Here is a 288,358-nt window from a genome sequence, read left to right on the forward strand (position 1 = left end):
CTGAACACTGAGGATACAATTCACAAATAACCGCACAATTACCTCTTTCACTTTGCACTGTTCAACCTTCACAGTGAAAGAGGAAAAGGCTCTTTCAGAAAAAATAGCTGGACCTGATCCTCTGTGGCTTTGCAGGGGTGTAAAATGCTAGCAAGTCAGAATGGCTCCAGATCTCCTGGGTCCTATTTCATTGTTTTAGCCACAGTGTCATGTTTTCTCTTCCTGCAGCCCTCTGCCTCATATACTACACAGAAATTCCATCATGTGCAACTATTTGCTAAGCAGTTCAACTGTGTGTCTCACTACTCTGTGTAGAGATGAATATGTAATAGTAGTCTTGTTGTACAGACAGTACAGCCAAGCATGTAGATTTGGCGTAATATCTGTGAGGAAATAGGGTAAGTGAGTAAAAGTTAGTTCTGCTATATGAAAGATGTGGGTTCTGTTCCTAGTTATTACTCTGTAAAAGTGAATGAATTATACTTCATAATGCCTAGGTCAAAGGGTATTTTCACGTGGCTATGTAAGTGTAGTCCAATGGTTCAATGTGCATTATGTCTTCCTCTGTAGTGGCTAGTCTCTATATTAGGATACTACTGTTACCAAGTAAAGGAATTACTCCTTCAATTCAAGTTGTAGACATCTGTGCTGTGGTATGGGAGGTCCTGAATTCATATTCTGCACTGAGAAGCAAGCATTTGTCTATCCCTACCAAATTCCCTTTTAGATTTGGAAGAGAACTGTCACTGAAGCTCTTTCAGTAGTTGCCATAAGGAGTCTGCATGCTATCCGGCGATATCCCCAGCACTGCAGCGTTCCAGTCTGTAGTTCCAAATAGGAGGTCTAATTCATATTCATATCTCTTGTGTTAGACCTTCTTTGGCATAATGCACTAGATTTCAGCAAAGGGAATCCAGAAATATAAATTTAATGTGTTCCTATCCCTGTATGTGAAAAAACTATGAGAAGACTTTTTCAACTTTGAAAACAGCTCAGTTTTTAGGGTGCCTCCTCCAGGGAACCCCTTGTTCAAATTATGAAAAGTTTTCTTTACAAACTCTACTCTAGCTATTGACCTGACTTACCAATTTTCAAACTGATCTGACTTTTTAAATTTTATTTTGTTGTAGGTTTTAGAAAAGATGCAAAATTTGGCTTTAAGTGAAATGTAGCTTCTTAACTACCTTTCTAGTCACGTAAATTAACCCTTGTACTGAAAAAGGTGATTCCTAGACTATTGTTATTTTAGTAATTCTTAACTTTTAATATCGTATGTAGGTGATATGAAAATTTTGCCTAATTTAGTATGTTAATCTGACAATGCTGCTAATTGAATTAAAATGTGATGTAATCCAAAACCTGCATTCTGGTTGATTTTGCCATGTGATGTATGAAGTACCTTATTCATTGTGTTGTAATGTGATCTACCCACTGGACTTCTTACTGTATGATGAACAGTGAGAAAAGTGGAATCTTGTTTATAATATGGGTGGAGTCGAGAATCCTGTCTTTGAGATTATTATATTGGCATGCTAATAATTTAAGGCTTAACAAGAACAGTCAGCCTATCAGTTTATTAAGGCTTTAACTTGATTTCCAAACTACCTCTAGTTCCTACACTGTGTAATGTGACCGATGAAGCGGGCCTCTTTGATTTCTACATGGAATCAATGTAGGAATAGATTTTGGATCAGCTGTTTTATACAGTTCATTAGTGGATCTACTAATTCTGCCATATGCTGGATTTCTACTCAATTAAATTACATTTTAAACAGTATTAACTACATTGACTATGACAAGTGGAAAATTACACCTCTCCATTTGCAATGGCCCATATGTGGAACGCAAGATGAAATAAAATTAAGAATGAAAAGGGAGCAGGTCACATTTCACCGGCCTATCTGCACCTTTGACTTCTCTCTATTCTTTCCGAGTACACCCCTCTCAGCTCTTAGCCCTCATCCCTTTACCTGCCCTGGGATGGAATCCCATGATTCTCCCACTCTTAGACCCAGTCCCTGGGCAACAGTACCCTGTGTAGCAATTGTGATTCCCCAGCAGGCCTGACTAGGTTTGGCAACATGAAACTTCCCTTCAGGAGCTGTGACCAATTGTGAATACAGCAACAACAAAACAGTCTTTTCAAAACAAAATTTTTTTTAATCTCAACAGTAAGAACAAAATATAACAGGAGAAAAGGGACTATTTACTTGAACATGTGCAGGGTCAGATCTTATATTAATTACATATATTAATTAATTCTATATTACATTACAGTTATGCATTATATATTATGACAATAGAAATGACCCCACCAGCTAGATGGAAAAAATACAATGTGAGCTATGTAATATGTAAGATTTTATATTTGAAAACGTAATTGATGTGTGTATAAAAATGCTAGCAGGGTGGTGAACTCTAGGGCTACAGTAGGATGGCATTTTGAGAAGCAGGATAAAATGTCAGATGTTTATTACAGACATCAAGAAGATTCTATTGATTGGTTGCAGAGGAAATATTCAAGCTAAAAGCTGTCACAGCAAGGGAGAGGCAGGCAGAGCGAGAGAAAGGAAACCTGAGTGTGTAACCCTAAAACACCGTGAACGTTAAGTCCAAAAAGGATGCTGCACTAGTGCGTGTACTGAGATATATACCGATTGCGTGGCAGCTGCACGGAGTTGAGGCTGGCTATAGTTTAGACTAGCTGGCTAACCACCCTCTGGAGCTAGGCGGCTGGTCTGCTTGCCCCCTCTCTAGTTAAAGCCATACGCACAGAAGGTAGCGCAGGGAAGCAGAAGCTGGCGGGGATGGCAATGCCTTATGGGAGTAGGAGGGGATAAATTAAGGATAAATGAAGGCGGCACAGAGGTGGGTGGAGAAATCCTCGCTTTGTCCCCAGGTGCTACTCCAGTCCAGCAGCAACTACCCACGAGCGGGCGCCGCCCAGCAGAACAGCCCATCCCTTCTCCTTTGGTTTCAGAGCAGCGAGGGGAGGCAGGCTGCTCCCCTGTCTATCATGAGGCTGGAGGCGAACCCGGCAGGTCACCGGCAGGAGGATGTCCCCTTTCATTGGTGTGCGGTTGCCAAGGCTAAGCTGTGGTTGGCTACCCTGGCCGTCACTCGTCTCCTCTCTCTCCTCCCCGTCCACGGTCACAGGCAGAGAGGGCAGCCAGGGGAGGTGTTTAACCGGAGGTCACGCAGAGTGGAGCTAGGGAAGCGGCATGGCAGCGGTTTTAATGCTCAGAGGCTCCGCCAGGCTGTTATACAAGCACAGGAAGGTGCGTGCTGCCAGCATTGCAATGGGTAAGGACCCGCTTCTCCCTCTTTGCCTTGGGTTTTGTGGTGACATTTTAGCAGCGCGAGCTGGGGTTGCAAATCGTTGCCCAGTTGTGTTGAAAGGCTCAGGCCTCCTTGTTGAACCAGCAAGAGAAATGCTTCTGCTGCTGCTTCCTACCCCCCTCGCTAAATTGGCATGTGAGTCACTCAAGTGACAGCAGTGCCCTAGAACTTCTTATCACGTGAAAACAGTGGAGGTGGGGTGGGTGGTAGTTGCAGGCACACAGGAGCTGCACTCCGGATTTAAGTGCACTTGGAGGACACCCCTGACAAGCTTCTAATTCCTCAGATGAAACATGCATTGGGTTTTGAAACCCCTGATAAATGTGCTTCATAGCACGAGAGGATTATCACTTGTGTTTTGCACCTTTTACAAGTATTGTGCACTCTATTAAAGCCATACAGGTTGTAAAATTATATGAGGCTCATATCAATACTTACTTAATCTTATGAGTACCTTAGTGTAATAAATATTTTAACATGTTTATTTAAAATAGCATATGTAGAGTTTAAAACAGCCCACAGAAGTTTATGTGAAGCTAGTGACTTAAAACAGCCTGTTATTCATACCTGTACTCTGTACTCGTACTTTGCTTTCTTTGTGATTATATTTCATTATTTTTGAGCCAACGCTGAATCCAGCAGCACTTTTTTATATTCAAGACCCTGTTACTGCATACATTTGCTTCACTTTACACACAGAGGTAGTCCAGTTGAATGCAAAGTTAAGCAAGTGTATATGCAGGATTAGAGCCCAAGTTATAACCTTTCCCCTGTCTCCTATCTTTCCTTTTAAAGGGACACTGGTGATTTAAAGATTATACTTTTGTTTGAAATTGTTCTACCTTGTGTTGATGCAAGTAACACCTCAGATTACTATAAGTGAAATAAATTGTAAAATCTTTTTCTACAGTCTTTTTAATGTTTATTTTGTGCATTTGACAGCACTTCATTTATAGTCAATTTTACTGTTTCCCTTGTGTAGCTCAGTCAGTTTCCCCTGTGTTTGTTAGGGGTCTCTCACATAGTAACAGAAGAGAAATATATGTGTATATTTTTTTTAAAAAGGGGGAATGTGACTTTAAAACCACAACATTTGACAGGGGACTCAGCAAAAGGTGCACCTGAAACGACTCTATTATTTTAAAAGTATTTTTTTAAGCTTCTAGTGCCTTTTATAATTTTATTTTACAGATCAATGAAAATAAATGTCTGACTCTTAATTTTATTTTAAAACGAACTTTTAGTGGCATTGTTTTACTTTAATATCTCTCTTCCACTAACACAATCCATTAAAGCTTTTCACAGTTCTGAGTCTGACTTTTAAAAAAGTTTTTAGTTGTTCAGGTGGAATACAGATTTATGGATACACTTGGTCATATGTTAGTGAAGTTAAATGAAATACACAAATGGTACAGAGAACAGGTCTATCTGTTTTTTTCGCCACAATATTATCAGTAGTAATTGTCACTATGTTTCATACCTGCTGTCTGTACTAGTCATAAAGACGTTTCTGTAACAGCTTTGAAGTAGCATTATGATTTTGTTCACTGTCTTAAACGTGACAGCTTGAATGTTGTCAACACATGCAAGAGAGAAGAGATCCAGAATGCAGTTCTCCTGAAGTACCACAAAGTAACTTTCATTATTTCTTTGAGGTCTATAATCTTTGATGGGGAGGGGAGAGAACAAACGATTACTTCAGGTTTTAAGGTTGGCAAATATATGCTTTATTTTTGCATAGAGACCTGAGAGAGCAATGACTGCAGTCTGAGATGAAATTCTGGCTCTATTGAAGTCAATAGCAAAACTTCCACTGATTTAACTGAAGCCAGGATTTCACTCTAAGGGTATGTCTACACTGCAATGTAAGCCCAGGGTTAGTGGGATTTGAGTCAGCTGGCCTGTGTTAGGGAACTCTGAGCTTGAATGTGTACACTGTTTTTTAACCCTGCATTAAGACTTTTCTAACCCTTGTTGAACCTGGGGTCTAGCATCCACACTGCAGCATGCAGATCTAAGTCAAACCAGCCATATCCCAGAGTCCCTTGCGCCCTCCTGAAATGTGGCTACTCTACCCTATGACTGTGATGCACGGTGGGGAAAACTTTACTGCCCTCCCTGCATGTTACAGGAAGTTTGAACAGGCTGCCAACACAGCCTGCTGAGCAGTCATTTTGGTCTCTGTGCTCCCAGCTACTGGAGCCAGCAGCATGGAGGAGGCAACTTTTGAAGAACTTCTCTTGCTTGTGTTTTCACTCCTATGTCCGGAAACTGGCATAGCATCTGTGAGGCACTGGTGGACATTTTGGTGATGTTTTCTGCCCCACCAAAGGTACCTATTAGATTTCCTGATAGAGGAGGAGAAGGAGGAGGAGGTGGTGGCAGAAGAGAAGGAAGAATACCCTGGCATGGCATGGTAAACTTACACTGACAGATGCTGCTCAGTACAATTGGCATAGCCACTGATGCTTTCTACATAGACCGGCAAGCACAGACTGATGGGAACACATCGTCATGCAGACCTGGGATGACCAGCCGTGGGTCCAGAACTTTCGCATGAAGAAAGCTACATTTCTGGAGCTTTGTGAGCAGCTTGCTCCTGCCATTCAATATTAAGAGAGACAACGGAGGTCAGCTTTGCTGGTCCAGAAGTGGGTTGCTATAAGTGTCTGGAAGCTGGCTACCCTGGACTGCTACAGGTTCATTGACAAACAGTAAGATGTGGGTAAAATGGTGGCAGAGGTATCTGAGGTGACGGGCATTAAAGATATTCTGGAGGTAACTGCTGGCTTTAAGAAAATGGGGGTTCCTAACTGCACTGGGACCATTGATGGGACTTGTGCCAACAGTTTGCCCACCTCAAGGAGTACATCAATACATAAACTGTAAAGGGTACTACTACATTATTATGCAGTTCCTCCTGGACCACAGAGGCTTAGGAATATCAATGTGGGCTGTACTGGAAATGTTCATAATGCCAATTTTTTGCCACTCAGGAGTCTACATTCATGAACAGACTGACACTATTCCTACCAAATGACATTGACATAAACAGAGTTCCTGTCCCCATCATTATTCTGGAGGACCCTGCATACCCACTTTTGCCTTGGCTTATGAAACCATACCCTGATTTCATAAGCCCTGATAAAAGATGGGTTTAATTACACTCTCAGCAGGTGTAGAATAGCTGTTGAATGTGCTTTTGGCAAAGTAAAATCACGTTGGAGATGTCTACAGACCTATTTGGATGCCAGTGTCATCAATGCTGTCTGCATTACAGTAGTTTGCTGTGCTCCTCACAACATTTATGAAGCTAGAGGTGAGCCAATTCCCCCTGAATGGACCTATGACAGTGAGGGGCTGCTGGATCGGTACCCTCAGCCAGCAAGTGCAGCTACTACTGCAGGAGCTGGTTGCACCCAGGCAGCAGAAGTCAGGGATACTTTGTGTTCTCACATTATGGACTTACTTGGCCCAATGGAAGAAAGGGAATAGTACCTGTACGAATGTGCTTTGGGGGTGGAAAGTGGCTAATTAAATGTTGGGGCAGGGTGTTTAGTGCTTTGGAAGGTGTATGGGTTGATTGCCATCCAATGTAATTATGAATGACCTGATGATTCATGAATTGGGGGGGCAGCATGGGTTTATGTATAGAATTTATTGAAATGTGAATTGCTGTACCTTGGTAAATAGAGGAATAGTGTTTGCTTACTAATGTATAATTTCTTATCTGAAATCATGATTGTCATGTGATGTAATGATAGCAATAAACTTTCTTGAAGACCTAAAAGGCTTTGTTTGTAAACATGTATTAAAACAGTACAAGTGTCACTCAGTGCTGGACAGACTAGCTGCCATTACAACACACCAAAACACATACCAGAAGAACATTATTCCCTTCCCCTGAAAATGGTGCAAACCCAACCCCCTGACTTCTCTATGCTTCCTGACCCTGCATTCTTTTTCCCCTTGTTTTCTGCTCACTTGGCACTGGGAGAGGGAGTTGCAGGTATCCACAGGAGAGGGGTTGAAGAAGGAAAGCTGCATGGTGCTTAGTTGCCCTACCCAGCTGCTCATGAGGCCTGAATGCTTGGGCTGCCCCAACACGGAGTTGTCCAAACTACTGCATGCCTGACGTACAATGCAGGGGGATCAGGCCATGGTGTAGGGAGGCAGTAGGAGCTAGTGCTCTTGCAGCCATGATGGACATAAATTGATGAAACAGTTCTCTCCGAGCTCGGTCCTCCTCCCTTAGCTGCTGTTCCTGTCCCAGGAACTGTTTTGCAAGTGCCTGCTCAATCTCTGAAACCTTGTCCTCCACTTGGACTGCAAGTCTCTGCCTGCTTGTCACCAGCCCGTTGCTCCAGTCTTTCATGCCTCTGCTTCTGGTACAGGACCTGCTGGTCTGCTCTCTCAAGAACATCTCCCATAACTTCATCACAAAAACACTTCCGTTTAGAATAGTCCATGAAGGTACGGTGGGTCAGGATTGAGTTCCTGATGAACAGCAGTCAATAGAGGTTGAGAGGCCCTGAAATAGGACAAGAATTAGAGGGTTATTGTCTAAAGTAGCTCAGTGGAGGAGCACAGAATTCATTCTCGTGAAATCTCAAGGACCTAAAATGTTACATTTCTCAACCGAACTATCATATATTGTGAAGGGATGCTTTAGTCTACATACTTTCTCTGGACACAGCCTTGTTAACTGCAGAGACAATAGTAAAGTTAAAATTACAACCTTTTTTCTGGGGGGGTGGGTGGAGGGGATGCATATAATGCCCTTGCTGCAAAAGGCTTTCTCTATCATTTCAGGCCTTCCACATTTTGGAGGACGTAACAGTTCTTGTGGGGCCCTAGTGGCAAAGGGAAATGTTAATCCAAGCTGCTGGTGGGAAACCTGCACTGTATGCAGCGGAAGTATTCAAACATATAGTGACCAAACAGCACATCTGTGAGTGGAGTGGGCTATAAAGGAGGGCCTATAAAATACACCCTTCTCTCTATTTGACTATCTGGAGTTCCTGCTTAAAGAAAAGTTTGCAGCTCTTAGCAACCAGGATTGTGTCAGAGTTCCTGAGGGAATTAACAGGATGCTGTATTAGCTCACACATGGTTTACCCTGTTGTTGCTGCATACAAACATGCAGAACTCTACAGTGTTCCTCCTCTCTGTGCTTAGTTTTTGCCCAGAACTTGTACAGACACCTCACTCATACTTGAGAGAAATGATTTTGTGACCTGAAACCATCATGGACTATCTCTAACTGAAATAGACTAGATTTGGAAATAGAAGAATGTTTCCCAAACACACAAACACTGAGTGCACTGTTTCCAGGTGGCTCCATAGACAGAGGAGAAATGATTACACAGTGGCAAATTTCAAGCCCTTACTACTGAAAGGAAAATATGAATGACCCTGGCAAACATTGGTTACTTTACAATGAAAATGCCCTTTACGCCTCTTTATGAATGTTTGAAATCCCCAGTCACCATTTTGAACTCCATATAGTAGGATGGCAGGGGAGGGGAAATACCAAGATGCTGTGATACAATTTGCCAGTAGTGAAGACGCTGGTAGCTGGGGCTTGTTGTAATTTTTGCATTGCTGCTTCTTATTGTAATAATTAACTGTAAATTGGAGTCATACACTTACTGGCATCTGGGGTGGCTTCTGTCTCCACCAGGTTTGCTGCAGGCTCAGCAGTAGTCTGTTCCTTGGAGGTGGGGGAACCAAACAGCTCTTCCTAATAGGGACCTAGAATTTACCATTGATCCTGATCCATAGTCTGCTCTGGGACTGATTTCATAAATAGTCACTTCATGCACCTCACTCAGAGCCTGCTGCTGGCTCCCATCAGTCCCCGTGTGAGATTCAGGGGCCAGCTGGGCACCATCCCAGTCATCATGAAGCACAGTTTGTTCCATCCCCAGCACCAGGCACTCAGTGTCCAGCACCTGGTGAAACTCCTCATAAAATGGGCATGTCGTTGGAGAGTTGCCCAAGGTGGGGTTCTTGTCCCTGGTCTTCCAGTACTTGCTCTTCAGCGTCTTAATACACTCCCTGCACAGATCACCTATCCTGCAAAGCTGCCAGCTTTTTAGCTATCTGCTGGTATGCCTGGTCATTCCTGGTGCCAGTGCTGAAGGCCACGGTTTTACTGGCCTTGCACCAGAGATTCACCAAAATTTGGCTGTGCTCCCATGACCATAAAGCAGCATGCTTTGCAGAAGACTTCCTTTGCTCAGTCTCCATTGCAAACCCAGGAGGCTCACTAATCAACTTGCAGCTCTGTGATCAGAAGAGAATGGATTAACGCTGCTGGGAGCAGCTGCCATACTCCAAGGAGTGAGGCTGGCTTCCGTTTTCAATAGAGTCAATTACAGATTATTGGGATAGAGAGGACTAAGGAAGTTGGTACATGGAATTGTTTGATACTTCTGGCAGACTCCCAGGTTACGAGTCAAGCGTCTACAGTGCAAAGCAGTAGGGCTCAAACCCTGGGCCCTGGCTTGACTCGTGCTTGGACCCTGGGTCCGAGCCCTGGGTTGGTGCAATAGCAGTGTCAATGCAAGGGGGTTTAGTCTTGAACCTGAGCTTAAGCACAGTCTTATAGTGCAGTGTAGACATACCCTAGGTGCTTAAATTGATTCTGCTGCAAGCACTTATATGTTGTTATCATAAAGTCCCATTGACTGTGAGAAGTGTTTGCAGGATTGGGTGCCTTAAATGTAACGTACAGTTGCCTGTTAAAGGCAGTGCCAGTCATTCATATGTTCTCTCCTTTCCTCTCTTTCTATACACACACATCAGTCTTGTCATCCTCCCTTGTTAATTTTGATTAGTCTAGGAGTTTGCCTGGTTTTAGAGAGATCAGTTGATTGTAATGTCCACAGTGTCATGACTGGTTCAGTCAGCTTTGACAGTTCTCAGATCTGACAGCTCCCTCAGCCAGTGAACCTTCTTAGCACACTTGCTGTGAGTTCCCTAGTGGCTTGCTTGAACTGCTACTTGCAGCTGGCAAACCACACTTGCATTGCTGACTTTGTACATTTGTACTGGAGGCATAAATTTAGCTAAGAGAGAAACATGTAGGGAGAATATTTGTGGTTGTGGACATGTCTGTATGAGGGTACCAGATGGTCAAGGTGTGCAGTTTCATCTGGTAATTTCCAGCTGGATGGATTGGGAGGGGAGGGGGCGGGGAGAGAGAGAGATTGAGATTAAAATATGTAGGGTCATGATGGGGAAAGCCTTCCTGGGAGGCACTCCTGGGGTGGGACTGCTGATTGCTGAAGGAGGTATGGTGGGATAGTGGAGCGGCTTTGCTGGCAAAGTAAGAAGTTTTGCTAACTTAGGGAGTGCTGTTGTTTTTGACAAAGATGACAGCCCTCTCTCCATCCCCACTGAATCTGTGTTAAGCAGCCCTGTTGTGGACACACACAAACAAACCTTATATCAATTCAGGGTTGGTAATGTGGATCTACTCAATCGGTTGGTGCTTCTGTTGGTGCCATACAGTTGACTGAAGCACCACTAACTTTAGTGTTCTAATGCAATTAGCTCTATTAGCCTAATGACAAGTGGGATGAAAAGAGAACAAATCCAATATAGTATTTAATCACAGGGTCAAATGTGAATTGTAACATTACATGCATGTTTGGAAAAGAATAGTAGTTACATTTTTATTTTTAAAGTACAAACATAGTTTATTAATCCTCCCAACAGCCCAGTGTCTGTAAAATAATACTTACCTCCATGAGGAAATTAAGGCAAGGGGTGGGCATCTACACTGGAAGTATCTTACCCATTGATCAGCAATTGCCTGTTAATGTTAATCAAGGAACAGGCATTCAGAGATTCACTCAGTTTTATAGAATTCTTCAGCAAAACTGTGAAATCATAGACTATTTTAGTAGTACTCTTATAGACTTATTTTAAAAGAGAAACATTTAAATTTATAGTCTTGAAATCCTTCTATTCTAAGGCCCTGATCCTACAACTGGATCAGCACAGGTAGATCCTCGACGTAAACGGGCGAAAGGGTCTGCCTGCACAGATTTGATTGCAGGATCAGAGTTTCTGTTTGTGAGTAAAATAAAGGGAAGGCCTAGCCAAGAGTTTCTTCATGACAACAGAGCAATTGCAAGTATTTCAGGTATTGAGCCTGAAGACATTCTAACCAAGCCAAGTTAACTTCTGATATATGTAGGCACAATTCCGCCAGAATTAATAAAGTTATATCTATGCTTATGCCAGCAGTGAATGTCAGACCCATATGCTTAACCAATGTTTGTGGTTCTATTCCTGATAAGTGAAGGGTAGATTAATTTGGTTAGGAGCCGGGTAAAAAATTTGCACAAATAGTTTATTTGCCAAAACATGCAGTTTGGTCAACTCAAAACTATTCACAAACTTGTCAAATAGTTTAGGGCCAAACTTTTTTTTTTTTTTTTTTATTGAGGACTCAGAAGAGGAGGAAGTGGCCTCCCTTAAAACCTTAGCACAGTGATTAGAGCACTCATTTGGGCTGTGGGAGACCTTTCTGTTTCTCCTTTTGCCTGATGTAGAGAAGGGATTTGAACTTGAGTTTCCTATATTACAGGAGAGTGCCCCAGCCACTAAGCTATGGGATATTCTGGGGACTGGTCTTGCTCAATTTCTCCTATTGAAGCTGTTCCACTTTCTATGACTATCTGGTCATTAGAGCAGGAACTTGAATTTGAATCTCCAATGTACTAGGTGAGTGCCCTAACCACCAGGGTAGAGGTCCATTCTTTCTTTGTCTAGCTCAGGGCAGATCTACACTACCGCTTACTTCAATATAACTTGCGTTGCTCGGGAGTGAAAAAGCCACCACTCTGAGTGACGCAAATTACAGCGACCTAAGCACTGTTCGCACCAGGGCTATGTCGGCAGGAGATGTTCTCCTGACCCCCACTACCTCTGGCGTCCCCCGCAACTCCCGGCTGCCAGCTTCCAGCCGCTGCGGGCAGTGTGGGAACCCCCAAGCTCCCGGACTCCGCAGGCAATGGGGAACCCCCCGCAGCTCCTGGCCGTGGCGGGGGAACCCCGGAGCTCCCGGCTGCTGTGGGTCCCTGGAGCTGTGGGCGGCAGGGGCACCCCACAGCCCCCAGCTGCTGCAGGCAGCTCCTAGCCCCTGTGCAGCTGCCCTGCTTCCGGCGGTGTGGGGACCTGCAGATCCCCATTTTGTCACAGATATTTTTAATAAAAGTCACGGACAGGTCACGGCTTCTGTGAATTTTTCTTTTTTGCCTGTAACACTGGTCTACAATTTTTGAGAAGTTGTCTGCTTCAGAGATAAAATGTGCTATTTATTATGTATTTTGATGTGCTGAATTCAAATATGACAATTAAAACAACTGATTGGCTACTGTTTCTAAGATATTTAAGTTTTTACATTTTATGTCTATGTATATTGTGTAGATAGTAGAGTTTTAATTATAAATTTTAAACCTAGGTCTTTTCATGTGTTTATGGTTGCTTTACATGATAATATTTCACCTGTCCTGTTTATGTAACACTTTAAAAATCAGCAAAAGGGTTATATAAATAAAATTTATTATGAAACAAAAGGCAAAAAACTATTATGTACATAGTTTAGTCCTATTCAGTGTCTACTCGGCGCTTCTTGGCTTGTCTCTTGTATTCATTAAATGGAGCATCTCTTGTCACTGTCCAGCAATAGTCTGCAAGCATTGATGGGCTCCATTTGCCCTGATAGCGTTTCTCCATTGTTGCAATGTCCTGGTGAAATCGCTCGCCGTGCTCGTCGCTCACTGCTCCGCAGTTTGGTGGAAAAAAATCTAGATGAGAGTGCAAAAAATGTATCTTTAGTGACATGTTGCAACCAAGGCTTTTGTATGCCTTGAGGAGGTTTTCCACCAACAACCTGTAGTTGTCTGCCTTGTTGTTTCCGAGAAAATTTATTGCCACTAACTGGAAGGCTTTCCATGCCGTCTTTTCCTTGCCACGCAGTGCATGGTCAAATGCATCATCTCGAAGAAGTTCACGAATCTGAGGACCAACAAAGACACCTTCCTTTATCTTAGCTTCACTTAACGTTGGAAATTTTCCACAGAGGTACTTGAAAGCTGCTTGTGTTTTGTCAATGGCCTTGACAAAGTTCTTCATCAGACCCAGTTTGATGTGTAAGGGTGGTAACAAAATCTTCCTTGATTCAACAAGTGGTGGATGCTGAACACTTTTCCTCCCAGGCTCCAATGACTGTCGGAGTGGCCAACCTTTCTTGATGTAGTGGGAATCTCTTGCACGACTATCCCATTCGCAGAGAAAACAGCAGTACTTTGTGTATCCAGTCTGCAGACCAAGCAAGAGAGCAACAACCTTCAGATCGCCACAAAGCTGCCACTGATGTTGGTCATAGTTTATGCACCTCAAAAGTTGTTTCATGTTGTCATAGGTTTCCTTCATATGGACTGCATGACCAACTGGAATTGATGGCAAAACATTGCCATTATGCAGTAAAACAGCTTTAAGACTCGTCTTCGATGAATCAATGAACAGTCTCCACTCATCTGGATGGTGAACGATGTTGAGGGCTGCCATCACACCATCGATGTTGTTGCAGGCTACAAGATCACCTTCCATGAAGAAGAATGGGACAAGATCCTTTTGACGGTCACGGAACATGGAAACCCTAACATCACCTGCCAGGAGATTCCACTGCTGTAGTCTGGAGCCCAACAGCTCTGCCTTACTCTTGGGTAGTTCCAAATCCCTGACAAGGTCATTCAGTTCACCTTGTGTTATGAGGTGTGGTTCAGAGGAGGAGGATGGGAGAAAATGTGGGTCCTGTGACATTGATGGTTCAGGACCAGAAGTTTCATCCTCTTCCTCTTCCTCATCTGACTCAAGTGAGAATGATTCTGGTGCATCAGGAACCGGCAGTCCTTCTCCGTGGGGTACTGGGCGTATAGCAGATGGAATGTTTGGATAATACACAGTCCACTTTTTCTTCTTTGACACACCTTTCCCAACTGGAGGCACCATGCAGAAGTAACAATTGCTGGTATGATCTGTTGGCTCTCTCCAAATCATTGGCACTGCAAAAGGCATAGATTTCCTTTTCCTGTTCAACCACTGGCGAAGATTTGTTGCACAAGTGTTGCAGCATATGTGTGGGGCCCACCTCTTGTCCTGATCTCCAATTTTGCAGCCAAAATAAAGGTGATAGGCTTTCTTAACCATAGTGGTTATACTGCGCATTTGTGATGCAAAAGTCACTTCACCACAAACATAGCAGAAGTTATCTGCACTGTTCACACAAGTACGAGGCATCTCTGCTCACTTTGGCTAAACAGAAATGTGTCCCTTTGCAAAATCAAACACTGACAAATAAGAGAGCACGACACTGTATGATTTCTAGAGCTGATATAGGGCAATTTGTTCAGCAGAGTGATGTAAGCTTCGTTATGATTGCATCATCCATGACTTCTAGGAATAACATGATGCAATTCATATCATGTATGACGCAAAACCAGCTTCAGATTGCATCATTCATTGTTTTGCTTAAAAAGCAAGTACTGTCCAAACCCAGTCATAGATTTATTCATAGATCCAGTCAAAGATGTATTTTAGTCATTTCTGGTTTAAATTGAGATCCCTTCCCTTTATAACTCACTTATCCTCCGCCATTCCCAAGTCAAGGGTCGTATATACTGACCCAATAGCATATCTTGAAAACTAGAGCCAATCAACAATTTTAAGCATCATTTTCGTTCTCAGTGACCCAGAATTAGTAAAGTTTGACTACATTTATTTCAGAAGCATTTTGGCTGTAGAGCAGTGTAAGCTGTCCGTGACTTTTACTAAAAATATCCATGACAAAATCTTAGCCTTAGTCATCAGCATAGAGACTGTCGTTGAATTTGTGTTTGTGGATGAGATTACCCAGAGATAACGTATAGAGGGAAAAGAGAAGGGGACTAGGGATAGAGCCCTGTGAAAGATAGAGCCCAGAAAGTTTGGGGGGGGGGATATGAGGAGGATCCTCTGAAGGACATGCTGAAGGAGCAATTAGAAAGACAGGAGGTGAACCAAGAGAGGTCAGAATCACAGAAGCCAAGAGAGGACTAGATTTCAAGAAGAGTATGGTCAGAGGTGTATGTTGGCTCTTTGTTCAGTTGTTTACTATGTTTGGCATGTTTAATATGTTTTATAGTGATTTGCTCTTTGCATACTTGGACATATAGATTTTAGAACATGTATATAAATTATAGTGTAGTCTTCTTCTTTTTTTTTAAACTGACAATATTTATCCAGCCAGATAATTGTTATTGGCATTTGTGGAAACCAGGGCTTAACAGCAGTCCTCTCGATACACCTGACTTATTAAATATGACACTAACAAAATAGTGGTGTAAATAAGAGCCTGACTGTTGTTAGCTAAGAAGGCACTTTAATGTCAGAAAAAAACTTTAAAATAATTAATGAAGAGTTTTCTGAACTAAGAAAAATTCTGCTTTAAGCAATGAGACATCTCAAAGTCTAAGTAAAGGATATGCAGTTTTTCTTTTGAGTTTGGATAGTTTAATTTATTATCCTTATTTCTGTTTGGTCTTCACTTGTCTTAATGTTTAATCTGAATGAGATTTTCTCTTCCTTTCAAAGAAAAATTGTCTTCTGTAACTGGCAGTGAGACCTAAAAACTGGCATCTGCCCTAGCATTGAGCTAGTATTATTTTAATTTAGAATTATTAGAAAGGAATTATTGTACATTGGTATTTATGGGAATTATGCATTGCCTGACATTATATACTCATACACAGTAGCTTGTGCTAAAAATGGCTGAAAACTACATTATTTTCCATGTATCCATAAACTGCCATAGCACATGGTATTAGTATATTGTACATCATGTTATATTTTTCTGTCATATTTTTTGTACTTCTATGAAAGTTGTTCCTGCAGTGAAGACTGTAGCATTTTAAAAATAATCTTTATGCCATTGTTCAAGGGATTGATAATGTGTAATTGAGACTTTCTCTTTCAGTGATTTACATTTGGCCACAGACAGTAGTGACCAGTCACCATCTGATAGTGGTTTGGCAACCTATATGAAATGAATTAGTGGTTTTCACAGAACCACAGGGTCTGGTCTGTGCCCTAGCCTGTAACCAGTCTCTTGGGAGTGACCTCTTTAGTGTGCCGATCCCCAGTGGTTCACACAGTTCTGAAGGGGCAGGCCTGTGGCCTCCAAGACTGGACCTTTCTGCTGTGAATTCAGCCAAGCTAGACATGTGCAGGAGGCTTGTACTGTACCCCTTCAGGGCGCAATGCTCTCAGTGAGTATTTGCAGCTACAGTAGGTAGCCTTTTCAAAACAAGGTATTATATTAGTCACTTGGCATACAGAATCTGAAAGTCCTCAGGTTAGCAAAGAGAGGCAAAGGTTATAGTCCAGGGGTTGGCAACCTTTCAGAAGTGGTGTGCCAAGTCTTCATTTATTCACTCTAATTTAAGGTTTCACGTGCCAGTAATACATTTTAATGTTTTTAGAAGGTCTCTTTCTATAAGTCTATAATATATAACTAAACTATTGTTGTGTGTAAAGTAAATAAGCCAACCAAGCTGGAATCCATTTCTGGCTCCAGCTCTCCCCCTTTGTCCTTAGTCCCAAGTGAGAGCCCTTTGTGTCTCCGAGAAGCAGCCTTTATTTCCCCTTTCCCCTTTGTTGTATGCAGTGGTGTTGTAGCCATGTCAGTCCCGGCATATTAGAGAGACAAGGTGGGTGAGGTAATATATTTTATTGGACCAACTTCTTTTGGTGAGAAAGACAAGCTTTTGAGCTACATGGAGCTCTTCCTCAGGTCTGGGAAAGGTACTCCGCGAAATAAATCTTTCCTTAACCTCTTCTGGCCTTCAAACAATCTCCCAACCTCTCCAACCTAATCATCAGAAGCAAGCTCCCCACAGACCAGGACATACCAACTCAGACTCGCACCAGACCCTGCCACAACAACAGTTGCAAAACCGGCAAACATGTCTCCACTGCTGCAGTGATCAACACCCCCCACAAAACACCTTTCAAGATCCATGGGTCTTACACATTCCTATCACAACGTGTGGTGTACCTCATCCAGTGCACTAAATGCCCTAATAACAACTATGTGGGAGAAACCAGACAATCAATACATTCTTAAATGAATTCACACAGGAAAATGACAAAAGACAAAATGCCACATCACCTGTGGGTGAACACTTTTCAAAAAGTAATCACTCTCTTTATCTGATCTATCAGTCCTCATCTTCAAAGGATATCTGCGCAACACTTTCAAAAGACAAGCCTGGGAGTTTAAATTCACAACTTTGCTAGATGCTATGTACCATTGTCTTAATAAAGACACTGGATTTATGGTTTATTACAACAATCTGTAATCCACTAACTCCCCTTTTTGTCCTACGACTACAGGGGTGTTAACAGGCCACGCCACCTTGAACAGTCCCTTAGAATATATGCTAACTACTTAAGCTATGACCTTATATTTAGCTGTTATATTTAACTCAATACCTTTCCCAGACCTGAGGAAGAGCTCTGTATAGCATGAAAGCTTGTCTCTTTCACCAACAGAAGTTGGTCCAATAAAAGATATTATCTCACCCACCTTATCTGTTCTGTGGCTAAATGGGATTTCTGTCTCCAGGATTATTGATTAGGTATCATTCATTAATATTCAATTAAAAAAATATCCAATATTTAAGCTGGAGAAATGTTTTTAAAATTAAATTAAATGTAAAATTGCTTTGCCTCAGACTGAGATTATATTGGTAAAAAGTAATGGGACACTGTTTACATTTTACGTGAATAGGATTTAAATCTGTCCACCTAATGAAATTTAAATATAACTGGGTTTGAAGTTACTCCCCCCCCCCCATGTTTAAATGACGCCAACTAAATTGCTCACTAGATTTTACTCTTATGTTTTAAGGTGTATTTCTCCAGAATATTCATTTATTGTATTGAAATCAGTGTGTTCTAGGGCAATGGCCTCCAAAACCCCAGTTGGATTCATTGGGCTGGGTAACATGGGAAATCCAATGGCAAAAAACCTGGTAAAACACGGATATCCTGTTGTTGCATATGATGTATTCCCAGAAGCTTGCAAAGAATTTCAAGACTCGGGGGCACAGGTATAGTAACCAACTTTCTTTATTTTAATGTTAACTGTGCATTTGTTAAAATGACTTTCCTTCTTAGACGTTCTGACTTTGGTACACATCACTAAGCGTAATTTAAAACAACAAATTACTGATGTGATTATTTATTTTGTTGGGAGGGTTGTAGTGGGAGAAAAAGGGAGGGAAGGAAAGTAAATGATGGATATGTGTTGCTAATCATAAAGCTAATAAGCTGTTCTTCTCCCTCTCCCCATCTCGCACTTGTGCATCTTGTGATAGCCTGACCCTGTTGCAATCAATGGCAATACTCTCGTTGCTTTTTAATGGGCCCTGGATTCTAACCACTATCCTGCATGATTGTGTGGTTTACACTTCAGAGCAAGTGTCTGATTTAATTAAAAAAAAAAAAAATGCTACAGGGCTCTAATAGTCTTGGCACTTGCCCATTATTTGTAGGTGGACTAATGGGCACAGAAGAGCTAAAGACAAAAGATATTGCTAGGGTAAGTGGAAACCAGAACAGAAATAATATTGTAGCTACTCAGCATATGACGAACAGTGGGGGAAAAAATATTCAGCAGTTATAAGGGAAGTGTGAGTAGGTGTAGGGAATACAGCTCTAACTAAAGATCTTTAATTGTTAGAGCTGATAGTAACTTTATCACTATTTAAGAATACAATTACAATCAAGGTGTTCTGCAGGGCAGAACGCTCTAGTAACTGGACATCTAATTCCATCTGGTTTTGAATAATGATTTAAAGCTAAAAGCCTGTAAGTGGATCAGTAACCTTTACAGCCTGTTTCTTGGCTTTTATTATTTTGTTTTGTGATAGCACATAGGAGCCCCATGCATGGAGCAGGGCACTGTTGTGCTAGGTACTATACAAACACACAACAACAAAAAAGACTGTATAGTTGATTGTATTCTTGATATCCTTTGTTCAGTGGGACTTGTCAAGGCTGACCATTCATACACTTCATTGTAATAGAATCCTTGGCATCAGCTGCAAGACTTAACGTGAGATATTAAGTGACTTTAAAGGTGAGCAGAAATGCTTTTAAAAGTAAGTAAAGCCAAAAGCCTGTTTATGCTCCTGAACACTATATTTATAGTCTCAAATACAAATAACACACTTTAAAAAAACCCTTAAATAATTTCCTCCTTTTCTTCCATAGCTGTAAATCCTACACCAGCAGTTTTTGCAGGACTTGGAAACTTGAGTCCAGGGGGCCTTGTAGAAGCTACTGCAAAAGGAACATTGGGTGGCAAGGGCTGCCTTTCCTTTGATCTGGGGTGTGGGGTAGAACCAGTAGGAGTGCCAGAGAAGAGAGCAGGGAGCAGTGAAGGCTGTCAAATATCCGTGTTCGCTGCAGGTGGTTCCTGCTACTGCTAGGAACTGTTGAGTCGGGAGGGGATGCTGTGTCTTTGCCTGTTCACTGCCTCGTTCCCCAATTACTACAGTAGTCTCAGAAGCAGTCAAGTGGGGAAGCAACATATGTAAGAAATAGGGTGGCCAATTACGCATCCCCAAAATACTGGATGTTCCACTGCTTCCAGGAATGTCACACTGCCGGGGTACATATTAGGTCATGTTGGTAGGGGGCAGAGCAGCGCTCTCTTCAAAATGGTGTCCCTGGCTGTCTGTGATACCAGACAAAATCAGATGTGGTTTTGTCTTTGTACCAGACATGGGACGTGCGTTACAAAACCAGGACTGCGTGGTTTAAAACTGGATGAATGTCCTACCTAGCAGGAAGGTGGCCACCTACCTGCCTGTGATGAATAGCAGGTAGTAACAGCCTCTTTTGCTAAACCCAGGCACCTGTAGTAGAGGGTGAAAGGCAGATAGGTAAGGAAAAGGGCAGAGGCATCTGAGTGTAGGGGAGGAGCTACAAGAGACTTGGGAAAAGTGCTCTGAGGCGGTATGGCTTAGGATGGGCTTCTATGATGGGTGGCAGAAGGAGTAATCACAGGAAAAGGGATACTTCAGAATGATTTAGAGGTGACCCAATTGTGGGAATTTGGAAGTCTATCCAATTATGACTCCATTTACATACCTTCTAGGACCTGAGTTTGTAGGGGGTGCTCACTAAAATAGTTGAAGATGCTAGAGGCTCATCAAAAAGTCTAAAAAATTGAGTTTTCTGTGCTGCTTTGGGTATATGCAATGGTGTCAGCCTTGCAGGAGAAACACAGAACTGTGAATTGAGTTATAATAGTAAATATATTTTTTTAAATTATTAAACAAGAACTTTAGAAGTGATGCAAACCTCCATACTTCTGGGCATCAACCAACTTACAATCATTGGGTGTTAGAAGGAAACTTTTCTGGGGTTTGGTTATCTCATAACTGCCTACTGCTGCAGAGTTTCTTCTTCCAAAACATCTGGCACTGGCCACTGTTGGAGGCAGGATCTAAACTAGGTGGGCCACTACTCTGCTCCAGTATGGCAATTCCTATGTTGGCAGTTTTTTTTGTTTTTGTTTTTAAATTAACTCTTACTTTAAAAAGTACAAGTAAATACTGTAAGGCAAGTATTCCCAATTACTTACAATTTTAAACATTTTTATTTCTTTCAAAGTATTTTAGTTAATTTCTGACTGTGCAAATACTAAATGAGATGTATACTGCCAATAGAAGTAGTTTGCTCTGGAAATATTACGCAGATTTATTTCAGTGTCTGAGGGACAAGTGTGAGGGCTTCCCCTTTTTAAAAATAGCAAAAAAGCTTTTAGATATGTGAAGATACTGTCCCCTCTTCATGATTGTGCATAATTTTCCTCTTCTCATTCTTTTCTGGATTTAAAGGAATGTTTGTTTGGCAGAGCTCTGAATCAGAACATGGGGAGTAATCAAATAGCTATTTCACATATATACTATACACACGGTCAGTAGACTTCCAGCTTTTCTGAGGCCTGGTACAGTTTCTCCTGTCAGATCATATGCATTCTAGAGCTTTCTCCATCAGAGGTATTTGATGAACTCTTGTCTTAGACTGCAAACTCTTTGAGACAGGGACCATCTTTGTGTTTTGTATTTGCATAGCACCTAGCACAGTGGGGTCGTGGTCCATGAGTATGGCTCTTAGGCACTATGATAAATAATAATAGATTGGTGGCACTTGTGTTTCCCACTATTTTTGAAAAAAGAAGGCTTTTCCATGGACAGAATGAATAAGCATCTATAGAAAGAAATATTGTGCAATATCTTCTATACACCTGTCTATCCTGATACAGGCTCTGTCCGCACAGGAAATATGTATTACTGGACCAGTTCTAAAACTTATTCAGGTTTTTCTGGGTGGTGTGAATGGGGCGAAGGTTTTAGTTTTGGGTTTTGTTTTTGTTTTTTGTGTGTTTTTAATGTATCAGACTGTCTTAACGCAGCTTTGCCCTGCAACCATAACATCCAGGTTTCAAAGTAGCAGCCGTGTTAGTCTGTATCCACAAAAAGAACAGGAGTACTTGTGGCACCTTAGAGACTAACAAATTTATTTCAGCATAAGCTTTCGTGGGCTACAGCTCACTTCTTCAGATGCATAGAGTGGATATGTGTTCCATTCTATGCATCTGAAGAAGTGAGCTGTAGCCCACGAAAGCTTATGCTGAAATAAATTTGTTAGTCTCTAAGATGCCACAAGTACTCCTGTTTTTTGCATAACATCCAGGTAAACTATTAAACTGAAGTGATTTTAACTTATGTACCCAATACAGTGTAGATAGTGTGACTTTATGATGTCTGTAAAAGGATGGAAATAGGTTGCTGAATCTTCAGCTGTACTATCAGTATAAATAACTGACATTTCCACCCCTATCAGTAGGGTTGCCAACCCTCCCGGTTTCAGGCCCTATCTCTCAGAGGCTACTGAAGCCAAACCGGGAGATTTTAGGCCACTAAAAGTCTGGTGGTGCAGCGGGGCTAAGGCAGGCTCCCTGCCTACCCTGGTCCCGCGGCGCTCCTGGAAGCAGCCAGCACATCCCTGTGGCCGCTGGTGGGTGGGCAGGGGGTCTCCGTGCACTGCTCCCGCCCCCAGCGCTGACTCCACAGCTCCCATTGGCCAGGAAGTGCGGCCAATGGGAGCTGCGGGAGCGGCTCCTATGGGTGCGGGCAGCGCGTGGAGCCACCTGCTCTCCCCCGCCTGCCCAGGGGCCGCAGGGACATGCTGGCCGCTTCTGGAAGTGGTGCGTGGAGCCCCCTGGCCCCGCTTACCTTGGGCGGCTCCCGGTCAGCGGCACAGTGGGCTCCGCCCCTGCAGCTCCCCTTGGCTGCAGTTCCTGGCCAATGGGAACTGTGGAGTTGGCGCTCGGAGTGGGGGCAGCGCACGGAGCCCCCTGTCCCCCCAGGGGCTGCAGAGACATGCTGGCCACTTCCAGGAGTGACATGGAGCCTGGGCAGGCAGGGAACCTGCCTTAGCCCTGCTGCGCTGCCACCTGGAAGCCGCCTGAAGTAAGCACCTCCCAGCCGAAGCCCGCATCCCTCACCCCTCCTGCACCCCAGCCCTGAGCCCCATCCTGCACCCGACTTGCTCACAGAGCCTGCACTCCATCCCACACCCCAATCTCCTGCCGCAGCCCTGAGTCCCCTCCAGCATTCAAACTCCTTCCCAGGGCTTGCACTCCACAGCCCCTCCTGCACCCCAACCCCCCTGCCCCAGGCTCAGCCCAGAGCCCCCTCCCGCACTCCAACCCGCTGCCCCAGCCCGGTGAAAGTGAGTGAGGGTGGGGGAGAGCAAGTGATTGGGGGATGGGCCTCTGGGAAGGGATGGGGTAAGGGGCAGGGCAAGGGTGTTTGGGTTTGTGTGATTAAACAGTTGTCAACCCTACCTATCAGAAAGCTGGAAATAGTTATTTCAAATAAGAAGCTGCATGCAAGTCCAGGTTAAAATTCTGGCGTAGCCCCCACTTATGTGATGGCTGTCATCTTGACTAGCACTGGGGATTGAATTGGAGACCCCCCAGAACTAAAAGCGTGAGTTTCTACAGCTTGAACTAAAGAAGGACAGACTCCCATCATCTGTGGATTGGACCCCACATCCTACATACTAACCAGTAGTAAGCCCTTCTGCTGATATTGCTTCATTCATTCTACCTAGTGTCAATTTTGTGTTTTGGAATCTGTCTACCTCCTTTCACCTTCTGCAACTTTGTCTTTCCGCTCAGCAGATACTGTATTGTGTATTTAAAACAAAAAGAAAAAAAAAAGTTAATCATTCTTTTGGGTAAACCCAGTTACCCAAACTGTCCCATTTTTTCTCTTTCAACTTCTCTCTCATGGTCACTGTTTAAAAGCAAGGAAAAAGCCTACCATCCTAAATAAAAGGCGATGGGCCCTTTTGAGGTTTAGAGCTTCATAAATACATTGTGTATATGAGAGAGTTATATTTATATGTCCTTTGATGTGTTTACTTATTGTGTAAACTCATAGATCTCCATTGTGTAGGGATGGTTGGACTAGTTTAGGGTCAAATAAACATGGACCCATATTTTCATTTTTAACCAGACTTTCCCCCCCCCTAACATTAACAGTGCCTTGTGATGTAGAAAGCCTTAATTATATCTTTTTTTTTAAAAAAAAGTCTAAAAAGCAGAATATTTTATTTATGCTTTGTGATTCAGAGTTTATATGGAAATAGACAATCATACTATCAAGGATATTCTTTAGCATGAATGTGTGATATTTAGGCTCTTGAATAGATGGAAAAAATTATAAAAGATCTTCCTTCACCTTATTCCTGCAAGTGATCCTACCGCAATCAAAAGAACTATCCGTGTGAGTAAGGTAAGCAGGATTGGAACCCTAATGGTCTAGGACCGGCTGAAAGATTAAAAATTGTGTTTCACAATCTTTGTTATTACATTCACTGACTCAAAAATGAAGATGATTGGATGTGAAGAAAAAGAGACGAAGTATTTTATCTTTACCGTTTGTGACAAAGTTCCTCCTCTATCTTGGTGGGTCCTGTGCTTATTGGTGGATTTTCTTGCCTCAGAGATTCACCATGTGGGTTGGGGAACAGCCCAGAGACCTTCCCCTCTGGGAGAACCCACAGTCCAGGTCAATTGGGAGGTTTGGGGGGAACCCGGGCCCACCCTCTACTCCGGGTTCCAGCCCAGGGCCCTGTGGACTGCAGCTGTCTATAGTGCCTCCTGTAACAGCTGCATGACAGCTACAACTCCCTGGGCTACTTCCCCATGGCCTCCTCCTAACACCTTCCTTATTCTCACCACAGGACCTTCCTCCTGGTGTCTGATAACGCTTGTGCTCCTCAGTCCTCCAGCAGCACACCCTCTCACTCTCCGCTCCTTGCGCCTCTTGCTCCCAGCACCTCACACTCCCACCACAAACTGAAGTGAGCTCCTTTTTTAAAACCCAGGTGCCCTGATTAGCCTGCCTTAATTGATTCTAGAAGCTTCTTCTTCATTGGCTCCAGGTGTCCTAATTAGCCTGCCTGCCTTAACTGGTTCTAGCAGGTTCCTGATTACTCTAGTGCAACCCCTGCTCTGGTCACTCAGGGAACAGAAAACTACTCATCCAGTGACCAGTATATTTGCCCTCTACCAGACTCCTGTACCCCACTGGTCTGGGTCTGTCACACATTGTATCTCTTTCAGAATCACAACTTCAGTTTTTAAAGAAATTTGAAGGTACACAGAAATATTATTGGAAAGCATGGAAAAACCTTATGAATGAAATTCCACCTGCCACTGAAATCATTGGGAGTTCTGCCATTGACTTCAATGGGGCCAGGATTTCACCCGCAGTGTGTGTGTATTTTGTCTCCTGAAGATGCCATGTCTCTGAGAAAACATGCTGTTGATGGTCAGATTGATATCTTTTGTAACAGCTCGATAATTAGCAGGGTGGACATGTTGAAACCTGTATGGAAGTTTCTGGAGAGGGACATTTGAGCTGTTAACTTTTTACTTAAAAACAAAAACAGTTGTCAGAAACACATCATTTTGACTTCTTTTTTTTTAAGACGGGGCTCAAAGAAGGAATGAATACCTTTTTTCTTTTTAACAACTCCTTTCTGTTCATTGTTGCTGTAACTATGCCAAGTAAAATGTGAGATTGTTGTGATCAGCAAATAAACTGTTGCCTTTGGACACCAAAACTTACTCATTTTTAGGTTTGGTGGCTTTGGCTGATTTTAATTTTGCAACACTTCTCCAAAGATTAATTTCCATCCAGTTTGTCTTTGTGATGTAAGAAGCTTCCTACTATGAAAAAGAGAGTTAATGTATTGAAAATAAGCACAAGTCTCTTAGGACTTATTTTAAAATGTCTTTTCTCGCTATACATTTAAAATAATTTTATTAGCAGTTGTCAATTGAATTCAATATTGAATTGTGAATATCTTTTTTTATACATTTTCTGCAATGTTTCAAATGAATACAATGACTCAAAAATTGTAGCAATGAAGTTTTGTGTCTTTTTCTCCGTCTTTTATGTGGTTTTGACTTTTATTGTTGTCTGGTCTTGTGTTTTTAAGTGTGACACGTCAGTTATTTTTCTCATGTTGCTTTTCTTAAAACACAACTCTTAAGTTCCATCAGTAAGAAACTTTTCATATAATAAATTGTATTTTGAGGTTAGACTATATGAATGCACAGTTAATACTTGTGTTAACTTATTTTGCATTGTAATTGGTCATAATAATAATATCAATCAAGCATATCAGTGCCGTAAAATTGATTTTAATTAAACTTATTCTTGCACTCTAATTTTTCTATAAAGTAAAATTTTATTTTCCTATTCTCTCATCTTGTCAAGTTATCTTATTTTGCTTGCTGTCCTTAATAGGCAGAAGATATTTAGTGTTGCTTGTCCTTGGGAATACTTTACTTTTCTCTGCAGCATGCGTTATGGTTTGCTTAGTCATCTGGGCATATCTCACCAATCAATTCCTTGTCATTTCAGGGGCCTCGGATATTGGTAGCACCTTGGTCTCTCCTATCCACTGCCTGTGGCACACAACAGCTTAGGGCTAGTCTACACTTAAAATGCTGCAGAAGCACTGCTGTAGCGCTTCAGTGAAAATGCTGCATACGCCAGTAAGGGGGGTTCTTCTGTTGATGTAGGTAATCCACCTCCCCAAGAGGCAGTAGCTAGCTTGACACGGTGGGTTAGGTCTCAGTGGCATAGTTTATATGACGTAATATCCTAATATAGACCAGGCCTTCATCTCTTGAGGGCTAAAGTCATTGGGGTCCATATAGAGCTATTGGGGTGAAATTTAGTGGCCTGTGATATAGAGGAGGTCAGACTACATGATCTGATGGTCCCTTCTGGCCTTAAATTCTGTGGCACTCCAGGAATTATACTGCCTGCGACAGTCTTGCCCAGGCTCGTCTAGTCATTCTAATAGGTCTCTGTTTCTAATTTCGAATAATATATATTGTTGTTGGCTGCATTTACCTGTTCCTAAACTGACTTCATTTGTAGGCGAGAGTATGATTATGGCAAGGTGGAAACAAAAAGTCTGAAGATTTCACTCTTTTCACTTTGTGTATCAGTTGTGCTATTGCAGTAATTTAAGATTGGCTGGGATGGCTTTGCTGTCAGAACTTTTCCAGGACCAATTGCTCTTTTTGCAGAGGGCCTTGGCCTTTGGAAGCCTCCCTGGCAGTCAGCCAGAACATGCATGATGCTGCCAGTATGTTCCTGCTGGCAGCATTGGTTAGCTTTAGTTAAAGCTAACCGCAGTATGTTGCTCAAAAATTAAATACATCTGTGGAAAGGGGGGTCTTTTCCTGTCCCTCCCAGTATCTATAGAAGGGACCTAGGGGCAGTCATCCATGTGGGACTAATTCTCTAGTATTATGGGACCACCCCAGAGACAGTGTGGAGATGCATTTTGCATAGATGGCCTTGTGCTTGCAGTAGATGGTTAGTTAGCCCTCAGTCTTGGAGGATCCATGGATAGCATGATGATCACACCCCTGGATGGAGAATTTGGAGGAATCTCTGTGACAGGATCCTCATCAAATTTTTCTCCCTCCATCACTAGAGCTTGTCTAATGGTGTGGTCTGTTTCCTGTGTTTTCATTTTTGTCTAGCTGTTAAGTGTGGTGCTTTACAAGTCATTAAAGAAGATATTTTCTTTCTGTCTTTCAACAGCAGTTACATTATTATTATTATTTATTATTTATTATTATTTTTTAAAGGTAATGGATTCCCCAGCAGATGTAGCAGAAAGAGCAGACAGGATTATTACTATGCTACCCTCCAGCCCCAATGCCGTAGAAGTTTACACAGGAGGAAATGGAATTCTAAAGTAAGAATTTGCTCTATGCTAGTTAATTTCCATTTATGATCGAGCCAATATTGATTTTATCAAGTGATTTTTCTATTGTTTTAACTAAATGTTATGCCAGACATGCATTTAACTGATTGGTTTTTATCTGCTTAGTTGTTGTTTGATTGATTTGCTAACTGTAGGATTCTTTCAATAGTAAATATTGGTTAAATGTCATTGACTAAAATAACTTTATCTTTTATTAGCACAAGATTTATCTGTGAAGTTTAAAGGAGGGACACAATTTAAACTTCATGTTTTTCTAAAAATAAGTGCATATTCCTATTAATATGATACATAGCTGTTTTATAGTTATTCTCCAGTGTTTCCATATTCATTGGCAATGAATCACTTGCTCAAGCATATCATTATATATATATATATATTTTTTTAATTCTTTGGAGTCAGTGAATCCCATGTCTGGGTTAGATCTGAAATGATGCCATGTTGGCTCACAGTAGTGCAGAACATTACCATAGAGTATCTGGACAGACTTTATTAATTTATTTTAAATTTTAATGAGTTTTAACAAGTTTACAAATCCTTGCAATTGATTCTTGCCTTATTTGAAAGACTATTTGATAAAGAAACTCTAGGACTTGTGGGTGGAAAAAGAATTGCTAGATTATTGAAAAGCGAGAATCATTGACCTGTCTAATATTGATCTTTTCTAACTCAAGACTGAATTCTGCTTTTGGATATACTGAAGGGCTTTTATAAAATCACCTTTTATTCACATTTTAGAATGTCCATTAACATGACAAATGGTACCTCATGGTTTTAATAAGTACACTAGGTAAAGTGTAAAAGGATTTACTCTGCTCCTCTTCTTGGGTGATTGGAGAATACCTTTTGAAAATATGCATATCATTTAAACTGTGCCTTGAAGATGTTAAGATTTGGAGCCAGATTCTCAGCTGTTGTAAATCAGCACAGCTCCATCTGTCCTTCTGGTTCATCTAAACTCCAATTCATAACCAGATGGCACTCCATTAGGAAACTCTACCCCTAATTCATGTGTGGGCAAATCAGGTGTTCACCATTCAGGTATGCTCAATAGGGATGCTCAAACTTGTTGGTACACAAAGCTCTAGCCAGTCATTGAGATGATGCTTCCTAATCCATTTAGAGCTTTAAGGAGATGGATCAGGACCTTGAAATGGATTGGACATTGTAGTTATAGCTGGTAGGGTTTGGAGCACTGGTATGATCTGTTTTAATCAGGAGTTTGGCTGCTACATGCTTAACCCTCTGAAGTTATTGGGTGGCCTTTAGGGTCTTCCCCAGGTAGAATTAATTGAAATTGTCTCATTTGGTGGTGGTTTGCTTATAGAGTCATAGATTCTAGGACTGGAAGGGACCTCGAGAGGTCATCGAGTCCAGTCCCCTGCCTGCATGGCAGGACCAAATACTGTCTAGACCATCCCTGATAGACATTTATCTAACCTACTCTTAAATATCTCCAGAGATGGAGATTCCACAACCTCCCTAGGCAATTTATTCCAGTGTTTAACCACCCTGACAGTTAGGAACTTTTTCCTAATGTCCAACCTAGACCTCCCTTGCTGCAGTTTAAGCCCATTGCTTCTTGTTCTATCCTTAGAGGCTAAGGTGAACAAGTTTTCTCCCTCCTCCTTATGACACCCTTTTAGATACCTGAAAACTGCTATCATGTCCCCTCTCAGTCTTCTCTTTTCCAAACTAAACAAACCCAATTCTTTCAGCCTTCCTTCATAGGTCATGTTCTCAAGACCTTTAATCATTCTTGTTGCTCTTCTCTGGACCCTCTCCAATTTCTCCACATCTTTCTTGAAATGCGGTGCCCAGAACTGGACACAATACTCCAGCTGAGGCCTAACCAGCGCAGAGTAGAGCGGAAGAATGACTTCTCGTGTCTTGCTCACAACACACCTGTTAATACATCCCAGAATCACGTGACCATAGGTGACCATAGTTATCATAGGTGACCATAGTTAGCTCTACGTCTGGTAGGAAGACCCAGAGTCTTTTGACTAGCCAAAGGTACTTCTGGCCATTCCAGTGCCCACTCCACTGGGTTAGGGCAGGAGCAGTGTCCCAGAGATAGCAGACGAAGAAGGGCCATGGAGGACCTGCTCATTGGCATTGACAGAAGGAGCAGGAGCAGTTTGAGTTCCTTAGGGTGGGGGATAGTTGGGCCCTTAGGCAGGATGAGGCACTGATGAACTGGTTCCTGGATCTGGAGTCACACCACAGTTAACAGGAGTATGCCCAGAGAGAACAGGATTGTGAACTCACGCAGCCGCTAGAACAACTGGTGACAGAACACTTTCGGGGCCTGCCCGCCTCTGTGATAACTGCTTCTCCCCAGGAACAGGCACTGCCACCTCCTCCCACTGCTTCTCCAGCTGCCAAGCAGGCTGCTGCTGATGTGGTGGATCCAACCCACCGTCCTCTCGTGGTGGGGAGGAGCATGCTGGACACCTGTCACAACACCCTCCACCGGCACCTGAAGCCCCTTGCAGGGGAATTCCCCAGAACATGCAGGAGTGGAACGATGAGCCTGAGCCGGTGGCTGTATCCCAGCCGGTGTTCAGCCCCCAAACTCCACCCAGGAGTCATCGTTGTTTGCCCCCTTGCACAATATTCTGCATCTGTTTCCCCCTCTTTCTGAGGGGGAGTGGAAGGACAAGGAGATGGGTCCACAGACAGTAATGCTTGGGAATTTGATCTTTTTGTTGTTGTTCATTTGTAGTGCCTGTTAATATCGTAGTTCTGTGTTCCATGTATCTCTTTAAATAAAAGTTTCTGTTCACTTCACTTGTGTGTGCACCTTGCTTTCCGAGTATGGGATATTTCCCACACGTTTGGGATGGATCAGAGGGACTCGCAGCACGACTGAGAGTTCTGTAACTCTGGTGCCACAGAAATGCAATTCATTCTCCATCTCTCTTGCCCCTAGCCATTTAAAAAAAAAAAGAAAAAAAAGAAAAGCAGGGTTCATGACAGTGAACTAAGCTGTGAAATAACTGTTGCTGTCCAAAGCACCGGAATGGAAAACAGAAGAGAAGTTAACTGAAATGTCTTTACGCTTTTGTTGATAACTTGAGCGACAATACAGACAGAAGAAACCAAACTAAATTAACACTGAAGATATCTGACACTGAGCTGTGCTTTTATGACTCATCTTGCCTCACCCCCAAACAATCACCACTTGCACCCGGGGTGTACTCATTCGTAACAGCGAAGTATTGGGAGCACCGGTTTCAGAAAACATTGTGAAGAAGGAATGTGGGAAGCCCTCCCCCCAAAACCTTACATAACATAATCAGTTATTTAAGAATGATTAAGTGCATAAAGCATGCAGTTTCTTGGTCAGCCATCTTTGGTGTTTCAAATAGTTTTGGGTCCATTCCATCCAATAACTAGTACTGCACTGCACGAACCAGGGCCGGCTCTAGCATTTTTGCCGCCCCAAGCAGCAAAAAAAAAAGCTGCGATTGCGATGGGCGGCAGCTCTATCGCCACTTCATTCTATGGCGGCAGTTCGGCGGCAGGTCCTTCGCTCCGAGAGGGAGTGACGGCCCCGCTGCCGAATTGTCACCGAACGGCCGAACGTGCTGCCCCCGTCTTCATTGGCCGCCCCAGGCACCTGCTTGCTACGCTGGTGCCTGGAGCCGGCCCTGGCACGAACATTAGTCCTGCCAGCAGGAGCCGAACCACATCATCATACACTTGCTCCATGCCTTCCATGCAGTTTGGCAGAGGTGAGAGGGAACTGCCATTGCCAGACGTGTGAAGGTGCCATACCGTACCAGCAGTTCCCAGAGTATCTCCTGTGATGCACAAGACTCTGGGTTACAGATCCTGAAGTGGTAGCACTAACATTGTTTACCAAAAAGGGACATCGTGGATGTGGGTATATGCCTGTCGGTGTATTATACCCTGGCCAAGCACAGCATGTGTGGACACTCAGTGCGGGTACAGGGTGCATGTGCTAGCAGTAGATAGACAAGTACCTGGGGACAAGTGGAAGTGTAGACATAGCCTTAGAGACTCTTAATAGATATTGATTAGGTGTGTGGTTAGGGCAGATTGGACAGAAATCTTACCGCACTAGGCGAGGAGGAGGAGAAACTGTGGGGGAGCACTCCTTACCCAAACCAGAGAGAGGAGGGGGAGCTCCCCTCTGCGTTCAGCAGAGGAGTGGGACACTTTTCTCCCTGCATTCTATTGCCGTTATCACTGGCAAGATGGAAGGACAGAATAGGGCCCTGAAGAAATCTGTAGATTAGAACCTTTGGAGAAGTGTAGTTGCCCCATGCTTTGGGACCTGTTCAGGTGAAACCTGATGAGTTTAGGGCATGGCTCTCTCCACAGTGGCTGCCTTCCGTGGGTGGAAGTAGCACTTAATCATGTGTCAAAGACAGCCAGTAGGTCTAAGAGTACTCTGATAGTGAGTTCAAGCTGTAGGGAACCTAAAATCCTGAAAGCAGTTAAAAGCTGCTGAAATTTCCCTCCTGCTGCCTTCTCAATTCTCTCACTCAATAAAGGAAAGCTAGAGACTCGCAGTAACTGCCAGATTGTGTGTTGATTTTTTTGTATCATTTTTTGATAATAGGTTGGACTTTGACCATTTTTAAGGATTCTTCACTCTTGCCAAGAAAGCATTGAGAGCTTAAGAATGATCCTAGTCATACTCCAGAAGTTTCCATTTGCCAGAAGAGGTGTGGGTCTACATCAGTGGTTTTCAAACTTTGTGAGCTGAGCCCTCCCCGTTGAGTTACAATTTTTAGTTGTGTTTCCTCCGGGGGCTGCTGGCCAGGGCTCCTGCTGTCAGCCTGGGGCGTGGGGGGGGGGTACTAGTGCCCCACAAATGTTCCTCCATGTCCCCCCCCCCCCCCGAAGTGTGCCCCACAGTTTGAAAACCTCTGGTTTATATTCTGTGTGGTGGCACAGACTTCCATCAGTCCCCTATTTGAGGGCTTGTTCTGAACCTGGAGGAAGGTAACCCAATAGTATCTTCATAATTGGCTTTTGTTAGGCTGTATCCAATGTAATCTCTCCAGTCTGTTTCTTCTGTTAAATAGGACAAGAACTTCATATGTTGGGTAATGTTTGAGTCTGGAGTTGTAGTATGGGCTAGAAGTCAAAAAATGTTTGTATCTGTATATCCAAGAGCAAAATTTAACCATTTATGTTAAACAACAAGATGTGTTTGTGTACTTGCGACAATGTTGCATTGATACAGAAGTAACACATTGATACAGAAATAAAATTAAATGTATTTGTACTGTACTCTAAATAGAAATTGGATACAACATATCATCATAGAATGGGTTTTTATTGCCTAATATATAGCTTTAAATTACCTTTTTTTTAAATTGGAAATATGTGCCGTGTGAGCTGAGTGTTATGGGTTGTTTGAGCAAGAATTGCGTGTGGGGTGGGGAGGAAGAAGGCAAAGAAGCAGTCTGAATTTGATTTTTGCCCCAAATATGGACAGCTGCCATTTAGAGGTATATTTTGTGTGTGATATCTGCATTTTACTTCGTGTACATTTCAAAGGTGCAATATGAAAAATGAACTTTTCCATGCTACGTACATTTACCAGACCCCAGTAGGAAAAAACCTAACAACCCCACAACGTTTTTCCATGTTGCTTCACATTTCTTTTACCTATTTCAATCTGCTGGATTTACAACTTGTAATTATAGTTTTTATTTAGAGCAAGTTCGGGTGGTAAATAAAAGGAGGTTGCTACATTGAAAGAAATAGGTAATTCTCATCAGATACTTTTATATGAAAGAAATTGCTTATGGAAAAAAGATCCGTTGTGTATGTAACTTTAAAAGTTTGAAGGGAATTGCATCTATATACCTGTATACAGTACTCTACCATTTATTGCATAAACATATTTTAAGTCTGCCACATATAGAACTATATATAATCTTGTTTGATAGGATTTGTACCTAAACAATGCAAGTCGTCTTGATCCTTTGTGTTATAGCAGGGTTTAGGCAGAACATCCTTTTTCTGTTCAGGTTCATAAGGGTTTTGTATATCTGTTAGTCCATTTTAAGTGACTGGTTTTGGATTATCAACCAAACCAAACATACAAACAAACAACCCCAAATAAACCCATAACCCTGTATAATGAAGTTCAAGAGGAACAGGTATATATGTTGGTACCTTAGCAGGTCTCACTCACTATAGAGTTACCATATTTTAATATTCTAAAAGGAGGACACTCCACGGGGCCCCAGCCCCGCCCCAACTCTGCCCCTTCCCCGCCCCAACTGCGCCCCCTCCCCTGAATGCTCCGCCCCCTCCCCTGCTTCCCGCAAATCAAATGTTCGTGGGAAGCCTGAGGCAGGCAGGCAGCAGGTAAGCTGGGGCTCGGGCTGGGGCGGTGGGGGGGGCACGAGGAGGCGCGGCCCAGTCCGGCCCCCCCGGCCGAGCGGCTCCCTCCGGCGGCCGGCCCCGGCCAAGAGGCTCTGGCCCCGGCGTCTCTGGCCCGGCTCGGGCCCTGGGGCGCCGGCCCCAGTTCTGGCCGAGCGTGCCGGCCCCGGCCGAGCGGCTCCGGCCCTAGCGACTCCAGCTCAGCTCGGGCCCCGTGGCCCCGGCCGAGCACCCCCAACCCTGGTCCCAGCGGCTCCGGCCCGGCCCGGCTCGGCTCGGGCCCTGGTTCCGGACGAGCGGCTCGACCCCGGGCCCGGGCGAGCGGTGCCGGCCGGCAGCCGAGCACCCCCAGCCCCGGTCCCAGCAGCTCGGGCCCCGGTTCCGGTTGAGCGGCTGCGGCCCGGCCCTGGCCGAGCGGCGCCGGCCGGTGGCCGAGCACGGCCGGCCCCAGCGGCTCCAGCCCAGACCCAAGCCCCACGACCCCTCCCTATTTTCCCGGACATATCCGGCTTTTTGGAATTTCCTCCCGGACGGGGATTTGAGGACCAAAAAGCCGGACATGTCCGGGAAAATCCAGATGTATGGTAACCCTAACTCACTAGGATTTTAAGATTGTGATCTGAAAAGGATCTGTGGCCACTTTCTTGCATGGAGTGCATTGGCTTTACTAGCCAGTGACAGCAGTCAGAGATGTCGTCATGTGCAGTTTCTACTTAGCTACAAATATTTTATTTATTGATATTGTTTTTTTAGGAAAGTGAAGAAAGGTTCATTGTTAATAGACTCCAGTACTATTGACCCTGCCGTTTCAAAAGAAATAGCTAAAGCAGTTGAAAAAATGGGAGCTGTTTTCATGGATGCCCCTGTTTCTGGTGGTAAGTCTCTTTGCTAAATATATAATCCTGTATGTTGAACCAGACATTTCTTGCCCTTGCCCTTTTTTTTCTTTCTTGTTATTGCTATGAGCAACTCTTTGTGCCATAAACTGGCACAGTTGCTACCCCTTTTTGTTAATGTTTTCTTTTTCCCTCCTATCCTTTGTTTGTCCAGTTGTATAGATATATTTTTCTTGGTTTCGTTAATTTTTTTTATTGCTCTTGGGCTGCCTGCCTCCCTTAACACATGCACTGGCACACACAGTTGCTTCAGAGTGTGGTGTTTGGCCCTCTCTAAAGGCTGGGGCATGTTACTTGTTGTGCTCTCTTGGCTGAGAGGAGTGCTGCTGCTGCAGCAGAGAGAGGTAGCTTGGGCTTGTAGGCTTCTGCCTGATCTTGCAGCCTGGTACATTTCAAGTGTTTCCATAGCCAGCAGCGTTAGAGTCTCCTGCAGGAGTAGGAAGGGAAGGCTGATGGCCTTCAAGAAGCTGCCTGTGACTTTACCCAAAGCCTTAGCTGCACACTTTGCTGCAGTGGTTGTAGGCTGGATCTGAACTCACGGAGCATTCTCTCAGCACTATGGTCCTTTCTTTTGCCCCAAGTTTCCTAGGACAGCACTATTAGTAAGCAAACTGTTTGCACACACCCCTCCTTAAAAAACAAAAAACAACAACAACAACAAAACAGAAGAAACCCAACTTCCTGTTTGGGAAATGTTAGCTTAAAGTTTAGGGCGTCAGTTAAATAATTTAAAAATAAAAAGGCAGGACAATTTTTTTTAAATGATTTTTAAAATGTTTTCAGTGTTTATGTAGAACATACTAAATGTATCCCATAATGGCTAACGGTGAGATGTAGCAAACTTTCTCTTGTCTCTGGTTTGGAAATGATTGGAATGTGTATATGTAATATTTGTATACTCTTGAAGTTGGAGACTGATGCTCTAGACCTTAGTATTGCATGCGTCAGGAGACACTTTTTAAAATATGCAAGTCTTTCCCATTTTCTTGGGTAAAATTAGATGTTAAAAAAAAATCACACTAATGGATCATTATTAAAGCCTAATTCTTGTCTAATTTTTTTACAACCTGCAACATAGCAAAGGCGGTCTTGAAATTTAAAACAAAAAATACCAGACAGTTTTATTGAACTATTTGGGACAATCATTCTTGGCCATCCAGAGTTTAATTGCAGTTCTACTCTAAAAATAACTGTGTAAATGGCATTGTGTAGTTTCATATTTATTATCTTTTACTGACTTCAGATAAAACTTTCTCAGTTTACAAGTAAAAAGATGTTCCTTCTTCCCCCCCACCTCTCCAAGCTGGCAGTCCTGCAAACTGGCTCTAGGAGCTGAAGTTCAAACTGGGTTTTTCTAGTTTGTGTATCATCATGATGATAGAGAGTCTGCAAGGGCAAATTCTGCTTCTACTCTGTGCAGCTTCATTCCCTTCAAGATCTAACTGAGGCTGAATTTGGCCACGCAATTGGAGTTTGGGGGACAACGTTTTTCTCTGTTTCTGTGAACAGAGGGTAGAAAAACTCAGAAGATATCAGCTGACAGGATGTGGAAGGAAGGGTTCTTACTCCACAGCCAAAAATCTGTTTTCGATTTGTAAAATTAGATAAATTGTTAGCCTGGGAATAGATATCCCCCTCTACCACATTTTTTTTTTCTTTCTGTTTTTGCATCATCTCTTACTAAACATAGCAGTGGTTCTCAACCTATTTACCATTATGGGCCGTATATGCAGCTCTCTATGTAATGTGGGTCGTATCCACACAATATATATATACTATCTGTCTGGCCCTGAGGATGTCACATGGGCTGCAGCTGTGTGCTGACTGGGCCGCAAGCAGCTTAAGAACCACTGAAACATAGTATGTCATATTTATCTGTTTGGCAGCATTGAGACCTTTTCTGTGGTTCCCTTTGTTACACCACTTCAGGTATAATTTCACAAATTGTTTGCCTGCTATGATTGGTTGTCTTCTGAAAGTGTTCCCAGTTCTCTTTCTACCCAGAACTCATTGAGGTAATTTATTTTAAAACATTCCATTCAAACTATTGTATTGGCTGCTTTTTTGTTGCTTGGGAATATAAAATGGAGATTTGGTTAAAGCAATAACAGACATAGTTGCCTTATCTGAATAAAAATTCTTTCACTTAGTTTGTAATGCCAATAAAATACAAAATATCATGAGCAACTTAGCATTTTGAGGGGAAGGGAAATCAATATTTAGCTTTCTAGTAGATAAAGATAACATTAACTGTACACTAAACCAAATGAAAATGGAGAATTGCAGGGTATGTTCTGTGTTAAGTGCCGCATTAGAAGAATTAAAAAGATAAAGCATTCAGTAATAAAACATAACATTAAGCAGTAAGTCATAAAAGGATCCTTTGGAGGAATTACTGTATATCTTGATTGCATTATTTAATATTGGTCTAATGACCAACAGAAGTACAGTAATTCCCCTAGAAATCTACAGGCCTTGTGTTTTGAAATGCAGTGGTGTGGGGGTTGGGGATGGCAGGCAAGAGACATGAACAATCATCCGTGTACCTGTACATTTACAGGGTGTTGTTGACAGATGGTTCCACTTGTGCCCAGAGTAATGCTGTTTCTAATGGAAGTTAATATTTGTCTGTTTTGTGAAAGCATATGTTTACATTCCAAATAATCTTTTGGAAATCATTTGGGCTGTAGAGTTCATGGAGAAAGTGCTGGCCTCCAGTATATGAGGTTGGTGGTTCCAAATGAAATGCAAACTGGAGGTCATATGTATTCAACATTAATTTGACAGTTTATTTGCATTTTTTACTCTCTTATAAGGCTTATTTCAGGACAGACCTAGAATTCCCTGGAGTAGTGACACCCTTTCTTGGTTGGTGTGAAACTGGCATGTTGTACACCAGTTATTCGCAGATCTCCGTGGTTCAGGAGCCACATTGGCAATCAACATTACCCAAAAGAGCCACAGTACTGTGAATTCATTGTTTCATTTACTATAGTACTATACATTGTAGTTGATATAATAATAATTGGGCAGTCAGAGAGAGAGAGAGAGAGAGAGTGTGTGTGTGTGTGTGTATAATTAATTAGAGAGAGAAAAAATGAAAATGAGTTTATATGTACTATGCTCACAGCAGAATGACTGACCAAATATTATTTTATTTTCAACTACAAGTGGTTAATGCAGGGGTCTCAAACATGCGGCCCGCGGGGTTATGTCCTGTGGCCCACCAAGCTCCCTGCGACTCCCCCCGCCCCCCTGGAGTTATTTCCTGTGGGCTGCTTCGCTCCCCCTCCCTCCCAGCGCGCCGTGTCCCCACTCCTCTGCCTACCTCCAGGCACTGTTTGGTAGTGTTTAGCACTTTCCAGGAGGGAGGGGGAGGAGCGGGGAGCCATGCGCTCAGGGGAGGAGGCGGAGAAGAGGCGGGGCCGGGGCGGGGATTTGGGGAAGGGGTTGGAATAGGGGCAGGGAGGGGGCAGAGTTGGGGTGGGGACTTTGGGGAAGGGGTTGGAATGAGGGCAGGGAAGGGATAGGAAGAGGCAGGGTAGGGGTGGGGCCTCATGGAAGGGGTGGAGGGGGGGGGGGGGCTTTTGTACCTTTATATGCAAAGGTGGCAGTGATGCGGCCCTCAGGCCAATGTACTAGTCGTCATGTGGCCCTCGTGGTGATTCCAGTTTGAGATCCCTGGGTTAATGACATAGTAAAAGCATCCTTATTGGTTAATAACTTAGAGTGGTTAATAATTAAATCACACAGTGTTTTAATATCATCATGTGCTGCAAAGAGCCACAGGAGATGCATTAAAGAGCAAATTGCAGCTTGAGAGCCTCAGTCTGAGTATCACTGTTATACACACTTGTAGCCTAGATTCAGGACTTTCTAATTGGAAATTAATACACAAACCCGCTACAGTGTTGTATTAACTAACTTTGGAAAATACTTCATTCCCACTGTTGCATTCAGATTTAACTACTAATACTGTCTAGAGGTGGCAATCACTTTACATTGGGGATTAGGATCGTTGGCAGGTCTATGTGAGAAAGTTTGTACCATCATTGCCAGCACTATATTGATGTGAATAAAAACAGGAGACGAGTTCATGAATATAAATATTCCATGCCTAATGAGGATACAATGAAAACCAATAAATGTCTATTACAATTAGACTAATAATAAATTGATCCTTTTTTTGGTTGGGCTCAGTTTTGGCTCAGCAAAGATTTTTGGTTTGGCAACTTTACAACAGCCTCCTATAAATACAAATTATCACACAAAGAAGCTTATTTATGTAGCATATTAAAATTAACTTCCTTTGAAATCAGTGGGGCTTTGCGCAGGGTAGGATATCTCATCATGAGTCAGGGTGTCAAAATCTATTCCTTAACAACAGGGATAAAATCCTGACCCCATTGACTTCAGTGGAGGCAAGATATAGCCTTGGGGTGTAATACTGATTTAACTCTAAGTAGATATTGTACTACAGTAAGCCACAGATAAACCCTTCTCCCATTGCATCATATATAAAGGAAAGTATTCAATGTATATCAGAAACAACAGAACAAAACCAAAATAGTTTGTTTTATGAAGTTACAGGATTCTGATTTTACTGTTCATAGAACATTTTAGGCTTGCAGTTCACAGTAATACTTCTTTAATATATTGAATTTAGTATGTTTGCATATTATATATTTTATGCTGTGTCTAAAACTACAGCTGATATGTTCATGTAACATGTTTTTAAATTTTAAAAGCAATGTATGTTTCATTATCAGTGTTGTGAACCTTTATATTTAACTTTTGACATACAAGAATATAATTATTTTAAAGACTAGTGAAAAAATCCAGGATAAGATATCCATCAGCCCTTCTACTCAAAATACTTGGTATTGCAGTCTCTTAAAGGTGGTATATAAAAACAAAATCCGTGAGCTTGTTTGGTTTTTAACTTCCCAGAGCTGTAGGCAAGACTGTCTCCAGGAATGTCTGAAATATTGTCAGTCTGACTATGAGATTTTAATGGGTTTTCCTTCACCACATACTGCAGCCATGACATTTTTATGTCTCTTGTGAGAATCTGTGGAAGATGGTGGTCTGATGCTGACTAAAAAGGGCTGTGAAGTATAGAACAAGTCTCATGCTAACTTGGTGATTAAGAAGGGGGCAAACCACCCATATATTGGAACAGCTCATTGTGCATCTCCAGGCTGAAAATGGTCTCACAAGGGCAGAGTTCCTTTTTCCACAACCATCCCAAAACTGATGTAGTGGATTTCCCTTTTCTTTGCCTTCCACCAGCTTCTAGTAACCATTAAACGATTTAAGGTGCTCTTACTGCAGCACCTGAAATCTGAACTTTTTGACTTCATAATGCTTTTGCCAAATAGAAGAAGTTAATATTTATAGTGGATGGCATGATCATAGTATCCAAGGCAGCAGATCGGCATGGTCAAATCCTATATCAGGTGATGGAAACATACTAGCCATAATGTCAGCTGTAGTAAAGATCCAGTATGTATTTTTCCCAAGCGAAGCGAAGCTGACTGCACCATTGCAGTAACTGCTAAAATTATGTGCTGTATCAGTGGATGCCAGAGCAAAGAGCCTTTGTTGCAGTGAAGTTCGCACTACCCAAAGCAGCTCTGCCTCAGTATAGCTGACCAGTTCAGTAGTTGTGCAAGCTGATGCCTTCATAAATGGCTTAGGGATATGCTTAATACAAGCAAACTGGCCAGCAGCGTATACCTTAAGAGGACTCAAAGCAGAACAAAATTATGCGCCAGTTAAAAGAAAGCTGTGTGCATGCAATGTGAAAGGTTCAGCAATACGTTTTTGACAACACTCCTGGTTCAATCTTTTGTTTCGTTAGACAAGCTTCCAGAGATGTGAGGATTTTTGTTTTCTAAAAACTAATTATTTTTGAGTGCCTATGCCCTATTTCTGATGCCACTGTGTACATATGGTCCTTTAAACTCCATAATTTTTGGATTTGTCATCTCTGCTGTGAGAGAGACAGTTCTCTTTGTTCTAGCATATGGAGAGGGGAGGCACTTCAGTTGTCTCCTCAGAGGGTGTGTGTGTGTGTGTGTGTGTGTGTGTGTGTGTGTGTGTGTTTGTTTCTGTTTGGAGTAGAAACTAATTATTAGGATCTTTGGAACAATACCCAGGAGAAGGAACATCTTCAAAACTATTTTTTTCCTCCAGTCATGATCTATAGCCCTTTTACTCACTGGCAAGCCTATCATAAGTGGAAGAAGATGCTCCTCTGCCCACTTCCACTTCTTGCACTACTGATATTTTTGGGTTTATGCCTTGTTTTATAACTCTCATGGACATGCTCCAGCCTTCTTCACAAACCTTGCCCCTTGTACAGCTGGCAACAGTATAATCTGTACTGCTCCTGACATCGGGAAGAGCTTTCCCATCTCTCTGTCTCCTTCCTCTGCTCTCCCCTTTCCATTTCATGTCTTGTCCACTGTTTTCTTCCTTGACTGTACTGCTTGTTTTTCTCTCTTCCTATTTGTGTTATAGCTGAATTCTTTAATATAGTCTACGTACAATGTTTTTTGCACTGCTGCTTTTTGTCATTCAGACTACAGTATAAATCATTTTATGTGACTGTTTATATTAAAGATGGTATGCAAAATGTTGTGATATTATTCTGAAAGCCAAATGAGCTATTGATAATCAAAGAGGTAAGTGGTAATATAAAGGGGATTTACAGGTGAATTGGGAGTGGAGCAGGCAGGCGTGAAGGAGGAAGAAATATTAGAATGAAAGTTGGGCCACTAAAATTGAAGGTTATAAATTATTTTAAAACTTTCTGAATTACTGACTATTTCTAAAGTCTTTAACAAGAAGTAGGAAGTAAGGAGGTGCAATCTGGACAACCAGAAAGTATTGAAAATCTTGGAAATCTAGCTATTTATAAAATGCAAGTTATTGAACACATGAAAATTTATAAACTTTCAGTATAAATATCAACAGGCTTGAACAATATGCTGCAAAAGAATTTGGATAACAAATTTACTCGACTTTTGTTTTCTGGTTTTACATATTATGGAGAACTGGAGAGGTATTAGAAGATTGAGAATGGGTAAACAAAGTCTGTATCAATATGTTTTAAAAAAAAAAAAAGTGGGGTGGGGAGAGAAATGGGGATGGAGGGATTGATTTATTCAAGTTGAACATATAATGTGGCTATAATAGTAACTTTGTTTTTTGGCCAAGAAGTCACAGGTGTTCAGAGGAAAGTATTAATCTTCATATATTTGAAGGTGTAAATGATAAGGAGAGAAGGGAATCATTGAGGTGGTCCAGTGGAATAGAACTAGCTATAATGGGCTAGAAATATTATTATTTTTTTAAAGGAAAAATGTAGGCTGAATACACCAGGAAAAACTTCTTAACAATGTCCTTAATAGATTATGGAATGCTTTTCAAAGGAGGGATGGGAGGTAGAAGCCAATCCTCTTGATATGCTTAAAAATAGACTGGGCAAAGCACTAGAAAGTATTCTGTAGGGAAAAATATTTAACTGTCAAGAGGATGGGTTACATGATCTAATAGATCTTTTCCTATTTTCTACAATTCTATTGTGTTTTCACAAATAGTGTTCAAAAACAGTTAAAGGAAAACGGTCCAGATGGAAGTTAATGATCCCCATGGCACCCTTTGAAAAGAGTAGGGGATAATCCTGGAATTATGCCCAACGTTCATTTCTTTTCTCAATAAAACTGGTTCTAATATGTGAGCTGTTACTAAATTTCTAATGGCTGCTCTGTTTGTCTACAGTCGCTTCAATGCCAGTGTCTAACTCACCCCTTAGTGAAGTGCTTTGGGATACACAAAGTGAGAAAAAGGCTACAGAAATTCAAACTCTTGTTTATCATAATCCCAAGGGAAAACCTTATTTCTTTTTAATTTATTTTGGTGATTGGCCTTTTATAAGTGCTTTAACTTTTAAGGGGATGCAGGTGGTATAGGCTGGTGCCTCTGGAATGCAAAGGCTGCTGTGAAGCTATATACAACTGTTCATTCTTTTTTATTTTTAAATGTTATGGGGAATTTTTTTTAATGAAGCCTCTTGTTTAAAGAAAAGTATACTAGATTTTTCTGTTTCATCTAGCATACAAAAATAATGTAGTCAGAATCTTTTTCTCAACTAAAAGCAATTGCTGTAACTGACTGAGAACACCCATTGGCTGTTTTCAAAGATGCCTCAAAACAGACTTTAAATTAACAGGTGCACTTTCATATGTATAACCACTTGTTCAACAAGACAATCTGCATTAACATCTTAAATTGCATTTGCAAACTTTGACCCTGATTCAGGAAGGTACTTAAGCACATGTCTGATTTTAGGTACACGAGTAGTCCCATTGACATCCATGAGACTATTGTACCTCAGTGCCTTACTTCCTAAATACTCCAATCCTGTTAGCTGCTCTGCAGTGGGGTAGACTCCTGTGCCTGTGTGCAGCCCCACTGAAATCTTATGCTATTTTAAAAAATAAAATAAAATTGAAGGTGCAGGGGTCCACCAACATAGAATATCTTGCAGAGTAGGGGCTTTGAAGCTCTCTTCTGAAAATGTCACTTATTGATCTTTTAAATGGATTTAGTCAAGATCAATAGGTCTGAAACTGAACCTACTGTTGGGTCCCATCTGAATGATGTTTGCATTAGGATTCTTTCCATTTATTTCTTAAAACTATGAAGCTGGTTGGGCAAGAAAGGAGATTTATTTATATATTTGAAAACACAGCTGATTCCAAGTGACTGTGCAAGAAGCCAATTTGTTTGTTGAGACTACTAGCCCTATAATGGAGGACGCCTCTCTGTTTTTACTTTTCTCTTTTTAAGCGGGGCTGATAAAAAGGGAAAATGTTCTAACAGAAGCAATCCCTCTTTATTTTAAAAAAAGAAGAAAAATAAATTGTGAAAGTAGTACAGTTTGTAGCGGTATCTACATTAATCGTGTCAGTTTTTCATTGATTCAGCATCTTGGGTCATTCTCCTTGAAAGGATTGATTTTGGATTACCTGAAACTATGTGGAAGCTCTGGATTAACTTGATTAAATTTGTTCCTCTTCCAATCAGATAGAAGTACCACTACTTTGCATTAAATGAAAGTGCATAACCAAATGAAACTGCATAGCCCTGTACTGCTCATGAGATGTGAATATAAGACATATGCCAAGGTTGGCACAGTCTGACAAGTAATATTTGGTCTGGTGGAGAGAAAGCATAGAGACACAGAGAATAAGGAAGATTCATTTAACTCCATTCCTGGGTTAAAAGAGGATTATTGTGGTAACTAAGATTCCTCCATGCCAAGTAAAATATAAAACTGAAATGAAAGCAAAATGGTTTGCTGCGTTAGAAGTTTGACCTGAGATCTTAACTCTTAAAATTGGGGAGAAAAAAAAAACTTTGCATTTTTTACATTGCTTCGTTAATCCTTGTAGTTCACTTAGCCTGGACGCTGAGTGTGGGATTTTATAAAGCACACCCAGCATTGGCTTAACTCTGCTCCTAAGACGAATAAAAGGGAATTTTACTATTGGCTTCAATGGAGCAGAGTTAGGCCAACATTGAGTGCTTTTGAAAACCATGCCCTAAAACTAGTTTGTTTGGCTTCGGGTTTCTGTTTCTGGTTCTCAGCACAGTGCAGTTGTGTTTGGCTTTTCAGTACTCCAGGGGAATGTTAAAATAAAAATAACTCCACTGAAATGAAAAAAAAAGTGTGAAAACATTGTATAAAGTTTTATTAAACCCTTTAGGTGTTTTTAAAAAAAACTGACGTAAATTATTTGAGGATGGCCCTTTAAGTTGAGTAGAATGTCGGCAAACTTTTCTTTCTTTTTCTGTTAATGTTTAGCTGCAATATTCTTGCCAATGAGATATCTGATGTTTAGTTTTGTGGTTTTTTTGTTTAAAAGATATGGCTTGCTGGATTCTGTACTTTGTTGTAAGACCCTGGTTATTGGGTAACCCACACAATATGATGATTTGAGTGTTGTCAAAGATAACATGCATTCTTGCTGTCATATTGTTTTCAGTTTCTGTATACTTCCTCTGCTTCATGAAAAGCCACAGTTGTTGGGTATGTCTGTTCACAACCACTAGTATGTTTGCAAACCCACAGATATTGAAGAAGCCTTCTTTATCTTGTTCTGGCAATATTTTTGGATTGTGAGTGTATATGACCTAAATAATTGGCAAGGTTGCACCTATGACCTATTTTTTATTTTTAAAAAATTAATTGCATATCAGGACTGAACATGTAATTTGAAGCTTGGATTAATCTGGATGCATGAAGGGTTAGCTGTGTTAATTCATAAGCTTTACTGGTTTCTGAAGACTAGTAGTGAATAACTCAGTGATTGCCTACTATTACTAAAGTTGCCAATAGTCAAAAACACAAGTGATGATTTTGGAGACAACTGAGTGAAATACATTTGGAGTTTTTAAACAAGGCATTTGAGATGGAATACGCTGGAAAAAATGTAGACTTTTTTTTCCAGAAGGAGGAAAAAGTATTATTTTTCATACTTGCAACTGGTAAACCTTGTCAGATTAATATTTCAAATATTTCACAACAAACAAAACAAAAGCACCACCATCACCATAAAACCATCATCTAGCTAGACAACATGCATAAGAAATTTTGAGTAGAAACCAGCTTTTCGTGGAATTTAGATGGGGGCGAGGGGAGGGGGGGCAGGAATTCAGAATCAAGCTAGTAATGGTTAAGCTATTTACAACCTTAAGTGTGTCATGCTCCCTAGCAAAGGCATTTCTTGGCAAATACGGTCACGTTTGTGATGACACACTACTTATTACGTCTTCACTAAAAGATATACACACACCTCAAGTTAAGCAGAGTTCTGGCTACTGGAGAGAACCAAACTTTTAGTAAAAATTAGATAGTCTTTCTGTATCTCTAACGAATGAGGCATTCAAGAAAAAACACAATTATCACAGTAGACTCTTGCTAACTTGCACTGGTGACTGGGAGACTTAAATTAACACGCAACAAAGTAAAGGCTGAGGATTTTGTATCTTAAAATGTACACTGTATATTTAAGATCAGATTGAGCTTTGAACTCTACCTTGAATATGGGATGGTGTGTTGCTTCAAGACCCCAGGAAAAAATCGTGACTCAGTGAAAACTTCCTCTTCCCAGAAGCAAGAGGACAGCATGGGAGGAGTAATTTGTGTCACTTCCTCTTCAGAGTGCAGTTTCTCCTGCCTCTCTTGTGCTTCCCATGTGGCTGGCATGTAGAGAAGCAGTGGCATGGCTCCACCTTCTCCCTGTCTTCTTGCTTGAGTGGGTATTGAGTGTGCAGTACCTGCCACTCCCTCACCCCAGCTGCATTTTTTGGTATGTTTACACTGCAGCTGGGACAGTGTTTCCCAGCTTGAGTAGACAGTCACACGGTAGTGCTGATTGAGCAAGCACTCTAGAAATAGCAGTATAGCTGGGTGTAGCCACTTCAGTACACATCCAGGGGTCTGGGAGGGTTTATACTCCGGCACCTAGCCTGAGCTCTTGCCCCTCCTACTCTGGTTACCTTGCTGATTTTAGCATGTTAGCCAGAGCAGAGCTAGTGCACGTCTGCTCACCCGAGCTGGGCAACACGCTCCCAGCTGCAGTGTAGACATACTCTTTGAGTAAGCCCTGTGTGGACAGAGTGGGAGGGGTTTTATTCAGTGTAGCTGCATTGTACTGGGGCACAATCTTGTCTTTAGTTTAAATGTAATTCAGTGTTTATTTTGTAATACTTCTGGGTAGAGTAGTAAATCTTAGTATATTTTGTGAAACTGTTGAACTCACTATAGCACTCTTAAGGGTCTGCTGAGAGAATGTGTGAATATTACCAGCTTGGTGGAATAATGAGTTAGTAAGGCTCTGGTTAATAGTGCCTACATCTGATTTTCTTTGGGATACATTCAGCCCAGGATACACCTCAGCAGAGGGTTCTGAGGGTGATCTGGTGTCAGAGTAAATCTGCTGTAACTATCACTCTTTGGGCAGTCCTGACTAGGAAGGCGGCATGGATGAGCGAACTAAGAACGTTCACTGAATCAGGGTTTCCTCTTGGGTAGCCTCTGCTTGAATCCTGGCTGTAACTTAGAGCTCCCACTCTCTCCCATATGGAAACTTAAATGGGGTGTGCTGGTGGTACCACTGGTTACCTCTCCCACCCATCTTGTCAAGGGCATAGGAGACGAGGCTGCCTTAGAGAGAGAGAGAGAGAGAGAGTTCTGACTTCCCCATGCCAGTATGAGTATATCTGATCCTCTAAGTGCATCACTCTTCCACTGAGACAAACTAGGATATGCCAAGCCATTTATTAATGATGTAACAAGCACCAGTGTAAACTAAGTAATGAAGCAAGTGACTCTAATGTGGCATTGTATAGCCATCACGTGCTCCTTTTTTGCAGAATGTGCTCACGTATATGTTGTATTCAGCAATTGCTTGTGTCCAGTATGAGTAATTGTGCTTCATACTGTGCATGTACGCATTGAATTTTCTAAAGAGACAATTATACAAAGGTTGAATGGAGCATTTTTTGGTAACTTGCTTAAAGGATTTCTAGAAGATTGAAACAGTAGGCAACAGAGCTTGTTAAGGAGCTGTTACTTTACAGGCTCTCAAGAATTGAGAACATGGCTTGTTTACTAAATTTTTTTTATCCAACAGCCCCTTATAGACTTCATTTCAGAGCCAATGTCATATCTATGCTATGCTTGTCTTAAAATACAAACATGCACTCTTGGTCTTTACTGTTTACTGAATCAGAACCCTACTGTTTCTACTAGCACTGTATCTAATTTATGGTGAGGTGACCACAAAAACTAAAATTATTTATATGTTGGCCCCTAACAGCACCACTATAGTTAAAGGTCTGTTGGCATTTCCATTATAAACCTTCTCTTTGAGAGGTTTATAACTTGGTGGTTTTAGTTTGCTTTGGGCTCAAACACGCCATTTCTGTCCAAGCACAAATTCTTTTACAGATTTCATTTAAATCAGTTTGGCCACTGTTTATTAGAGAGTGGGAGTGGGAGTATTTGGAGTGGAAGGGAATACAGGGTTTAATTTTGGTTTCAGAAGCTTTTTGGTCAACCTATGTAATGAAAGAAAAATGGTGTTTTTATTTTATTTTGTAGTCATTTAACCCTTCCTTGGTTATATCAAATTACCTAAAACCACTTTTTAAAGTTGCTACTAACACTTTCTCTTCTGCCCCTACCCAAAGGCACAGTTTGCTTTAACTAGCAGAAGAACCAGACTGGACCCCAGTAGTAAAAGTCTGTCTGGACCAGGGGTTCTCAAATTGGGAATCGGGACCCGTCAGGGGGTCACGAGGTTATTACATGGGGGGGGTTGTGAGCTGTTAGCCTCCACCCCAAACCCCGCTTTGCCTCCAGAATTTATAATAGTGTTAAAGATATTTAAAAGTGCTTTTAATTTATAAGGGGGGTCGCACTCAGAGGCTTGCTACGTGGAAGGGGTCACCAGTACAAAACTTTGAGAACCACTGGTCTGGAGGCACAAATTTCCCAGCTCCACTTGGAGGCCTGAAGCTGGTCATTGCAGTCCATAAAATGGGTGGAGCTCACCAGGAAAGAGATGGAGCCAAGAGATCTGTCAGACTGATTGATTCATCACAACCCTTGTGCTTGGTAAAGCTGCATTTCCCCAACAGTCTGCTCTTTCCTGGAGGCAATTGTGAATTGCCTTTTTTTGGATGCAGCTTGCCCTTTGAGTCAAGGTTGGTGTGAATTGCATTCCCCCCATTCCAGCATGCCCTGGCCAGAGTAAATTTAACTCATTTTGTTCTCATATGTTGCTCTACTGTAGTACTAAGCAAAGTGAGCAAAGTATGTTTTACTACACATCAACATGTATGTTCTTGCTCGAATAATATGCATAAATAATGCACATTGACATGATGCATGGCAAGCCCCAGAAATAATAATCATAACTGTGAAAACAATAGTAAAAAGGCTTGGCTTATCCTTTGTTTTTCTAATGACTGGGTTCAATTAGAAAAAAAGGGTAAACTACTCAGTGCAAAACTGAAAAAAGAATAAACCATTTTGTAACTTTGCATAGAGTTTCTCTGGATATATTTTTGTTTTGCTCTAAGTCTGCATTTTAAAAAAAGTTTACCACCTTGTGTTTTTTTTAAAAGGTGTATTCTTTGGCATGAAACCTAAACTAGTCTAAAGTAACGGAGGTGATAACGTATGAATTTCAGGATGAAAAGAAACCTAATTTCTTTCTTCAGACCGAGTGTTTTATTCTGTCTTTTTATGCATATCATCAAAAACCCAGTAAAGGAGAGATTTTCAAAGGCACATTTAGGGCAGATGGGCACCCAGCTCCCATTTGTGCCCTTGAAAATCAAACCATACATTACAGTATTGCCAATCCCAAGCATCCAAAACTCATGAGTCAGACCCCCCAAAATCATGAGATTGGCTTAAAAAAAATCATGATTTTTTTTTTTTTTTTTTTTATAAATACACATTTGGGTACTCTTTCTCTTTTGCTTTTTGAGCTTGTTAGGATTCTTGTTTTCAAGCTTTTTGTTCATGACTATGAGGGCTAGCATTTTTTTTTTTTAAATGAAACCCGAGATTTTCACAAATGCATGACTCCAGGAGGCAGGGACATTAATGAAAACACTAAATATCAGAATAAAATTGCAAGGTTTGTTAACGCTGAAATCATTTAAGGCGTTACTGTCACTGGTATCCAAATATCACCAAAGACCAAGAAATGTATACTCAACTACACCAGGAAAAGAGTACCTTCCACCTCTCATGTAAGCATACACAGGTAGTATGTGCACTCACTGAAGGCCCCAATTCAGCAAAACACTTAAGTAGATGCTTAAGTCCCATTGACAGCAGTGGGAATTAAGCATGATATTAACATATGTGCTGAATTGGGTTTTAAGGCTCTGATCTTGCAAGCTGTTCTGCATGTGTGGACCCTCATCCTCAGAAGTTCATATATTCCTGGATTATAAAGACAGAAAGTGATTGTGATCATCTGGTCTGACCTCTTATATAACACAGGCCATAGGACTTCCCTGAATTGGTTTCCTGTTTTGAACTAGATCATATATTTTAGAAAACCATCTAATCCCTCCCTTTCCCCAGCCCTGAGCCCCCTCCCACACCCAAACTCCCTCATGGAGCCCACACTCCAACCCCCTGAAACAACCCTGATCCCCCTCCCGCCCTCCAAACCCCTTGGTTTCAGCTCATAGTCCCCTCCTGCAGCTCAAACCGCTCATCCCCGGCCCCACCCCAGAGCCCGAATCCCAACCCCTTTCCCCAGCCTGGAGCCCCTTCCTGCACCCTGAACCCCTCATTTCTGGCCCCATCCTGGAGCCCATACCCACAGATGGAGCCCTCACCCCCTCCTGCAGCTCAAACCCCTCATCCCCGGCCCCACCCCAGAGCCTGAATCCCAACCCCTTTCCCCAGCCTGGAGCCCCCTCCTGCACCCTGAACCCCTCATTTCTGGCTCCATCCTGGGGCCCGCACCCACAGATGGAGCCCTCACCCCCTCCTACACCGCAACCCTCTGCCCCAGCCCGGTGAAAATGAGCGAGAGCAAGCAACAGAGGGAGGGGGGATGGAGTGAGGGGAGCGGGGGCTCAGAGGAGGGGTGGGACCTCGGAGAAAGGGCAGGGGCAGGCTCTCAGGGAAGGGGTGGGGTAGAGGCAGGGCAAGGGTGTTCGGTTTTGTGTGATTGGAAAGTTGTCAACCCCAGTTGTATTTTGAGACTGTATTTGTCTATCTTCAATTTCCAGCCATTGGATCTTGTACCTTTGTCTGCTAGATTGAAGAGCCCATTATCCAATTTTTGTTCCTCATGTAGGTATTTAATCAAGTCACCCCTTAACTTTTTCTTTGTTAAACTAAATAGATTGAGCTCCTTAAGTTTTTCACTAAAAGGCCTGATCGTTCTCATGGTTCTTCTCTGAACCCTCTCCAATTTATCCACATTCTTCTTGAATTGTTTGTTAGTGATGCTCAATGAGGGCCTATGGGTCCACCTACACTGAACAGTTTGCAGAATGGGTGCTCAGGGTTTGATTATTTAGCTATAGTGTTGTGTTAAACACTAAGGGCTTCATCTTGCAATGAGCCTCATGAAGGCACAGTGGTTTGCCTCAAAAAACATCTCACAGGACCAGCCTCATTGGGTATTTCAAAGCAGTGCAGGTGTTAATGGAAGATGTTTAGCTGAATCTCTTGCATTGCTTTGAAAAATCTCATCCTTTTTATTTTTAGATGAAATTGTTTTTTGAAGTTTGAAGTAAGCCTAAAGGAATTGTTGATATCAATTAAATCTTAGTAGCAAAGTGAGGTGTTACTTTCAATTTAATATCAAAAACCTCATTGAAATATAACTTGAACACACAAATTCAGACTGCTTGTTTGCCATTTTTGGAAAGGTAGTAATAGATTTCACTTATTTATGTAATTGACTTCTGCAAATATGACCGTGAACCAATGTACGTATTTAGACTTCATAAACTGTAGTCTTTATTATAATTAGCATTGATGATTTTTCCAATACAACTTTGACTGACTCCTTTTAAATACTGCCCTTTACTTTTCAGTTCACTGACTGAGGCAGAAATACTGTCCATTTTTTTCCTTATTGAAGCTAGAGCTCAGACTACTGTTTCCAGTGAAATCTCAGCTGGGAAAGAACTGCATTCTTGAATCCTTATCAGTTGATTCTTTAACAACTTGAATGTCTTCCACACAAGTTAATGGGATAAAAGATAATGTGACCTAAATTCCCGTTATCGTCTGAATGTCTAATGACAAATCCAAAAGTATAGGATTCTTTGGGGATTTTGGGAGGGAGGGGAGAGAAAATTGGTTTATTAGCTGCTGTGTAGTTGTTGGTAAGTACTTGACTTGGACTGCAATAGCAAGAGAAACTACCAAGTGTTTTTATAGCCATGTGTTTTTAGTCTAAAATTCTAACTTCACATCCAAATGCTTATGTACATTACCAATAAAGGGGGTTTGTCTTTAATACCATTTTGCAGGAGAAAGGAAAACTAGTCTGGGAGAGGGGAATTGAACTAAGGAATTAGGTTCATTTAGCAGTGCTGCTGGTGTTCAGTCATAAATGCTTCACTGGAGTTCTGCATATACATTTTGTAGGCAAAAGATAAGATAAGATGCTAAATTAGGATTATATAGTCTGAACAAAGAGTTTTAATCATTAGATGTTTAGGCTCTGATCTTGCATTTGGATCCCCATGGAGGTGTGTGTGTGTGTGTGTGGGGTGGGGGGGTGGAACCCCTGAGCCTATAGAGAATTTGGTTGATGACAGTGGGACTCTGTACAGATGTAATGATCTTGGTATTGCAGCCTCTTGTGATTTTTATTGCAAATCTTTTGGTAGTAGGTGGGATATTTGTTTGTCTGAAGCACCTGCCGCTGGAATCAAGAGAGAACATGAAAATACCAGCGTCTGTTAAAATTCTCCTAGCCGTCATGGTTGGAGAAAAGATTGAAAACATAAACGGGGTGTATCTTAGAGACTCAAAAACTAGAAAACAAATTCCCCGCCCCCCTATAATTTGGGGCTCTATTCACACACATTTGAGTGCAGTGTCCCGGTCTAAGTAGATGTACATCCTGTGTATGCACACACAATAGTGCACAAAACACATTCTCTACTCGAAATTTTGTGTGCACAACCAGAGGCTTCATTTTGAATGCTTGGTCTGTAAGACAAAAGTGGAATGGACAGGAGTGACATTTAAAATAAAAATAATTTATTTAATTGATGTAAGTTCATTTCTAAAAACAGTGAAATTTTGTTCCATGTATAGAGGTAGCTGAATGTCACTTTTAAAGTATTTACCTTGTATCTAATTAGTACTATGTCATCTTTTAGCAGTAGTCATATCACTTTAAACATATGGCTTACTGGTAATATGTTTTGTGAACAGTACTGTGTCATTCAATGATCTCTTACCACCACCTTTCTGAATACTTTTGACACAGTAAACAAATTATTTTAGTAAATTGACATATTGCAAAATGAGAAGGTATGTGAAGCTCTACATGACTTCTATGGAAAACAACAGAAGTCTAATTTATTTTGGACTTCCCTTTTCTTTTGGAAATGTAAATGAGAATTTAATTGCAGTCCATTCATTGCTAAACTAGATACTTGGCAGACAAGTGCTGTATGGGCTTCTTTTTCTGCCTTGCAATGACCTTAACCTGACCTGAAGTGACACTTCCGTAAGGGTTGCATTTTCTCAGGCTTTCTGCTGATGGTCTTAGATTGGTAACTGCTTGAACTGTGTGTTATTTCTTTAATTATCTGGATTATTGTCCTGTTTGGTAAGAACAGAGATGAAAAACTCTTAAAAATCAGTTTATTTTAAATTATTTTCACAAATGTATACAGCAACACTAATAATTGTTTCCTACATCTTTTTAAAGTATGTAATTTCAAATATAGGAGGCCAATTATTTTTAGCATATACTGGAAATATAATAGTTTTAAGACACCTGTCCACACAATGCAAATCCTTTTTTAAATGTTGATCATAGTTCATTTTCCTCTCATTCTTTCCCATATTTAGGGGTGTTACCTGTTTTTAGAATAGTCAGCTGTTTCAAATGCTGTCCTCATTTTAAAGGAATAAGAGTGTCTTGGCAGAAACTGGAGCAATTAATTGCCTTTTTCAGCCAAGTCAGGTTAGGAAAGAATTTTGGGGGGAGTGTGGTGATGGGGAAACCGAACCTCCTGGTTTAAAGTGCAATCTATATTAACCCTTAAGGGATGAAAGTCAGAGTGTTCCCTTTGCTAAGCATAATTGTATTGGTCTGTAGTACTTGTAAAATTTCGAGTAGCAAGGCATTAAATCAAATTATGCAATATAAAACTAATAGGTCTTGTTAGGAGGAGAGGGACTAAAATGACCATTGCTGAATCAGAAAATGGTTTGTATAACTTCATACAAACACCCTAAGATGAAATAAGCATTTGGATGTACATCCATACGTCTACTTAGATTTCTTTTAGTGTGCAGGAGATGAGGGCATAGAATGAGTCTCTCTTCTGATTTCTCCATGATAGAAGTATTTTATCTTGGAATTTCTCCTGCATTCATCACCCTAGTTTGAGCCTCTCTGAGCTTTTACCAAAAATGCTTAATTGATGTTTATGCTTAAATTTGACAATTTGCTTTACTTTGCTTAAAAGCTACAACTGGTACTGAACTGAGAATTTTAATTTTTTATATCTCTGTGTAAATGTTGGGATTATACTTCTGAAATATGTCTGAAGTAGTTGTTTAAAATTTTACCTTTCACAGGTCTGCAGAGTTTTCAAAATTGAAAAACTGATCCATAGCAGAGAATTCCCAAAAGTTGTTGCATGTAGCATTGCGGTGTTCTTGTGCAGAGAGAGAGAGGGTTTTTTTGTTTCAGTTGTCCTTTACGGATGTATGCTACTTGTAGTTTGGACTGGAAACTGTAAAGTTAAACTTTTTGGACTTGTTACTGCTCCAAGTGGGAATATAAACCATACTGAACAAAATTTATTTAGCCTATTAAAAAGTCAACCTAAAACTACAGTTAATTAGTTTACACTATTACATCACTTCTAGTGGAGACTAAAACTTATGCAGAGTAAAAGGAGCTGTATCAGGTGAGCTGACTGTTGCCCATATGGGGCTTTCAGATAATGATGAGTTTAAATTTCCTCTTAGACCTAAGTGAGAATAAAACTGGAGGCAATAAATACTCTTGGCCAAAGCCATTAAATGAAAAAGCTGGGAATTCTCCAGCTCTTGACTTAAATTGTTTGTTTATCAGCTGGCGCCTAGTCTGGAGTCAAGAGCTGGAGATTTCTATCTGTGACAGAACTTTGAAACTTTTGCAGGACACTTTCATTTTAACTTAAGGTAACTTGAGTTTATAGCTTTGGCTTTAAAGATTACTAATGATTTACTCATTTCCTTACCATTTAACCAGAGTGGACTTTTTCCCAGGAAGGGATCTGTGTTTATTTAGGGCTTTTGTCTGCGGAGGGATTAAAAGGCAGCCCACCAGCATTGTGAACTTGATGGTAATAAAAGGTCACCAAAACACACCATAAAAACGTTCTTACTATGGAATTAATTATACAGTGTAATTTTACAAAGCAGTTCAGTAACCCTTCTTTAAGACTTCTGCAGCATTTCATTTTTCCTCAGATGGAAAAATTCAACTTTTGGGGGCTAATTCTAAGAAGCCTGAAGTGTGTATACATTCTGATCGAGGAGTTCAATTTACAGGACTCAAAACAATTGTAAAATCCCAGTTTAGTTTGTGCTGTATGTATGAATTTTAAAAATTCCTCTAGAATGCAGAACACTGACAAATCAATATGAAAGAAATTGTATACTAATAAATGCAAATGATTAACTGAAACAATTTTTGCAAGCTTATGCAATGTTCTATAAAATAGTAATTTGCCAAACTATTAAGCACAGAGCAAACAAAATCTGTTAGTTTTCTAAACCACCAGGTGGCATTGCAACCAAACTTGCTCAGAATAGTCAATGAATAGGATTGGAAATTTGGACAGAAATGTGCATTTTCTTTTTATTATTTTCTGTAACTTTTAAAACCTGTTTTAAAAACCTTTCTGGTAGTGGTAACTAATAAGATTAAAATATGGCTTTTTAAGCATCTCTAGGAAACAGTAAGGGATTTTACTCCATTTTATTAGGAGGGCAAGATAAAAACAATGTTAAAATTGCCACGTCGAAGCTTCGGTGAGGTGGTGTGGCATTTTCTGTGATGCACTGATAATACAATTGAATGTACAAGTTGAACTTAATGAGTCAACTTGGATTCATTCATTCATGTAATTATTTTCTTAAAGTGTGTGTGTGTGTGTGTGTGTGTGTGTGTGTGTGTGTGTGTGTGTTCGTTCCGGAGGCGGGGGAGAGGGTGGTGGTGGTGGGTGGTTGGAAGGGAATTATGCGTTTTCCTTTTACCAAGTGTAAGGGAGTCTATCCAACTCTTCAACATTCTCTTCAATTCTAAGTTTGCAAGAAAATGATCATTGGAAAACTTATTTCTCTCCCCTCTTTTATTTAAGGAGAATTTTTTTTTATTGACACCTTAATGATTCACTTGAAATTATTCTGTAACTTAATTATTTTTAGGTTTTTTTCCCCTCAACTAGACAAAAAAGGCTGCTTCCCATTAAGTGTGACTATAAAACTTTCACCATTTAACAAAATTAAATAACTAATAATATTTGTCATCTGGTCTGACAAGTTTTAATTTCATTTGATAAAATACAATCAGAAAATCATAGAATAAAGAAGGCAATTTTTTCATACTGTACTTTTGGGTTTTTTAGTCTACCCATTGGTTTTATGCTTTTACTATATAGGGAGTACTTTAATACACTACTCTGGTAATTTATCTACAATTTTATGAAGTGTCACTCATCTTGTACCATTGCCCCTTCTCTTACTTAGACTATTTGATGTGCATAACCTGTTTTAAGAAATCTATATGTTTTCAAAGTAAGTGTCTGTGACCTCCCACCTTGTTGAAGTCCAAGTGTGTATGTTGCCCTAGTCTTATAGAGTATCTGCAATACAACCTAACTAAAAATCTAAAAGCTCAAGTGTTAAGAGGATAAAGAGGAAATATTATAATTTAGATAGTGTTTTACTATTTGTTTAAAACTGACCTTGATTTCACTTGAAAATAGTGGTAGTATATGGTAATTGTGACTTTTGACCCTGAATATTACACTTTTAAACTTGATACAACAGTCTGCCTCTAAGCTTTGTTGTATGCTGATATTGCTACTTAACATCAAAAAGCTGTGGTAGTTTGCCTTTATAGATTGCGCCTGTGTTCTGGAATTGCCTCCTGCTGTCCTTGAACTGTTTCTTGGTTTAACGTGTTAGATTTTCTCATCAAAGCTTTTAAGCAAGGCATTTAGTTAACACTTGTTTTATCAAATCTGATACAGTAGACTGGTTTAGAATAACTGTTCTTTTCATTAACATGCAGTAGTTTCATGGGCCTCTCTTCTAGCACATCGTGATTTTGTGGCATAATGATATGCACATGCAGATTTTACATTGCATGTAATCTTTATATTTGCTCATTTTGCAATCATTGCTCTAGGACTGGAGTAAATGACTGTTTGTTGCCAAGATTCCAAAAGTAAACTAGCCTCATTAAAAATAATGGTTGCTGAGAGTGGGGTTGGGGGGAAATCTCTACATGTTAAACTGTTCACTTATAGAACTATTTAATCATATTACAGTTTTGATTCTGGCTCTACCGATTTCAGCTAGGAATGGCACCAGTACTTTGGAAGTAGCTGTGGGAACCTTGCATTGGGTGAAAAACAAGGAGGACTGGGTGAAAGGAAAAAAATGGAATAATCATTACCAGTCTAAAACGTTAGGCACTGATTTGTGGGGAAATGGGAAGAAAGCAAACAACTTACTTTTTCACTGAGTTGCAGAGTCCTCTTTGACTCTTCATTTACATTAGTAATGTCTATATTTTGTCACACTCATATCAAAGTTGTATACCACTTTGCTAATTTTATAAGTACTTGGATAAACAAATTTCTTTGTTTCAACATACACTTAAAATTGGTGTTTAATTGTTTAATTACTCAAATCTGTTCCAGTAAGCTACAACTTAGAATAAAATATCTGTAGAAAATATGTACCCTTCAGCCTTGCTGTAAACTTTACAGGATTATGATTTATTTCCTACTTGGACAGTTTTTGACTTTTAACATTTTCTTTCCTTTGTTGTCCTGGGTCAGTGAAAATGGAAAAAGAATTATACAGCATATGGTGTTAGCTAAAAACTTTTTAAAACTTTCTACTTCCACACATAATAGGATTTAAAAGATGCATCTTTAAGAATGAAAAAGTGTAGTTGTGTATGCAATAGGGGGTATACGTGTGTGTGTGAGTGTTTTTGCACATTTGCTTCTTAATATTCTGCACTGGCCAAACATTAAGGTGATGTTTAAAAATATAGCCTGTTAGGAAAGATGGAAATAAAAAAAGGATTTTTATTTTAAAAAACCCAAGCTAACTATATAGATTTCAAACTCAGATATTTATTTTTTAAAATAACATAAAATTATATTTTTGTCAATGCAGCAAAATAAAGACAAGACGCTACACTGACAATGCTTAACATTATTTTCTGTAATAGTTACAAATAGTGTATAACGAAGTCTAGAAGAGCAGTGTTTCAAGATCAATTTATACTTACCTTAGTAGTAAATATAGAGGAAAAATTAACACTGCCTCTGTGGAAAACACCCCAAAGCTTTTAAATTACAAATTCTGTAGCATTAATTCCAACACTCCCAGGAATGCTGAAATTTGAAATGAACAGAATGAGTAGTGGAATTATACACTATTTTAACTCTTCTTGAAAACACAGCTGTCTTTTAGGATCATCAATCTGTAAGCTGTATATTAAAAAGAATGGGGAGAGAGTGTATAAAGTAAAGTGTTAAAAGCCCCAAAGTAGTACACCTCTACCCCGATATAATGCGACCCGATATAACACGAATTCGGATATAACGTGGTAAAGCAGCGCTCTAGGGGGGCGGGGCTGCGCACTCCGGTGTATCAAAGCAAGTTCAATATAACGCGGTTTCACCTATAACGTGGTAAGATTTTTTTTGGCTCCCGAGGACAGCGTTATATCGAGATAGAAGTGTATTTAGAAATGAAATCTGCAGAAATTCAAGTGATCCGCTGTAGAATCTGAGTTCACAGCTGGGATGCATTGGGCAATAGAGCATAAGTGAGAACAGTTAAGAACAATCATGTTGAAGGAAGGTCATTCTAACTGAAATACAGCAATTTTTAAGGGTACAGACATCTCTTCTATAGCTGTAATGTATTTCAAAAGACTTATTCAAGTAAATGCATTTCCTTGTATTCTGAACTATATCTCATTGCAGTGTAAACTGTGGGGGATTTATGTGACGTCCTCCTGTGTTCCAAAGAAAATGAATAACAGTAACAGGAAAATCTTCATTCACAAGATTGTGGTTCTCAGGAATGTATTGTTCCTCCTTGATTCTGACAAATGTTAAATTAGTACTATCACAAAATACTGAGTTGAGGGGAAAGAAGAATGTGAAAGAAGGGTGTGTTATTGACATGTGTTTGTAACTGGGAAATCAGAAGAATGTTCCTCTGGAGAAATTAAAAATGGAAGGAAAAAAAACAATTGAAATAGCAGGGGGTAGCACGGAGAGTATGTGAAATGAATAAAGGGAGAGTGCATGTTGAAAAGTGAGATGAAGCATACATAGTTATTAGGTTAAGGGATTTAAGTTCCTTACTACATTATTTAGTTTCCTTATAGTTATCCTGTGGCTCTGTATGCTTGATGAAAAGGGGAGGGGTAGACATGTCAGAAAATGGTTGCTCTAGGCCCTAGGGGTAGTCATATAGCTGGTTACTATTGGGCATGTAACTCAGTTAATGGATTAAAAATTATTTGCTAGAGCAATAGAGACTTTATCCCCTTTGTTTCCCTGAATCTCAAGTCCTTTTTCTGACATGGCTTTTACTGTTTCATAATCAATGAGTCTAATCAAGAGGGTTTTTGATTTTTGTTCCCTTTTAAAAATGAAACCTTAATACATCAACTAATAAACGAGGTAACTGAATTAATGTGATCCTAGGTATTATTTTAAATATAAAACAAATCAGGGAAGGTGTACGTTGGGTTGAGGAGGATGAGGAGTGACAGAAATGTTTTGAGCAAGAGGATAGGGCCCTGCGAGTATTTAGAAGTCTCCACAGTTTAGTTTAAAGCCTGCAGTATTAGGGTGACAGTGGAGAGGACAAATGTTAAATCAAGTATTTTCTTTTTAAACTCTTCTCCCTCATCTCTTATCCTACAGTGTCCTGCTTCTCATATCAGAAGTTCAATAAAATGAAAAACAAAACCCTTTTAAAACTTGCTTACAACAAAAAAAATACCCATTTTATAATGCCAATGAGGCACTTCAGGGTGTGTATTATTGGGTAATAATGCATTATCTGATATGTTTATTGCACTCGACCTTCAGCCTCATGCCTATCAATGTATCGCAGCCATAAAAGTGGCAGTAAAATCCAGTAGCACACCTCTTCTTCTCTTATTGCTTAATTATTTCAATTACATTAATGATTATCCTAATTTTGTTGGCAATGCTGCTGTCTTTGTGTGCACGCGCTATAGACAGCATTAATTCTTCTACTGTAAGAATTGAGTAGCTTTTCAACTTGCCTGAAATGATTAAACTTTGTCATGCCTTCACAACCTATGTCAATCTGAAGCCCTTCAGAGACTCTAAGTGCTGTGAACCACTATAGTGTAATGGCTGCGAGAGAGGGCTTTAAATCTTGTATTTGGATGAAATGATTTTTTAATAATTTTTAGAAAAAAAGCTATTTCACAAGAAACTTTTTCACAGGAATTTAAGTACAATAATTAATAGGGTTGTCAATTAATTGCAGGTAATTCATGCGATTAAGTCAAAAAATTAATTGCGATTAAAAAAATTAATCGTGATTAATCGCACTAATAACACGAGAATACCAAATGAAATTTATTAAATATTTTTGGATGTTTTTCTACATTTTCAATATTGATTTCAATTACAACACAGAATACAAAGTGCGCAGTGCTCACTTTATATTATTTTTGATTACAAATATATGCACTGCAAAAATGATAAATAAAAGAAATAGTACTTTTCAGTTCACCTCATATAAGTACTGAAGTGCAATCTCTTTATCGTGAAAGTGTAACTTGCAAATGCAGATTTTTTTTTGCTTACATAACTGCACTCAAAACCAAAACAGTGTAAAACTTTAGAGCCTACAAGTCCACTCAGTCCTACTTCTTATTCTGTCAATCGCTAAGACAAACAAGTTTGTTTACATTGACAGGAGATACTGCTGCCTGCTTCTTATTTACAATGTCACCTGAAAGTGAGAACAGGCATTCGCATGGCACTTTTGTAGCCGGCGTTGCAAGGTATTTACATGCCAGATATGCTAAACATTCATATGCCCCTTCCATGCTTCGGCCACCATTCCAGAGGACATCCTTCCATGCTGATGACGCTCATTAAAAATAAATGCGTCAATTAAATTTGTGACTGTACTCCTTGGGGGAGAATTTTATGTCTCCTGCTCTGTTTTATCCGCATTCTGCATATATTTCATGTTATAGCAGTCTCAGATGATGACCCAGCAAATGTTTGTTTTAAGAACCCTTTCACAACAGATTTGACAAAACGCAAAGAAGGTACCGACGTGAGATTTCTAAAAATAGCTACAGCACTCGACCCAAGGTTTAAGAATCTGAAGAGCTGTCCAAAATCTGAGAGGGAAGCGGTATGGAGCATGCTTTTAGAAGTCTTAAAAGAGCAACACTCTGATGTGGAAACTACAGAACCCGAACCACCAAAAAAAGAAAATCAACCTTCTTCTGGTGGCATCTGACTCTGATGATGATGAAAATGAATGTGCATCAGTCTGCACTGCTTTGGATCGTTATCAAGCAGAAGCCATCATCAGCATGGAAGCATGTCCTCTGGAATGGTGGTTGAAGCATGAAGGGATATATGAATCTTCAGCGCATCTGGCAAATAAATATTTTACAACGCCAGTTACAACAGTGCCCTGCGAACGCCTGTTCTGACTTTCAGGTGACACTGTAAACAAGAAGCAGGCAGCATTATCTCCTGTAAATTGTAACCAACCTTGTTTGTCTGAGTGATTGGCTGATCAAGAAGTAGGACTGAGTGGACTTGTAGTCTCTAACGTTTTACATTGTTTTATTTTTGAATGCAGTTTTTTGTACAGAATTCTACATTTGTAAGTTCAACTTTCATGATAAAGAGATTGCACTATTGTACTTGTATGAGGTGAATTTAAAAATACATTTTTTTTGTTTTTTACGGTGCAAATATTTGTAATCCAAAAATAAAGTGAGCACTGTACGCTTTGTATTCTGTTGTAATTGAAATTAATATACCGTATATACTCTATCATAAGCTGGTTCGTTTATAAGCCGCCCCCCCCGCCCCCCAAGATGGATAAGTAAAAATGGAAAATTTGTATAACCCGTTCATAAGCCGACCCTATAATTCAGGGGTCAGCAAACTGTGGCTCCCAGGCCATCAGGATAAGCCGCTGGTGGGCTGAGATGGTTTGTTTACCTCGAGCGTCCGCAGGCACGGAGGTAAACCTAAGTAAACAAAGTGTCCCGGCGTGCCAGCTGCTTACCCTGACGGACCGGGACAGCAACTGGTGGGGAAATTTTTTTTGCGGGGGAGAAGCTGGGAGTCAGGGGAGTAACCCTGGTGACCACTCCCCACATGACCCCACCCCTAGTCCCGGACCCCCACACTCTCCCCATCCCATCCCATCCCATCTCACCTTATCTGGGGAGGGCCGGGGGAGGATGTCTCTGGCCTGGCTGGAGCTGCTCTGGCAGGCTGAACACTCAGCCAGAAAGTGTCCCACTCGTAACTGGAGCAAGATGCACAAGGGCAACAGAAATCATGCTTTGTGCACCCACATTATGGAATTGCATGGACCAATGGAAGAGGGAGACTAGTATGTTTATGGATGTACAGTAGAACCTCAGAGTTACGAACTGACTAGTCAACCGCACACCTAATTTGGAACCGGGATTACGCAATCAGGCTTACGCAGAAGAAACCAAAAAAAAGCAAACACAATATAACACTATGTTAAATGTAAACTCCCTCCCCCCCCTCCCCCCCCAAAAAAGGGAAAGTAGCATTTTTCTCCTGCATAGTAAAGTTTCACGGCTGCATTAAGTCAATGTTCAGTTGGAAACTTTTGAAAGAACAGCCATTATGTTTTGTTCGGAGTTATGAACATTTCAGAGTTATGAACAACTTCCATTCCCGAGGTGTTCATAACTCTGAGGTTCTACTGTATTTATACAGCATTTTTTTACAGTAAACAAAGTACTCTTGCTATATGCTATGAATGGGGGGGGTGCATAATTGTTATGAATTGTTAATTGTGGCTGAGATGACTTCTTTAGAAGGGAGAGGACAGTAGTTTGTGCAACATGAATAGTGGACTTTCATTATGGATTGATCTAAATAGATGTATTGAGAAATTGTGTTTGGATATAACTTCCCAGTTCTGCCTTTATCTTTATTCTTCAAAATACACATTATATGATGTTATACAGGATGTTAATACACTTTTTAATAAGTTAAAACCCTTTATCTGTGAGCCTGACAGTATTTAAATCCCTCCTCTCAAAAAAAATAAAAATAAATTAAAGCCTTGACAGGAAGGTCAGCTGCCATTACAACACCAAAACACCAGTAATAAACCAATATCAAAACCAGTAATAAAATAATGTGCATAACAGAAACACTAAACAGCGCAAAATAGTGAAACCAGTGCAAACAAATTAATACTACGCTTTTACATGTCCACTAGACCCCCATTCTCCTTTCCCTTTCTCGCACATTTAGCATGCACTTGGCGCCACTGCAGGGTGGAATGGAGGACTGCTGAGGGTAAATTTGCCCCCTCCAACTGGTGGTCAGTTCCGGTTGCATGGGCCACCCAACCCTGGTATTGTCCAAAGCACTCCTGGTCTACAGGACATGGTACTGTGGAGGGGACTCAGGACGTGGTGCGGGTGGAGCAGAAGCCTAAAGTCTTGTGCCATTCGTGCAAATAGCCTCTCAAACAGGTCTTTCTGCTGCACTCTATCTTTGAACATTGCTCAAGGGACCAGAAACAGAGGGGCAAGTCTCTCCTCACGGTCAGTAATTCTCTCCTCACTCTCTGCTGCCTGACTGTGCCTTTCCACTTGCTGTCAATCCTTTTCCCTTTGGTATTCTATCTGTTTGTTGGCCCTGTCTGGGATGTCCACCATAAATTCATCACAGAAACGCTTCCTCCTTGACTGGTCCTTGACTGTTCAAAATCCCAGGCTCCAGCTGGAGTGTAACTAGGCTGCTGAGGTGGAAGGGCATGAAAGCAAACCACAAACAACGAACAAAATCATCTAAAGCACAGGACTTGGTGGTGATGGGGGACTTCAATTACCCAGACATCTGTTGGGAAAATAACACAGCAGGGCACAGATTATCCAACAAGTTCTTGGAATGCATTGGAGACCATTTTCCCCCCCGTTTCAGATGGGGATGAAAGCAGCTATGGGAGAGACAGTTGTATATTTGATTTTGACAAATAGGGAGGAATTGGTTGAGAATTTGAAAGTGGAAGGCAGCTTGGGTGAAAGAGATCATGAAATGATATAGTTCATGATTCTAAGAAATGGTAGGAGGGAAAAGAGCCCAATAAAGACAGTGGATTTCAAGAAGGCAAACTTTAGCAAACTCTGGGAGTTGATAGGTAATATCTAATGGGAAAAACAGTTTGAGACAGTTGGCAATTTTTCAAAGAGGCATTATTAAGGGCACAATAGCAAACTCTTCCACTCTATAGGAAGATAGGAAATATAGCAAGAGACCATCCTGGCTTAACCAGGAGATGTTCAATGATCTGAAACTCAAAAAAGAGTCTTACAAAAAGTGGAAATTATGTCAGATTACAAAGGATGAATATAAACAAACAACACAAATATGTAGGGACAAAATTAGAAAGGCCAATGCACAAAATGAGATTAAACTAGCTAGAGACATAAAGGATAACAAGAAAATGTTCTACAAATCAAGTGGAAGAAAGATGACGACCAAGGACAGGGTAGGCTCATGTGACAGAGTGCTAGGCAAGAAAGGCTGAGTCAGCACTCTGTTCACAGTAGCTCCAATCAAGCAAGGCAGAATTGAGCTGACTAAGCAGAGCTGTGCCTAATTTGTGGGTGGGGCAGGGCAGAAAGGCTAATTAAGCCATTAGCCAGAGCCCACAAATAGGCACAGGAAGGAGGTGGAAAGGGGGAAGCAGGCAGCAAGGGGAGAGAAAGATTGCTCTCCCCTGCTTGTTACAGGAACTGTATATGTTATGAAGGTGGTGGAAATCCATTTGTAAATGAACTGCATAAGGTGTTGGACCAGCACAAGGGTCTTTGAGTAGTTTGTAGGCCAGGAGGCCCTGTTACAGCCCATTACTCAATGAAAGGAGAAGGATAACAGAAAATATGGAAATGGCAGATGTGCTATATGACTTTTTTTGTTTCAGTTTTCACAAAGTTTAGTAGCAATTGGATGTCTAACATAGTGAACACCTGTGAAAATGAGGTAGGCTCTGAGGCTAAAATAGGTAAAGAATAAGTTAAAATTATTTAGATAAGTCAGATGTCTTCAAGTTGGCAGGGCCTGATGAAATACATCCTAGAATACTCAAGGAACTGACTGAGGAGATATCTGAGCCATTATCGATTCTCTTCAAAAACTCATAGAAGACTGGAGAGATTCCAGAGGACTAGAAGAGGGCAAATCATAGAACAGGGGTCAGCTGCCTTTCAGAAGTGGTGTGCCGAGTCTTCATTTATTCAGTCTAATTTAAGGTTTTGCGTGCCAGTAATACATTTTAACGTTTTTAGAAGGTCTCTTTCTATAAGTCTATAATATATAACTAAACTATTGTTGTATGTAAAGTAAATAAGGTTTTTAAAATGTTTAAGAAGCTTCATTTAAAATTAAATTAAAATGCAGAGCCCTCCCGGACCGGTGGCCATGACCCGGGCAGTGTGAGTGCCACTGAAAATCAGCTCGCATGCCGCCTTTGGCACGTGTGCCATAGGTTGCCTACCCCGTCATAGAATATCAAGGTTGGAAGGGACATCAGGAGGTCATCTAGTCCAACATCCTGCTCAAAGCATGACCAATCCCCAAGTAAATCATTCCAGCCAGAGCTTTGTCAATATAGTGGCAATCTATAAAAAGGGGGATAAGGACCACCCAGGCAATTACAGATCAGCAGCTTAACTTCACTACCGGGAAATATAATAGAACAATTAATTGAGCAATCAGTTTGCAAACATCTAGAAAATAATGTGATAAATAAGAATCAACTTGGATTTGTCAAGAACAAATTGTGTCAGACCAACCTAATAGCTTTCTTTGTCAGGGTAACAAGCCTTGTGGATGGGGGGAAGCGGTAGATGTGATATATCTTGACTTTAGTAAGGCTTTTGATACTGTCTTGCATGACCTTCTGATAAACAAACTAGGGAAATACAACCTAGCTGGAGCTGCTATAAGGTGGGTGCATAAGTGGTTGGGAGACCATTCCCAGAGAGTAATTCAGTGGTTCAGTCAACCTGGAAGGGCATATCAAGTGAGGTCCTATAGGGTTTAGTCCTGGGTCCAGTCCTGTTCAATATCTTCATCAGTGATTTAGATAATGGCATAGAGGGTACACTTATAAAGTTTGTGGATGATACCAAGCTGGGAGGAGTTGCAAGTGCTTTGAAGGATAGGATAAAAATTCAAAATGATCTGGACAAAATGGAGAAATGGTCTGAAGTGACATTCTATAAAGACAAATACAAAGTACTCCATTTAGGAAAGAACAATCAGTTGCATACATACAAAATGGGAAATGACTGCCTAGGAAGGAGTACTTACGAAAGGGATCTGGGGGTTTTAGTGGATCACAAGCTAAATATGAGTCAACAGTGTAACACTGTTGGGGGCGGGGGGAAGAGAGAGAACATAATTCTGGGATGTATTAACAGGTGTGTTATAAGCAGGACACAAGAAGCAATTTTTCCGTTCTTCTCCATCCTGATAAACCCTCAGCTGGAGTATTGTGTCCAGTTCTGGGTGCCACATTTCAGGAAAGATGTGAACAAATTGGAGAAAATCCAGAGGAGAGCAACAAAAATGATTAAAGGTCTAGAAAACTTGACCTATAAATAAAGATGTAAAAATTGGGTTTGTTTAGTCTGAAGAAGAGAAGACTGAGGGGGGACATAACAGTTTTCAAGTACATAGGTTATTACAAGGAGGAGGGTGAAAAATTGTTCTCGTTAACCTTTGAGGATAGGACAAGAAGCAATGGGCTTAAATTACATGCTTAAAAGGGAGGGTTAGGTTGGACATTAGGAAAAACTTCCTACTGTCAAGGTAGTTAAGCACTAAAACAAATTGTCTAGGGATGTTGTGGAATCTCTGTCATTGGAGGTTTTTAAGAACAGGTTAGACAAACACCTATCAGGATTGGTCTAGTTATTATGTAGTGCTGCCTTGAGTCCTGCCTGCAGGGGACTGGACTAGATGACTTTTTGAGGTCCCTTCCAGTCCTACACTTACGATTCTCTATCCAAAAAGCTAGCTGTGTATTTGGCTGTCGTATGGAAACAACATAAGCTCAAACTCTACAGTACCAGTACAGTAGTGCTTTCCACCCAATTATATGTTGAAAAGCCATGGGTTTGCTACCAGTATAATGTGCAAACTCCCATATAAGATCTCTGTGGTCACTCTCAGTTGTAAAATGGCAAGATAAAATAACCAACACTATTCTGGAGTGAGCTAGTCTCACTAGAATGCAGAAAAGCTGCTGAAATGCATCTTTGACAAAGTAATTGTATTCTCTGAATAGATGGGAAGTATAAGCAGCGAATCTGTCATGAACTAGTTGGTGAAAAATATTTATCCAAGAGTGCTTAATCTGTGTAATAGTGGCAGTGGCCCAGAGCATTAAAATTTATAGTTGCTGACTGACTGAAGTGGTGACAAATGATGAAATGGAGCTTTCTGAAAATGGGCTGGCATAACAAAGAAAACAAAGAGCCAGTATTTACAGCAGCCATGGTATCGGCCTTACCTGCCAGAGCAACGTATTTTGCCTCTGGTCAGACATGTAAGTCCTGTTCTGGCTGTGAACAAATGCATAAGTCATAAATTCCTTAATCTTGAATTATAGAGGGATGTCCATCATTATGTGTATGCTCGTGTTCTCTTTCCTCTCTCCATCATCTTAATATCCGAGCACCTCCCAAGTATTTAATAATAGAAATTGCAACTGTCTCCTTTCCTACCTATAGGAGAAATAGCTTGATTCGTTTATAGGGTTTTGTGTTTGTATTGGGGGTGTGTGAGAAATATACTGTAATATATTTAACATATTTGAGTTCTAAACGTGCTGAGTTTGTGGTCATTCTTAGCTCCATATGGGATTGAATTCCATAATTTAGGACTAGCTCCTGTGGAACTCCTGTTTCACATCTTTGTGCACCTACTCACACATTTGTGCACCTATTGTCAGTTTTGTCATTTCAGTGAAGCATATTATTTGAAGACCACAGGCATGGAGGGTGAACCAATCTCTTGAATAGATATGTCCGCTTCCATGAAAGGCTCTAACTATATCAGGATAGTGGATTCTGTTCAATGGGGGGGACTAGTGCAACTAGCAGAGCATTGGGATGGTGTGCTCACAGTGACCTGTGTTGGTACATAGTAGGCTGCTACGATTTTTGTACAACCTAGAGCTTTTTTTCAAAAGGGTGTGACTTCAGACCTGGATATGAGTTGTAATAACGAAACCTGGAATTCATAGAAACATGGATCACTGTCCAGCTTTGAGCCCAACAGGCCGGCTTGCAAACCTCTAGCTACTCACGTATGGAAGTGAGTATGTTTTGCCACTGTAGATATATGGGCATTTAATACCATGGAGGAGTCCAAAAGGTCCCCATGGCTGTATACTGACAACAATCTGAGGGCAGATATCTCTTCTATAATATCCTCCATTGTAGAGGGCAGGTTCTTCAAGTCACTTCCCTCTTCCTACCAGCATCCTCAGTCTTCCTTGAATTTAGCTTGAGCCAGCTGCTCTTTTTTTTTTTTTATTGGTGGTGATTATTTCTGACAAGAAGGGGAAGTGATCTGGCCAGGTTTTGGGGCAAGAGGGAGCAGTTCTTAAATTTATGTCCATCCCCTGCCCAAGATTCAGTCCAGAGTATGGCCAGCTGTATGTATGCATTATGTGAGAACTGTGAGAAACTCACGGTGAAGAGTTTGGACTGCCAGTTTTGGGCCACTGTTTGTATAACTGTTGAAGCTTCCCAAGGTGAATAATCTTATGTATTTCATTGACATGTAAAAAAAAAATCTCTATTTTTGAGGCTTTGGTGTCTTGGGGGTTTATAGAGAAGCAGGATTCTCAAGCTGGCCATTGTACCAAAAACACTATCATCCATGAAATTAATAATTTTTTATTGGGATGGCTATGGATCTTTCTATTCCTCCCCTCCCCCCCCCCCCACTTTCCTTGGTGCAGCTTTTGCCAGTGTGGCTCATTTCATTACCCAGGTCATCTCCATAGCTAAATAGGCTTCTCTAGTAATTCTCCTGCCTGTCAAATCACTGCTCTTTCTGACAACAATTCCACCTTACCACCACAAGTTTCAACCACAGGCTTAAGGAAAGATTTGCTTGGTGCTAGAGGGAGATTTGAATTTTTGTCTTTGATTTACATTTTCATCCCTTCCCGTCTGTCTTTCACTCATTCTTTGACCTGGGCAACAATGTCCCAGGGAGAACTGCTTACATTGCTGATACTCTACACCTGCACCTGCTGCAGTAATCAGAGCACCCTACCTGGCCATGGGGAACTGAGCAGAGGAGCAATTATTTTTAAACAGACCACTTAGCTGATATAGCAAGAGCAGGTACTCAACAAACAACCTGCTTAGCCAGGTAGAGAGCTGATGATTCAAGTAACAGGACGGGAGAGCTTGGATATCATGGTGATGGGTGTGGCATATGAGTTTTTAGGGCTGTCTGAGTGGAACTTTGGAGAAGGTGGCAGACAACTGTCATGTGGTTTGTGGCACCTTCTGCTTTTGCCCTTAGTTGCTTCCCTACCGCACTGCTCCATGGCCCATTGTCCTATTCGCAGAGTGGGAATTTAAAAAGAATCTGACTGAATGGCAGTGCATTTAATACTACGTTGGTGGCTTTGAAGCAAAGATGAACTTGTCAACACTTAGTTTCACTTGGAATCTTACTATCCAGTGAGCTGTGCAGAAGCAGAGGAGGAAGAAGCCAGGGTAGGCAGAGGAGCTGGTAACCTCTGATACAGAAAGTTTTAGAGTAGCCATAGAGGGGATCAGGAGGATGCTGTTGTACCTGGGATGATTGAGAGCTATGGCTAAAACCTTTCCTCAATGACATCCCACAAGGTTAAATTCTCCAATCCTTAGCTCTTTTGTTCCCCACTTACCTTCTCCCTCTTGGTTATCTTATCTTATCTTTTACCGCTTCTACCCTGATGGTTAATTGTATGTGTCTTTTGACCTCTGTAATGACAGCATCCCCCCTTCCTCCATCCATCCACTCGTGCTTTCCTTGACCAAGTAAACGTGGCTTCATCTCAACTTCCTTCAGCTAAGTGTTTCAAACAAAAGTGCTTCTCTTAGGCAAGAAAAACATCCTAAAATATAAATCTCTCTTCTTGCTCTCCTCAGGCCTCAAATATAAATCTCTCTCCTTTCTGTACTCAGGCCTTTTATCTGCCTCCTCTGACCTGCTCCTTGACTTTGGACTCTCCTCCTTAAACTCCCATGTTTGTAAATCTGCCTATCACCACCTCCACAGCTTGTCTTCTTTTGCCCTTGGTATTGCAACTCCCTTCTCCATAGTCCCCACTCCAAAGCCCAGCTGTCCAGGTTCCAGCATGTGCAATATTCTACTGCCCATCTCTTGGCACAGCCAAAGAAACGTAATTGCTCCACCACAGTTTAGCACGTCTCCAAGCAGATTTAAACTTATGGGTCCAGTGCTAGATGCTGCAAGTGAAGGAGGAGTGGAAAAATTAAGATGAAACATTGTCATTAATACAAGATGACTTGTCAGAAATCAGAAGTGAACCAATAATGCCTACAAGTGTTTCTACTTAATGCTATTGATTCTACAACTGAACAGAAAATTCCAGAATATTATGTCTGAGTTGCTGAAGATGCCATCCAAGAATGCAGAGGAAAAACGTGACCAGGATGTCTTTGCCATTTGCTCAGAAAACAAAAATAGAATTAAAGATGAGAGAACTTCTCAGGTTCAGTCATCCTAAGCTTCTTTCATATGCATGTTCAGAACAATATTAGTTAATTATTCATTATAAGTTAACTATTAGTTAATAATGCTAACTCAGTCCTAAAAGCATATTGTGAAAGGTCAACCATATTTCTACATTACCATCAGCCTTGTAACTGACTGTTCAGAAAACTTATGTGCCAATGTTGCAGTGACACTCAGTGGAACTCAGAAATATTTGTGTCTCAGTATCTCCATCCATGTGCCCTAAATATGTTGAAGCTTCTACTAAATATGGGTACTTTGATCAAAATATAGCATGCATTTTACGCAAGGAGGCCCTAATTTACCAAAGCAACTGAAGGAGATTTCAGAGGGATTTGACAGACTCTGGACATTACTGTCATAGTCTAAGTGGAAATCTGATTTGATCTACTTAATTTTAAAACTGAAAATCACACAAGATTTAAAAGTTTAAAAGGTGTGCACTCCTGTCCAGCCAGCTCAGCATCAATAGAGTATGGTTATGGCACTTCTGGACTGGTTTGACTGAAACGCTGTAGTAAAAAGTAACTGACCCAAAACAATTTTGGAGAAGTGTGTGTGCATGTATAAGCAAAGTGCTTTAATCATTTTTATAATTGTTCATTTCGTGCTATGTTGAAGGAGATGTTATTAAGCAAAGAGGGTTGCTGCTTTCTTAACAAGTTCAAGACTTTGTCTTTCAGTTGGTTTTTATGACATAATCACCAGTTTCTCCTTACCATTTTTTTGGGGTGTCCAGGGTTTGATACTCATGACATTGTTTTCATTTGCACATGTTTTAGAGGTGTATATATTGTAAGCTGTAGTGTTTTTCATTAATGGTTGTTTGGAATTTTTACACTATTCAAGTGTATGTTGCAAACATAGGTAGTTTTTAGGAGGTGGCAGTGGTGCAGAGGTCCTGTTGAAACATGCCTAGTTCTGCAAAGTACAGGTTCTGTTTTCTTCAAAGGTGCTAGGTTTACAGTTGGTCTTTTGGAGAGCTCTATTAAGTATCCTTTTGGTTGGAGCAGATGTGGTAGTATATAATGAATTAGCTATGTTTGTGTTTTAGTATGTGCTGGACAGAAGCTCTCTATGTGGAAATAACCATTCCCATCTGTTGTTTTCTTTTAGAATAAATTACTCTCCATAGTTTTGTTACAAACACTTGTCCTAGACACCATTCTGTTTCTGACCTGACCGTTTCAGTTTTCAAAGACTCTGAAAATCACCCAATAATGATGACCTTTTGGGACTCTAGTATTAATCTATTGTGCATACTCTAAAAGAGAGGATTTTGAAGGAGGCATTGGCTTTCTTGCACTGTATCAATAATTTTACACAATTCTCTTTCTTATAAACTGAAAGGGGTGGGCATGTAGATTCTACACTCTCCCTTCTGGTTTTTATCATCTTCCTTTTGTTTTCATTCTGATTGGAATAAAATGGGCAAGATCACCTGAAAGCAGCTCTGTTGAAGTGGCAATATTGCCATTTTTTGGATCCATAGAACTTTGTCATTTCAAATGCCCTAAAGATTTAGGTCCCATTCTGTGTGGATTTTTCCCCTCCCATTTTTATTTTGTTTGTTTTAATATGGAGTTTGGGTTTGAATGATTTCTACTCTAACTTCACAAGGTCTGGGAGGCAGTGACTACCTAGAATGCAGGAGAGAAACAGCAGTTACACAGAGATCGCTTCCTGACAAGATCCCAGATGCTATTCAGGGAGCATGCTTTAGTGAAAAGGGGACCTCGTTTCCAGTATTTCAACAACGGGAAGGGAGAAACCCTGAATCCCAGCAGTGAATGGCTGGAATAGTGGTAGGGAGGGCAGCCAGAGTGAATTCTTGCTAAAGGGAGAGGATGTAGGACCTGCTGAAAGGCTGCCAGTAAGAAGATACCCCAGGACTCCCACAAGAAAAAGAACTTGGTGGTGAGGTCCCCAATCCCACCAGCTGAGGGTGGGAAGAAGAGACAGGCCTGATGGTGCATGCAAGAATCAGTGTAAGGTGGGGAAAGAGAGAGACCACTGTTGTCACTGCTCACAGCAAGGGTAGTGGAGATACAGAAAACTCCTAATACACAGGAGGTTGAATTAAGCTTCAAAATGTCATCTGAATCATTGGCAATGGTTCTAACAGAGCAGAGTCAATTCACCTAACTAGAGATTTTTCTCCTCCCCATTTAAGTTCTAGTTTTATTGCAAGGTGAAGAGGCTGTACTTGATATTGATGTTTTCCCATACATCCAGCAGTAGTAGTATTATTAAAGCTAGGATACCTGGAGGTTTTGAACTAAGAATGGTGTTACTTAACATATTAATCAATTATCAGAAAAAAGAAGTGAACAGTTAGGTGGCAACTCTTGTAAATGACCCAATGTTATGTAGATTACGCATGACTAGAGAAGACCATTAGGAGCTTCAGGAAGACATCATAAAGCTAGGTAGTTAAGCAACATGAGGTCAGATGCAGTTTAGTGTTGATAAATACTAAGTAATATATATTGGAAAGAATTATTTGAATTACTCCTATATATTGCTGGGTTCCAAGTAAGTGGGGCGGTTGCCCCTGTGCATCATTGTATACAATTCAATGAAAACACCTATTCAAAGTGCAGCAGCATTCAAACAAACAGTATTAGAGTGCATGAGGAATGGGATAGAAAATACATCTACTAGTAATAATGCTAATAATAATAATACCACTATGCAAATCAAGGGGGGGTCCTCACATGTAATACTATGTTTAATTCTGGTCACACTCCCTCTAAATTTCTTTAGCTGAAATGAAGACGATATAGAGATAGGTAAGCAAAATTATTTAGAGGCACGGAAAGACTTCATAGAAAGAGAGGCTGAAAATGTGGGGTCTTTAAAGAGGAGATGAATAAAAGGTAACATGACAGAAGCATACAAAATAATGGTGTAGAGAAGGTGATAGTGCACTTGTTGGTTTGCCTTGTCTCATGATATGAGAACAAAGGGATGCTCAATGAAACTGAAAGGCAACAAATTTAAAACTCATACTACACTCTTTTTTCTTTTTCTTTTTTTAAATGCAATGCGTGATTAGCCCATGGAACTCAATACCAAAAGTTGTCTTTGGAGCCAAGAGCTTAGCAGAGTTTAAGGATTAAACGTGTGTATGGCTAATAAGAACATCCACAGATACATTAAATATTACATTAGATATTAGATTTTTTTAAAACAAATTAGAGAGAGGTAACCTTTCATGCAACTTTGGGATTTTTGGATGTATGTGGGTATGTGGACGATAGTAAGCATCTGAGTCCATTTTAATGAGAACATTGAGAACTATCAACTTTAAAACCTAGGCTTCCTGTGTGGCTTCAGAGCAGAAACTTGCATAATTAGTGACTTGTCATGAGTAGTCCATGCATGGATTCCATGATTTCTCTGAGATATTCTCTGAGAACTGTGATATAGCTTTTAAACAGTTTTAAACTGTTACTTACGTGATTTAGAACCTTGCAGTATTGGCAATTCAAAGACTTGTGTGACCTGTGACTTTTGAAATGTGTTTACTCTACATTGGTAACTTTTACCTATTTTTCACACCAACAGGGGCTATTTTCCCCCTTTACCCCATTACAGACAACCAGCTGTAACTAATGCCCAAATAACATGTAGTGATGCAGTCTCCTGAAATGTGCTAGAGCATAGCTCAGAATACTCTTCAAACTTCTGGTGCTATTAATAAGCCAGATGTGTCTCCCTTACTACAAGGACGTGCAAGGGAAAGGGTGCAAGAAGCCTTCCCTCTCCCTCATTCTCCCCCCCCCCCCCCCACACATGTCACTGTCCAGCAGACATGTGCAGCTCAGTCCCTGGACTCTCAGAAGTGCAATCACTTGTGATTTCTCCCTCTTGATGGCCGAGGGCTGGACAGGATGGGATTGGGTCCTGCTTCCTTTAAGCACCAGCGAGAAGAACTGGATAGATGCACTCGGGCTGGCTTCCTGCTCCCCAGAGGTATGTTCCACCAGCTACCAAGCAGCTATAGGATTTATTTTGCCTCCTTGAGCCAAAATTCCTCTGGTAACTACTCCTAAGGCAGTGCAGTTTGGCTGTGCTCTGCCACTAACTTGGGATACTGGTTAGGAGGTGTGACAGAACCTATCCTATTGTGACTAAGGAGTGTAGAAAGTCAAATTAGCAGAATCAATATTGGGTTGTATAAAAACAGTTAATCAGACTAGTTCCGTTAGCGTATATTTCAATAAAATTTGATCAAATCTCTTTTCAGACTCATGATCTTGTATATGTGCCAGGGAGATGTGGGTAGTACTGTTTTAATAGCGTCCATTTATTTGGATAGCTATTGATTTGGCAAAAATACTATTGCCACATAAGTATGAAATAGAATGCAATGTTGCAGAGGTTCAGTCTAATAACAATATATGAACCTCCATAACTAACTTTTTTTTGTTCTCCTTTTATGGTAAAGCTCACCTTGTTTTATTAACCATAAATGATTGCTAGGCAATGTTTGATGCTTATTGACAAGATCATCTTTGCTGTTATGTTATTTTCTTTGAAAAGTATCATTCAGCATAACTTGTAAAATGGAATTTCACTAGTATGTTAACTTTACTGTTGCTTAACTACATTTGTAGTGGGTAGAAACTTTGTGCGTGTTTGGAGTATAAACAATATTAGATTTAGAGCCTTTTTATTATTTAGACTATCCCAATCTTTCCTAGAAGTTGCAATATGATAGATAAACTTAAATGCATTTATTAAAACAAGAGGGTCTGAAGGGGAAAGGTAATTCCCCACACATCCTACTCCCATTTGAAGCCAATAGCAAAACTCCAAACAGCAATAGGAGCAAGGCTTCTAATGTGTCTTCAACAGCAGTGTTGCTACATCAAAAACAAATGTTGTAGTGATGTACATTTCCATTCGTCACCATCCTACAAACTCTTTCCTGCGTTGTCTTCGTTAACTAAGCTCTGATTCAGTAAAACACTTAAGCATATGCTTATGTCCCACTGGCTTTTAAGAGAGCTCTTTTAGACTCAGCAAGTCATTTGTTCTATCACTTTCATAAATTCTTACACAAATGTTGCCTTTTCTGATACACCTGTGAAAAGAAGGGTGTATTTTCTATTTCTAGCTTTAATTTTTAAAGATTTTTCTTTATTTTACAATTATATGCTCCTTGATTCTATGAGCCAATTGAATTCTCCTTTTCTGATCTCTCTAATACTTTCTCCTTTCAGCCAACCTTCCAACTCACCTAATATTTAAAAAGTTAGACAGATGCTAATAAGATAAATCAGTGTTCACATATAGAAAGGCAGTTTCAGTGCTATAAAAGTGGAGAAAACTCATCTAACAAGGCTCGTTGTCCTTTGTTGTGTTATCTGAATTAGATTGTAAGATATTTATCTTATTTATTCTGTAAAACACAATGCACGCCCATATGTAAAATAGCTATATTGTAAGTTACTTGTTATTATTTAACTTGCATTTTTGAATCCAGGCAAAGATCTACCAATAGCTGAAGTGTGATCTCTTATTCTGGCTTTTAGGCTACAGACATCAGATATACTTTAAATTTAGCATATATACGCTAGACACAGACAGTTACAGTAGCTTGTTCTACCTACTAAAATTATCTTCTTTTGCTTAATTTTCTGTGGCCATGACAAATTATTTTTCAAAATATAAATAAATGCACCTTAAAAATGACTTTGTATGTAGGAAATTGTATTGATATGCTGGGGGAGTCACCTCAAAAGGCTTATCATTTAACTCTTTGTTTCTAAATCTTGGCCAGATAGCTTTTATATATAATTATCATTGTATTTGCACGATGACATCCCTGAGTAAACTGTTTTGTATGTCTCCTCACCAGGCAAACATGGACAGCTAAAAGATTGTTGGATCCAGTGTTTTAATGTGTCAGGGAAATGTAAGGCTATTGATAAAACAGTCTCATTAATTAAACAAATCTAAACGTCATTGTGGTATACAATGTCTGACTAAAAGATCTTGCTTGCTTTACAGAAATCACTTTAGATGAAGCGAGTATCCAAATACAGTTCACGAACATCCTGACTATTTTGTTTCATGCTTTTAAAATAGATTGTCAGACTAGCTAGACTTTTGTTCAGAGTTTTAAAATTCACATTTTTGGTAGTAAAATTATGTCTGAAATTGTGTAGATACTGTGGCTTTAACAAGATCATGTTTGATTAGAAGGGTTTTTTTTTAATTAATTTCTCTCCAAGCTCTTTGCAAGGAACAGTAGCCCACTGAAGAGAGGTTACAGTACTGTGGACTTTGGCTCGTCTGCTTTAATGATACAAGGGAATAGCTGAGCAAGAATAAATGAGGTACTTTTAGTGAGTAAAACTGTGAATGGACTGTCAGTATGAGATTGGTTCTAGGAGCAGTTAGCCAGCAGTAATAGGGCACACTTGAGTAATTGAATTTGCATAACAAGGCTTGCTGAAGAGATCTGACAGGCGTAGAGATTTGTCTGGCTGGAAATCTCCAGCTGGACGTGACCACACAGCAGCTGGGTGGCACGCTACACAGCATGGTCAGCAACACCCAGACTGTCAGCTGGCCCATGCAATTGCAAAGCCCTGGCAGGCCAGCTGGTGGCTTCTGACAGCCAATAGCCCTGTTAGAAAATCTTTTCATACTGCCTGTCAGGGTACTGGACCTGCAGGGACGAGTGGTAGGATGTAACAAGTCACCAGTGAGAGTTGTTAAGAAGCTTCAGAAATCTGCTTCTGTTTAAGTAGCTGCTGCTTCACTACTGAGACCAAACCTTCCAAAAGCTTTTCTGTTCTTGAACAAGGACAAGACAAACGTATTTTCATGCAGTTTGTTAGGAATCTATCAATCTGAGATAGTCTCTGCATATTTAGTTCCAATACTAGTGGGGGGGTTTTGTGCACCTATAACCAAGCCTGCAGAATCTAAGGGAATTTTTCGTGCCTTTTGTTACCTTTTCAATTAAACACCACAGCTTGTTTCCTTTATCCCTCTCACTGGGATTATACTGTTACCTTTTAGACTCACCAGGTTCAGCTACAGTGAGAGGTTCATAGAAATATGCTGCAAAAGGAAAAAATAACACAAGCAGTAACCTGAATAGTAGTCCATGTGCTTAGGCAACACCCATTTTAGTTACACACACATTCCACATAGGTGAAAGATTAATATACATTTTAAAAAAATTATATCTTGAGTATCATTTAATAATAGAAAACTTAAAACTCCAACAATAACCAATTTTTATTGGTATTTGAGAATGCTTTTGAGCTTTTTTTTTTTTTTTTTTTTTTAAGGGAATTGAATTTGGCATTTTATTATTAGAAGTCACTTAGCTATAACGTCTGATACTTTTAAAGAAAATGTCTTCCAAAAACTTAACTGGAGTTAAAAAAAAAATGTATTTAATTAAATGCCAGTTAAGTGTGCAACAACAAAGTAAGTTGTGCAGGTAAGACAGGCACTGTTTAAATAGTATTTAAGAACTGCATGGCACTTGCAGACATAAGAAAAGGTGTCTGCTTCCAAGAGTTTACAGCCAAGGGCCCTGAAATCACATTGGGATGTGTTAGCTGGGCTTGTGTGATGGTTCATTGAAGTTGAGGACACAATGGGTCCAGCCCTGTTGGGGTCTTGTTCAGCAACATGCAGGGCCGGCTCCAGGGTTTTTACCTCCCCAAGCGGCGGGGGGGAGGGGAAGGGGAGAAAGCCACGATCACGATCGGCGGCAGCTCCACTGCACCGCTTTCTTCTTCAGCAGCAGGTCCTTCCCTCCAAGAGGGACCGAGGGACCCGCCACCGAATTGCCTCCGAAGAGCCCGACTTGCCGCCCCTTTCCCTTGGCCGCCCCAAGCACCTGCTTGCTGAGCTGGTGCCTGGAGCCGGCCCTGGCAACATGACATCTCCAACAGTTTATACAGGCTTGGCTTTCCCCTCAGGCTTGGCTTCCCTTAAGGCTCCTTCAGACCAGTCTGTTCCCAAAAGTTTCCAGGGCTTCTCCTAAAGCTTGGTATCACTCCTTTTGGGGCTTTCTCCATAGACAGAGCATGAGAACCACCTATCCCATGTCTCTTCTAGACTGAGCAACAGGCCCTGCCTTTGTTTCCTGCCTTGCTCATGTGATCAGTCATATGACCTAGAACTTCATTCTCTTGATCTTAAAGGGCTCAGGACCTGTAACAGCTGTGCTGGGCCAAGCCTGCCCTTACAGCAACAGAGCCATGTTACCAGGCCCAGATTAAGCCAATCTGGGGCTCTAGGTGCACACCTCCTGGGAAGACTCCCATAGCCCCACTCTGGAACCGTGGCTCCACTTCTGGGTTTGTCAGTGGCAGGGGCCACCCACATAAGAGCTGTCCACTGGTTTAATGAGGGAGCTACACTTCCCCTCTCCCTGGTCAGGCTGGCCTCCCTCTCTGGACCACTGCACCCTGTCTTCAGGCAGGCTGGGGTCTCCCTCCAAAATAGCAGGACTCAGCACCTATGTTTAGGGTTGCCTTCCTGACAGCACCACAGAGTTATGAGGGGAGGGCAGCAGCAAGGCCCCCTGAAACACAGTCCTCAGCTGGGTGATGATGGCGGGGGGCTCCCAGAGCAGCATATTTCAGAATTAAGATGAATGGGATGCTTCATGAAGCTGTTGTTTCAGGCCCTCTACACATTTAGGCAGTCATTGATTGCACTTGGGTCACATTTTCAAGCTTTTCTTTGCGACCATGAGCACTAGTGTTTTTTAAGAAATGAAAGGTGGATTCTGCTCTCATCATGTGACATAGAAACTGCCAACCAAGGCATGGACCTATTGTACCTAAACCTTAATCTGACTTTGCGTGTGTATCATTTTGTCGTAAAAGACATGTAGAACTATAACAGTAAGATCTTCAATATAAAATTAACTCCTTTTCTCAACAAGGACATTTGATACTATTGGAGAAACTATTGGAGTGGATTTTCCACTTTAAAAGATTCTATACAAATAGAGAACTAATAAGAGAAATTGTCAAACTGAAGACTGACTTGATTTTTTTGAGTTTTAAAAGTGTTATATTTTTTGTGACAATATTTAGAAATATGTGTGACGCTCTGTACCTCAGGGGAACATCCTTCATCCCCATGTTCATCCTTCTAATATGATTGTGTGGTATCCAATGTAAAGTTTGTCATGTCAGGTGTCTTTGGAAGGCTCATGATGCACTGAGTATTGTTGTTATAGTAATGCTATAGGTTGTAATTTCATGTATATAGTTATGAGGCTGAAAATGTGTCCTCATGGCTTAAAACAAACCCAGGCAAAACTCTCCAGGAGCAGAGGGGCAGTTCACACCTCATCAGGGCATGTATGGGACAAACCCAGCCCAGCCTCACAGGAACAAAGGGCACTGGCCTACGCAGCAACAAAGGATCTGTTGGACTCTCAAGTGAGTCACTCCCCTTCCCTTGGTCAGTTTGGGACTATAATGAGGTAATGCTCACCTGACTCTGAAGAGGCTGGGCAAAGCCATGAGGGAAGAAAGAACATGATAAAAGGGAGAGACATTTGCCATGCTCTCTCTCTCTCTCTCTCTTCCCCCTCCATCTACAGACACCACCACCAAGCGATTGAAGTGCTGATCAAAGGGGAGAGCCTGGCTGAAGGGCAACCAGCCAGCCTGTGGTGAGAAGCATCTAAGTTTGTAAGGGCACTGAAAGTGTTAAGATCAACTTAGAATGTGTTTTGCTTTTATTTCATTTGACCAAATCTGACTTGTGCTTTGACTTATAATCACTTAAAATATATCTTTTGTAGTTAATAAATGTTTGTTTATTCTACCTGTTAAACTTATCTGCCTAACAATATATAGATATAACTTTCATAACAGTATGTTTCCCTACCAGGAAAGAGTTTTATAAGATTTTTGTGTTCACATTTGCTATTTCAATATTACCCATGCCTAAGATTATTTCCTTCAGGGAGAGTTCAATACTTCTCATTCCAATAATATTTTTAGTTTAAATTATTATTTTCTGCCAATCTGTCTATATTTTGGGGCAGAACCAAATTAGACATACTAAATTTGCTTTTCTGTTGCAGTTTGTCCCAAACTGCTTATGAAACTTATTAACGTGGAAGGGGTATAAAATAATCTACCTAATATACGCATTTATACTGAGTTTCCATCAATAGCAGTGCTTCTTGTGTATGTTATTCTCCGTTCATTCACCAACTTCCATAAGGAAGTTAAGTGCTTTTTCCTCCATTCATCTTTGATTTACTTTTGTTAATTTTGTTCAAACTGTGTAAAATTTTAAAAGCTGTACTGGTAATTCATTTCCACTAAGAATCCTTGAATAAAAGTTTTGTCCAAATCAATGTCTTTAGGTTTTGCTATTTTTCTGTGATTAAACTACCCAGAGGAAGTATAGGTACAGTAGGAAGGAAAGCTATGGAGAACCCTACTTTTACTGATAATGTTCAGGGAGTGAATTTTCATTCTGAAACAAATTGCCATAATAGGGTGGACTGTTGTCTGCTAGACCATAATTGTTGGGTAACTGGTGTTATCTTGTGTATCGCTCCTAGTTTTTTCTTTTTTATATATATTTTATTGAAGCCCACATTTCAGAGTTGCGATAGCAAGAGGATGCTTCTTAAGAATAGACTCCTTATCTTCAGACCGTGGTAAGCCTGAGAGAGATTGAACCAATGCAATTACTTTTTAACTTTCATTCCAGTCTGCTGCTGTTCTTAAATTTGCTGCTCAATAACATTTAAATTTTTGAAGTCCAATGCCTCCCTGTGCTGAAGGCAATGGTTTTTAAAGGCCCATAAAAATCTAGCTGCAGTTCTTTTCTAACTTTTCAAAGAAGATCTTAGGTATTTTTATAGGGTGCATATAAAACAAGTAGAAAACATGCAGAAGTCAGTTAATACATGTGGCCCATGATCTATCCAGACACATTACAAAAGGTTTATTTCAGGTTCTTGCTTCCTCCTGAAATTTTTGTGAGGAGGAGAAAAATTAGCCCAATGAGTGAGTCTACTGAACCAGTTACATATATGTCTAAATATTTTATTTTTGTAGATTCTTAGAATTATTGCCTATCTGTTTTTGTCTTTGAATATCCACTTTGTAGCCCAATATTTGTCTAATGCAATCATCTTCTTCTTTCCCCATATCTCATTATCTGGGGTTGGATTGTCGTGCAATTATCTGCCATCTTCATCTGTCTGAGGCAGTACTTAGGTCCACCTGCTTACCATCTTCATAGAATCATAGAATATCAGGGTTGGAAGGGACCTCAGGAGGTCATCTAGTCCAACCCCCTGCTCAAAGCAGGACCAATCCCCAGACAGATTTTTGCCCCAGATCCCTAAATGGCCCCCTCAAGGATTGAACTCACAACCCTGGGTTTAGCAGGCGAATGCTCACACCACTGAGCTATCCCACCCCCCTTCCATCCATTGCTTCCTCAGTTTTCCTCTGGGTCTCTTTTCTTACCACCGTCTCCTGCCCTGCCATCTGCACCAGGTCCTCTTCATTTATCCTCTGTATGTGTCCAAACCAGTGAAGTTGTGTTTCCTGGGTTTTGTCAGCCACATTACAGACTTTGACCTCCATCCTAATGCTTTCATTTTGAAATCTGTCTCTTCGTGTAACTCTCTTTATTGCTTGACGACATCTTGGCTTGAACACTGGTAGGTGTTGAACTGTCTCTTTACCAACCATGCTTCTGCACCATACAGCATTGCAGTGCACACCATAGTTCTATACATTTGGGCTTTCAGTCTCAGTGGCATATGCTTGTCATACACAACCCCTGACATGTTATTCCACACTCTTCCAGCACTCCCCAGTCGGGACTGTATCTCACTTTTAAGCTCTCCATCTTCCATAACCCAGCCGCCAAGGTACTAGAACTGGTCTGTCTGGCTTAATTGTACTCCATTAATCTCTATATCCAGTTTTCCTGTGACACCTCTGCTAACCCACATGATCTCAGTCTTAGTCATGTTCATTTGCAATCCATGCCTGCTTAGTTGGTCATACCACTGATTTAGTGTTTCCCCTAGACCTTCTTTTGAGGATGCCCTTATAGCTACGTCATCTGCATACATAAGCTTCTCATCCTTTCCCATTGGAGTCTTCGTGCTGACATAGTCCATCAGTATGATAAACAGCAGCGGACTGAGGGCCAACTTTTATGTCAAAGGAGCTTGTTGTTCTACAGTTCCACAGGTTTAGGTGATCTATGTAGTGCATTCACCATATGACCCAGGAACACCTCAATACCAACTGGCAAAGAGGTTACAAGTATATCTTGACCTTGGTTTGTACTTTCTCCTTAACCAAAGAATATCATGTGAGATCTTAAATGAAGCCAGGGTCACACTGGTCATTAATATGGTTGTGAAATGAATGTACAGATACTAGATAAGGTGTTTTGTGTGTGTGTGTCATAACTATAAAGGGAAGGGTAACAGCTCTCCTGTGTACAGTACTATAAAATCCCTCCTGGCCAGAGACTCCAAAATCCTTTTACCTGTAAAGGGTTAAGAAGCTCGGGTAACCTGGCTGACACCTGACCCAAAGGACCAATAAGGGGACAAGATACTTTCAAATCTTGGGGGGGGAAAGGCTTTTGTGTGTGCTCTTTGTTTAAGGGGTTGTTCGCTCTTGGGACTGAGAGGGACCAGACATTCAGAACAATCCAGGTTCTCCCCATCTTTCTAAACAAGTCTCTCATATTTCAAACTTGTAAGTAAAAAGCCAGGCAAGGCGTCTTACTTTTACTTTGTTTTCTCAACTTGTAAATGTACCTTTTACTAGAGTGTTTATCTTTGTTTGCTGTACTTTGAACCTGAGACTAGAGAGGGGTCCTCTGAGCTCTTTAAGTTTGATTACCCTGTAAAGTTATTTTCCATACTGATTTTACAGAGATGATTTTTACCTTTTTCTTTAATTAAAAGCCTTCTTTTTAAGAACCTGATTGATTTCTCCTTGTTTAAGATCCAAGGGGTTTGGATCTGTATTCACCAGGAGTTGGTGAAAGGAAGGAGGGGGGAAGGGTCAATTTCTCCTTGTTTTAAGATCCAAGGAGTTTGGATCTGTATTCACCAGGGAATTGGTGAAAGGTTTCTCAAAGCTTCCCAGGGAAGGGAATTAGCTTGTGGGAAATGGTGGCAGCGGACCAGATCTAAGCTGGTAGTTAAGCTTAGAAGTCTTCATGCAGGCCCCCACACTTGTACCCTAAAGTTCAAAGTGGGGATACAGCCTTGACTCTGTGTGTGTGTGTGTGTGTGTGTGTGTGTGTGTGTGTGTGTATATATATATGATGAAAATATTTTCCTAAAGTCAGAGTTGACAAACCGGTATTTTGCCAGACAAAAGATGTTTATCCACCTACCTCTGGGTCAGCATGTAAATTAAGCATTGTAAGCCAACCCAAACGAACCCCCATTTACATACAAAGTCAACAGGGGTGTGTGAAATCAACAGGAAAAACAAACAATGGGCATTTTTACTGTCCCTGAGGACTGGCAATGAACTTTGGGGCTATAAGTTGAATGCAAGGAGACACCCCTTTATCCTGGACTTAAGAAGTAATTGGGCGGTGCAGTTACATTCATGAAAACGGGATCTTAACCAGACTTGATTGAAAAGCTGCAAAGGACATTTGGGTTAGATGAACTTCTTTAGACAGGTTAGCTTGTCAAGTTTAGTCTCTAGAAATTGTGTTGTGATTTTTGTTGTATATGTAACCCTTTTGTTTCCATGATCTTTACTCACTTTCTCTTGAATCTCAAATTTTTGGTTAAAAAAAAAAAATCTTAATTGTTTTCACAATAAATTTATCTCCATGCTGTGGTGTTATACAAGGAGGTGATCCTGAGTTGAGTCATTCAAGTTGGGTGTGCACACTGTTTCCTTGGGGACAGCAGACATGGGATTTCTGAGTGTTCAGTGGAGAAGGGGCTGGACACTACAGAGGACTGGGGTACACATATTGTTAATCTGCAAGGCAAAGCGAGAGCTACCATACCACAGAGGAGATTATTTGGGTCGCTAACAGGCTGGTGGTATCAGGGAACTCACACCCAGCTAAGTACTCTTTTTTTCTCTCTGCACCATTTTCCTGTTTCAGGTTCCCACCTGCACTTCATTGGGCCACAAACACTCCTCTTTCTTCTTTAGTTTTCCCCATCTACATTGTACACAAACCTCTTCTACCATGGCAATCCATGTTTTTTTGAGGTGGTTCCACTCCTCTTCAGCTGATGCCAAATCTGTTTCTGGGTAGTTATCCTATACTGCTTGCACAAGCTTCCCCTTAATTTCCCATACTTGAATCTCAGTTCCCTCCTTGTCCAACGCTGTACCATAGTCTTTGCCACAAGAGGCTTGTGCTGCACTGTTACCATCTCAGTTGGTATAAATTTGCCGTCTATAACTCAACTCCACTGAGATTTCCTCACCAATATCACATCAGTCTGGCCAATACAATCTAATTCCTGTCCTGTAGGTATCGAGGATAGAGGTTGTGCAATATGAAGATAAAGAAATATTTCATCTTTTTAAAAGGCTATTTTATGTTTTGTGGTTTCAGTTATAAGTCCTGTAATATTTTCATTGCTTCTCATTTGTCTCCGCAAGTGACTCCGTTGCCAAAATAAATTTTTATGATGCTACTGCTGATATCCTTCAGTCCTGATCTAACTCAAGAACTAATAACATTCTGCTTTCTGACTGGCTGCTTTCCCCCCACTGCCTTGATTGCTTTGCGCTTTACTTATTGCTCCCTGTTTGACACTGCATACCAGTGACTGATTATTTACAGATTGATTGATTCCTCCTGCAGTTTCTTTTTTAATTTATCTGATCCATAACCGATTCACTGTACTTTAGTTCATTGCTTAATAAATTCAAGTTTTGTTTCCTCTATTAACTGCTTCTTGTCTATAACTAATTAATATGACCATATGGCATTCCCCTCTTCCCTTCAGTGCATTACCTTTGTCCTCTCCCTCATCTCCTCCTCCTCCCTGCTACCTCCTCAGCATCTCACACCAGCTATACTATCTCCTTCAAGGTTGCCACCTGGATGGTTTTTGCCAGGTACTACAAAATATCTTGCTTTTTTTTTTTAATGGCACCAGTGTTCCATCTGTAAACTGCAGTGCGCAAACACAGTAGTGCCTGTGCAGCGTGTAACTTCTGGCATGCACATGTCACATGACTGGGAGGGGAGCATAGCTGGCACAGCACCCGGATCCCCCTCTGCGTCCCAAGCACTCAGTCTTCCAGAGATGCAGTGGCTTCTCTCAGCACCAGGGACCTGGAAGCGGGATGGACCTGAAGCTCGCCAGCAAGGAGGGATAAAGAGTGGGGACCAGGGTGGGGGAGGCTGGGGCTCCTGGAAGGGGATAGTAGGGGCTCTCCCTCAACAATTGAGTCTTCTGGGAAGGGGTGGGTGTAGGGACTCATGGAGAGGTAAGAGGCAAAAAGTCCTTGAACTGGTCTTCCCTCCCCCATTTGCACAACCACCTGCAGGAGGGTGGCAGAAGGGGGTCAGTCTGCTGATGAGGGGGCACCTGAGAGGGGAAGAGGGGGCATCAGGCTGGTGGTGGGCGCTGGGTGGGGCAGGGGGCAGTGGCCAGTTTTTCTGAATCTCTGAAGTGGCAACTCTACCCCCTCTCTCTTCTTCCTTACCCAGTACCCTCACCTCTAATTGTACCAACTCAAACTTGGTCCTCCTGCCATCCCCACCTTCTCCTCCTCCTATGCCTTTCTCCATCAGCCGTTCTGCTTTAATGGTCCTTCCCTTTCAGATCTCATATCCCTCTCTCTAAAATTCCTCTTGAACATCTGCAAATGGATGTGGCAAAGTTATCAGGTTCTTCCTCCCTCTCCTGGCACTTTCAGTCCCTCCCTCTTCCCACTTGCATGGAACAGCATTCAGTCAGTCTCCTCTCTCCCCTCCCCTTCAAGCTTTTGTCATCTATTGCCTTGCAGTTCCCTCTCATCCATCTTCATCTCTGATCTTGACTCTTGGCTCTCCATCTTCCTCTCATACCTCAGGGCCCTTACTCCACCCTCATCTTCCTTGACCAACTGGCTGGTTTTGCCACAGTTGATCATACTCCTCCTCTTGAAATCCTGTCAGCTCTTGACTTTTATGACTTCATTTCCACCTGGTTCTCCTACGCCTTTGATTGTCCCTTTGGTGTCTTATTTGGTAGTAGTCGTCTTCTTTTCTCCCCGTTGGTAGGGGTTCCTCAGGGATCCTTCCTTAGCACCCTCCTCTTTTCTCTTTATGCCATATCTCTGGGCGATCATATATGCAAACATAGCATTGACTTAAATTTTGATGATGATGACTCATTTGTACTCCAGACCAGTCTTCCTGTATCCAACTAATATCTCAGCCTGTCTTGCTGACATCTCTCTGTGGATGTGCACCCATCAACAAAAAATTAATGTAGCCAAGACTGAGCACCAGATCTGTTCCCTGAGGCTCTCACCACTCTCCTTTCTCTGTCATGATCCACAGCCTCAGCATCCTCCAATTTATCTAGTATAGGCTCATCTCAAGCCTATAATCTCTCTTTATCTTTGACTCTGACACTTTTTTCACCCACTTGTCTAGGCAGTGTCTAAATCTTGCTGCATTTTCCTGTACAACTTGTCCAAGATCTGATCTTGCCTGTCTGCCCACCCTAATGAAACTCTTGTCCAAGCCCCAATTATCCCCCTCCTTGATCATTGCAGTTTGGTCTTCTCTGGCCTTCCTTGCCCCCCCCCCCCCAAGTCTACACACCATGCTGCTGCTAAGATCGTCTTCCTGGCTCGTTATCCTCCCTTCTTTAAGTCCATAGGTGCTAAAACTGGGGGTGCTGCAGCACCCTCTGGCTTGAAGTGGTTTCCATAATATACAGGGTTTACAGTTTGGTTTAATGGCTCTCAGCACCCCCACTATACAAATTGTTCCAACACCGTTGTTTAAGTCCCTATTTTGATGCAGTGGAAGGGGGTAAGCCAAACATAAACTTGTTCTAACCTTCAAAGCTCGCCACAGTTTGGCCTCATCCCACCTATCTGTCCTATTTTATTGTGAGTTCATCTTCGGTCTCCACTCTGCCAAGGATACCAGCCTCAATGAGCCACTTCTTCAATTCTCCTGCAAGCATCTTGATGCTTTGTCCATGCTGCCTCTATTGCAACAGAAAGTCTCCAGACAAAATCCATAAAGCCACCACCATTTCCTTCTTCAAGTCCCTCCTCACCTCTGCTGTAATGCATACAGAAAACAACCATCTGATTACAGGCTAGGTAAGTGTTGGATAATGATTTATTTCTACCAGTTGGCTAAAATTGTGGAAACAGCCTGTGCTAAAATATCCTACTATTTCTGTTTACTGTCGTCGTCCTCCTCCTCCTCTCTCATTCCAGCCTGGCCTACTTGTTTGTCTTTATTTTATAATTGAGAACATTTTGGGATGGGGACCATCACTTGTTATATCTTTGTACAGTGCCTAATACAATGAGGCCCTCTTGCAATGTTTGATAAAACAGGAATGTGAGAGTGGGCATCCTTTGTCTGGATTTAGTTTTCAGGAGTATTTCTGTAGTAAGATGTTAGCTTCTGATGTTAACTGTAATGTATATATTTGTTTTCTACATTTCAATCCATAGCATTCAAGGCAGCCCACTAGGAAAGGCCAGTCAACCCACTCAAAGACCTTCTATATGTCAGGAGGTGACAAGGCAAATTCCTGTCTCTTCATATGTGCCAAATGGTTACAGTTCAATGTGTGTCATAGATTGTTTGAGGATGGTCTTCCAGAAATAAAACCGGATTGTTTGGTATTGATCTGTTTTAGTCAGGGGTGGGCAAACTTTTTGGGCTGAGGGCCACATCTGGGTGGGGAAATTGTATGCAGGGCCGGGGCAGGGGGTTGGGGTGCGTGAGGGAGTGCGGGGTGTGGGAGGGGGTGCAGTGTGCAGAAAGGGGCTCAGGGCAAGGGATTGGGGCAGAGGAGAGGTGTGGGGTGTATGAGGGGGCTCAGGGAAGGGGGTTGGGAGGTGGGGTGCAGGAGGGGGTTCGAGCTCCGACCCAGCGCCGCTTAACTAAAGTGGCTCTGGGGTGGCAGCGGCGCTCACGGGGCAAAGGCAGGCTCTCTGCATGCCTGCCCTGGCCCCATGCTGCGCCGCTCCACTCCAGGAAGCGCTGTGGCCCCTGGGGGTGGGAGGGCGGAGGGCTCTGCGTGCGCTGCCCTTGCCGCGCCTCCAGGTACCTCCCCCGAAGCTCCCATTGGCCGCAGTTCCCCATTCCCAGCCAATTGGAGCTGCGGGGGGCGGTACCTGGAGGCAAGGCAACGCATATGGAGCCCTTGTGCCCCCCCCCCACCCGGGGGCTGCTTCTGAGAGTGGTGCCGGGCCCACGGCGCCACGGGGGGCAATTCCATGGGCTGGATCCAAAGCCCTGAGGGGCCGGATCTGGCCCACAGGCTATAGTTTGCCCACCCCTGGTTTAAGTAGTCTTATTGCCTGTATTTTGGCATAATTTCTGATGTCTGTATGGAGAAGTGAATTGCCTCATAGCACAAAGAGAGAGTGTAGGTCCTATCAGTATTCTAATACATACTGCATAGTTTCCTGGAGCCTACTCTTCTTTTTTATTTCTGTAGAGAACGTACTCAATTAAAAGGATTAATTTCTGCCAAAAAGATTTTAAAAACCTAGCAGTGGAGCCATCTTGCCCAATTTTATGTTGTTTATATTATAGCCCTTTCAGCTTTAGCTTGGGATATTGGTTTCTCTATTTTAATTACCAAATTTCTGATATGATGGCTAGTTTTGTTTTTTCTAAGTAATGTTGTATCTGTTATGAGGAATTTACATATTGTGATGTATAGAAATACTGAAAGGAGACTTAATAGTTCTAGGTCTTTCATCATACGCCTGTCTGCTTTAGTATGAAAGAGATCTTGGAAGGAGAGTTTATAGGAAGGATTAGCCAAATTATTATCAGCTTTATTGCAGTTTGTGGTCTTAAAAAAAACAAAACTTTTATCAGGGAGTGAAGTGATCCATAAAAATCTGCTGACCTGCTGACTAGGGCTGTTAATATGGTGTTGCAGAATTGTGGGAGCAAAATTGACCATTGTGAGGTAGATGTGGGAGAAGAATGTTTTTGTTAAACTCAATTCATATGGAGCTTTAGAGATTTCTAATCTACACCCAGTAAACTTGTTAAGCACTGCTAGGCAAAATTAACTTTTTTCTATGAGCCATACAGTTTCACTTAAATAACTGCTCCTTAAATACAGATATAGATAGATAGATCTGTAATCTTTATCTTTTTTAGGTAATAATTTCTCTTTGCAAAACAAAAAGTCTGGATTTCAAGATGGACCATTTAAACTCTGCTTTATTTTTGGTAGAAGATATGGGAGCATATTCCTATCTTGTTTATGCAGCCCCCAAATTAAAGGAAATAGAAGTAGAAAATTCTAATACACAGGCCAAATTCTGCACTGACTTGAATGTCATGCAACCTCATTGATTTCAGAGGGAAAATGAACAATTTCTTATTATTATATCATAGTATCAATTGACAGAAGCAACTCTTAAACTAAACCCATAACCTAATTTGATGACATACAAAAGGTAAGACAACGTTTTTAAACTCCCCTTTCAAATGTTATTGTAATGTACAGTACAGAGCTTCTGTTGGTGAGAGAGACAAGTTTTCAAGCTTACACAGAACTGCTCTTCAGGTCAGTGTAAGCTCTGTGTAAACTCAAAAGCGTGTCTCTCTTGCTAACAGAAATTGGTCCAATAAAAGATATTACCTCACCCACCTTGTGTCTCTAATATCCTGGGACCAACATGGCTACAACAACACTGTATATTTTAATGTATAGTGAGGCATATCTTCTAAAGGGTTGCATTCTAGTCTAGCAGATGAAATGCATTTTATTAAAAACGTGTTATTTTGTGGCTTTGCATATTTTAAGGCATACAGCAGAGCAAAAGCAAATAGATTTTATTTTAAAGATTTTGCTTAATCAGATGTTTATATTCTGTGTATTTTTAATATATAAAATATTCTGACAATAAGGTGGCTTTTCTTTTCTGAGGTCAGCAGCATTTAGATTAATCAGGCTGACATTTCATGCTGGTGGGTCATGAACTGTTGATAATAGCATTAAATGGTGATTCGTTTGCTGTGGGAAGCCCAACTCATTATCCAGCCACTATATTAAATCATAGTCACAAACAACTGGAATCTTAAGAACAGTCTACAGAAATGGTGAATCAAGGAAAGTGGGTGTCCATCCCTACCCCCCATCCTTTCCACTCCCTATGCATGCAAAAATTGTTCAAGCTGACTGTGGTATATGAGGTCGAGAGAAATATCCCCTATTTGAGAAGCTGGAATGGTCCTGGGTGAAAAATCTGTGTTTTGTATGAAACAGAAACCTGAACACTTCGCATTTTCTGCTCTTCCTAATTAAGGGATATTATTTTCATAGTCAGTCTGTGTGAAAGGCTTCACAAACAATCAAAACAAAGATGCATTTTCCAGAGCTAAAAGAAAATATAACTTGATGCAAAACTAAAATCAACTAATTAAAAAGCTGTTTTTCCTATATATTGTAGAATGTAAGTTCTCATTAAAAAATAAATTTTGTTGCGGGCTTCTAAATTATTCTCTTGCTTGCCATTCACTGGCAATAGATGGCAAAATATGTTTTTATCTTAACACCGTCATTGTTCTAGAGATGGAGATGTTCTTGAGATGAGAGAAAGCAACATATCATAATGGATAATTTAAAAAGAGGTTTTATAAATGGCTTAACACTGAATTATTAATTAAGGTGGCTGAAGCAAATTCCATTCCTGAAGGCTTAGAGGATTTTGCAACTAAAAGAAAATTTTACTTGACCTTTTTTTGGAGGGGTGGGGTGCGGGGGAAGATGTGTGCTTTTGAAGTGCAGGTCAAATGTGTATTGCAGATTTACAGCTAAATGGATGCCTTACACCAAATAACCTATGGTTATTCTACTCCGAACAGATCTGGGAGGCTTTTCTTTATATGAGTCAATCTTCTGGTGATTAGCAGCACTATACTTCTGATATCAAGGAATACTTAAAAAATGAGCTTGTCTAATTTCTACATCCAGCACTAGATAACTGATGATTCTAATACTGTTGGAAGACATGCTGTCCATATGTTAATTGGTATATAAATATTCATTAATGTGAAAAACATGTTAACCGCAGTGCTGAATTCTTTCAGACTGAGTTCAACATTTCCTGTTCTTTCAGCTAGAATATACATTTGTATATTTTATAAATGGTCACAGTAAGGTAAACATTTTTCTAGAACTATACTTTGCACTGTGCATATATTTTAGGGGTACAGGAAGAGGAAAAACTGACTAGAATGTGCAAGAAAAACATATTTTAACTCCTCAAATTAATTGCCTTTTAGGTTAAATACCAGCTGAAAACTGTCTCTTTAAGAGAACAAGAGAGCATGAGAAAATCCTGGGCCACTAGAGGTCACTGTTTGGTAATCAACTTCTAATAAACCAGAACTGTCAGGAAAGCCAATAAATTACACTGTGGATTTTTTCTAATTATGAATTCCTATTTAATCATTCAATGACAAGTTAACTGTGGCAGTGGTTCTATGTACTTTGCATACACAGTTATGCTAATGTACTATTATATTTCTTGGGATGCAAGTCCTCCATCATTAGAGAAGTTCATTACCAAAGACTCTCTTATCTAATCATAATTACTGATTATGAGAAATAATTAACTTTGTTACCCTCTTAATTCTGTTCATGGGCAAAAGGCAATTTTCCTTTTTTTCCTTTTAAGTGGAAGAGCCTGGCATTTTATTTAATACTGTAGCAAACATTTACCTTTAAAGAAAAGTAGTTTGCAGTATTTGTTTTTTTTGCAAGTGAGTTAATGCAATGATGTTGGGGAAACTATATTTATTTTTAAAAGTTGACAATTTTGTTGTGGGGCTTTTTTGAACTTTGATTCATTATATTAAACAAATTGAAAACATTCTCATTTCCATGGAAATGAAGTCTATGGAGTGTATAAAGATTTGTAAAGCTACAGTGTATTTAAGTAGAAAGGTGAGATCTAATGATATATTTCTGCTTTCTGCTCTAAGATTTTTCAGTCTACTTTTTATATTTCCATGTTAAACTTTGTATTAAGAAGTATTTCAAGAGTTCAATGTGATTTTAATTATACCATAGCTGCTCGAAATTAATGTGTAAATTGCATCAAGTAATTTTTGAGGGCATTGAATGCATTAAAGTTTACACTGAAGTGCAGTATCATGAGATAGGTTTTCTTATTTCACAGAACCCTAACTATTCTGCAAGAGGAGTAATAAGGGAGCTGTGGCTAGAGGATCCAAGTAGGATATTTTTTGTAAGAGAGAATTTTATAATCACAGTCAAGTAATTCATCAAATGTAAGTTCTGTAATGTTTCTCTTCAGGTTGCTTTCGTAGCATTTGTTCATAGGCTTGCATTGCTACATCACTTGGCTCTTCCAATGCTGGATAAAAGCTGTAATTTCCTGTGTTTGGTTAAACTGAAATTATTTGAGGAAAATATTTGATTGCATTATGGATACAAAATTAAGTGAAAACACACCTTGCAAGTACATTTGTATTTAGGAGGAGAAGTTGTAAGAAAGAAAGAAAGAGAAAATAGAATGTGGATTGTTTACTGTACCCTGTAAAGATCAAAAGTTAAAATGGGTGGGGGTAAGGATAGCAGCATCTAAAACACATTTTTATGGTGTCTCAGATTATCCAGAAAGTTCTAAATCTTAGCCCCTCCTCTCCCATTTAGTTTAGTATGACATAGTGGTTCACAAGCTTACAATGTAACCAGCAGTTCTATATTTTTAAAAGCTTTTCCCTTTTGATCCAATAAAATTCTATTAGATATTAAGTCATAGACTACTCCACAGTTAAAATTCAAACTTTTTTGGTGGGCAAGCCTCCAATAGAAAACATCAGCACTGGATTTCTTTTGAAGCGTATTATGTATCACTTTTCAGGTTTTATATAGATCTAATGTATATAAAATTTGTTATATTGTTTGAGAATTTAATTATTGCTACTGTTGAATACTCTTATTTTACAAAAAGCATAATTATGTACATATGCACACTTTCTTCTCATCCACATTTTTTTGCTCCTTGAATTTGAAACTATAAATCTGGGAGCTGGGAGTCTCCGTCCCATCCCCCTCTTCTCTAAGTTGTTCAGTGTTTTCTAAAAAAAACTTATTTGTCATATTCTGTTTGAATGATTTCCTTATTCCCTCCACACAATTAGAAGTGGCTACAGATACCTGGGCAGACTTCAGGACTGTGCAGCTGTTGTTGTTGTTTTTTAAGTGAGTCCCTGATTAAACAAAATACTTAAGTATATCCTTAAGTCTGTCTTGATGAGGGACTTATGCACATGCTTAGGACCTTTCCTATTCAACTGCACGTAGTTAAGCGTTTTGGTGAACGGGGGCCTATATGGGGATAGAGAGAAGGGGAAGGGCAAAGGCACCATTTCTGAAGCATAGGGAATAGTTTTGTTTGTATTAGACAAATTCTTTTGCTGTGTCTTTTTGGTATTGTGTTACTCCTGTGGTGCTATTACTGGAAAATACTTTAAAATTAATAAAAATAAAAATTCTAAATCCTTTTTTCCTTGAAAGAGAAAAATCACTCATTTCCCTGTTGTAAAATTGAGGTTTAAACTCTTGAGTTGATACCTGTATTCTAAATGGTATTAATGTATTTAAGACTTATAGAATCAGATAAAACAAAGTACAATCCAGTCCCAAAACATGGTGGACTATGACCATTTGTGGACTATGGCCAATTGTTCCTTGTACATGCAGAGAGGGGTAAGTCTGTCCAACTGCAGGTGTGTGTTGATGAACTTGCTATTTATATTCATCAGTCAAGATAGAGGACAGTAAAAATTGTGATGACCATGTTGACTCTTGGTTCTGTCATTTTGCTTTTGATACCAGTAACTATGAGATGTTGACTTGTCTGCAGACCCTGGCTAGCTCTTTCTTCTGTGTTTCCAGTCTTTCATTTCTCAGCGATCTGAAGTGGGGCTTTATAACTATTCATCTGTCATGAGAGATCTTTCTCACAGGGTACCACAAGGTTCTGTTCTATCACCACTCAAGTTCACTGTGTTATGGTCTCTGAGATCTGTGGTGCAATGCTATCAGTATATGGATGATATACATTTCTGTCTCTTATTTAGACCTAGACAATGAAATGTCTTTGCTTTTGCAGCACATGATGGATTGGGATTTAGATGTGTGGAACATGAAACTTAATCCAAAGAGATGGAGATGATGCTAGTAGGTTGGCGGAAGGATTTTGAGTGTATAGCAGGGATGGCTACTGCCCCTTTAATTGAGAGTTTGTTTGCCATTTGTTCACAAGATTCACAGTTCAGGGATATTTTCATATTCCCATATACAGTAGAACCTCAGAGTTACGAACACCAGAGTTACGAACTGACCAGTCAACCACACACCTCATTTGGAACCAAAAGTATGCAATCAGGCAGCAGAGAGAGACCAAAAATAAAAAAAGGGGGGGGGCAAATACTGTGCAGTGGTTCTCAAACCTTTTTTCTGTGGACCACTTGAAAATTGCTGAGGGTCTCGGCGGACCATTTAATGATCTTCCCAAATGTTGTTTGTACCGTTAGATAACTATTGTAAAGCGCTTTGGATAAAAGCGCTATATAAAAAAAACATTAAGAATAATTAGCTTTTTTTTGTTCTAGAAATAAAGGCACACAACTCATATTTTAATATCAGCAGTCTTACCTTTCGAATGTGATGGATATGCCCTCTTTCCCGCGCCACGGCAGCCCCCAAACTGGGGCTGGGAAGGAGGGGGGTCTCTCCCTCTCTCCCCCACCGCGGCAGCCACTGAGCTGGGCTGGGAAGGAGGGCCGTCTCTCCCTGGCAGCTGCAGCCCTGGAGCTGAGGAAAGTCGCCTCTTTCTCTGGCCGCTCTAGCCACCTGAATGGAGCTTGCGGACCACTGGTGGTCCACAGACCGAAGTTTGAAAACCTGTGCTGTATAGTACACAGTACTTGTTAAATGTAAACTACTAAAAAAATAACGGGAAAGTTTAAAAAAGATTTGACAAGGTAAGGAAACTGTTTCTGTGCTTGCTTCGTTTAAATTAAAGATGATTAAAAGCAGCATTTTTCATCTGCATAGTAAAGTTTCAAAGCTGTATTAAGTCAATGTTCAGTTGTAAACTTTTGAAAGAACAGCCATAATGTTTTGTTCAGAGTTATGAACATTTCTGAGTTATGAACAACTTCCATTCCTGAGGTGTTTGTAACTCTGAGGTTCTACTGTACTACTGGAACCTGTGGTGGTGGTGATGGTATTGGCCAAGAGAGCCACTTTATCCACTTTTGGTAATGCGTTAGCTATCTTTTTCTCAGACAGGACCTAGCTGTGGTTATGCAGACATCTCTTTCCTTTAGCTTGGTATAAGCGAGTCAGTCTGATAGCCAGCTGGCCGAGTGGTCAGGCAGTGGCTCCACAGTTCTTTCTGATCTGGTCATTCTGGAGGGGCGGTGTATGCGGTATGTCTCAATCCCTCCTGAGTGTCCCCTCCACTTAGGGTTCTGTTACGGCAGAGGGGTGGGGGAGCAAGGTAAGAGGACCTACGTCCCAGGGTCACAAAGGGGCATTACAGTGTCTGTATCTCTCATTGGTCCACCCCGAATTGCACTCCCCCTTAGGTTGGTTCCGATCAGGCTACGGCTCCTCTGTGTGGGGCGTAGTCACAGATTTAGGAGTATCTGTTTAGCCTGACAGTGGGATGCTGTCCTCTTGTTCCCAGGCTCTAGTGAGTTTCCAACTCCCACAGTTGGGGGGATCTGAATCACTGCTTTCAGAGTAGCCTTAACAATACCATAGCCATGCCCCTCACAGTTCCAGTCCTCATCCTCACTTCCTGCAGCTCCTTCCCCTGGGCTACCAGTACCCTTTTAGACTATCCCTTCACCTGAAGTATGCCCTTTAGCTGCTATGGGGTGGGACCTCCCTAAGCCAGTACTGCTCTGTGTCTTGCCCTGGTTTAGTGTGGGGTCCCTAAACCCTGTCATAACTGCCTCACTGCAGTATGATCTTACTGGGCTATCCTTGAAGATGGCTCTGAATCTTGGCATAATTGATGCCAGGAACATATCGCATCAGTTCTTTGCCAGTTGTACCATGTTCCTGTTCCCTGCTGGGTAAAATTCAAGGTGTTGCCTTTGATTTGTAAAGCCCTAAGACTTGGGCTCTGACTTTCTGAGAGACTGCCTTTCTTTCCACATACTGCCAAGGCAATTGTCATTTTAATATTTTGGAATATAGCACTGTAGATGTGCATGAGGATTTGGGCACCTGAGGTAAATGTCAGGCATTGGAGGTAAGGCAATAAATTCCAGAATTCAAATATGAACACTAATATTTTTTGTTAGGATTTGTATTTGACCAGGGAACTGGGAAGAACACTGGCATTACCTACTGATTTTAAATTATTCTGTACAGGTTTTAGGTATATACTATTTTAGGCATTACAAATGTAAAGGTAAAAGAATTTTCTTATACTTTGTCATCATAATTTATTTCCTTTCCTAGTGGAGCAGTAGCCTTTTTACCCTATTCGGCAGCTTTTCAAGCGCTGTAATCTCTCTCTCTGACATTACAGTGACCAGAACTGAACACAGTACTTTATAAATTGCAGCATACAGAACAACCTCATCATAACTTTCTTTGGGCTTGTATTTTGTCGCAGAAGCTACAGTAACTTCTACATATAGTTACCTTTTTGTGACCTATTTTCTTTGGCTAATAATTTCTGAGGTGTCAATGACTTCTTGAAAGCTTCTTGTAAATTTGTCATGACCTATTCCTTTCATATTAAACTTTCTTGACTATAGCTTCTGCTCTGTCTTTTGTACTGTAATTAGTAAGAATGCATATTGTTTTCTGTGTTTCAGCATCTCGATATAACATATATAAATTTAGTTGGAGGTTTTATTACTTTTTTGGTGTCCCTGACTAAGTTCATGTATTGATCCCTCCGTAATTTCACTCAACACTCCCTTTCAAAGCGTAAATCTTCTCATTAACCATTCCGATTTTGGTTTTATCAGTTCCTTATCCTTCCATATGCACCACCTTGGATCCCTGGTGGTGTTTAACTGAATCTCATCTGTGCCCTACAGGCACACACTGTATTACTGCAACACCCATATGGATCTATGGCTTATATCCATATATCCTTGTGATGCATGCACGCATGTGAAAGGCAATGCATTAGAGTCCCTGAATATCTCTATTGAAGTCAGTGGGGCTCTGAGCAGGCACAGTAGTTCTTCACTGATTATGATGCAGGATTAGGGCTTTAGACAGTATACATTATTTAGGAGAGGAATTGCTATTATCTTTTGTATTTGTACAGCACCTAACGTAGTTGGGCCCAATCCCGATTGCAATATAAGTATTAAGAGATGCAACATTCACTTCTGCATGCTTGTATATTTTTTTTAACATGCTTATAGAAAACAAAGTCAGATATTTTAATACTCCATCTCATGCTGGCCCACCCAGAACGGAGATGCTAACAAACTGAGCGCCTCATCCACACACGTTCTCCTTTTCAATCTGCTCTACTTTCATTCAAGTATCTGGTTTCTGGGGGTCCTGTTGGTAATGCACACTGTCCAATCCGGTCTTCCTTTTTATACTTTTCCATACTTGGAAGGAGGAGGTGGAGAGATTATTATTCTACTGCTGACACAGGAAGAATGAGAGTGGCTTGATGCAAAGGAAAATTACGTTCCCTGAGGATAACAAACAGAAGGAGATAAATTAGGAGAGAGGATAATCCTGTATATATGTACATTCCTTAATTTTGATTCAATTCTGCAAAATATGCAAAACTGAGCATTTAGAAGTATAATTAAACCATTCTAAACAAGGAGAAAATTAAAGCATTAAGATGTTTACTTTTTTAGACTTTAGAGTAATGCTTCATGAGTTGAGAATTCAGATGCACAAATTTTGTCATAAACAGGAATTATGGGCCATGGTGGGGAGATTGTGAAAAGAACCGCTTGCATCCCTTTGTCAGGTTTTTAAAAAAATACACCTATATCGTACTTACTTCAGTTCTTTAGATTTCAACACAGTCTGATGGTTCTGAAGTCAGAGCTGCTCACCTCTTACAGCGTTCTGTTGCTCCTTTCAGCAGAAGCTGGGCCATTGTGATATTTATCTGAATTCAAACAAGGCTAATTAAAAGAGCTGCTGACAGTTGTTGTGATTTGACTTTGACTGGAGCTTGATGGTCATTATGGGTAAATAATGAACCAGGTCTGCAAATGTAGCAGCTGCCAACTTGGGATAGAAGAGCAGCTATTGCTTCCAATTTAGGGATCTATCGACCGCTTCCCTTCTCCCTGCAGATCTTCTGCACAAAATGAATGTTTTCTGCTGCTGTGTTTTGTGGTTTCAGCTATTTCAGATATAGCCTATAATTTCCTCCTTAAATATTTAATTTAGCCCATTATTAGCTTTCACAGTTAACAACTTTTCTGAATTTTTTTAATGAAGATTTTTTTTGTGCACAATATAACTAGATAAACAATTGTCAGCATGTAGTTAGTTGACATGTTATCCAAGAATCTGCTAGTTAGTCTTGTCTTTGTGTAGACATATTTCAATAAATCATATAACTAGATTATTCTAGAAAAAGAAAAAGATATAAAGAGAGAGAGAGAGAGAGAGAGAGAGGCTTCCTTAACAAACTCTTTTTGTTAGGATCAGAATACTGAGCACTAAGACATACTTCTTCAAAGCACTGACCTAACCCTTAGTTTTCATTTTTGTTCAGACATCAATAGCTTATGAAATATTTTGATGCAGAGTTCTATTTATCAATACAGAGAAACTGCAGTGACTTTCATTAAGGTGCACTTGTGAATACATTGTCGCTTCATCATGAGCTTTGCCTTGTCCCATTAGCAAGCAGGAACAGGTGCATTAAAGGGAGAAAAAGGCAAATTGTAATTATAGATTAATATAACATTCTTGTAGAATTCCTACCATTATAAAAATAGCACAGAAATTTCAAAATCATAGTCTAGAATTTTATATACACCAGCACTATCCAGCATTTGTTCAGCTGCGATTAAAAGGGCTATGTGCATTTTGTAAAATGTAAGAACATTCTTGTGCATAGTGCATAATGCAGCAAAACTAGAGATCTTGCTGGGAGGAAATGATCCCAAACGTGCCCCTAAAAGACAAGTCTTGCTTTGAGAAATAATGATGAAAAATTGTCCATTTATGTGTGTCTGTGTTTCAGCAGAAACTAAACTCTGTATTGTCTGTAGAACCACCTCAATAGTTATTTGTGGGTATTTTTGTGTGTGCGCGCGCGCATGTGTGCATGTTGTTTCCATCCTGGATAAGGCCAACAATACGGTAACAAGGGGTTATGTTATGCTGGTTTATGTTAAACCAGATCACATCCTAACATGTGCAGAGCCATTCATCTGTGTCACCAAAACCCAGGAGAACATCTGACATGGACTCTGAAACAGAAACAGTGATCACTTACAAATCAAACATGGCACGCTCTAAACCGATTGTGCACGGCAATCTTTTCTAGAAAGGACAACTAATTGAACATGATAAAGTGTAAAGTTAATTAACACCCTTAAATTTGTTGATTACTTTCACGGGATTATATTGTTCGTTGAGTAGCAGCTTTCTGTCCCAGCTGTCGCCTTTTTAGCGCATGTCGCTGGTAAACAATAGAGACACCATAACAAGTCGTAAATGGTCCCTGTGACAGCAGCCCCTTGTGAGGCTGCATCTGTAGAAAATGATTAGAACAATTGCATTTTAAAGACGGCTCACATTGCAGCCCAGGTCCCATCGGCCCTCTTCTTTATCTCTTTTGATGGCAGACTGGTTAAAACCTTTAAGTTCTTTTAAGTAAATTAAGTGATTTACTGTGTTTAGTTATATAGCCATAAAATAGCTTTGTATGGCTGCCTTAGATGCTGATTTTATAATATTAAGACATATACTTACTTTTGTTGGAAATTCTAGGAGCATTCCTCTAACTTCCCAAGTCTGAGACATCCTAAGTCTATTTTTAGCAAACTAGTGGAAGAAAATGGTTCCCTTATTGTCTTTGTATGATTATGTGACATTTAATCTGCTATTGTACATATCAGAATTTAAATAATTTGCTTTTAATTTTGATTGAGGTTTATAACTGGCGTTTCCTCTAAGTGCTTTTTGTTTGGTTTGGTTTTGCATATAACAAAACAATGGTAACCTTCACAGAATTTTTCTTCCTGTATCTTGGTGCTTAGTGTATAACTTGTGCACTGCTTAAGACAAAGTTTTTCATGTGAGCTGGCAAGACTTTTAATAAGAATCACATAACCCTTAAAAGAAAACAAACACATGCAGCTCTCAAGTTAAGCCTATGTGAACGGCAGCAAAGAGATGACAAGAAGCTACTTGTTTTAGGGGATTATAGTCCTTTAACTGTATTTTTGCAAAAATACTGGAATAAGGAGCTAGTGTTCTCTTGCATTTTCCAAAGCATAACAGTCAAAGCTTAAACTCTCACACTAGAAGGTTTGACATTGTAAAACAGGAGAGGATTAAAACTCTAACCCTGTTTCTTTTTTGTTTTTAAATCTGTTTCAGATCATAAATTAGTTTTAAATACAACATTGTTCAATCCACTGTATACACAATAGAACAAGGAGGAAATAGTTATATATGCCTAAACCTCTCACGGTTCTAAAAGGCAGGGTGAAGGTGGGAGCTGCAGTCTCCAGAACAGTCACAGGATCATACAGTTTTCATAATCAATGGATAAGCTAAATTTAGTTTTTCTTTCTAACTTGTCAACAATAAAATCATTTACAAAGTGTGTGTGTGTGTGTGTGTGTGTGTGTGTGTGTGTGTGTGTGTACATACACAACACACAGCAAGACTCTGATTATCTTGGTATATTCACACCTCCTAGGTGCAATGGGAAGCTTTGTGTTTTCAACAATGTAACTGGATAATGCACACCCTTGGAATGTTGGTCTATTACTTTTTTTTAATGTACTATGTTTTGTTTGGGGAGAAGGTGAATGGTGCTCTAAAATAAGAGCAAATCATTTACATGTAAATGCAATCGGTTATTTTTTCAGTGATTTTCAGTTCACATTCCTAAATAATAAACAAGCAGGGTATTATCAAATTGTTCTTACCATTGCAAATGTTTGGAGAGTGCTGGTTGTAAAAAGCCTAGCTCCTAGAGCTGGAAATACTGCCATACCAGTAGGCCTTATGCACACCTCATGATTTTTCAAGATATAAGATGCTGTGAGGTTTAAAAAAATGAGGCTAAATTAATTGGGAGAAATGGGTGTTTGGGGGATTACTGATTAGCTACAGAGCTTTTCACTTGCAGGTCACTTAGCACAAACCTGTTCCAGGTCAGTAGTGACCTGACTGGCCCAGGTCAGTAGTGACCAGTTACCATTACCATCTGAAGGCTCTTGGGCCCCAGTGAAATGAGCTGGTGTTCTCCATCTTGAAGGGGGGTTCCAAAGAGGATGAAGTTCGGCTGTTCTCAGTGGTGGCAGATGACAGAACAAGGAGCAATGGTCTCAAGTTGCAGTGGGGGTGGTCTAGGTTGGATATTAGGAAAAACTGTTTCACTAGGAGGGTGGTGAAGCACTGGAATGGGTTACCTAGGGAGGTGGTGAAATCTCCATCCTTAAAGGTTTTCAAGGCCCGGCTTGACAAAGCCCTGGCTGGGATGATTTAGTTGGGGTTGGTCCTGCTTTGAGCAGGGGGTTGGACTAGATGACCTCCTGAGGCCTCTTCCAACCCTAATCTATGATTCTGTGATCCAGGTTTTAGTGGACAAGTGTCCATATCACCACTTTTGACACTAATTGACTACACCTCTGGCAGTCTGAATAGGGGATCATGGAAACTGAACTAATTCTCACCCCATAGGTGGCCCTTCTAGATATGGCTGAGGTACATTGCATAACAATGTTGCTGCTACTACCTAATGTTGTACCCGTTCGGTGTACAAATAGAGGACTTCAGACTCCAAAGCTGTCAGTCCAACACCTTACAGGCAACTAGATAGAGAGACCCTGACATACCTACCTCCATTCCGCCAGGTTGTACCCCTCTTCTGGCTCCTGCAGAACATCTTGCTATGGTTCTGGCTGCAACATTTCCCCACTTCTACTCCCTCTATGCACACTCTATCTATGACTCTATGAAATTGTGAGACATCCCCATCAACCTTCAACTGACAGCGGCCAAGAGAGCCATCTACCAGTCCAGGAGGTGGAAGCTTGATGGGGAGGCTCTCTGAGAATGTGTGTCTTATTTTTATTCCCTGGTCAATTCTCTTCTCTATGCAGAGTTTCTCTGGGTGACCTCTGCTCACTCCTTGGTTTCCTTCAGGGAGCAGTGAGTGCTGTGTGGGGTTCTCTGTTCAGTGTCCCCATACAGTTCCCTCATTTTAAACCTTTGACCTCCGCCTCCATTGCTGTTTTATCATTTTGTTGTTCCCAGTGTTTAGTTGATTCCTAGATCTGTGGTCCCTCCCGTGTTTAAGGGAGTAGGTCTTTTGTTCTAGAGGGCTCCGCCTTCAGGATTTCAGATTGGCCCATACCTTCCAGCAGCAATAAATTATCTTAAATTTTAAATTTTAATTTGTTAATATTTTTGTTGTAGGAAAAATGTTTTCTCTCTCTCTGTTCTGTACTGTTATAGTCATGTGACTATATGGTAAGAAAAGTAGAATATGGGGCAGTGTGCTAAATTGGTTCCCGATTCTGCTTTGCATTCTGTTATCAGGACTTCAGTAAGACTTCAGAGAAACGGAAGCAACTCTAGAAAAACCCAGTGCAGTATTGGGACCTTGTGGGTCAAATGATGTTGGCTCGCTGGAGGGGAGAATCTTACAAGTGAAATCTTGTACTGATCACAAATGTAATTTCTTATCAGCCATTCCCTAAGGACCAATGCTCCTCCTTTAAATTCAAGACACTGTACCTCCTTCATGCTCTCTCCTCAAGTAGTGTTAAGAACTATAGTGCTGATATTTTATTATACTCCAAAATAATGAAATGAAATTAGTGGTGTGCATGTCCTTATGCCCTCTTGCTTCCATTTGGAGCTGAAGTCACAACATCTTGAGGTTGAATTAAGCACAAATTACCAATACTGTGTGTTTGCTGGATTGCTTGTTTGTTTCTGATCAGTTGGCTGACAGTTGGTGAGGAATCTTGATGGAAAAACCCATCATGATATAAATGGTTTTTTGTTTTTAAAAGTAGATATTTCCAAGGCTTCCTCATTATAAAACAAATTCTTTTTCTTTCTTTTGCTTAACTAATTTAATTTTTTGTATTTGAAATGTAAGCATTTGAATGAGTGAGAGAGTACAGCTGTCAAAAGATTAACCAGCTGAAAACTATTGTCAGCATTAATTTTGCTCTAATAAATGACTCTCTGAAGCTATTTAGCAGTCTGTAATCTAGATACAAGGCTATTGACCTATGATGGATAGTGTTGGATTTTGTTTGTAAGCTTTGACTTAAATTGTCCACTTAATTTGCTGCAGGTCAGATCACAGGATCAGTAATAAAGGTCGTGATGTGGTTTGCATAAAAATAGCTAGAGGAACAGGATGAAAATCATTGCAAAGCATTTATTAATGTAGTGATCTTTGCAGACATGTTGCATGGTAAATTAATAGCCAACAAGATGACAATTATTTGTTCACTTAGGCACCAAATCCAGGCTCCTGTCCCTGTCCCAAATTTTTGGGAGTGGGCATTGGGAGTTACATGAAGAGAGAAGGTGAGAGGAAATCCTCTATCCAATGGCTGAGAAGTGGTGGCTGCAATGCTGAATCTTTGGAGTTTATAATGTTGGGAAGATCTTTACAGTGGTGGATACTCTGGCAGTGCCACACTGTTAATAAACCTATGATGCCCATCTTACTACGGAGATGGGCTCTACAGACAAAGGCAGTCCAACCCCCTACTCCAGACCTGCAGTACAGCACAGGTTCCATTGCCTTGGGGCCTTTTGCACCTGCAGAGGTAGGGGCATGACTTACTGGGAGAGTGGATCAAGGTAGTGCACTGCTACAGACCAATTCATCAAAACCTCTGCATTGTAACTGGGTTTTCAGTTATTGTGGTGGTTTTGCCATGGATTTCATAAGTGACCCTTTTAAAAAAAGTCAAATGCTTCCGTGTAGTAGGAAAAACTAAATGGAGCAAGTGTCCCATTGAAGGTCATTTTAAAAGAAGGATTTTTGCTCTGATGGCCTTTTCAGGTTAGTTTTTACAAAGGTAATGCTGATTTGCCTTAGGCTATAAGCATTTTGGGATTGTATCTTCATATGTTACAACATCTAGCACAATGAGGCCCGATGCCAATTAGACCTCTACTACTACTGCAATCAAACATTTAATAATAGTTGTTATCGTAACTAATTGGTTAAAAGCTGTATGGACCCTAACGGAAAGACACAATTTGATTTTTTGCAGAAACAAAATAGTTAAATGTGGAAGAAAAATGAATTCCCTCACTTGGATTTTTTTATTTGTAAAAACACGAACTGCTTGAATATATTAAATTCAGAAGTAGGCCATTACTTGCAGCAGTCTGTTCTAATAGGCCAAGGTTCGATGCATAGCGTAGACAATTTATGGTGTCTAGGTTCCTAGCTGTATTGCAAAATGAATTGTAAAGCTAAGTTGCTAATCACTTTTCCAAGTAGTCTCCTTGGGCCAAATTCACCTGGCAGTTACATCCATTAAAATCAGTTTTGGCTGGGAGAAGGGGTTGAAGAGGATGCAATTCACATCAGAATTGTTTATTTCCTCATAGAACAAAAGATATCATAAGCTAAAACTTGATGTATTGCCATTTTGAAATTCTGTAGCCAATGAATTATCATCTTTGTTTGCTGACCCTTGATAAAGGTGGGACAGATTTATAGGAATGAAGTTGTAAATATTGTGTGTGTTTAATCATTTTTTCCCCTCTGCCTGTTTAAACTTTTTTACATTGCTATGCAATACATTTTTCCCTTATAAATTATATATGGGAAATTGGTCTCAAGTTCCCTTAATTCAGAGAAATAGATCTTCTATTTCTGATTAGAAGTATGCAAAATATTTGTAACGAAATGTTAATATACTTAAAAAAAAATCAGATGTTGAGCCTTTTTTGTCTTTGTTTTTTGGATTTCATTATAAATTTGAAAACGGGCCAACTTTTCACAAAGTTTACTAAGTTATGTAATAGTCTGATCAAAAATGATCTTGTTTTTGAGCAAAGATCGCTTCCCATCAATAACCTGCAGGATTGTGTTGTTGATTCCAAAATAGTCATTTCTTTAGAAACTTAAAATAAAGTTAAATTCAGAGAGATGCGGAATTGCACAAAATGGTGACTATATTTTTATGTGAAACTATACAAAATTAAATTTTGGAATTTCAAGTAAGTTTGATGTATGACTATACTTTACCTCTCGGCATTAATACAATGTTCAAAAAACAACAACAAACTCTCCAGTAATTTTAGATGAATACTTTGCTGGGTTTATACATATACCCTGATTACGTGTTTAAGAATCAAGGTCTTGATCCTGCAGAAACTTAAACCCAAACTTAACTTTGCACATGAATAGTACTATTGACTTCCATGGGATTATTCACAAGTACAAAGTTAAAGACATGAGTGTTCTATCCTTTAAAAGGTTGGTATTGAATCTAATGTTTTCCTCTCAATTCAGGTGTTGGAGCTGCTCGAGCTGGGAACCTTACGTTCATGGTTGGTGGAGTGGAACAAGAGTTTGATGCTGCCAAAGAACTGCTGACATGCATGGGTTCCAATGTGATCTACTGCGGAGAGGTTGGAACTGGACAGGTAATGCTTGCTGAATGTTTGGTATTCAATCAGCCTGGCCTTTCCCTTTTTGTTACCATATTTGTCTTCCATTTTAACCCAATTCCCTTTAATCTACCCCAAGTAAATTATCTAGAACCAGAATCCACAATGAAATTCAGTATAAGATGGTGGTATCAGCAAAAAGGTGCAAATTCTTCTACAAAATATCTCATGGTACCATTACCCAGCATCTTGGCTTGGTAACCAATAATACACATCTGAACTAGCATTTTCTCAATTTGGCTTGTTAAGATTGTACTTTTCGGTGGTCACAATTTTTTTTAAAAAATTTATGCAATAGAAATAGATTTATGGTATAGTCTGAAAGAGTAGGTAGCCCACACACTCAAAGCAAAGCAAGCGGAGTTACTGTGCTAGCAAAACAAAAATATTTCACACTATCTGAAGTATCTATAGGTCAACCTTCATTGACCTGATGCTATAGTACATTGGTACTTACAGGTGTTACATTTAGGGAAAGGTTGTTTAAACATATACAGTCAAAATCCCGTTGGAGCTGGGTGAAAAAAAATCCTATGTGATATCTACATGGAAACGGAGAATCTTACTAGGTATTTAATTTATTTTCAGGCTGCGAAGATCTGCAACAACATGCTCTTAGCTATCAGTATGATTGGAACTGCTGAGGCTATGAATCTTGGAATCAGGTTTGTTGGATTTTATGTGTTTTTATATTAGCAGTTTTTATGTGCAGTGCTGGTTGACTTTTTTGTGGCTAGAGAATGATGATCAGAAGAAATAGATGAGATTCTGCCAGAAAAAAGGTAGAAGTGTTTCATTATTAGAATGCAATAAGGCTTATTTATTTGACCAAGAGTAGGACCCTTGAGAACATGAACGTTCTTTGCAATGGCCATAAAATATTACAAATATCTAAAGTTACATTATATTTTTTCTATGATGTCTCAGTTTCTTCTGTTGTGATGATACATGCACTATAAAATGTAAATGTACTCAGAAAACATGGAGGTATATTTGTTTGAAGCATAGGCTAATGTACCGTGTATCACAAGTGTTATGCTCCCACATGGCTCCATTTGGCTTTATTTGCCCCAAAATGTGCTAAAAAGAAACCTCTAGCATTTTTTCATATCTCAAAAGAAACTAGGATGCAGTCATAAAATGTCAATTTACCCTCCTGTCAAACTTAACTACTATTGTTTCTCATGCTAATCATCACAGGTACTTACTTGTGAAAAATTCAAAATATATTCCATTACTTTACTTTAACTATTTCCTGTTTTAAAAACAACATTTTTCTGTAACAGGTGATGTATCTAACTTGTAGGTAGCAACATTTTGAGATATTTAAATTTCTAAAACCAATTTTTCTTTCATTTTAAAGTATTCATTTTGTTAGAAATTTTTACGTTTCCAGTCCTGTGTGAGCCTCTACATGTAACAAGCCATTTAATTAAACTTTGCAATATTTTTACCTTTGATTCCCTTGCCCAAGCTTACATCAATAGAAATACCGTTTGTAGGTTTATAAATAGAAAAGTCTGTGCTTCTGAGAAGATTATCCTGTAAATGCATAGATTCTTAGGGTTTTCATGAATTATTCATCTCTTTAGCTACACCTTTACAACCGCCGACTAGAAACTACAGATACTGCAGATATTTGTCAGTTCACTATTGCATGTCCTACTGTGGTTTCTGATATAAACTACAAAACCAGTAAGAGGGCTTCAGAAATTTAAATAAATAAAAAAATGCATATGCACACGCGCGCACACACACAGTCACACAAAAGGCAGGGTAATGGATTCACATTTCCTCTTAATTACCATATCAAGATGCAGTTGTTTTATTGAATTGCCCTTGTCTCAGATGTTAGACTATCTTGACCTATTAAGTTGTCATGTTGTAATTGAGATAAAAGAGGAATTTGCTTTGCATCAGTGCTAATTGGTTTATCAATATCCTGTACCATTTACATTTTAAAATTGAGTGTCTGTACGATAGATAGTGAAGCATATCTGTACCAAGCCATAATAAAATTGGTAGGATTGTATACAACTATTATAATTCAGGATGGTAAAGCTGTATCATGGTCAGTTTTAAGTGTTGGTTCACTTAATGAAAAATCAGTTCCATATGACTTCGTTATATTTTTGTCCACATTTCTAGGGATTATTTTACTTGGTTTGTTTTTGTTTTTGTTTTATTTTAAGAGGCCTTGAACACAAATTCTTGGCATCAAATCCCATGTGAAACTAATAGGTGTTTGCAGCCGCTATAGCCTGCAAGTGTCTGGATTGTCTTATTACAGGTTAATTTTTTCTCTCAAGAGTGTTGAGTGAATTTGGGTTGTATGAAAGTAGCATTTTAGTGAAGGCAGGCACTGTGCAAGCTTCCCCACCTCACAGCAACAGTAATGCAGCTCAGCTTGACCTGCTATTCCTATACTGGGCATTGCTTGAGTACAGACTGTTCATCATACCAAATAACATGAGGGTTTGTTATATAGGCCCTAATGAAAGACCATTGAAGTAAATGGTAGTCTTTCCATGGGCATTAATGGGCTTTGGATCAAGCTCATGGAGGGCACCTTTTCCACTTTAAACAAAAGTAGGATTTTTCCATAGGTGAAATTCTTGTGTGTATAAATCCATTGTGTGACCTAGTCTCGGTATTCCAAGTTATGGAGGTAGTGTCCTTCTTCAAAACAACTTGCCTGACTCGGTTTAATCACAGTTAATTGACATGATGCTGAGCACAATTTGTTGCAGTCTATACTGGCCACTAGGTTGTGGTCATCATCATCATGATGTCATCTAATTGGATTATTCCCCACAGTGTTCAAACGGGATGAAGTTGTTTATTGTAGATAAGCCCAAAGGATGGCAGTGGCTGGGGTTAGAGAAGTGGAAATCTGAGTGCAACTAATTAAGTTGACAAGTGTCTGGCATTGAAAGTCCAACTTCTGGCAATGGAGAAAGCTTATTGGTAGCTTTACTAACTTGAAACTGCTAGGGATTTTTTGTGTGTGTTGGACAGGGAAGGTTGGCTTTTGAGCAGGGGTGCGAAGGAACAAGAAAATGTCCAGCAGAAAAAAAGAAATTGAATACACAAATGAAAACATCCTGTAACCAAACAAGGTAACTTCCCCGGGTTTCTCTTTCCTAGAAGAAAGATACTTCATTAACACAAGCCCTCATATTTGGGCTTGTGTTAATGAACTTCTGCTCCACTACAGAATTTGCCAACAGTGCTGCATCTCTTTCATTTTCTTACAGGCAGAGAGTCTCTTTATATTCATTTAGAATCACTAAAACAAGAACTTCTCTTATTTTCTATGAGATTTACATATGTATTTTTGAAATGACAGATTTGTTCCATAATACAGTATACTGAGAGCTTCCCCAATTGGTCAGGGGTGATGGAACCATTTGTAGAGTGGGGGTGCTGAGTCATTGAATCAAACTGTAAACCCTGTATATAATGGAATCCACTTCAAGCTAGCACCCCTAGTTCGAGCACCTATGAAATTGGTATCAGTGAGCATACATTTCTCAGTAGTAAACTCCCACAAAAAACAGTATCCCAATCACTACAGGACTGCTATATTTATATTCAATTTGCTCCTCTGGGTTTTTTTTTTTTTTTTTAATTAAAAGGGTGGGAACCATATTTCTTCTTGCATGATAACTTCATTTACAAATGAAGATGGCTGTTTTTATTAGAAGCGTTTACTTCTTAGTTAGTTTCAGATTTATAATTTGGATTTTTAAGTGGCTTTTATTTGTTTTGATCATTGAGTTCTGGCAATTCTTAAAATTGTTGAATTGCCTTTTTAATTTATTTTTTTCTATTCACTCTATGGCCCTTTATGAATGTTGATAATAAAAGGTAGTAGAAAGATGTATGGCAAAAATACTGGAAAGTAACATACATTTTGATTTAGAGCTTTTCTTTTCCTAGTTTAGTGCTGCAGTCTGATAGTGAAAGTCTCTAGTACGAGAGAGGTTTAGCATGTGTGTGTGGATGTACATGCATGTAGGAACATATGAGTGTATAAGTATATTGCTATAAGCTATATTGGTGCCAAAGCAATAGACAGAATGCACCTAAATTTCATTAATGAGAAATTAAAATATATATTGATACTGTCAGCAACCTCAGATTACTTTTTCTCTTCTTCTTTCTACCTGGATTGCTGACCATCTCAGTTTGTAGTGGCCTCCTTTTATTTATCTTTGGGTTCTCAGGTAAAAAAATGAAGTATTAGCAAGATAAAGCTTGAAAATTTAAAGAAACTATTGTGGATATTTAACTTGCAACTAAGTCATGTGGAGATTGCTGCTGCCTGCAATGTAGTTGGGAGTCCTTTCTGGGGCTGCCTGCGCAGTCTTAGGGTATGTCTGTACTGTAATTAGGCACTCATGGCTGGCCTGTGCCAGCTGACTTCAGCTTGGGCTAAGGGGCTGTTTAATTACAGTATAGAGGTATGGGCTCAGGCTCAAACTCTGTGACCCTCCCACCTCACAAGTCCTAGAGCCTGGGCTCCAGCGCGAGCCCGACTGTCTACATTGCAGCTAAGCAGCCCCTTAGTCCAAGCCCCACGTGCTTGAGTCAGCTGGCGTGGGGCAGCCGTGGGTTTTTAATTGCAGTGTTGACATACCCTTAAAGGAGAACCCATGTGGTGGTGACAATAGGTAGCACAGGATTTTATAATTAGTTTGGGAGCTAGAGAGCCACAAAAGAGCTACAAGGTTTGTCTGTATCAGACGTCTTCATAAAGAATTCCCTTTATATTCATTACAACCAAGTCCAGTCTCCTGTCTACCATGAGAGAGACTACAGTGGCCACCACAAGTGTAGCAAAAGATTCTTTTTTCTCCTATAGAGTTTTATTATGGGCCAGGTTATGCCTGGCTGCTTTGTGGGTGTGCAAGTGGGTCTGAAGACACAAGAATTTCCTCCTCCTTTTGTGCCATTGTTTAGCAGCCAAGCACAGTTGTAGTCCTTGCACTCCAGTCTCTGGATTGCTGTCTCCGTATGCATCTGTGGGGCACAAGGTGGAGCTGAGGGGGTGGGAAGGACAATCACAGAAGAGCTGGGCAGGCATACAGGAAAGAAACATGCTATGCCCCCCTGTGGGGATGTAGCACTGGGTGAACACTGGGAAATCTTGGAAGGAATGGCTGGAGACACCTAGATCGCACTCTGGGGCAGTGTGACTATGCTGCCCTCGATGTGGGTCTGTACCTAAATGGCATGATCGAGCCCTGTGTGAATATTAATATTCCACTCAGGGTACGTGGATAATAAAAACCACGCTGGTGTACACATTTCTACTAGTGATGGGCGAGTCTCAAAAGCTTCTGTCTGAATAATTATCTGAAATATCAGATGCTGCTTACCCAAAGCACCTCAGGCTGGAAATTTCTCAAGAGTTTAGCTACTTCCTAGTCTCATTCAGGGAATCCCAGAACTGCCTTTCTTGGGGGGGGTCTCACTGCTGATTTGTTACTGCTACAGACTGAAACAGGGAAGAAGTCTGTGAACATTTTAAAATACGTTGGTAAAGACTTTTTTCAAACTTCAATGAATGTGGTTGGGTTTTTAACAGTGCTTAGAATTGTTCTTATTTTTATCCAGATCTGTGTGTCCATCTTTAGTTTCTACCTCCCTGGTAGCTCATTAGTATTTCTGTTGAAGATGCATTGATTTGACACAGCAATTGTTTTTGCGTTACATTATTAATAATGTTGGGATATTGGCTGCTTTCTCTGTGTCTGGAAGAACATTTTGGCAATTGTAAATGCACACGCGCGTGCACATAGTCTTGCCACGTCCAGTGGCAAGTTATTATGGGGACTGACAGACTGTCATCATTTTGATAGCTTGAGCAGTATATCTCTGGAACAGCAATGGAGCTCTTATGCAGAAAGTATCATATGTTCCTAGCCAATTTACAGGGAAACAGCAATAACATTTTATCATGGTTGAGAGCCCAGTAGCTGCTTCCTATTAAACTTGCCCTTTCAGATACCTGTCTTGGATTAATTTGTTGATTTCAAATGGAAACTCAGTCTTCTCCACTGAAGCATGACTTTCTAGGATAGACTCTCACTGAATGACAATTACTGTATATTCTAGCTGGTTTCAGACCATTACAAGCTTTGAGCGCAGTGGAAGACAGAGGACTTCTTCAGTAACTGATTTTAATACATGTCTAATTTTAACTGTCAGTTATATATGCACCAGTAGATGAATTCTCAGAAAGATGAAATGCAAAACACTTCTAACTTGCTCTTTTTAATGATACACTTGCTGCCAAAAAAAAAAAAAAAAAAAGTATTGCAGGTCTTCTGAAGTGAATCTGCATGGTGCATAAGAGCATCAAAGTTTAAAAAATAGAGATTCAAACTGACACACAAATCTTTTCCCCCACCACAAGCAAAAATCTTTTTACATTGCCTTTTCAGATCTAGTGCTGAAAATTCATTCAGTGTATATTTACAGTGTCTGTATTTTTAAAATATATTTTGTTCAAGGAACTGACTGGAATGCTACGAGGACAATACTCATTTTGGGGGGAGGGATTATATGCATTTTAAGATTTCGCCCCTTCCTTCCCACCCCAGTCTTGCAGTGTAAACTCCATTGGAAGCTGTAGCTAAGGTCCAGTGGAGGTGCTGCGCTGCTGAAGGGACTTATCCTGGAGACAGAACAAACAAACAAACAAACCAGTGTGCTGTGTGGCTGAGAGATCAGGAGTCCTATATGTTCTTAATATTCTTTTTAGTCAATGTTCCAATGTACAACTTATTTGGATGAGAACACTTTCAATAATACTTTTATTCATAAAGTGCTCCTTGCTGAGGCCTTTGATGCACTATAAAAGATAAAACATGATTAAAATGCAATCAAAACATAATGGTGGGGGGGAAATACTTTCAATTTAAATATCAAATCAAATTAAATAAAAATTGAAAGCTCAATTCAAAAAGGAGGGAGAGGGGAGGATAATAAGGCCCTGATCCAAATGAAGTCAATAAGAAACTATCCACTGACTTCCATGGGCTGTAGCATCAGGTCCTAAATATGGGACTAACAGTGGTAATTCTAAAAAGCACCTTTGAAATATTGGGTATTTTTAAAAGGAGGAGGGAATAGCTAAGACATATTTCCAAGGGAGCAGGATCCACACCTTAGTACCCACCATATAAAGTGTCATTTTATATTTGAGAAGTTGTAACTTATCAATTTAAAATGTAACATTTATTTATTTATAAATTCCACTAATAAATGACCCTTAATCTCCCATAAATTAAATATTGCATGCTACAAACAAAGATTCCTATGATTAGTTTGGATACATTGCTGATCTGTTGTTGCTACAATTAAAGAATTGGTGCAAAGAGGAGGAACCTTCTCTTTGTGAGAATGTAAAACCAATGCAGGATTAAGGCATAAACTAACTAAGCTACAGTTTAGGGCCTCGCAAATGAAAAAAACTCTAAAAAAGAAAAAGACGACTCCATTTCAAATTTTATCAAAATTGGTTGATAAATAAAGGAGGTATGGGAAAAAGAAGATTCTCTCTAAATATACACATTTTTGTTCAAATATGACAAAAATATACACATCTGGCTACACAAATACCCTTACCCTACCCTTATCCTTCAATGATTGTTCATTATTGACAGGCGGGAGGCCAGGGCTGAGAAAAAAACTATAATTGCACTTGTAAAATTAGTATTTCTACAAGTAAATCTGCTATCAGTCTCCTAAGGCAGCATTTTGCTGGCCAGCTGCTACTGGTAAAATTCTGACCTGCCTTCATAATTTATTTAAATAAATAAATAATCTCACTGCTGATAAAATCGGGAAAAATGTGAGGTTGGAGACAGCAGTGTTGTGAAGCAATTCTGCCAAACTCATACTCTGATGGGACTCATCCTAGGAGAGACGTCATGTATAGCGTCCCCCTTGGCTGGTAATAGCTGGAAGGCCGCCATCTTTTGTTCACGGTCCAGCATGCTCAGTCATATAGTGCCTTCGGTCCTGTTTTTCTTCGTTTTCTTAAGTGTTAGTGTGTTCTTTCTTCTTTTGATCTGTACATACATACAGTTGTGTATTTTAGTGCGGACGACGCTTTCTGCTTCATGCACTATCCGTTCTTCACATGATTGAGTTTGCAGGTGATCATCTTATAGACTTGGGTCGAGTGGATCTTGAGGAGGATAAATTTTTGTTGGCTTCCTTCCATCAGTTTCGGGAACCTTCACTGTATTTTTATAGCACGGCAAAAGAAAAATCGCAACAATTCTTTTTTTTTTTTTTTTTTAGCGAAAATTAAATTGGAATAAACATTTGTAAATATATTTTATATATAGTCTGGATAAACTTTGTATTTCCCTATCAAAATAAATCATATGTTTTTTTTTTCATTTATTCATATGAAAAGAAGGATACTTTTCCTTATTTATGGCTTTAAAAATTATATATCCTCTCTTGTTTTCCTGTGAGAACTTTTGTGTTTATATATTCAGTGTCCTTTCTATGAAAAAAAAATGAATTTATTATTTATGTTCGGGAGCTGCTTACACTTGACATAGCTTAGGGCCTCAGAATGTCGTAATCCGGCCCTGGGTAAAACTGACTTGGAATTATGGTATGAAACATATTTTATGTTTAGTCTTGTCAGTTTTCCTGCAGGAAGTATATGACTATAGTAGGTTGTGAAGTCTCTTTCAAAAATTCTTGTTCTGCTTTGCATTAGGAGATATAGGAGATAATTGTGTCTGATTTCTTTTTTCATGGAGAGTGCAACTGAATATAAATAGAACCTTTAAAAAATATTGCTACCAATTATTGATATAAATGCAATTGGTGTAAAATTACATTTGCAACTTGATATTCAGCAAAAACGCAAAATAATAACAGGTCTAAAAACTCAATGTGTTAAAGTAATATCTTGACTACATTTCTTTGAAAGTCCACAATGAACAGCAGTTTATGCCATCAGCTCAGTGATAGAACAAATGATGTTTCTGCTCGGACAAGCTTTGTTTTATCAGGATCAGTAACCTTATCAGCAGTTGACCCAGAACTATAATGCATGTCTGTGAACAGATAGAGAGCATATGTCACAGTTTCATGCAGACTTGCTTCCTAAGCAAGAGTGGATAATGAAGATTTAATAATAATAAAAACTAGTTTGCAAATGTGAACAACAGTAAATGTTTTTTAAAAGGGATAACATCTTTCAGTCTCCTTATTGTTAATATTACATTGCTTGCATTAACGAGTAAATATATACCCATAAATTCACCAAAACATACTTCCATAATGCACCTTTTATTTGCCAATACTTAGTTTTGAAATAGTTCATCCAGTTTCTAAGATAATCATTTGGCTGTAAGGGTATGAAGACAAGTATACAGTAGCATGTGGAAGAACTGAAAACTTCTTTTGGTAATAGGCATACAAGAGAACTGCTATTCTCAGATGGCCTTTATTTTGCTTGCATTTTCAGGTGAAAGGTCTTTTCATAGAGCAGAAGGCAGAAGCTTTGAAAACTTATTGCTTAAACAATTGATTGATGGCCTTTAATTTAAGATAGGGGATCCCCTCCCCCCATATCAATACTCTATCATTTTTCTTGACTTATAATAAAGGGAGAGAAATGATAGTGTGGTCCTAGCATATAAAACAAGTCACCCATATCTTGTGCATTTTGACATTAATACTTCTCTTCCTTGACCTTTGACAGGTTAGGGCTTGACCCGAAACTGCTGGCTAAAATCCTAAATATGAGTTCGGGCCGTTGTTGGTCAAGCGACACTTACAACCCTGTTCCAGGAGTAATGGAAGGAGTACCCTCTGCTAATAATTACCAAGGTGGCTTTGGAACAACGCTCATGGCTAAGGTATATAAATATAATCATAAGTATAGAAAGAACTGTTTTATTGTTCTTGAGTGTCAGAATACATGAGAAATGTGTCTATGTTGTGGGAGTGGTCTCCCTGAATATCATTGATCGCTTATACCACACTGCTAATGGTGTACCACACTTCCAGCGGACACTGGATGGAATGTGATGTTCTTCCCTCAGTTAAAATTGTTAATGGTGTTTGGAATTATGTGCACTCCTGGAGAGGACCACACATTACTGTAGCTCTGAATTATCAGCTGAGTCCTTGATAGGTGTGGGTGTAGGATCAGTGAAGATTAGTGTTAGAACTCTATGTTCCAAAGACTGTCAACAAAGCCACATCCTCCCTCTTTGAAGTTGGACTTCTTCCAGCAGCACATGCTCCTGGTCAACTAGTGGCTATATAGAACAATTCCTAGCACTTGTGTAGGATTAGATCCTCAGATGATATAAATCAGTGTATTTCTATTGACTTCCGTGGAATTATCTGATTTACACTAGCCTAGGATTCGGCCCACAGTGTCTTCCAATTGACAATCTCAAAGGGCTTCACAAACATTGATTGAATTAACCCTCCCAACACCCCTGTGGGGTAGGTGTAAGTATTATACCTATTGATGTGGACATGGAGACAATGAGATTTAAAATTGTGTCCTCTGTATTTAATTAAGAACCCTTAACCAATGAGGAACCCTAACTACTCAGCTGGGCTGTTCCAGGGTGGATTTCAACCATGTTCTTATGTCCTACAGTCCTGAAGGTGGGTATGAAGGAAGTACCTCTCTACGCTGTGAGGCCTGCCCAGGGATCCTGGCTGGAAGCAGAGTCTCAACCCATTTCCCTCCTCCATGCAGGAAGTAGGAGAGATGAGATAAGGGGAGCCATATGCTGCATGAGACATGCAGTGTCATGCTCTGGGCCCATGACCAGGCAGACCATTGTGTTACAGGGACCTTGCATCAGACCTTTTAAATCCAGCAACTGCACTAGACCCTGCCAAAGTTGTGACTGTAATTTAAACCACGCCCCCCTGAAACCAGACCTCTGAGACGCTGGGTGGCAGGTGAGAAAATCCACATGGCAATTTGCCACATGGGAAAATTCCTATCCAATTGGCAACTGGCCTAGCCCCTGGCATCATAAAAGATCCAGCTCACTAGGTGAGGGTGAGCAAAATGGTGATGGAATGGAGCCCAGCTGGCTACTTGCCAGCTGCAAGAGCAAACAGGGCCCAAAATGGCCACCCACCAGCAGCAAGGGCAAGCAGATGCTATCCCCTTCCCCTGGCAGGCAAGAGCCATCAGCTGGCCCCTTGTGACAGGCTCTATTACCTGGATACCCCCTGTGCCCTACCGCTAAGGAAAGGGGAGGGAACAGGAGAGAAGCAGTACTCTCCCTCTCCCGCTCCCCCAGACATATATTCTACAGGGAGGGGGGATCTCAGGGAGCAAATGTAGCACTGCCCCAGCCAGATAGATAGATAGATGACTAACAGGTCAAATACAGATACAAACAGGCCATATTTCCTTGCCTTCTCTCTATTGGAGATGCAAAAGTGATGCTTTCAGGGTGCATAGAGAGACAGTAATCTTCTCTCTCCTGTAATATCTGATGAAAGAGGTGGGAGAATGAAACTTGCAGTATCTTCCTTATTATTGCAACTGCCTCCTCTCCTGTCTCTCTTGAGGTCCCATATTGCTCCTTTCCAGTACATCCACAATGCAGCAGCTAAATAATTTCCTCACTTGATCGACATCCCATACCATCATTATCTTCTCACATCTATTATCCTTGCTCTTAAAGTCTTTGCACAATGCTGCTCCCTTCTCCTCCTTTGTTCTTTTCTCTTATTATTTTCCAACTTTCTCTCTTCCATCCCCTCTTGTTCCCTTCTCCCTCCTTCCTGTTTGTGCCTACCCTTTAGGCCTGAAGCTACTTTCCCATCAGTGCTCCAGGCTCCATCCCTCCTTTCATTCTATCATCATCCAAAATCCCACATGCTCCATGTGATCTTTATCTGTCTTTATAGAATAGACTCCCCAGGGCAGGAATTTACTCTGTGTGCTGTGCTGCACAGAACACTTTGGTCTGGAGCTTAATTTTCCTTTTTTAAAAATAAATATTTGGAGCTTGCATGCCACAGGCCTGTTCACAGCATCTTCACTTTCAAGCGGAGTAAAAGCTGCAGAAAGGAAGTTTTATGTGGGTTCTTCCTAGTTTCCCAGCCTTTTCTTTATTGACTCTAATACTTCAGAGTTTAAAACAAAAGCTGCACACGCAAAAAATAATGATGATGATAATAATAATTAAAAAAAAAAAAACCAAAACCCTACCCTGGCCACGTGTATATATGTGACATAGACACACGCATTCTCACTCTTTCATACTTAAACTGCAAACTGATTTGTGTGGGCCAACCCTGATGCCTGCATGAAACCTCTGCAGGGTGGGAAGCCTTCCAGATCAGCTTGCGGGATTGGGGCCTGTCTAGGAGTATGTGTGGGATTTGCAGTGTGCAGAAGGAAGTTGGATTTTTTGCTGGTCTCTTTGTTTTTAACCACCTCAAAATATTTCATAGTATATTAGCCTGTTAGTATTTTTCACTTGTCTCCCCATCACAAGATTGTTTTCGGTGGGGTTCTGGACAGATGCAGGAGTAGCTTGCAGGATCAGGGCAGTTGATATGTTAAAGTGAGCACCCACTTGTCTGAGAGCCTGAAAGTGAGCAGATACAGAGCAGTATAAAACAAAACTCTTGCCTCCCTCCTCTCGTCCTTTATTTATGCCACCTCCCACCCCCAATATCCCACAAGGTCAGGTGAAAGAAGAGAGACAGGAGCAGAACTAGAAAGTGAAACTGATGGGGCTAGGGTTACTATCTTTCAGGTTCCCCAAAAGAGGATGGTGGGAGGAGCTGAAGGGGGGTGCTATATGTGTACTGGGAGGGAGTATTTGGGGGTGCTGGAGGGATGTGTGTACTGGGAAGGGGTATTTGGAGGTGCTGGAGGGGATATTTGGGGGGGTGCTGGAGGAGGTATTTGGGGGTATAGGAAGAGTGTGTGTGTGTGTGTGTGTACTGGGAGTGGTATTTGAGGGTACTGGAGGGGTGTGTACTGGGAGGGGGTATTTAGGGGTGCTGGAGGTATGTGTGTACTGGGAGCGGGCATTTGGGGGTGCTAGAGGGGATATTTGGGGGTGCTGGAGGGGTGTGTGTGTGTATTAGGAGGTGCTGGAGGTGTGTATGTACTGGGAGGGGGGTATTTGGGGATGCAGGAGGGGATATTTGGTGGGGTGCTGGAGGGGTATGTGTACTGGGAGGGGTCTGGTGCCCTGGTACTATAATAGGCATTTTTCTAATGTGAATAAAATAGAGCATATTGGTGGAGCAGTAGCAGATTGGGGAGGGGTGTAAGGAAAGTTACTAGGGAACAGGAAGGAGGAGAAAGATAGAAAGGAGTCCATGGAAGAGGGAAAAAAGGTAGAGGAAAAGGGTACAGGAAAAAAGGAGACACCAGTGCAAAGGCACCTAATGTACGTGTGTGAACTGTCTTTAAAATTGATGTGAGCTAACTAATTTGGCACTTCATTCTTCAAAATCAAAATTTAATTTCGGTCACTGATAAGGCTGCCAACCTCTGGCCTATCAAGTGTCAAGGATAGCTAAGGAAAGGTTTCCTAAAGCACAAGAGTGTTCATAATGTAAATCATACAGTCAGATTGCTAGCAGCCCTCATCTGAGTCTCCTCCTCTTTTCCCCCATTGAGCAAAGCTGAAATGTCTGACTGTCTTCTTCTAATCTTGAATCTGCAACACAGGGGGAAGGGAGGGGCAGTAGATTTTTCTAGCACTTCTTCAACAATCCTCAGGGGACACATTCTTCGATGCAGAGGGAACAATTACTTGAGTAAGCATTTAGCTAAGGCACTAGAGCTATCCATTACTGAACATCCCAAAAGGTGAAAATTAGTGGTGTGGTGACCTCTTCCAGGTACTAAACAGTCCATTCCCTAGTCTATGTAAAGAGATTTGTGAGATGAGAATTTATCCTTTTGTTTGTTCCACCCACTCATGCCATTACTCAAATTAGATTGTAAATTCTTCGGGCCAGGGACCTACTCTTTTATTTTTCCTGTAAACTGCACAGCACACTTTTGCCATAAAACAATAATGAATAATAAGAGTTTGTAGAGGAAGGGAGGGAGAGAATCTCTTGAAGTGGAGAAGATGATTGTCTATGTAGACAATTATTTAAAGAGTCAAATGACCACAAGATAGCTGTTGTCCTAAGATGGTCATAAAACTTCATCTTCTCAGATGTCAAACATGGTGATAGTTGAAAGATTTATTAAAGTATTCCACCACTGATGGATCCCACAGACAAAGTTATAGGCTCCAAGTTTTTTTTGGCAGCAAATTTTCTACAAGACACCTCTCTGGAAATCACCTCTCTTCTGTCTTGAAGTCTGAAGTAACCTAGTGTCTAGACAAGCTCTCTAATATGAGCCCTGGTCTGGAGATTTCACTTCAAAGATCAGATTTATTGCTTTTCCTTTTAAGGGTCAGAGGGTTATACAGAGAAGACATTACAGATCAGAAGTCCTCTCCTCCCATTAACATTAAAGGTGTTGATAACAGCCTTCCTTTTAGGATTCCTGGAAGAGCTAGATTTAGATCATATTAATCTTGACCCTTGTCAGGGGTGATTTATCGAGACAGAGTAGGGGCAGAAGTAGGGCTTTCCATTTCTTTTTACTAAAGAGTTTCTGATGCTAGGTCAGGACAATCTTTGAGTTTTCCTTTCAATGGCAGAATCTGATTCAGGTCAGACTAGAAAATATTAAAAATAAATGAAGTATTTCCTTAATAACAATAACAATTCTTTTTAAAATGGAAGCCATAATGCTTCCCCATAAAAGACTGATATTTCTCCAAGTCCAGCAAAAATTGCTTTAGTCTCTGATAGTAAGACATCTGGAAGCCATTGCCTCAGTTCCCAAGAAGGGGAGAGGGGCAGGAAAGTATATTCTGATTCTGCCTTTCCCAAAAGGTCAGGAAGAGCCATATCCCAGTCAGAACAACTTTGTCATCTGAAGAAATTCAGAATATAAATTCTGAAGACAAGTGACTGCGCCCACAGATTATGTGTTTTTGATAAAGTTACAGGATGCCTATTGACACACGGTTTCCATGATTGGGTTGTTTTAGGTAAATATAGTTCATTTTCCTTAGGTCTTCATCCCTGTTACAAAAGTGCTAGTATTGCTAGCAGCTGCTTGAAGAGGATACAAAGTATATCTTATTGAATGCTGATTAGTCAAAGTTGTCTTGTTCAAGGAGCTTCAAGCAGCTATAGAAAAGATGCTGGAAACTTCACAATCTGAAGTTTATGATAATGTTTAGCAGTCTATTGTTCTGTAACCGCATCTATGCTACTTCAGAGTTCAGCATGACACAGAAGGTGTGGGAATCGCATCCATCACGGGAGAGAAGAGCAAAATTGTTTCTCTCATTTCTTACACTGAAGTCCGAGAAGTCCTTCTCCATTTAGGGGTCATGTGCTTATGATGACCATCGAGCAAAAGGTCAGGTACACCCCCAACAACTAGCAGCTCTGTGTTTCAACAGTCTTGGAGCAGGGACTCATTATCCATGTTGAATGGTCATGCCAAGATCTATGGAAATTCTGCCTATGCTAGTGAATGGTCTCTCAGAGTTTAGAGTGTACCATTGGAAAATTGTGATCATAAACACATTCTCAAGAGTTGGGGAGCCCATTTATATTTCATGTCCATTCATAGAGAAAGGTATCTCTACAAGAAAGCAGCATACTGGTTTTCTGGGGTTAGGGCAGTCTTCTGCACGCTACTAGCCAATGATGTCAACAGTGTGTTGACCTCAACAGACAGCATAGTAACAGCTTTTCTGGGGCCCTGTGAGGGTGGAGGGTTCCGGAGCTTGGGCTCCAGCCCGAGCCCATACATCTACAGAGCAATTTTTAGCCCCGCAGCCCAAGCCCCATGAGCCCAAGTCAACTCACCATGGCTGTGCCACACAGGGCTTTTATCCCCAAGTAGACGTATCCTGTGGGTATGATCTACACTGAAGCTGAGAGTGAGACTACTAGCTTGGGTAGACAAACTCGCGAGCTCCAACCTGAGCCACAACATCCAAACTGCTATTTTTAGTATGCTAGCATGAGTCTGTCTGCTCACTCCCAGCTGCAGCATAGACATACCCTTAGGCTAATATGCCCAGGAAAGTGGAGTGATACTAGCTGAGGAGTGGGCATGGCCAGGACAGCCCAGGAACCTGGTTTATCAGAACTCTACTGCAGTCTCCATGGACAGAGCTTTTGGTGGTATTTAAAGCTGTCCCAGCTGACACAAGGGAAATCTTAACTGGTCCCCAGGGGAGAGCTATAATGGAAACAGAATGTGCTTTCTCCTGGTATAAACTCCTCATGCAGCTCAAGAGACCAGGTTAGTCTAGGAGGGTTTGAGGCAAGTAAATACTATTATGTCCACTTGAAGATGGTTAACCTGAGGCTCTGATAAGCTGATTTTATGCAAGTGTCACATGGTCAGTGGCAGTGCCAGTTCTAGAGCTCAGGAATCCTGACATAGAGTCCTCTGTTCCTGCTAGTAGGCATGCTGCCTCTACTTCTAAAGCAACAGTGATTGAGAGAGAAAGCTGAGCTCCAAAGTGGTGCCAAAAACTGATGGGTCCATTTGGTTCTTCAGCATAAATTCACCGGAAAATGCACTTTCTGTGGTGCTCAAACTATTCACTGAATGTGTGTCAAATTTGGCTAATAGTTTCAGCCAGAAAAATAATAGGAAAATGTCAAAATGTTTTGACTTTTTTTCTAAATGGTATTTCATTTAGAAATTTAATTGTTTTTTTTTAAAAGGTGAAAGAGACCCCAAAGATAAAGGAAAAAAGTTGTTTTGGGTTTGTTTTTTCCCCCCATTTCAGGTGTTTTTAAATCAAAATGGATTTTTTTTCCCTGTATTCATTTCATTTGAGAAAAACTGAAAAAAATCAGTTTTGGTTTAAAGTGAATCAAAAGCTGTTTTGGACTTTCTGGTTCAGCCCCTGTAGCAATACCAGAAAATGAAGGCAATACCTGCCTTCTTCCAGGGCTGGAATTTTAAGGTTGCAGTATTTCATTTGTTGGCAGTGGCTTCTCTTTTTCAAGGAAGCCAAATAGCGGGTAATATTCATATGGTTACTTAATTCCTTGTTGTTTTTCTGCTTTCAGGATCTTGGCTTGGCACAGATTACTGCTACCAACACTAAAACACCTGTTCCTCTGGGATCTCTAGCACATCAGATCTACAGGATGATGTGTGCAAAGGGCTATGCCCTGAAAGACTTCTCAGCTGTGTTCCAGTTTTTACGTGAAGAGGAGAACTTGTGAGCTGTTATTTTGGCAATGGACACTATTAGAAACCAAACACTTTTTTTGGAACCTCCTTGTAGCTCATTTGAGAAGTATATGGGTTTAATCAAAGGTCACAAGTCATGAACCCACACCGACCTGTCTGCTTTTGGTTGTCTAGGTCTCAGCAAACTCCAGGATTTTTCATCAATTCTTTAAAAAGCAGGCTGGGAGAGGGGTTGTTTATTTGGTCAGATAAAAAATACACTGACTGTTTAAGAACCATAATAGCATATTCACAAAATCCAGTTGATAAGTACTTTTTTTTTTTTTTTTTTTACTAAGTACCCAATGATTTGCTTATAAACAACTGACATTATGGCTCTAAATTGTGCAAACTAAGTTGAATCTTCAATAGTAATAACATAGGGTGACAAACCAGCTTTCATTAACTTTTAATAAAGATAAAGCCTTCATGGGAAAAGGGAAGGTCCTTATAATGAAGAAACAGAATGTGTTTTTTTTTCTTTTCTTTTCTTGCTATTTATTTTTAACTATTAGCTTGGGCCTGATAATCAGTGATGGATTTTTCCTGGGATTAGTGTTACAGATTTATGTTTATGGGGGTATGTAAGTTAGTGGAAAGCTGTTACAGCATGTTTAACTGGTAGACTTAGTTAAAATAACATAGTATATGTCTCTCTTGTAAAGCTCCAGTACTATATTTGGCTAACCCAATTTTATATTTCCTTCTTGTACCCTGTCATATATTTTCAAAAGTCAAGAATGGCACCTACTAAAAATTCTGACAAATGTACATTTGCTTTAGATAATTACTGCATTATTATAAATATAAATAAAATGAATCCCATTATTTTGAAATCAAATAAAAATCTATGTTGGTAAATGCCTGCTATAAGGTTGTTTGGTTTTTTTAAATGCAAGTTTGCAAAAATACAAATAGCTGCAAATTTGTGCTAGGTCGTTCATTTTTTGGTCTTCTACAGTCCATCTTTCATAAGCACTGAGTAGTTTTTATTGTAAAATGTGTAGGGTGGCATATTTGCATATTAATTTCCCTAACCATTCACCTACCCCTGATCTAGCATTCTGAGGATGAGTATTCCTGTTGACTTCAGTGGGACGACTCAGTGTAAAGTTATTTGCAGGATTGGGGTCTTAATGGTCACTATGCAGCCTAACCTCTACATTTTCAGAATTTTGCATGTACAGTGGTGCATCTAATAGGCGTGTGGCAGGTAACACAATTGTGTGCACAACATAGGCATCAATTGTGCATGGAAAACTCAGAAAATTTGGGCATAGATTTTTATAGATTAGCTGCAACATTATACAAAATTCATTAAATATTACTGGTTGTTCTGTTTATTCCTTTCCAAGCTTGTTTTGATATCTAAATAAAGCTCTAGGTTAGTCTAGTACTTTCTTAATTACTACTATGTATGGGCACTATACTATTAAAAACAAGCATATGTTTCCAAATTATCAATCTGCCTATAACTAATTAGATAAAAAGTAGTTCATCTGCTCAATTGCAGTGGTTCTGAATCTATCTAATATTACATACAAAACAAACTTCATTAAAAGAACATTATTAAGGTTGCAAAGTCAATTATTCAAAAGTTAGGAAATGCCAGAATTAAGATTATTTGTGCATCCTTAATTTTTTTCCTCCTGTGCATATGCACTGTCATACAGTCTTTAATTACATGACCACATAATATTTTTCCACAGCACTCCTGTCTCATTCAGTGAATAGGATGGACCTGCTCTGGGGATGAATCAGGATTGGGTAGTGAAGGGAGGCTGTTGTCTTTAAGCAGGGCCAGCCTTAGGGGTGGGCAGGGCCGGCTCCAGGCACCAGCCCAGCAAGCTTGTGCTTGGGGCGGCACCTGGAGGGGGGCGGCGCGGCGCTCCGGCCGCCAAGGAGAGCGCGGCCACGGCCAGGCTCGCCACCCTCCCCCCGGCGTTCTGGCCGCCCTCCCCCCGGCCGGGGCTCGCCGCCCTCTCGCCACCCTGCCCCCGGCGCTCTGGCCGCCCTCCCCCCCCCCCCCGGCGCCCTCCCCCCGGCTGCCGGGGGGAGAGCGGAGCCCCCACCGGGGCTCCGGCCGCCTTCCCCCCCCCCCCCGCTGGGAGGGGGGGCGGAGGCTTTTTTGCCTGGGGCGGCAAAAAAGCCAGAGCCGGCCCTGGGGGTGGGCCATCTGGGCAACCACCCAAGGGCGCCATGGTCAAGGGGAGCGCCGTGCAGCAGCACAGAGGTGTTTGCTGCCAGTGTAGAGTCAGAAGCTGCTTCCAGCTGGCAGGGGAGTGCTGTGGGGGGAGAGGGGGTGCCCATATTTCTCCTGGCTTCGTCCGGAACAGGAACATGGAAGGAGGAGGCAAGTGCTGATGCACAGATACTGCTCTCCCCAACATTCCTCTGTGCCCCCTTAGGGGGCTGTGAGCGGGGGAGCGAGGAGCAATACCAAGCACTCCATGCATCCAGGTCAATTTTCCTATGTGGGTGCAGGAGGGAGGTGCAGGGGTTAGGGGTGATGGGGTCACAGTGCAGAGGTTAGGGTGTGGGGCCCACACGGCCAGGTGAAATGCATGAGGAACTCACATGGGCAAGGGGCAATGGGGGGGCGCCAAAATACAAGTTCACCCAGGGTGCCATTTCCCCTAAGGCTGGCCTTGTCTATAGGACCCCTCCCTCATCTGTTGCACAGTTGGAAGGTGTGCAGTGAATGAGGCAGGGAACTGCAGGAAGAACCTGGTCCCTCTACATTTGAATCATAAGGCTTCCTCCTCCTCATTGCCTGCATACCAGCAGGGTTGTCACTGACAGACAGGTTCCTTGCTCTTCATTTCTAGTGCATGGCAGCACGCTGGCCTGGAGTAGCCATGACAGGGATAGCCGGGCATTGCCTCTGTAGCCCTGGGCTGGAGGGAGCATGCTCAGTTGCTCTGTGTGGCTGGCTAAATGGGTAGTTTGGTCACAGTAGGAGATCTGAGGGGTTGGAGCATGTGTAGTCTGTTCAGCAGTAAGAGCTGAGAGGCTCAAGCATGCTCAGTGAGGATGGACTTTTCAGAGATTTTAGTTGATAAAATTGAAGAAGTCTCTACTGAGCATATGTGAACTGCAGTTTTTCAAAGGCTTATAACTTAGGCAAATGTGGGAAGATTTTCATGGCAACAGAGAGAGAGAGTGATTCCTGACACAATAGTCACCCACTTGTTAAATTTCAAGTCCCTGCTCCAAAGAATGGGTGTTAAAAAACTGTTCAGAGAAAAGGTTGCCATAATCTAACAAGCACAAAACTGTATTTTCCCCCTATCCTCGTTTTTGTAAACAACTGAATTGTTTTGGCTGGGGAAAAAAAGTTCAGCCTGAGGCAGACACCCAACCTGGAAAGTTTCTGCCCAGACAATTAAATCTGGCAAAGTTATAATGGGAAGTGTCTGGCAACCTTAATCAGCCCTGCCAATAATAAAATTTATATTAGAATTTATATTTTCCTATTTCTATAGAGGAAAATTAGATATATATCATATTGGTATAAGTATATAAAATTGTAATTTCCCCTCTGCATGGGATTTACTACTCTATGCAAGTTAGCCAAGTAGTAAGGCTGTTATCATTTTCAACATCTGTTGCTGGCAGTGACAACTTGTTGAGCAGAACAGAAAGCATGTAAAACTGTTGAATTTTTACACTAATGACCCAACAGTATATACACCCAAATTAGATGCAACAAATTAACTGCATGCTATGTAAATGTTCCAAAGGGAAACTTTAGGTAACTTATTTTTAAATTACTTTGAATATTAAACTGGCCCTTCCATCATGCTTGATGAGAAACTGCCTATATCTAATGCATTGTGCCTAACATGAAACCACTGTTAACCACTAAAGTTGTAGGGGGGCGGTTAATAAAAGTATATCTAAGCAGTCTTATTCATATTCAGTCTGCCTTTGTTTCCACCCCCACTTCATTGGTCATCAAAGATCCAGCTCATTCTCCCCTCGTATCAGGGGCCCATGATTTGAGTTAGTGCCTCTCCCCATACACAGCCTGCCCCAATCACTCCTCTTCCTGCCCATGGCAGGCATTTATAGCCCCACTTTTAGCCCTGTCCCCTTTAAGTGGCTCAGTTAGGCCCACTTGCTCTGACACAGGGAAGCAACAGGGACCAACTATTGACAGGCAGCAATCATTGTTTGGGATACTTAGCAACTGTAGTTGATATTCCTGATATTTTACCATCTTCAAAATATGGAGATATAAAAGATATGCAGTAGACCTGAATATTTTCTGATGGTTCCTAAAAAGGGAAGGCCTGGTTAGCACCAAAAGGGGGTGGATTTATCTCTGTATGCAAGGTCTCTTCCTATCCCCCCAAAAACCACTTTGTTACAAGCCAGTTAAGGTTGCTTAAGGGTTTTTGTGAGGGGGTGTTCCCTTTAAAAATAAAGGAATGTCCTCTTAAGGTACCCTTCTTTAATGCTCATTATCCTCCACTCATTGCTTTCGCTGACCGTTTCTCTCCATTTATAGGGAATTCCCATACACCTCCAACGTATACAGCAATTCAGTACACACATCACATTCCTCATGATCACACTGTAGCATAAGGCTGTAACTCTGACTGCGTATTTAACCACGAGAATACAACACATCGTGCAATTCAAGGTACATGTTAGACCTCAACAGGTTGGATATAACACGTCTGTATGTGGTGTTTTCCTATGGGGAAGAATGAGGTAGGAGTTAAGGTTTTCCACTATAGCATGGTTGTCAGGCATATGATATATGTATTGTCACTGTATGTGCTGGAGGTGTGTGGGAATTGATTATAGAGGAGTGGAAACTTCCATCCAAATTTAAATTTCCAAAAAGGTGCTAAGAAAATGAATTTACTGTATTTTTTTGATCTGACGAAACACAGCTGTAGAGCTAGGTTCCCTTCCGTATTATGGATTTAGGCACTGATTATACACCCTAACATTGATTATACAACCTTAAAGTCAATGGGAGTCTTTTCATTGACTTCAGTGACAGATGGATATGTTTGTTAGTGGAAACCATACAAAACTGAAAAGCTATTCTACAATATTGGGATGAATTTAGTTGAGTGTCCACAAATTACCACAAATGCTCTCAATCTGACAGGCTCATACCTGCAACAGTTGAGACTTTCTCTTTTCTGTGGAATGCAACAGCCTAACAGATGTGTAACCGATCTTTTAAACTCTGGTATTTTCAGATTTGGAAAGACTTGTCACTTTCACCTGTTTTATTTGGCAGAACCTGACAAGTTTCTAGTATGGCTAGTAAAAGTTGTATAAATAAGGAAACTCTGTAAATTTTACTGTTGTTGTCAGGCTGATAAAGAGAATGAATTAATTATTTCACGTGGTAGAACTGGAGTAGATTCAATATATTGAAAAGTATTTTTAAACCTTGATCAAGGTGTACATATGTCAATTATTCTTGTGCATTATTCATGCATTCAGTGAATATTTGCGGTGTATTGAAACCTATAAATTCTAAAAAGTAATAGATTTCTAAATATAGTTTCTATGTAGTTAAAAGCAGTTTGAATATTCTGTCTCCTCCCCTTTCCCCCCTCCCATCCCCCTTTCCGTACTGATCTTAACCCTGACTTGGAGTCTTCATTCTCGTTAGGGGTCAGAGGTATTCTCTCTGCTAGTTTAGTTTTGGGTTTTACTGAGCCCAGAAGGCAGGATGGCTTTTTGTGGTGGTGGTGGTGGTGATGGTGGTGTAACAGTAGGCCATTAATCACCAGGCATTACCTTGATTTGGAAATAGTAATACACTGTCTTGCAGTTTATACAACACATAGATTTCAAAAGATCCCAAAGCACTTCACAAGTGTAACTGGTACATGACTGATACCTGAATCACTTAATTGACAATTGAAATGCAACCACCCTGAAAAATGCAGAAGCTGTTACAGTGCATAGCATCATTGCACAATAGTTTAGAGAAACAACTTAATCATATTATAGCCAACTGTAATTGCAGGATGGAACCTGGGTGAGCAGAATATAATTACCAGAGTTGAAATTTAGCCAGGACAAACTTTTTTCTCAAAGGTGAACTTGTGCTCACAGACACTTTGCATTGGTCTTACACATGGTATGATTTCTGAAAAAAAGTATTTATACATTAGATACCTGACAGCTGGTCAAGGTAGGCACAGACTACTTACGTATGGCACCAACATTCAGAGGGAAAGATAAAAGAAGGCAACTGAACTAAGAAGATAATCTGACCCAGGTAGTACTTTTTAAAATTCTCTTCAGGTTGGGTACCTAGTTAGTGCTTCCTCTTAAGTCTTCCTCTTTTGTTCCAAGAGACTTGCTTTCTCCATGACTGTCTAGTTTGCGAACACATTGTACAGTACAGCATGGTAGACTATCCTGTTGTCCTAGGTGTTTTACAAATACAGACTAAAAGACAAGTCCTTGCCCTGAAGAGCTTACAGTTTAATAGAAGACAGCTAAGCTTGTGTACACATGCTTCTAAATTCCACGCCACCTTGCCCTCTTTAGCTGCTGTGCTCCAGATCTCCTACCTCCATGTCCTGCTGCTTTATTCCTATGACTGTCAGCACTGTTGTATAGTTGGCTTTTTTTTTTCTTTTGTGTAGTAAATGTCATCTTGCTTGGAAGTGATATTTTTCATTGTCTTGGGGGCATGTCCATGCATAACTAAATTTTGCAGATTTAGGACAGTAGTACGTTACCTTAACTATAATTTAAACTCTTATGCTGTCATTTTATGATGGTGGTTGGGAGGCCAGCTTAAAGGTCCATAACCAGTCAAAGCACCTGAACACCTACCACACAATATAACCAAAGAATATGTCAATGTCAGCATAACCGACCGACTGTACCTGAAGATTGACACAGTCATCAGTATCATTCAAAAGGGTGCTCATCAGGACTGGCACTGACAATAGTATCAGCAAATGTCTAAGGGCTCCTGGGTGCCAAATAAGACCTTAGAGCCAAAATGTGCACTGCCAGGTGTTATTCCTCCAGGAGACACGTGGGGGAATTAACAACAACTGTCCCCGGATAGGACCATACAAGCAATAGGGCAACACCATTTTTGTCAATCCTGATCTTATCAACACAGCATCTATGACTAATAATAATGACATTGAAGTCCTGACTGTAGACATTGGTGGCATTTCCATCATATCTGTCTACAAACCACCATGCAAACAATTCAAGTTCACTACCTCACATAAAGTGTTTTGTCATGTTCCAGGTTAACAGTTACAGCATCAAATGGGGCTACAGTGTAACTGTTGAAAATGGTGAATTAGTTGAATTATGGGTAGAGGCACACATCTTGAGCTAATTCATTACCCCAAGTTCCCCAATTCCTTCTACAGCAGCTAGTGGAAACAGGACTACAACCCTGATCTGGCATTTGTGAGTAACAACATAGCTGGTTTGTGTAACAAACTTAGTTTGGGTCTGATTCCATGTTTGCAGCACTCGCCCATCCAGATCTGTGAAGGTATATCTCCGAATTCACTACCATTTCAGCACCACTTTAATTTTAAGAAGGTGAAATGGAAGACTCCACCAACAACCTCAATGACGTTGTAAGAAAGAGCGAACCAATACCAGAAAATTATGACCAGTTTGTCAATGCAGTACACGCTGTCTCAAAGAAGCATATTCCACGAGGCTGCAGAACAAATTATGTACCAGGACTAACAGCCGAGTTACTAGATTGGTATGCAAAATACATGCAGAAGTTTGAAGCAGACCCATTTGCTGAGGATACTATTGCAGATGGTGAAGAATTGGTCTCTGCACTAAAAGAGGAAAAACAGAAGTCATGGTAGAATCTCACTGAGTGCATGGATGTGACCCACAGCACCAAGAAAATATGGATAACCATCCGGATGCTTAACAATGACCCAAGGAAGGCAGAGCAACACTACAACATTACTGCAGACCAGGGTGCACACCAACTTGTAGAAAATGGCAGGGCATTGAACAAACAACCCTAGACATGGCTTAAGTGGCAAGAAGACTAGGAGACTTGTAATTTTAGGGCACAGTACATAATGACCGAATTAAACCTCTGGAATGAACACCCTCAAGAGCGGTAAAGCCCCCAGTCTAGATGACATTCATACTGACCAAATCAAACACTTCAGACCAGCCACAAAGAATTCTTAAGTTGTCTAACACATGCTCAGCCACTTAAAAATTAACCAAGGTCTGTCAATGAGCATGTATTGCTGCATTCCTGAAGCTGGGGAAGAAGGCAACAGAGCTGAAGATCTTCAGGCCTATATCACTACAATGTCACCTCTACAAACTGTATAAGTGTCTCATTTTAAACTACCTATTGGCACTTGTTGAAAAGCACCTAATCCCAGAGCAAGCTGGATTCTGCCCAGGCAAATCATGCACCAGTCAAGTGCTGAACATCATTCAATACATTGAAGATGGCTTCAGAAAGGGTATGGTAACGGGCTCAGTGTTTGTCAACCTATTAGCAGCATATGACACATTGAATCACTGAAGGCCCTTCACTAAAATACAACATGATGAAAGATAACCATCTCGTACAACTGACACAATCTCTACTAAATAACTGACTTTTTTACGTCAAACTATGCAGGAAGCAGAGTCAGTGTGGCAACAGAAAAACGGCCTACCACAAGGGAGTGTACTCTCACCAATATTCTTTGATGTGTACCCGAATGATCAACCAATCCATCTCAGCGCAAAAAGTTTTCTGTAAGCCAATGACTTACATGTTGCTGCCCAAGCCAAGGATCTCTCTCATATCGAAGCTATGTTAACATCAGCACTATCTGTGCTCGGTCTATTACACCAAGAACCAACTGCGCACCAACCCAGCCAAAATGCAAGTGAGTCTCTTCCATTTTCTGAATCATGAAGCTAGTAGACAACTCAACATCATCTGGAATGGGGTATCACTTGCCAACCGCTGGAATCTTGTCTACCTTGGAGTGACACTAGACAGCACTCTCTCCTTCAAAGTACACGTGGAGAAGACAAATGGCAGTGTTAGCACCCAGAACAACATACTCAGGAAGCTTGCTAATTCAAAATGGGGAACCAATCCAGCAACCATAAGACCCATCACGCTTGTACTTTGCCATTCAACAGCTGAATACACATGTCCAGTGTGGGAAAGATCACCTCATGCAAAGAAGCTGGACCCTGTACTGAATGACAGCTGCCGCTTCATCACAGGATGTCTAAAGCCAACAAATGTGAACAGCCTTTATCTGCTTGCCAGAATCACTCCATTGGATATTAGGAGGGCGGTCACAAGCAAAATGGAACAATTATGACAGGTTGAGGACACCAGACATCTGCTATATGGCCACACTGCAGCAGTTAGCCACCTGAAAATATGAAAAAGCTTCTTAGCTGCAGCAGGGCCACTTAAAAAATCACCAGTGCTTCATGACTGGAAATGTGGTGCACACAGCTCAAAATATTTGAGACGGACATCAACATGCACATTGATGTCACTGAAGCCTTCACCCAAGGGTGAAGAAGGATTGGTTGAGCTGGAGATGTTTAAATTGCTGCTGAAGGAAAATTGGCAGGTAAAAAGCCAATATGCAGAAGTAGGGCCAGGCACATGTGACTGTGGTAAAACACAACACAAACCATGGCACATCTATTGATCTGCCAACTCATGGAGAAACCGTGCACCGTGGAAGCTCTCGCCAGGGCTACAGACCAGGCTGCATCGTGTTCCCAACACTGGAAAAACCTCTGATTGTGGTGGAAGGATATTTGAAGTCAAAGCACCAGATATTTGAAGTCAAAGCACCAAAAAGGGTAATTTTGCTTGCCAATTCTAGTCAAGAAATGTGTTCCAGACATGTGGACTTAAGACATTCCAGGATATCCGTGCAGTCCTGGCCCTTACACAATATTTGACTCAACTTTGATTGAACCTATGTTGCACAGAGCAGGGCTCTTTGAAATGTTTTTTTTTTTTAAACCTTTCTACAAAGGCTCCTGCACTGCTGTGAATTTCTGCTTCTAATGTACTATATGTTTCTCAACTAGGTTATAACATCATATATTAAACATATATATGTAATTACATCATATAATGTTTGTACAGTGCTGCACGCTCTGTGGGTGCTCAATGATAACTACTTTGCCCTGCCAGAATTAAAAACCTGTTAAAGGAAACTAGAGCAACAGCTCTTCAGCGCCCCCAAGAGTTACTACGCACAAATGAGCCCCTCTGAAAAGCCATTCAGTCGTATTTCCCAACCTCAATTGTGGGACCCAGGTTTCTGCACCTACCCCCAACTTCTTATACCAGGCTAGTTCACATGAGGAGTGGGGAACGGTTCATTCCATCAAGAGTAGGCAGGGAAGAGTAGCAACTGTCTAGCACTGGTGTGTCTTATTTGTGGAGGGGTATTGGGGAATAGTGGATGGGAGGTTTCCTGTTACAGGAGAATAGGGGAACCCACAATTTGCCCAGCCAGAACCCCTAATAAAGAGGGAGGTGTTCTGAGTCCACAGGGAGCCCTAGTTCTTGCTGGAGGGCTCTCAGGAAGCAAGAAGCAGCTCCTGCTCTACCCCACCCAGCACTAAAATCTGAGCAATAAACATCACACCAGCATTTCCAACCTCTCCCTGGGGCCCTCTGCACAAGTTTCGCAGAACTGTCTGACTTGGCCCTGGCTGCGTAGAGCCTACTTATGGACTTTCTCTTGAACAGCCAGCTTTTGTTTCTGTAACTGGTCTCCAGTTTGTGTGGAAATAAGATGTTAGCTCTTTCTTGTTTTCCAGGTGCTCACAATAGTGCCGGCAAGTGCACAAAGTTAATATATGGAGATATACCTATCTCATAGAGCTGGAAGGGACCCTGAAAGGTCATCGAGTCCAGCCCCCTGCCTTCACTAGCAGGACCAAGTACTGATTTTGCCCCAGATCCATAAGTGACTCCCTCAAGGATTGAGCTCACAACCCTGGGTTTAGTAGGCCAATGCTCAAACCACTGAGCTATCTCTCCTCCAGTGTCACTCAATCTGAAAGAAACGAGGGATAGTAAGTAAATATGGTTACAATCTGTGAGCCAAAATGATGGGGGATGTGGAAAATTCCTCATAAACTGGCTACATAAACAAAATTGTAACATAATTTTGAAATGGGTTTTCTCATTGCAACTTTTACATTTACAGGGAAAATGAGAAACAGCCTTTTCCATATGTAGCTACACCAAACTACATGCTATCTTTTAAAAATTCACAATAAACTCTTGAGATTATACTCCCAATTCCTTCTGCCCTTTATCCAGTTGTATAGAAATGTGTGTTTTGATTTCTTTATTAATGTAGGTCTTGATTATCCATCTATCTGATGGACTACATGTTATTGGCTACATTTTTTGTGTGTGTGTAAAATATACGTAGGGATCTATTAAGGAACGGTTGCATTTTGATAAACTAGCAAGTCTCAAGGCAAACCTGCGATGGTGCTGTTAACACATTACAAACAAGAAAGTAGTAAGTGGAAATAATGCACTCATTTAGAAGTAATAAAGCTTTTGATCTTTCTTTGAAGAAAGAGTATATGCTTAAACTACCTATTCAGGGACAACCAGATGCCCATAAAGAAGGGTAGTTTGCTTTGATAGAAAATCACTGAGGCCTGCCAGCAGCTCTGGTTTGTAAACAGATTAGTTAAGTGCTCATCAGCACTGATTTGCATAGGACAAACTTTGAAATGGGGCTAGTGCACAAACATTAATGAGCTATGAAGCCTCTACTTTCAGGAATCAGAGGGGTAGCCGTGCTAGTCTTTCAGGAAAGCTACCAGGTTCCTGCTAGCTAGAAATCTCAGTAGATAATTATTTTGTGGGGGGAGAACAGTCATTATTTAGAAATGAGGGCCCTTGCACTGTTCAGTAGTTAATAGGGAATTGGTGAATGACAGCTTGTCTTGTTTGCCTGAAATCTTTAATATAAGATAAATGGGGGTTGGGCAAAATGGGTCATAGATAAAAAATTTGGAAAGAAGGTGTATCCTTTTGTTCATTGTTGCATTGGTCATCAGTTTAACACAGAATGTACAATGTTGCTCCCATGACTGATAAATGTTGAAGTATTGTGAAATGGACCTATGTTTGGACTGTGCGGTAAGATCCATGATCTAAAAAGTTCATGGCTGGGGTTGGTTAGGCTGTAAAATACCTGTCACTTTATAATAAGAATAAGTGAGATGTGTGTGCTTGGAGTTCTGTGTGTGGAAGTTGGTGCCTGCCTGAAAACTAGGCAGTTACACTTTCTCTAGTTAAACATCATTTGATACAAGCAATTACTTTTGTTTAATACGAAGACAGAGGCTCAGTCTTTCTTTGCAACAAATACAACAGATGGTGAGGTTCGCCATTTCATAGGAAGTATAAAAGAGCTACAGTACTTCAGTGCCTTCTGCATTGTTAAGGATACTCACTTCTCATTTGATTTCTGACTAGCCAGTGATTTGCTATCCCTCTCAATAACAAAGCTACAGAGCAGCAGTCATTCCCAAAAGGGGAGGGGGGGGGGGAATCTAGAGAAAACATGCCAAATGTCACTTGAACCATTCTGAAAATTTCAGAGCAAACTTCTTGTATCTAGAAACAATATTATAATGACTCTAAACACAGCTGGCTAAGTTCTTTCCTTAAAATCCACTAACACAGTGGTTCTCAACCAGGGGTACGCAGAGGTCTTCCAGGGGGGTATATCAACTCATCTAGTTATTTGCCTAGTTTTACAACAGGTTACATAAAAATCACTAGTGAAGTCAGTACAAACTAAAATTTCATACAGTGACTTGTTTATACTGTTCTATATACTATACACTGAAATGTAAGTACAATATTTATATTCCAATTGATTTATTTTATAATTATATGGTAAAAATGAGAAAGTAAGCAATTTTTCAGTAATGCTGTGCTGTGACACGTTTGTATTTTTATGTCTGATTTTGTAAGCAAGTAGTTTTTAAGTGAGGTGAAACTTGGGATTACGCAAGACAAATCAGATTCCTGCAAGGGGTACAGTAGTCTGGAAAGGTTGAGAGTCACTGCATTAGCATATTGACTTCAGAAATGGTGTGAGAAAATGAGAATAGGGATTCAGAGTGTGTTTTAACAGAGAGTCTATATGTTGGGCTAATCGTACCGCTTAAAATATACCCCCACCTGTGTTACTAACTTTACCTTACTTTGTGTCATAGGTTATGTCTACACTACCACGGTAAGTCGACCTGTACTATGCAACTCCAGCTACATGAATAACGTAGCTTGAGTCTACGTACTTTAGGTTGAGTTACCTAAAGTCTACACCGCGGGGGGTCGACGGGAGAAAATCTGTCGACTTACCTTACTCTTCTCATCAGGGGTAGAGTACAGGGGCTAACTGGAGAGCGATCTGCAGTCGATTTGGCTGGTCTTTACTAGACCCGCTAAATCGACCGCCGGTGGATCGATCTCAGAGCGTTGTTCCCCGCTGTAGTGTAGACCTGCCCTCAGGCTCACATCCTGTGTCTGACATCTGGCTACAACCAGACTCCCATGAAGCCTTCTCATTGCTCCATGTATAATTCCAACAAAATCCATCATTTCCCTCTATTTCTGCTAATAAAAATCTTGTTCACACCTTGGTCATCTATAACTTTGTTGTCTCTAGCCTTTCTTATCCCTCTTCCCTGCACTTCAGTGCTATCCAGTTTTTTGCTGCTAAAGTTACCTTCTTCTCCCACAATCATGACAACTACAGTACCTCAAATCATTTTGCTGGCTTTCTTTTATCACATCCTGATTTAAACTTCTAATTCTTCCCTTCCAAGACCCTATTTAACCTCACCCCAATCTAGACCTCTCTTCTCTTTTCTTCCTACTTCTGTCTCACCTACTTGCTTCCCTATACTCTTCTGCCTCCTTATGGCTCTCTTTGAACCCAATATTCTCCATTGCCGTGCACCTTATGTAGTCATTTACACCCATGTTAATGCTGCCAATGAGAATGGTAGCATTTTACTCTCACTTGGCACTTGGTTTATAACTATGCAAGACTCAAGGCAGTGGAGAATCAGGATCTTTGTCTTCAACACTCTTAATTTGAAGCTTGCATCATACCATCTGCTATTGAAACAGTTTCCCTATTACCCAGCCAATACATACCCTCTCCCTCTTTCATCAAGCCTGTTTTCCCTCATGAATCTTTCCTGTGTGGGCCACCTCAACAGTAGTCTCTTTCTACACCCTCCCTTATTTAAGCTGTTTTATCTGACATGGGATTTTCTATAGTGCCTAATACCTAAGCACTGCCTGCATCTTGTCATGTTGATGTTAGAGTGTAAGTTCTTCAGGACAGAGACCGGGGGCCTGATTCACTTCTTTTTTACATTTACACCCATGCAACTCTATTGACTTCCACAGGGGGTTCTCCTGATTCATACCAATGTAAGTGAGAGCAGAACTGAAACCCAAATTGGATCTTATTCTATATTTTGTAACATGCTATGTATATTTAATTTACTGCCCTATGTAAATACTGATTAGTAATATTCCCCTCTGGAAAATATAGGAATATTGGATTAAGGATAAATTTTAGTCTTAACTTCTTGAATTTCCATCTTCATGTTGGATGTAAGCAAGAATTGTAACACTGATTTAGTTTTGTATTCTTTATGAAGATGATCAGTTTTGTATTCTGGAAACCATGTAAATAAACATGAGGCAACAAGTTTAAATCTATTTTCTTTTTGATATTGCTTTTACAATCCTGGGTTTAAACAGATTTCAAAATTATTTACGTTTATTACTGGGAAATTAGATTTAACAATGTAATGACTGATGTTGCTGTATCGATGACCTAGCTAGTTACAAAGAATACCTTTGATGTTAGTTCTAAAAGGGGTTGTTAGCAGATGTTTCAGGTATATAAGAAAAAAACCTTACTTTACTTTATCTGAAAGCATCACCTCCAAAAACACTAAGGTGAAATAGAAACTGATAATCAATGTTGAGGTGATTTTTCTACTTCCTTCTCTCCCATGTAGCTGTTAACAGTAATTTACAGTTACTCAGTTACATTTAGAAAGCTGTGATCTTCCTACCTGAAGTAATAAATATCAGGATGGGTGCAAGTAGCCTTTATTGCATGCAATAAATTAACAAATTGTGCTGTACTAAAAGACCATTGCCAAAGTGTTTACCAAAAAACGTAATATTGAAGAAAGATCCATTTTCCTTGTACTTCCTCATGTATACAGAGAAAATTATGATAAAACTAAACATATTTGTTAGTTTAATTGTGCCATTTTCTTTATAGCTAGAACTTAAGTATTGTACTTTTATGGCTAGAAACATAATGGAAACCCCTATTCTGATTTTTTTTTTATGTACATGCCTTCATTTCTTTTCTGTGGATCTTTACCTGGCTTGATCTATGTTACTCTGAGCCTGTTTCTTCTCACAGTTATAACAGTGTAGCTCAAGAGTGACTGTGTTAAAGTCAGTGAGTGAAAACCTGGCTCTGTTGGTTGGTCTGGGAGGTTTGCCATTGACTTCTGTGGGGCCAGGATTTCACCCAATGTAGTTAGTCCCCTGTAAACAAAACCAGAATCAGGCTCTTAGTGTTTTAATGAACAACAAGGGTTTATAAAGAGCCATTTTTTTCAGGAAACTAGATTGTTTGGGTACAATTACAAAATTAGTGAATGAAAAGAATGCAGTAGATTTCTGGATTTTATTAAAGTGTGATAGTGTGTCTTAAAAATCTTATGCTCAATATTAATTCAAATTGACATACATAGGAGTCATATGCATTGATAATTGGCTAATGGACCACAAAAAATGTAATGATAAATGGCAATGTACTGTGTGGTAGGAAGTTTTGTGGCGGAGTGTTGCAGTTAAATCTAGTCCTAATGTTTTCATTAATGATGTGAAAGAGGGGATTAACAACACATTATTGAAATTTGCAGATGACAACACATTGATGGCATCACCTCATGTATTCAGAAGCTATCTCTTTGACAATTCACAGGTGACCACTTTTGAGGAAGAAAAACAGCAGGCCTGCTACCTCTCTGTGTCCTTTTGAACAGGATTGATTGGAGTGCTGCACCACCTCTTCCAACTGTGTTATGTAAGTGGGTCAACAGCACCTTGGTCAGCTGTCTCAAAAGTTGCTGATAGGTTGAGTAGTCTGAATATTGAGATGTGGCCAACATCCACTACCATTTTGAGGTCATCTGTTAGTACCACTCAGGTTGTTTCCATGTCATGCTCCCATCTGAACCTGACTGCAAAGCATCCAGAATGTTGGCATATATCACACATTGTTATTTAAGCTAGGTTTCCACTACTTGCTTAAAGTTTTTGCCTAGAAATGAGAGGTTGGAGATGGGGCAGTAGTTGGAAAGGTTTTCTGAACCTAATGTTGTTTTTTAGACCTCAAAATATAAACAAGTTCACTTCTCTGAAGGAGATGTTCATGGTTTCTATAAAAGGTGTTCTTTGCTGGTTTTCACCATTATAAATGGGAGAGAACTTTGGATTCCAAACAGAAAGTGGCTGGCAACCTACCACTCTAACAGCTATTCCATCCTGAACGAAGGCATATATCAAAACATCTCCTGAGGGTCAGGACTCCTACAGAGTATATGAAAACAAAGGAGGGCACTGGCTCTGTGTTTCTTGAAGACATTTGGCATGTCAGTGCTCACGGTGCTAACAGAAGTAATGCATGTCCGCCCAGCCACTGACCATGAAAAACACCAGTGTAATCAGAGATGCGTCAAGCAGGCAGAGTTCTAGAAAATGTCTTTTATTAAGCATGCTGAATGGCCAATATTACATGCTGAGGTTCTCAAGTTTGAATGCAGCAGCCTGTGTCCCAGCTTGCATTCCTGCGCCTTTGGTGCCACACTAAACTTTATTCCTCCTTAAGCCTGACCCTCTTTCTTCAGTTCCGCTCATCATACCACATATTTACTATTTTATAAACAAACAATTAAGTAACTTCTAATCCCATAGAACACCCATAGTTTACTATTGCGTAGCCTAGTCAGAGTTCTGCCTTTGCCATGAACTCAAGTAGACACTTAATTCCTGATATAATATGGTTTCCTCAATGGGTGATTGTACTGCATTACTCCTGCCTTTATCACCCATTTTCAAATTTATTAACCTGTCTCTCTCTAGAGTCTCTTCCAAGACTGCAGGGCTAGCATCAGGATTATTCTCAGTCTCTATGTTCTCTGGCACACTTGGCATCTCAACAGACTCACAATGGATGGTTTCCCATTCTTCCCCACTGTGTCTGTTGGCATATAGAAGCCTACGGCTTCATCATAGCTAGGCCCTACCAAATTCACAGTCCCTTTTGGTCAATTTCACGGTCATAGGATTTTAAAAATTGTAAATTTCATGTTTTCAGCTATTTAAATCTGAAATTTCATGGTGTTGTAATTATAGGGGTACTGACCCAAAAAGGAGTTGTGTGTGTGTGTGTGTGTGTGTGTCATAAGGTTATTGTAGGGGGGGTTGCGGTACTGCTACCCTTATTCTGTGCTGCTGCAGGCGGCGGTGCTGCCTTCAGAGCTGGGCAGCTGGAAAGCGGCTGTTGCTGGCCGGGATCCCAGCTCTGAAGGCAGCGCCGCCGCCAGCAGCAGTGCAGAAGTAAGGATGGCCTGGTATAGTATTGCCACCCTTACTTCTGCACTGCTGCCTGCAGAGCTGGACCCTCAGTCAGCAGCTGCCACTCTCTGGCCACCCAGCTCTGAAGGCAGCAATGCAGAAGTAAGGGTGGCATGGTATGGTATTGCTGGCCTTACTTCTGCGCTCCTGCTGCTGGGGCACTGCCTTCAGAGCTGGGCGCCTGGCCAACAGCTACTACTCTCCGGCTGCCCAGTTCTGAAGGCAGCGCAGAAGTAAGGGTGGCAATACCATGACCCCCCTAAAATAACTTTGTGACACCTCCCCCTCCCCCCACAACTCCCTTTTGGATCAGGACCCCCAGGATCTTGAGTCCTTGGTGTCTGACCAAACTCTGTTCATTCAGAAACCAGCCTCTTGTTCTTCAGTTCCAATCATCATACTACAACCTACAGCAGCAAAGCCAGGTTCCAGGTGGCAGATCCATGCCAGCAGCCAAATAGGGCACTATAAAAGGAACCATTTGAAGAACAAAAAGTGGTTATGTCCTCAGAAACAATTGCAGTTCAGAGACAGTAACTGAGAGATGTTGAGTAAGAGGCAGAGAAATCCTCTTGTCTGTCAGGAGGTTCAGGTTGTCTAGCCAGGTCTTTATCATAGACCTCTTCCTTTGTGTGTTTGCCTGTATTTATTTGTGGTGATTATTTGTATTTAGTGGTATTTTATTTGCATTTCATTTTCAAACAATGATGAAGTTGTAAAAGCCAGTGGAGTCAGTAGATGATGACCCTTGTCATGTGATGGGGTGTACACTTTGGTAACCCTGATCTGTGTCAAGTGAGTAGGACCAGAAAATAAAGTCCATCCGCATACCAGCATGCCCGTGTGTTGCACATTTATTACAGTTAAAGTGAGGTTTAGTTTTCTTCCTCAGCAAATTCCTCGTGAATGCATTTGATCTTTTCTGTGAAATAGGATGGGACCTCTTTGCACTGGTGCATGCTTATGTCTGATGCTTGTATTATACAGTGTGGATGAGACTGTTCACTCTGGGGTAGCTCTGTTGGATGTGATTTTTTGTGGCTGTAAAGGCAAAGGAGGGACAAGCTTTGCCTTACCTCCTTAACTGCAGTATGATAGTCCTTCATAAAATCTTTGTGCCGTTGGTAGTTGAATTCAGAATACATTTTTACACTAGTGGACTTCTATTCTTCTGCCAATTAATTTCCTCTGATGTAATTCATCTATTAACCTGGGTGGTTTTGTGGGCAGTAGCCAAAAACCTTCCATTGATATGGGATAGCCTACATGAGTTAATAGTTCTTTACCATTTTTAACGCAAGCCTCTGTTCCGAGTAGCTGTCACAATGCTGAATTTGGCTTAGTTCAGTCTTCACAGCGGGACTGCGGGGCAGCAATGCAGATGCTCAAACGTGGTGGAGCAGGAGTTCATAATTAGAAGATTACAGTGTGGACTGCAACACCTTGCTACCCTCAGTGATGCATCAGTTAGGTGGCTGAACAATCTAAATTAGGGTTACCATACGTCCGGTTTTTCACGGACATGTCTGGCTTTTTGGTAATCAAACCCCCGTCCGGGGGGAATTGCCAAAAAGCCGAACATGTCTGGGGAAAATACCGCCGGCCAGGCACTTCCCCTCCCATGGCTGCTGTGCTCCCTACCTTGACTCTTCTGCTCTGTTTAAAGCCGAGCTGCCCGAGCGCTACCGGCTTCGGGCAGCCCCCATGCCTCCGGACCCTGAGCCGCCGGCCGGGCACTTCCCCTCCCGGGCTCCGGGGGCGCAGGGTCCAGAGGCATGGGGGCTGCCCGAAGCCGGTAGCGCTCAGGCAGCTCGGCTTTAAACAGAGCCGAAGAGTCAGGGGAGGAGCACAGCAGCCGGAGCCTGGGAGGGGAAGTGCCCAGCCGGGGGCGCAGAGTCCGGAGGCATGGGGGCTGCCCGAAGCCCGAGCGCTACTGGCTTCACGGTTTGCCGGGCAGCCTCCAGACCCTGCGCCCCTGGCTGGGTGCTTCCCCTCCCGGGCTCCAGCTGCGCTGGGGAAGCGCCGGCTGGGGGCGCAGGGTCTGGATGCTGCCCGGCAAACCATGAAGCCAGTAGCGCTCGGACAGCCCTTTTCGCGTGGCTGGGAGGGAGGAGGGGGAATGCGGGGCGCTCAGGGGAGGGGGCGGAGTTAGGGCGGGGACTTTGGGGAATGGGCGGAGTTGGGGCGGGGAATGGGTGGAGTTGGGGCGGGGCCGGGGTGGGAAAGGGGCGGGCTGAGGGCCCCATGGAGTGTCCTCTTTTTTTATTTTTTAAATATGGTAACCCTAATCTAAATAGACTTACTTTAATTTCAAATTTGAGAAAATCATAAATAAATAGTAAACAGGGTCAAAATTCACTTTGTGTTTTGCAACCTTAAGTGGTCTCTTTAATTCTTTCAACTCTATGAACAACATTTGGATTCTATTAAACTATTCAGATAAGGAACAATCCTCCTAAATGATTTGCTTCACCAAATAAGTAAATAAATAAGTAAAATAGAATAACGACAAAACCCTAACGCACTGACTCAAATGAGAAACTGAAAACGGTGATAGATGTGACCTTTGGAGAAACAGTCTATTTTGTTTGTCATTGTTTGAAAATAATACAATATACCTAACAGTTGGTGAGACACACACAGCAGGAATGCCAACGTTTTCTGCCAATAGCCTATGTGCTGCGCTAAAGCAATTTAAAAGAGCCAATACAATTTAACAAATTCCCTGTTTTCCTTATGCATTCATAGAGGTCTAGTATGTGGACTCATGAAGGGTTTCTTTGTCATTTTTTTTTAATTGTTAGGTAGCGTTATGCCAGACTTTGATATTACTCTAATGTGTGTTTCATTGTTGTGAGTTTATCCCTGTTGCCAGCCGTAGGCAACTTTTCAACAGCTTGTTTTCTGAATGACTTTACACTTCACTCTAGTCAAATCTGCCTCACAATAATTTCCACAGTTAGATGTTGTTCTGTGGTGCTGTGAATTTATACCATAAGCTTTAAAGTGGAATACTTTAGCCTTTAATGTGTTGATTAGCTGGCCTTTCACCTTGTTATGTCTGATCTAGATCAAAAGGGTAACTGCACCTTGGCATACCCCATTTAAAATACACTCATAAAATCATAAAAGGTGCCATGCAAATTAATTTGATATTATTAGGATAAAGGTGTGAAGGTGAAAAGTGGGGGAAACTTTCTACAATCTTTGCTCACAAATTGCATAGGAAAAAACTCTCATCACACTAAAACATACAAAAATCCTATCCTTTTTCAGATATCAGCATTGCTGCAACATCACTGTAAGCTGGGACAGCATGCTGTGTATTGACATGCAAAACCAAGCCAATAAATGTCCTACTGTGCTTCAGAAGTCCTATATCCAGTATCTTTTCAACTAGTGTAAGGTTTAACCAAGATTTGGGTATGCCTGATTATTTGCATGTCAATACCCAGAACACTCTTCCAGCTCTTTCATATCAGTGCTAGTGTCTGAATTTTGTTAGTAGACTACTGTGTCTCGTTTTAGTGTCCACACTTTAAAAGAAAAAGTCGGAAAACTGGAAACGGTTAAAAAAAAAGCTACAAAAATGATATTATGTCCGGAAAATATACCTTGCAGTGAGAGTCTTAGGGAGCTCAATCTATTTAATTTATCAAAAAGATGGTTAAGAGGTGACTGGATTATTGCCTAGGAGACCTACACAGGGAGAATATATCTGATAGTGGTCCCTTTAATATAGTAGACAAAGGCATAATAAGAGCTAATGGCTGGACACTGATGTTTGAAAAATTCAAATAGAATGTAAAATGCAAATTCTGAACAGTGAAGGTAACTAATCATTGAAACAATCTACCAAGAGAAGTGGTAAATTCATCTATCTTTTAAGTCTTTAAATCAAGATTGGATAGCGTTCCAAGAAATATGCTATAGTTCAACCACATGTTATTGGGCTTGATAGTAGAGAGCTCTAAAAGAATTACTCTGGCCTGTGTTATGCAGGATGTCAGATGATCATAGTCCCCTTTTGGTCTTGAAATCTATGAAAAACTGAAAGATTTGGGCGTGTCTGTGATTCAGTTCTTTTCTATATAGTTCTTCGATTGTAACATTAAACTGAAATCCTGCCCTAATAAAAGTTAAAGACCCCGTGATTCCAGTTGCAAATATATTTTTCAGATCCTTATTGTACCACTGCTTTAGATGACACTGAGGCCAAAGGATAGGTGTATTTGAGATAACGGTGCATTCCTTTGTAAAGTTTTTTGGCATCAGATGTGAAGGACTATAACATAGAAGTGAATCAGAGCTTGATTTTTCATGCAAAGAGAGTCCAAAACTCTAATTGACTTCCGTTGTATCTGTGGGTGCTCAGTCTTCTTCAAAATCCAGCTTTTGATTGTTTTACTGTAAGTTATAAAAATGGGGAAAAAAACCCACCCCAGAATGATGTAGTGTTATTTTTATTATTTATTAATATTTGTGCTCCTGTAATTTAAAATAGCTTTCTTTTCAAATTAATTGATAGTTGTGCAGCAGGCACTTCTAGTTTGAAGATGAAATGCAAAACTATCAAGTTCCATATAAATAAATGCTGTAATTCATTTCATAGCAGTGTGATCATGCCTGTAGTAGCGTCGCAAGGGTTGACATGTACTCATGTACCATAGTAATCTTTTAAGGAAGCATGGTCACCTATAGTAATAAATATGTGTGACCTGAAGGAAGTCAAGTTAACTTCCTGGTGTCCCAGTCATTGGAGCTGAAAATTGGATAAAATGCTGGCCCTTACTAGCAACCATATGTTGTAACTCAGATGAGCTTGCCTGGGAAATAAATTGCAAAAGAAGTCAGCCCATAACCATTATTTTAATGTAGGTTTTGGTGATTTAACATGAGTGGTGTTATTGTTTCAGTTGTTACTAGGCAAGTGTGCTATCCTTAATCCCAGTTGTGTTATATGAAGTACAATGATCTTTTCAGATTTTTGGAAACTTTACATTTCCTTACAAAAAAAAAAAAAAAAACCTGGGGGGAAACCAGCCATATAGTCAATGCTCAAGTTGCATTATCTCCAATTTCCAAACCATTTTTTTTAAAGCTTTCAAACAGTTTAGAAAGACTTTATACTTATACTTCTTCCTTTTTTCCACACCTGCAATGGGTGACATAACTGGAGTGGAGGAGAAGTTCATGAACTCCAGTTCATGAATTCCACTGATGATCCTCTTTCTTGTCAATTCCAGGAATCTTGGTTGCTGGATTAAATTAGAGGAAACTAGTCTTGTTTGACAAACAGAAGTGGAGATCTTAGTATTGGAAATTCTAATAATAACTTGCTGCAAAATGGAGTGTTGTGGGCTGTTTCACTGCAAATAAAATGCTCTCAACCCCAACCAAGAAAGCATTAAGCTTCCAACTGGGCTTATTTCGCACAAGCACCCTTCAAATATGAAAATACATACAAGAAGTAGTTTATTTTACTTTTCAATGTTTAGTTGCTTTTATTGTATCTAGAAAGGGAGAGGATAGCAAATAGCACTATTCAAGACAAGGAGAAAAGGTGAATAGTGGGGTGGGGAGGGAGCTTCCTTCTTCCTCTCAGAAGACTTCAAAAAGCAAAGATTTGTAAGGATTTCAAGATGACTAGGGACAGCATTGACTTCTTGTTAAATCAGATAGGGATCTAATTAGAGATTTATGAAAGCAACAAAGCACCCTGCAGCAGGCAGTTTCCCTGCTGGGAGAAAACTCACTGAAACATGAGGCTAAGGCTAAAAGTAACAGAATGGAAAAAACTCAGACAAAAGAAAAAAGCATGTCCCTTTTAATCACTTCAAGCCCTCCAGCAATCAGATACTACTGATCAGACTTTAGAGGGGATGGCCTCACTTGCTTGATGTGTAGGCAGGGCTTCATGAAGAGAGAAGAGACAGAGATCTGTTGCCAAAGGCCATTGAGGAGGTTTGCAAAAGGCTAAGGCAATCAGCAGATGCACAGACATCACACCTACAAGTAGAGGGATAATTAGCCTTCTAGTTACTAAAACACACAGCAACAAATCTGCCTAAAGACTTGCTTCCTCATTTGGGAAAATCACCTTTGAATGGATCTCCAGAGCAAGAGAAAGAGATCAAGGAAAATGTGTCAATTTGGGATAATAAAGGAAACAGAAGGGTCATAAATTAGAAGGCAGATATGCATTCTTGGGCAGCAGCCACCTTTTTATGTAATTGGCAGTGGCCCTCAAGATGCTGTAATATGTAATGTATTCAACAATTTGTTACAACAGAGCTCTTTTCAGAGACTGGCTACTGCATTTTCACTCATTTCTACTTACATAGTATAATCCTTTCATGTTCGAAGTGTGGAGAATGTTGTGATGGAAAAGTTAATGCATGGAGACAAATCATCCATGCTCTTCAAGCAAGAGAGATCCTCTGATTGGGTGCATTTAGACTCAAATTGTTTTTTATGTACTAATTTCTATCACACCTATAAGTGTGGCAGCGAGGTGCTGCAATTACAAAGACTAAATCACAAATTAAATATGCCGTGCCTTCTCCACTGAAAGCAAAACAAAACCCAAACGGACTAACAAAAAGTGCTTTGCATTATGCATGGCAAGCTGCTAGCATTGTGCTCTGGTGGATTGCCAAGGAGAGCAAATTCCAAAGGCAGGGTCTTGAAACTGAGAAAGCTTGAGGGTTGGCATTGAAAGAGCCAGCCAGAGACATTCTCCAATAGAAATAGGTCTTAAACCATCCAGAGCTTCCAAGACCATAAACAACCCCTCAAATTTTATCTAGAGGCAAATAGGAGGCCAGTGCAGAGAATGGAATCAAGATATAATGTGCTCATGGCAGCCTGCAGCACTCAGAAATCAGGTTTCCGTGTTCATCATCAGTCATAGCTTCTAGTGTGATAGACCACGTGAAGTTTACAGTATTGCCAACCACAAATGTTCACAAATCATGAGTAGGCTCACCAAAAATCATGAGATTGGCTTTAAAATCATGAGATTATGTAAAAATAATAAATTTGGTGTTCTTTTTATGTGCTTTGTGCTTTTTGAGCCTTTAGGTGCACTGGGGTCACATTTTGAAGCTTTCTCCACAGACACAAGGTCACTTACTTTTTCTTTAAGAATGAAGGCTGAAATCATCACATATCCACTTGACTCCAGAAGCTGGGGCTTTAAGGAAAACAATAATTATCATGAGACTCATGACAAAATCATGAGAGTTGGAGTCCAAGAGCAGTGATGAAACCAATAGAATCCTGAGGCTGGGAACTATTTTGCTAAAGGTAAGAATACACTCAGTAAATAATACCGACACTGCTCCGTCATTCCTTGGCATTTCTTGCCATCAAACTTTAGTCTTGCATGTATTTGAGTTGAATCATGGGCAGTTTTCATCTATATCTCTACCTCTGCCAGATACTGTTAGGTTAACAAGAGTTGTATCTGGGTTTGAGGAAAAGGAGGCAGAGCATCACAATTTTGTTGACTCTGTAGTCTAATCCATAGTGGTTTGAGCTTTGGCCTGCTAAACCCAGGGTTGTGAGTTCAATCCTTGAGGGGGCCACTTAGGGATCTGGGGCAAAATCAGTACTTGGTCCTGCTAGTGAAGGCAGGGGGCTGGACTCAATGACCTTTCAAGATCCCTTCCAGTTCTAGGAGATGGGATATCTCCATTAATTTAATTTATTTTTTTATTTATTTACTCTCCCCTTGTGGCTTAATATAAACATTGAACAAGAGGGTTGACTGGAGGCTGAAGACTTAGCCAATAATTCTGTGACCTTTTAAAGATAAAGGAGCAAATCCAACCCCTGGTGGATACTGCAAGGGAGTCAATAGCACCTCATGGTAAATGGTGTACCAGGTTTGTGGGCAAAAGTTAAACTTCTGCCTACCCTTACTTGTGCTGCAGTTTATTGTGGGTGCAAAAATACTGGCACAGATATTTGCATGTGCAATATTGTGCCTACCGAAACAGAGACCAGTACTGAAAATCAGGTCCTGACAGTTTTCGTGATGAGAAATTAGTAAAGGTGAAGCCAGATGTGCAGCTCGATACATAGCTTACTTCAGTAGTGCTGAAGTGATAATGGAATTGATGCTTGTATGCATCATTTTAGACAAAAACAAGACTTGCATGTTTTGTCTCTAGTAAGTATTGAATACTTTACTAATAGCTGTATGCTTAAGTGATAGAAATGCATGCTCTACTAGTTTAATTTTCATAAACTTAGTTGATTCAAATGTAGCCTTCATTACCATAGATTTTATATCCTCATTTAATCAGACTGCATGTTTATTTCAATTTTTTACATATTTTAGTAATTGGATTGCATACCTTAATAGTACAGTACGTTATTGTATACTTTGCTGATCAAACTGCTGACATAGCACAGTTTGTCTTACTTAATTTAGTGCTCTGGTCTTATTAAGTTTTTCTGGGCCAAGCTAAGCTATGCTGATGTTGGCTGGACAGAAGTACTTCTTATTCCATTCTTAGAGCTTGTGAGAAGAATGGAACGTTGTGAACAAGATTAACTCTGGTCAACTGCCCTCTGTGCCATTTTTGGGAGGTACAGAATCTCATCTTAAACTTTCTTTGGTGTTGGCAAGGAATCTTTTGCTTTTGTCGTATCAATCAGGCCTTCCAATTTTTTTCTCTCTGTTGACATTTAACTGCTATCTAAATATATTGGGAAACATCCTCTGACTGTGTAAGTGGTGTAGCTCCATTGACTCCAATAGAGTTCTGTTCATGTACACCAGATGAGGGTCTGGCCATTTTAGTTGCATTTGCCTGACATAATTGTTGTGGCTCACTTGTTAAACACTGGCATGAGAGTGGGCACAATCCTGACATCCTGCTCATGACCTACTACTTGGAAAGTGGAAGAGTATTTGCAAAGCACAGGGTTGGAGTTGTAACATGGCTGAACCATGACAAAAGTGTACGGATTTGCCCTTTTTTGTTCAACATTGGTAAGATATAGTCTAAAATTATGCACAAAGTGTTATTTTAAAAATTGTGCTTCTGGCTCAGACTTCTTCTGGAGGGAATACATCTGCAGACAGTTTCTGTGCTCATTCAGCTGCTGCTTGATGTTGGTTCAATCGTAATGGTGCATTCTGTCAGTGTTGTTAACTCTGATAGGAGCCAGTTCTTCCCTTGAGCCATTGTCTTCAACCTTCCACTTTACTTACGCAAGCAGTTGATTCTAAATCCTATATATTTGTCCCTTCCCTATTCACCAGACCCTACCATTCTTTCTGTACTGGATGATAGTCCACAAGAATACTTTAATCTTTCCTACTTTTAAATTTTACTTTTCAACCAAGATTACCCAAAGTGATTAGTGATTTGAGGTGATTAACTTGAGATACCATAGAGAAAATCAGGAAGGCACCTTTAATGTGTTTCAGGTTGGACATTCAAAATATGGAGGCACCCAAAATCACTAGTCACTTTTGAAAATCTTGGCCTCGATCTTCACTAGTTAAGCTCTCTGCTCTTTGAATGTCCCCTTATCTTTGTATGCCGTTTCCTTTTCTGCCTGCATGACAGTTCTACCCATCTCTATAAATCAACTTTTTTCTACCTCACCCTTCTGTGATAGGAATGCTATACAAAAATAAATATTGTAGAGGTTTGGCTTTCATTTAGTAGCTACATTTTTAAAGTCCCAATGAATATTAGTAAAAACACAGAAGACTGAATTTCACCCCCATGCAGAAGATAGATTTTTTTTTATAATTAGCAAAATATGCACATTGATACAGTAATTTATTTGTGTAGTTATACTATGTGAAATGCATCTAATCTAAGAGAACTGCCATCTTTACTGAATGAGTCATGCATGTCTGGAAAGTGCAGTAATTCAGTTATAATTTTAAATCTATACTTTCTTAGTTCATGTTTTATATCACTGAGCGAACTGCTATACTATAAAAAATAAGATCATATGATCAATGTATTAATGTAATTTATTGATCAAGCTTTCTGTGTTAATATTTTAGAATATGTGTTTGGATTTTATGCTTCAATTATAGTTGTTTTTAGCAAATTTCGTATATATATTTTAAACAAAATGATGACTGAAAATAGATCTGATGGGTTAATTTATATTTTGACAAGAGTAATGAGTAGATTGGGTGGCAAATATTTTTCGTCATAATAGATGCTACTTTTGCCCTCGCCACCACCTTCTAATCAGTGGATTAATGAGCTCCAAAGATTTCACGTAATTGGTTCAAAAACCTCTCAATCATTACCACTTTGTGGTGTATTCATATTAGATCTCACAAGCTAAGCAGGATTTGAGGTAAGTCTGTACTTGGCTAGAAGGTCCCAATGAATGTGTGGTGCTGCTGTAAGAGTTGGTAGTGATTTAGTACGTTGCAAGCTCCCTTTGCAGTCAGAACTGAACTGCTGACCCAGTCTGCTCTTGGGGGACTAGGCTGATGGAGTCACCACATTTTGGATGAAACTTAAAACCAAGGATCTGTCCATTTGTGGTCATTAAAAATCTCTACATCCTCTCCTAAATTGCAGTGTAGTGTTGCTGTGAAACACAAGGAGATGCATTTTACTGGTCGATGAATGATCCCATTGTATAGTTTCTAAAACACTTTGGGATGTTTCAGGATGAAAGATGCTATAGAAATGTAAGTTACTATAACATAAAAAAATTAAAAATATCTGCCTTCCTCTTTCCAATGGGAGCATATCACTTTAAAAAGAACATAACCAATCTGATGTTCTTTTAGCATATGAGCTCAGGAGATGGTGACCAGTTGTGGTTTGAGATCAGCTTTAAAATCCGGGATGGATTTCAAGTTCCAGGCTGAGTTTTGGCAGGGGTTCAGGTTCTGATTTAATGACAAAGAAATCTCATAAGGTGTTCCTAAGAGAACATGGTGAAAATGTCATGAGATCACCCATTCTCAGGAAGTTTGTCATAGTGGCCCTCATCTGCATGCAAACGCCTTCTAGTTTTGAACCAGAATAGTAGGGGTGGATTTGGATTTAGCCCTTTGAATATGATTTAGCTCCAAAACACTTTTAAAATGCCACTTGGTAAGCAAAAACGTACAGGTACACTACTTACGTGGTACATAGCTTTAGAACTGAATGATCCATGCATTATTTAAAAAATATTCACTGCTAGCAGTCTGGGAACCCATTAAAAATGCATGTTTTGGACACATCACTTTCTAATACTGCAATAATCCATGTTGCTGAGTAGTTAACTTATCTTTGCACAACTCAGCATATTTCTGTCACACCTGCCAGCTGTACTGATCGGAGCAATGTAGTAGTGGGTTTGTGTTGTCTGGACCTGTGGCCTAAAACAGTGTGCGTTCTATAATTCTGCATCTGCCCCATCCCTCCTGGGTCTGTTTTAGAACCTTTGGCAGATGCAGTTGAAATACCACTGCGGTAGGTGAGTATTTACTATCTGTAAGTCATAATAAAGACTAACATTAATTCTAGGATGGTATGACTAAGAAAAGTTTCCATCATGAAGTTAGAGAGCACATGATGGAGAACTTAATTTGGGGGTAATCCCAACAGCTGTAAAATAGTCTGTTTATGATGTGCAAATGTTGGTAGAAATGCTCAGTTATTTGAAAACATAACTGAAGTGCTAATCAGGAACTACAGTAGGCAGCTTGGTAAAAATGTGTTCAATAAAGCCAAACAGATGGCAGAATTTACCCCCACATGAATCGTACAATCAGTTATGTACCCTCAACCTCATTGTAGTGAGTAGGGTTGAATGAGTGTAAATAGATGTCAGAATTTGGCCCATAGAATGTAATTAATAAAGTTTGGGTAATGGATTAAGAGTAAAATAATTGGTAAAGTAGAAAACCTAGTTTGGGCCTAATTCTTATCCAAAGCCCAATGAAGTCGATAGGAGTCTTTCCATTCAGGCCGCTCAGGCCCCCTATAAAGGTGTTGAGGGGCCTCAACTCCCATTGAAGCCATTCAGAAACTTGCAGTGTTGCCCTGTATCCACTGTGTGTATAATTTAGGACCTAATCTTGCAATGTGCTCATTGCCCTTACATCCCATTGGCGCCAGCAGGAATTGTGGAGGCTCAGCACATCACAGAACTCGGCCCCTCAGTGTCAATATATGCATGTAATTTAAGTTGTTCCAGCAAACTAAGGGGAGTTATCAGAGAAGGACTGTATGTAACTTGATCTGAGTGAGTTTTCTGATGCAAGGACTTTATCACTTTCATCTTCATGACAAATGAATGCAAGTGCGTCAACAGATTTTTGCTAGAAAAGTATGTCAACCTGATACTACACTTTGTTTAAAATGAATAATGAATGAATCTATATAAAGTTTTATAGCAAAAATAAAGTTGATGCAGTTCAGCCATGAAAGTCTATTGAAAAATGAATTGGTAAAACATGTTTTAACTCAACAGTCAGCAATGCAGTCAGCTTGTTTCTTTCTTTTTGATTAAATACAATAAAAATTGGCTGTTGAAATCCTCTAAAGAGAGTTGTTGTACTATACTGACTAGCCCTGTTATACTACACCACATATGTATGGTTGTAAAGCACCCGCTTTAATACAGCTAATTAATGCATCAGTAGAAATTCTGAAGCAAACAAACAGATGATTACTGTAGCAGTTCTTCCAGTTAACAGCTATTTCATAGCAGTGATAAAGTAGAAAGATGTGAGTGTGTGTTTTGTTGGTGCACAGAATTCTTTTCTATAGTGGTTTTGGCAATCAAAATTTTCTTTTTAAAATATTAGCAAATAAAGCACATACTGGGTCTTCTACATTTATATCTTCTATGATTCTATGAAAGCAAACTCCTGGCAACTGCAGATTATGATTATAAAATGCTGGCATAAAGGAATATGCTTAGCATATTTAAGTGCTCATCACCTTATCCAGGTTCTTTACAAAAATATAAAAATTAAGCTCTACCCTACCCAAAAGGGTAGCCTAAAAGCCACAAGCATGCTGCCACTAGGAAACATCTGCAGCCATATTCCCCTCTCATTGTCAGCTGATGTATTATCAATTAGCTAAAAGACTGACCAAACACATGTGCCTTACAACCTGCCCTGAAGATTGCTGAATGGGAGCTTTACCAGACTGCCTGGAGCTTTGATACCACGGTGATGAATGTCATATAAATGCCAAAATAGACAGTGTTCCTTAGGCAAGTGCTTTCTCTACTGAGAAAGCTCTGCCACCTGTTCTGGAAAGGAGCAGTGTCTAGCTAATCAGTACAATACTATACCCCAAATCTAAAAATGTAGGAAGATTTCAAAGTATCTTTCCAGGCTGTGAACAAAGTAAAGGATACTTCTCCAATGACACCATTTCCTGACTCTCTGTAGTTTCAGAATTCTCATTACACTGGTGAGCCAAAGAAGCCTAATAAATAAGTTTTATAAAGTCAAATACTGAGGGATAAAAGTTTTCAGAATCACCTATATTAAAATAACAGCGCAATAGCTCACATTTAATAGAAGTAGGAGACTTAGATGAGAAATTATCTCAAGGAAAATGTAAAATCTTTTAGGTGAAAAACACACATTTGCTTTGGCTTACAGACAAAGATGAGAGACAAATGGACCTAACGTTTATTTTTAAGTGCACTCATCTTTGGCACTGCTGTATATTTGCCTCAGTACATGTCATGATTCATACATTTCTATATGGAGAATTGCACCAGCATATCAAGAAAGATGAATTGACATTAAGTGCTGACTACAGAACAGGTTGGAAGTGATAATTATTATCGATGATCAGCCTTAGCATCTATTGTAATGTTAGGATGGAATACAGCATTGGGAGAGTTCTTTACAGTTCAATTCTAAGAATGCTGATTAGTGGATTTACTGTGGCCCCACTACATCTATTGGAACAGAAGAGCTGTCGTAGATTTGTGTTTGGTGCAATATAGGCAGCTGGGGAACAGGAGAAAACAGTAAAAAGTGAGCATTTGCACTGTTTCCATCTTGGACATAAGGGGCCAGAACCTGCTGTTGTTTATACTGGTACATTAACTAATGGTATTGTGTGGTGCCTGTAAGAAAAGAATTTGACACACCGATTTTCCAAATGTTAATAGGACATTTCACTTAGGGCTGATTCACTGTAGCTGTTGGATGTTTTATTTTACTCCTGAACTCAGTGGTACATATACGCTGAGTTTCTAAGCAGCACACACTATGCCATCGGAAGTCAAGGACAGGTTCGTTGGTTCATTGCTGACCTACCAAATGTCCTGGGACTGACTATTTATTCTCCATGTTAGCTGAATTAGATAAGCAATAGTTGCCCAAAAGCAGGAAGCATGTCTATATATGAATTAATATACACAGAGTCAGTGATTTCAGGGACATACTAAAATAGTTTGCAAATCATTTTAATTTTGCCTTAATTCACAAATAAATGGTTAATGTTATATACAGATATATGGTAATTATTGCTTTTGTCTTTCAACAAAAAGAAATGAGAATAAAAACAAAAACACCTCTCTGTTGTAACTTTAAGCAGGGCTCTACCTTGAACAAGGTGCTGAAGACTGCAGTAGTTAAATGGATGACATTCTTGTAGTTTAAAGTTTAAACAAGAAACAGTACTAACAGCTGAGAACTAATTCAGTCCTAAAATATTTAATAAAATATATTCCTCTGATTATGATGGGTACTTAATTTTAATATAAAAGGGGCTGTTTCCAGTAACATCGCGGGAATAAAATTAACAGAAAACGTTGAGTTTTCTTCTTCCTGATAGATACACAATCAAAAGCCTCAATACATCAGAACAAAAAAATGCCATCTAAGTGGATGAAATGTTTAATTCTGTGATCAAGTCTACTTTGATGGTCAAAAGGGAAAGCAAAGAACTCAGGGGTGTGTACATTATTCTTGAATTGGTCTATTTCTTGTATTATAGCATATCATTGTCTATGGTCCTAGCCTTGTGACACTCTTCTAGTTTGTATCAGACTGGTTCTGTTAGGACTGACCATCCTTGTGGAAGAGCCAATAGTTAGGACACTAGCCTGGTAGTTGGGACACCTGAGTTCAAGTCCCTGCTTTGTGACACACTTCCACTGTGGCATTGGGAAAGTCATTTATTCCCTCTGTGCCCCATCTGTAAAATGAAGATCATAATACTTCCTTATCTCTCTATTGTGAGGATAAATACATTAAAGACTGTGAGGAGTTCAGATACTATAGTAATGGGTGCCATATAAATAGACTGCCCAGGTTTTGCAGTGTGATTTTTTTTTTTTAACATGCTTGTTGTACATAGAGAAGGATCTGACTCATGAAGTTAGGATCTCAACTTTGATCTTACCCTGCAACTTCCCCAAGGCTTGTGGTTGCCTGTTTGGCCTTTTTCAATGAAAGGCCGGACTTGCAAAGTTCAGTTCTAGACCTGGAATTTGAGCTAAACTGCTCTTGTTTGTGGTGGGAGGGGAGAGGGTTCAGATTCACTGCTCTGATTTTGGCCTCCCTCTACTTCAGGGATGGGCAAACTATGGCCCGACCGTCCTGCCCAGCCCCCGAGCTCCTGGCCCGGGAGGCTCACCCCTGGCCCCTCCCATACTGTCCCCCTTCTCCCGCAGTCTCAGTTCGCTCACTCCACCGCCGGCGCAATGCTCTGGGTGGCGGGGCTGTGAGCTCCTGGGGCAGTGCAGCTGCAGAGCCCAGCCTGACCCGATCTCTGTGCTGTGTGGTGGCAGGGGCGGCGTGGCTCCAGCGCCACCAGCCACCGGTGCGCCAGGCAGCATGGTAAGGGGGCAGGGAGCGGGGGGGGGGGGTTGGATAGAGGGCAGGGGAGTTCAGGGTGATGGTCAGGGGGTGGGGATGTGGATGGTGGTTGGGGGCAAAATGGGGGGTTGAATGGGGGCAGGGATCCCAGGGGGCAGTCAGGAAGGAGGGGGGGTTGGATGGGGTGGCAGGGGGTAGTCAGGGGACAGGGAGAAGGGGTGGTTGGATGGGGCAGGGGTCCCTGGGTGGGGGCCGTCAGGAATGAGAGGAGGGGTTGGATGGGGCGGCGGGGGTCCGGGGGCAGTTAGGGGACAGGGAGCAGGGGTGTGTGGATGGGGCAAGGGTCTCAGAGGGGCTGTCAGGGAACAGGGGGGGTTGGATGGGGCAGGAGTCCCGGGGGGGCAGATAGGATGTGGGGGCTGGGCCACGACCCCCTCCCCTAACTGGCCCTGCATACAATTTACGAAACCCGATGTGGCCTTCAGGCCAAAAAGTTTGCCTGCCCCTGCTCTACTTGGATGAAGTGAAAAATTTAAACTGACATTTTTAAACTGTATTATTTGGCTGTCATGGCCAGTGCCAGAGAATGAAGCAAAATTAGCAAAACTGAACTTCCCTTTAGCTGCTTTTCTCATCGCAGAGACACTAGACTGATGAAAAATAGTATATCAATCAAGTCAGCAAAGCCATGTGGAGCACTTCCTTTGGTGGTGGTGACAGTTGTAGAGTTAATGCATTCCTTCTTAATGGAATACCATCAATCTAGATTCAATGTACCAAAATAATGGCTGCAGTTCTTGCTGAAGAAGTAGGAACTATCCTGAGTTTCCATAGGCCTAAAAAGGATCCCTAAGCTATGTCTACACTACAGTTTATGTCAGCCAGTGGCAGATTAGCCACTGGGCCAATGGGGCCCATGCCCAGGGGCCCTGGAAAAATGGGCGCCCCAGTGCCCCGACCCGCTCTGCCTGCCTGGCGCTTCTGCTGGGGAGTGGGGTCGGGGTGCTGGGGCTTACGCCCAGTGCTCCTGCTGGGGAGTAGGGGAAGCCCGTGCACCCCAACCCCATTCCCCAGCAGGAGCACTGGGGGCAGGGAGGCCCCTGCAGCCCGACCCCGCTCCCCAGCAGGAGTACTGGAGGGGGGCGGGAGAGGACTGCAGGCAGAAGGGGTTGGGAGGGGCCCCCACTTTCTCTGGCCCAGAGCCCCACAAAAGCATAATCTGCCTTTGATGTCGGCATAATTTATGTCACTCGGGGGTAGGCTGACCAGACAGCAAGTATGAAAAATCGGGACAGGGGGTGGGGGGTAATAGGCGCCTATGTAAGAAAAAGCCCCAAATATCCAGACTGTCCCTATAAAATTGGGACATGTGGTCACCCTACTCGGGGGGGGGTGAATAAACCACCCGCCTGAGCGACATAAGTTACAGCAGCATAAGCGTTCGTGTGCACAGTGCTGTGTCGGCAGGAGAGCCCTTTGAAAAGTATCTAAGGGCAATGTCTACACGTACAGCACTGCAGTGGCGCAGCTGTACTGATGCAGCACATCTGGTGAAGATGCTCTAGACCGACAGGAGAGAGCTTCTCCTGCTGACTTACCTTCTGCCGTTTGTGGAGGTAGCTTTATTATGCCAATCAGAGAGCTCATAACTGTGTAGAAAAAGGGCAGGATATGGATAAAATATGACCAGAGAGCACCCTAAAAGCTGAGAAACCAGAGGACAAATAAAAAGAACCCCACATGTATTGCTTTAGTTTTTTTAATCTCATGCTTATTAAGCTAATTTCAAGATTTTCTGGGGCTGACTCATGATTTTTTGCACATTGAGGCTGTCTCTACACAGCGGCTGGGAGGCGCAGTTCTCAGCTTGGCTAGACATACACTCACTGGCTCTGCTCGAGCTAGTGTGTTACAATACCAATGTGTCCGCGGTGGCATGGGTGGCGACTAGAGCTAGCTATCCAAGTAAAATCCCACCTGACCCCAGGAGTATATACTCGGATGACTAGCCCAAGCTGCTGCCTGTGCCACCATGGCCACACGGCTATTGTTAGCATGCTAGCTCAAGCAGAGCTAGCGCACATTTGTCTGCCTGAGCTGGGAATCTGACTTTCCAGCTGCTGCATAGACATACCCTTAGGACTGGTAATGCAGAGTAAATTAACCCAATATATGCATAGGAATTATTTCAGCACTGATATCCAGTTGGCATGGAACCTAGAAATCTCTCTGTTGGTCCTCCTTTGGTAGTGTATAATAATTGCATGTATATGAGAAAAAAAAGTCAATGGGGAAGGATTTTGGAAAGGGAATTCATGTTGTGGGCCATCAGAAGCTTGATCATGGTGGCTCTCTACCTTATGTCTTAGTCTGAGCCCAGTTCCATTCAAGAGAAGAACTGCAACAGCAGTGTGTGCATTTTTATTGCTCTTTGAAACATGCAGAATGTTGTTAATTTGAAGAATCTGCTGCTGTTCAACCATTGCAAAGTTTTAGGTGCCACTAAAGCATCCAGGCATTTCTGATTCTAATTATGCCATTGATATGTTGTCACTTCAGGTCTCACAAACTGTATTTACTCAGACAAAAGCTGATGGTGACCTATTTTATTGGACTAAAAAACCAGGCAAGCTTTCAAGAATCAGAGAGTACAGTATGTGTGCATGTAATTATGAGAGCTGAATCAATCGACATCCTCCCAGTGTATCCGTGTCTCCTCTTTCTCTTTTTCCACAGCTAGTTGCAGAGCAAGTGCAGGCCTCATAAGCTTTCCATTTATAATTGATTTAATTCGCTTATTTTCAGTTAGCACAAGAGGGGATCACCTAGAACTTCTTAGCAGGAGGAAGGCTTCTCTAGGGGATAGGACATTAGGTTAGGATCCACTTCCTGGACACTACAGTGCAAATAAGTGATGGTCACATAAACACTACCCTATACTGGAAACCTACTGACCGCAATACTTACCTACATGCCTCCAGCTTCCATCCAGGACACATCACATGATCCATTGTCTACAACCAAGCCCTAAGATACAACCGAATTTGCTCCAATCCCTCAGACAGAGACAAACACCGTGCAGAGGTGCTGGCCGGGGCTCGACCCTCTCCGGGGCGGTGGGTAGCCACACCGGCTCACTGCACACCACTGAGGTTTGGGGAATTAGTCCAGCCGCGGGAGTCTTTCCTGGCGGCCCTTGCAGAGGCAGAAATAAGTACAATTACGCCAGGGCCCTAGGTCAGGGCGGGGCAGTAATAAGTCAGGAGCTCAGGCCCTCAGGCAGGGCTGAGCAACACCAGTACAAACAGTAGCAAGCCCCGGCCCTAGGTCAGGGCGGGGCAATAATGAGTCAGGAGCTCAGGCCCTCAGGCAGGGGCTGAGCAATAACAGTAGGCCCAAGCCTCCAAAGGCCTGGGAGCGGGGGAGACTGCCACCCACGAGTTGGGTGGCAGGGGGGACACAGGCCCACCCACTCCACTGCATCCCAGCCCGGGGCCCTAGCAGCAGGAGAAGACCCGCTGCTGTGTCAGTGGGGATCCTGGCCGCAACACAAAGATATGGGCTCTGGCAGTGCTGCAGCCAGACTAGGGTTGGCTGCCCCCGGGCTACTTCCTGACTCCCCCCTCTTGTGGTTCCTGAGTCACGGTGGTGTCCTCCGGGGGGTCCAGCACCATGGTTTCCTCGGGGTAGTGGTCAAGCGGCAGGCCCGGCAGCTCCTCTGGGTAGCGAGCGCAGGGCAGGCCCGGCAGCTCCTCCGGGTAGCGAGCGCAGGGCAGGCCCGGCAGCTCCTCTGGGTAGTGGACGCAGGGCAAGTCAGGCCAGTCCTGGTGGGCACCTTGGGCTGCGGGGGTTTCGCAGTCGCGGGCTAGGCTGGAGGCGTCTGGCCTCCCTGGCGTCTGGCCCTCTACTGAGCTCTGAGGGCGAGCCTTTATACTTCTGGGTTGCCGCCTGACCTTCTGAGGGGTGGGCTCAGAGCTCCCTAGCTCTGCCCACTCCGGCCTCCGGATGGGCTCGTCCTCCTCCGGGGTGGCGGGGACCTACACCGCCTCTCTACACACCTACAAGATCTTTATCAAGCATTCTTAAAACTACAATACCCACCTAGGGAAGTGAGGAAACAGATTGACAGAGCGAGACGGGTACCCAGAAATCACCTACTACAGGACAGGCCCAACAAGGAAAATAACAGAACACCACTGGCCATCACGTACAGCCCCCAGCTAAAACCTCTCCAGCGCATTATCAACAACATACAACCTATCCTGGAAAATGATCCCTCACTCTCACAGACCTTGGGAGGCAGGCCAATCCTCGCTTACAGACAACCCCCAAACCTGAAGCAAATACTCACCAGCAACTACACACCACACCACAGAAACACCAACCCAGGAACCAATCCCTGTAGCAAACCTCGTTGCCTACTTTGTCCCCATATCTACTCTAGCGACACCATCAGAGGACCCAACCACATCAGCCACACCATCAAGGGCTCATTCACCTGCACGTCTACTAATGTTATATATGCCATCATGTGCTAGCAATGCCCCTCTGCCATGTACATTGGCCAAACCGGACAGTCCCTACATAAAAGAATAAATGGATACAAATCGGACATGAGGAATGGTAACATACAAAAGCCAGTAGGTGAACACTTCAACCTCCCTGGACATTCTATAACAGCTTTAAAAGTAACTATTCTTGAACAAAAAAACTTCAGAAACAGACTTCAAAGAGAAACAGCAGAACTAAAATTCATTTGCAAATTTAACACCATTAATTTGGGCTTGAATAGGGACTGGGAGTGGCTGGCTCATTACAAAAGCAGCTTTGCCTCTCCTGGAATTGACACCTCCTCATCTATTATTGGGAGTGGACTCCATCCACCCAGAATTGGCCCTGTCAACACTGGTTCTCCACTTCTGAGGTACTCCCTTCTCTTCATGTGTCAGTATATAATGCCTGCATCTGTAACTTTCACTCCATGCATCCGAAGAAGTGAGGTTTTTACCCACGAAAGCTTATGCCCAAATACATCGGTTAGTCTTTAAGGTGCCACCGGACTCCTTGTTGTTTTTGTAGGTAAGGACCTGTGAGTCCTGCATTCAATTCCCAGCTCAGCCTTCTCTTGTGGCTTTGGACAAATCACTCACTCTGATTTATATCTCAGTTCCCCATCTGTCGAGGTGGATAGTACTTCCATGACGTGAGGATAAAAATCTATTAGTGATTGTGAGGTGATCTGATACTACAATGATGAGGGCCATTCAAATACCTCAGTAGATTCCTGGCTTTTATTCTCCATACGCAGATTAACCTGGTTGGGACTTTTATGTCTGTAGTGTCCCAGTATACCTAGAGAACCTTGAATCGAAGCACCGAGGCATGATAGAAAGGTATGTAGCTATGGCCTTGATTCAAGAAAACTGGGAAACACATACTTAAGTCCATCTCTATTCAGGACAATACTTAAGTATGTGTGATATTACCCAGGGTACAATCTGGACTGTTGAACCCCGCAATTCTCCAGCCTGGGGTGCCTTTTACACTGCTTCACTGTGAGAGCAACCACTCCTGGTCTGCCCACACACAGCCTCCAGCATATAAATCACTCCCAGCTATATTGTATGAGTGTTATAGCTAGTCACCCACCCACGCATGAATTATATTACAGAGTGACACCAGCAAATGCCCAGTCCCAGACTTGTCCCCAGAAATGTGTGTCTTGTACTGCTCAGTACCCTCCTGGACAATCCAAGCTCATAGAAAGTGATATGCACATATTTTGTTATCCCAAATGAAGTTCCCAAACACTTCAATCAAACAATTGTTTAGATAATACAATAAAACAAGTTTATTAATTACAGAAAGATAGATTTTAAGTGATTACAAGTAAAGAGGCATAAAACTCAGAATTGGTTACAAAGAAAGAAAAGGTAAAATGCAAACTAATACCTAACTTAACAAGCTAAGTGAACTTAAAGCAAAAGGGTCTCTCCCACCACATCATCTATCAATCTTATTGGTTGAATCTTTCATCCAGGATCCCTCCCCAGTCCATTGATGTTTCCTTTGTCTTTCAAATGTTGTTGATGCCGTGAGTAGAGATGAAGAGAGAGATAATCTGGGGAGTTTGCTCCCTTTTCTTATAGCAATTGTCTTCTGTGAGAATCGTCTCCAGCTGGGTTTCAGGTGACAGAAAGTCTGTTTTCACTGGAACCTCCAGCTGTTCCATTGCCAAGATGTAAACTTCTTGCTCACACCCTTCTTCCTGCCAAAGAATGGCTGCTTAACCAGGTGATAGTCCATTTGATTATGATGAGACCTGGCTGAGGTGTTGGCTAGACTTTTGTTTCTGGGGAACTGGTTTGAAGCTGTTTCCCCAGACTTGGAACATGTTTTAAACAGCAGAATTTTATAACTTTACATACAATGTTGTCACACACATTTTAGCAGGAAAATAATGTTCAGCAGATTATGGGTTTTCAGATGATACCTCACAAAGCATACTTTATATTAAATGTATCGTAGTCTTGTAAAAAGTGTGAACATAAGGGTACAGACTGTCACAGTATGTACTTAATTTACAGCACATGCTTAAGTCCCATTGAAATAAAAACCATTACGATACCATAGATTGTTTGTTTGTTTATTTTAAATGACCCTAACTAGTTGTTCGCTTTGCAACATCTCCGTAACTACAAAACAGATTTTGATCATAACTTCAGTCACTCAATCTGCCGTACAGTGCAGCCCATTTGCAAACCATGTACAATGTGACAGATTAAAATTACTCCAAGTGGTGCTTCCTGGGGCCGGTAGGGACTGTTACACCCAAGAGGGGTTTCTGTCCTGCAGGTGCAAAGGTGGTGGTTGTACTGCCATCTTTGCTTAGGGATTTCACCAGGGGAAGGCAGATTTAATTTGAGGACAGGTGCCTGCTGCACGAGGCTACAAAGGGCTGCACTGGCAACTTGGACCCATACATTCTGTGGCATTGCTTTACCATAACCTCCCTCCAAATATGCATTCCATCACTGGCTGTCTTGTGCACTGGGTTTTAATGGCAGAAGCTGATGTAACCTAGAACTGAATGTCACCATCTGCTTCTATTCCTCTTTGACTGTACTTTTTTGGTGAATTCAGTCAAGGCACTGCTTGAAGACATGTTACCGGAGCTCTTCGGGATGCATTGGCTTGCTTCACAATAGCTAGTCAAAGACCTAATAATTTGGATCATAGTCTGAATGCCTGAAAGGTGACTTTGTTTTAAGTGGATGAGAATCCAGGAAGCTTGCATGGATGTCCTTTAAAGATTCCATCTGCACCACGAAGCCAAATGTGAAATGGACATGGGACTGGAACATCTAGAATAGAAGCATTTGATTGCTCTGACACATACACTTTTCTTTCTGTGTCTTCCACCCCTTGGGCCATTTCAAATTCAACTGTGGAAAACCTGAATTATCCTTATCCTTGTCAAATCACTTATCACTGGCAAGAATCTCCAGTTCCCATTTTGGATTGGGAGACATTTGCATAGCTTTTGGATATCTGCTTATTACTGTGGTCACCTTTCCATGCTGGGGTAAGCATCTGCCATGCTTGGGGAGGAGCTCCTCCTTCTCATCCCTCTGTGAAGAGTTTACACTATTTAAAGACAGAAAATCACAGCATAGCATTGACTTGCCACCTTTATTTTTTTTAAACTAAGAAATTAATTTTGATTTTTAAAAAAAATTGTGCGAGTAGCAATCAGAGAATAAAGTTATAGAATCATTTAGAATCAAATATGATATTGAAATTCAAGGGAAATGGTGCACAATAACTATTCACATACACCTCTACCTCGATATAATGTGACCAGATATAACACGAATTTGGATATAATGCGGTAAAGCAGTGCTCCGGGAGGGCGGGGCTGCGCACTCCGGTGGATCAAAGCAAGTTCAATATAATGCGGTTTCACCTATAATGCGGGAAGATTTTTTGGCTCCCGAGGACAGCGTTATATCGAGGTAGAGGTGTATATGCAATCACAAAAGTTGTAAGGCATGTATTACCCACATGTCCAGTACTGACACTTTGCCTACCAGTCCTTTTACAAAGCATTTCTGGAAGTTATTATTTCCCATAATGAACTACCACTGTATTTATTGGTCTACTAATAGTTCTTCTATTTAATCCTTTGCTGCTGATTCCTTAGCCTATCATCCATTTCCCTTCCATTTAAACCCAATGGATTGTTAGGGCACATAGTCCTATAACAGCCAATCAGATTTATATTATCATTGGGGATTAAGACTAAATGGGGCCTAACTCACCCCAAAATCTTTTGCCTTGCCTTCAATTACTTGATATTCTTCTCCTAGTCTATTAAAATGGACTCTTCCTCCCAGTGCCTCTCTCTCAATTAATTTCTTGATCTTTCCCTCTTAGCTCAGTGTCTCAAATTAGGTACCCAAAATCAGGAGCCACTTTTTGAATATTTTGCACTTAGTTTCTCTCTGATTCACTAAGGGGAGGCTCCCTCAGATGGCTGGGGTCCATATCCCTACGATTCTACTACAATTGCTTCCTCATGCCACTCCTCCTATAGACAATTGAAAGATTCAGAACAACAACTAGTCAGATCAAAATGTCTTTTATTTACTTTTCTGGTTACAACTGTAGAATGACTACTAAAAAACTGCTGTAGAGAAATATATGGTGCTGATGCTTCTGGCCCAGTGAGTGAAGATCTAATTTCTGTTTAATTGAACAGCAGCCAATTTATGGTTGGATCAAAGTTTGAAATGTTGGTTGGTTTCTCATTGGGACGAGCTGGCTGTCATGAATGTGAACCACAACAGTTCTCAGGGGCCAATCCTATGAGATGCTGAGCACCCTCCTGCATGGGAGTAGAGACTACTCAGCACTACCTGCTTAGTGCCTTACAGTATCAGATCCATACTGCCCTTTTGAAGCTCTTCTGGAATTAATTTATTGTCAGCATATGCAATTCCATACTGCAGCTGGAAGAGTGTGCACAGAGAAGTCATCATCATCATCATTGGTGAGTCACTAAAAAAAGCAGAAGATAATTACATACATCCTATTCACCATTGTATTACTCCAGATTTAAGTTAATATAAATCCATTACACCAGCCTAAAACTGGAATAAACCAGTGGTGAAGCAGGCCCAGTAACCTCAGTTAGTTGGAGTATTTACTCCAACAACAGTCATTTAGAACTGGCAAGAATAAACCAAATAGCTTTAGTCAGATATTTATGAATAAATCTAATCTACCTTATTCTGAGGAAAAATCCCTAGGTAACATATTACATGAAATGATTGAGCAAATTGTTGGAAGACAATAAAAGAAGACAATAGAAGACAATAAAAACAGTCTGTTAAGCTTCATAGTAAGTTACTTTGAAAAGGTAATTAAAATTGAAGGAAATGGTTGTAAGATCAGGATCAACAGCTGTTTCATATGTAGATATTTTTCAGTCTGGTTATGTTATCTTGAATTATATGCAAGACTCAAAGGAAGGTGTGTGGTGGGAAGAAGATGGAGTTTTTCAGGGTAAAATTGTCCAATTAATTTAATATACACCATATGGGAAATGAACTGACAGGAAACAGAATTATTCTTATTAAGGGCCAGCAGGAACGGCTCCAGGGTTTTTGCCGCCCCAAGCGGAAAAAAAAAAAAAATCCGCGATCGCGATCTGCGGCGGCAATTTGGCGGGAGGTCCTTCGCTCTGAGCGGGAGTGAGGGACCGTCCACTGAATTGCCGCCGAATCGCTGGACGTGCCGCCCCTCTTCAGAGTGGCCGCCCCAAGCACCTGCCTGGCAAGCTGATGCCTGGAGCCGGCCCTGAGGGCCAGGTCCTGCACTCTGAAGTCAATGGGAATTATGTTATTGCCTACAGTGGAATTGGGTAGAGTCTTTAATGAATACCATTGAGTTTCTGATTGGTGACTCAATTCTGTAAAATCACCATGTGTGGAAAACAATGCAGAAATAATTAGGAATTCCATGAATAGGGAACCACTTCTGTTGACTCCAATGGGCTTTGTGTCAGGCCAGAGAGGTCAAGGAGAGGCAGAGTGGTCCAGAGGATTGAGCACCACATTGAGAGCCAACTCTGATCCTCTCCCCATCCATTGAAGTCCATGGCAACACTCCCACTGAATCAACGGGAGCTGGGTCATGCCTTGAGGGAATGCATGATTGGCTCATATATGTTTTCCACAACATAGAAGTGATGTAATTAATTCAGGTGATGCTTAGGAGCTAAGTGAACCTAAACTTTTTAGGGTTTGTCTGCATGCAGAACTGAAGCAGTTTTTAACTTAAGCTGTGATTTTTAAACCAGTTTTAAAGAGGTGCAAAAGGCTGAATCTCAGTTCAGTTTAATTTAAGTCAACTGGGAACAGGTTTAAGCTAAACCAAACTAGACAGCACTGAAAACTTAGGTCAACATAGCTACATTGCTCAATCCACACCCCTGGCTGCCGTAACTATACCAACCTAACCCTCAGTGTAGATGCAGCTAGATTGATGGGAGAATGCTTCTATTGACCTAGCTAACATTGCTCAGGGAGGTGGGAGAAGGAGCAGAAAAACTCCTTCTGTTGCTGTAATCTGCATCTACCCTACAGGGTTAGAGTGGCATAGCTACAGATATTTAGCTATGATGCTGTAGCAGCCATAGTGGAGTCAGGGCCTAAGCCACATTTCAACTGAAATAAGTGTGTCCACACAGGGTTTGCACCAATTTAACTAAACTGCTGCAAATTGGCCTGTAGAAAAAGCTTAAGCACTTTCACTGCCAGTATTTAGTGCACTAAAGGATATTGCTCTGTACTGAAATGTAGGCGCAACTCACAAAACTCCAAACTGAAATGTGTGGGGGCCACCTCATTATCCAGGCAGATTTTAACGCACATGTTCTTTTCTCATAACCACTGTGATAATATGGTCACTGGGGAAGCTGGGCAAGAGGCCTGTGATTTACCATAATGATTCAATTCATTCACCCATAACTATTACAAACTAATAATGAATGTGTATTACGCTGGTTATGGGATCTTGGGCATCAATTAACTGGAGTTACTTGAGTTTTCAAACTCTATTTTAGTGAATGTTGCAACCAAATTGTTTTCTCACTAGCCTCTCTCACAAGTAGTGATTTTCCTGCATTTCATATACTATCTACTCCCTGTCCCCCAAATGCTGCCCAACCCACATTCTTTTATCCTTCAGTATGTTATGTTCTTTTATCCTTCAGTATGTTATATTCTCAATACTAAATAAGCACCATTTATATCTGGTGGTTAGAGGAGTTAATAATAAATAGTATGATACATCATTTGAAAGGGTTAGCTAGTCAGAAATCACCTTTTCTTTATGTGTGAAGATTTCATCATTTGCTAACTGCTAACAGTATAAGATTGTATGGTTAGAAATTTGGAGGTGGATAAAAATCTAAATCTGCTTTCTTTTAGGCTACGTCTTCACTACGGGGGGGGTCGATTTAAGATACGCAAATTCAGCTACGCGAATAGCGTAGCTGAATTCGACGTATCGCAGCCGACTTACCCGCTGTAGGGACGGTGGCAAAATCGACCTCTGCGGCTTCCCGTCGACGGCGCTTACTCCCACCTTCGCTGGTGGAGTAAGAGCGTCGATTCGGGGATCGATTGTCGCGTCCCAACGGGACGCGATAAATCGATCCCCGAGAGGTCGATTTCTACCCGCCGATTCAGGCGGGTAGTGTAGACCCAGCCTTAGTTTCAAAAGGGATTGAGTGCCCCACTGAAGTCAATGGCGGGGGAGTAAGGATTTTCACCCCAGGTGTTCTGAGCCCACATAGCCCCTCCTACCACCAACCCATCCACTTCTTCTCAGTAGTAAAAGTAGACCAAAACAAGAGGGAGATTTCTGACTACATCAGCCAAGAAGATGTGGTGCTGTTCAGCCAATCCAGAGAGAAGAGGGGGAGCTCCTTTCTTCTTTAGGTCGAGGAGGGAAAACTATGTTCCCCCTGGTTTCTCTTTTATTTTGACTCCTGTCTTATGCACAGAATCTGAAACCCATGAAACAACCATGGAAGGACTTCTGTGAAATCAAAGGTGAAGTTGGAGCATGGCTCAGAGCTAGTTGTCTTCTGTGTTCTCTAAGCCATACCCTTGGAATCAAGCTCCTCTCTGCTTGTGTAAATGGAGGAGTCCATTTATCCCCTTTCCATTATAAACTTTAATAATAAAAACTAAAAGAGAAAATAAAATTACACTTTCTCCTAATGCGCTACTTTCCCTTCTTTTCCCTCTCCCTGCCCCCAATAGTATTTTAACACAGTCACAACTTTCAATAGTCCTTACTGCAATGCCAGCTTTCAGTTTTTATTAAAAAAGCTTAATCAGGAGTTTAAAATAGTCCTTTTATACTTTTAATGTTACCCATTTTACTGCTGCATTTAACATTCATTGCCCAGACCTGGCTTGTATTCCATGTTCCCAGGTCTTAACAACAGAACACCCCTATTAATTTAACTGTGTCATTTCTATTCTGATATATCTTAGGCAGTACAGCTGTGATTTTTGTCTCAATTTACCTCTAGACCTTAAACATTGTTTCAATCTATAAATGTAATCACTGTGAGGGAGAATGTCAATGGGGGAATTCAATGTTTCTTACTCCTCCAAGAACTCAGCAACTATGTACTGCCATTTTATCTACGGTGGGGAAAATGTGAGCTGCACTGGAGTGTAGTAGTCTGTTGGGTGCACTCAATGACTTGGCATGCCAGAGGCAGGACTGACTAAGGTGTGTTGATGACATAGGTGGAGTTTTCCCTTTTTTTTTTTTTTTTTTTGTACCAACTCCAGTCAAAAAAGCAGATCTTCGTTCTTTTTCTCTCCACTGTTTCCCCTGCTGACCACAATATCTCCTGTCTACCCCAGACCATGCAAGGATCCTGTCTCCTCCTACAAACTATTTTTTCTAAGATAGGATCCTTTGATAGTCTTGTAGCTGTCCTCTGACTTCCTGCCCCCTGGTTACATGGCTTCTTCCTGCAATGGGAGTTAAGCATCTAGGTGCTTTTGAAATCCGACTAGGTGCTTATCTGCACCTAAATGATCTTTAAGTACTAAATCCCTTGTACAGTGCAATCCCTGGACATACAGGATTAAGACACAAGTACCACCTTGCTCCTAAGTGGCAATATATTAAAACTGTTATTGTATTTAATGTATTCAGAACTAGCACTAATCAGAAAAACTAGTAGCAATGTTATATTCCTTCCTTAGTGACAGGTTTGTCAATAGAATAAAAAAAAATTCAGTCTAGGCATGTTAGCATAAATAATGGCGCCTTAATGGATTAACTAAAATAAACAGAGAGAGACAAGGTGGGTGAGGTAATATCTTTTATTGGACCAACTTCTGTTATATTACCTCACTCACCTTGTCTCTCTAATATCCTGGGACCGACATGGCTACAACTACACTGCATAAAATAAACATAGACAGAAAGGAGATACTTTTTACCAGGTAAAAAAATGTTAAGTTACTGACTTATTTATTGTAAATCTGTCTTTCTCTTTCTAATCAGTTGATAACAATCGAAGGCCACTGACCTGACTTAATAGAGCCTAATTTACCTGGGGCCAGAACTTGCATTGCTTGCACAGTGCAGACTGCCAGTAGATACAAAGAATGAAGGACAGGCCATCAGAGGAAAAACAAGAGAAATGATTGACAATGAAGATCCTTTTTTCATGAAAAAATTCAAAATTTTACTCACACACATTTTTTTTTATCAACATTAAAAGTTTTTGAAAAATGTTGACTACTTTGTACATTGGTGGAACGAAAGCAAGTTTATTTTTTTTTATTGCAAAAAGTTTGTTGAAAATTTTAAGAAAAAAATTCCAACCATTTCTGAACAACAGGATGATCCAGTGCCAGGGTCTATACCACACTCATTGCATTCTATAAATATCTTTGGTACATTTTTTGGAGCATGGACTCTTGCTACTTTTTGGCCTCAGAAAGGATTTTGGAGAATTTTGACCTGACAGTGCAAAACTCTGTTTAGTCAGTGTAGGAAACAGTGGTTTTATGGGAGAGACTGTACTCTCCCAGGCAACGAGCTTCCGTCCTGGCACCAGGAAGGATCCTGGTGAGAGGCCACTAACAATCTTCTGTCCCCTCTGCAGGAAAACCTTTTGTCTTACAGATTCTTTAATAGGCTCCCTCTTTCTTGCACTGCCAGAGAGGGGGCTCCAAGCAGGAGACTCGCAATCTTATTTTTGACTGAAACTACATCTTTGGAGTGATTCCTGGCATATGACAACTTTTGTTTGTAGTCCTGAGGCCCCCTACTCTGGCCTAATGAAAGACTGGATTTTTTTGGTTCGGTGGCCAAAACAAGAAACTGAAAAAAATGTCATTTGGGGTTAAACAAAGCATTGTGTTCAACCTGAAATTAAAAATGTTGTTTGGCTTTAGGATGGATTTTACTCCTTTAGTTTCTGTTTGTCAGTTAAATCTAGCTAAATTTCAGAACAAAAAGTCAAAACATTTTGTTTGCAAAGTTTCAAAATGGAATCATTTTGACTTTTTCTGAATTTTTTTCTCACTTTTTTGTTTTGGCTGAAACCATTTGCTGAATTCAACCCTAATTTGCAAATAGTTTCAGTTGACTTGAAACTGCATTTTTGGGCAAATAAATTATTCACTGAAAAAAATTTCCCCTAGCTCGTCTCAGGGTATGTCTATACTACAAGTGTTACAATGCCACAGCTGCAGTGCTCCAGCTACGCTGTTGTACACTGTAGTGTAAACACTTGCTATAGTGATGGAAGGGGTTTTCAACTATCCCCATATTGACTGGATATATGTTACCTCAGGACGGGATGCAGAGATAAAATTTCTAGATACCATTGAAGACTGCTCCTTGGAGCAGCTAGTCCCCATGGGGGAGAGGCAATTCTTGATTTAGTCTTAAATGGAGCACAGGATCTGGCCAACAGGTGAATATAGCTGAACCACTTGGTAATAGCAACCATAATGTAATTAAATTTAACATCCTTGTAGGGGGAAAAATACAAAGAAACCCACCACAGTAACATTTAACTTCAAAAAGGGGGACTACACAAAAGTGAGGAAGCTAATTAAATGGAAATTAAAAGGAACAAGTGGCATAGAAACGGCACGCGGCATGGAAACTATTAACACCATAATAGAGGCTCAAACTAAATGTATACCCCAAATTAAAAAACAAAAACGAAACAGTAAGAAGACGAAAAAAATGCCAGCATGGCTAAACAGCAGAGTAAAAGAGGAGTTAAAGGCAAAAAGGCATCCTTTAAAAATTGGAAGTCAAATCCTCGTGAGGAAAATAGAAAGGAGCATAAACTCTGGGAAGTCGAGTGTAAAAGTTTAATTAGTTAGACCAAAAAAGAATTTGAAGAGCAACTAGCTAAAGGCAGAAAAACAAATAGCAATTTTTTTTTTTAAGTATAGCAGTAAATCAGGGCTGGAGCAACCCATTAGGTGACCTAGGCGGTCACCTAGGGCGCTAGCATTTGCGGGGCAGCATTTTGGGTCCTTCGGCGGCGACCACGGCGGCCGGATCTTCGGCCGCTCCGGTCGTCGTCGGCATTTAGGCGGAGGGAGCTGGGGCAGGGGGGCACGGGGAGGGCTGCCTGCAGCAAGTAAGGGGGGGGCGGCACGCAGGAGAACTCCCCGTCCCAGCTCACCAAACAGCTGATTGGCGCCGCAAACCTGGGAGCCGCGAGAAGTGGAGCGGCGACGACGTGCTCGGGGAGGAGGCAGAGCAGAGGTGAGCCGGGGCGGGGAGCTGCCGCACGGCTCCTCGGGCTGCGGGGAGCTGCCGCAGGGAGGGGGAGGGCGCCTCAGGGCGGGGGGGGGAGCTGCCGCGGGGGGGGCACCTTAGGGCAGAGGGGGGACGGAGAGCTGCCACAGGGCTCGGGGGGGGGTGCGCAAGGTGGAAGTTTCGCCTAGGGCGCGAAACATCCTTGCACCCGCCCTGCAGGAAGTCTGCCAAACAATCAGTGGGGCCACTGGGTGATGAAGGTATTAAAGAAGCACTCAAGGAAGACAAGGCTGTTGCAGAGAAGCTAACTGAATTCTTTGCATCAGTCTTCACTGCAGGTGATGTGAGAGATCCCCACACCTGAACTATTCTTAGGTGACAAATCTGAGGCACTGTCCCAGATTGAGGTGTCAGTAGAGGAGGTTTTGAAATAAACTGATAAATTAAACAGTATAATTCACCAGGACTAGATGGTATTCACCAAAGAGTTCTACAGGAACTCAAATGTGAAACTGAAGAACTACTTACTGTGGTATGTAACCTATTGCTTAAATCAGTCTCTGTACCAGATGACTGGAGGATAGCTAATGTAACACTGATTTTTAAAAAAGGCTCCAGAGGCAACTACAGGCCAGTAAGACTAACTTCAGTACCAGGCAAATTGGTTGACTCTATAGTAAAAACAGAATTATCAGACACATAGATGAACACAACACGTTGGGGAAGAGTCAACACTGTCATGCCTCACCAATCTATTAGAATTCTTTGAGGGTGTGAACAAGCATGTGAACCAGGATGATCCAGTTGATATAGTATAGTTGGACTTTCAGAAAGCCTTTGACAAGGTACCTCACCAAAGGCTCTTAAGCAAAGTAAGCTGCGATGGAATAAGAGGTAAGGTCCTCTCATGGATCAGTAACTGGTTAACAAGATAGGAAACAAAAGGTAGGAATATATGGTCAGTTTTCACAGTGGAAAGAGGTAAATAATGGTGTTACCCTAGGGTCTGAACTGTGCTATTCAAAAAAGGTAAACAGTGAGGTGGCAAAATTTGCAGATGATACAAAATTACTCAAGATAATTAAGTCCAAAGCTGACTGTGAAGAGTTACAAAGGGATCTCTCTAAAAGGGGTGCTGGGCAACAAAATGGTAGATGAAGTTCAATATTGGATAAGTGCAAAGTAATGCACGTTGGAAAAATAATCCTAATTATACATACAAAATGATGGCATCTAAATTAACTGTTAACTCCAAGATCTCTTTCTTGAGTGGTATCATGGATAGTTCTTTGAAAACATCTGCTCAATGTGCAGCAGCAGTCAAAAAAGCTAACCGAATGTTAGGAACCATTAGGAAAGGAATAGATAATAAATCAAAATGTCACTATATAAATCCATGTCCATCCACACCTTGAATACTGCATGCAGTTTTTGTTACCCATCTCAAAAAAGATATATTAGAATTGAAAAACTTACAGAAAATGGCAACAAAAATTATTAGGGATATGGAACAATTTCCATATGAGGAGAGATTAAAAAGAAAAGAGACAACTAAAGGGGGAAATGACGAAAGTGTATAAAAACATGACTGGTGTGGAGAAAGTGAATAGGGAAGTTTTATTTCCCCCTTCACATAATTCATGAACCCAGGGTCACCCAATGAAATTAATAAGCAGTTAATACTTTTAAAAGGAATGTAAGGAGGTACTCCTTCACACAATGCACAATCAACCTGTGGAACTCATTGCCAGGGGATGTTGTGAAGGCCAAAACTATAAACTGGTTCAAGAAAGAATTAGATACGTTTATGGAGGATAGGTCCATCAAAGGCTATTAGCCAAGTTGGTCAGGGATTCAACCCCTTGCTCTGGGTGTCCCTAGACCTCTGACTGCCAGAAGCGGGGATGGGATGACAGGGGATAGATCACTTGAGAATTGCCCTGTTCTGTTCATTCCCTCTGAAGCATCTAGCACTGGCCATTGTCTGCAGACAGGACACTGGCCTCAATGGACCAATAGTCTGACCCAGTATGGCCTTTCTTATGTTCTTACATTTAAAAAAAAAAAAATTTAAAGACAAAAGCTGCTTATGAGAGTTTGCTATATCAGTCAATACTAAATGATCCATTCTATTGCAGCACTATAATTGTAGAATGAGGCATACCATTCATATTACAAGGGCAGCACACCTAATTCCCAATCCAGTTCCCCCTCAGCGTAGATGGGATCAGGCCCCATGTTAGTCAAAGCTCTGTGTGTATAGAAGGGCCTGAGTTAGGGTTGGGCACATAGAATATTTCCTGAAGTGCATGGATACCAGCAGTATTCAGGTTCAGACAAATACCCTGAACATTCTAGCTCTACATCATTTGCAGATTCAAACATGCTGGGGAATCCTCAGCTGCCTGGATCTGCCGGGCTTATTATCCTGCTGATTAGGCCGATGGCTGCAAAGTGGCAATAACATGGGGGAGAATCTCCCCCATAGTTTTCAGCCCAGGGCAAATATTTGAGAACAACTCATGTTTATAGTACTAGATTCTGATTTATGTTATTCTCGTGTAAATCTGGAGCAGCTCCACTGAAACCAGTGGGGTTACACAAAAGTAATGGAGATCACAATCTGGCCCATAAACTCAGGAAAGTGGGGGTAATTCTGGTAGAACAATAACTAGAACCGCTGCTATATACAGACGGCTTCATGTCTCTGCTTTAGAAAATTATCAAAGCGTAACTGAACTATAACTAATCTGCCTCCATCAATTCTTGCAAATTCCCACTAATAGAATGCGAACAGGTATTTATTTCTCTGCTACTTGCGAAACAGTTCATTAAAAGTACTGGAGATGTTAGGGCATTGGAATAATCAAAATCATGCTCTTTACTGGTAGAAGTGGAATCTCCTTGGTCACATTGCACCAGCATAACCTTCGCTATCCTACGTGGGAAGGCTACTTTCAATGGGGAAAAGTCAATTGTTACATTTTAAGGCCACTTCCTGTCATATGCCTCATTGTAATCTGGCAGGAAAGAAGTTTAAACTAAACAAATGCTCGCTTTCCTTCACTTCCCTCTCCACATCAGTCATTGTCAGCTTGATCTGGAAAATATGGCTGTTAATAGCTTGCAGCGGAACAAACATTTGCATAACTGTTACCTCAGAGCCCATAACTCTGAGCTAATTGGCTGATGGTGATTAAAATGATTAAGTGACTGTAATTTATATGATTAACCAATTAAACCATTCTCCAGTGATTGGCCCAAGATAGGCTCTGGGATGTGAGCTTGTTTCCCAGCATGCATGCTGGCAGTATATGGTATTAAATATTCTTTTAAATACTTGCAGTTGTTTCTGCTAATGGCACTCAAGGTGCTTTAAAGGTAGTTTAATCACTCCAGATCATTTGTGTAAAATAGAGACTCATAAGCTGAAGATACTACATGAATTATTAAAAAAAAAAAAATACAGTGCCGGGTAGAATAACACAACACTGTAAACAGTAAATAGAACAATGAGTCTAAACATCCAGGGTCAGATCCTTAGCTGGTGTAAGTGGATGTAGCTCCATTGACTTGAACAGAACTAAGTTGATTTATACCAGCTAAGAATCTGGCCTTCACTCATCTCAAAAGAGAAAGGTCATCCTCAGGTCTTCATAAGAACTAGAAGGAAAAAATATAATTCCTTTCATTTAAAATAAAGAAAACAGGCTTGGTTAATTTGTAACCACTTACATTATGAGTAAATTTGCCAAGGGAGTGAATGTTATTTGAGTGAGTCCTGGTTCTTGAAGAAACGAGGCAGGTGGGCAGGAAGCAATAATTAAGCATATTCTTTGTTAATCTCCTGCTAGGTCCACTGACGAGAAAACTTGCTGTGTTTTAGCCCCCCCTTATTTCCCCCACCTTCCTGTGGGCTGTTGTTGCTGAAGTGAGGGACTGCTGCTGTTTCTAGCTTTTTTTCTTCTTCCTACCAGCAGACAGTTTAATTCCACCTTTCCTGGGGCTAAACACATCACCTTCATTCACATTACTTTCAGCTTCAGCTGCTGTGTGACCTGAAATCTTAAGTCCATTGCCAGGCAGGCTGGGCTTTCAGAGCTGGTACTACAATTTGTTAGTTTTTTAAGCAAAGGAGATAATTCATTTCTCTTTTCAGTATGCTCCAGCAGGGACTACAATGTGCTTTGTGTTTCTCATCTTTTTCAACTGGTTATTAAACATCAACATAATAAAGATCTCCAGTGTTTTATTATCACAAGAGTTAAATAGTTCCATGTGCAGTTGTGCAGTAAACAGTACCCTTGGCAGATTAACAAATATTGCATTTCTTTTTTGCTACCACTGCGATTTAACTATAGTAAACTGGATGGTCCCAGTATTTGGCTAGATGATTTCTTAGTTTAGCAGCCATTGTGTTTTTAGGGAAATTAGGTTTATAAAGTCAGCTGTTTCGTGTAGGGTATTAAAATACATTCTGAACTATAGTTCTAAGCCTGTATACAGCACTTATTATCCACAATCTCAAAATACCTTGTAAACATACGTGAGTACCATTATGCCTATTTTACAGGTGGGTAAACTGAGGCACAGTGTAGTTAAGCAATTTGTCCACGGTCACACAGTAGGTGAGTGGTAAAACCAAGAATTATACTGAAGTCTTCTGACTTCCAGACCCTGTGCCCTGTCTGTTGGACCAAGTTTCCTCTATATTCCTAGCTGAAGGTATTTAATACAACCATGCTAAGGTAGATCGGTGGGAGAGGGATGTACATAGAATTTTGGTTCTGGAATGTTAGCTCAGGAAAGAAAAGGTTTCATTCTCAAAATGGACTGTTTGTAATTTATAGTTGAACTAAAATGTCTTCTTTTTAATTGTGTGGGCTTAATGTTTGTGAAAAGTACCAAGTTATTAATATTAGAAGAAGACGAAAAGTGTTTAAGATCCAATGGGCCAGATCCTGTGAGGCATTGAGATCCCTCAACTCCCACACAAGTAAAGAACTGGACCCTTGATTGGCAAAACAGAGGGACTTGTGGTGAAGGCAGGAGGGATAGCTCAGTGGTTTGAGCATTGGCCTGTTAAACCTAGAGTTGTGCGTTCAATCCTTGAGGGGGCCATTTAGGGATCTGGGGCAAAAATCAGTCTGGGGATTGGCCTTGCTTTGAGCAGGGGGTTGGACTAGATGACCTCCTCAGGTCCCTTCCAAGCCTGATAGTCTATGATCTGGATTCTATTCTGTCACAGATCTGTGTGACCTTGGGCAAGTAATCATTTCATCTCTTTGCCTCAGTTCCCCATTTCAAAACAGGGATAATAATACTTCCTTAACTCACAGCGTATAGTGAGGGTAATTCAATTAGTATGCATGGTCCCCCAGATACTCCACAGAAAAGCTTATAAATATAAATTAGCACCTGATTAGCAAAGGCTGGATCCTGATTAGACTTCAGTGAGAGCTGAGGGTGTTCAGCAACTGGCAGGATCAAGCCCTAACAGAATGAATGTGTAGCCTTAAAAGGACCACACAATCAATGCATCTTAAAATAGAATATTTGAAGATCATAGCCTCCTGCCCTTAGCTGTCAAGACCTGACGTTAGGCTTTGCCTGCAAAGTGATGGCACGACTGATGACATCAACACTGTACGTTCAGGTTTTGGCAGGTAATAGCCATTCATTTCACCTTGAAAACTGTTCACCCAAGAATTTCCTTGGAGCCATGATTGACTGAGCACTTTTATGGCAACTATCATTTAGTTTATGTTAAAAAATAACCCCCTCACTCTTGTTAAAAATCTGCTGCTTTGATATCAGGAGCTGAGAAAAGCAGAGTCCCTAACTGATTTTCTGACAGGTTATAAAATATTAAAAGACGGTAAAGGTTTAAAACTCATTTTTAAGTATCTGTCTAAAGCCAAGTCCAGCTGGTCTAAAGAATCAATGAAACAGCATTACATAGAAATGCTGAATTCATACTATCCTGGCTAATCTATATTTCAAAAATGAGACTGAGCTCTTAAATGACCTGCACATGGATTTGATCTGCTCCCCTCTTAAACTGCACTTTTGTATCCTGGCTTAAAAAAAAATTAACTGTTTCAATAGTGTGGGAGCCCTCTCATTCCCACAGCTCATTCTGATTAGCTCCAATAAAACTGGGCAGCAATAACGTTAAAATCCATTAGTGGGTACAAGACACACAACAGAATTTGCAATGGTATTTTTTTTTAAATGTAGTGCTAATTTTTCCTCAGGCCCAACTGATTTTAGCCCAGTGATTGAGAACATTGTGCATTTTCCACTTTCAAGCCACATCACACTGGGTTTCATTTTACCACACGATCCCTTATGAAATATACTACAAGTAGTCTACAAGTAAGGTTCAAAACACTAAAACACCAGGATAGAGAAACTGCAAATGACTTCTTTGCAGCCCATCTCTTGCCCCCCCACTCATCATGCTCACAGTGTGTTAGTTGCATAGTTTTGACCGTTGCTTTAAAATATTTTTATATTTTTAGGTGTCAAATTATGAGGCACATATAATTGTGAGGATTGCAAAACCTCTGTTATTTCATAGGGTTGACACTACCAGATCCTGGTCCCATAGAAGAGAATGGGAGTTTTTACATTGCCTTCAATGAGTGCAAGATCAGGCCCTAAACTTCTATTTGCAATACCTACTTGTAGCCCAAAAGGTTATTTTGAAATTACATAATTGTTGCTAATAATTAGTAGGCTGGTATTATACCTCACATAGATCATTGAAGAAGCAAGTACACTGGCATACCTTTTGAAAACTACTTAGACCTGAGAACTCCCCACAGAAGAAATATTAGATTCTCGTCCTCTGAGAAATAGTAGGAGATATGGCAGGTGTGTCTGTTGTAGTGCCTAAAATAAAAAATTCTACGGCGGTGCTCTTCTCTGAAGTCTTCTGGTCTTGGATGAAAAACATTAACTCTTCCCTGTGCCCTGAAGTTAATAGAAAGGAAAGAGATTAACAGCAGGAAAAGAGACATCAGTTTTACTATACAGGAAAGAGAGGATTGGCCATACCAGATCAGCCCAGTCTAGTAGCTAGTTTCTGACATTTAAATCAAAGGCATGTAAGCACATGTTTAAAGTGAAACATGTGCTTAAGGGGGAGATTTTTTAAGGCACAAGTGTAAGTTTGGCACCCAGCTCCCACTGCCTTGCCGTTTGTGTCTTTGAAAATCGCTCCTCTACATGCTTTGCTGAATAGGGATGGATTACTGATTCAGAGCCTTATGCTACTATAGATATTCTCTTTGTCCATATAAACATCTGATCTTTTTTTCAATCCTGGTAACCTCTTGTCCACAGTGATGTCTTGAGTTACACAGGTTAGTCACTGTGTGGTTAGAAAAACAGAAAAGGATTTCCTTAAACAAGTTTTGTTGCCCTTTAATTTAATCAAACGTCCCCACATTCTTGAATTATTGGAGAGGATAAATAGGAGCACCCAATTTACCTTCTCTGTACCAATCATCATTTTGTATACCTTTATCATCTCCTTTTATTCATCTGCTCTCTAAACTAACTCATCCCAGTCTTTTCAAGCTTTCGTCACTTGGAAGTCTTCCCATGCCTCTAGTCATTTTTGCTGCGTGTCTTTGAACCTCTCTTTTTTGTTTGTATTCTTTGTGAGTTAGGGGGCCAGAACTAACTCAGTATTTCATGTGAGGACATACCATTGATTTATATCATGACATTATAATATTTTCAGTATTATTCTCTGTGTTGTTATACATTTATTCTAACATTTTGCTTGCTTTCTTGATTGCCACTGCATATAATGATGCCCATGTCATTTTCCTGAATGATTACAGTTAATTTAGAATCCAGCAATGTATATGAGTTGTTCAGATTATTCCCTCCAATGTGCATTACCTTGCATTAATCAACACTGAATTTATTTATCAACAGATTTATTCACCATGTTGTCTATTCACCTAATTTGACTAGGTACCTCTCCTGAAGTTCCTCACAGTCTTCTCTATTATTTACTAATCTAAATAATTGTGTCTCATCTACAAATTTTGCCACCTCATTACTCACCCTCATGAGGAATGATCAGTGTCCTCAACCCTTTTGGAAGGTGGGTCCCATCCAAATGCCTTCCATTCCACCTTGGTACCCTCCCATCATATGACCAGCTTTCTCAGCTGCATGACTAGGGCAGTCAGTTCTGAGGTGTGCCTATTCTGCAATGTCCATATAGTGATAGATTCAGAGGTTTTAAGGTCAGAAAGGACTGTAAAGATCATCTCATCAGACATCTTGAATAACACTGACCACAGAACCAGTGTTTTCTGCATCAAACTCAATAACTTCTGGTTGAACTACAGCACTGTTCTGTTTTAGAAAGACATCCAGTCTTGAGTTAAAAGATGCACATGAAGGAAAATCTACCACTTCCCTTGGCAATCTGTTCCAATGGCTAATTGCCCTCACTTTTAAAACTGGCACATTATTTCTGGTTTACATTTTTCTATCATCAACTTCTGGCCATTGGATCTTGTTATTCCTTTCTTTGTTATTCAAGTCCTGTAGTAACAGAAATCTTCTTTCTGTGTAGTTACTTGTGAATCATGATCAAGAGTTCTTCTCTTTTCTTCAGTAAGCTAAGTAAATAGAGCTTCTAAAGGCTCTCGCTGTAAGACAGGTTTTCCAGATCTCAGATCATTCTTGTGTCTCTCTTGGGAGCCCTCCCCTATAGTTTGACTTTCTTTTTAAAGCCTGGACATCAAAACTGGACACAGTATTCCAGTAGTGTTCTTGCCAATGCTCTATACAGAGGTAATATCACCAGGGCCGCCCAGAGGATTCAGGGGGCCTGGGGCAAAGCAATTTCGGGGGCCCCTTCCATAAAAAAAAAGTTGCAATACTATAGAATACTATATTCTTGGGGGGCCCCTGCGGGGCCCGGGGCCTGGGGCAAATTGCCCCACTTGCCCCACCCCGGGCGGCCCTGAATATCACCTTCCTATTCATATTTGATATTCACTTGTATATACATCCAAATATCACATTACCCCTTTTAGCCATAGTATTGCACTGGGAGCTCATGTTCAGTTTGTCTATCATGAGTTCTGAGTCCTTTTCAGAGTCATTCCTTTTTAGGATATAGCCCTCCATCCAGTAAGTATGGCCTACATTCTTTGTTCAGAAGTGTATGACCTGATATGACTTTATTCATATACATATTGTTTAGCTCAGGGCCGGCTCCAGGGTTTTGGCCACCCCAAGCAGCCAAACAAACAAACAAACAAAAAAGCGGCGATCGCGATCTGCGGTGGCAATTCAGCGGGAGGTCCTTCGCTCCGAGCAGGAGTGAGGGACCGTCCGCGGAATTGCCGCCGAACAGCTGGACGTGCCGCCCCTCTCCGAAGTGGCCGCCCCAAGCACCTGCTTGGTAAGCTGGTGCTTGGAGCCGGCCCTGGTTTAGCTGCTTATCAAATTATCCAGACTGCTAAAAGTGACCTGTCCCTTTCAATATTATCTCCTCCAATCTTTATCAACAATGATTTTATATTTTCTTCTAGACCAGTGATTAAAGTATTGAATAGTTTTCAGCCAAGAACCAATCCCTGCAGGACTCCACTAGAAATACTCCCACTCATTGATGATTCCTCATTAAGAATCATTTAGCCAGTTTTTAATCCATTTAGTGTGTGCCACATTGATTTTGTACTATGCGAATTTTAAGCAAAATAGCTTGTGAGACTAAGTCAAATGCCTTACATAAGTTTATGTATATTACACAAATATAGTTACCTTTATCAACTGAATCTGTAATCTCATCAAATAATTATATTAAATTCATTTCACAAGACATATTTTCCATCAAAACATGTTGATTGGCATAAATTACACTTTATCCTTTTTTTTTTAATTGATTGAATCCTGTATCAGCTGTTCCATTATTTTGCATGTTGGACTAACAGGTCCATAATTACTCGGGTCATCCTGTTTACCATTTTAAATATTGATGCAACATTGCTTTCTTCTAGTTTTCTGGAACTTCTGCTTTTTTGCAAGATTTATTCAAAATTAACATGAACAATTCTGAGTGCTCATTTGTTAACTCTTTTGTTTGTTTTGGGTGCAAATTACTTGGATCTATATGCTGCCTCTGTAAATTTGACTCTCTTCTCTCATCAGTTCAACAACTCTGGCCTCAAGATGATGACCTTGGACAGGCCCAGATTAAAGAATTTTGGGGCCCTTGCCCCTGCATACCCCACCTCTCACAGACTCCTGAATGCCCGTCCCACTTCACCATACACACAGGTCCCCGAAATGGCCCTCCCATCTCACATATACCCCAACAACCCTCCACCATCTCCCATTTATCCTGCCAGCCCCACACAATCCCAGCAGCCCTGACATACATCCTGCGCACTGCAGCCTCCAGCACCTCAGCCCCACTAGCCCCCAACTTCCCCCATTTCCCATACAACTCATCCACGGATCCCCAACATTCCTTGCTTGCCCCCAACCACTTATGCTGAAGCCCCCCAATACTCTGCACTCACCCCATATCTCATGAACAACTTGCCCCCAGCCCCTCACCCATTGCCCCTGGGACCTTCCTGGCCACTCGCCAGCTCAGCACTCTGCTCACATATTGGGCTAGGGCAGTTCTGCACAGCTCTTCTTGCTCCCTTTGCCCACCCCACACTCATACTGCTCCTTCTCTTTCATTGGGGAGGGGCTGGCTGGGCCAAATTTGAGCCCCACTCAGTTTGTTTGCAGGGGAAAGTGGGGGGCTGAGATGGGAGCCCTGTACAAGTGCAATGAGTGTGCCTTGATTAATCGTGGCCTGATCTTGGGCTCTGAGGGCCATGAGCTGTTTGTACGTCCAGACTACCCGCCAGATCGGCGTGTAGTGATCGATCTATCGGGGATCGATATATCGCGTCTAGTCTAGACGCGATATATCGATCCTCGAACACGATCCCGTCGACTCCGGAACTCCACCAGGGCGAGCGGCGGTAGCGGAGTTGACGGAGCTGCGGCCGTCAATCCCACGCCGTGAGGACGGGAGGTAAGTCAAAATAAGATACGTTGACTTCAGCTACGCTACTCCCGTAGCTGAAGTTGCATATCTTATATCGACCCCCCCCCCCCCAGTGTAGACCAGGCCATCATCAGTGACATTGTGGAATAGAAATTCTTTGGTTTTCAGCCAAAATTTTTCAATTTTCAGGTATTCAGTTTTTCAATGAAAGTTTGTCATTTTTGGGGGAAAGCAGGCAGTTGTCATTAAAAATTCATTTGTTAAAAATGCAATTTTTTATCATAAAATATTGGCCAGCCCTAACACTGCTCTACAGCCAAAATGCTTCTGAAATAAATGTAGTCAAACTTTACTAATTCTGGGTTACTGAGAACGAAAATGATGCTTAAAATTGTTGATTGGCTTTAGTTTTCAAGATATGCTATTGGGTCAGTATATACGACCCTTGACTTGGGAATGGCAGAGGATAAGTGAGTTGTAAAGGGAAGGGATCTCAATTTAAACCAGAAATGACTAAAATACATCTTTGATTGGATCTATGAATAAATCTATGACTGGGTTTGGACAGTACTTGCTTTTTAGGCAAAACAATGAATGATGCAATCTGAAGCTGGTATTGCGTCATACATGATATGAATTGCATCATGTTATTCCTAGAAGTCATGGATGATGCAATCATAATGAAGCTTACATCATTCTGCTGAACAAATTGCCCTATATCAGCTCTAGAAATCGTACAGTGTCGTGCTCTCTTATTTGTCAGTGTTTGATTTTGCAAAGGGACACATTTCTGTTTAGCCAAAGTGAGCAGAGATGCCTCGTACTTGTGTGAACAGTGCAGATAACTTCTGCTATGTTTGTGGTGAAGTGACTTTTGCATCACAAAAGCGCAGTATAACCACTATGGTTAAGAAAGCCTATCACCTTTATTTTGGCTGCAAAATTGGAGATCAGGACAAGAGGTGGGCCCCACACATATGCTGCAACACTTGTGCAACAAATCTTCGCCAGTGGTTGAACAGGAAAAGGAAATCTATGCCTTTTGCAGTGCCAATGATTTGGAGAGAGCCAACAGATCATACCAGCAATTGTTACTTCTGCATGGTGCCTCCAGTTGGGAAAGGTGTGTCAAAGAAGAAAAAGTGGACTGTGCATTATCCAAACATTCCATCAGCTATACGCCCAGTACCCCACAGAGAAGGACTGCCGGTTCCTGATGCACCAGAATCATTCTCACTTGAGTCAGACGAGGAAGAGGAAGAGGATGAAACTTCTGGTCCTGAACCATCAATGTCACAGGACCCACATTTTCTCCCCTCCTCCTCCTCCTCTGAACCACACCTCATAACACAAGGTGAACTGAATGACCTTGTCAGGGATTTGGAACTACCCAAGAGTAAGGCAGAGCTGTTGGGCTCCAGACTACAGCAGTGGAATCTCCTGGCAGGTGATGTTAGGGTTTCCATGTTCTGTGACCATCAAAAGGATCTTGTCCCATTCTTCTTCATGGAAGGTGTCATAACTATAAAGGGAAGGGTAACAGCTCTCCTGTGTACAGTACTAAAAATCCCTCCTGGCCAGAGACTCCAAAATCCTTTTACCTGTAAAGGGTTAAGAAGCTCGGGTAACCTGGCTGACACCTGACCCAAAGAACCAATAAGGGGACAAGATACTTTCAAATCTTGGGGGGGGGGGGAGGGGAAGGCTTTTGTGTGTGCTCTTTGTTTTAAGGGGTGGTTCGCTCTTGGGACTGAGAGGGACCAGACATCAATCCAGGTTCTCCCCATCTTTCTAAACAAGTCTCTCTTATTTCAAAATTGTAAGTAAAAGCCAGGCAAGGCGTCTTAGATTTACTTTGTTTTCTCAATTTGTAAATGTACCTTTTACTAAAGTGTTTATCTTTGTTTGCTGTACTTTGAACCTAAAACAGAGGGGGGTCCTTTGAGCTCTTTAAGTTTGATTACCCTGTAAAGTTATTTTCCATACTAATTTTACAGAAATGATTTTTACCTTTTTCTTTAATTAAAAGCCTTCTTTTTAAGAACCTGATTAATTTCTCCTTGTCTTAAGATCCAAGGGGGTTTGGATCTGTTTTCACCAAAAGTTGGTGAAAGGAAGAAGGGGGGAAGGGTCAATTTCTCCTTGTTTTAAGATCCAAGGGGGTTTGGATCTGTATTTACCAGGGAATTGGTAAAAAGTTTCTAAAAGCTTCCCAGGGTAGGGAATGGTGGCAGCGAACCAAAACTAAGCTGGTAGTTAAGCTTAAAAGTCCTCATGCAGGCCCCTACATTTGTACCCTAAAGTTCAAAGTGGGGATACAGCCTTGACAGAAGGTGATCTTGCAGCCTGCAACAACATCGATGGTGTGATGGCAGCCCTCAACATTGTTCACGATCCAGATGAGTGGAGACTGTTCATTGATTAATCGAAGACGAGTCTTAAAGCTGTTTTACTGCATAATGGCAATGTTTTCCCATCAATTCCAGTTGGTCATGCAGTCCATATGAAGGAAACCTATGACAACATGAAACAACTTTTGAGGTGCATAAACTATGACCAACATCAGTGGCAGCTTTGTGGCGATTTGAAGGTTGTTGCTCTCTTGCTTGGTCTGCAGACTGGATACACAAAGTACTGCTGTTTTCTCTGCGAATGGGATAGTCGTACAAGAGATTCCCACTACATCAAGAAAGATTGGCCACTCCGACAGTCATTGGAGCCTGGGAGGAAAAGTGTTCAGCATCCACCACTTGTTGAATCAAGGAAGATTTTGTTACCACCCTTACACATCAAGCTGGGTCTGATGAAGAACTTTGTCAAGGCCATTGACAAAACACAAGCAGCTTTCAAGTACCTCCGTGGAAAATTTCCAAGGTTAAGTGAAGCTAAGATAAAGGAAGGTGTCTTTGTTGGTCCTCAGATTCGTGAACTTCTTCTAGATGATGCATTTGACCATGCACTGAGTGGCAAGGAAAAGACGGCATGGAAAGCCTTCCAGTTAGTGGCAATAAATTTTCTCGGAAACAACAAGGCAGACAACCACAGGTTGTTGGTGGAAAACCTCCTCAAGGCATACAAAAGCCTTGGTTGCAACATGTCACTAAAGATACATTTTTTGCGCTCTCATCTAGATTTTTTTTCCACCGAACTGCGGAGCAGTGAGCGACGAGCACGGCGAGCGATTTCACCAGGACATTGCAACAATGGAGAAATGCTATCAGGGCAAATGGAGCCCATCAATGCTTGCAGACTATTGCTGGACAGTGACAAGAGATGCTCCATTTAATGAATACAAGAGACAAGCCAAGAAGCGCCGAGTAGACACTGAATAGGACTAAACTATGTACAGAATAGTTTTTTGCCTTTTGTTTCATAATAAATTTTATTTATATAACCCTTTTGCTGATTTTTAAAGTGTTACATAAACAGGACAGGTGAAATATTATCATGTAAAGCAACCATAAACACATGAAAAGACCTAGGTTTACAATTTATGATTAAAACTCTACTATCTACACAATATACATAGACATAAAATGTAAAAACTTAAATATCTTAGGCCAGGTCTACACTACCGCGGTAGTTCGACGGCTGGCAATCGAACTTCCGGGTTCGATTTATCGCGTCTGGTCTGGATGCGATAAATCAATCCCGGAAGTGCTCGCCGTCGACTGCGGTACTCCGTTCGGCGAGAGGAGTACCGCGGAGTCGACGGGGAGCCTGCCTGCCGCGTGTGGACCGCGTCTGAACCGCGGTAAGTTCGAACTAAGGTATGTCGACTTCAGCTACGTTATTCACGTAGCTGAAGTTGCGTACCTTAGTTCGAATTTGGGGGTTAGTGTAGACCAGGCCTTAGAAACAGTAGCCAATCAGTTGTTTTAATTGTCATATTTGAATTCAGCACATCAAAATACATAATAAATCGCACATTTTATCTCTGAAGCAGACGACTTCTCAAAAATTGTAGACCAGTGAATTTGCACATGCTGCACTCTGATCCTGATTTGTCAATGCATTAGAGTACACGCTTAAAGCTGTTCCTAGTCAGTGAAGCAAAACTTAAGCAAATACTTAAATGCTTTGCTGAGTAAAAATGCTTTGCTGAATCAGGGCTGCTTTGCATTAAACAGTGCAGCCCCAAAATCTATTGCTGTCTGGTCCTCAACTTTCAGAGCTGAACTGTGACTGGGTACTAAATTGAATTAGGTTTTACTTCTATCTTTTAGTTAGTAGCTAAAATCTTGTAGTTGTTTTTGATTTTACAGTTTTTCTTTACTTTCGCCCACTAACAACTAATTAAGCTTCTTATTCCCACTCATTGCAAGCTCCCCTATGCTCACTCTGTCAGTACCTAACTGAGTGGGGCCTCTCTCAGCTTGAGAAGCATCAACAGGATAATACAGTATTACCAACAATCCAGTCCTTCATATGCATGCATGCACGGCGCTCCCTCTCTCCCTCCCTAGGTCTGTCTTTTACACAAGTCCTTTTAAAATACTTTTGACTTTATTTTTCCCTTTAAATTTATAAACTGGGTCATTTGGGCACCCTTCATTATCAGCTTCTCACAAAACCTGGGGGAATGTGTTGTATTGTAAACTTGGACCCCATGGGAATCCTCTCTCTCTCTCTTTTACACACACACACACACACACACACACACACACACACACACACACACACACACACACACACACACACACAGTTTCCCTCTCATCTGAGAAATTCAATTAAGATCTCATGATGTAAGGGTATTTTTTATTGACTTTTTTTTAATGCTTTCCCAGCGTGCAGCCAGCATACTGCGCAGAATAGCTTCTTACAGAAGAAAAAACTCTCCAGCATGCACAGGGAACTGTAAGTTCGTATATAATCTTACAGGAAACCAGTTTTACAATAAGCACAGTTCAGCAGATTGTATTTTCCTCCTTTATACTTGTGTAATTTCTCCTCCTCCCCATAAGAACTTGTTTTCATTTGTTGTGGGAGAAAAGATAGGGCAAAGCTGCAGTAAACAGAATAAGCAGGTAGAGCGGGATGAACTCCAGGCTGGATTTCTATTCAGCTTCTTCTTAAGTGAGCCAAAAAGTTTTTTATATATATATGTATGTATGTATATGTATTTTATTTGGGCCAGATCCTCAGATGGCACAAATTGACATAGCTTCATGGATTTCAATGGGCTACATTGATTTAGATCAGCTGAAGATCTGGAGCAGAGAAATTTTAACAGAGCACAGAGTAACAGGAGAGCCTCAGTCAGACCCTTTCTACTTAGAATGGATATCAACTGTCTCATTTGCTTCTCACTCACAGGAGAGAGTAATTTATCCAGAATACTGCCTACCCTAACAGTATTATTTTATTAGGAAGAAGGTTATTTTAAAGCCGTGAGCTCAAAAAAAAGTGGTAAGAAAGTACATATCATACAGAGTCCAAGAGGCAAGATGCAAACTTCCAGGCAAAGTAACATAAAAGATAGGTAGTCTCACAGCTAGAGATAGGAAAGGACAAGTAAAGGAAGCAAAAAAACTAGACTGTTCCAGCCAAATAACATGGGTGGCAACTTGAGACTTCATTCATAATCCTGCTGTGAATATGACATATTGCACAGGAGCAAAAGAGATGTTCTCCATACTGTTATATGATTTTCCCCCTGAATCAGTATTTTGTACATCATCTCATTTAGGTGCTGCTAGCCAGATGTGTAATTCACCAGATGATTTCCTCCCCACCCCACCTGGAACGGGTCCAAGTCAATCAGAAGTACAAATCTAACAATAAAAAACCCACTTATTAATGGTCAAGCTCCCTCTCAAATGCTTATAGCCTTCTATGGTCTGAGTAATTATTTTAATAGGCCCAAACCATAAAGCTAGGGGTTGCTGGTTGGTATTCTAGTTTATAAAGCTAGATGATTTGATAAATAGTTCTTTGATCTTTTCCATTGTGGGCCAAGAGCTGCTTATGGTTTAAGACTTCCACAGATTGTGTTAGGTTGACAGAGACTCAGGTTTAAGTCCAGCTTTTTGTGTGGGCCAGAGTTTAGATTCTTATTCTGAGATTCTGTGAAGGAAGATAATAGCTTGAGTTGACTAGAAAAGAAAAATGCACTGATATTATAGCCTAGTCATTGGGTTTTCTAACATAGCTGCCTGGAATGAGATAGGCCAGAACTGATTCTCAGCCTTGCAGATCCTTTATAACCTTTGATTGTGTGGGTTACCAAGAGTGGAAAAGAAAGACAGCTTAACATGTCACAACCAGGGAGTCAGATAAGCACCTCCCCATAGAACCGTTACTGACAAAGAAGTTTCTCGAGACAAGCAGCACCCCTTAATAACAACATATGCTTTACTTTTTTTGCAGTAGACAATCGAGATTAATATCCAATAAGTTATTGTGACCATGCCTATTCCAGCAATTATTTGTATAGGTATTTATGTGGGAGATGAGCTAGTAATGGGGAAATAACAGATAGTGCCTCCTTGGCTTCCCAGCTGTGTCAAACTTGAAGGATGAGCGCTCTGTGAGCTGGTGACTTCCTTGTGCTGCTTACACGTTATCCTCCTTGGGCAACAACCAATTTATGTGCCACAGTACTTCATTATTTTAATTTAGCTTATTGCAAGAGTAATCATTATTACTCAGTATCAATCATCAGCAATATTTCCAATGATGGCTGTAAGTGATGAAGGTTCTAGCTGACAATAAATGATAATGCTGCTGGCTTGAGCTGACACTTCATTGGACTTTGCAGCCTTGCTCTAAATACTCATGGGCTTGCTACGTAAAGAACTATTTATCTATGACAAAAGCTGGGTCTACATCATATTTGTTTTTGCTTCCCACATGGCTATGTTCATAATGTTCACAGAATTTATCCTTTGGTTATGACATGTCTGAACCCATTTTAAAAGAAATTAGATAGGTCTTAGCCCAGGGCTGCAGAACCTTTTTGTCCTTAATGTGTATTAATTGAATTATATATATTTTTTTGCTTGAACAAATGCAAAAAATAAAGTTGTTTTGATTGCAAAATTGCTCTTGCTGTTTCCTGTTTGCAGGAGAAGTTTGTTAATAGGGAAGAAAAATCCGAAGGGAACACATCTCCATTTCATGTTTAACTGTGCTTCCTTTCCATTGGGTCAAGATATGACTGAAATTCTTCAAAATGTAAGTAAGATTGTTTTTAATAATAACAATATTACAGTTATTTTTGTTGTTACATTTCTATGGTTTAAGCATTCCCAGTCTCCTACAATTTATGCTGCAAATATTCTTAATTGGGCAAAGAAACCCCTGATGTTTTAGAAATTACATTCCATCTAAAGAACTCTGGAATTCCCAGCATTTCACTCTCAGTATTGTGTGGGATTTCACTCTCTTTACTTTGCCTTAATATATTTTCCCCTACATATATTATTTTGCAAACTTCAAAGGTAACTCAAGGTTCTCTTATAAAGGGAGAGGTAGTGGCTAGGATTGGACCTGGATTCAGGAAACTTGGGTTCTAATCCTGGCTCCGCCTCTGAGCTGTTGGGTGACAAGCCAGTTCATCTCTCTGTGGCTTCAGTTTCCTCATGTATAAAAAGAGAATCATGATCCTTACCTCCTTGGTAAAGCACTTTAGGAATATACACGTGAAAGGTGCTATATAGGAACCAGGTATGCTTATTATATACTGTATATAAAGATTCTGTTAGTAGGTTGTACACAATAACTTGTAGTGGTAGTTTATATGCCCCCCTGCTTTACTATACAGGAAGAATAGGCTGCTGCCTACCAAAGCAACACTTTCCATGACTTTAAAGTGTAATAGACTATGGGTGGGAAAAGGTGGATATTTCCAATTTGGTTAGAGCAACAAAATCCCTTCAGCCAGCAATGGTGGTAACCCATGTTATCTTCCCTTCTGGCGCAATGTGTTTTGTCATGCTGGTGTTGGGTAACCAGAACCCATTGTTTAATTAACTATTAACTGGGAAGTGTTACTGTCCGTATTGTCACAAGAACATGGGAAGGTGGGAAGATATGCAGGAGGGGCTGGACGCTCTGCAAAGGCAGCCTCAGCACTGCGAAATGGGGTGGCTGCATTTACAGATTTTGACACCTTTTATCTGTTGACATCAAAACAGCGCCTTCTTCCCTTCTGGGGAACTCAGCCAAAGCCCATTGCCATCAGGGGGAGTCTTTCCATCGACTGCAGTGGTCTTGGAATTAGGCCCCTCCTTAAGAATGGATCTAATGATTTGGAAGTGTCATTGCTGATATTTTATACCATGACTGAAGTGGAATGCAACTGCACCTCCAGAGTTTCAATCATTCACACAGCAGTAAAATGAAAAACAAACTAGAGAATAATTGGTAGAAAAGCCAAACTCTTTATATTTCAGTAACTGCTCAACCATTGAAAGTGAGGAGAAAATGCTGCCAGACACATGAAGATCTCTGTGTCCATAGATATCTGCATACTGTACAATAGTCTAGGCCCTTACAAGAGGCAAAATTCCCCATTATGATTCCCATTTATAAACAGTCTCCATTGAGTCTCAGCCATGTTCTCATTATAATAAACAATAGAAAATAGAAGAGTACCCCCGGTATACAGGTGCAGGAAAGCAGTTACAATTGCCTGCCAAAATTAGCTGTGCACCTAGTGAATGGGGGAGACTATGGAAGTGAAGACATTTGTTTCAGGTGAGTGAGAGAAGCTCATTAGTGGGGTAGTTTGTTAGGTTGATGCATCCATCACGCCTTCTTTATCCTACACATATTCCAGCAAGTACATAACTACTATCTATTTTGTCCTAAATTTACACACATATATTAAAACGATTCCTGGTAGTGTCGCTGGACATTGTACATTATGAGGTTGACTTCAGGCGGCTTCCGTTGACCTAAGTTTGTAATGTAGACCAGGCCTTAGTGATTTTAAGTGCCTTTTCATGAAATTTCTTTTTCACAAAAAGAAAAGCTCAACATAGTAACTGAATGGAGATAAACCTGCTTAACAAGGCTGCTCACCACTCAGGACAGTTCCCCCTTCTCTTATCTCTGCTACCTGCAATGACATTAGCAGGCTGTAGGGAGGATTTACAGGCCTTCAAACAGCATGACTCATGTCTCATTCCTTCTGCCTTCCCCCAACAAATTCCCTTCTGTCTCACTTCATGTGCTCTGTAGTTTTCCATTTCCATCTTCTCCAGTGCTTTTCTGGCTTGTTTAGGGTTTTTATTACTATTATTATTATTATTTATTTAAATGGCTCTCTGCTTCCTGGCAGGCTGGGAGTAAAGAATTATTCTGAGGCAAGAAAATTTATCTGGGAGTGCCAGGGATGCTGCAACCCCCTTTTGCCAAGCCAGTGTGGAGAAGGGGTGGGTCCATATTGAGCGCTACTGAACAGGAGAATCCACCAATTTAGATCTCCCCATATGCATAATTAATTCACCACTCTTTTGATCAACCAAACTAAAGTTGGGCACTTGCCCAAAGCTCATTGCTTTTCTGGTTTTCAGAGCCAGCATTTTTGTTTGGGCCCATCTCTAAAACAGACATATTAAATAAGAGTAGAATCTTTTTCTGATCATAGACTCACCATCCCATGTGGGACTGTTAAGGCAAAAATATTATCATTGCTTCATTATTGCAAAGCTCCCTTCAACTGATAAAGTTACCTTCTACCTGATTATCCACTCACTGAATGGAAGTATCTGTCTTTCTTTGGACTTTGGTTCTCTAACGCATCTTTACAGAGATGTCTCACTTTCCCAGTTTCTTATACTTACTAGTGTTGGATTTCCAAGTACCTCTTCCTATATATCATGTAACAGTGTCACACTCCTAGGGCTTTGGGCTTTTTTTAAAATTACATTTTACACATCAGTAAACTTGTAATGTAGGAACTGCTTTCTTAGTGTTATTTATATCCCTGTATTGCAAAAGGATTTGTCAGGGAATAATATGAATGTTATTTATCAGACAGCTCAGCTTTATTGACTGTTACATTTCACATCCTTCAGTACTCTTTGGCAAAGAAGTAAATAACAGTGCTATTAACCTCTAACACCAATATAAAAATAGGCAGTTATTAAGGGGTAAATATTACTTTGATGATTATTGCCCCAGTCTGCTTTCTCTGTGATAAATAAGATCCCTTTGTGGGTCTGCACAATCCCAAATTGTATTAAGTTACGAACAGCTATTTTGACCACTTGAGCTAAGTTGTTTCTGGTACCTTGTACATCAAAAAGGGGATATTTCACAGTCTGGCTGCCTGGCTGGATAAGACTGAAATCAGGTAAGAAAACAATAGGAATCATGCAAATTAAACCAATGAGTTCATGGCTGTCTTAACAGCTCACTGCATTGTATCAATGGCTGCTTTTTGTAATCTTTAATAGTCTCAGATAAATACCATATAGTCTTAGTAAGGACCCAATCCTGTTCCTATTAAAACTGATGACAAAACTCCCAGTTAGTTTGATGGGCATAAGGGATACGGCCTAAACCGTCTCTTTCAGTGGGAGTTAAGGGCTCTCAGAACCACACCGGGGGTGTTCAGCACCTTGCAGGATCAAGGCCTTTGCAGGCAATTCTGTAAATTCCCTAGAGTAGCAATATTTCATTTCATAGACAAGGAAAACCAATATAAGTGGCATTTCTGTTACTATGGTGATTGTCGCTGCAAGAATCATTAGGGTTTGTTCCTCTAGAGAACCCAATACCTTCTGTCACTGAATGTTATTATCCTTATCAGACCTGGTCTGCTTTACTTTAAAACATTAAATTGTTAATAACATAAATGTATTTTAAAATAGCTAGTAAATAAAATATTTGTTTAAAAATATACTTTTCCAAATAATTAGAATAAATCAACTAAGGAGTCAGGGTTTTAAAGTGGGAGCATACTTTTTGGTGTCCCTCAGATATGCAGTTGGTTTTTTTCTTATTCCCTAGCATTGACTATGCTACATAAGACATCACTGCTGAATCAGGGTATGTCTACACTATGAAATTAGGTCGAATGTATAGAAGCCGGTTTTATAGAAATCGGTTGTATACAGCCGATTGTGTGTGTCCCCACATAAAATGCTCTAAGTGCATTAAGTCGGCGGACCGCGTCCACAGTACCGAGGCTAGCGTCGACTTCCGGAGCGTTGCACTGTGGGTAGCTATCCCACAGTTCCCACAGTCTCCGCCGCCCATTGGAATTCTGGGTTGAGATCCCAATGCCTGAATGATGCAAAACAGTGTCGCGGGGGGTTCTGGGTACATGTCGTCAGGCACCTCCCCCTCCGTCAGAGCAACGGCAGACAATCGATTCGCGCCTTTTTACCTGGGTTACCTGTGCAGACAACATACCACGCCAAGCATGGAGCCCGCTCAGCTCAGCTCAGCTCACCGTCACCGTATGTCCTCTGGGTGCCGGCAGATGTGGTACTGCACTGCTACACAGCAGCAGCTAATTGCCTTTTGGCAGTAGACGGTGCAGTATGACTGGTACCCTTCATCGGCGATCTGGGTGCTGGCAGACGTGGGGCTGGCAGACGTGGGGCTGCATTGCACACATCAGCAGCCCCTTGCCTTTTGGTAGAAGATGGTGTATTACGATTGGTATCCGTCGTTGTCGTACTGCAGTGGCTGTCAATCATGGGCACCTGGGCAGACATGCTCAGTCCTATCGAACTGTCTTGACGATGATGGCTATCAGTCGTAGTATGCTATTTTCTGCCAAGCGCCCAGTATTTTCTGCCAAGCACCCAGAAGATGCCGAGGGCTATCAGTCATGCTGCACCGTCGTCTGCCAGCTTAAGATGTAAAAAATAGATTTGTTCTGTATTCATTTGCTTCCTCCTCCCTCCGTGAAATCAACGGCATGCTAAACCCAGGGTTTTGAGTTCAATCTTTGGGGGGGCCATTCTGAGTGACAGTTGTTTGTGTTTCTCCCTGATGCACAGCCACCTTTGTTGATTTTAATTCCCTGTACCTGTACGCCATGTCGTCACTCGCCCCTCCCTCCCTCCGTCCATCAGATACTAGTTTCGCGCCTTTTTTCAGACCAGACGCCATAGCACTGGGATCATGGAGCCCGCTCAGATCACCGCGGCAATTATGAGCACTATGAACACCACGCGCATTGTGCTGGAGTATATGCAGAGCCAGGACATGCCAAAGCAAAACCAGGACCAGCCGAGGAGGCGATTGCAGCGCGGCGACGAGAGTGATGAGGAAATTGACATGGACATAGACCTCTCACAAGGCACAGGCCCCAGCAATGTGCAAATCATGGTGTTACTGGGGCAGGTTGATGCCGTGGAACGCCGATTCTGGGCCTGGGAAACAAGCACAGACTGGTGGGACCGCATCGTGTTGCAGGTGTGGGACGATTCCCAGTGGCTGCGAAACTTTCGCATGTGTAAGGGCACTTTCATGGAACTTTGTGACTTGCTTTCCCCTGCCCTGAAGCACCAGAATACCAGGATGAGAGCAGCCCTCACAGTTGAGAAGCGAGTGGCGATAGCCCTGTGGAAGCTTGCAACGCCAGACAGCTACCGGTCAGTAGGGAATCAATTTGGAGTGGGCAAATCTACTGTGGGGGCTGCTGTGATCCAAGCTGCCAGGGCAATCAAAGACCTGGTGATATCAAGGGTAGTGACTCTGGGAAATGTGCAGGCCATAGTGGATGGCTTTGCTGCAATGGGATTCCCAAACTGTGGTGGGGCGATAGACGGAACCCATATCCCTATCTTGTCACTGGAGCACCAAGCCACCGAGTACATAAACCGCAAGGGGTACTTTTCAATGCTGCTGCAAGCCCTGGTGGATCACAAGGGACGTTTCACCAACATCAACGTGGGATGGCCGGAAAAGGTACATGATGCTCGCGTCTTCAGGCACTCTGGTCTGTTTCGAAAGCTGGAGGAAGGGACTTTCTTCCCGGACCGGAAAATAACCGTTGGGGATGTTGAAATGCCTATCGTGATCCTTGGGGACCCAGCCTACCCCTTAATGCCATGGCTCATGAAGCCGTACACAGACAGCCTGGACAGTAGTCAGGACCTGTTCAACTACAGGCTGAGCAAGTGCCGAATGGTGCTGGAATGTGCATTTGGACGTTTAAAAGCGCGCTGGCGCAGCTTACTGACTCGCTCAGACCTCAGTGAAAAGAAGATCCCCATTATTATTGCTGCTTGCTGTGCGCTCCACAATATCTGTGAGAGTAAGGGGGAGACATTTATGGCGTGGTGGGAGGTTGAGGCAAATCGCCTGGCCGCTGATTACGCGCAGCCAGACACCAGGGCGGTTAGAAGAGCACAGCAGGGCGCGGTGCATCAGAGAAGCTTTGAAAATGAGTTTTGTGACTGGCCAGGCTACGGTGTGAAACTTCTGTTTGTTTCTCCTTGATGAACCCTCCGCCCCCCCCCCCCCACCCGGTTCACTCTACTTCCCTGTAAACCAACCACCCCACCCTCCCCTTCCCCCTTCGAGCACCGCTTGCAGATGCAATAAAGTCATTGTTACTTCACATTCATGCATTCTTTATTAATTCATCACACAACTAGGGGGATAATTGCCAAGGTAGCCCGGGATGGGTGGGGGAGGAGGGAAGGAAAAGGACACACTGCAGTTTAAAACTTTAACTCTTATTGAAGGCCAGCCTTCTGATGCTCGGGCAATCATCTGTGGTGGAGTGACTGGGTGGCCGGAGGCCCCCCCACCGTGTTCTTGGGCGTCTGGGTGAGGAGGCTATGGAACTTGGGGAGGAGGGCTGTTGGTTACACAGGGGCTGTAGCGGCGGTCTCTGCTCCTGCTGCCTTTCCTGCAGCTCAACCATACGCTGGAGCATATCAGTTTGATGCTCCAGCAGCCGGAGCATTGACTCTTGCCTTCTGTCTGCAAGCTGACGCCACCTATCATCTTCAGCCCACCACTTGCTCTGTTCATCCTGTGATTCAGCCCGCCACCTCTCCTCTCGTTCATATTGGGCTTTTCTGTAGTCTGACATTGACTGCCTCCACGCACTCTGCTGTGCTCTGTCAGCGTGGGAGGACATCTGGAGCTCCGTGAACATATCATCCCGAGTCTGCCGTTTTCTCCTTCTAATCTTCACTAGCCTCTGTGAAGGAGAAACATTTGCAGCTGGTGGAGGAGAAGGGAGAGGTGGTTAAAAAAAGACACATTTTAGAGAACAATGGGTACACTCTTTCACGTTAAATTTTGCTGTTCACATTACACAGCACATGTGCTTTCGTTACAAGGTCGCATTTTTCCTCTTATATTGAGGGCCTGCCGGTCTAGTGTGAGAGATCACTCATGCAGTGCCAGGCAACAAATTTCGGCTTGCAGGCAGCCATGGTAAGCCACAGTCTTTTGGCTTTTTTAACCTTCTTAACATGTGGGAATGGTTTCAAACAGTAGCGCCCTCATTTCCCATACCAAGCACCCGTTGGGTTGGCCATTTAAAATGGGTTTGCAATGTAAAAGGAGGGGCTGCGGTTTCAGGGTTAACATGCAGCACAAACCCAACTAATTCCCCTCCCCCCCCACACCCAATTATCGGGGATGATCACTTCACCCCTCCCCCCCACCACGTGGCTAACAGCGGGGAACATTTCTGTTCAGCAGAGCAGGAAGGGGCACCTCTGAATGGCCCCTTAATAAAATCGCCCCATTTCAACCAGGTGACCGTGAATGATATCACTCTCCTGAGGATAACAAAGAGCAATAAGGAATGGATGTTGTCTGCATGCCAGCAAACACCGGGACCATACGCTGCCATGCTTTGTTATGCAATGATTCCAGACTACGTGCTACTGGCCTGGCGTGGTAAAGTGTCCTACCATGGCGGACGGGATAAGGCAGCCCTCCCCAGAAACCTTTTGCAAAGGCTTTGGGAGTACATGAAGGAGAGCTTTCTGGAGATGTCCCCGGAGGATTTCTGCTCCATCCCCATACACGTTAACAGACTTTTCCAGTAGCTGTACTGGCCGAGATTGCCAGGGCAAATTAATCATTAATCATTATACACGCTTGCTTTTAAACCATGTGTAATATTTACAAAGGTACACTCACCAGAGGTCCCCTGTGTGCCCTCAAGGTCTGGGAGCATGCCTTGGGTGAGTTCGGGGGTTACTGGTTCCAGGTCCAGGGTGATAAACATATCCTGGCTGTTGGGGAAACCGGTTTCTCCGCTTCCTTGCTGCTGTGAGCTATCTACATTATCTTCATCCTCATCTTCCTCGTACCCCGAACCCGCTTCCCTGTGTGTTTCTCCAGTGAAGGAGTCATAGCACACGGTTGGGGTAGTGGTGGCTGCACCCCCTAGAATGGCATGCAGCTCCGCGTAGAAGCAGCATGTTTGCGGCTCTGCCCCGGACCTTCCGTTTGCTTCTCTGGCTTTGTGGTAGGCTTGCCGTAGCTCCTTAATTTTCACGCGGCACTGCTGTGCGTCCCTGTTATGGCCTCTGTCCTTCATGGCCTTGGAGACCTTTTCTAATATTTTGCCATTTCGTTTACTGCTACGGAGTTCAGCTAGCACTGATTCATCTCCCCATATGGTGAGCAGATCCCGTACCTCCCGTTCGGTCCATGCTGGAGCTCTTTTGCGATCCTGGGACTCCATCACGGTTACCTGTGCTGATGAGCTCTGCGTGGTCACCTGTGCTCTCCACGCTGGGCAAACAGGAAATGAAATTCAAATGTTCGCGGGGCTTTTCCTGTCTACCTGGTCAGTGCATCTGAGTTGAGAGTGCTGTCTAGAGCGGTCACAATGAAGCACTGTGGGATAGCTCCCGGAGGCCAATAACGTCTAATTCCGTTCACACTACCCCAATTCCGACCCGCTAAGGCCGATTTTATCGCTAATCCCCTCGTCGGAGGTGGAGTAAAGAAACCGGTTTAAAGGGCCCTTTAAGTCGAAAGAAAGGGCTTCGTCGTGTGAACGTGTCCAGGCTTAATTCGATTTAACGCTGCTAAAGTCGACCTAAACTCGTAGTGTAGACCAGGCCTCAGACACATTAGTTTTTCAGACCATACAGCATGTTGGATTCCTTCCTACAATGTATTTTCATTTTGGTAGATATTTTTATCCTTTTAATTTCATTCTTCAAGTCATTGGTGATGGTGACACTTATCTTCGTGCAGTCTAAAAACCAATGCCTGCGTGTCCCCATGAATCACTGTGGTAGGGGGATCCCCATTCCTTCAGTAACTCGTGACAAGGTGCAGGCAATAATCAGTCCTAAGTCTGCGGCTAAAGGACCCAGTGTATATCAGGATGCGTACCATCAGCTCTATGAAAGCAGTCTTGAATCTATATGGTGACTTTTTACTCATATCCTTTCCTGATGGCTCAGCAATGGTGTTGAGGCTTTTGGGTCTGAGAGCAACAACCTCGTGCACTATGTAGTCTATGGGATAAGAGTAGTCCTTGGCTACATTGGTAAACAAGGCTGGGGAAGCAAATATGACATAGGGAACCTCTTTGCCTTGTGCAAATGGCAGGATGGGATTTTGCCAGAGTGCTCAAATGAGCATTAGGCTCATGATCCAGTACTCAGTGAAATCAGTGGAGTCATTCACTTGATTTCTGTGGTAGCTGAATTGAGCTGTAAGATCGACCCCACTGACTAACACTCTGGCCAGTGTACTATGAATGGTCTATGCTTTAGAGGGATGTCTAGCCCTTCCATCATAATAGCACATATGTTGGAGTAAACAGCAAACTTCAGCCAGCAGATGGGAAAGGGTGCACTCTGCTCCTGCTCATCGGAGCAACCAAATGTACCCTGGCTTATTGTGTGGAATCCTGATGTGGTCCGTGGGACCCTGGAGCAGGAAATGCACTGGGAAGTATCTGTGATTCCCGACACTGTACTGATTAGAGCTTGATTTGGCCCTCCTTGTTATAAGGAGAACGAGGTGGCAGTTAAAGCTCTTGTGAGATTTTTGAAAAGAGTTGGCGATATTGTTACTAGCATGGCCCAAAATTGCCTCTTAATAAAATCACTTACAGTCAACTTCTGCTCTCAGTTACACTGCTATAAAGCTGAAGTAAATGGACACTGGTCATAATTACCCCGCCCTCACAATTCAAACAAGTCATTTGAAAAAAAAGGAGGAAGGGCAGGAGAACTAGATTGAAGCCTTTGAAAGCAAAATTGTAGGATAAAGAAAACGTTTTTAGGGGGGCCCTTTATATTTGACCCAACTTACTGAATCATTGCAGTGAGGATGAGGAACTTTAGTACATGTCGTTAATACATGCACACTAATTATGTGCCTTCGGATCAGATAAAAGCAGATGGAAAAAGAAAACAAACTTTGAAAGAGCAGCAGCTAAAGCATCTTGTTCTCTGTACGCACACTTGCTTAATGAGGCTATATCTATTATGAGTTTACTTGCTGCAAATCCAAACTTCTTCCTTTCCAAAAAAAAGATTAGTCACAATTAATAAGAACAACGTATGTAGTTTATATTCTTATTGAGCCAGCCTGACCCAGAGAGGGCATTTTGCAGATTCATTGTTTTACTGATTAATTATAAGTTAACCAAACCTATTCTGTACTGTAGCCACTCAGTGATTCAGAGTTTAATATATATACAGTTTTTAAACCATTAAGCAGATTTTTTTTTACATGTTGAACTTTTCAACCGCACCTAGTAAATAGGCAGGAATTAAATATCCCGGGAGATTTGCAGTGGAAGGAGATCGGAGAGAGACAGGCACTATTTTAAAATTTAATTTAAATGATTTTTATATGCAAACAGGAGGATGGTAATACTGGGGGCTGCGTCTTTAAAAAAACATAAGAGATGTTGTCTGAATAATTTGGATACTTATGGAAATGAGGTAGGGCACTGATCCAGATATTTGTTTTGGGTGTAGGGTTGTACCTGTATCATGTGCCATATGTACACACGTACATGGGTCATAAACCAATATTTTTGTTGTAAATAAGATAATGAGTAAAACTCACAATGAAGAATTTGGAAGGGCAAGAAGACTTTATTTTCACTACATTCCTATAGGCTGGAGAAAGAGAGGGGAGATTTTTCTTTTTTCTTTTTAGCTTTTATCAAGTGTCCCTAATCCCAGTTCCCATATCTACACTCAGGCTAGGTCTACACTACCCGCCTGAATCGGCGGGTAGAAATCGACCTCTCGGGGATCGAATTATCGCGTCTCGTCGGGACGCGACAATCAATCCCCGAATCGACGCTCTTACTCCACCAGCGGAGGTGGGAGTAAGCGCCGTCGACGGGAAGCCGCGGAGGTCGATTTTGCCACCGTCCTTACAGTGGGGTAAGTCGGCTGCGATACGTCGAATTCAGCTACGCTATTCGCGTAGCTGAATTTGCGTATCTTAAATCGACCCCCCCCGTAGTGAAGACCTGCCCTTAGAGTGCTCAGTGCTTTTTCTCTTGTACTTATCAATTGTGATTCCTTTGTTTTTAACATCTTGCACAGTTAGAAGGGGAAGAACTAATAGATATTGCTGAGTGAATTATTATGCATGTGTGCAGCTATAATACAGTGAGTGGCAGGGAATTGCAAAAGGTCACATGTGGGAACAAATGCCAAATTCATCTCTGGGAGTCGGTCTTTACTGACCTCACAAATCAGTGACGTTCTTTTGAAGCTCTGAAACTCACATTCCTGCATGATGGCTTTTTGGCCTACAGGAAAGAAGCTGGTGAAGTCTAGTGTCATATGGACTAATTTTGTGGACTCATCAAGTTTTAACCTCTGTTTTGGAAATGGTACTAAAGACACTTTATCTATAGTTGTCTATACAGCTGCACCCACTGCCAACACCTGTTGTCAACACTGGGTCATTTTTGTAGTGTAGGCCAGGTCAAAAAGAGTAAGTCTGAAAGCAGTGAGAAATCTAGAGGGGGGAAAAAAGGAATGTGTGACCGGCAGAGGGAGGAATAGAGTTCAGAGAGAAGCTACATGGAAACTTTTTCAAACACTGCAGTTCCATTTTTGAGCAAGAGTGATCCTTGAGAGAACATCACAACATAGCTCCACACACTTCACTGGCTCCCCGTTAGATCCTAGATACATGGCAGGGTCCTAGACCTGCTGTTTAAGACCCTTTATCATCATCCTTGAATGCAGACATCAGATCTCATTGTCCAGGTTCCATTACCATAGGATAACTCTGTATCAAGGGAGGCTAGGCATTGTAATCTGCCCTCCAGATGTCGAGTTGGGCACTCCTCCACTACATGAGTTATTGTCTGCAATGCTGCTCCACAGTCAGTGTGAAGAGGAAACCAGGACAAGCTGGTACATGTTTGTGGCAACTCTAGATTAGCTAGCAAGTAGAATATTGAGCCTGGTCCAGGATCTAAAATCAAGTGAACAAGGAAGCAGGAGCAGCAATGGACTACTGAATTTACTTAGTGTGTTAGACTCTCTTTCCCACCAATGTTTCCACTCTATAAGAACATGGTTTTCAGCTCCCTGCTGGTGCTGATCATCCATGCCTGGTAAAGGGCCAGTACTGCTCTTATCCAGGAGTGCATGAGCTGCCATAGAAACGGGGTGTTGAGAGATCAGCCGTGGTGTCACATTCTGGTCTACAGGAGTGGGAGTCCTCCCCTCGATACAAGCAGACCTTCAAGTTGGCACTGTGTGTTTTTCCTATCTGAAAATGGAGCATTGGTCAACCGGAGCTGTAATAGGTTGGTTTCATCTGTTACAATTCTTCAGGCAGACTCAACAGGAATGGCATCTCACTGAAGGTCTGGCAGAGCTGTGTGTACTAGCACACGCAAACTGGAAGTTGGTATATAACTCAAACAGCCGCTAATAATGTTGTGGCTGAATTCAGCTCCATGTCAGCAAGCTGAGTGCGGTGGCTGTGCCCTGAGACCACAAAGCAGTATTCAGAGGAGCGAACAAGAGGGCCATTATGGATGTTTGAAGGAACAAAGGGTTTGCTCCCCAGGAGTTCCTGATAGTTTATGTAACAAGGGAGTAAGGGAAGAGATCTTCATTTACAGATGTTCCAGGTGAGGCCAGTCTGTCAGGGTACAGTCAAGCTTTACTCCCAAGTAAGGACCTTTATGAAGTCAAGGCATGCTTTTTTAGAGCCTGATTATCCATCTTCAACCTACTGAGACAGAGGTGCTTAGGGGGAATGTTGCAACTCAGGGATATTAGGGTGAAAGTCTCAGGAACACAGGGCGGAGCATTCTTAGTGGAAGATTGAATAAGTTCAAGCCTGACTGTTTTCATAGCAAGTTGCCAAAACCAGCTCTTGACCAAGACCTTCATTCAATAATGACAGCTGAAGAATGGTCTTATAGCTGTATGGAGTTTTATTTGATAGTGGTCTGGATACCTGACTCATCTTCATATCTGTCTTGATTCTTCATGGTCAGAATAATGAGAGGGAAGAGGCAGAAGAAGAAGGGGGAAGGAAAGAAAAAAAATAACTGGCTGAAGCAAGGAAATGGAGGAGAGTAGAATCTTAATGGATCATTCAATTAAATGCTTAGTTTTGTATCTGGGGATCTGTCTATGATGGTGATTCAGAAATGTCATGGAGTAGGTCAAATAGCAAAAGATGAATCAAAAGACCTGGATAAAGTACGAAGCTATAGAGAAAGTGGCCACAGAGTTACCTGGAAAGGGTAAGAACCTTTCATGGAGGGAATTTAACCCCCTAGCAATTCATCCAGCTAAAGAGGATGCATACAAAATTTTAAATTACCATTTTATCCAGCACACTCCACTATGTCAAGTAATCCATTTTCTCACACATTTTATTGTTTTATGAATAATTTCTCTCTAAAACTTCCCAAAGCATGGCTCTAAAAATGTTTTATTCGAAGACAGCAACAACACAGTTCTAAGTACCAAAAATATTTCATAATTATCCCATCTTTCTGAGCCTTCTCCCTGGGAAGGAATATGGTATATTGACACAGACAATCCATCTAATGAAGAATAATTGAGAAGAATACTACTTTGATTCCAATCTTATTCTCTATGCAATGTTTTATCACTACATCTACATGATATAGCCACAGCTTCACTTGGGAGATACTCAAATGTTGATTGCACTGATACAGTCTACTTAATCTTCAAAACTTTGCATACCATTTTTCCAGTATGTCACTTATGATAAGAAAATGTTTTTAGACAGCTCCTTGTAATTTTTAAAGTTTGCATTTATCTGAATCAATATAGAAAGGTAACCAGAAATGCAATAAAAATCTATCATTTATATCTTCTCACATTTAAATATATTATCTATACCTAAATTAGACATTTATTAAGATCAAGATATTTATTTCATACTCAGGATTTTTAAAGTCTGCAGGATCAGCAGTATGGAAAATAGCAATTTTTGCAATTGTTACATTAAACTGTAGGTTAAACTGAGCATAAAGGCAAAGGCATGACTGTGATTCACAACTACACTAGGTCTTGTTTCTGTTATCCTGCTCTGTGGCTTAAGGGCCTGATCCAACGCCCACTGGAGCCAAGGGAGTCTTTTAATTGACTTGAAAGGATATAGAATAAGACCCTACATGTCTGTTGTCTGCAACATGCATTATAGTTACATTTGCTAGAACCAATGTAGTTTAGTTTGAATCACTATTATAATCTGCTATTTTCAGGGACCTGTAACTCTTTGATACAAATTCCTTTCAGGGTGGGAACTAAGCATATGGTCTTGTCCCCTGTTAAAGTTTGTTTATTTAATTAAGAAATGTTTCCGCTATTTTTTTTTTCATGTTATAGGGAACTAAGAGAAAGTTATACATTTAGATCGCTCTCCAGCTGTAATTCCTATACAGTTGAGAAATAGATTGCCATAGAAAATATCTTTTGACAAATCAATAATGTAGACTAATCAATTTGGTTTTGTAAATTACATTAATTACTTTGTTTCTCTTCCCTCTGGAAGTTGTGGACATAGGCGTAGTTACTGTGACTAGGTTCACAGGACCTCTTTTTTTTTCTCTTCCAGCTAGCAGGGCGTTAGAACTGTGCTTAAACCCCAGACACAGCTGTACTGAGTTACTCCTCGGGGAATTCTGCACCTAAAAACTCTGTGCACACTATTTTAAAATTCTGCAAAACTCTGCATATTTTATTTGTCCAAATAACACAATATAATCACGCCAGTTTCAGTTATTTTAGTAATTTATTGCAAAATACCTGTCAGCAAGTATGTCTGTAACAATACAGCCAACAAAAAAGATTCCCCCAGGAGTAGAGAGTTAAAGAAACCCCTACAACAACCCAGTCACTGTTTCTCTGTTACGCTTTTGTTGGGTGCCTCAGTCTGGGTGTGTCGCACATGCCAGCTGGGTGCACCTTGGAGGAAAATTCTGCCCCTCGGGACTTTTAGTAGTTTTTTTCAATTCTTGTTTTTTTGCCCTTCCCCCATAGGGTTACCATATAGAGTTTCCCAAATAGAGGATACTGATGGGGAGGGAAGGGGAGCTGAGGGGGTACAGTTGGCAGGCACTGTAGAGGGTCTCTGGGGGTGCTGTAGAGGTGTGTGTGTGTACTGGGAGGGGACATTTGGTGGGGACTGTATGGGGTGTATGTACTGGGAGCAGGTATCTGGGGGATGCTATAAGGTTGTGTGTGTACTGGGAGAGGGTATCTGGGGGGTCCTGTGGGGGTATATGTGTGTACTGGAAGGGGGCATGTGAGGGGTGCTGGAGGGGCTATTTGGAAGTGCTGGAGGGGTCTGTGTGTTCTGGGAGAGAGTGTTTGGGGGGTGCATTGCAAACTGATGCAGAATTCCCCCAGGAGTACAAAGTGGAATAATGTGCAGAGGACTGAGTGCCCAAACAGGTTCTTAGAGGAAACATAGGACTCTCTCATTTGGTAATCAGAAGGGGAGAATGACTTCAAGAAAGTAGGGCCTCAATGCTTGGGTCTGGCCAAGTTCTGCTCAGTGCAGGACCCAAAAGGAGGTGGATGACAAGATGGCTTTCCTTCAGCTTTGTTTTCTCCTGATCCTGGGATGTGCTAGGGACCAAACTGGTCCTTAGCATAAGCTAATCCAACCTCAAGACTTCCCCCTAACCTTCAAACACAGTGAGAAATCTCAGTTGGCCAAGTGAGGCCAAATAACATTCCCTTTGTGCCAGGTAGGTTGAGAATCTGGCCCGCATATGTTACAGTTGTTCTTACATAAGAAATACTTGCTGTATTCTTTCTTGTCTTACTGAAGTTGACATAAACATATAAAAAGAACAGTGCAAAGTTGCTTGCCCAGATTAAAGCTGTTGGAGTATGATTTTTTTTTAAATAGGTGCTATTTATGCCCATGTGACTCCTTTTGAAAAAAACATTCTGCTCTTTCAGAGTGTTTGTATCCACCCTATATTCTGCTTTCTCCTAGAAAATAAATCTTTCCATTTTGTTTAACAAATCACCAAAAAGACGTTCACTGAAGAGCATAGCCTGTGTTCCTACTAGCTTAACTATTGTATATATGAAATTTCATAACAAGATAATTGCTCTTTGTCTCTCCTCTTGTCCCAAGAAAATGCTGTACATGGTATTTTAAATTTGGACTTGTAAAGCTAATAACATCAGGTTTTATATCTCTCCCTACCTACCCACTTGTTTCTGTGTAGAGAGTTCAATTATGTAGTAGCTTTCCATCCTTTAAATAGGGATGGCTGTTCTTACTCTATTGGCTACACATTTGATATGCAGGCTAAATTAGGTCTTTTTCTAGTGCTGTCATTATTGTTAGGCTGTGAGTTTTCAGCAAGAAAAGGTTAATGAGAAAAACATCAGAAAGTTGCAGATTAACATGTTTTTTTGTCAAAATAAACTTTCTTTCTTTCTTTCTTTCTTTCTTTCTTTCTTTCTTTCTTTCTTTCTTTCTTTCTTTCTTTCTTTCTTTCTTTCTTTCAACTATAACAGGACACAAAAATCTCAAAATGAGAACTTTCTGCTGAGTTTATTTACTGCTTAACCAGTTGAGGTACGTATTTAACCTTTTATTAATGTTTGAAACTCCTTTTTCATATTTTATAACGCCAGAGACACTTCCTCTGATCTCAGTTTCCCATCAGCTGCCCCTCGCATATGTAATAGTGTAACAGTAAAAACAAACAAGCCATAAACAAGCACAGCCTACCACAAACTAGAACACAGCTATTGTTATAACATCTTTTATCATTTACTTGCATCATTATAACTTCTGGTGCCATAATGTGGTATGCATCAATGTTGGATAAACCAGTTGTGAACGTCTGAGATGTAGCAATTGAGAAGATGACAAGCATCAGAAGGGAACACTTATGAGAAGTCATTGTCACTATTGATTACTCAGAGAGAAAACAATGAGGGGGACTTAGAAGTCAGCAAGTCAGCCTTGCTATATTCCAAAGTGCTAACAAATTGGTGTCTTGAATAAAGTAGAACTTAGCACCAAGCCACCACTAATTTCATTATGATTCTACAAAATGAAAACGTCACCAAAAAGATTTTGCAAAACCTGGCTTCCCTGATGTATCTCTGCTTTCTATTGAATGAGTTCCTACTAGTTGTTACTCTTGTATATGATAGTGCCAGATTTTCAGAAGTTAGACTTTTAAATGCTGTTCTTCTCTTGCTAGTAACTGTAAAAAGGGCATTGTGTGGTTCTGTGTTCTTTGTTGTTTCTCATAGAGTCCCAGCAGGTTCTTTCCTTCTCATGTATCATCATTAGTAATATAAATTCTGCAAATCGAATTCTACCTTCAGATATGCCCAGTGAGGACCATGCATGAAATAAGAACCCAGCTTGACTCTCAGATCCCAGGTTATATTTGCAGAGCTGCCCGTTAGAAGAAATATATTTTTTCTTATGAACTGAGCAAATATGATATGGAATAAGTGAGATGAAATGGGACCCTGCCTTGCCGGTGTACAGAGTCACTTTTTCAAAGCAGTACTATACTTTGAGTAGTGTTGGACCCAAGTCCAGACCTCAGACTTCACATCTTGAGCTTGTCTCTATAAAAAGCCAAATCAGAACACTCTGCAATTTCGTTAAATTCCAATCTGGATTACAATTCAATGTAATGTCACTTTAAATGCATAACAATCTGTACAAATGTCAAAATGTAGGATCCTCCAGATGTCTGCCAAGGGTGGATACCGCCCACTCAGCCTGGATAGGGATACAATAGGACAGGATAGAATTGCAAACCCCAAATATGGAAATATTTGCATCTGTTTCTCTCCACCGTAGAGGCCCAAGTATCCTCTTCCTCTGCCTTTAAACCTGTATAACGTCATTGACTTCAACAGGGTTCTTCCAGATTTACACCAGTGCAAGTGAGAGGAGAACCAGACACACAAAGTTCAGATCCACAGCATAGCTCCAGGATTTTAATTCAAGCAGAACTGTAACAGAGTACGTGCACAGGTAAATGCATGTACAAACTCCACATTTCTGCATGCATTTAGAGTTGTCTGTTTACTTGTGCAAACTTATCTTAATGTTCTTATTTTGAAAGTTTAGTCATATTTTTACCATTAGCTCTACTGTAGCCTGTTTAGTGTTGTTTTCCCAATTTAGGAACCTGTAAAAAAGAGATTTTTTAAAAAAAAGTATAAGCAAAAGACTGAAAAAAGAGTAAGACTGGTGAGCTATAAAGGGTGTTGAGGGGATGGAATATTTGAGTCATGAACAATGATCTGCTAATAGGCACTTAAGAATTTGATTGATGATGGTAGCGGTCAAATAAAAATGGATCATCACAGACAGCCATGACAAAGTAGGAAAAAAGCTGAAAATTGTGAAACAGCCAAAACAAAGCAATTTTCCTCAAACTCTGCAGAAATAAAAATGAATATAAATGAAAATTTTAGATGCAAAAGGAACTCTCAGGAAAACATCTTTGTCTCTGTGCTGAGTTCTAACCACCCACAGGCTTGCTAGGTAGAATCCTAGAGCAGGGGTTCTCAATCCGTGGGTCGGGACCCAAAATTGGTTCACCAGAATATTTCAAAAGGTTTCGTGGCAGCTCCTGTCCCACAGGATTGGCTGGGCTTACCTCCCTGCTCCAGGCACTGCAACTTCTGGGGTCCCAGTGCTACTCACGTTTGGCCCAGCTGTCATGATGACGGGAGTCCGGGTAGGTCAGATTTGAGTGAGTGGCACTGCAACCCTATGAGCCAGGACACAACTCCACTCACACAAATTTGGTCCAGTCTGGGGGCGGGGGTCGGAGTGGGGCCAAACCAGAGTGACACTGCACCCCGGAGGTTGCAATGCTTGGAACAGAGAGCCAAGCCCAGTCAGGCCCACAGCACAGGAGCTGCAGGAGCTCCCACTGGGGGGTGAGTGCTGGGTAGGACCCAACACCCGGGGGTGCAGGACCCAATCGAAACCACTCCCGGGACTCCACCCTCAGACTATTTACTGAGTTGTGACAAGCCATCAACGTTTATAAATGGATCCTGAGCCCAAAAAGGTTGAGAACCACTGTCCTAGAGGACTCAGTAGACTTAAGCCTCACAGAATAATGGTGGAATCTTTGGTGTTAGAGAGAGAAGAAATGGAGAAAAAAACAGACATTAAACGCTGAAAAAAAGTTGGTAACGTATTTTACCAAAAATGGTTTTCAAATACTGAATTTAAAAAGAAAAAATAATAAAAGAAGATCTCTGTGTAAGCTTGAAACTTGTCCCTCTCACCAACAGAAGTTGGTCCAATAAAAGATATTACCTCACCCACTTTGCCTCTCTAACATCCTGGGACTGACACTTACATCAGAATTGTAATAACACTATGCACAACTCTCTCACCTGTGATGTCACATCCCTCCCCCCCCAGCAAATGCTAAGATTGAAGGATTTAGGACCAAATTCTTTCCCCAGTACAAAGACTAAATCAAAGAGCTTTGCACTGGGGAGATCTGCAGGGGGTTAGTGGGATGAAATCTTTCATTCAGGATGCAGAGTGGCAAACTAAGTTATTAGTTTGGCCTCCAGGCTTTTGTGCCTACTCTCTGCAGCGGGATTTGGTCAGTGTGTCTGCATAGTCACAGATCCACCAGCCCCATCCCATTTGCAGCCTACCCTCAAAACTCCCCTAGCCACAGTGGCACAGGGAGTCCCGATGGAGGTGCATTCTCTGGTCTGTGGTTTGCAGGGTGTTTTGATTGTTGTATGTGCTCCCCTCACACTCAACCTTTCCTCTCTCAGCTCTTTTAATTGGGCCATAAGGTGTGCCCCTCAGGGTCCGGTCTAAGCTTTTGTACAGGGTTTATGACACTGGTCCACATGTTCAGTATTCCACCCCAGAGGTGCCTGCCTTTCAGTGATGAGGGAAGGGAGCTATTTATATTTACAGATTGTCTTCATGCCAAGAATAGCACTAAAATGAAGGGCAGTTTTAACAGGTGCAAAGCCTGTCAGCTTGGTGTGTTAATACTCAGAAAGCAGAAAATGGTGGTTTCACACAATTCTTTTCGTCCTTAAGCTGTTTTGCAGCCTAGTTGTCTGATGCTGATGGGCAGTGAATAAGCACGTTCTGCCTGTCAGCTAGTGGCTAGATATTTCATCTGAGGTTAGAGAATTGGCAGATATCCCATCCTGTGGCTGGACTTGTGTGTGTGCAACACACATGCCTCCACAGCTGAAACTCAAGCTGGGCCCTTTATGGTCTGTAAGCAGTAATTCTAGCAGCTGAGCCAAATGGAAGCCTCCTATCGCCAAGCCTGCAGGAGCTGTGCTAAGCTTTCCTCAGTTGGAAGTTGTTCTTATGTTATATATCACTCTACAGATGTAGATGCTGTAGTGCTTTAAAGAACAGAGCTCTGTCTTAAGTTATAATCATTTCCTTTGAACTCAGATACCGCGAGAAATGCCAGTAAGCCCACCACAGAGTATTTCTTACAAGAAAGTTGATTGTATAGGAGTGTGGCCTTGAACAACAGACTCACAGATCTCAACAATAGGTTTACTAAATGTGAGAAAGGGGCAGATGCAGTATTTCAGTAAGAGATTAATTGCTCTTATCCAGATCACCAATGCTGTAAGTGCAAACGTAAAAATGAAAATGTGTAACCACTACACTTACTTGACTTACCATTCAAATAACACTGGTCTACAATTTTTGAGAAGTCGTCTGCTTCAGAGATAAAATTTGCTATTTATTATGTATTTTGATGTGCTGAATTCAAATATGACAATTAAAACAACTGATTGGCTACTGTTTTTAAAATATTTAAGTTTTTACATTTTATGTCTATGTATATTGTGTAGATAGTAGAGTTTTAATCATAAATTGTACACCTAGGTCTTTTCATGTGTTTATGGTTGCTTTACATGATAATATTTCACCTGTCCTATTTATGTAACACTTTAAAAATCAGCAAAAGGGTTATATAAATAAAATTTATTATGAAACAAAAGGCAAAAAACTATTCTGTACATAGTTTAGTCCTATTCAGTGTCTACTCGGCGCTTCTTGGCTTGTCTCTTGTATTCATTAAATGGAGCATCTCTTGTCACTGTCCAGCAATAGTCTACAAGCATTGATGGGCTCCATTTGCCCTGATAGCGTTTCTCCATTGTTGCAATGTCCTGGTGAAATTGCTCGCCGTGCTCGTCGCTCACTGCTCCGCAGTTCGGTGGAAAAAAATCTAGATGAGAGTGCAAAAAATGTATCTTTAGTGACATGTTGCAACCAAGGCTTTTGTATGACATGAGGAGGTTTGCCACCAACAACCTGTGGTTGTCTGCCTTGTTGTTTCCAAGAAAATTTATTGCCACTAACTGGAAGGCTTTCCATGCCATCTTTTCCTTGCCACGCAGTGCATGGTCAAATGCATCATCTCGAAGAAGTTCACGAATCTGAGGACCAACAAAGACACCTTCCTTTATCTTAGCTTCACTTAACCTTGGAAATTTTCCACAGAGGTACTTGAAAGCTGCTTGTGTTTTGTCAATCGCCTTGACAAAGTTCTTCATCAGACCCAGCTTGATGTGTAAGGGTGGTAACAAAATCTTCCTTGATTCAGCAAGTGGTGGATGCTGAACACTTTTCCTCCCAGGCTCCAATGACTGTCGGAGTGGCCAATCTTTCTTGATGTAGTGGGAATCTCTTGCACGACTATCCCATTCACAGAGAAAACAGCAGTACTTTGTGTATCCAGTCTGCAGACCAAGCAAGAGAGCAACAACCTTCAAATCGCCACAAAGCTGCCACTGATGTTGGTCATAGTTTATGCACCTCAAAAGTTGTTTCATGTTGTCATAGGTTTCCTTCATATGGACTGCATGACCAACTGGAATTGATGGCAAAACATTGCCATTATGCAGTAAAACAGCTTTAAGACTCGTCTTCGATGAATCAATGAACAGTCTCCACTCGTCTGGATGGTGAACGATGTTGAGGGCTGCCATCACACCATCGATGTTGTTGCAGGCTGCAAGATCACCTTCCATGAAGAAGAATGGGACAAGATCCTTTTGACGGTCACGGAACATGGAAACCCTAACATCACCTGCCAGGAGATTCCACTGCTGTAGTCTGGAGCCCAACAGCTCTGCCTTACTCTTGGGTAGTTCCAAATCCCTGACAAGGTCATTCAGTTCACCTTGTGTTATGAGATGTGGTTCAGAGGAGGAGGATGGGAGAAAATGTGGGTCCTGTGACATTGATGGTTCAGGACCAGAAGTTTCATCCTCTTCCTCTTCCTCGTCTGACTCAAGTGAGAATGATTCTGGTGCATCAGTAACCAGCAGTCCTTCTCCGTGGGGTACTGGGCGTATAGCTGATGGAATGTTTGGATAATGCACAGTCCACTTTTTCTTCTTTGACACACCTTTCCCAACTGGAGGCACCATGCAGAAGTAACAATTGCTGGTATGATCTGTTGGCTCTCTCCAAATCATTGGCACTGCAAAAGGCATAGATTTCCTTTTCCTGTTCAACCACTGGCGAAGATTTGTTGCACAAGTGTTGCAGCATATGTTTGGGGCCCACCTCTTGTCCTGATCTCCAATTTTGCAGCCAAAATAAAGGTGATAGGCTTTCTTAACCATAGTGGTTATACTGCGCTTTTGTGATGCAAAAGTCACTTCACCACAAACATAGCAGAAGTTATCTGCACTGTTCACACAAGTACGAGGCATCTCTGCTCACTTCGGCTAAACAGAAATGTGTCCCTGTGCAAAATCAAACACTGACAAATAAGAGAGCAAGACACTGTATGATTTCTAGAGCTGATATAGGGCAGTTTGTTCAGCAGAGTGATGTAAAGTTCGTTATGATTGCATCATCCATGACTTCTAGGAATAACATGATGCAATTCATATCATGTATGACGCAATACCAGCTTCAGATTGCATCATTCATTGTTTTGCCTAAAAAGCAAGTACTGTCCAAACCCAGTCATAGATTTATTCATAGATCCAGTCAAAGATGTATTTTAGTCATTTCTGGTTTAAATTGAGATCCCTTCCCTTTATAACTCACTTATCCTCCGCCATTCCCAAGTCAAGGGTCGTATATACTGATCCAATAGCATATCTTGAAAACTAGAGCCAATCAACAATTTTAAGCATCATTTTCGTTCTCAGTAACCCAGAATTAGTAAAGTTTGACTACATTTATTTCAGAAGCATTTTGGCTGTAGAGCAGTGTAACTGATGTAACAGCACCTACTTGGGAGAAACATAGAGTTTAATCAGTGCTCTCTGCATTTTATCAGCAACGTAAGAGGATTTAAAATCACAACAGAGCAATAACAAAAGAATCAGAAAAGCCTTTTTAAATATTTCCCTAATTTCAGTGGAAATATACATAGGCTGGTCACCAAACACCCTTGAACTTTGGGAATGAAAGGGGAGATATGGCTTTGGTGCCTGGATCCTGTTTTAATTCTACTCCTGTCTCTTTAAAGGAGCTGGACCAAAACATCAGATTTGAGCACCCCCTCAACTTTGAAAGGGTTCTAAGCCTGGATTCAGGTCTGAATTTTGCAACTTAGGCCCATTCCTAATATATCTTTGTATGAATTTACAGTAGAATTGTATTGCTGGTGTTATCCACATGAGCAACACCTCATAGCTGGCTGACAGTTTAATGAGACATTCTGCATTTTACCTAAGGCATTCTCACCAGTAGGAAATCCTGTTAGATTTACAAGTGTCCATCTGTTAAAATTCTCTGGAGTCATTTTAGATGCTACACTGTTTGTTGGGTTTTGACCTCCTTTGCTGTGATTGTTCAATTAATTCTGTTGTGTTCAGTGCACACTTGTCCTATGCATCTTGGAGAGCATAGCTGGAAAAGAACGGCACTTTCAAAAGCTCAGTTTTGAGTATTAAAATATGATCCAGTCTCTGGCAGAAGTTCTTGTTTACTTATTCATCAGCAGAATGCATGGTGAAATGTGATGCACACCTCCCCTTCCTTATTTTCTTTATGTTACTGATTACATAAGCACTGTTAGAGTTGTGGTTAGGGTATCTATACTGAGTTTGTGCTCTTGTATTAAACCTCTTTTAGTCCTATTAATTCATCTGGAAGGCAGTGTGCTCAAATGGCTCTAGATGGGGATTAGATAGCAAGGCTCTTATTATTATTATTATATTGCTCGCTCTCATTGTGTGCCCTTGGGTAAATCCCTTACCCTCTCTGTGAATCAGTTTTACCCATCTGTAGAATGGGCAAAATGTATACCTACAGCACTTGGGTGTTCAGAATTTGTTAATGTTTGTGCAGCCCTTTGAAAATCCTGGGATGAAAGTGCAAAGTAAGAACCCCCCTTTTTTTAATCTGAGCTTCCCACACTATCACCACCTAACCCTCCCCCATTCCCAAAAGAACCACAACAAAATTCAGGCCCTGATGCCTGGAGGGAAGAGAGAGCTAGATCAGTATATCCTTATGTAGGCACGTCACACACCAGTGGAACGAGGCACTCAGATACCATAGCTGTCACAGTGCCAGAATGGCTATTTTATGCAGAACACTCTATGCAGCGGTCTTGCCCAAACAGCTCAAGAGCAAACATTGCAATAATAAAATACACCTTCACTGTGTATTGCACATACTGTACGTGGAAATTGTACTAGGCAAAGGATATACTTAGTGCATCATAAAGTAATAAACATATAATTCACTGTGGGTAAACACCTTGAGAGGGATGTTCCGCTCCCCTCCCCCACTGGAACAGTGAATGGAAGGGGCCCTTCAGGCACATCTCCCCCTTTCCTCACAGAAGTTGGGAGTGTCGCTGATGGAAGAAACCCAGACAGCATGGATGGGGGAGCAGATACAGTACCCCACATTTGATGTGGGGACACAGAGTATTGTGAAGATGGCCCTGATCTCTGAGAAGGAAATTGAATCTTCTAGGGATTTGGGGGTTCTCCCCTGTTCAGAACCTACCTCTGAATGGAACAACTTGTGGAAAGATTCATGTGAGGGTCCTTGTGGAGTTTCATCTTGTGGACTTTGCCCTGGAAGGGTAATCTCTCCATTTTATATTATCAAATTATTATGTAAAGTTTTGTTGACTCTACTGTATATGAGTTACTTTTGACTCTGAGTCAACATCCTCTCCCATTCATTTCTTTAAAAACACCCTGGATCAAAAATACATTATTTAAAGGCACTTTGGAGACACAGAACCAACTTCAGTGGTGAGATTAAGAGGTATTCTAACCTGGTAAAACGTACAGCTTCTTCTTGCCTCCATAATGAATACATTATACTGACTTAGACGCCTTCTAGATTCCCTTAGACTGACACCTTACCAGCATGTAAATTATACATACACCCTTATACTTTGCCTCTGAATTTGGCCTGATGAATGCATGAATGTCTAATGTAGGTGCCAAGGGGCCAAAAGAGAAGAGTTTAGCAATGAAAGCTACTAACAAAAGAATAGAAGTAGAAATAAGTTAAGGCAGAGGTCGGCAACCTTTCAGAAGTGGTGTGCCAAGTCTTCATTTATTCATTGTAATTTAAGGTTTCGCATGCCAGTAATACATTTTAACGTTTTTAGAAGGTCTCTATCTATAAGTCTATATTATATAACTAAACTATTGTTGTATTTAAAGTAAATAAAGTTTTTAAAATGTTTAAGAAGCTTCATTTAAAATTAAATTAAAATGCAGATCTTATCAGTTTAGTGTGATCCTTGCCCTTGCTTTTCCTTGCTGAGTTTTCCAATGTTCCCAGGCCGGCAGCAGGCTGAGCGGGGCCAGCGGCTGGGACACCAACTGGCAAGGTACTGGCGGATGGAACCCCAGACTGGCAGCAGACAGAGCGGGATCAGCGAACGGAACCCCAGACTGGCAGTGGGCTGAGTGGGGCTGGCGGATGGAACCCTGGCTCAGCCCGCTGCTGGTCTTGGGTTCTGTCCGCCGGCCCCGCTCAGCCCGCTGCCGGCCTGGGGTTCCATTCATCCAGGCCGGCAGTGGGCTGAGTGGGGCCGGCGGTTGGGATGGAACCCCAGGCCGACAGCAGAGTGCCACTGAAAATCAGCTCGCGTGCCACCTTTGGCACACGTGCCATAGGTTGCTGACCCCTGAGTTAAGGGCTAGATTTTAACTTTAGGCACAGTCCTGATTGTAGGGTGATGCATAAGCTACACCACCCACAGAAGGAGCCCCAAGAGACATTGTAACTTGGAGACTCACCTTTTCCTCCTTACTCGTGGGGGTAATAATTTACTGCTGTCCTGAAGTAAAATTATGCCTCCCACCTCGCAAACACTGGTTCAGCTGAGCTGGCCAGTGGGTAGGCAGATGGAACCAATGCTCCAGCCATTTTCCACCCCTCCCTTCCTACTCCCTTGGAGGAAATAAATGGATGTGTAATCCCACTTGCTATTGTGCACCTGGACCCAAAGTCTGAATTGTCCATGTAGGGTTTAAAGGGGTATGTGAATTTAGATGGACTCTCCAAAGGGAGATTTAAAGTCTGACTGGATGCAGGGTTTGTTTTTTGCTTTGCTTACTTTCCATGAAAGTGACGGTCAGGGAAGGTAAAAAGCCTGCCTTGACCTTTAAATATATCACTATTTATAATATTGCTGCTGTTATTTAATATTTTAAGGGCTCCTGACTGATCCCTTCTTTTTCTCTTCTTGATTGTAGGTTTTTATCCAAGTCCCCTACCCAGCTAGAATCCTGATTCGCTGGAGTGTGGTCAACTAGAGACACTGTCAAACTGCAGCAGCCCTAAGAAGGCAATGGGGGGCAGACAGATACACCCATGTCCTCTCACTACTCCAATAGAAGGATGCAGTGCAGCTTAGGGAGAGGAACAATTCCACTCTGCCACACAAAGGAGTCAGTGGGGCATGGGCAGGTACACATGTGCTGTGCCCTGCCAAGTAACCTAGAACAATTAGGGGAGTGGAGTACTCTTCCCGCCCACCCACCCACCCCCAGTAATGGGAGAGACAGAGGAGGGTGGAGGATGGGGGTAGCACTTGTGACCTCCATCTAAAGGAAACTGGGGCAACCTAATGAATAAGGGCAGAAAGAACACAGAGATTCCAAAGATGAAGAGAGAGAAGAGCAGGAGGGTACTGCCATAGGGGTGTTTGCTGGGATGGTTACCAAACCCAACCCAACCCAAACCCAACCCTGAGTGCTGAGCTCCCCACCTCTTCCTGCTCCTCACTGCAGAGCTACCAGTGCCGTGTCTGCTCTTCCCTCCCACTCCCAGCAGCAATCTGATCTGCTTCCTGAGGGAGGAAGGACATGGAGCAGGTGAGTTCACCTTTCTCTCCAGGGCGATGTGGATGAATTCCCTGCTCTGAGAGGGGGCCTGATTGCATGCAGGGGATGCTGAAAGGTGATGTCAATGGGAAGAACTTCACTTTAAGGCCCAAAGGTTCACATTAGTGGAGGCAGTGATTACCTGAAGCTAGACTGGAGTAAGAGTCACATTCATAAACCACATATAGGAGTAGAGAGGTTATTTTACCTCTGTATTTGGCATAGTGCAACCTCTGCTGGAATACTGTGTCCAGTTCTGGTGCCCACAATTCAAGAAGCATGTTGATACATTCAGGGGGGTTCAGAGAAGAGCTAGGAGAATGATTAAGGAATTAGAAAACATGCCTTATAGTTGTAGACTCAAGGAGCTCAATGTATTTAGCTTAACAAAGAGAAGGTTAAGAGATGACTTGATTCCAGTCTATAAGTACCTACATGGGGACAAGTATTTAATAATAGGCTCTTCAGTCTAGCAGAGAAAGGTATAACATGATACAATGGCTGGAAGTTGAAGCTAGACAAATTCAGATTGGAAATAATGTGTACATTTTTATCAGTGAGTATAATTAACCATTGGAACAATTTACCAATGGACCTTGTGGATTCTCTATCACTGATCATTTTAAAATCAAGATTGGGTGTTTTTCTAAAAAATATACTCTAGGAATTATTTTGGGTGAAGTTCTCCGGCCTGTGTCAGACTAAATGAGCATAATGGTCCCTTTTGGCCTTAGAATCTATGAATCTATATTCACCCTTTGCCCAAAAAGGCTATTCATATTTTGATTGTATATGTCAGTCTTCCTTTCTCCTGTTGCACTCCCATGCCCTTTATCTCTCAGGCAGTTGTGAATATATTCTTACACTGATGCGGCTGGTTGTTAACAGAGATGATTCTGGTTATGTCGTTCTTTGCTGCCATTGTTCAGACCCTGACATTCACCAAGTTCCAATAGCCTGTAGTATTGCTACCTCTCACACTTTCATTGCACATCTTATGATTGTGGGTGTTTTTCTTAAAGCCCAGGCTGCTGGAATCATGTGATTGCATGAGAAGCTCAGCTTTCATTTGAAAAAAAGTAAGTTTCTATCCTCATGATGCTGGAGAAAAGTGTGAAAACATGAAGCAAGTGCACCTGAAGGCTCAGAAACCAAAGGGCACAGAAAAAGAAACTGAAAAATATTATTTTAAAAATAAAACCTTGTGATTTTTAGGGGTCTGACTCAATGTTCCCTCTAATTTTTTCCATCCATATGCGGAATAAATTTTGTTATGTGCACCAAGGTATGTGCAGATGTGCGCCACCAGAAGAAACAAAACACCTAGATAAAATATATATTTTTAAAAAGTTACCATAGGGATAATTACTCCAGCCAGGACAGGTTAGGCATTTTAGAACTCAGTACTCAAAGAATTAAATTTAAGTGTAGGAGAAATAAAAGTTATGAAATGCATAGACCAGTCAAAACACTAAAATAACTCACTTTGAAAGAATAAAATTACAGAGAATGTATATGCACTGCAGGAAGTACTAAGAAGTAACAACAACCATAATACAAGTATGTGTTGGGAGGTGAGTGGAAAAGAGACTCTTTGTGTGTGTGTGTGTGTGTGTGTGTGTGTGTGTGTGTGAGAGAGAGAGAGAGAGAGAGAGAGAGAGTGCGAGCTGGCTGCTGGGGAAAGCTCAGAAACAGTGCACTGTCTCTTTAAGAAAGGCACTTGACTCTCTGTTCTCCACAGCAGCGCCGAGACCTGAGCCAGGCTGTGTCCCCTGCTCTGCAGAAATGGGGTACAGGGGCAGGCAGAGGGGGTCACCCTGACATCAGCACTCTCCCTCCCCCCCACCCCCACACAGTCAGCAGGAGGGTCCTGGGAGCAGCTGCAGGACGGAGCAATGTGGGGGGAAGGGCACCTGAACACATGCTGCCAGCTGTGCGCGCTCTGCTAATCAGATGGACGGCATTTGAATTTCTCTTGGGCAGCCGTGTAAGCGCGCAGCTTACAGGGAACACAGGTCTGACTCATGATTTTCGAATGCTGGGTTTGTATAGCCTCAGTACCAGAACCTCAGCAGGTATGAATGGAGTAGCTGCATTGAAGTCAAAGTTAATTGACTCCAATAGAGCTAAACTTATTCCAGCCAAGGATCTAGCCTTGAGCATTTTAGGTCACTTTGTAAAAGTTTGCAATCTAACTCTGTCATGTTCTGGGGTGCAATCCGGACCAGTGAGGGGTTGTGTCACTGCCTTCCGTAACTCTGGGTGTCTTAAAATGCTCTGCTCTATAACATCCTTGTCTGGACGCTCCCAGCCAACATAGAAGCATGCACTTAGTGTCTGTGTGATAAGCAGCTCTGGATCAGAAACTCTGACACCAGCAGCCTGCCCGTTACACCCCAGCCACACTCTGGTATCCACCCGCTTTTTGGTTACACCTGGCAAGATGTCCCCAACACCTCCCAGTCCCGAATTTTCCCAAAACTGTGTGCTCTGCAATGTCCAACCCTTTCCTGGACCATTCAGAGGAATAATAAGGCTCATTTGCTCCTCTAAAGAGACAAAATGCACATCTTATCACTTTAACTGGAGTTAACAGTCACTTCAGTTCAAACACAGCACTGGGTTGGTTTAGATTATAATTAAGACAAGTTTATTAACAAAAGGAGATAGGATTTTAAGTAAGTTCAAGTATGAAGGGTAGAGTTAGAAATAATTACAAGCAAATAAAAGAGGAAAATGATTTCTAGGGGCTAAGACTTAACAAATTTACAGTCTTGGTTCAAGGTAAAATTTTTACCACACTATCTTCCAGCAAGATGGCTGACCACTCCTCTGGTCAGGATCTCCCACAAAGTCCAAAGTACTCAGTTCCTTTGTCTTCTTAGGTGAAAGATAACTAGGGGTTCTTTATCCTGCTCTTTTATAGTCCAGTGAACCTTTGAAATGGATTCTTCTGAAGGTTAGCAAAGTAAGTTCATTCAAGCTGTGAACATGGAGTCTGTTGGTGAAGAGAATTCCATGCTGGTGTATTCCTCCACTTGTGTTTATTAAAATGCAAATGAGTGGTCACTTGAGATGAGATTGCTAATTGACTGTGATGACACCTGGCTGGAGGTATCTGCCTATCCTTTGTCTGAGAGAAACCTGGTTACCCTCTCCCCAGATTTGTCTGGTAAACATATTTTAGTTCCACATTCCCTTCATATTTGTATGGTCCCTTGGGAGTTTACTGTACATCAGTGGTAACCAACCGGTAGATTGTGATTGACTGGTCAATCCTGGAGCCTCTGACAGTCAATCGCGATCTCCGGCTGATAAAAGTCCGGCGGCACAGCAGGGCTAAGGCAGGCTCCCTGCCTGCCCTGGCCCCATGCCATTCCTGGAAGTGGCCAGCACGCTCCTGAGGCCCATGTGGGGGGAGGCAGGGGTCTCTGCGTGCTGCTCCTCCTTGCAAGCACCAACCCCACAGCTCCCATTGGCCAGGAACAGGGAACTGCGGCCGATGGGAGCTGCGGGGGCAGTGCCTGAAGAGAGGGGCAGTGCGTGGAGCCATGTGCACCCCCCAGGGGCTGCAGGGGCACGATAGTTGCTTCCGGGAACAGCATGGGGCCAGGGAGCCTGCCTTAGCCCCACTGCACTGCTGACCAGGAGCTGCCCAAGGTAAGTACCGCACGGCAGGAGCCCGCACCCCTCCCGTACCCCAACCCCCAGCCTTGAGCCCCCTCCCAGAGCCAGCACCCCATACCCTTCCTGCATCCCAATACTCTGCCCCAGCCCGGAGCTCCTTCCTGCATCCCAACTCCCTCCCAGAGCTTGCACCCCTCACCACCTCCTGCACTCCAAACCCCTGCCCTAGGCTCATCCCGGAGCCCCCTCCCACACCCCAAATCCTGCCCCAGCCCAGTGAAAGTGAGTGAGGGTGGGGGAGAGCAAGCGACGGAGGGGGGATGGAGTGAGTGGGGCGGGGCCTCGGGGAATGGGCAGGGCCTTGCGGAAGGTAGATCCTGTGTTACACTTAAATTCAAAAAGTGATCTTGTGCATAAAAAGGTTGGAGACCACTGCTATACATACACCACACAAGAATATTAGTGACTGGTGTGTTATTAATTTTCCAATGATACCTTTCATGACACATACCAGATACAGTTTATGATATTAATGAATTGGGGCACATTGAACTCCCATTTGAGCAGGGCCGGCTCCAGGCACCAGCCTGGCAAGCAGGTGCTTGGGGCGGCCGCTCCGGAGAGGGGCGGCATGTCCAGCTATTCGGCGGCAATTCGGTGGACGGTCCCTCACTCCTGCTCGGAGCGAAGGACCTTCTGCCGAATTGCTGCCGCAGATCGCGATCGCGGCTTTTTTTTTTTTTTTTTTTTTTTTTTTTTTTTTTTTTTGGCTGCTTGGGGTGGCCAAAACCCTGGAGCCGGCCCTGCATTTGAGTCACTGCAAAGACACTCCTTAACTGCAGTGTTTTGGATCAGGCCCTTTAACTGTGTGTTCAGAACATGATTTAACTATCTTTCACAGTTAGGTTGCTCACTAAGACAATTTTATTTTAGTTTTAAGAACAAAAGCAGCTAATCCACCCAGAAAAGGCATTTGATTCATTCAGGCTTTTAAGCAAATGAAAATGTCAAAAGAATGTAATTGACAGATGAAACAAACATGGAAACTGATCATGTTTTCAGAAATGTATTAACTTGTGATCAGTTACTAAAGTTGAAAATAAAATACACATGGGGAAAATTTCAGTGTGAAAAATAAGAAAATGCAAACTAGGAAGTCATCAAGAACATGTGAGACTGGCTGGTCAATTAAGTACTGTGTAAAGATTTCCAATTTTCTTGTAGTAAATTATTTATTTAGCCCTTGTATGCCATCAATATATTTTACAAGTTTAATACCCAAATTATAGCTACCCACCCATTTATGGCCCTGTAAATGAGTCCTGACTTATCAATGTGAATTCTTGTTGGAGGCAATGTCAAATTTAGATTGGATTTGGATGTATTGCTTTTACCCTTATCAAGAAGGTTTGCTAGTCTGGTATTTTATTGCTATATTTAAAATGGAAAGTGCTTTTAAATAGACTTGCCTGGATAGCACAACTGATCACTGCTCAGATATGTCATTTCCTGATTTAAAATCCTGTCCTAATCTAGGCTGAAAGCTTGGAGGTCCAGCAGAACCCATTTATACTGAATTTGTTTCTCCACAAGTTGAATTCTCTTGTAACAAGGGAGGGCAATTGTGACAAGAATTACTTTAATCTTAAGTAAGGATGGCTAGAGCATTTAAGTAATAAAACTGACTGGTAATTTACATGCTTCTTGAGGCTTTATAAGGAAAATGAATAATAAAGAATGTAAATGAACCCATGTAATTTTCTTAAAGTTAACAAAGATTGAGTTAAATTTGGCTATGCTTAATGTGTTTATCTTTCACAATTTATTAAACCATGGAAAAATATTCAGAAAAGGTAACTAAATCAGCCAAGGAGAATAACAAATAAATGACAAAGTAATCAAACAGGTGCATGAAAATCAGAATACAGTCATGTACAGTAATACCTAAATAACAGGAGTCTCTGCAAAATAAAAATAAGTACGTCAAACCAAACTCTGCTCTCAGTTGTACTAGCCTAACCAAAATCAGGATTCTCATGTAGTGAGCACTTGGAATGTTAATAGGCTCGAGGGAAATTTCATTCACAATGTCAAAGTCAGTTTGGGTTTGAGGAGTTTTTGAGGAAATTATTGAATGTTGTAATATAATATCAATGATAGTTGTGTTCTGATTATTTCACTGTATTATTGTTTTTATGTTCTTCACTGTGCTCTTAATGTGCTAGGGATTACCCAATAACTAAATAAACCCCCAAGGGCTTATACCTTAAAAAGGCAAAACAAATATAGATGGGGAAAAGTAGGGGAAAGGATAGAACAGTATAAGTAGAGGCCAGGTGGTGACTGGCCTTGTCCTGGTGAAACAATGTTTCAATAACAAATATTTTCCTTGTTAAATTATATAATCCATCCCCAAATTTCAGTGGGGAAAAGCCAGATTGGAGAGGATCCAGGATGGAGTTGGAAGAGGGGAACTCAAGGCAACAATTGTAAATGTTGTGTGCAGTGAGGTTAGAGATAAGCAGAAGACAAGAGATGATGCCTAAATTGGAGAAGTGCGTGGAGTCAGGGGATGGGTTTGTAATGTGAGGAGTGGAGACAGAAGAGAGTGAGAAGTTAATGAGGAAGACAAGACAGAGGGTAGGAGTGGGGGCAAGGGACCTTAAGAAGCAGAAAGGGATGGGGGAAGTGGAAGGATTAGAAGTGGAGATTAGGCAAGAAACCTCAATATCAGTCACAGGGGAGAAGGAGAAAATGTTGACAGAGGGAGAGGGGGAAGAAACTGGTAGAGTTAGGAAGTAGGTCATGGCAGATCTTGTTGATCTTTTGAGAATGTCTGCAAGATCATGCCTGGAGAAGGAGAAAGGTGCTGGAGCAGGAAATGGTTTAAGGGGGAGGGGGGTCAGTGATTGCAAATAGGCAAGAGGGATTGAAGGTTTGGACATCAGTCAGAGTGGACAAATAATGCTGTTGGATCAAGAAAATGGCTGAAGCAAAGGAGGAGAGAACAACTTGTAATGAAGTAAGTCTGCATGGCCAAAGGAATCAGATGTAGGGTGTTAGCCAGATATGATGGTTAAAGGGATAGACTTTACAATGCAAAAGGAAAGAATCAAGGGTGGAAGAGAGAGCTGAGTGGAGGGAACTGACAACTGAATCTGTGGTGCTGACTGAAGTGAGAACTGAGAAGGAGGGGATTGAAGTGAAACAAAACCAACCATTTCAGTGGCATTCAGATCTGATGCTCCAGAGCATATTCTGAACACACTGTTGAGATTCAACAAATAATAAATATAATAATAATTCATTAATGACTGTAGGCTTAAATCTTTCTTTTAGCTGTTGGAGGAAGGGAAAAAGAGAAATTATGCTTCTATATCATGGGCCTGGTGATATCCAGGTACACACCCAAAAAAATGTGTTAGAGAAGAAGAGTGAGTTGAAAGTGGGTGCTCAGCAGCTCTGAGCATGGTCCAGCAAGGCTACAATGTGGCCACATAAGGACAGAGGATTGGGAAAGGGATTGTCTCAAAAGAGAGCAATACAAAGTCCAAAGGGTAATGGCTAGTGAACAAAACACTGGTAACTGATCCAGCCAGTGACAGGGAATAGGAGGCAGTGTAAAGTGATAATAGCAGCAAAGCTGCACAGGGCACATTTCTGTATGGCACCTGTAACAGGGCTGTAAGAAGCCTGGAGTGGGATAAGTAGCCATGCAGGAGGCCCAGCTGGGAAGGTAAATAAAGTCTTGGGTCCAAGTGCATATCTCACTTAGAGTACGGAATCCATATTCTAGTATTCATTAACAGCCAGCAATTGCAGAGATACAACAAAAGGAAACTATTTGTTAGAAAGCAAGGCCTCTCCAGACAATGAGTGACCTATGTCAGTAGTGTCAGTAGAATTTGGTTGATGTTGTCTATGGTTGCTGCCTCCCTGGCACATACATACTCAATTTCCAGCACTTTAAAGCATCCTCTGGTTTACTTATTTTGAGTGCCATTTTTTATCTGTGTTTCAGGTGAGAAGCATACTGGGTTTGCTCAGCTGTAGTCTGTATACCTCCTTTTCTCATGTTCCATTTCCTTTATTGCCCTTCTTGTGTGTGCCTCTGCTGTTGACCCCAGCCCCAGTATGGATTGTGCTTTGTTGGAACATACCAATGTTCATAGTCTGAATAGGTTGCTACTCTTCTGGGGGGATGCCAAAGATATGACCCTCTTCTATAGAGATGCATGCGATGTTGCCAATGGTATAGTTGAATCCCATATAGTTATGGTTCATGGGTGGAGAGGAGGAGGTGTGAAATGCAGGGAAGGGCAGGTTTTAAGTCTCCCTTTCTCTCCCCATCTTCCACACCCCAAGGCTTACAGACCTAGAGATTTTAAAAGGAAGAATGGGATTTTTTTTTTACAGCTGTCTTCAGTGGGAATAGATCTAAGCCAGCACTGAGTGCTTTTAAAAATCCCACCCTAACTCAAGATTTTATATTGGTAACCTAACATACCTCACAGCTATCTTTTATTTGTTATGTACACTGGCCTATGTCAAGCTGAACTTTCTCCTGAATTAATAAATGCATTCTAACCCAGATGTCTCAGCCAAATTCCATCTCAGATAATTATTTTCTGGCCTGTTTTTAAGTCTTGAACTTGCTTCCATTGGCTTCAGTGGGAGCAAGCTTTGAGCCATTGATTTCTACTAGAATTTCAACTGGATAGTTATTCTCTGTTTACTGTCCTAAAGTGTTGTGTAGGGAACTTGTAAACAGAAAGCATGTTCTACCCAGAGGTAGCTGCATTTCAGTGGTGGTTCATTGAAAAAGAGTTAGTGGGGTTCTGCTTCTTCTGGAAGAAATGTGTGCTGTGTAAATGGAAAGCATTGTTACTGTGGTTTTACTTAATCCTTTGTATGTTATAAATAGCTGTTTTAGTAAATCACTCCAATTGACTGTAGAGGTGCAGTTACATTTTAAGACTAAAATCATGCCATTGATACACTGTGGGTTCAGGGAAAAACCTCCCATTGCACTATAAATAGCTCCTACAAAGTGAAAACAACATAATCCTTGTTAATCACAAATTAGGAAGGAGTGTGCCAAAAGCAGCACCATCATAGGGTGTCCAATCAAAAGACTTCTTGCAGATCGTGTGTCCAGTACCAGGTGACTTTGGCCTTGTCTACACTACGAGAGTACTTCGATTTTAGTTAATTCGACTATGTGGAATCGATATTACTAAGTCGAACGTGTGTGTCCACACTAAGGACAGTAATTCGACTTTGTGAGACTTTGTGAGTCCACACTAACGGGGCAAGCGTCGACATTGGAAGCGGTGCACTGTGGGCAGCTATCCCACAGTTCCCGCAGTCCCCCCTGCCCATTGGAATTCTGGGTCGAGCCCCAAATGCCTTCTGGGTAAAAAAATGTGTCGAGGGTGCTTTTGGGCGCCTGTCGTCATCCGTCCGTCACTCAAGCCCTCCCTCCCTCCCTCCCTGAAAGCGCCGGCGGGAAATCAGTTCGCGCGCTTTTCTGATTACTGACAGCGCGGACGCCACAGCAGTGCGAGCATGGATCCCGCTGCGACCATCGCTGCAGTTGTGGCAGTTCTCAACGCCTCGCAGCTTCTCCTCCACCTGTACCAGAGGCAGCTGCAGATCAAACATGAGAGGAGGCTACGGCACTACCGTGACGGCATGAAGTCGGACACTAGCTCCGACCTCTCTGAGAACATGAGACCCAGCGCCCAGGACATCTCGCTGTCACTGGGTCTTGTTGATACTGTTGAACGGCGATTCTGGGCCCGTGAAACCAGCACGGAATGGTGGGACCGCATAGTGCTGCGGGTCTGGGATGAATCCCAGTGGCTGCGCAACTTTCGCATGCGGAAGGGGACTTTCCTCGAACTGTGTGAGTTGCTGTCCCCTTCCCTGAAGCGAAAGGACACCCGGATGCGGGCAGCCCTGACTGTCCAGAAGCGAGTGGCCATAGCCCTCTGGAAGCTCGCAACGCCAGACAGCTACCGGTCCGTCGCTAACCAGTTTGGCGTGGGCAAGTCTACCGTGGGGGTTGCTGTTATGCAAGTAGCCAGGGCAATCGTCAAGCTACTGCTATCTAAGGTAGTGACCCTGGGAAACGTGGAGCTCATCAGAGATGGCTTTGCCGAGATGGGATTCCCAAACTGCGGTGGGGCTATAGATGGGACTCACATCCCTATCCTGGCACCGGACCACCAGGCTAGCCAGTACATCAACCGGAAGGGCTACTTTTCCATGGTGCTGCAAGCACTGGTGGACCATCGGGGACGTTTTACCAATATCTACGTTGGATGGCCTGGCAAGGTTCATGACGCTAGGGTGTTCAGGAACTCTGGTCTGTGTAGACGGCTGCAGGAAGGTCTTTACTTCCCGGACCACAAAGTAACTGTTGGGGATGTGGAGATGCCAACAGTCATCCTCGGGGACCCTGCATACCCGCTAATGCCCTGGCTCATGAAGCCCTACACTGGCGCACTGGACTCAGGGAAAGAACTATTCAACTACCGGCTCAGCAAGTGCAGAATGGTGGTGGAGTGTGCTTTTGGCCGTCTCAAGGGGAGATGGAGAAGCCTACTCACTCGCTGTGATCTCAGCGAGACCAATATCCCGATTGTGATAGCTGCTTGCTGTGTGCTCCACAATTTGTGTGAGAGCAAGGGGGAGACCTTTATGGCGGGGTGGGAGCTTGAGGCAAATAGCCTGGCTTCTGATTACGTTCAGCCAGACAGCAGGGCGATTAGAAGATCACAGCGGGACGCGCTGTGCATCAGGGAGGCTTTGAAAGCCAGGTTCCTGACTGAACAGGGTCTCCAGTGACTTTTTATTTTGTGGACACAGATGCTGAACCTGCCCCCGTTTCTTTACCCAGTTACTGTTGACTATCCTTCCAAGTTACATACCCCCTTCCCCACCTTCCCAACAAATAAAATCTGTTCTGTTCTGTTAATGAACAAGGTTCTCTTTTTTACTGTTTTCGCGGGAATGTTTTAAACCGGGGACGCAGACTGTGGCGGGGGGCGGGCTTAGTGTTTTGATGCAAATGATGCTTCTAAAGTCCGGGAATGACAGGCTCCGCAGTGCTGGATTGGTTGTTTCAACGCAGCCTGCCAGCAGTCCTGGGCGGGATTGGATGTATGTGTCGGCCAAGTGACTTTCTGGCAGGGGGCGGAGGGTAACAGATCCCCTGCTGCGTGGCTCTGTGATCCAGGATAAGGACCGCGGCATAGGATCTCTAACTGCCCTCCCCCGACACAAAGTCACAGATCAACCCCCTCGCACCCCAGAACAAGAAAACCGCCTCCCAGACTGACCAGGGTAACTGGTGACTGTGCTGTGTATGTGTCCTGATGCTGGACCTGCCCCCGCCTCTGTAGCCTGCTACAGGTGACTGTCCTGTCCAAGTAACAAACCCCTTCCCCCCCTTCAGACAGAATCCCCTCCAAAAGACACTCTCGGAAACAGTACTTAACAGAAACAGATGTTTTATTATGAACCGCACATGAAAAGGGGGGGGGGGGAGGAAACTTGGACATGGGCTAGTGTGAGACGGGTAGGAAAGGACTTTTCAAACTTTGGAACGAGAGCCTTCCATTGCTGCAGCAGTGTGCAGTGGCCGACTGACAGTTTTAACGGACCTTGCCGCCCCTCCTTCTTTGTACTTTTGGTGAGGGGGGTGTGGGACTTGGTGGTGGGGGAGGGCGGTTAGAGATAGACAGCAGCAGTGCTCTGTCCTCCTGCCTCCGGTCTTGCAGAACATCCACAAGGCGCCGGAGCGTCTCCGTTTGCTCCCTCATTAGTCCAAGCAGGGTTTGAGTAGCCTGCTGGTCCTCCTGGCGCCACCTCTCCTCCCGTTCCATGACTGCTCTGTGCATTTGTGACAAGTTCTCCCTCCACTGTGTCGTCTGGGCTGCCTGCTCTCGTGAGCACTCCATAAATTCATAAAACATGTCTTCCCGCGTTTTTCTCTTCCTTCTTCTAATCTGCGCTAGCCTCTGGGAGTGTGATGCCAGGCTGGGTTGGGAGACAGTCGCAGATGTGTCTGTGGGAATGGGAAAAAGGGAGTAAATTCCTGAGACAGATAAATGAAGTTGCTAACAAAGAGCATAGTCTTTCTCTGTGAACAACACCATGCACTGCACCTTTCACATGCGCACTCAGGACAAGGTCGAATTTTCGGCCCTCGCCTTAAGTGTCTGGGGTCCTGCAGTTGCGATCAGAGAAGCGTTGCAGGACACCTCTACTTCTGCTGCAGGAAAACATGGTAAGCCGTAGACTAGTGGCAGCTTAAACATGTAATAGTAGCACTGGGCTCCTTTCGCACTGAATGCAAGGCCACTCTCTGCTGGCAGCAATCAGGGAAGCATGAGCTCTACCCCTGTCCCACCACCTCGCGGCTGTCCCCGGGAAAGATCCCTGTATGCTGCCCCTCTGCCGCCTCCACAGCGTGGCTGTAAAGCAGTCCCAATACTAACATTCCCCTCCCTAATTTAAAGCAGGGCGTCATGTGTGACATAACACTCATGAGGATCTCGGAGACCGAGAGGGGAAGGATGCTGCGTGAAAGCATGCAGAGGCCTGGGCCGTATGCCGCCATGCTGTGCCGCGCACTGATCCCCGACTACCTGATGGACTCATGGCGTGGGAACGTGTGTTACCACGGGGGACCAAACAAGATCGCCCTGCCGTTGAACCTCGTGCGCATGCTGGAGCGGTACCTGCAGGAGAGCTATGCCGAGCTATCCCAGGAGGACTGTCTGTCCATTCCCGGGCACATTGACCGCCTTTTCATTTAAGTTCAGCATTACGGACTACAGAGTGGAGCGTCCTGTGGTGGACTAATCATGAATATCCGGACAGTACTTGATTTTCTATACATAGTTAGGAGTAAATAGTTCACTAAGCCAACTAAATCATGAACAACAAATTACTAATATAGTTAATATTCCTGTTTTGTTATAAATAAAAGTTTCTATGTTTAAATGAGTGACTGAAAAGCCCATTCTTAACAATATAAATATTCCACTTATGTTAAAATGAAATGTTTAGATGTTTAAAGCACTCACTGCTTGATCCTTCCCCTGATTCGGTGTCCGGGGTAAGGGCTGTGGACGGTTGGTAGGGGATCTCGGTAAGGGTGATGAAGAGCTCCTGGCTGTCGTTGAAATCAGCGGTGCAAGCGCTGTCGACTGCCTCGTCCTCCTCATCTCCTTCCTCATCTTCCCCGTCACCTAACATTTCCGAGGAGGAACCGGCCGTGGACAATATCCCATCCTCGGAGTCCACGGTCACTGGTGGGGTAGTGGTGGCGGCCGCACCTAGGATGGAATGCAGTGCCTCGTAGAAACGTGATGTGTGGGGCTGGGATCCGGAGCGTCGGTTTGCCTCTTTGGTTTTTTGGTAGCCTTGTCTCAGCTCCTTGATTTTCACGCGGCACTGCGTTGCATCCCGGCTGTATCCTCTCTCTGCCATGGCTTTAGAGATCTTCTCGTAGATCTTTGCATTCCTTCTTTTGGAGCGCAGCTCTGAAAGCACGGACTCATCGCCCCACACAGCGATGAGATCCAAGACTTCCCGATCAGTCCATGCTGGGGCCCTCTTTCTATTCTGTGATTGCATGGTCACTGCTGCTGGAGAGCTCTGCATCGTTGCCAGTGCTGCTGAGCTCGCCACGATGTCCAAACAGGAAATGAGATTCAAACTGCCCAGACAGGAAAAGGAATTCAAATTTTCCCGGGGCTTTTCCTGTGTGGCTGGTCAGAGCATCCGAGCTCGAAGTGCTGTCCAGAGCGTCAACAGAGTGGTGCACTGTGGGATAGCTCCCGGAGCTATTACTGTCGATTTCCATCCACACCTAGCCTAATTCGATATTGCCATTTCGAATTTAGCGCTACTCCTCTCGTTTTCGAGGATTACAGAAGTCGAATTTAAAAGAGCTCTATTTCGAACTAAGTAGCTTCCTGGTGTGGACGGGTGCAGGGTTAATTCGATGTAACGGCGCTAAATTCGATATAAGCTCCTAGTGTAGACCAGGCCTTTAACTGTTGTGGGAATATCACTGTTGGGAAAACAGCTCTGTGTAGTGCCAAGTAGCCATCAGTGACAGACTGTCTCACTCTTCCCTATTTGAAAGGCATCTCTTCAACAGAAATGAATGATATGCTCCATTCTGTCTGCCTTACTCTGCTCTCCGTGGTGGGACAGTATAGTCTCTGTAATGTGAAACCATGCAGTTGTCTGAACATTGCCTAGCATAATGTAAATCTAGCAATGTCTGTGCCAGATAGTTCTCTAATCCCACTTTTAACTGCATTCTGAACATAGATTTGTATTAATAATCTACCATGCAGATTATGCTGAAATGTACACTTTCTGTGTGATATAAATCTGCTGAGATTTCAGACTCTTTGGTGAATCCTTTCAGCTAGTGTCATTTGATCAATTTATATCTCTGCCCTTTCCCAATATTTTATAAAAAAGAACTGTATTTTTTCCACTCTTAGACTTCCGTCAATATGTGTATTATATTAGATAAATTACCCAAGTTTGAACTTTAGATGCCTTGGTTGACACTATGTTTTATGCCAGGTTTCAGAGTAGCAGCCGTGTTAGTCTGTATCCGCAAAAAGAACAGGAGTACTTGTGGCACCTTAGAGACTAACAAATTTATTTGAGCATCAGCTTTCGTGGGCTACATCCCACTTCTTCGGATGCATAGAATGGAACATATATTGAGGAGATATATATACACACACATACAGAGAGCATGAACAGGTGGGAGTTGTCTTACCAACTCTGAGAGGCCAATTAAGTAAGTTTATGCGTTTTCCATAAACCCTTATTTACTAATGGCTAGTCTTACTTTGTTAGTCTATTGTAGGACTTTAACCTTTCCTAATAGTGGGCACCTGATTCAAATCGCTTTTACGTTACATTAAAAGAGGTGCATCATAAAACTGCAAAAAAAATTACATAATAGTATAATGTAATACTTGTAATGTAATAATGTAAATTTTGTTTCATAAAAATCCATTTTTTCCCAATGTCTTTCATATAAGTGACTTTATTTTTTTAAACTATTTTTTTAACTATTAATTCAGAGTAGATAGGTAAAAGCCTTAGAACAAAAGCAGGATCTTTGAAAAATGAAGAGGCTGAATCCTTGAAGGACTCCAAACATGGACCTCTCCTGGACTTCTACAGATCGCATTGTCTTCAGATGACACTAGATTGCTCATCACCTCTGAAAAATTAGGCTATGTTTGTCTGTAAGTAAATAAAGGTTTCTCTTTTATTTGAACATACAGTGTACTTAAGAGATACAAGAGCCCTGTGTAGCATTTTTAAACTAATATTTTCAAGCTCTATAGAGCAATGAAAACAATTGATTTGGGGTCCAATCTAGCAAATCCTTACCCACGTGAATCACCCTTATTTACATGAGTAGTCTTGTTAGCCTTACTCACATGAGTAAGAGCTTGTAGAATCAAGCCCTTGATATCTGCCATGCCCCTCTCCCTGGATCTTCTCCTTACTGGGAAGCAGTTTAAAATAATTCCGGTGATAGCTAACTAGTAGGATTTTTATTGGTACATGTTAGGATGTGCTGAAATATTTAGAAAAAGTCAGGAAAAAGCTTTCCACCTCACCACCAAGTGTGAATATTTTGTGCATAGGCCTGTATCTTAATACACTGGCAGGGTTACCTTACCAAAAATGCATTATGGTGAGATTTCTTAATTATCTTAAAATACAAGCACAGGAAATGGCATAAGGCTGTGATAGGCTTTGCAACACTGAATTTCTTCTTTTAAACGGCGTTAGTCATTTTAAATTCAGCTTTTTAAAAGTCTTAGTAAAATTGCCCACTGGGAATGATAAAATGGCAATTACGTATGACAAAGGTATAGAACAGAAACAATTAATTATTACCATAGTAAAAGAAAGAAGATGGGACCATGAACCTATCAGGCAAACTCTAGAAAATGGAATAGGCTGCTTGACCTTAAGAAAAATATCTGGATATTTGGAGTAGGTATTTTTGGCTCACTCACTGTAGAGATATTAGGCCATTTTATTTTATCATACAATTATACTACCAATACATTCAACATTAATTTAATGGCTTTGATCAGGCAGTGAGGCACAATCATCATTTATTTGCTTTCATTACAGGTCCCTTAATACTTTATCTGAAAGGGAGAATATTTCATAGGATATGCTGCAAGGATCCCTGCACAGGAATTACCTTACAGTGGCTTTAACACATTTGGCCAAACCCTGTTCACCATATTCACATCCTCCATCAGAAGGAACTACTTTACCTTCCAGTTTTGGCTAGCTTGAGCTTTCATTTGTTGGATGACATTTTTACTGTGATGGGAGAGTCTTATAAAACTGAATAGGGATGAAATCTATGGAGCTCTATAGAAATTACTCTAAAACATATAGAATAATATTTTTCCATATTTTGTTTTTAAACCATCCTATGAAGTTCTATAGCAGGGGTAAATTTTTCTATGGAAAACCATAGGGTGTCTCAAAAATATACTTTTTTAAGTTATTAATTTTTCTGTTTAATTCTATAGGACCATTCCATAACGATAAAGAGGCTACAGCTTCCATCTCAACACTTTTGATATATTTTATTTGTTTATTCCTGTTAATATAGAACCAAGACTCACTTTCCCTATGGATTCACACAAGGGAATAATACACTCTGGGTGGCTTCCCTGCATCTCCAGTCTGTTCTTGACAGGCTGAGCAGGCTCCATGGACCTACTCCTGCCAGAAAATGAGTGGAGTCTTGGCTCTGCTCTCCCCCGACCCTAACACAGAGAAGTGTTACTACTGATCTGGGCCCATAGCAAGTTACTTCCCCCGAGGGACCTGTCACTTGCTGAGTCCTGGGCAGCTCTTTGCTAAGTTCGAGGAACAAGGTCTTTGTCTAGCCCATATTTATTACTAAAATGCAGAATAAACTAGATCACGATGAAGTTGTGTAACAGCACTGGGCCTTGGAGCATGTGTGCATGCACCAGTGTGCCTGGTGTATCCACTGATCCTTTCAAACTGAGGTCTGTAGCTGCAGATCATATGCTTGCTCCTAGTTATGCGCCCTACATGTAATCACACAAAAGCTTTCCTGCCTGCTAGGCAGGGGGCGGAGAGGAGAGACCGTAGGTCAGTGAAGGACCAAAGAAAAGGCTTTCACTACTAGCCAGGAAGGGTAACCTAAGGGGGAAGGAAGGATTGTCCTTCCCTTTCCCAGCCATGGAAAGCAGGAAAGGTTCCTGCTTCTAAGTGTTTTGCATTATTTTGAATAATCAGCATTCTCTTGGTTGATTAATAAACCTGCCCTGAGAAAAGGGAATGTGGACCGAAGCTTGAGTGTGTGGGCTTTATTTGGATTGCCCTGGCTGGTGGAGTTGCGCTCTGTTTTAAAAACTGATGGCTGGATTATTTTTAAAATAGCCAGAGCCATTTCTAAAATAAACCAGCTTTGTCCCTGCCTGCCTTCCTTCCTTCAGCTGTTTTGTTACCTTTTTAATGCACCTGCTGAAATGACTAAGAAAAGTCAACTGCACATGCTGCAATAATTGTTGTAATGCTGAAGCCATGGCTTTTCCCCCAGTAGTGTGGTGTCTAGTACAGCAGTATAACCATAAAATTCTATTGCCTATTTGAAGCAATTCACAGAATCTTGGGCACTGAGAAAGGTGTTATTGTGGTGAATCAGTAGGGCTCTCCCACTGGCTATAAGAATAAAATAGATGATAGATAGTTCACTTATTATCTTCGTCTTCATTTAGAACATTTTGTCTGCAGTGCAAACAGAATAATCAGAGGGTGAATCAACAATGAAAGTCATTGTAGCTACTGTATATGATTGTAAATTCCTGCTCATTTGGTCTGACATTTCTTGACAGACAATTTTTCATGTATATTACTTTTGGTATCCATTTGTGTCCCCATCTATTGATAGATAATGAGTTCTCTGTTATTATTCTCTGTTGCAGATAGGGTTATTCAGTAACAATACAATGATATAAGGCATAAAGTATTAATAGCTAATTCATAAAAAGCATAAAATTTAAGATTCAAATGTATAAAAAAGAAATGGTGGGAATCTAAAACCCTCTAAGCATGAAGAATTGGAAATGTGGGTGTAAGGGGAGGTCTGACTCAGAACCTGACTCCCTTAATGAGCCTGGAAGATTATCCAAAAATTCTAAAAAGAAACTCATTAGGCAGAATGGAAAGCGGAGTGGTGAGTGGCAATATAAACAATACATAAACTGGCATTTGTGGGACCGAACTGAATTGGTCAGAATGGGCTAAATCCTTTTTCAGGATAAACTTCCAATGACTATGGTGTGAATTTTGCCCAAGTGAGAGCTGAAAGACGCATGCTACCTTACATGAGTATGTAGGGGAGTGACAATGTTATTCAGATATAACACTATGAGGATGATCCTCAGCTGAGCCAGGCACACGCTCCATACAGTGGAGGGTAGGAGGTGACATAAGTGGGTGTAAATCACCATTCTACCTCCCCTGATCCTGGGGCTAGTTGACAGCCAAATTAACCTCCGGGACAAGTTAGATCATCCTAATGGCTACACCAGCGAGAATCACTGCACAGCCGTCTCTTCCAGTCACTGGAATATGTCCCCTATGCTGGGGAATAGGGTGGGGGCAGGTATAGAGCTGGTTATGCTTGCTGATGCCAGCTGAGAGTTCCCACACCCCAAGGGAGTCCATAGCTGCCAATTTAGTTTTCCTAGTGCACTGCTCTGGTGATGCAACGTGGGGCTGGAAATCTGCCCAATGGCTTTAATCTCACAGGGATTCACTTCATTCTTCCAGCTCATTGGAGGATTTGCTCCCCACACGAAAGCTATGGACCTCATGATTTGGGAGGATCTCCCTTATGGAGGCCTCATGCCTCTGCATTGTCCCCCAGCTGCTGCTTCTCTTGGGAGGAGCAGAAGCAGTGCAGAGGGGGAATCTGCATCTGTTATGGAAGACTCAGACTTCCTTTGTTGATTCACACACTGGTAATTCTCTTGGTGTTGCAGACTTATACTGAATGTTCAGAGGGGGAATCTAAATGAGTTACTGCAGACTTATGGAGCCTTGACTTTTCCCGTTGCCTTATATGAATGGGGGAACTGCGGCAGAGCCTGCACTGATGTCTTAATGTGGGTAGTGGGAGGGGTTGACCTTTTCTTCTGAGTGACAACTGGGAAGGTGGAAGAAGATGGCAGTTCACAGCCCGCTACTGTCATTTGGAAAGGATGAGCTTATGAGGCCAAATGTATCCCCCAGAAAAATTAGGGTTGACAGGACGTATCCCCTTGGGACTCACCACCACCCAAAAAGGATCATTTTGTCAACGCATTGCCAGCCCCTTCTCCCTTCTGTGGAAGTTCTGTGGGGGGTGCCTGAGGGCCAGATTAACTCTCCTCTGGCCCGGGGATATTAGATTTTGTGGGGCCCCTGTATACAAGTCTTTTTCCTAATTTAAAACAAAATTATCACAATTATGGCATCGAGGCTATCAGGGCCGGCTCCAGGCACCAGCTCAGCAATCAGGTGCTTGGGGCGGCCAACGGAGAGGGGCGGCACGTCCGGCTCTTCGGCGGCAATTCGGCGGCGGGTCCCTCACTCCTTCTCGGAGTGAAGGACCTGCCGCCAAATTGCCGCCGAAGAATGAAGCAGTGGCGGCAGAGCTGCCGCGGAAGTGCCGCAGATCGCGATCGTGGCTTTTTTTTTTTTTTTTTTTTTTGCTGCTTGGGGCGGCAAAAACCCTGGAGCCAGCCCTGGAGGCTATTAACGCTATACTAAACTTGCCTATTAATTAACATAAAGCCGTTCTGTGATTAATGTGTTAATGTAGCTCCTCTGGTTATCCGTTCTGTGGTTACATGTTAATTCAAAATAGCCTACGTCTTACCTTAGAACAGCTGCTATATCAGTTTCTTTCTGGGAGGGAGTTTGGGTGCAGGAGGAGCCGCCAGGCTGGGGCAGAGTGTTGGGGTGCAGGAGAGGGTGAGTAGTGCAGGCTCTGGGAGGGAGTGCAGGAGGGGATTCTGACCTGGGGCAAGGGGTTCGGGTGCAGGAGAGGGTGGGCTCAGGCCTGGGTCAGTTCCCATACGCAGGGAAGGAGCTGCCATCGCTCTCTCTTGCACAGGAGTTAGGGGAAAGATTTGATGTAGAGTAAGAAAGGTTCTCAGTGGCCCTGATTCATCCCTGCCCCAGTGCAGGTCTCTGTGCAGGCACGGAGATGGGGTGGCTTCTGTGTCCTGTTCTCCCTTTCCCCAGTCAAAGGACTATTGAGACTGGTTGAGTCCCTGGCACAAAAACCACTCTGGACACACACTCTCCCACTCCTTTGACTGCCCCCTGTATTAGGAATTTGTGGGGGTGGAGGGAGAACAAGAACTGGCTCTGAGCCTAGTGAGGAACCTCTTTTGCTCTAGGGGTATTCAGAGGAGTGGAGGAGGCAGCAATGTGACTGTTTTGTGGCCCCTTTATATAGTCAGTGGAAGGAGGCCATGGGGAAGACATGAATCAACCAGCAGTATTTCTGGCCTTACTGGAAGCGGGAAGTTCTGGAAATCTCAAGAAAAAAAGCATTTTTTCAAGATTTCTTACCAAATGTTTCAGACTTGAAAGATGTATTGATGCAGAGAAGGTTTAGATACACACACACAAACTTCTGGGTTCTTATCTCAACCCGAACTCTAAACCTTCTGAGATTTCCCTATCACTAATTTGTAAACACAGGGAATAGTTGCTGACCTGACAACAATGGAGGTGTATGTGCTTGCTAAACATATTTTATTTCTTTAATGATGCACAAACACTTGAAGTCTCTTTAAAATGACAGAGTTTAGATTGGATCAAAGTTTTTAAAAGGGAAAGTGTGCTCTCCACTGACATCCTGCAGGATCAATACAAAATCAAGATGAAGGTGTTTTATATTCCTGTTCAAATTAAAGGGAATTACTAACATCTGTTCACTTTAAAAGGGGTAAAACATGGTACTAGACTTTTCTTTCCCAGAATGCAATTTTCCTCCCAGAATGCAATAGTGATAGCATTAATTATCTCTTCCATTATCTGTACTGTTCTATTCTTGTCCCAGGAAATATTAAAAGAAATTATTACAATCTTACTCGTAATGTAAGTATACACTGAATTCCACTTCAAACTGATGAATTCTATTATTAAGAAGGAAGGTTTAGTACAGAATGATAGGAAAAGACTCGATACTGATGTAGTAGCTATATGGGAAAGCAGACTGGTCCACTTTCACCATGTGATTTTTCCTTTTTATTTTTTTTTAACTCCACAGATCTCTCTGATTTACTCGGCTGCTGGGGTACTGTTTTGAGAAGCTGATGTTGTAGAATCCTTAAGTCATCTGTGACCTAGGTCACTAAAGACAGGAGCAATTTAGTAAAAGTATTAATTGAAACTCTTCTGACAAGCCTTACTCCCACAGATGAAGTTACACATCAAACCCACACAGACTGCTGTGCACTTCAGAGCAGACTAAGAGTTTCAATATCTCATAAACAGGCTCCTCAATCACTAGAATCTAATAAGGCTATAATCATCATTGACACTATAATGATTAAAATGAATAAAACCCATTAAGAAAAGTCATGTTGAGTTATTAAAAGTTTCGCTCTGTGTGATATGTAATCTTTTATCCATTTTTTATGATGAAATCTGTAACCATCTATCCACAAAAGACCATTAATTTACTGCTCTGTGGATGTTACCATGCTCTTTAGTTTAACAGCTTATCATTGATTTCTTGAGGGAGATATTATATTTGGAGAAATACACATGGAACAAAAGCCAGAAAGTTGCTGTAAATTTGCCACTGACAGGATGATCAAAGTATTTTGGTCTAAGGCTGGTGAACAAGTTCAGAAGAGCCTGTGGTCATATCCCTGCTCTAAGAGGCAAGGCAGCAGATACATGTTTTCAAGAATCACAAATGCTTGTAAGAAAAGGTCATGTGCACTGCAGGGGGGGAAACAATAAAATTTCCATTAACTAGAGCCTAGTTAACTGGCTTATTGGCATCTATTAGAAACAAATTGCAAACAAAACTGATCCTATTATAAACTTTCCCTTGTTCCTTCAGTAAAATAGTCACTGAATGGCTCACGAAAGACAGGGAAAATACAGTTTGTCAGATTACTTGCTTTATTTGCAAGGAAAGTACTGAGTTTCATCCAGTGAAGGGTCTGCTGTCATGACTGGCAGAAAACTGCTAAGTTATGGGAAGTACGTGAATCCATGCAGCTAGAGAAAACTGGAAAGTGAAGTCAGTTGACTCCTGCTCACATTCTTTTAACAGGACTTTCTCCCCCACCCCCGGGCAAACAGTAATAAAAAAATCTGAATGGAAGGATGTGTACACAAAGTGTTGAACTAAGTAGTGGGAGAGGACTCTTCCCAAAGTGTACTTTTGCTCATCATAAACTCTGCTCCCATATCTTTATTACTCATCTCCTTTTTAATGTTATTAACAATAAGGCCTAAAATGTTTTAAAGAAGTCAAATAAAGGGCGTTGTCTTTCTTTTCAGAGCATTCCTTCAATTTACCTGAGATGACTAAGAAACTGGCTTTCCCATCCTTTTTAATACATGGGCCAGATCCGCAATGGGTGTAAGTCAGAATAGCTCCATTGAAGACTATGGAGCAATGACGATTTTTGCCAGCCTAGTCTCTGATCCAATACAGTGTTTGTTTAGCACTGGTTGCTAAGGTACCCCTCAGCACTCTCTATGCATATATATGATTCAGTTTCCCAATTTTTATTTGATAAAATTACTCTAGTTTAGCTGAATAACGTGATGTAAGTCTTACACCATAGACATATGAGTCACTTCACAAAATAATATCCCTTCACAAAAGCCACAAAATTACCTATATGAGTTCAGTTTTTCTCAAGATAAGCTCAAGGCAGGGAGATGGGGATCGGGGGACATCAGAGAGGTGGAAATGTCTTACTAATTTTCAAGTTGCCCCTTCCCCAGCTCTGATGCAATGTAGAGCTGTCTAGGGACTGCTCTGCCTTACTACCACTGGCTACAGTCTCTAAAAGAGATAACACCCTGCTTGAGAACTGACATAAGGGAACTCCACTCCAACCTGCCCTGCCCCATCCTGGTCACTGTCCCTGCCTCAGCCAACACATCCCTTATGCTAGTGAAATGGGAAGACTGGTGTAGGAACCATCCTTCACTGTGGGAATTTTCAGCTGTCCAGCTGTGGCCAGACTGTGCCGCCTTTTCACCACTCTGGCAGTGTAAAGCAAATGGGCTTGGGGTTGAGAATCTGGCCCACTGGTTTTTTTCTCTGCATTTTTAAATTGCAACAAGCTGCATTTATGGAACCAAGTTCTCACTGATACCTGGAAACAGGTGTAAAAGACACTCAAATATGTGGAAACACTGTTAACATGAACCCGATGTGTACAATCAAGCCCAGCACCCCATACAATCCCCATTAAAGGACTTATCTGTGCTGGGGGCTAGCTGTAGAAGGCATTGTTTTGTATTATAATAAAACTACATGCACTTTACGACGGTAAACTCCTCAGCAGAGAGGTTACATAATAAATTGTCCCTGGTCCTAGTAATGGTGCACAGGTGGAACATCAGGAGATTTGCTCCATCTTTTGTCCCACTCTCATGTAAGGGCCAGAGACAACAGCAGACCCTTTGCTCCAGGGAAGTACAGGGATTTCTCTCTTAGCTCCCCGGGGTGCAAAACATCTGAAAGGGAGTGGGGAGGAGATGGAGCCATAGCTCACTGTCCTGCTCTCCCTCTGCACCATCCTGTACAGGGAGGAGCATACTGTGCCATCCTAAGGAATAGTTTGGATGGACACTCCCTTTGTGGGCTGAGGAGATGGGAGAGGGATTGGACCTCTGGGAAAGGTCCCTCTTGTTTTTCTTATACCTTCTAGGTTACACTTTTCGCTTGTATGCTTTTCCTGCTACAACCCACTCTTCTGATCCCCTCCTCAATTTACACTTACAAACGTGTAATTTACATTAACCCTTCCCTGGACCCATTGTCTTTATACGTCTCTGAAAAGTGTCATGCATGCCAATGATGCTATAGAAATGATGATAAAAGCTTTATGAATAAGAAAAATCTCTTAAGTGCCATAAGGTAGAATAAAGTTTAGAAAGGCTAATTCTAACGCTTCGAACTGATCACTAGGTTGGGTTCAGGCAGAAATACCCAATCTCGCAAAGTTTAGTTCTGCACTACTGTTCAGGTGTACTATTGCAGGAAAGAGGAGTGGATACCTTCCTCTGCAGCACCTGGTATAAGCTACTGTTGGGGATCAGATACTGGCTTTGGTGAATCATCACTAGACTATTGCACTATAGCATTTCCTTTGATCCTGCGGTGTTTTTATCTTGTGAGTGAAAAAGCTAAAGTACTATTTTATAGCCTACATCAGATGTTGTATTCCTTAACAAATAGGCCATATCATTAAAGGATGACACTAATCATTAAAGATTTAAGGTGGAAAAACCTGACATGTAGAAGAAATTTGTGATGAAGTAAATATGCCACATAGTGAATAAAGAAGTACAAAGGAAATCATCTCAATCCTTGAAGGAAGGCCTATTTTATCACAACTTAAGCAAAAGGTAAAATATCTATTTTTAAAAAATAATTATTCATGAATTTTAATTCATTTTCATGTTATTAAAATATATATTGTTCCAAAATTAACTTTAACTCGCCCATTCTCCCCTGGAACCAGTCCTTCCAAATCAAGCATTATGTTGCTCAACTTTCTATAAAATCTGTTTTATACAGAAAGCTAACTTTAATAGATGCAATGGTATCTGGCCAATTAGGAAACAAACAAATTATAATTATTTTATGTCAATTTTTGCAGACAACTTTCCTAACAAAAGAAGTCCATATATGGCATCCTGGGGAAAGGATCTGGATAGACAAATTACTAAGGAACAGGATTTGATCTGGAAAAGAGAACCAGCAACCTCAGTCTGTAGCACAATAAAAGAAAATTTCTTTAAGATTCTGTTTCAATGGTACCTCACACTGGTGCAGTTAAAAATATGTAGAGAGATTGAATGGGGATAGATATTGGAAAAATTGTGGGGAGAGGAATTTTATACATACAGGGTGGACAAGTCCAATCATTAGAGAATATTGGGATGCAATCCATAACCAAATATCACAAATTGTTGGATATTCATTACCAAATGATCCTTCGGTAATTCTCCTAGGGCTTCTAGTGGAAATGGTCACAGAAGAGGAAATGAAAAATTACTTTCTCATCTGCAAGTAGCTGCTCGGTTATTCGTAGCATCTCATTAGAAAAAGAAAAATAGCCCAACCGTTGGGGAATGGTTCAAAAATATATGGGAGGTTGTAGGTATGGAAAAATTAACATATCAGTTACGTACCTGGCAAAATAGAGAGAGGACAGATAGATACTTAGACATTTGGTTACCTTTTATTCAATACAAAATGCATTCACCTGCAAAAAATCCAGCACACCCCTGTCCAATTGTTTTGAATATTAACATTTGATAGATATGCCTGGGCTGCTCAATATGTGTATATTGATATTTCACTCAATTTAATAAAAATCACTAGAAATGCCATATAATAGGTATTGTAATGATGCTCATGCTGTAATATGGAAACACTGATAAATACAAAGATCTGATGACTATATTCCCGTAAAATGTTTCTTTAAACAGAAGCTAACGGTTATAATGATTGTTTTGTTTCTGATATTTACATGGCAAGGCTTTGTAAACTTGTTAAAACTTCCTAAATAAATAAATAGTTTAAAAAAAAAATATAGCTCTTTCTGATTAGCAAGGCAGTGAAGAATATGTCACATGAATGTGTCTCTGGTGTTAATCTGAGTTTTTAATTGATTATACCTTTGGGAGAGGGCTCTTTTACTGGGGAAAATAAGGTTATGCAGGAAAGATGAGAAAACAAGTCACTTTGCAAAATTCAGTGAAGCAATGTATTGGTGAGCTATGATTATGGACTGATGAATCAGCTCTTCTGCGATTACAGGTGGAGAGAGCAATAAAATCTTGCTGAGTTTGGTTATTGAAATTATATGGATTCATAAATAGCATAATGTTGTTCTCAGCAGATAAATGTTATATTTTAATGACATCCACATTACAACACATAGAGATTTCCAGTGACTGAAGGTCAACAGGGCCTCCTGCAAAATGGATAGAAAACCACAGAGCTACTCAGTAAAAAAATTAATGCAGGTTGTGAAATAATTATTGACTGAGAAGGTCAGATCTGGATTGTTTTTTCATTGTAAATATTCACTATAGAAGCATCAAAGGGTTTGGTGTACAAGAAATATTTTCCAGTTTGTCTAACTGTTTGTGCAAGAAATACCATATTTTATGCTAAACCACCAAAACTGGCAGGTCCTTTTCCTATTAGTTGGTGGAGAAAAACACGGTTTCCCACCTTTCATTTCTTGCTAAGTTTAAACTTTTTTATTTTATTTTGCCAGGCTTTGATAAGAAAACATGAGTGCAAAGCAACATGTCCCCAGATGAATCTGGATAAGGAGGGGTTTTGATCCTGCACAGTGAAGTTGTAAAGATTTGCCCATACAAAATCTGAGGTAAAATGTGAAGAGTACAAGGTAATCTGTTTTTGCATTAGTGAAAGCACTGCTGCAGGGCCACCAAAGTTAATACTGTCTAGTTGTCTAGTTGCAGAGTAAGGACAAAGGGGAAATACATAGCTAAATGACATATCTGCATGGAGTCCCTAATATCATTTCTCCTAAGACAGCTCACTCTCTCTCCACGCAGATCCCACTCTATTTTTTTTTCTACCTGTGCTCTTTCAGAAAAGGGATTAGGTGCATGGGAATTTAAGACATTACCCTGCTCAGTGTGGTGCTTAGTGTTTAACCTTATTTGTGCTCATACAGATCCCCTGCTCCCACTTTTAGGGGGACATGACAACTACTGTATGCACCCCTTACTGTGCACCACATGCAGACTTCCTCTCTATCACACTCAAGAACACTCAACAACGTTTGCTCAAATGTTCCAAAAAGTGTCAAGTTCAGGTAGAGATCAAGCCTCAAAACTTTCCATCATGAAAATGAAGTTTAGAAGCCACTAAAAACAGTGGGTTGGCAAGCTTAACAATCGTGGTTACTGCCAGACCCACTATAATGTGAGAATTGTTTTTGTCAGGGCTAAACTGCAAAACCTTTTTTTAATAAAAGAAGGGAATGTGCCTAACATGATGGTTAAATCTTAAATTCTAAGTTACAGTTCACTGCAAAGTTTCTATGTGGCATGTGACTGAGTTGTAGGGAAGTTAAACTGGGAAACGTTTAGTTAATGTGTGGACAGTACAGATGACTATAACTGTGGAAATTACAGCTGGTTGAAAAATGTTAATTGATGTTTGTAGGAATTTTAATTCTTTTTTTTTTTTAATTTCCAGTGAAAATTATCTGTTTTTGTTGAACAATGGAAACATTTTCATATTTTCTGTGAAAATTTTCATTTCAAAAATGAAAACTGTTGTTGTGGAAAATTTTGCGCTAGCTCTATATACAATATAAATTGTGCATTTAGGTAAGATTTTCCATTGCCATCTGTCTTCTCAACATATCTGAGTCACAGATTATTCTGATACAAAACATGATGAGACAAACCTTTTTTATAATCACTTTTTCCTTAGTGATTCGGGCACATACAGTGCACTTGAAAGGGAAGAGACTGGGACATGCTGTTGCTTACCAGATACCCCCAGATTCCTGTCCTGTATCTCGGGGCTAATGTTCGTAAGGCACTGCCCCACACCAGGGGTGGTCTGTACCTGCAGTGCCTGTCAGTGCTCCGGGAGGGATTGTGCCTCAGTATGGTGCTGCTCACTTTGCTATAGAGAGGAGGGTGCGGCCTTTATCCTGACTCCTCCCCCATCTCTTGGGGCCATGTGCATCTCTGGCAATGCACTGTGCTCTCTTATGCATAAGGACTGTAATTGTTCCTCACCCTTAGGGGGGGGTAAGCCAGGATGTCAGGAGCTCCTTCCTCCCTATCCTCTGCCCACCCACCTAAGGGCCAGGGAAAATCATGTTGAGTAGCACCTTAGTCCACAGATAGTCCCATTGAAGTCATCGGAACTACTTACAGATTAGGGTACTTTTCAGGGGGAATAGATGTACCGCCATCTGGCACTAAGAAATCGAATGATGACTGCAAGTCTGTTAGTCAAAATATGACAGGCCTTGGGAAATCCTCAGAATATATAACTGTTAAATAGTTGCCCACTAAGCTACTACTAATTTCTTGTAAGTAGGATGTAAATGTCATTTTGAGGACCTATTTGCAAAGCAGCTTTTTTACCCAGAGTAATATATAGGAAGTTAGCAACGCTGTTCTACAAATACACCGTATCAGATCAGGTACTGAGATTAGTTCTGCAAATCCAATAAGCCATCAAAGATAACTGACCACAGTTTTGCCTGGATGTGCTTCTGAAAGAATGTTTTCTATAAAAAGACATTTTAATGGAGTCTAAGGAATGTTATCCTGGGAATGAAAATACTCAAACTCACAAATTTTGCTATGTGAGCAAGCTACAGTTCCTCGCAGGTTCAATTACATATTCATACAGAGGAAGCACACGTGTTACAAAAGAAGTTCTCATATGAAGCAGACTTTACAAGATACAGTATAAAGAAGAGAGCTACTGTTCTCTGGTAATACCACAGTGCTCACCGTCAATGATCAACATTTACCAACATTTTAAGCGATCAAACAGAAGGATGTTTCACAGAAATAGTCAAGTATGAATGTTCATTTGCCGGGGTGGGGGAGGGCATAGACTGTCAAAGGAGCTATTAGTAGTTGATTAAGTTCAACTGAAATATGCAAGATACCAGACAACAATTAATAAATAATAATAAATAATAATAAGCAGTTATACAGTGCATTTAAAGCATTTTAAAAAAAAACATTACCTACTTATTCATCAAAAGTTAATGATACTTAGCACTTACATAGCACTTTCAGTACCTAGATCTCAAATAGATTTCCCAAAGTGAGGAAATATCATTCTTCCCAATTTACAAATGGGAAATCTGAGCCCCACTGAGGTTAAGTGACTGGCCTAAGGTCACGTAGTGGAAGAGCCGGGAACAGAACCCACGCCAGCTGAATTCCAAGACAGAACCCTTCACACTGCTTCCCTGTACAACTCTGATGTGGATAAGTATTATTATTAAGTTAACAGAGAGGAGCATTTCACTGATAAAGTTGCTATCTGAAGATTCAGTTTCAACAGACAAGTAAATTAAATGGTAATATTTGCCTCATATCTCTATAGGGAATGGATATCTGACTAGACTTTTGCTGTTTTGAAGCTAAATTGCCTATTTCTTTTCTGCCTTTTTATATTTAGTGTGAATTTAGGTATTATGGCAATAACAGCATATGTGGTAGCATATATATTATTGTGTCACCCTGAATGACTATAGGAACGGTTGGACTCCTCCTGGACTATTAAATTGAAAGGCAGTTTTTCTTAGATATGCAATGAAGTCTTCGTTTTGACATTTGACCTCAGTTTGACCATTCAGATTCAATTGGCATGGAAAAGTTCTCTCTGACAGAATTCGCCATTACCAGTGTCACAAATTCCTAATAATCTCCATACAAGTAATGTATGGACAAGCAATATACAATTTTGCTAGAATTTTATTTATTTGCAAGGATAAACTGAGTTAATAGAGCTTGGTTTTAAAATTTCATCTGTTTTCATTCACTTGAAATTACCTGAGTAACTTTACTAATTTGTGTGTTATATTTTAAATATACACACACAATAGCATTCTCTTTTCTATGAGCTTTTTTGCTCCTTTTTTAGGTTTGTTTTAGTCATATGGATTTCTCCCCAGTTTAGATAAAAAAGGAAAGATATTTAAATCAAGGATATTTTCCATTAATTTGGCCTGTATTACAATGTAATACCTACCATATTACTGTCAAGACAACTAATTTATACATATTTAAGCCGTGTTCTGTTTATTTTGAAATATTTACAATTCAGGGTGCCACAGGTCCCCAGTTTAGCAAAACATGTAAGCATGTACTTAATTCCATCCCAATTCAGCAAAGCACATAGGCAAAGTAATAAGTCCCATTGAATTTTAACATGTGCTTATGTGATTTTTTTGAATAGGAATGGAATGCTGCATCAGAACCAAAATAATATTAAAATGGTTGTAGTACTTGAGAGGCTCATAGTAAGCATTTCATTTGGAGGATGTTTCCCTGCCTTGTTTTTGCATAGAAATTTTATTGTGAGAAAAAAAATGTTGCAGTGATACATAACGATTTAAAGTATCTGTGTGTAAGGCTGAATTGCACTATAGGATTTTGTAGTCAAAAAACTCCAGCAAGAAAACTAGCTTTCACATTTGATTAAAATAGGCACACTTTTTTCAAGCCTGAAATTTCAGAAGACATATTCTCTGGATCTGTGGCTCAGAGACCATAGCTTTTTACTTTTGTACGTACAACGCCTAACACAGTGGAGCCTCAACCATGTTGGCAGCGAGGTGCTGCCACAATAAAAATGTTGCAATATTAATAATAATAATAACAATGGAATTAATTGCCAACCCCAAACATTCCAAAATCTTGAGTTGAGTCCCTAAAAATCATAAGATTGTTTGTTTAAAAATTGTGAAATTAAAAAAAAAAAAAAAGTTCTGGTTATAGAGACTTCAGGGTGCAGTTGGGTCACATTTTCAAGCTTTTCTCCACCATCATGATGGCTAGAAAATTACTTTTATCAAGATGAAAGTCAAGATTCTCATGTAATCACTTGTTCCCAGGAGCTTGGGCTTTAAGTAAACCATCAAACATTGCAAGACTTGTGATAAAATTGTGGGAGTTGGCAGCACTGGGGTATCAAAAATTCATGATGTCTAGTGTGACTCTGTCAAGTATGTAGGTTTCCTAGCACTGAGTCCATACAATCAAAGGGTCTATCCCTGAGAATTTCTGAACATCCACAAAGCCCCTGGATTTTAATGGGAGTTATGGGTGCTTAGAACTTCTCAGGATCAGGCCCTAAACTGCCATTGCTTACACATAGGAAATTTTAAAGAACCTAAATGACTGAACCTGGGAAAAGAAACAGAAAGAAAATACAGTGGTTTTTACCTGTCCCATAAATATATATTGGGAGTAAATCCAACAAAATAGACGATTAGGGCCAAATTTTCAAAAGTGGTCTCTAAACTCGTAGCTGCAGTTTTGCATGCCTGGTTTTTATATGTAAGCTTTGGCCTATATAAACACTCGTATTTGTGAGCTGAAAAACTTGCATACACCAATTGCTCATACAATTTCAGAGGCTGTGGTGAGGTGCTTTTGAAAACTGAGCCTACCGGTTATCAATCTACTGTAGAGATAAAATGCTCTTTGCTGTCCCTTGATCTATCAGGATTTTCACTCACTCCAAATGAAAATACATTTTAAACTTCTTGAAGTAGTTTTCACAAGGTACATCCGGTAAATCACCCACAAAATGTAAGTGAGTGCATCTGATAGTTGGAGACCCTTAAAGCTTCTATAATAAAACTATACTGATGAAAGACTTTTGTATTGATTGCAATCATTATTGGCTCAACCTGCCTAAAGGAGAGTAAATATGCATTATACCTCTTGAGAAAACACATTTCAGAATTACACAGATTTTATTAGACAAACACGATAAAAAAAGCATTTATTGCAAGCTGCATTGTGATCTCTTTCAGAAGGCCTGTCTAAACTAGCTGTAGGAGCCAGCAGCAGCTCTCTACATTATGAGATTCAGCTGTCTCTATAGATAGTTCATATACATCACAGAACAGTGTACTGATTAGAAGGATGTTACTAGAACCAAGAGGCCTAAATTGCTATTAGATACTGCATTAACATTTCACATTTATTAACTCAACATACAAACTATTGATCTAAAAATAAAATTAGTAGTTGCTCTGGCATAGCAGTGAAGTATAGCACTTTATAATGAAAGAAATTCTCATACTTGATTGCATAATATAAATCATTAAAATTCCTTTTTATAAGGTAGCTAATTAGCAAAGATTTTCATGTTCCCCCTATACCACAGGGGGCCAATCACTATTCTGAGCACATATCACTTAGGTGCATAAAAATTTGCATTGTGCAGTTGGTTTTTCTTTAGAGACAATGCTTGGGAATATATCAGAATATAGATGTGGTACAAGTGTTTGGTACATAAAATTAAAATTTAGCTCAGTTGATACTGTGCTTTGAGGAAATATATTTGGGTTTTCTGCTTAATCTGTTTGTTATTGCCTAATTCTTTACTGTTTCTACATTTGAAAATTTGTTAAAGGCTATTGTTCCAACAAATAAAATGTTTGCTTTTTTTCTGATAAGCAAAGTTCCAGTGAAGCAGATAAGAGATTTTAATAACGTTTTTCTTCCCTTCAACATTCTCTGGTTTCAGTTAAACCAAACAAATCCATCAGAAGCCATAATTTCTGAGAAGCTACATGCACATCTCTCCAGGGTACCTCATTTTGAGGGACATTACTCATTTTAGACTCAAAGTTACCTAGGTTTTCCACAAATTAGGTATCACCTCACTTTTCTTGTTGAAAATTATTTACACTGGAAATAAAGGATCAGTGAAACTGAGGTTATAGAAAAAGATATTTACAGTGAAGGTACAAATCTCATAGCATTTGAAATATTCTGAATGAACAATTTTTTGTGTCCTTACATTGTATCCTACATTTGTGCCTCATCGGATGGAGGGTTATGGCTGTGTGGTATAATCTAATCTGAAGGATCACTGACTGAGCCTCTTTGTTTGCATGATTCACCATATACAGTATGAAAGTCACTACTTCCAAACATTAATTTCTTGGAGTCATTCAAAGATCTTAAATCAAGTGTGCAGATATCTTGAGCTGTATTTTGAAAGTGTGAATGACAAATTGCATGCACACTGCATGTACCAGCTGTGTGTGTGTGGAAGATCAGTGTAAATGCATACCCATACTTTTATCCGTGTGCAAATCAATGTTCATCTTCATGCTGGAGTTTGCATGCTGCACATTGGGAACACATGAAACCATAAGCACAAGTGCATGCAATTCTGGACATTTGGATCCTCCTGGCCTTGGCATTACATTTTTCATTTGCTTCTGTTTGATTTTATCTTTCAGAAAGTGCAGCAAGATGTTTGCATATAGGTTGTAATTATTGCTATATGTATGACAAGTGGCTCAGTTCATATGTTTATGTATTTTGGATTTTCACATAATTTAAGCTAAATCATCTGTGAAAGGTTTCTACGGTGGGTGCTATATAGGGGAAAAGTGGATTTGAAAAAAGCCTCTGGCCAGTAAGTTATTCTTAAACTTATGTCCCACAGAAGTAAAAATATGTTGTGTAAGGCCATTCCTGTACATCTAGGGTCCTGATCCTGCAACTTGCTCCATGCTGGCAGATCCTACATGGAGCCCCATTGATTTCAAGTGGGAACCTGGTGCACCCCAAGATTGAAAAAAAAATCTCAGTGTCAATATTGTTAACTATTTGTGTTATTGAATACATGCTGTTTATTTTGGCAGGAACAATCAGCTACTCTGGTTTACAGGTGGAGCTTGGACTCATGAGCAGGCCTTCAGTAATTCACTGCCACTTATTATTTTCAACTTTGACACTGTTTGAAGGCACATTTGTAGAAATGCTAGTTTTCAGCCCTTCTTTTTATATAGCAAATCAAAGCTTGAAATGGAGAAAATGTAAAAGTGATGGTGAGGTAGATAGTCTTTCATTCTGGAGTCTCTGAGATGTGTGCAGCTAATACAGCTATGATGGAGTCAGAACTTTTAGTATGTCTTCCAAAACAAGGTTATATCAGACTGGTTTATACTACTTCAATTACAGCAGCACAACTAATGATAATTATATGCTATAGCATTATTATGCCGAGAGCGTATGGAACCAAGAGAGAACATTTCATTTTAAACTTTGCTGATTTTTCACATTTGCTTTGTATTTCCTGTAATGATTTCTTGCACCATTTTTATGCTTCCTCAGATAAAATGCCATCATGTATGATATTTGCACCATTAGCCACAAAGTATGCATTAGTTATGATTAGAGGCAGTGCTGTGAAGCATTACAAAATTAGAAAGGAAATGATTTTCTAGCATACTTGCAAAGACTCTGAAGTTTGAGTTTAGATCTTCCTGCATTTGCTTTCACTACACCATTGGGTGTTGATGGGCACTTTAGCGAAGCTGGCTGATGTTTCTTATGATGTCATACCAGGTCTGTAATTTTAACTTTTGTATGAGAACTTTTAGTAAAGACAAGTGCTCAGTTTAGAAATCAAAATAAATAAATAATAAATTGCTGAAATAAGTGAAACAAGACACAATAAAATCAAATTTGTTACTTCAATGACCTATTGATAAATTTGGCCCACTCATACATGATGAGGTCCTTTTTAAGGAGAGGCAGCCGCATTCTAGCACATCATGTAGCGTCCTGTAATACAATTCCTACAGTATTTAGTTTTCATTCACAATTCTTCCTTTTGAGGAATAAAAGAATGTTTTGGCATACTCCATGGTAGTGGATGAATAATGTAATTAGCCATGTGAATTAATAAAACTCAAGTGTTTTGTGGTATCAAAATTAATACACTACTCCTACTGTATCCCAGGTGGTACTATGGAAAATATTTTCCACGGCTATTCTAACAACGGACTCTAATGTAATATAATTCCACAGAATTAAACGTCCAAGATTAATCTGTCCATTATCTAGTTGGTGAAAAGGGGAGAGGAAGCCGAATTTTTAAAAGTCTGATCTTCATATACATCCAAGATTTTTCTGTCACCATTTAGCTAGTTCAGTTGAGAAAGCCCAATCAGTAAAAAAAACACAATAGAAGCTTTGGAACAAGCTTGCAGCAGAGTGAAATTCAGTCACTGGATATTTCTATGGTTTTGATCTTCCATAGACCAAACATTTTCATGGCCTTATCCTATGTAATGATAGTTTTGAATCAGGGATGTGTTTTGGTCTTTCATTTACCTCAGGCACAGAATCTGATTTTCAGTGAGGCAACTGCTTTCATTACTTCATTGTTTCTTTCCAAACTGATGGAGGCACAAAAGGCACTCAGATTACTTCTTTAAGGACAGACATTGGACTGGAGACTGCTGCTAACATTTACACTGATGTAAATCAGGAGTAACTCCACTCAAGTCCATGCCTCTGTACCTGACAAGACCCAGATGTGAGATGCCAATAAAACTATTCATGCAGGAAATTTCAAATGCTGTCACATTCATCCTATTAATACAAATAACTCTTTTTATAACCTCACTTTCATGAGCCTGTATTTCTGATGTAAATAATTTTTAACAATAAAACCAAGGGACTATGAAATTTGTGCAGAATGTAGGCAACTTTCAGACTAAAATGACTGACATTACTCAAAATGAGGGACATTTGAGAAGTATGACTGAAATGATAGCAGTGAGACCAGTGTAAAACAAAAAATAGAATTAATAAGCCTAGCGAATCCATCTTTAAAGTAGCTCTACCAGAATTATCTCATGGCACCTTGCTCCTAGTCTTTTACTCTAATTTCTAGCTCACATAGGCTCTTTAATCTGTGCTCCATGGAGCTGGATATTTGATGGCTACATATGCAATAATACAGGTATCTCCAAGTATTGATTTATGAGTAGCCCTGGTAATTGTTACCTGTTTATCCCTTAATCCACTGTTAGGTGCATGGACATGTTCCCCACACACATTTCCTTCACAAACTGCCAGCTACAATTTGATTAATAATAAATAATACATAATAATAATAATTAATAATCAATGGTAGATAAATGTTCCCCCCTTCTGCTTATGAAATAGTAAAGACGATAACTATGCCATCTAAGATATTCAGTGTGACAGACTGGCAATATCCCAGACAAACCTTGTGGAATTAAAATAAACTTTACTGAATTAAATTAAAACTTATTGAATTAGGTTAACTATCTTTGTGGTCCATTGTAGTAAAAATGCAATGGTGTATGTGTTGTTGTGAAATTGTATGTAACTCCTCTAGAAGGAGGGAGATGCAGTTGTATTTACTCTGGTTATCTGCCCTTTTGAAACCACACGCTGGAGAGGTTCATATATATTAGTTTAAATTGAATTCTCCAGGGACCAGCAGATAAAAAAGGGTTTTTGGATAAATAGCCTGATTTTAAACAGGTTCAAGGCCTCTGTCTGATCCAGCAAATGGACAGGACCCCAATCCACAGAAGGCCCCAATCCTTAGGGAAGGGTTAGAAGGACTGGGCCTACTAAGGCCCCATAAGTCTGTGTGCTTTTTCTGAGCTAAAGCTGTGATGAACTTGAAAGCCACAAGGAAACCTGTTGGGTGCAGTATTGAAGGACTGCTCTTGCAAGAGTCCATGTTAGGGTTGAGGTGATCTCTGGCAAGCTTATTAGCATGTATGAAGGTTCTTTTATTGTTTTCAATATGATTTCTCTAGTGCTTTTACCTTAAGAATAAAATAGACTTGCATAAAAAGTTCTGTGTGGTAACTATAACAGTGGGCAGTCAGACTGTTAAACATCTGTGAAGAGAAAGCATGCAGGTCTGCTTAGGCAGCCCATATCGCACAGAGAAGGCAGGGAACTGTTCAGTCTGGAGATATCTGACTCAGAAGAGAGAGAGAGAGATGCATGTCTCCACCCTGGTCTGGGAGCCAGAAGCCTAAGAGTGGAATCACTGAGGGGAAATACAGGTGCAGTTGCCCTGAACTGTGACACCTAGTAAATGACTAAGTCAGGGATCTGCAACCTTTGGCACGCGGCTCGCCAGGGTAAGCACCCTGGCGGGCCGGGCTGGTTTGTTTACCTGCCGCGTCCGCAGGTTCGGCTGATCACGACTTCCACTGGCAGTGGTTCGCTGCTCCAGGCCAATGGGGGCAGCGGGAAGTGGCGGCCAGGACATCCCTCAGCCTGCTCAGCGTCCCGCAGCCCCCATTGGCTTGGAATGGTGAACCACGGCCAGTGGGAGCCGCAATCGGACGAACCTGCGGACACGGCAGATAAACAAACCGGCCCAGCCCACCAGGGTGCTTACCCTGGGGTGCCACGTGCCAAAGGTTGCTGATCCCTGGGCTAAGTCCACATATCTTTACCAAAAGACATCTTTTTACTGTTTTTTCTGTGGGTCTACTGAATGATCATTTATGGAAACAATATCTCCTTGGACATAGTGTTTCTGGTTATATGGTATCACTAATGAAAAGGCTGAGAGTGTTTCAGTCTAGCGATCTCCTTTTTGCACCCTGATGAACAGGAAACTATCTAGTACACTTGTCTTCTTTGGATAAGTCAAATTGCTAAGCAGCTGAGGCCTTACCAACTGTGCACATCAGCAATGATGTGGTTCAGGGGTCGGCAATCTTTCAGAAGTGGTGTGCCAAGTCTTCGTTTATTCACTTTAATTTAAGGTTTCACATGCCGGTAATACATTTTAATGTTTTTTAGAAGGTCTCTTGCTAAAAGTCTATATATTATATAACTAAACTAGTGTTGTATTGTAAAAGAAACAAGGTTTCCAAAATGTTTAAGAAGCTTAATTTAAAATTAAATTAAAATGTTGATCTTACGCTGCCGGCCCGCTCAGCCCGCTGCTGGTCTGGGGTTCTGTTCACCTAGGCTGGCAGCGGGCTGAGTGGGGTCTGCAGCCGGAACCCTGGCTGGCAAGGGTCCGGCAGCCAGAACCCCAGACCGGCAGCGGGCTGTGCGGGGCCGGCGGCCGGGACCCCAGACTGGCTGTGGGCTAAGTCACTCATCCCACTGCCGCTCAGGGGTTCCATCCGCCGGCTCCTGCCAGGCGGGATCCCGGCTGCCGGACCCGCTCAGCCCGCTGCCGGTCTGGGGTCCTGGTCCTGCCCACATACAGTGGGTACCTACCTTCTCCCTGGTTCTGACCCATTCTCTTCCTCTCTCTGCACTGAGCTGAGAGTGGGAGTGCACTGAACACAGGGCTGAGGGTGAAGGGTCTGGCCAGGAGCTAGAAGGAGGGAGGGGGCTCAGGGTTGGGCCAGGAGGTTTGTGTGTGGGGCACTTACCTGGGCAGCTCCCATTTGGTGCGAGGGGTGCAGGTGGGAATGTGGGTGTGGGTGTGTGCAGGAGCTCCCGTTTGCTGCTCAGGGTGGGGGTTGGGGATGTGGGGGGTGCAAGAGTCAGGATATGGGGGGTGCATAGGGTGTGGGGGGGCTGGGTAGGTGGGGGGGTGCAGGTGTCAGGGCAGGGGGGGCTGGGTAGGTGGGGGGGTGCAGGTGTCAGGGCTGGGGTTGTGGGTGTGTGTGTGTGAAGGAGTCAAGCAGAGGGCTGGGTGTGTATGAGGGGGGTACAGGGCTCAGGGCATGGGCCTGGGGTGTGTGCGGGGCTGCGGGGCTCAGGGCAGAGGGCTGTGTTTATGTGAGGGGGGGTCAGGGCAGAGGGCTGGGAGGTGTGTGAAGGGGGGTCAGGGCAGGAGGCTACAAGGAATATGCCCCTATTCCACCACCCCCCTTCCCCAAGGCCCTGCCCCCTCTTCTTCTCTGCCTCCGCCAGGAGCAGCGAGCACACTGACCCATCAGCTGACCCCTGCCCCTAACTGCCCCCCAGAACCCCAACCCCTATCTAAGCCTCCCTGCTCCTTGTCCCCTGACTGCCCCCCTAGGACCTTACCCCCTACCTGTCCCCTGACTGCCCCGACCCTTATCCACAACCCCGCCCCCAGACAGACCCCCGGGACTCCCATGCCTATCCAACCGCTCCCTGCCCCCCTGACAGGACCCCCAGAACTCCCAACCCATACAACCCCCCCTGCTCCCTGCCTGCCCCAACCCCTCTCCACACCCCTGCCTCCTGACAGGCCCCCCCCCACAGAACTCCTGACTCATCCAACCCCCCCCCCAGTTCCTTGTCCCCTGACCACCCCCTCCAGAGACCCCCCACCCTAACTGCCCCCCAGGACCCTCCTTGCTCCCTGTCCCCTGACTGCCCTGACCCCTATCCACCCCCCGCCCCCTGACAGACCCCAGGACTCCCATGCCCCATCCAAACCCCCTGCTCCCTGACTGCCCCCTCCAGAAACCCCCCGCCCCTAACCACCCCGCCCAGGATCCCACCCCCATCCAACCCACCCTGCTCCCTGTCCCCTGACTGCCCCCAGACCCCTTACCATGAGGCTCCTAGCACCATGTTCTGCTCCGCGCAGAGCCAGACACGCTGCCCCGCGGGAGCGGGAAACCCCGCCCCTCAGAGCGCTGCGCGCGCGGTGGCATGCCCCCAGGGTAGGGGGGGAAGGTGGGGGAGGAGCCAGCAGCTTGTTGCACTCGGCCGGGCGCTCCGGCCCGGCAGCGCGGACCCCGTGGCTTGCCGCGCCAGGAGAGTGGGGCCATTTGCCCACCCCTGCATTAGGGTGTGCCTGGGCACACCCCGTGCGCACGCCTATGCTCCTGCCCCCTGCCCCTGCAGGGGTGGGAGCGGAGGGTGGAGAAGAGCGGCCCGGGCTGGGCAGGATTTTTAATGGCACGGGACTCCGGCAGGCAGCAGCGTGCCATAGGTTGCCGACTCCTGATGTGGTTAAATAAAGTTTTAAAATAGGGCTAGTTAGAAATAGGCTTTGAAGCTTGGTCTTGAGGCCAAACCAAGTGTACACTAGGTTTCAGGTGTCGGTTCATTTTCAAACTTGTTCTCGTGAGACTTTTGCCCAAGGTGGCAGGAACCTCACAAACTCAATGTTTATTGTAAGATATTGACCACAGCTGAACTTGAACCAGAAACCAAGCCATTTGTGGATATGATCCAGAAGCAAACCCATGCAAGTGGATTCAGATCTGGATATTCATAAATGAACTCCACTCCTTGAAATTCAAAGGAATTTGAAGTTTGGTGTCGGCCAATCTCTACTCTAAATGGATCCTTCTGTGGTTTAAGTTATTTAGGGAGTAAGTAGGCAGTAATACTGAATTATATACAATATTTATAACTATGAGCTCTCAAATAAAGCCATAAATGTACATTTCCATAGTTCCCAGACAAAAATAAACAAAGTCTGTTATTTCTAATCTATTCCCTCTTGCCCTGGGTACTGATTAGATTGCATATCCTGCAAAAGGATGAATTCAAGCTTTTCTGAAGTTATTTTCCTAGGAGGTTCGTCTGTGATTTAGTGCAAACATTTTGCAGATTTGGAAGATGTACGACACAGCTGTTCTTTCTGCATGTAACAACTGAAGTCTAAGATCATCTAAAAAAAAGAGAAAAAAACTCACAATTGTTTTGTTCTCATGCTCAGAGTATAGCTCTCTTGATTCTAAAGAGGACCCTTTCATATTGGAATCTAAGATAATGGTGTTTGATGACCACTGTTTATCCATCAAATTAATTCCTTGTTTAGAATTTTGAAGGTTGGTATGCATTTTATCTCTTATGCCTTTTTATAAAATATAGCTTCCTGGGGCAAAATGAAATGTCATATAATGAAGCCTGATAAGCTTACAGTAACTGAATATGTCTTAAAGCTTTACAAGTAATTAAAACACAAGTGTTTAAAATAAAATAAAATAAAATAAAATTAAAGGATTTGATTCCACAGAAATAAACTCATCACATGACTAAGAGCTGAGACATTGCCAATTATCCAGACTTTTTTCTTACATTTTACAATTTTGCTTCTAAGGCAACTGGCTAGCACTAACCTTTCCTTTCTGTACAACTGTTAGTCTATTCAAAATAGCACCCAATAGTCTGATTTCTAATCTGTATTGAAATCCCAAGGAACCATTTCAAAATTGATGTTTATGGGTCATCCTTATCCTAAGAAAGGCTGTGGGTGGTGCTTCTATACCATCATTCCTCTCAGTTGGCCACTGCTATTACTCCTGCATATTAATGACATGTAGGATGTTCATATAAAGCCCAATGCTTACAGTAGTCTGCACATATGCCAATGTTCCTTCACCATCAGGAGTCTGCTTGACTTCATAGCAAATATGTTCTGATTTTTCTTTAGGGAACCAATTTAATTTATACTGAAGGATAAAAGCTTGTTACATCATCAAATATAAAACAATATGTAATTCAAATCAGTGAATACATCACAGGAAAGACAAAAGCTTCATGCTACTCTGACATGTATACAGAAGGCCTTTACTCAGTAGTATTCCAGGGTAAAAACCAGAAAAACCAAAATAATAATAATAACAATAATAATCCCCTCAAAACCATTAAAATGTAGTTAAAGTTGAGAGTACATATCAGTAACTTAAAGGGAAAAAGAATTATAGAGATGTTGTAATTATCCGAACACCAAGCATTACAAACCCAGGAAATTCAGAGTTAAGGATACACTTAAAAGAAACCCAAATATGTTAAGGTATAGAAATGTACAGTACGAGCACCCAAACAACCTTAACTCTGCCCCTTCCCCCACAAATAGCAGCAACACCATACAATAAAAATACAAGTATGATTAAGTCATTTTAGTATTTGTGCTCTCAAATTAGATTAAACTGTTTTGTAAAGATGCACTAGGTTTGTTTTATATATTTTTTCCCTTCTTGGGGTCACTACAGGGCTTTTTGGATGCTTATCTGTGCATTTCCACAACAGTTACCTGAGTTGTTGACCTAACCCTGTTGTTATGATTATATAGACTATAATTAGATACAATAATAATTAATGACAGCCTCATTTCTTCAAATGCAGTCTATGCACAAGATTTCAATTAATTTTAACTATGTTGGACATTTTTCATATTTATATTATTCTGTTATTAAAATCATTCAGTACAAAGACTGAAACATGCTAAATTTCTTAAAGATCCAGTTTTCAAGTGATTTTTTAACATATACATTAACAAATGTACTTGTAAATTTTCAGCTAATTCATAATATACTCAGAGAGGAAGTGCTATAAGTTTGGGGAGGCTAAGTTGTATTTTTCATACATAACGAGGTTGAATTTCTTCTTTAAGTGCAAAACAGTACTCATCCTTAACTATGAAGTCAAAGCCAGTACACTCATACTGTCATAATTTAAAATAAATCTCTGATGGCTAGAAATTCAAGAAATTTGCAGTTGCAACACAAACCTTAACTGTTCCTATATTTCTGCTCACCTTCCACCTATGGGCTAGAAAGCCACATCAGTTATGAAATCAAATGTAAGCACTACCATCATCCCTTTTGCAGACAGGTGGGGACGAAGATGCTTACTGCTGGGATCAAGAACTCAAGGCAGGAGCTCTGGCAATCAGTGTCTGTGGGTGGATGGGAGAAATGGGAAGAGAAAACTATACTGGGAAGCTCCTATTATTTTTATGAACAAATTATTGTGAATAAACCATGGGTTTTAGGAAAGATTACCCTAACAAAGGTACAAGCTAGAAGTTGGTTTACATTTTGAAGGTGGTCTTTAGAACAAACGGGGCTAGTGTAGCTACCATGTCCTAGGTAGTGACATTTTTCATGCGCGTGAGTGAAATGAGAGAGGTTTTTCTGACAATAATTATTAATTTTAATTAATAATAAATGGGCAGTAATATAACACCTTCCATCTGAGAGTTTTAAGGCACTTTCACCTTCCTGTGAAACACAGAAGTACTATTATCCTTTTTTTTTTTTTACAGATAGGTGAATGGAGACACAAAATATTCCCATGACTTGCCTGAGTCCAGGTGGTAAAGCTGGAAATGGAACCCAGTTCTTCTGACTTCTAGTCCTGTGCGTTAGCTACAGAATCATCTTGCCCCTATTTTACCTTCAGGCATTTTTTCTCCCTTTCCCTCTCTTAATCCCAATCTCTCTCCCATATCCTCTGTCATTGTTTCTCACTTTGCCCATAACTCAAGTCTTTCTCCCTCCATTTCCACTAGTCCCCTCTCCCTCAATGATCTGCTGCCTCAGTCCTTTTCCCTTGCATTTCTTCATCACCCTCTAGTCCTGTTTCCCACACTCCTATATATCCAACCCACAGGCCACAGCCTATCTTTTTCCTCTTTGCTTCCAGAAACTCCTCTCTCTCCTGCCCTCACAATAATATTGTCTCCTCAGAACCTTTCACGCTTGTGATGGTGCTTCTCCAAGGGCCCAGGAGGCAGGTAGGTGAGTGAATATGAAATAGCCAGTGTTGACTTCCTAGTCCTCTCTACTGTATGTCTCTTCTCCCCATTGCCTGCCCCTTTGTCCTTCAGTGAGTGGCTAGCAGTGCATCAGAAAAGGAAGGCAGAGTTGGAGGATGTGTGAGCTTCCCCCTGCAACAGCTCCTAGCCAAGCCTTTATCAACTGGGAGGAAGAAATGCAGGGAAAACCTTTCTCAGTCTGCAGTCTTGATGATGAGTGACATTTCAGCTGGGATGAGTGCCAAAGCAGGGGCAAATGTCTGTCACTCTAGATATGGCACACTTGGCCGGCATGGGCTGGAAAGCATACATTAAAAAAAAAGGCAGAATAAAACGTGAAATTTACAAAAACTCTCATCGAGGTTTCTACATAATTAGAGATCTATTTTCCATTCCAACTTGGTAAAAATAGTAGAGTGTGCTAGTTCTTGTCGAGGATTAGTACAGAAAGCAGGAATGAGGTTTTTACAGAATGACCCTTTGGAATTAGGGATGGACCAAAAATATCAGACCAACTATCAAAAAGTGGGAAACAACGCCTTGTGACTCTACAATGGCTTGTCTGATTATTGCAACCTCATGACTCCTCTCATCACTATATCCCCCGCCCCCATTCTACCCCACACCACATAGTTCTCTGGGGAAGGTCAACATAGTGAAACATTTTCTGTGGAAAGGAGCTTTTTTCAGCAAGAGGTCTGAGCGTGGGGTGGGTGAAAATTGGGCTTATAGTGGAAATTATCTCACAAATTTAACCATACCGCATTTTATTGACAAAGCTATGGTTCTTTTATATTTCTAAATATTTCAACACAAGCATTAATTATAAATATTGCTTGAAGAAATTATGTTAAAAGGCTGATTTGTTGTCGTTAGCCTACAGACCAGTGTACTTATCCCTGTATCAAGCACTATGAGGAAACTTAACATTTCAATATGGGTGCCATTCGTTACTTTACAGAGGGCCAGCATAAGGCCAATGCACCGTTTGAGTTCCACATAAACCCTTTTTTGACGACTTTAGTAGTGCATAGACCTTCTCCAGATCCTCTGCAAAGGTGTGAATTTTACCATCGGTAAGTAAAGTAAAAATTGTTCAGGACAAACTGCAATAAAAATATCAGTGTTCAGGGATTGTAGGGGCATGTGTAAAGAGTTTCCTTAATTCTCTTGAACCTTGCGAGCTTGAAATGTCAATACAGAACAGATCCAGCTAATTTGAAAAACATAGGGTCTGGTCCTGCAAACACTTACACATATGAGCAGTTACTCACATGAGTAGTTCCATTGAACTCATGTGTATAAGTGGTTGCAGGACTTGGTGCCAAAACAGCATCTCTAGTCAGAGATAGTGCCCCTTGAATTGCCAAATGGAGATATGCTTCTAGTAGTATCAGCTGAGGGAATCAAGTGGACAAGCAGAGTAGGATGGAGGTCTTTAATAAACCTTTTAAAAACCTGTTTTATAAAAAATGTGACAACCTGGCAATGAGGGGCAATAATAGAAGAGAAAGCAGAGAGTGGGAGAAGGTTCACGTTCACAGGCCTCTCTCCTATAAATTTGCTACTAATTGCTTTCTCCTTCTTAAGAAACCAAATGATGCCATTGATCATCTGCAATGGCTAAAGATAGCATAAGGGTGGTTAAACGTATCAGTGAAGAAACATTCTTAATGAGACAGAAAGAAGGGTAAATCTTGCCCAGCAAATTTATCCACTTTGTAAATGAAAAGGAAAATGTGCTTCAGCCTCAGCTGCACTTATTTTGAAGCTGTAAAATTTGGGGAAGGGGTGAAAATCATGCAATCATAGTGAATTGTACTTGTTCAAATGCTTCCATGATCTTTAACACAAAAGTTAAAATCACAGTGATAAATGGGCAGCTAGCTTCAATTCTCTTTTACCATATCCACTTGTGAAGGATAAAGTGGGATCATCACACACTCATAAGTGGGGGGGGGAAAGTGATAACATCGAAGCCAGATTTACTCCAAAAGAGTTCATGCAAATATTTCTAATTCATGTTTTGTCAAGCTGCTTTAACCAGTCAATCCTTGTTGTAAGAATATGCTAATACGTAATTAAACTGCACTCACATCATGCCATATGGTACATTTGAAACATAAAACACTGTGCTCTATTATTTGGGAAGGGTCGTTTGAAAAAAAAGAGAGAGAGAGATAGAGCCCAGGGGAAAGGATAGTTTATCTGTCCACTCACACTTTATATGCCAGCTTTTAGCATTAGATACTGTTATTTTTGATGAGACTTGACAGCTTTAGGTTAATGGGACTTGATTTTCTGGCTATGGTAGATTACCGTATGTATTAGTATGTTACAAACAATAAAGTTACATTGAATCAGTATTTTTTTAATTTAGCCTTAATTAAGATTTTACATAATAAGATATTAACTCCAAATCTGCAAATAGACAGGTGGATATATATGATTACACATTGGTAGTAAACAGATTGTGTAGCTGATCCTACTCCCTTTGGAGTCAGTGGGAGTTTTGCCATTGACTTCAATACCATTGACATAGGAGCAGACCCCTATATGTTCTGATTCTCTGGGAGTTTCCTATGTGATATTAATATGCAAGTCAGGATGGGTGAGAGAGAGATGCTGGATTCAAAAAGAGACCTTGGCAGTTAGGTGCTTAATTGCATAGTGGCATGTGGACAATATCTGAGCGAGAATGCAGATGCATGCAAAAATCAAATGATGAATCTCTTGTTTTAATTATACTTGATGTGACTGTGTGGTCATAATTGGAATTAAACTGGTATTTCATGTGGCAAATTTGGAGTGGCAAGAAGGTGACAGCATCTCTGTAGTTTAAGGCATTAGATTCTTACTACTCTATATTTGGGTTTAAATGTGGCCTGACATGTCACAAAGAAATGAATGATGAGCTCAGTCTAACCAATGGCAGATGATCACCTACATTAAAAAAAAACAAAAACAATTTATTACAAATAATTCAAATTTTTATTTTTTTTGGCAGAGTTTTCGTCGTCTGTTAGACATGATAGAACAACCCTTCTTTATGTTACCTTCTGATGGCTATTCAGAGGGGCCTGTGTGAAATGAGTAGTTTGGTGCTCTGAGACCAGTTCCCAGAGGATAAGTATAAAAAAAAACAACCCATGACAATTTGAACTGACCAGCAACCTTGTTGGCAAGATCAGCAGAGAGGCCAAGAATTGAATGGTGACCCCTCCAGGTGGTAGTCTCCAGGTCAGGACTGAGGTACATTTATAGAGCAATGTGGGGAAGCTTGAACTGCCCATGAGTTATCTTATCTGTGACTTCAGTCTCCAGAGCTGTCAGCCTGCAATCTTTCTCTGGGTGGCTGGTTGATTCAGGTGTATGTTTCTGGCTTTGGGGCCAGAAGACTATGTGGTCATATCCTGCTTAATAGCTTGCATTGTGGATGAAATAAAAGGCGTTTTTCAAATGCTAAAACCTCTCAGAAGAACTCAGGTCACAAACATAATTTAGAAAATTTAAAAGCAAAACAAAACAAAAATCAATAACCCTCCCTTGCTGTGGTAGCATGTTCCACCAAGAAAAAACTAACTAACTTGTCAGCCAATCAAGGTTTGCCCTGATTCAGCTGAGAATATGCTTTAATCCATCCCTGTTCAGCAAAGCAGGTAAGCATATGTGTAACCTTAAGTTAAATGGAGGCTTAAATGCTTTGCTGAGTAAAGGCCTCTCAGAGCTGTGTGAAAGTACTTTTTGCATAAGTCTGCTTTAGAAAAGTTTGGAATCATTGACTATGATTTGCCAGTGAGGAGGTAATGACAAAGTTTGGATTGGCTGGCAGTCAGTTTATGAAAAAGCAGTCATTCATAGATCACAGGGTAAAATCCTGGCCCCAGTGAAGTCAATGTGATTTTTGTCGTTGACTTCAAAAGGCCAGTATTTCACCCACAGATTATAAGGCCAGAAGGGACTATTATAATCTTCTTTTATGATCTTCTGCAAAAAACTGACCATAAAATTTCATCCAGTAATTTCTACATCAAGCCCATAACTTCTGATTTAAAGTCTTCAAGGGATAAGAATCCTTAGGTAGGTTGTTCTCGTTGTTATTTACTCTCACTTTTTAAAATGTGCACCTTATTTCCAGTCTTAATTTGTCTATTTTCAACTTCCAGACACTGGATATTGTCATGCTTTCTTCTGCTAGATTAAAGAACTCTCGTCTATGAGAAATCTCACCCCACGTAGGTGCTTTTATACCATCATCTCTTAATCTTCTTTTCTGACAAACTAAATACACTGAGCTGGATATCAGCGGTCCGACTGGCTTTCAAGCAACTAAAGAAGGCTTTCACCTTCGCACCTACATTGAAGCGCTCACACCCATCCAAGCCCTTTGTTGTTAGGCAGATGCTTCCTATTATGCCATTGGAGTGGAACTGTCACAACCGCAGGGGTCACAGAGCATTCTCCACCCAGGCACATTCTACTCCAGAAAGCTAACTCCCAAGGAACAGAACTATAAAATCTATGACAAAGATCTGCTAGCCATCAAGGCTACCTTTGAGGAGAGGAGTCATCATTTGGAAAGCTTGCATTTCCCTGTCCAAGTATTCAACACCCATAAAAATGTAGCACACCTACAGTCTGCGAAGGCCCTCAACCAGCAGCAGATCCAATGGTCACTGTTTTTCTCCTGTTTTGAGTTCATGCTACATTATTGGCCAGAGGCTGCAACAGGAAGCCCAATGCTGTCTCCTGCAAGGGAGAGTACCTTGATGGCAAGAAAGGACCATAAGAATCCTCCACCATGCTGGAGCCCTGCCATTTTGCCAGTGTGCTAATGAACATGGACCTGTTAGCCATTGTAAAATCCCCACCCAGATGTCTCTATTAGAGATGGGGTACTTTTGTTCAAAGACTGCATTTATGGCCCTGAAGGCCTGCCCTACCTTGCGATTCTCTGACTGTACCACAACTCAACTCAGACTGGCTATTTTGGATACTGGAAGACCATAAAACTGATTGTGTGACATTTCTGGTGACCCAGCTTGCATACTTCCATGAGATCATACATCAACTTGTTCAAGATATGTTGCCGTATGTAGATCCCCCACCTAAGCCCCTGCATGCCTTGGTCCCCCTACCTACTCCTACCCTTTGTGGAGTTTACCTATAACAATTCTGAGGATAAGTCCACCTTCTAGAGCCCCTTTTTCTCCAGCTACAGTTTCCACCCTCGGTTCTACCTGTCCCTACCCTCAACTTCCCACCTCCCTGCCACTTCTGGCCTGGTCAAACACCTCCAACACCTCCTGAAGGAACTAAGATCCCAGCTGGATGCTGCCAAGGCAGACTATAAGTTTGTGGACTGCAGCCATGAGACTAACCCTCCCATCACTGTTGGAAACAGGGTATGGCTCTCCAAACACCACTTGACACCTCTCATCCCTCTTGCAAACTTGACCCCTTTTTTTGTCACTCAGTAAATTAAACCAGTTACTTTCCACCTCCAGCTACCCCCAACAACGCAAGTACCTCTCCCAGACAGTAGTTATCAGTGGCTCACATTCAAGCTAGAAGGGCATATCGAGTGTTCAATATCTTCATCAATGATTTAGATAATGGCATAGAGAGTACACTTATAAAGTTTGCAGATGATACCAAGCTGGGAGGGGTTGCAAGTGCCTTGAAAGATAAGATTAAAATTCAAAATGTTCTGGACAAACTGGAGAAATCGGCTGAAGTAAATAGGATGAAATTCAATAAGGACAAATGCAGTTTGTCAAACAATCAGTTGCACACATAAAAACTGGAAAATGACTGCCTAGGAAGGAATACTACAGAAAGAGATCTGGGGCTCATAGTGGATCGCAAGCTAAATATGAGTCAACAGTGTAATGCTGTTGCAAAAAAAGCAAACATCATTCTGCTCTACTCCGCGCTGATTAGGCCTCAAAGGGAATTCTGGGTGCCACATGTCAGTAAGGATGTGGACAAAATTGAGAAAGTCCAGAGAAGAGCAACAAAATGATTAAAGCTCTAGAAAACATGACCTTTGAGGGAAAGTTGAAAAAAAATGGGTTTGTTCAGTCTGGAGAAGAGAAGACTGAGAGGTTTGTAAATGTTCATAAAGCTCTTTGAGATCCTCAGATGGAAGGTGCTATAAAATGCAAATTATTATTATATGCAAGAGTAAATTAATCTATTTAGAGATGGACTGGCTTCCCATTCACACTTCTACAATCTAGGTTCTTATATAATTTCAACAGCATATATTGCATCCAGGTGACAATAATTCAGGAAATAAATTAATAATGGTTAGCTGAATTTTTTTTAAAGGTCTCTGTGAATGCATGAACCTGCACGGAATATCTGATTCATTAAGGGCCAAATACAATCTATAAATTTCATATAAAATGGGTTTTTATGACTAGGAGGACACCTGGAGGAATAAACTAAAGGTTTTCTCAGGTGGGTGAAAGTATATGTGTCCACACAATTACATAAATATGTCTCGTACATGGGTATGTGTTGATTACTAGGATGATGACTAGAAATGGGCCCAAACATTCAGATCTGAATATCTTTGAACTTCACAAAAGTTCTGATCTGGATCCAAACTTTGTGACTCAGGCCCATTTCTAATAGCTATTCCAAGTCTATTGGCTTAATTCACATTTACAAAAGTAGCAACTTCTCAGATGTAGGTTACCAAATATGAAAGGCTGGTGGCCAAAAGAGAGAAGAGAAGTTGTCCGAACAGATCTGGTATTTTATTCCCTGCATATGTGTGGTATGAGTGCAGCAGTATAAAGTCTCCTAATTTGCAACATTCTTTGATTCTAGTGTGCTTGACATAATTGTTTTAATTTATGGTTATCTAAAACATATTTAGAAGGAGTAAGTTAAAACTTCATAAAATGGATTTGATTGAAATGTAAGTACTAGAATAAATTTTGAGGTTTGCTGGCCTACAAACAATTCCCTTGCTTCAGAGGACATCTTTGTGACATGTTTAATGTTCTTCAGAGTCTTCAATTCTTGGGCAAATTGGGTACTAGCTAGAGGTTTTGTATTAACTTTGTCTGGGCAGTTTGTGTGAACTTTTTCTGGTTTTGCACCCCCGAATGCCACTTTTAATTTCAGCTGCAAAAAGAAACCCCACATATTCAAAGCCAATCCACATGAAAGCACCAACTTTCTTATGATTTCCATCTGAAACCATCCATCAGCCCAAGTTTGTACAAAACTAGATCCAGGCTCACTAAATATTGGTTTGTGAACCTTGATGAATCAGGCCTGAGCTTCAGATTTAATTACAAATGTTTCACACAGCACTAGTCACACAACTGTCTCCAAACCAGGTCAAAATTAGCTTTTACTATTTCTATGACAGTTTCTTTTGTGGAACCTTATGGAGCACACCATCTTCTATTGAGCCAATACATCACACAAACAGGAATGGTATCATGCTTTTGTCTGACAGGATTTACATTCAGGTAAAAGATGTAAAGCGGAACAAGAGCTTCTAAAGAGGAAAGAGCTTTTCCCTCTCCTCAGACATCCTGATTTTGCTCTAGCCAGAGGCTCTCATTGAGATCATGCTATTGTGAAGCTGGCAGACCGGATGCCGGCTCTTGCCAAGGCTTTTGACCTTACCCAAGCACAGACAAATTCATTGCTGGAAACCAGTCCAGCTCACTTGTAGGTTAGTATGGTTTAGATGGGTATTGGACTTATAACAACTTATTAAATGCTTGTAAGTTGCTACGAGTATTAATCCTGCTTATAATGTCTGTATCCCAAGCTATAAGGTAATACTTAAATGTTTGCTATATAGCTGTAAAATGTTTGCTCTGAACTGTGTAACTCATCAAACAAGGAAAAACTTTACCTAGTACTAAATGCTAAAGCCCTATGAAAAGTATTACCTCTTGCCCTCAGGAAGGACTATCAAAACAATACAAAGACTTTCGCTAATTGCCTCTGCATGGGCTACATTCAAAAGGGCTCCTTCCATCAGTTTGAAAGCTGGAAGAAAGAAATACAGACAGCTGACATGAACATTTTCCATGTCTTTGCTGTTTGGACTCTCACAGGACTGGAGCTAGGAAACAGAAACAGAGATTGCCTCAGATCAACCTGGGTTAGCCCTAAAAGACAGTCAGTGCTAACAGATGACTACAACTCTGTCACCTTTTGGAACCATCGACTGTAACTCATTTGTGTATGTATGTTTGCCTGCTTCAACCTGTAAATAACTCTCTCATTTCTTTTTCCTAGTTAAAAAATCCTTAGTTTACTAAAGGATTGGCTACAAGCCTTGTCTGTGGTGTGAGATCTGAGGTACAAATTGACCTGGGGTAAGTGACTGGTCTCTTGGGACTGGAAGCAACCTGACTCTTCTGTGATTTTTGGTGTATAGCAACCAACTAGCATGAAGTCCAGCTTGCCTGAGTGGCAAAATAGAGTGGAATGCCTAAGGGGACTATCTGTGACTCCTTGGTAAGACATATAGTGCTTCAGGAGTTCACATTTGTTACTGGGTTGGTGAAATCTAATTATAGAACATACAACTAGTTTGGGGTGTCTGCCCTGCTTTTTTACAGTCTGCCCTGAGTCTGGCACTTATGGTCATGAACCACTCCAGACAGCATGACAGATATATCTATCCATAAGTCATAATGTGTACCCTTTTGAAAGCCCCTCAAGAGCCAAATCCTGGTCTGATTGAGAGAGTTTTGTCATTGACTTCATTTGGATAAGAATTTGGTATGAAAAGTCCAAGGTGAATCTCCAGCATAGAGCCTGAGCAAGTAGGCTATAGACTAGGGACTTTCTCAGGGTCAGGGTGAAATGAATTCTATATTATGGGGTAATTAAGATGTCAAATAAATTGGAAAAAGTAATGGTTTTTCAAAGTGTTGAGTAAGTGCAAAGGTGTTCTTATTAAGAATTGGTGACCATGCCATAGTTATGCTAAAATCCTATTATAAGATTGTTTTCAACTGCACCCCAACTTCTCTGCTCTGACCATATCTCCTCCCTGCCCCTACATGCTCCTTGTGCATGGAGCTGCAGAGGGGCTGGAGTAGGAGCCAGCTATGCCAGCCTTATGTACACTTGGGATTCCTCAATGCCAGAGAACCCCACAGCTTCTGGTCAGTCCGTCTCTGGTCGCTTAGGTGCTTTTGAGAATTTCACTCTAAATCTATTCTCGAACAATAGCTGTCATTTCAAAGGAACCATACAGAAAAAATAAACAAACAATCTATATGAGATGACAAAACCCATTATATGCAACAGGAATTTAAATTTGCTCTGAAAATTCTATCTACCTAGGGTTCTTTTATTGGCACTGATTACTACGTGTCACAAATTATTCTTGAGTAAAATGTCTGCTCTTTCAGTTCTTTGAACACTTCCCCTGTAAGCACTTCAAATGGCCACCCACCAATGCAGGATTATTCCTTATGGTATATTCCCAAACCCTTTGTCCAGTCTAGTTTTCAATGAATCAGGGAATGGAACTTCTACCACTTCACTTGAGAGACCATTCCACTGTAACTTAAACTTATTAGTTACCTATTTCTTTTTTCTCATCCTGATGCTCCTCTAGCACTTTTGGTGGGGCATGGAAAAAACAGTGTATGATTATGGTGTATACCGGGTTTCATTCAAATGCATATTTCCCATAGAGTAGAGAGGTACTATAGCTGAAGTCACTGGAGATTTCTACTTAAAAACTGATTACTCAATATCATCTGATTTCAGTAAAGATACTACATTGACCAAAATGTGCAATTACTTTTTAAATAAAATGTGGTGTTAGGCATCTAATTTCTATAGCTGAAGCAACCTATGAACACATGGCATCTTTGCTAAGTAATTTCCTCTTAATTGTCAGCACACTTAGCATTGGCATTTTAAGACACATTTTTGGTTCATTCTGTAACAAATTACTCTACACTAATTGTTTCTCCCAGCAATTTATTGCACAGCTGGGAGACCTGGTTGCAGAGCTGCACACACTGTCTTGGATTTAATTCGTTGCTTGAAAATGTTTAATATTCCACAAGGTATTCAAGAAATATTTGAATTGCAATGTCTAAAATAAAGGAAGTGAATTAATATGTTGCACGTAAAATAGTTCTTTCTATTGCTGAGGGATGTTTCAACAATTGTAATAATATCAATCAAAGTACCTTTTAATAAGCGGGGATAATTGTGATGTCTCACAGGAGCTCTTAAAAGCACATTTTTATTTAAAAGGTGAACATCTGCTAATATAACAAACTCATCTGCATGCTAAAGAATTGTCTTTCTAAGGATCTTTCTATTACGAAATATCTGTCATGATTCTCTTGAGCAAGTCTGTTAGATCATACAAATCTCAGTCCCATGTCTTTCCCGTGAGGATCTCACTTTCAGAGAGCCATGCTTGGGAGTTGGCTCCACATAGTCTAAGCACAAGGAGGTGCAGTGCCACAGAGACTCTCAGAGAGAGTGGTCAGATGGTCGAGATCTTACTTGTAATAAAGAACCATCTCCCTCAGCTTTGCCTAAATCTCCTTCATAAGAACCCACAAATATTGCATTTTACTAGGAGTGGGGTGAAGAGGACAAAGACAGGAAGTGGAGCAGCTCAGAGCCCCAGCAGAGCTCAAACTCTCCATCAATGCAGCAGACAAATGGAGGACTTTCAAGCATTAGCTGAGCCTCTACATGTTGGTAAGCAGAGCCACTGAGAAGGCAGATAAACAAAGGTAGCTATTTTCCTTAATGTAACTGGACCAGAAGCACTGGATGTATATAATAGTCTACAGTTAAGCCAGGAAGAGCAGACTAGTTATGAGACAGTGCTGCAAAAATTTGAGGAGTACTGCGGTCCCCAAAAGAATGAGACTTTTTAAAGATACAACTTTTGTATGAGAGCTCAAAAAGAGGGAGAAACTTTTGAAGATTTGTGACTGATCTCAGACTGCTGAGCCAATCATGTAATTATGGAGAGTCCGCAGATTCCCTGATTAGAGACCAGATTGTTATGGGGATCAGAGACATAAAGCTGAGATAGAGACTGTTGGAAGATCCAGACTTGAATTTAGAAAAGGCAGTCAGAATTTGCCAGGCATCTGAGGTTACTCAGGGCCAGATGGAAACTGTTGGAGGGAAAACAAAATAGACTGAAGCAGTGGACAGGATTATAACCCTTCAAAGTTACAGAAAACAAAAGAGGCAAAATAGATTTTAGAGTTCTAAAGAGAAATCTGAAAAAAACAATTAGAATGAGCTTCCAGAAGGCAGCAAAAAGAGCTGTGTGCAGTGTGGTGGCAGACATGGGCCTCAGCAATGTCCTGCTTTTAGACAATGCTGCAACAACTGCAAAAAGCTTAACCACTTTGCAAGAGTTTGCAGGCAGCAACAACATATGCGCAAACACCCCGTACCAAGAAGAGAACAAGCACCAGCGAAAAATTCTTCATAGGAACTATACATGAAACAGCAGCACCAAGTGATGGGACTATTACTTTAGAAACAAATGGAACTTTTGTTGGGCACTGGTGCATAAGCAAATATGGTGCCAGAATCTATTATACAGGGCTTAAAGAAAAAAACCAAGACATTGAAAAAAATACAGGTAAAGTTCAGAGCTTATTCCATCTGTTGGTGTATGTGAGCTTGAAGTAAAGGTAAAAGACAGTGTGGAAAGGATAATGTTTGTAATTGTGCAAGGGAAAAGAGTACAAATACTAGGGTTGAAAGCATGTCAGATCCTGGGCCTTATGCAGAGAGTGTCGTCTTTGGAGTTGCAGGGGATCACACACTCTGAGGACTAGTTCCAACATGTCTTTAAGGGCACTGGAAAGCTATCGACAGAATATAAATTGAGAATAGAGTTGACTCAGACCAATAGTCCCACTATATATGTCCCTAGGAATGTGGCTCTTGTTCTTAAGCAGAAACTCAAAGAGGAATTGGACAAGTTAGTTGCACTAGACATCACAGAGAAAGTAGAATAACCAATAGAGTGTGTCCATTCTTTAGTAGTTGTTGAACAGAAAGATGGAACCCTCCGTCTATGTCTAGACCCCAAGCAACTTAGTAAGTATGTAAAAAGGGAACATTTTCCTTTACCTATAAGGGAAGAATTTTTTGTTAGAAATGGCTGATGCCAAATATTTCTCCACAGTAGATGCATCTGCTGGATTTTGGCAAAGTCCCTTCGAAAAAAGGAGCACAAGTTTGTGCATTTTAACACAACCGTTGGGAGATACTGCTTTTGCAGCCTGTCTTTTGGGTTATGTTCTGCATCTGAAGTGTTCCACAGAAAAGTACAACAAATATTTGATGGTGTGCTAGAAAGGGTTCATTCATCTGGGTTAAAGCTAAATCAACAAAAATGTAAATTTAAGGTCAGAGAAACAACATACCTGGGAGAAAGGTTGATGGAAGAAGTGGTACAGGTAGAGTCCAGCAGGGTGCAGGTGATTACCAATATGCTAGTGTCAGCAGACAAAAAAGATATATCAAAATCCCTAGGAATCATAAATTTGGTAGGGAAGTTTGTACCCAACTTGGCTGATAAAACCAACAACATGAGAGCAGGTCTGTGTAAAAATGCCCAATGGACATGGGATGCCAATCATAAGAAGGTATTTGAAAACCTGAAAAAGTTAATAAAGGAGGCTCCAGTCCTTAGCTATTATGACTGTAACCACCAGATGATTTCATCTACTGATACTTCTAAGGAAGACATTGGAGCAGCTCAGTGGTTTGAGCATTGGCCTGCTAAACCCAGGGTTATGAGTTCAATCCTTGAGGGGGGCCACTTAGGGATCTGGGGCAAAAATCAGTACTTGGTCCTACTAGTGAAGGCAGGGGGCTGGACTCAATGACCTTTTGAGGTCCCTTCCAGTTCTATGAGATAGGTATATCTCCATATATTATATTATTATTACACATGCAAAGGTATGGTGAGCACTGGAGACCTGTGGCATATGCTTCCAAAGTGCTAACCAAAACAGAGTATGTTCAGTATGCTCAGCTAGAAAAGGAGGACTTAGCCCTGGTTGATGGATGTGAAAAGTTTCATGCTTTTATTTATGGCAGACAAGTAATAGCAGAAACAGATCACAAGCCACTAGTGGCTCTTAAGAAAATGGGATGCATACTGTTTGTTGGATTCACTGTCAAGGAGCACTGATGTGATATCATAAGTAGGGATAAATTGCTAGAAGTCCATCTTTCTCACAGCTCATGCATCACACCACTCTGATGTGTCAAACCTAAATCAGGTGTCATCTACCATGTCACCTGACATCATATAGAGAAGCACTTTTTCCTTAAGAGAATGATCTCTCAGCTGTCAAACTTTTCCATGTGAAACAAGATATTAGGTGAGTATTAAAAGTTGTTAAATATCTCATGTCTGTGGCAAGTATGTTTCTGCCAAATTCGTCATCAGGTATTTTCTTAAAGAGTTATGTTAATAGTTACTTGTCACTGTATTGTGATTTTGTGCATTAATTTAAAGGAAAACCCCTGTGTAATATTTTATAAAATATAAGATATATAGTGCTGCAGGAGGGCTGAGTACAACCTGTACTCCTTTGAATGAAAGAGTATGGTGAGGTCAACCAAATCATCAGGGACTCCTAGACCTATCTTTTGGCTGTGATTCTTCTGTAAATGGGAAATCAGGAGGGCCAACTGAATGAGAGCAGCCTGCTTCTTGTCCTGGGCAGTATCATAAAATGGACTTATCTCTGTTGTAAGTGCTAATAACAATCACTCAGAACAGCCATGCCATCCAGAGAAACAGAGGGCCAGATTTTCAGAAAAGTGGGCATTCAATTGTGCATCTAAATTGTGTGTGCTCTTTCCATATTTGCAAAAAGGTTTATGCATAGGCCACTGTGGTTGGTCATTTGTACATGCAATTGTTGGGATTATATGGACAATCATGCTATTAGTACATGCTGTCACAGCTCCTATCAAGCGCCCCATCTGGTCACTCACTAGGACTGCTGTGTGGGGAATCCAGGCCGCTGAGTCCCTGGATCCCTAAGTAATTATAGCTTCCTTGGACCTCAGCAGGCTACAGCACTCTTTCCTCTCTTGACCTCTTTGGTACATTTTCTGGACACTGACTGTCAGTCTGCTATCCCTTCTCAGAAATGAAGCTCCTCCCTTAGGACCCCAGGACCAATGCTGGCCCCCAAGATACTTAGTTGCTTAAACACACCCTCTCCCAGAACTCAACCAAAAAAGTGTAAAGCTTCTGGTTTACCATTTAAGTCACTCAGAGGCACAGAGCAGTTGTGAAATATAGTTAACACAGACTCACTTTGCACAGCGTCTAACACATTTGTTCCTTTACTTAATCGCATAAAGCACAGGCGAGTACAGATCATATAAAACAAAAACTATACACAATTCTCTGCCTCAGTTTCTTCGCCACTCCAGGGCATTCTTTGGGCTGGAGCCTGAGTCCCTTAGGTTGTCCAGAGTCCTGCTTCAGTGCCTGGCTTGTGGGCTGAAACATACTGTGTTGCTTCTCCCTCATGGACTAGCCCCTGAGCAGCAGAAGACCTGCTTCTGCCCTTTTAAAACCTTCAGCCCCTGAAGTCAGGTGACACCCTTGCCAGTTTGCCCAGATGAGCACAAACTTCTGCCAGGTAACTTTGTTGCCAAGGAAGGCGACCTTCCCCTGCTAAACTAGTCCTGGACAGGGACCAGTGAGTCTTTTGTCTAGAGTAAATAGATGTCCAGTGATTGGATACTAAAAGTCAACTACCCTCTATTGTCAGCCTGAATCTCTACATGTTGGAGCTTCAAGAAGGCAAAAAAATTCATATTCAAAATGGAGTTTTCAGCCTGACACAGATACAGAGAGTTCACAATTCATACATTGTATAGAGTCGCAAATCACCACACAGGTAAATTAGGCAAAGAAATGCACACACAGCTTTGCATATAAATTTCACATGTTTTTATGAACATAATATTAAAGAATCTATGGTTCATTCAATCAGAGGAGAATGTACTGCACTAATCTAAACTCCATACAGCCCTTTAAAATGTACTGATGCATCCATTTTTAATCAAATTTTAAAAGGTCAATGGTACATTGTGTGTATAGAACTTTGATGCCATGGGGCATTCTGTGTGACAGTCAGGGTCCAGACACCACAGGGAGAACAGGGGGTCTGAACCCCAAAGAATATACAATTGGATCTACTGATTGTATATAATGTTATTATGTATAAATATATGTCAAGTAAGGTATTTTATGAAAGCTTGTAATGTTCTGATCTTGACGATCATTAGATGGGCATACAGGGTCTGGTTATGAATGGGTACATGTATGTATGTGTGGAATTGTGGTACAATTACAGCATCACCTCAGAACAGGGGGTGAAGTAATCAGCAGGGATCCTAGAAATCCGTTTGCCACGGGAAAAACGTGGAAAAATACAGAATTTGCATTTTTTTCAGAGCATCTTTAGTTTTTACTCTGGCCACCCAGCTCTGAAGGCAGCGTGGAGAGCAGCGTGGAGAGCAGATCTGCCACCACCAGCAGCACAGAAGTAAGGGTGGCATGGAATGGTATTGCCACCCTTACTTCTGCACTGCCTTCAGAGCTAGGCGCCCGGCCAGGGACAAATTTCATGTACATGGTAATGTTCTGTTCTGTACTGTATGTGTTCAACTGATACCTAGATATATATATTGTGGCTAGGGAAACTAAAGTTCAGTGTTTCATTTTAATCGTGGAAATACACGGATTTTTGTTTTTTTAATCAGATAATTTTGTTTTTATCACGGAAAACTAGGAACCCTGGTAATCAGGCAAGGAAGGTCACCCAGGCATCCCAGGTTAGTTGTTTACATAAAACTAACTGCAAGCTCCTAGCCTATACAACCTAGGAAAGACACAATGGTGGACCATTAAATTTAATTGAAAGACATTGAAACAGAAATGAAAAGAAAAGCTGAGCTTTGGAAAACTGGGCCAGCAAGTGCGTGCCTGGGGCGGCAAGCCACGGGGGGCGGCCTGCTGGTCGCTGTGAGGGCGACAGTCAGGCGGCCTTCGGCGGCGTGCCTGCGGGAGGTCTGCCGGTCCTGCGGATTCGGCGGCAATTCGGCGGCGAGTACGCCGAAGCCGCAGGACCGGCAGATCACCCGCAGAAACACTGCCGAATCCGCGTGACCGCGGACCGCCCACAGGCATGCTGCTGAATCCGCGTTACCAGAGGACCGTCCGCAGGCATGCCGCCGGAGGCCGTCTGACTGCCGTGCTTGGGGCGGCAAAAAACATAGAGCCGCCCCTGACAGTGGTGCTACAGTAGCATTTCAAGTATAGAAAAGCCCTGAGAGAGGAGGGAATTTCCTGCACCACAATTCACCATAGTCTTAGGTCTGGTCTACACTACAGACCTATATTGGATTTTTCACACCCCCGAGTGACATAGTTATACCGACCTAACCCCCCGTGTAGACAGCGCTATGTCAGCAGGAGAGCTGCTACCGCCTCTCGGGGAGGTGGATTAACTGCACCGACAGAAGAGCTCTCTCCTGTCGGCTTAGAGCGTCTTCATTAAAGTGCTGCAGCCGTGCAGCTGTGCCGATGCAGCATTTTGAGTGTAGACTTGCCCTTAGAGAAAAGAAAACAAACAACCAAACAAACAACCCCCCCTCCCCCCGCAAACCCTTAAAAGAGAAGGGGTTTGAAAGGAAGGCTATGCAGAAACTGAGGGCCAGCATCTAGCAGGGTGCTGTTCATAAAACAGTGGATCCCCTCTAGGACAGAGGACATGCTGGGAAACTGTTCAGAGGCAATAGGTAACTTGTATTGGAAAAGGGAATTTGGCTAATATAGAAGTGTAAAGCATGAGATTGCATCTTGATGTTTATTTTCTGTGTAACTTGTATGTGTTTTTTCTCCCTTACTGTTTCATCTCTGAGCCTGTGATTTTTCTATTAAATAAATATTTTGTTTATTTTTACCCCAAGCAGGTCTTTGGTGAGCAAACTGTCTGGAATGTGTGTCCCAAAATGAACTAATAATTAGGGGCACGTTTCACTTGTTCCAGGGTGATGAACCAGAGGGGAAAAGTCCAAGTGTCTGGTAGTTAAGAACTCAGGGAGACGGATTTGGGGGAGCTCGGGATCTGAGGGCGTTGTTGAGGTCACCCGGTAAGGAATAACTAGGCTGGTAGAAGTCAGGGTTGAAAGCTTTCTGCTTGTAGACTGGGTACTGGTGTCAGAGCTCTGAGCCAGCATAGCATTAAAGCATAGCATTAAAGCACCCAAAGGTATGAGGCAGGCGGTGACAGAACCCTTTACTGTTCCAGGTGATCCCCAAAATGTCACATCCCATTACTTTGTCCAAGGTTATAGCATATCCCCAAACCTGCCGTTCCTTAGAAAAAGTCACTCGCTACTAAAGAGGGGTGAATCTCTTGTAGTTAGAGATTTCAGGAACCTCTCAGACTATATTTTGGAGTGGGTGGGTTTTTGAATGTTTTTAGTTTTCTTTGGAAGGAGGATTCAGTTTTTTTAAACCTGTGTTTTCCAGCTAAAGCAAAGCTTGCAGTATGGATTGAGAAAACAACACCATCCAGAAAGCTAGCCTGGCACACATAGGTGGCATATGGTGTATTTCTATATTTATACTTTCATTTGAATATTTCTCTCCCTAGCCTCTGATCCTTATCTACATAGGACTAGAACATCCCCTCTGATTCTAGCCATGAATGGGATGAAAGTATTATTATATGTTGAGATGAATTCAGCCCTGGCAAAACAGGCACAGGTCTGTTGTTGTCGTTGCAGAGTTGTGCCCACTTAATTAAATAATCATTGCTAAAATATCTGCATCTCATTTAATAGTCAAATGCTTGTTTCCTTCCACACTGAAATGTATAATTCTTGGTGTTAAAATTGCCACGTCAAACACCATTACCTGTGAAAGTCAGAAGAAATTAGAAGCGCTTATGTTTGTGAAGGAGGGCTTATAACCAGTATACGTCCATAATAACTAGAAAAGATACACAGTGTTGACAGAGGTCAATGGAGAAATTCCCCCTGACTTCAATGGGTGCTAGGCCTTTTGTCACTTCCTGCAAGTGGCTCTCACTTTCTCCCCCACTGTCACAGCTTCTGAGTGTTTTGTCAACTTGCTCTTCTCCTTCAAATCTCACTTTGGTCATCCTTCCATTACTGTTCTCCTCTTCCCCCCCCCCCCCCCCGCCCCAGGCCTTCAGTTCAGACCATGTATGTGAACGGTAATACATCCTACTGATTTATAAGCAGATATCATAATCTTTTACTATTGTACACCTTAGCCTCTCCTTCCCTTCCCTTTGTTTAATTGTCATCCCTTGCTATGTGATTCTAATTGAGACTGTAAGGACCTCAGGTTTGGCCTTCAAATACAGAATATAGAAAGGCTGAATCACTATATCCTGAACTTGTCTCTCAGTACTTATGAGTGGCCTTTTTTATACCCCCTCCCCCTCTCATTTTTTTGTCCCTATTAATATAGGACTGGTTCTCCCTACCTAACCAGTTGGAAAGGCATGTGTCCTGGATTTAAAACTTTGATTGAAGTTTGGAGTGTCAGTTATTCCTGTCCTCAGTCACAGAAATATGTGTAAAAATAACAGGAGTACTTGTGGCACCTTAGAGACTAACAAATTTATTAGAGCATAAGCTTTCGTGGGCTACAACCCACTTCTTCGGATGCATAAGAAGTGGGTTGTAGCCCACGAAAGCTTATGCTCTAATAAATTTGTTAGTCTCTAAGGTGCCACAAGTACTCCTGTTATTTTTGCGGATACAGACTAACACGGCTGCTACTCTGAAACAAGAAATATGTGTGTGTATTTTTGCTTTGATATGCAACAGGGTATGCTGGTATTTTCACTTATTGCATTGACATTGGAGCTATCTGTGGAAAATCCCACCCATCAATATTAGAACATATCTGTTTCTCAACTTTTTTTTTGCCACCGCTCCCAGTCAATAAATATACTTTAAAATCTAGGTATGAAAAACAGGTAGTGCAACTTCTTATAAAGTTCAAATAATTGTCACATCTTGATTTTATTGGACCCACGTCTGTTGGTGAGAGAGACAAGCTGAAGTTGGTCCAATAAAAGATGTTTTTTCACCCACCTTGTCTCTAATATTGTGGGACCAACCCGGCTACAACATAATGCATGCATCCTGATTTGGAAGACAAGTGATATTACAGGCCAACTTTTCAAAAGCGATCAGAACAATGGGAGTTGATGAGTGTTGATTCCTTTGAAAATCTGGGCCAATGTGTCTAGCACTTTTTCTTCCTTAGACCAGATTTTCAAATTAGCCTGTAAATGTGGATACATTTTCAGCATACGCCCATTTACATGCACAAAATCCTGCATTTGGTCATGCAAATCAAATGATTAGATGGGCAGTTACCCAATCTATGCACACCAGTGATTAATTATCACTATTACAACAGTGCCTCCGGGGCCCAACAAGGTCCATTCCCCATTTTGCTAGGCACCATATAAACACTTAGCCAAAAGAGAGTCACTGCCCCAAAGAGCTTGCAATTTATGTTACAACAGGTGGATGAAACAAACAAATGGGAAGTGAGAGAGGTAGATGACAAGGTAATAGTAAAACAAGCATATGTTAGCACAGTAAGCATTAGTCATGTCTTGTCACCTGCCTATCCATTGCCAGTTGGCAGGAGGAATTACACCAAATTTAGTTTTTGGACACAGATACATGTCCATGCAAAATGTATATGAATGAGATCAGAGGCTGGTTGAAAATTTGGCTCTAGTCATAATATCTAGTTCTTCTACAGCGTGTTTCATCCATAGGGACAGATCCTCAGCTGAAGTCAATGGAGCTGTACCAGTTTTCACCCACTGAGGATCTAGCCCTTAGATCTCAGAGCACTATAATAAAGGGGGATATAATTATTCCCATTTTAAAGATGGGGAAACTGAGACACAAAAGTGAAATTAGTTGCCTAAAGTCAAGTAACAGATCAATGACAGAACTTGGATTATAACCCACGCCTCCCAATTTATAGTCCAGTGTCCAAACTAGATCATGTTGCCACCTAAGTATTTTAGCTTTGCATCATATGCACATGACACAGCTAGCCCATGGTATAAAATAATGATAGGTACAATAGTATCAGACAGTAGTATCTCACATTGTAACCCTAAAGCACATAAAACATATTATAGACACACACAATAAAACCCCCTCAAGTATGTCAAAAGAACATTACTAAAGTTGCAAAGCCAAGCACTCAAAAGTTAGGAAGTGTTAGAATTAAGATTGTTTTTGCAGCCTTAACTCAGCCCCCTGGTACATATACATTATGATACGGTCTCTAATTACATGATCATATCTATTTTTAACTCTGGACCCCTGCCTCCTTCAATGCACAGAAAGGACTTAATAAGCAGCTATTCAATATTTTACTTTCTCTTCATTGTTCAATGTGTGGTCTTATGTCTTATTTACTGCACACTATTTCAAACCCTGCTCTGAAGACTTAATTATTAATTTCTTCATGGGCTGTCTTATGGTGCTCATCACTATATTATTTGAGTGCTTCACAAACATTAATTTATTTTCACATGATCCCTGCAAGGTGTGGGGGTCGTATTATCCCCATTTTACAGACGGGAAATTGAGGGCATGGAGCGATTAAAGTCAAAAGTTTCCAGTAAATTTGGGTGCCCAATTTGAGAGGCCTAGGACCTATTTTTTCAAAGTACTTAGCATTACACAGTACTTTATATATTCAAAACACAACTCCCACTGACTTCAGTTGCAGCTATGAGTGCTCAGCACTTCTACAAATTAGACCCTAGGGTTTCAAGTAAGGCACCAGAAAATGAGGAACATGCAATTCATGACCACCTGTGAAAAGTTTGATTTAAGTGACTTACCCAGCATCACATAGGAACTCTGGCAGAGGCAGGGGTAGAATCCAATTCTCCAGAACAGCATTCATCTTCCTTAGCCAAGACCCTTCCTTTTCTTCCTGAAATCCCCCGCTTCATTCACGTCACACTTTCCAACTTCTGCAACAAATGCAGCAGGGGTCCTACAGACAAGAGTTTCCTTCTCTACACCCTTAGGAGAGCAAGGAAACCCTGTGGGCCAGTTTGTACTCCACTCCAGTCCCACAGCCTGCTGGGGATACTAGCTGGTGGCTCCTTCACAGAGCCATGAGCATAGGGATGTGCCTGGTGTGGTTCACAAACTCCCTGCCACCTGCCTCTTTTGCAGTGAGAGGGAGACCCTGGTGCACACCTATGCAGGGGCGTTGGAACAGTTTGCATAGTGGGGGTGCTGAAAGCCATTGAACCAAACTGTAAAGTCTGTATATGATGGAACCCACTTCAAGCCAGGCGGTGCTGCTGTACCGCCAGCACCCCTCATTCCAGCACCCCTGCATCTATGTAGAGTGAGTCAGATTGCAGCCCCTCTTTTTCTGGCTCCTCCAGTACCTCTTACTGAGGTTCTGGCTGCACTTTTTCCCACACCTCCTGATTTTTGCACACCCCATCTGTGGCCCCACTTAAGGCGCAAGACCTCCTAGTCAGCCTCCTCCTGGCGCTGGCCAAGATGGCCATCCATCATACCAGGAGGAGGAAGCTAGATGTGGGAGGGGAGGTGCTTTGTGACTTTGGAGCCTACTTCTGTTCCCTTGTCTAATCCTGCCTCTGGGGAGAGTTTCTCTGGGCGGTGTCCACTGACTCCTTGGATGCCTTTGAGGAGCAGTGGGCACTGTCAGGAGTTCTCTGCTCTGTGTCCCCTTCTGGTTCCCTGATTTTTTGCCCTCTGATCTTCACCCCCATTTTTCATCTGTTGTCCCCAGTATTCAGTTGTGGCCCAGGTCCCCTTGTCCCTTCCCCCAGCTAAGGGGGAGGGCCTGTAGCTATGGGCAGACTTAGGCCTGCCATTCCCCCCAGTTCCACAATCGGTCCAGGTTCCCCCATGCCCTAACTCCTTATCCCTAGTCTTCTTGCCCAGCCAGCTCCCCCCTCTGGGCTCTTTACATAAACTGTTTCTCTCCCTCACCTTGGCCTCCAGTGGCTCCCTCCTGCCCACATTCTCTGTCCTCAATGGCTCCCATTCCCAATCTCCCCCACACCCTGACTCCTTGTCCAAATTCAGTTGCACCCTTGGCTCCATTTTCCATTCTTTTAGACTTCGTTCAATAAGTCCTAGTTGTCTCTCCCTCACTCCCCCGACATCCTTTTTCCTTGTCAGGTCTTGCTCCCCTCTCTCTTATCCTTCTTCCCCCGCCTTCACTGGTTCTCAGTCTTAGTCTCTTTGCCCAACTTGTCCTAATCTCCTCCAGACTCCTCATCTAATCTCAGTCCTCTCCCCCCCCCCCCCAGCTCTCTCAGTCCCCACATTTCACTCCCTGGTTCCCAGGCCCAGTCTCTCTCACTTCTCACCCCCAGGGCTATTTTCCTTCTCTCCCCTGCCCCCTGCCTCCAGTCCCTGGTTCACCCCCAGTTCCCCAGGCTTCTTCTCTCAACAATCTACTTCTCTCACAGGTCTAAGGCTAGGTGTTATCTTCATTCAAATCAGACAGCTTCCTCCTCTACACTGCCTGGACCCAGTAGGGGAGTCAGTGAGACCACAGGAGAGAGAGAGACTCCTTGCTCTCAGTTCAGATGTCTGGACCAGTCATGGCCCAGAACAGGGAAAGTCTTGCTTAGCCTCAGGCTGGAGCATGTGCTCCTTGTGGACAGAATTTTCAGGAATTTTAGCTGCTAAAATATAAGATGTCTTTACTGACCATGTGCAATATGATTTTTCAAAGACCTATAACTTGGCCAAATATGAGCAGATTTTCATGGGGTTGGCATAAAGTCCATCCCACCCCACCCCCTGCCAAATTTCAAGTCCCTGTTCTAAAGCATAGAGGAGACAGTTTTTTTAAAGAAAAAGGTTGCCAGAATTTTTTAACATGGGCAAAACAACATTTTTTTCTTGGCAATGGCTGAACTGTTTTGGCTGAAATTTTCAAAAAAAAAAATAAAAAAATTTAAAAAAACCCATCAGCCTGAGGTAGACATCTGACATGGACAATTTCAGCCGAAACACGTTAAGTTTGGAAAAGTTATATGTGACTGAAAAAAAAGATCTTATAATGGAAAATGGCAGGAAATCTTAATAAGAGGTGGTGCTATGTGTCCTGCTGCCTCTAGTAAAATATAGACCTGGTAAGCATGAGACACTGGTGGATTTTTTGTCTCACCTCTGTGACCCCCATACTTCAATAAGAAGCAGATGAGGAAAGACAAGTTGGGGAGAGGGGAATTAGTAGCAGACTTTAAGATGTGTGTCATTGCTGTCCTGAAGAAAATGCATATGAAAGCCTCAGACTGCATTCCCAAAGAGATAGAAACACTTCCTAATATGAAGCTGTGACTTTGGGAAGTGAGGATTCTAAGGATCTCAGAAGTTGAGGCAAATAATGTGACATGGTCAGTTTTGCCTGAGTGAAGTCCCTTCCTCCTTCTTCAACTATCTTCCTGGGGCACACAAATGGTTAAAGATGCAGGGAACTATCTAGGGAAGAATAATCTCTCTGTTAATTGAACTGCCTGGCTGGTGATGAGGACCAGCTGAAGCTCATGATAAAGGGCATGGAGAGATGCAAGTTTGAACCTTACATAAAAAACAGGCACCTGGGAGGGGCTTTGTCTCTATATAGAGAGCTATTGCTCTTTTTCCTCTTGTTTGTTAGGGTGGAAAGAGTTGGTCACTAGAAAGAAGTTATAGAGAGAGTTTTCAAAGCTGCAATAGGCCTAAAGGCAGTTAGTTGCTCATGTATTAATGGTTTAATAGGAAGCACATTGGGGTTTTTACTGTTTTTTTTTTTATAAATGCACTGAACCCAGGATATGTTTATTGTAATAACTATCCTTCTAATATTGTAGGCAGAAATACTATAATGTGCTACCATGTGTGGATTGTGGTATTTCCACGGAGTCTTTTAGCAAGCCACCTCACTGTCTCCCAAGAGAAAGCAATTAAATGAGTTTAATTTCCAGCTTAGTTTGCCTTTCAGGGAGATCCTGTGTACTTTTTAACTTAAAGTTTAGCTAAAGAGATATTTGATTATTTCTACTAGAGATGATGATTAGCTTAATGGTAAATTTTCACAGATTTAAAAAAATGTTGCTGTAAACAAGACTAAAACCCTTTTCTACATGCAGTAGACAAACGGAGTAGGAGAAAATATGCGTACTTTATTTGGCATCTGCCATTAGAGATGTGGTTCTGAAAAAAAATCTCTGAATAAGGACATCTGTAATGTTATATTAACTTTGATTAATGAAGAGGAAGGCATTGTACCTCCTGAGCCCGTGAATGCTAGTCTGCAATTATGTCATAACTAATCTTTATTGTTTCAGTGGATTATTTATCTCATTCCCTCATGACAGTCTTAAGGTACCTTCTTTATAAAGTAGCAACATTCATTAATTTCCCTTTGAGAAGGCTTAAGTTTTCAGAGGGAAATGTTGCATTTAGAACAAAGTTAGTTCATCAGTACAACTTAAAGGTTTGTTTTGTTACTGCTGAAGGTTGCAAAAAGGGTATTAAAAGCAAACAACTTAAAACATAAATGTTGTTTAAAAAAAACAAAAACCTGAAAGTTGTTCTAGACCCAACAATTCAGTCTACAAATGCAAGACATCTTCAGGTGAGATTAATGAACATTGCAGGGAACTGAATCCATTTAGGCTGAGAAAATCACTACTAAATTCTAAAGCAGTTCTTTATCTGAAACAACTGAAGAGCAGTGGAGATAACCCGCTGCCCCAATTATAGTATTAAAATGCTGTCTCAAATAGTTGATGAAGGCTGTTGTAATACTGGAAAAGCAAGTTGTTGTTACCCAGGAGAGTCTGAGTATTTTATGCTGTATTATTTAAGTGCCAATAGTGTGTTCAGCTGTTATAAAGACACAGTGTGGGATCCACAAAGGGACTCAGGTGTTGCCACGCGGAGTGCCACAGCATCTAACTTTTAGGTGCCTAGAAAACCAGGGGGCAATACTGTTATCTGCAGTGTCAAGTTAAGTGCCTAAAGCCCCCTAGAGGATGAATGGGAAAAGTTAGGTCCCTAAAAATGTGATCCACAAGTCCAGCACACTAGGTGGGGAGCCACCCAAACTAGTCAATGAGAGATGATGACCAGAGGTGTGTGTGCTGAGCCCCGCCCCTCTCTCAGATATCGGTGCCTAGCTCTGCTAGCGATCCATTAGCAGGGAAGGAGGGAGGAGAAGGAGTTGGTGGTAGACCACAGGTTAGAGAATTCATCATGGATGAGGTGGACCCAAGGTCCTGTCCCCACTGCCTGCCAGCTGGTGAGGAAGGATTGAAGTGGGATTCTGTAATCACTCTCAGGAGAGTTCTCTAACCATTGGCTATGGGGTATTCTGATGTGGGACTATTTCAGCCTTTCCCGTTGAAACTGTTCTAGTGTGGAGAAATTGGGCCAGAACCCTGAAGGCTGTAGACCAGCTGATGATGA

General features: G+C 41.5%; 1 protein-coding gene across 1 annotated transcript; it reads left to right on the forward strand.

The window, feature by feature from the left end:
- Positions 1-3,194: 3,194 nt before the first annotated feature.
- On the forward strand, positions 3,195-125,533 carry HIBADH (3-hydroxyisobutyrate dehydrogenase). Its single transcript, XM_065399147.1, has 8 exons — positions 3,195-3,303; positions 18,349-18,509; positions 27,668-27,777; positions 34,933-35,054; positions 107,180-107,313; positions 107,926-108,002; positions 117,083-117,239; positions 124,507-125,533. The coding sequence occupies exons 1-8, from the start codon at positions 3,222-3,224 to the stop codon at positions 124,663-124,665; spliced, it is 1,002 nt and encodes a 333-aa protein (XP_065255219.1). The 5' UTR covers positions 3,195-3,221; the 3' UTR covers positions 124,666-125,533.
- The last annotated feature ends 162,825 nt before the right edge of the window (positions 125,534-288,358 follow it).

The sequence above is a fragment of the Emys orbicularis genome, chromosome 2 (assembly GCF_028017835.1).
Source record: "Emys orbicularis isolate rEmyOrb1 chromosome 2, rEmyOrb1.hap1, whole genome shotgun sequence".
NCBI lineage: Eukaryota > Metazoa > Chordata > Testudines > Emydidae > Emys > Emys orbicularis.

What these genes read in the sequence shown, in the direction of transcription:
- HIBADH (XM_065399147.1), top strand. Translation starts at nt 3,222, where the DNA reads ATGGCAGCGGTTTTAATGCTCAGAGGCTCCGCCAGGCTGTTATACAAG. An exon ending in GGAGGAAATGGAATTCTAAA is followed by an intron (nt 27,778 to 34,932) that starts GTAAGAATTTGC and finishes TTGTTTTTTTAG; the next exon opens with GAAAGTGAAGAAAGGTTCAT. An exon ending in GGATGCCCCTGTTTCTGGTG is followed by an intron (nt 35,055 to 107,179) that starts GTAAGTCTCTTT and finishes CTCTCAATTCAG; the next exon opens with GTGTTGGAGCTGCTCGAGCT.